General features: G+C 42.1%; 9 protein-coding genes, 1 long non-coding RNA gene and 1 other non-coding gene across 15 annotated transcripts; 7 read left to right on the forward strand and 4 right to left on the reverse strand.

The window, feature by feature from the left end:
* The first annotated feature begins 11,746 nt into the window (after positions 1-11,746).
* Positions 11,747-15,816, forward strand: LOC121604992 (leukocyte elastase inhibitor-like). Of its 2 annotated transcripts, none has more exons than XM_041934681.1 (7): positions 11,747-11,987; positions 12,648-12,836; positions 13,426-13,563; positions 13,650-13,767; positions 13,890-14,032; positions 14,179-14,346; positions 15,289-15,815. In XM_041934681.1, exons 2-7 carry the CDS (start codon positions 12,669-12,671, stop codon positions 15,694-15,696), a joined length of 1,143 nt encoding a protein of 380 aa, XP_041790615.1. In that variant the 5' UTR covers positions 11,747-11,987; positions 12,648-12,668; the 3' UTR covers positions 15,697-15,815. The 2 variants fall into 2 exon arrangements, with proteins under 2 accessions (XP_041790615.1, XP_041790614.1); XM_041934680.1 differs by lacking the exon at positions 11,747-11,987 and adding an exon at positions 12,145-12,278 and having other exon boundaries at positions 15,289-15,816.
* A 1,056-nt stretch (positions 15,817-16,872) lies between these two features.
* Positions 16,873-21,996, forward strand: LOC121604993 (GDP-L-fucose synthase-like). 2 transcript variants are annotated; one of them, XM_041934682.1, is made up of 10 exons: positions 16,873-16,919; positions 18,477-18,634; positions 18,755-18,869; positions 18,972-19,100; positions 19,190-19,263; positions 19,351-19,484; positions 19,851-19,982; positions 20,065-20,144; positions 21,192-21,291; positions 21,438-21,996. In XM_041934682.1, the coding sequence occupies exons 2-10, from the start codon at positions 18,477-18,479 to the stop codon at positions 21,491-21,493; spliced, it is 978 nt and encodes a 325-aa protein (XP_041790616.1). In that variant the 5' UTR covers positions 16,873-16,919; the 3' UTR covers positions 21,494-21,996. The 2 variants fall into 2 exon arrangements, with proteins under 2 accessions (XP_041790616.1, XP_041790617.1); XM_041934683.1 differs by lacking the exon at positions 16,873-16,919 and adding an exon at positions 17,145-17,266.
* Positions 21,977-28,637, reverse strand: bmb (brambleberry). Its single transcript, XM_041934679.1, has 13 exons — positions 28,595-28,637; positions 27,034-27,293; positions 26,760-26,888; positions 26,485-26,670; positions 26,165-26,387; positions 25,719-25,835; positions 25,433-25,612; positions 24,439-24,645; positions 24,190-24,340; positions 23,106-23,167; positions 22,873-23,000; positions 22,648-22,769; positions 21,977-22,497 (listed from the first exon to the last, which is right to left on the reverse strand). The coding sequence occupies exons 2-13, from the start codon at positions 27,289-27,291 to the stop codon at positions 22,368-22,370; spliced, it is 1,893 nt and encodes a 630-aa protein (XP_041790613.1). The 5' UTR covers positions 27,292-27,293; positions 28,595-28,637; the 3' UTR covers positions 21,977-22,367.
* A 272-nt stretch (positions 28,638-28,909) lies between these two features.
* On the forward strand, positions 28,910-35,697 carry pycr3 (pyrroline-5-carboxylate reductase 3). 2 transcript variants are annotated; one of them, XM_041935296.1, is made up of 7 exons: positions 28,910-28,992; positions 31,861-31,954; positions 32,039-32,103; positions 33,057-33,236; positions 33,337-33,549; positions 34,349-34,441; positions 34,593-35,697. In XM_041935296.1, the coding sequence occupies exons 2-7, from the start codon at positions 31,867-31,869 to the stop codon at positions 34,794-34,796; spliced, it is 843 nt and encodes a 280-aa protein (XP_041791230.1). In that variant the 5' UTR covers positions 28,910-28,992; positions 31,861-31,866; the 3' UTR covers positions 34,797-35,697. The 2 variants fall into 2 exon arrangements, with proteins under 2 accessions (XP_041791230.1, XP_041791229.1); XM_041935295.1 differs by lacking the exon at positions 28,910-28,992 and adding an exon at positions 29,048-29,853.
* Positions 35,698-36,556: 859 nt separating this feature from the next.
* Positions 36,557-48,010, forward strand: LOC121605165 (elongation factor 1-delta-like). Of its 2 annotated transcripts, XM_041934968.1 has the most exons (9): positions 36,557-36,678; positions 43,682-43,799; positions 44,156-44,227; positions 45,218-45,280; positions 45,575-45,656; positions 46,386-46,498; positions 46,612-46,821; positions 46,950-47,144; positions 47,881-48,010. In XM_041934968.1, exons 2-9 carry the CDS (start codon positions 43,686-43,688, stop codon positions 47,917-47,919), a joined length of 888 nt encoding a protein of 295 aa, XP_041790902.1. In that variant the 5' UTR covers positions 36,557-36,678; positions 43,682-43,685; the 3' UTR covers positions 47,920-48,010. The 2 variants fall into 2 exon arrangements, with proteins under 2 accessions (XP_041790902.1, XP_041790900.1); XM_041934966.1 differs by lacking the exon at positions 45,218-45,280.
* Positions 41,488-43,249, forward strand: LOC121605354. The gene has a single exon (XM_041935234.1). It carries the CDS (start codon positions 41,549-41,551, stop codon positions 43,247-43,249), a length of 1,701 nt encoding a protein of 566 aa, XP_041791168.1. The 5' UTR covers positions 41,488-41,548.
* A 10,500-nt stretch (positions 48,011-58,510) lies between the features above and the next one.
* Positions 58,511-236,170, reverse strand: LOC121605365 (carboxyl-terminal PDZ ligand of neuronal nitric oxide synthase protein-like). The gene is made up of 13 exons (XM_041935249.1): positions 235,751-236,170; positions 235,306-235,377; positions 172,824-172,916; positions 169,439-169,497; positions 141,095-141,203; positions 129,222-129,357; positions 123,031-123,200; positions 107,771-107,932; positions 96,227-96,392; positions 91,419-91,595; positions 66,620-66,816; positions 66,253-66,377; positions 58,511-63,368 (listed from the first exon to the last, which is right to left on the reverse strand). The coding sequence occupies exons 1-13, from the start codon at positions 235,853-235,855 to the stop codon at positions 62,723-62,725; spliced, it is 2,217 nt and encodes a 738-aa protein (XP_041791183.1). The 5' UTR covers positions 235,856-236,170; the 3' UTR covers positions 58,511-62,722.
* Positions 236,171-245,017: 8,847 nt separating this feature from the next.
* On the forward strand, positions 245,018-254,158 carry LOC121605366. Its single transcript, XR_006006796.1, has 3 exons — positions 245,018-245,188; positions 253,133-253,255; positions 253,662-254,158. It is a non-coding gene; the product is annotated as an uncharacterized LOC121605366 (long non-coding RNA).
* Positions 254,159-255,578: 1,420 nt separating this feature from the next.
* Positions 255,579-255,650, reverse strand: trnah-gug. The gene has a single exon. It is a non-coding gene; the product is annotated as a tRNA-His (tRNA).
* Positions 255,651-260,281: 4,631 nt separating this feature from the next.
* On the reverse strand, positions 260,282-265,208 carry LOC121605996 (histidine-rich glycoprotein-like). Its single transcript, XM_041936149.1, has 7 exons — positions 264,954-265,208; positions 263,884-263,997; positions 263,165-263,252; positions 262,744-262,910; positions 262,189-262,302; positions 261,736-261,822; positions 260,282-261,022 (listed from the first exon to the last, which is right to left on the reverse strand). The coding sequence occupies exons 1-7, from the start codon at positions 265,167-265,169 to the stop codon at positions 260,282-260,284; spliced, it is 1,527 nt and encodes a 508-aa protein (XP_041792083.1). The 5' UTR covers positions 265,170-265,208.
* A 14,550-nt stretch (positions 265,209-279,758) lies between these two features.
* Positions 279,759-285,796, forward strand: rgs4 (regulator of G protein signaling 4). The gene is made up of 5 exons (XM_041935276.1): positions 279,759-279,895; positions 280,198-280,302; positions 281,737-281,801; positions 283,312-283,475; positions 284,126-285,796. Exons 1-5 carry the CDS (start codon positions 279,852-279,854, stop codon positions 284,369-284,371), a joined length of 624 nt encoding a protein of 207 aa, XP_041791210.1. The 5' UTR covers positions 279,759-279,851; the 3' UTR covers positions 284,372-285,796.
* Positions 285,797-288,358: the final 2,562 nt, after the last annotated feature.

The following is a 288,358-nucleotide window of genomic DNA, read 5'->3' on the forward strand; positions in this document are numbered from 1 at the left end:
CTGCGATAAATTTGAGAAAAGTAATAGCACACCGATCCCGAACAATACGCACGTTTTGATATATAATTTGCGAGGGTTTTCTCAAAGCTGCGGGGCGAGTTTGAGGACGAAAACTTGGAGGAAGATGAAAAATAATAATAATAATAAGAAGAAGAAGAAGAAGAAACGCGCGGGATAGTAATAAGTGACTCGGGGCTACGCCCCGAGTCACTGGCTCCTGCAGCAGAGCTGCAGGAGCCAGTGCCTCGGAGCGTGCCCCGTGTCCCTAATAAGAAGAAGAAGAAGAAGAAGAAACGCGCGGGATAGTAATAAGTGACTCGGGGCTACGCCCCGAGTCACTGGCTCCTGCAGCTATTTCATAGCTGTAGGAGCCAGTGACTCGGGACGTTGCCCCGTGTCCCTAATAAGAAGAAACACGCGGGATAGTAATAAGTGACTCGGGGCTAACAGAGCTAACACTAACTGAGCTAACAGCTAAAGGTGCGAATATAGCTAACGGCGCTAGCGCTAACAGAGCTAACTGTGCTAACAGAGCTAACAGAGCTAACGGCGTTAACAAGGGGGCGGGGGGATGGGGTTTTCATTATGCATTTGTCTGTGTGTGTGTGTTTATGTATCTGTCGTTGTGTGTGACTGCGTATGTGTGTGTCTTCGTCTGTTTGTGTGTGTGTGTCTGCTTGAACTACACAAGCAGCCCAACCAGCTCCTACATGGAGATGTGTCTGGTATATGTGTGTCTGAATGTGTGTGTGTGTGTGTGTGTGTTTGTTTGTGTGCGTGTGTAACTTCTGCCCCACCTGCTGATAATTACCTCTCTACCTCTCCCACTTTTTACCTGTTCCTGTTCAGTTTTGACGTGCTTGTTTTTAATCACTTTTTAGCTGTTGGTTAGCCCTGCTTGTGTGTGTGTTTGTGTGACTACTGTCTCAACCTTTTTGGCAAAGCGCTTGGTGAAGCTGAGTTTAACTGTTTGTTGGATGGAGATTGTTTTCAAACAATGCCCTTGTTTTGACTGAGCTCGTTAAGATAATCATTCTCAGGCTTGTTGTCCTGCAGATGTGTGTGCGTGGGTTATTGACCGGTGTGTGTGTAAATGACAGTTAATGACACACCTGTTAACTGAAAAGCGGCTTTTTCGCTGTCGGTTTCTTCCGAACAACTTGCGATTGTGTCAAAACCGTAGCTGCTATCAAAAAACCGATTACACTGTGAGATGCGGACAAGTCTGGGCCAGATGTACGTGTGTTTTATGTCCAGATATTCTTTAGAAAAATGACAAAATGGTCGACTTAAAAAGACTCTGCGACTCAGAGAACAGGAGTTTGTATTGTATGCAGTGAGATTTGGGTTCGGCGAACCTCCTGAACTAAATCCTCTGGTGAGAGAACCGTACCTCGTATCAGAGTGTACTATAGATCATCGGACTCCCGAGAACTTCCTGAGTCCGAATATCATCTCGTTTTATTCCTGAGACAACAACTTTTCGTTTTATGGCGATGTAAAGACAGGAGGCATTTATGCTTTTCTCACAAAACAGCTCTGAATTTTTACATTGGAGTCAATGGGAGAGCTAGAGGGAGGTGGCTACACAAAAAGCCTCACTATTTAAATTCAGTAAGTCTCTCGGCTTTTTCGAGGACATCACATGAAAGAGGACAAGTTTGTCTACAAAAGATCCCAAAATTATGTGTCTCCTATTCACCGTTTGTATTTTACGGCAATTTTAGAAACACATTTCAGGCGATTTTTCACCGGCTGTCTCACTCTAACTTATGACATCACCCACTGTAGAGGGAGAGATTCTGAGCATTTTTGTGAGAAACTTGATGGTCTTCAGATGGTCATAGCTCGAAAACCGTAAGAGATATCAAAAAATGTGCCGGTATTAATTTTGAGCTGACAAATTTATCTACGTTTTAAACTTTGAATGAAGTCTCTAGGACAAAGTATGGCCGAGCTGCGGACAATTGAAAAAGGCTGAAATTTGAGGAAATTTCCCCATTCATTTCTTATGGGAAAGTCTTCGCAGTTGTTCGCGTCTTACGTCGGCCTTCGATGGTCATAGTTCGAAAACCGTAAGAGATATCAAAATGTGCCGAGGGTCATTTGGAGCCGACAAAATTATCTACGTTTTAAAGTTCAAATGAAGTCTCTCGGTGAATGTATGCCTGAGCTACAGACGTTTGAAAAACTCCAATTTCCATCTTTTTTTTTTCGCCCGTCCCATTCATTCTTATGGGAAATTTATCGCAGTTTTTCGCGTCTTACGACGCGAAAAACTGCGATAAATTTGAGAAAAGTAATAGCACACCGATCCTGATCAAACCGCACGTTTTGATATATAATTTGCAAGGGTTTTCTCAAAGCTGCGGGGCGAGTTCAGGGACAAAAATTTGGAGGATGATGAAAAATAATAACTAGAAAATTCCCTCTGGGAAATTTTGAAAGGGACACGGGGTGTGTTCGAGCCGACAAAATTATCTACGTTTTAAAGTTTGAATGAAGTCTCTAGGACAAAGTATGGCCGAGCAGCGGACAATTGAAAAAGGCTGAAATTTGAGGAAATTTCCCCATTCATTTCTTATGGGAAATTTATCGCAGTTGTTTGCGTCTTACGTCGGCCTTCGATGGTCATAGCTCGAAAACCGTAATAGATATCAAAATGTGCCGAGGGTCATTTTGAGCCGACAAAATTATCTACGTTTTAAAGTTTGAATGAAGTCTCTAGGAGAAACTATGGCGAAGCAGCGGACAATTGAAAAAGGCTGCAAATTGAGAAAACGGCAGATATCAGAGGTAGTCAGTCCCTGATTAATGAATTGCTCTCAGCTGTGTTTCTGTGGCTTTCTCCTTGTCTGTCTCTGTTGATCACCTCAGCTGTCTGTGTCTGCTTCTCTCCTCTGCTTCATGTCTCTGTTAACATGAATTAATGAACTGAATCAATAAACATGAATGGAGCTAATGCTAACAGAGCTAACAGAGCTAACACTAACTGAGCTAACAGCTAACGGTGCGAATATAGCTAACGGCGCTAGCGCTAACAGAGCTAACTGTGCTAGCAGAGCTAATAGAGCTAACAGCGTTAACAAGGGGGCGGGGGGATGGGGTTTTCATTATGCATTTGTCTGTGTGTGTGTGTTTATGTATCTGTCGTTGTGTGTGACTGCGTATGTGTGTGTCTTCGTCTGTTTCTGTGGCTTTCTCCTTGTCTGTCTCTGTTGATCACCTCAGCTGTCTGTGTCTGCTTCTCTCCTCTGCTTCATGTCTCTGTTAACATGAATTAATGAACTGAATCAATAAACATGAATGGAGCTAATGCTAACGGAGCTAACAGAGCTAACACTAACGGAGCTAACAGCTAACGGTGCGAATAGAGCTAACGGCGCTAACGCTAACAGAGCTAACTGTGCTAACAGAGCTAATAGAGCTAACGGCGTTAACAAGGGGGCGGGGGGATGGGGTTTTCATTATGCATTTGTCTGTGTGTGTGTGTTTATGTATCTGTCATTGTGTGTGACTGCGTATGTGTGTGTCTTCGTCTGTTTGTGTGTGTGTGTCTGCTTGAACTACACAAGCAGCCCAATCTGCTCCTACATGGAGATGTGTATGGTATATGTGTGTCTGAATGTGTGTGTGTGTGTGTGTGTGTGCGTGCGTGTGTGCCTGTGTAACTTCTGCCCCACCTGCTGATAATTACCTCTGCACCTCTCCCACTGTTTACCTGTTCCTGTTCAGTTTTGACGTGCTGTTTTTAATCACTTTTTAGCTGTTGGTTAGCCCTTTTTGTGTGTGTGTTTGTGTGACTACTGTCTCAACCTTTTTGCGAAACTGCTTTCTGAAGCTGAGTTTAACTGCTTGTTGGACGGAGATTGTTTTCAAACAATGCCCTTGTTTTGACTGAGCTCGTTAAGATAATCACTCTCAGGCTGGTTGTCCTGCAGATGTGTGTGCGTGGGTTATTGACCGGTGTGTGTGTAAATGACAGTTGCACCTGTTAAACTCTTCCCTTGAAAAGCGGCTTTTTCGCTGTCGGTTTCTTCCGAACAACTTGCGATTGTGTCAAAACCGTAGCTGCTATCAAAAAACCGATTACACTGTGAGATGCGGACAAGTCTGGGCCAGATGTACGTGTGTTTTATGTCCAGATATTCTTTAGAAAAATGACAAAATGGTCGACTTAAAAAGACTCTGCCACTCAGAGAACAGGAGTTTGTATTGTATGCAGTGAGATTTGGGTTCGGCGAACCTCCTGAACTAAATCCTCTGGTGAGAGAACCGTACCTCGTATCAGAGTGTACTATAGATCATCGGACTCCCGAGAACTTCCTGAGTCCGACCATCATCTCGTTTTATTCCTGACACAACAACTTTTCGTTTTATGGCGATCTAAAGACAGGAGGCATTTCTGCTTTGCTCACAAAACAGCTCTGAATTTTAACATGGGACTTAATGGGAGAACAGGAGGGCGCTGGCTGCACAAAACGTCTCACTATTTAAATTCAGTAAGTCTCTCGGCTTTTTCGAGGACATCACACGAAAGAGGACAAGTTTGTCTACAAACTGATCCCAAAATTATGCGTGTAGAGTGTAATTTGTGGCCGTAGCGACGAGAAAAAGAGAAGATTTCCAGATCGTTTTTAGACTCTGTGCCACTCTAGCACGCACTCTAGCACGAACATTCCGCGCAATACACACCCATTATAATCTCAAAATTTCCCGCCAAACGATCACTGTCATTGAACAGTGACTGATCAAAAACTATAGGACCAATCAAAATGTGGATGAACACACCAATAGACCAGACTTGGGTCTACATTTTAAAGTTGAAATGAAGTCTCTCGGTGAATGTATGCCTGAGCTACAGATGTTTGAAAAACTCCAATTTCAATCTTGTTTTTTTCGCCCGTCCCATTCATTTCTTATGGGAAATTTATCGCAGTTTTTCGCGTCTTACGACGCGAAAAACTGCGATAAATTTGAGAAAAGTAATAGCACACCGATCCCGAACAATACACACGTTTTGATATATAATTTGCGAGGGTTTTCTCAAAGCTGCGGGGCGAGTTTGAGGACGAAAACTTGGAGGAAGATGAAAAATAACTAGAAAATTCCCCCTGGGAAATTTTGAAAGGGACACGGGGTGCGTTCGAGCCGACAAAATTATCTACGTTTTAAAGTTTGAATGAAGTCTCTAGGACAAAGTATGGCCGAGCAGCGGACAATTGAAAAAGGCTGAAATTTGAGGAAATTTCCCCATTCATTTCTTATGGGAAATTTATCGCAGTTGTTCGCGTCTTACGTCGGCCTTCGATGGTCATAGCTCGAAAACCGTAAGAGATATCAAAATGTGCCGAGGGTCATTTGGAGCCGACAAAATTATCTACGTTTTAAAGTTTGAATGAAGTCTCTAGGAGAAACTATGGCGAAGCAGCGGACAATTGAAAAAGGCTGCAATGTGAGAAAACGGCAGATATCAGAGGCAGTCAGTCCCTGATTAATGAATTGCTCTCAGCTGTGTTTCTGTGGCTTTCTCCTTGTCTGTCTCTGTTGATCACCTCAGCTGTCTGTGTCTGCTTCTCTCCTCTGCTTCATGTCTCTGTTAACATGAATTAATGAACTGAATCAATAAACATGAATGGAGCTAATGCTAACGGAGCTAACAGAGCTAACACTAATGGAGCGAACAGCTAACGGTGCGAATAGAGCTAACGGCGCTAACGCAACCAGAGCTAACTGTGCTAACAGAGCTAATAGAGCTAGCGGCGTTAACAAGGGGGCGGGGGGATGGGGTTTCATTATGCATTTGTCTGTGTGTGTGTGTTTATGTATCTGTCGTTGTGTGTGACTGCGTATGTGTGTGTCTTCGTCTGTTTCTGTGGCTTTCTCCTTGTCTGTCTCTGTTGATCACCTCAGCTGTCTGTGTCTGCTTCTCTCCTCTGCTTCATGTCTCTGTTAACATGAATTAATGAACTGAATCAATAAACATGAATGGAGCTAATGCTGACGGAGCTAACAGAGCTAACACTAACGGAGCTAACAGCTAGCGGTGCGAATAGAGCTAACGGCACTAACGCTAACAGAGCTAACTGTGCTAACAGAGCTAATAACGGCGTTAACAAGGGGGCGGGGGGATGGGGTTTTCATTATGCATTTGTCTGTGTGTGTGTGTTTATGTATCTGTCATTGTGTGTGACTGCGTATGTGTGTGTCTTCGTCTGTTTGTGTGTGTGTGTCTGCTTGAACTACACAAGCAGCCCAACCTGCTCCTACATGGAGATGTGTCTGGTATATGTGTGTCTGAATGTGTGTGTGTGTGTGTGTTTGTTTGTGTGCGTGTGTAACTTCTGCCCCACCTGCTGATAATTACCTCTCTACCTCTCCCACTTTTTACCTGTTCCTGTTCAGTTTTGACGTGCTTGTTTTTAATCACTTTTTAGCTGTTGGTTAGCCCTGCTTGTGTGTGTGTTTGTGTGACTACTTTCTCAACCTTTTTGGCAAAGCGCTTGGTGAAGCTGAGTTTAACTGTTTGTTGGATGGAGATTGTTTTCAAACAATGCCCTTGTTTTGACTGAGCTCGTTAAGATAATCATTCTCAGGCTTGTTGTCCTGCAGATGTGTGTGCGTGGGTTATTGACCGGTGTGTGTGTAAATGACAGTTGCACCTGTTAAACTCCTCCCTTGAAAAGCGGCTTTTTCGCTGTCGGTTTCTTCCGAACAACTTGCGATTGTGTCAAAACCGTAGCTGCTATCAAAAAACCGATTACACTGTGAGATGCGGACAAGTCTGTGCCAGATGTACGTGTGTTTTATGTCCAGATATTCTTTAGAAAAATGACAAAATGGTCGACTTAAAAAGACTCTGCGACTCAGAGAACAGGAGTTTGTATTGTATGCAGTGAGATTTGGGTTCGGCGAACCTCCTGAACTAAATCCTCTGGTGAGAGAACCGTACCTCGTATCAGAGTGTACTATAGATCATCGGACTCCCGAGAACTTCCTGAGTCCGGCCATCTCCTCGTTTTATTCCTGACACAACAACTTTTCGTTTTATGGCGATCTAAAGACAGGAGGCATTTCTGCTTTGCTCACAAAACAGCTCTGAATTTTAACATGGGACTTAATGGGAGAACAGGAGGGCGCTGGCTGCACAAAACGTCTCACTATTTAAATTCAGTAAGTCTCTCGGCTTTTTCGAGGACATCACACGAAAGAGGACAAGTTTGTCTACAAAATGAGCCCAAAATTATGCGTGTAGAGTGTAATTTGTGGCCGTAGCGACGAGAAAAAGAGAAGATTTTCAGATCGTTTTTAGACTCTGTGCCACTCTAGCACGCACTCTAGCACGAACATTCCGCGCAATACACACCCATTATAATCTCAAAATTTCCCGCCAAACGATCACTGTCATTGAACAGTGACTGATCAAAAACTATAGGACCAATCAAAATGTGGATGAACACACCAATAGACCAGACTTGGGTCTACATTTTAAAGTTGAAATGAAGTCTCTCGGTGAATGTATGCCTGAGCTACAGATGTTTGAAAAACTCCAATTTCAATCTTGTTTTTTTCACCGGTCCCATTCATTTCTTATGGGAAATTTATCGCAGTTTTTCGCGTCTTACGACGCGAAAAACTGCAATAAATTTGAGAAAAGTAATAGCACACCGATCCCGAACAATACGCACGTTTTGATATATAATTTGCGAGGGTTTTCTCAAAGCTGCGGGGCGAGTTTGAGGACGAAAACTTGGAGGAAGATGAAAAATAATAATAAGAAGAAGAAGAAGAAACGCGCGGGATAGTAATAAGTGACTCGGGGCTACGCCCCGAGTCACTGGCTCCTGCAGCTATGAAATAGCTGTAGGAGCCAGTGACTCGGGACGTTGCCCCGTGTCCCTAATAAGAAGAAGAAGAAGAAGAAGAAACGCGCGGGATAGTAATAAGTGACTCGGGACGTTGCCCCGTGTCCCTAATAAGAAGAAACACGCGGGATAGTAATAAGTGACTCGGGGCTACGCCCCGAGTCACTGGCTCCTGCAGCAGAGCTGCAGGAGCCAGTGCCTCGGAGCGTGCCCCGTGTCCCTAATAAATAATAGGAAATAAGGTGAAATGCACATAAAATAAAGCCTATAGGACATTCCTTTTGATGCATTGGTGCAGCCATTAAAAACATGGCTTTATGTAACACCATGTTGTGGCAAGTGTGTTGACATGAGTGTCAGAACAAGCAAGTCAAAAAATAATTTCTGTTTGCCGTGTAACAATATATATCTGAGCAGCTTCAGTAGTTTAACTGCTATTGCTGCATTAGCTGCACATGCACTGTTTCACGTGACGTTTGACATTGTGTTCAGCTGCGTCAAGGCTAACCCTGTGTTCAGTTTCCGCTCATAATTGACACGGCTGGTGTGTATGTGAACAGATCGGAGCCTTGTGATGACAGACCGTGTTGACAGGACAAAAAGATGATGCTGCTAATGGAAATGCCAATGTCAACTGCAAGAACAGAACACCTCAGAGAGGGAGGGACTACGGAGGCTGACATGTGAGTTCCCCACTCACTCAAATTGGTCTTCAGGGGACAAGGAGGACAAGCTGTTAATAGGACAGGCTGGGGACGACTGTGGTGGAGGCCCAAAAAATCTGTAAAACAGTTTATTCTCATGCGGTGGCTAACAAATCACAACAAGTGGCAAGATGATGTAAAGCTGCTGTAAACATGATTTACATAAGTGAAAAAACAAGATACATTTACAACAGGGTACAAAGATACCATCATTTCAAATATCAAAATAAAAGTATGCAGATTGATTTGTAACTAATATCTAAAACAGTGAATGATGATAACTATCTTTGCTTAAGTTCCAAACACAGGCCCTGAGGACCACACACACACACACACACACACGGACACATCATTCAGACAGCATGTTTACAATTTCTAAATTGTTTCATGATTTGATTCTTGTACAATATTCAGGTGCACAAAATGTGCTCTGAAGAGCAGACACCCCAAATAATAGACCAACAAGCTTTCTGGCCTGCACCAGCACGTCCCTCCAGCTCCCTCTAGCGGCAGACGGATGTTAAATCTTCTCTGCTTGCATGAGTCACGACAGGATTTGTCCATTTGTCATGCTGGGTTTGGGGCCCCTACAGCCAGCAAGGGCCCCAAAATGGGTATGTTTTGAAGATTTCAGTCATTTATATAAAATTTTCAGATTTTTTTTTATGTCCTCTTGGAACTAATTCCAAATGTTACCGTAAGGCTCTCTGCTCATATCTTCAATTATGTTAGCTTTTTATTTTCCAGTTTCTGTGGGACCATGTTTGCAGCACTGACCACCAAAAAGCGTCAAGTATTAAATTTTGACATCAAATCCCTGGTCAGATTCTTGTTTAAGATATTTATTCTTTGACTGGATATTCCCTGATCTGGGTCAGGAAGCGTCTTGAACTTTAGAGCATCATTTATTTAGGCAAAAGCATTGATTCAACACTGATGCACATGGCATGTTGTCTTAAATTAAAAGGGGTGCAACATGTTTTTATTTCACAGACTAAGGTATGGGGGAAAATATTGGTATTGGTACCAAAACTGGTTTACACCAGCACATAATAAATGTTAAGGTGTAAGGAAGAAAGAGGGAAGGAAGCCTTCTATAGTGGGACGGTCTATAGGGAGGTGGTTATGTAACAGGGAGGACTCAGTCCAAAGGTTGCCATGAATCTGAAATGTTCATCATGTGTCAGCGGTTGCCAAGGCTATACTTAAAGCCTCCGTGACGAGTGGAGACAACATATAATCTCTACACAGTAAATCATACGGACACACCTTTCTACTCTTGAAATGATTCAAAGGAGCAACCTCTGTGTGTCTCAGCTGAGGCCAGTTAAATTTACACTACAAGACCATAAAGTCTTTATGGGTGGAAAACGTTCATCCATTGTCTGAAATCTAATTTTACACAATGGAGAAATTTCCACCTTGAGACAAAGTGAAAAGCAACACCTGCTACTGTATAAACTAACTGTCAGGATGCTTGCGGGTTGATTTTCACTTCACTCAGTATTCCAAGAAGATACCCTGTGTATTTATAGTCAGGAAGACATGAAAATGTAGTTTGTTTGTGAAACCTGAAGACCTCAAAGTAAACCTCACTGCATTCATGTTTTTGCAAGCTGCCGCCGTCCTGGACTCTGAAATCCACTCAGACCCTGTTGATATCTTCTCCTGGCTTTTTCCACTTTTTCTGCTCTTCAAAATGACAGAATTATATCACTTCAACTATGAATGAACACTCATGTTGGAAAACATGCGGCTCTTCAAGCACCAGAGCAACAGTGCAGAAATATTCCAAGTGAAGGTCCTGCATTTGAAATTTGACTTGAGTAGAGCAGCAAAATGGACTTAGTGAAAATATTATTAAATCATTATGCAGAATGGCCCATTTCAGAATCATAACCAGCATGATTGGGTTACAATTACTGATGCACTAATGTGTAAGCATCAGTTTTAAGTTGCAGCTGGTAAAGGTTTAGGCAATTTCAGCTTTGTTTATCATCAGAATTCTTTTCTTTTATATTTTGCATTAATATTCTGAATGTGTAAACTAATGGCAGCTGTCAACTAAATGTTGTGGAGTAAAAAGTACAATATTTCTCTCTGAAATGTAGTGAAGTAGCATTAAATGGAAGCACAAGTACCTCCAAACTGTACTTCAGGACATTACTTGAGTAAATGTATTTAGTTACATTCCATCACTGGAGGTTCACATACTTTTATTATCTATTTATTACAGTTTTTACAATAACTTACTTATTTCAATGTAACAGCAGATCACAGGTGCTATTGAGGACTCCAAGGACATGTACTCAATATTCCTTTACAGGTGAAATTTACAGGTTTAGTGACATAAGAGGGTTTTATACTGCAAGATTACACACATATAACACATTGTAGGATTTTTTAATGGCTGATTCTGATATTTAAATACAACCCTTATTCCAAAAAGTTTGGACGCTGTGTAAAACATTAATAAAACAGAATGTGATCACTTGCTAATCCTCTTAGGCTCAATTGAAAACAGCACAAAGACAATATATTTAATGTTTGACCTCATCAACTTTATTGACTATTGTAAATATCTGCTTATTCTGAATTTGATGCAGCAACGTGTTTCAAACAAGTTGGGACAGGAGCAACTAAAGACTGGGAAAGTTGTGGACTGCTCCAAAAACACATGTTTGGATCAATCCACAGGTAAACAGGTTGATTGGCAACAGGTGATAGGATCATGATTGGGTATGAAAGGAGCATCCTGGAAAGGCTCAGTGGTTCACAAGCCAGGATGGAGCGAGGTTCAACACTTTGTGAACACATGAACATTCAGACCATAATGAAGGGAGATGAGATTTACAGGAACATAACTGAACAGTTAATGAATGCACAAATCAAATGTGAGCTTTTGCGACATTTTTCACCAACTTTGGTGTGACTGCACAGGGATGACTGAGATGGGTGGGGTTCTGCTGGGGGGTGGACTCATGGCCTCACCTCATGCTTGTAAAATCCTGTCGCCATCCGTGTGCACTTACCAAACAGCAAAAAAAGATCATTTGATCACTTCAGTATTAAAAGCTAAATGGCGCAGAATAATGCTGATTGTTGCGCAAACGTTTTCCCAGACCTGCGTGGCTTGTTTTTTTGTTTTTTCCCCTCAGTATAAAGGCATGTATTTGTCACCAGTCAGTGACTTATCGCCCAGTCACGCGTCCCTCCCACTGCCTGCGGTGATAGCTACAGTGTGTGTTCATATATATGAGCAGTGCTGGACTTGTGCATTTACCCACTGACCCGCGGCTTTGGGGGTTTTCTCCTCTGGGGGGGATTTTTGCGGACCGCCGCCTGGCTTTGCGTCTTGCTGTCACTCTCTCGCACGCTGAGTGAGGTCGAGCTTCGGCCGTCGCGGGAGGACGATCAGGTAAATAAAGCGTGCAGCTAAAGGGCCTGTGATAGACCCGCACAGCCCCCGCACATGTTTCACAGCAGGCAGCGTGCGGTTTAAAGCTGGCTTCATTTCCGGGTATGTGAAGGCAGCCTCGCTGAACTCAGAGATAAATAGGAATAACGCGACATTTGACGCCTGAATCTGCTTTTTGTCTGTGCAGACAGCACCAAATATAAAGTCACTAAAACTGCTGAATTTCACGGTCTTTCCTGTAAACTGAGTGGTCAAAGCTTGATGGAATCACCATCACACGCGAGCCTCCAGGTGAGCACACCGCCATAGAACTGTGTGCAAACAGATCATTAGAATGGCTGCAGGACGAAAAACAGGCCATTAATGTTCTCATAGGCACATTAACAAAAGTGGAAACGGCTTTATGTGACATGTTTACTGAAGACTCTACCTCCTAAAAGCATGTATCAGTTGCTTTTCTATGTAGTGGAGTTGCTGTATGTACAGGAGGGTTTTGTATACCTGGAGGAAAATGGATTTAGGTTACAGTTTGTGTCATATAAACACCATCACCTATGAAATACAGCTTGGTTGCATTTCTGTTTACATTGAAATCTGTCTGAAATGTATTTTGCAATATGGAATGACAGACCTTTATCAAGTCCCCTCTGCTTGCTGCAGGAAAACAATACATCATCAGTCATGGCCGCCATCAGCAACTCAAACACAAGGTTTGCCTTGGAGCTGCTGCGCACTCTGAGCCAAGCAAATCCCAGCGGCAACATCTTTGTCTCCCCGCTGAGCATCAGCTCGGCCCTGGCGATGGTTTACCTGGGCGCGAAAGGAGACACTGCTGCTCAGATGGCACAGGTGAGCGCACGGTCTCTCTATCACACGCGCCTCCTGCATCACCTGACGCCCCCGAGTTCTGAGGTTCAGGCTATAGGCACAGACTGAAAGGTGTGTCTTCACACAGGTGAAGTCCAATGCCACCTGTACTTTGATCTTAATAAATGCCTCTGAAGCAATGAATGTTTGCTTAAAAGCAGAGGGTTGCGGTTTCAGTTCATGAAACCTGTTCTGCTTCTGAAAGGCTACAGTAAATCCCCAGAGCTTTGTTCTCTATTTTAGTTTGATTAAAGACTTGTTTTTGTTATTTGGTCAGAAGAGGGGTGTATAATGGGCATTAATCTGCTATAACATCCTCCTAAACGTTGCAGTTACAGGCAACAAAAAGGCACGTGGAAAACATCCAGCGTTAAACAGCCAAATTTACATGTCATGTGGCCAGTGTCCAGTAAACAGATTTGAACTTCAAGCATGAATACACCATAAGCTGTGACAGTGGCATGGCTCAGGAACTGTGTTCTTCCTGTGCTGCTTTCAGATTCACTTTCACTCTCTGTTACACAACCGTTTTGATCCCGAATAAGGTGTGTTGTTCCAAACTTTCGCACAGGCCCTGTCCTTCAGCTGCGGTGAGGGCGTCCACGCAGACTTTGAGACACTGAACGCTGACATCAACTCACCCTCTGCATCATACATCCTGAAACTAGCCAACCGGCTTTATGGAGAAAATACTGCCAACTTCCTGCCGGTTTGTCCTGGTTTCCATGACGCACAGAAGACACAGATACTTGCTTTATATGACTGAAGTGATGAGGTGTTTTCTGCCCTCTGCAGCAATTCCTGGAAGCCACACAGAAGTACTACCAGGCAGACCTGAAGGCTGTTGATTTCATCGGGGCTCCAGAGGCGTGCAGAGGGGAAATCAACAGCTGGGTCGAGCAGCAGACGGAAAGTGAGAATTTACATCTGAATTGGACACAAAATCACCCCTACACCAACCTTCAAGTGATCGTTTAATAGCATCCTCTGTGAATCAGTGGTCACTGGTTGCTTTGTCTGTGTGTTTCCTGTCAGATAAGATTAAAGACCTTCTGAAGCCAGGAACAGTCAGTAGTATGACGAGATTGGCTCTGGTTAATGCCATCTACTTCAAGGGAAACTGGATGAACCGCTTTGATGAGGCAAACACCAAAGAGATGCCTTTTAAAGTCAACCAGGTGAAAACTGAGTTGAAGTTGACAGATGACAGAATACAGGAAACAGCTGAACTCATCCAGATGTGCAGCTGAACGTCTTCTGAAACCAAACACAGACTTGGTAATGTTATGCGATCACCTTGATTTCTGTGTTTCTTGTGCGTCAGAATGAGAACAGGTCGGTCCAGATGATGTACCAGATGAGGAAGCTGCCCTACAACTACATTCCTGAGCTCGGTCTGCAGATCCTGGAGCTGCCGTACGTGGATGAGGAGCTGAGCATGTTCATCCTGCTGCCCGAGGAGTCCCCAGACGGCTCTGACTCTCTGCTGAAGGTACAAAACTTACACTCAACTACCTCCAAAGAAAAGGACATCTTTCTGGTTCACTTTGGTTCATTTCTGAAAGGGGCCCTGTGAGTCTTCTTGTAAACAAACAAAAGTTGCATACTTGAGGTCTAACAAATGTCCAGAGTGCATTGCCTACCTCATAAAACATTTGCAAAATATTTTAAATCCTGCATGGTTCACATCCATGTTCACAGCTTGCAGTCTTCGTCTTCTCTGCCTTTATTGGTGCATTGCCGCAAATCTTGGCATGTTGCTGCCACCTGCAGATCAATGGAAGAGTTTGTTTCATGAAGGATTGTTTACATGTACTACCATGTAATTTGCATGTGCCGCCATCCATTTCAAGAATTTTTTTGTAAAAACAAAACAGGCACCCATTCATGATGCTATCAGGTAGATTTGCATTTTTCTATCCCATTTCCAACATTTTTTAAATTCTGCTTCTGGAAACCACATAGAAATATCATACTCATTGTGTGCTGTGAGAAAAGTAGGTTGGTCCTCACTGCAAACAGGAAGAGAACTACATTCATTTACATCATTTTTATTTATAAAGGTCTCCTGCATCAGTATCCCACCTCTGTTGTCAAATTTAAAGCCACCTCTCTCCAAACCAGTTCTCAGGACTGTGTAACTCCTCAAGCAAAAAGTGAACTTTGCGCCGTATATATGGAAAGAACTACAGAGGATTTGAAATCTTGAATGTTTCATCCCACTGACCAATATGAAACTTGGATCAATTTTGTGATGTCTGTAATTGTCACTGATCCTGTAGGTGCTTTTGTTTTGCTGGCTCCGTTTGTGTTTCTTTACTCGGGTCCCTCTTGCAAAAGAGATCTTGATCTCAATGAGACCACCTGACGCTTACGACCTCTTAATATAAACATGAGCTGCAGATGCAATACAGTGTTGTGTGTTTTGTTCTAGCTGGAGAATGAGCTAACACGGGAGAAGCTGGACGAATGGACCAACAGGGAAAACATGGACGTGCACTCAGAAATCCTCGTTCACCTGCCCAAGTTCAAGCTGGAGGAAGACTACGAGCTGAACGAGCCTCTGGCCAAACTGGGCATGACAGACGTGTTCTGCGCGGCGAAGGCCGATTTGTCCGGCATGAACGGTGACACGGGACTCTTCCTGTCTACAGTGGCCCACAAGGCCTTTGTGGAGGTGAACGAGGAGGGGACGGAGGCGGCCGCAGCCACAGCAAGCATGATAGCTTTCTGTATGTTGAGGGAGGAACACTTCACAGCAGACCACCCTTTCCTCTTCTTCATCAGGCACAATAAGACCAAGTCCATCCTCTTCCTCGGCAGGTTCTCGTCTCCTCAGTAGACAGAACCAGCAGAGGACGATGTGGGGCCAATTCAAATAAAAAATATGCATAATCCTTGAAATGAAGACTTTATTTTCTGTGATGTTTTGCTCATTAAAGAACTGCATTTTTATGTGCCTATGCAATCATACATGATGCTAATCATACAATTAATCAGCTAGTTTGAGGGTTTTTGGTTGAAATAATTGGTTATAGTACTGAAATAAATGCAAGCGATCAGCCTATCTAAGTTAAAAACAAAGCAATATATTTTTGGGCTTTATGATGATTACGCTGTTAAAGTGGAGATAACCAGAGTTTTCATAAGGGCTGCTTCTTTAGTAGACAGTAGCTCCAATGAAACGTGTCCACAGTGAGGTCTGTGGCTTATCCCGAGGAGCCAGGACACTTCCTTGAAAAGCAGGTTATTGAAAGGCCATTGCACTGAATGCATTACAAACAAATTCCATTTACCACAGGTGCATTGGAGTGGCAACAAAATCTCAGAGACAGATCTCAAAACCTCTGTTGACAGAATGACAACTCTACACAAGTTTAGATACCAAGGTGGAAGGAGAAATTTGTAATTTGGCTAAACTGCTTCTTTGTAATTGTATATCTCCAACTTTGTATTATTTTTGACTAACCGAATGAACTCTCAATTTATATGGATTGAAATCATAAAAAAATGAAAATACAGAGAAAACATAAGAAAAATGATGGGTGATCAGCATAAGCAAGCTTTTCTGTCACAGAGACAGTTAAGGTATACATCAACTTTTACAACAATTGAATTTGGAAACAGTGTTTGTTGTCTGGATGCAAAACTATGATATTTTCCTGATAGAAAAATAAGTTTTGTACTCTCAAAACCTGTTCTGATGTGGGTATGAGAAGAGGATAACAAAAACGTGTATCAATAACCAATCCGAAAGTTGCAAACAGGGCCTTCTCGGCTTCCGTAGGATGGTGTATTTATGTATGAAAGTAAAAGTTGAGATTGTATCAAAAGACCGTGAGAAAAAAACAACTATTGAGTGAAACTTTATATTAAGATACAAGTCTTATGTCTTTCCACTTGTATAATAACTGAAACACTTCAGGATGTCTAACTGAGCTTTGAAAACCACTGGACTCTTCGTCAATAATACTTTATTTTGAAGGTTAAAACCGGAAGCCGAGTTTTTCACTCTACCTTGACACCGGCTCCTTTCCTTCTGTCTGGGCAGTTTACAGCTGAAGGGTGAGAAACAACTACTTTACATATCTGTTTAGCTCAGATTTAACGTTGTTTTATTGCACTAGCGCGACACTCGTAGGAAGACGAAACTCTAACTTACATGCGATATAGTTGCCACGTTCAGCATTAGTGTTTCTGCCTGTATTAATACAACACTCGCCGAAAGGAACGGATGTGACAGCGGTTGCCTGCTAGCTAACATCAACTTTGGCTAATAACGTTAGCTTGTGTGAGTGGCTCTGCGCTTCGTAACACAGTCCAACACAGACTGGTCACCTGTAATGACAAGCAGGTAACAACGCACAAGTTGGCCCTTGGATACCGTTATTCTAAATTACCCGAAAGTAGAGGTAAGGTAACCAAACTAGCTGCAGGAAGTTGGACAGTTTTTATTTGAGTTTTGGCTTGATGTAGTTTACTGTCCAAGGCTTCTTTCGCATGCTCCCTTTTTGCTGTACTTGGTACGAAAATGACATGGGCTTGTAAAAAAAAAATATGTATGCACCGAACTGAACTGCTGAATGACGTGGCATTTACCTGAGCCTTCAGCACTGCAAACAGCTGAGTAGAGCTGCAACACACCCACCTGTGGACATTAGGCTTGTCTGGCGTGAGAATACACAATAGGTTTCTTTGAGATGGGCTGCGGCTTGTCACGAAAGTAGGCGAGAGTAGTCGATTGCAGTCGGGGCCTCGATCAGAAAGCGTGCTCGGGTTGGCGTGCATGGCGGAAGTTTCGCTTGGTGTGAAGCAGGATTCTTCAGTAGTCACTGTAGGCTATATGGTGTCTACAACTTGGATGTATATCTAAATAAATCCTGCAGTTGTAGTGCAAACAGCAATTACAGTTCACAAACATTTGTAATGATTGTTTGTAAGGATTTGGATTTGGATTTGGATGTAAGGGTATATGAGATTTGCTAGAGATAGTAAATCAGTGCAGGGCTGATGAATCCTGCATGTAAAAGGCATAACCACTTATTACTTTTCAAAACAATTTCGGTCAGTGGTTTTCAGTCAGTTTGCTTTTATGTGGAACACGTGTTAAATTGTTAATGTCAGAAATTTGCTCATTTAATACAGTTACTACTAATGAAATGCATCAATCAGTGTGGGATAATGAAAATGGAAGTGTCATTATTTGATTGTGAGTGGAGGCAGCCAACTGGAGATCATCATTAGTTGAATGGGGTAAGAACCCTTAGTGAGCGCTCAACTCGTTCTATTGGCAAGTTGTTTCCCATCAAGCATTTTACTGCAGTAGCTCATGAAGAGCAGCTACGGCACTGGCTCTCCCACCGCAGTCAAGCATCCGGAACAAGTCGAACAAAACCACTATTCATCGTACAATGCACTCAGCAAGACACAATGGAATTTGCACAGGTCTGCGTCGGTTTGGCTCATCTCAAGCAAGCCTGCTGTCAGGGAGCCATCAGTGCCACATTCACTCCTTTTCTGTAATGAAATAAAGCCTCACTATCTTGTGTAAACACTCATGTCTTGTTTTGTTTGTATTATGCTTGTGCCTCATTAAGTATCTTTGTGTCTTGCTTTTTCCAGATGAGCTGTCAGGGCGATCGCACTGTTCCGATGAGGGTGTTGGTGACAGGAGGATCCGGCTTGGTGGGCAGGGCCATACAGCACGTGGTCAAAGAGGAGGGGGTAGCCAAGGAGGGGGAAGAATGGATATTCCTCTCGTCCAAAGATGCCGACCTCACGTGAGATCATGCTTCTTCTAACTCCTACTTACATGCAAACGCGTGCTTTGGTACTAACACAACAGTTCAGAGACTGTCTCTGCCCTTTCCTTATTCATTATTATTGTGGCCTGTGTACAGGAACATGGAGGCGACACGGGCGGTGTTTGAAAAACATCGGCCAACCCACGTCATTCACCTGGCTGCTATGGTTGGGGGGCTTTTCAAGAACATGAAGTACAACCTGGACTTCTGGGTATGAGGAAGATTATAGAATGTTATCTTTATGTTGTTTTTATAACAATTTTTCTATTTTCAGATTTATGTTTGTTGCTACTGATGTGTTTGTCCCCTCCAGAGAACCAATGTCTACATCAATGATAACGTGCTGCAGGCAGCACATGCAGTTGGTGTGGTCAAGGTTGTTTCCTGCCTATCCACCTGCATCTTTCCTGATAAGACCACCTACCCTATCGACGAGACAATGGTAAAAGGACCTTATGTGTGTGGTGTTGGCTGGCATGTATCAGTGAATTTATAATTGGTGACTAACTTAACTTGACTTCTTTGCACAAGATCCATAATGGTCCACCCCATGATTCGAACTTTGGCTACGCCTATGCGAAGAGAATGATTGATGTTCATAACAGGTGGGAACTCTTTTGTACCAACACATGCTTAGTAAATTCACACGGTCACATTGATAAGAATTGTCTGTAAAACTGTGTTTTTCACAGGGCATATTTCCAGCAGCATGGACGCTGCTATACAGCTGTGATTCCCACTAATGTGTTTGGTCCTCATGACAACTTCAGCATTGAGGATGGTCATGTGCTGCCAGGCCTCATCCACAAAGCTTACATTGCTCAAAGTAAGTCATATTTTCTTACACAAGCTAGTAGGGATGCACTGGTCTAATTTTCCCTCTTGATAAAACACACAAACTTTTAGACAATACCAACTATGTGTCAAGTGTTTTTTTTTTTTTAGTATAAATTCTGTGTTTTGGATCAGTAATGAGACTATAACTACACACTAATACTATATAATTCAAGACTTTGATACATTATTCTCTTATTTGTCTGCAAATTTTAATTAATTTTGTCACATTGTTATCATTTAGTAAATGAATGCAACAGTTTTTGCGATGGACTGGTAAGATTAGTGATAGCACTGTGACCAGTCTGCAGGGATAAATGGAACAATAAAAATCCTGGACTTGTGTGTGCATGATTAGAGGAGGAGAAGCCCCTGGTGGTCTGGGGCTCCGGCGCGCCCAGAAGACAGTTCATTTACTCTTTGGACCTGGCTCGTCTCTTCCTGTGGGTCCTGAGAGAGTATCCAGAGGTCGATCCAATCATTCTCTCTGGTGAGTCCTCAGACACATCGAATCAATAGTGAAAGCTGAATTAAATCTATGCTAACACCTGCGTCATGTCCTCTGGTTCCAGTTGGAGAGGAAGATGAAGTGTCTATCAAAGAAGCAGCAGAAGCAGTTGTGCAAGCACTAGACTTTAAAGGAGAGGTGGTGGTATCCTTTTAATCATGCTAAATTAATTGATGTCATCACAGCAGATTTTTGGAGGTGTTTAACTTAAAGCTGGTAGTTTACTACAGTCCATGTTCCAGATCCGGGGGGTTTCTGGTTTCCTCAGTAAACCTGCTTCTTAAATCAGACTTCAGGCAAACAAATAATCTGAAAGATGATCATCAGTATAAAAGAGCGTACTGGTGGTTTTTTGCTTGTAGTAACACACAAAATACAAGTTGCATATATTGAACTTTAGCCCTATTTGCACAGGACTAGTATTACCAGGGGACCTCTTGTAATTTGTAATAATTGCAGGGGTCGTCTATGATCTTCATTCCATGTGAATCTGCCATGGCCGTAACTTGTAAAGTTAAAAATTCCTCTGCTATTTACCTGCCATATTTTGCCAAAAACAGTTCCTGATCGAGAATTATGGAGGCTTTGTTGGCAATTACAAATGAAAGTTTTGACAGGATTTTGATGCAGTTCAAGAGGCTCATTGCTCTTGCTATTCAGGTAGCAGATGTGATGCAGAGCATTGACATCATATCTACTTGATCAAGTTAGTGAATTCGAGTAAAATACAGGCTACGAAACACAGACGCATCGGGGTAATTTCTAAATCATGAGGTTCCCTGGTAGTACTAGTCCTGTGTGAATAGGGGTTTTATTGCTGATCAATGTCAAAGCACATTGTGCATTTTTAAAAATGGGACCTAACATCAGTCATCCTATCTAAGGCAGCTATCCATTGGTGTTTGGCTAAGCAATGTTTGTTACTCTAAAATACTAAATTGAAAAAATGACTGTGAAAATAACAGACGTTTACAGTTTATTTTCATTAAATACTGTAAGGATCTGAATGAGTTTGCTGTCGGGATAGTTAAGACTAAAAGTTTACTAAAGTTTAACTACTAAGAAATTTGTACTTAATGGACAAAAAAATTACCGTGTCTTGGTCCTTAATCCTTTGTAAATAAAATGGTTTCAAAATATTTGCAACCATCTGGAGAGTTCCATGTAGTTTCCTTGACCTTTGACCTCTAGTTTGATACCAGTAAATCAGACGGCCAGTTCAAAAAGACAGCCAGCAATGCAAAGCTGCGCCGCTACCTGCCGGACTTCACCTTCACACCCTTCAAACAAGGTGGGTCTGAGACTGTGGTCCTGTGTGTGCATGTTTACATGTTTAAAGGCCATCAGAGCAGATGTTTTAAATACTAGATGAAAACTAGAATAATTATGTTTGATTACATCTACTGCCATCTTCACCGATTCTTCTCACTCTCACAGCTTTAAAGGAAACCTGTGATTGGTTTGTTGCCAACAATGACTCAGCCCGGAAGTGAAAACTCTGGCTAACAGAGTCTGTCAACCCATGACTTCGTCTGTTGGAGCAGAGGGTGAATGCAGAAGGTGGTGATGGCAGAGGTGGAGAGGGCTGGAAGGAGAGAAGATGGTTCACCTGCACAGGAAGATGGCTCGTGCCGAATGAAGTCTGCATAATAAACAACCTATTGTAATAGCAGGCATCATATTCCTACTACCCATATGTAGGTTTTTTTTCACTGTGGTGAGGTTACTCATTTGAAATGTTAATTGACTGCTTCAATCATGGAATCAAGGTGCTGGCACAATTTAAGAATTTCAGTAATTCTCATTAAATCTTTTCTAGCAGTTACATATCCTATTAATAAACTACCTTTATTCTCAAAGGGTTTGGGATTTGGGGGTTAAAATGATTCACTTTATTTAATAGACAGTGATGGTACAGGCTGTTTAACTGGTGGCTTGGATTTTTTTTTTACTCAGTATATTGGCAGTGAGAAAAATAAATGTTTTATACTTGTAATGTGTTGAAGTGTCTTCCCTAAATCTTTAAAGTCTGTGTCACAGGCTGAGATTTCTGACATTTGAGAATTTTGTATCTTTTATTTCATAGGAAGATAAATATAAAAACAAGGTATTGGCTGAACTCAGCTTTTGAGATGGCTCCTACTACTGGTTCTGTTTGAATACACTGAGATTTATAGGTAAAGAAATAATTTATTTTAGAAACATGACAATAAAAAGTTTTTAAAAATCTGCAAGTGAATTGCTCATTCAGCTAACTTAATCTCCAAGCCAAGCAGGCAGAACAAAATGACAATAACAGCTGATTACACTTGTGTAGAGAAGGCCCTCTATCAAAGAAAAATGAAACAATGCGAGAAGTTGAGCGTTTTAGGAGTGAACGTAGGAGGTGTGCCCCCCTTCATGGACTCTGCAGTACTCCTGTCCCGGCACAGCTCTCTTCTTACAGGCCTTCCCCGTTTTTGTGATACCGTTACACAGCTGACGGCCCGATAGAGAGCTGCAAAGAAGGAAAATCATGATTAGTTTACTGCACAGAGTCATCAAAATGTCTACTGTGGAAAAGGGTCTAATTTAAACTTATTGAATGACATGCTCGAGTCTTGAGTTTAAAGCACTTAGGAGTGGTCAGAAAGTCTAAAAACCTGACCTGTTGCTGATGAGTGATGGGGTTGGACTCGAACTTCGTGAGTTGTTCACGAAATCTGGCAAGTCGTTCACTACATCAAAAACACCTCCCAGGTTTTTTGGGGGGATGTCGTCAACCAGAGCCTTAAAAACAAAACCACAATATTTGTGGTAGCACCTGTTAATAATTCATGAGATACTGAAAACACTTCTTATCCTTCATATGATATTCACTCAGTTTGCTCACTGCTGAAAGAACTGGCTGTGGCACAAGTCTGGGAGTGGAGTGATTGGGTGTGCCAATGATCGGCATAAACCTGGACTCAGGCATTGGCTTCCTGTGAGGGGGAGACACTGCAGATATGCCAAAGTCACCTGTATACAAACACATGAGTGAGAGCAAATATGATCAAACTGAATCCAGTCAGGCACTGCTTTTCTTGCAGGGAAAATCTGCTAAATATTTTACTGTTTAGGTACCTGATATGAAACTGTCTAGATTCAACAGGTCTTCTTGCTCAATGAAGCCATCCTTTTCATCTCTGAGGACAGAAAGAATAGAACAACTACATCAAATAAACCAACTACAAGAAAAATAATAGCCCTCATCTCCCACATTGCTGCACAACAGCTGAAACCTGTGTTAATAAAAGCAACCGTCAATCACCTGAAGCTCAGTATCAGCAGATATTGGTGGACAAACATTCTTCAAATATGGATGTTGCTGCAAAGAAGCTACAAACTCTAAAACGTAGATACTTCACACACACACACCTTCTTCCCGGCAGCACAGAAGATCTCTACAATCAGCACAGTTTCAAGGTGGACACCCAAGATTAGTGTCAACAATTCAGTATCTGATAAAATGTGACATATGGTCAGAATCTCTCCTTCTGTTCCTGAATGATGGAGTTGAATAATGGCCAGAAAGTGTTTTTGCATAACATTATGATGTCAGTGAAGTTGACCTTTGACCTTTTGCATATAAGAAGTCATGAAGTCATCAATATATCCTGAGACATTTATGTGAACTTTTGTCATTGCTAGGGTAAGAATTCTTGAATTATGGCCAATAACATGTGTTGTGAGCTAACAGTGACCACTGACCACCAAAATCTAATCAGTTCACCTTTAAATCCAAAAGCACGCTTGTGCTAAATTTGAAGAAATCACACACACTGTTGAGATATGACGTTCATGAGAATGGGACAGAAGGACGGCTGGACGGACTGACAGCCTGAAAACATAATGCCTCCGGCTGCAGCTGCTACCAGCACAGATGTCAAAAAGGACCTGTTGTAGAGCCATTATTGATTGGTCAATGATTTTAAGATTAATCAGAAGCCACTTCCATAATTAATCATTTGGGTCAAAGTTTTTCTTCTTTTCTGTTTTTATCTTTTTGAATTGAATATCTTTGGGTTTCAGACTGTACGTTGAATAAAACAAGATATTTAGAAGATTACACCAAGCATTTTAACAATTTCATGGACAAAATTGTTAATCATAAATTGCAAACTTACTCTGTCGCATAGACAGTATATAATGAACTCTGCAGACTCACTTCTGCGGTGTAGAGGAGGGTGGACGTGAGTGACAGGATGAAACTGACTGCTTCTGTGGCTCCACGATGTCACACGGGGCCAGTGGCAGCGGAGCGGCCGGCTGTCTTCTCACCTTGAAGCAGGCCCAGCACTGGTTCACAAACCAGTGACCTGCAGACATGAAAACAAAACCAAAAAAAAAAACATTATGATAAATACAAGAGAATATTGGAGACACTGTTTGCCTTGTAAGCAGCTTTAAGTTGTACCCAGAGAGAGCGTGAGCAGCAGCAGGCTGAGGCCGGACAGATCCAGCGCCGGCTGCTGGTTGACTTCAGCCACTGCATTGAGAGGCACAGTGAGCAGCAGCAAAGCTCGAGAGAAACCTGGACAACGCAGGAAGGACAGCAGGACTGCACCCAGCACGAAGTAGCCAGCATGTGCAATACACGTCCACATAGCTGTCAGGCTCAAGCCTGGAACCACAAGAAGCACAAAGGAAACAGATATCACACCATGAATAAACCTTTTTTAGCCATATTTAAGCAGTTTTAAGACATCTCACAGACTAGTGAGGATGACATTTGGTTGGCTTGATCATTCTAATGCTTTAACTGTTCAGTCCATTAACAACACTTTAAGTTTTGGGGTCTTTATCTAAGTAAACAGTTTCTCTTTAAAAACATTTTCTAACAGAGTTGAGGAAGAGATTTTGCACAAAATGTCATTCAGAAACACACTTTTATGAAAAATGTATCTCATTTTTTCTGAAACTGAGTGAGATTCCACTGACTTATGTTTTGGATTTGATTAGTGCTGCAACTAATGATTATTTCATTATCATGTAGTCTGCGGTTTATTTTCTCAATCGGTTGTTTAGTCTATGAAAAAAAACATGCTCATCATAATTTCTCGGAGTCCAAGGTGACGTATGCAATTGGTCGTTTTTGTTCAACCAACAGTCCAAAAACTCAAAGATATTCAGTTTCTGATATAACAAAGAAAAGCATCACATCCTTAAATGTGAGACACAATTTGCTTTAAAAGTAACTGGAATAATGGTCAAAACAGTTGCTGATGGATTTTCTGTTGATCAAGTCATCATTTTATCTCTAGATTGTAGAAAAAGATGGATTTGAACTGTAGAAATTGTAAAATCTAATCCATGTTTATTGTATTTAATCTTTCGTTGTAGGAAATGTAATTTTCTTCCCCCATTCTTTTGTAGCAGAAAAGATGACAAAGCTGGACAAACACAGTCACCTGCCCAGCCAAGGTAGCCCTGGATCATGTGAAGCCTTTCATCAATCCGGCCCTGCATCATATCGAGGTAGCGCAGCATGAATCCCAGGGTGCTGTTCATGCGCTCCAGTTTGGTCATCAGGTCAGTGTAGTACTGTGAGGTCTGGTCCTGGTACTGCAGAAACTCCAACATACTGTGGTCTGATCAGCCACAGGGGAATGACAAGTCAAAGACATGCCTGATCTGAATCACAGCTTTTACAACTGTGTGATGAGTTTAGATTTTTGTGACGCCCGTTTTGATTACCTATTTTGTGGTAGATGTCCTGAGCTTGGTGTCTCACATCTGCCAGGTCTTTAACAATCGCCTTGTGGCTGTCCTGCACCTCTGAGCCTTGGATCTGCAGACGCTCGCTCACATTCTCTAAAGGAGGAGATGTTCGAGATATTATTTCATACCAGATCATGCGACACTAGCTGGGTTTACAGTGAGTGATATTGAGATAAGCAGAGATAACACTGATCAGGGATGATTAAGGAGGTTGTTTTTGGTCTCATCTGTAAGCGAATGCAGCATCTCTGAAAAGCTTGTAAACAGATGTCAGTTGAATTAAGAGCAAATTTGGTACATAAGACATCTTAATTTTCTCATAAACTTCTGTATTGACTTAAAGACACGTTACATACACATGCATCCTCTCATTATGTTTACAACCTCAATGAAATACAACCTCAATGCATGAGTGCTCTCACCCATTCTCTTTGTGATGCCCTGAATGAGCTGGGCTACCAGTTCCTGTCCAGAGACGATGAGGGCTTTCTCCTGGCCCAGACGCTCCAGGTTGTCCCTCAGTGAATTCTCCATGTGCCCCTGCCCCTCAAACAGTTTCCCCTGTTGGGCCTGCAGAGCACTGTGACCGTCCAGCAGCTTGTCCAAGGAGGCTGCAGTCAGTTCCTTCAGCTCCAGCTGGCCCTCCTGTCACAAAGCAGAGTGATCAAATCAAAATCCACCGACGCATGATCTGATGAAGTTAAAAGTGCACATGAAGTTAAAAAGACAAAAAAAAACCTACCTTCAGGTCCTTCATTGCGTCTAGTTGGCTCGTGGCTGTAGAGATGAGAGCGTTGACAGTGTGCTCAGCTCTGCGTCGGAAGAGCTGCTGACGAGTTGCGTAGCAAACAGAGCGCGCTCTGTTGCTCACTATGTGGTAAGCATTCCATGTGTCTGAATCCATGTCTGCTGTGCACTCCTTTATAGTCTGAAACATTAAAATGAGATTAAAAAGAGCTCCACAGAGTCTTCTGAAAAAATAGCAAGAAAAACTTTTATCATAAGTTTCTATTTTACCATTTCCTCTGTACATGGGTAGGTCTGGCGCCCCTCACTCTCTGCCTGGCAGTTAAACAGTACGACTCCAAGCTTCGCGAGCTGCTCCTCTGAGAGGCTTTCACAGCTTGCCTTCAGCCGGGCGACTACCTACAACAAAACTGTGATGAGACTTTTCCACTACTTTATAGACTAATCAGTTGATCAAAAAAGTACTTGTTAGCTGCAGCTTCTGAGTGAGAGAGAGAGGGGAGTGAGAAACTCTGGATTTCAAGGAGCAGGGGCTCAGTTTTACCCTGTAGTGACAGTTGTCTAATGGGCTGATCTCCATATGCTTTGCCTCAGCCAAAAACTTCTCATCAGCAGTTCCCATCTCAAACTGAGCATCCTTTGCGACGAGTGCTGGGACTGCTGCTGCTGCCGCAGGAGGTGCTGCTGCTGGAGGTGCCTCTGTCCTCTTCAGCCACTCAAACAGCCCGCTGACTGCAGGACACTGACAGGCCAGCACGCTGAGCAGCAGGAAACACAGGTGGTGGATCAGGGGGTGGCCCATGTCTAGAGCAGAGCACAGTAAAACTGTATCAGGGATCATCATTCATCGTATTTCACTGAAATCTTCACTGGCAAGAGATTTACAACATTAAATAATAACAGCAGAAGAGAAAAAACGGTTTGGGAAATACATTCCCATTTTTTATGTAGTCTGTTGATGGATTAATCTGCAGTTTCATTTCGATTTTCCCATTTTCTTTAAGTTGTTCTTCTTGTACTCCGTTTTTCCATTAAGAAGATTTACTGAATTTACCAGCCTCTCATCCTGTGTCGGGGGAGCTACTTTCTCTTTAAGTTCTCATATTAGCTTTTTTTACTCACCATTAGTACTATTTCAAACAAATACCTGTTGCCTCTTATTACACTCAAGAGTAATAAGAGATTAAGTGTCATACAGTTCATCTGGACCTTATAGTAATTGTTGCACTTTAACATAGATTAACATAGCATTTGTTCTCATGTCTCTTTATTTACCATGTCCAAATACAGTTCTGACTTTTCCAAAAAATATGTGGTCGGAAATGATCCACACATCTGACACCTATCTACAGTAGGGAGGGTGTAACAAACGATTATTTTCCCAGGAGAATTCGCTCTGTCTTTGACTTGGTGTATCTTCCACATATTTGGCCAACCACTGGATGAAATGCCAATCTGAAGATTCATTTGTAACTTATTCGGCTGTAATTTGCAGGAGGAGATGTAATATCATCGGTGTCGCTAGGTGGCGACAACAGAGCCAATATGTTTGAATGATTGATTGAAAACGTAAAGATGCAGCATTCAAGATCTGGTTTATATGTATTTATGTTGTCTTGTAACGCCATGTGGGATGTGCGGAACTGTATGCATGACATAATAATAAAACATTTCATTCATATGTTTGAATGAAGACCATACTGAGGCTTGCCCGGGCATGTCTGCTGTGCTGCACAAGCTCCACAACATACTACCTGCTGTACACCACTGCAGCATCGTTTACGCACTATTAAAATACTCCCTTTTACTTAAGACGCAACACGGTCTGTTTTAAAATAGAAATATACAACTTGAAATATATCAGTCAGCTCTTTAAAATGTGCTTTCCCGTCTGTTTTAAGCATCGGGAAGCAAATTGGACAGACGTGTCACACATTCATTCTTTAGCGTGAAAATGGAACATAATGAAACCCTTTTAAAACTCAAAACATTAAACGCAAATTTCTTGTAAAAAATGAATGTGTGTAAAATAACTAAAAATCCTTTTAACTTTTCTGCACGCCGGTTTAAACGCCCCAAAACAAACACATTTCTAAACCATGTACCTGTTGTTCAGTTTTGCAGAAAGGTCCTCGGCTCCCTCACACAGCTGATTGGAATGACAGCTAATTTTTTTTGTCCACCAGCTCTCCGCCCTATACGACCAGGACGCAGCCAATGACATTGCTCGAATTTTTGGAGACGGACACAGGGTATGCTCGATTTAAATCACGGCTGAAACGGAAACGGTACTGTGCGGAATCATGTACGGCATGTGTTATCCGAAGATACTGAAGGCGCCGCCCACCTCGTACAGCAGCGAAGGTGTAAAAAACAAACCTGATTGTTCACCGGAACTCATCTGCGTGGCCTGTGGATGCTGCGTGTGTATCACACAGTTAAAGTTAAACTCCAGTTTGACCTTATCTATACGTTGGACATCAGCAAATCTGAAACACAGCAGGTGAATAAATATCCTACCACCAGCGTTAGCCGGTGTTATTCACAGCATCGCCTGACATCCTGTTTATGTCACTCCGTGTTATTTTATGGTTGTCCAGTCAACAAGAAACACGTGCATTGTATTTCTAATCTAATCTGTCCTGGATTATTTTCTAGCTATCCTTAGCTAGATTCAACAGCAGGGCTAGTTTCCTGCTATCGTGGTTTTTAAAGGCAGGATTTTAACATTTTATCGGCACGGTTTTTAGGACCTGTCGGATAAATACAACTAAGGTTTAAGCTAGCAAAAGCACAGCTCATGCTAGCACCTAATTAGACATGCTAGCGCCTAATTAGCAACCTAGCCGTGAGAACATTGCACCGTTGGGCTAACGTTTACTAGCCGTCGAGCTAACGAGGCTACGTTGCCACAAGAATGGATGACTCCGGTATCAAGAAGCAGAACTGGGACGTGAAGGAGACGGAGTTATTTCTGGAAATCCTCAAGGAGCTGGACATGAAGAAATGCTTAGACGGTAGGAAAGTGAGGAATAACAAACTCTTCAAGGTGGCACACAGGAGAATGACAGCGGCCGGTTATCACAGATCTGTGGACCAATTAAAGTTTCGCTGGAAACTTCTCAAAAGTGCGTATTACAAGTGCAAGAGAGAACCCGACTCCCCGGCGCCGACCAAAATACAGGGTTGGTGGCGCTATGAAAAGACAATGATAGCTATCATGGAGTCCAGACACCCCCTGGTCGGAGCTGGGGTCAACTCTGACAGGAATGATGAAGTGACAGAAGACTCGGATGGAGAAGCCTCAATGCTGCACTGGCCGCAGCCCTGCGCGGACAATTCCACTCAGAACCTGGATTTAATTGTAGGGGTGATGCCGTGGATGCGATGTGTCATGAGATCATCATTTCATTCTTTCCATGTGTTGTCTACATGCATGAATTCATCACCCAAGTGTGCGCCTGCTGTGAATATATCTCTGGGTTGATTTACACTCATTTACTAGGTACACACAACTAATGCAGTACAATACAACACTCCTGCAATGAATCCTACATTTATTACAGTTTTAATGTCTGAGGCAGGTGTTGATTCAACTTTCTGGTCATTTTAGCGGCATGTGGTGATATCGAATTTTATTTTGCTATATTAAGAGATGTTTCTAATATTCTGTCCACCCTATCTACATCTGTGGGAAAAGACTACAATGTTGGAAACATACAGACACACAGTGTCACCACATTCAATACAGTTTGGTTTAATTCTTTATTTAAACAGGCAGATCGAGATCTTTTTTCAAAAGAGAACCTGTAAACAAGAGCATTCAGTGTGAGCAGTGACAAACATTCAAATAAGGGATTAAGAGAATTCAACTGCATTATAAACTACTGCCCTAAAATGAGTCAGTGCCATTTCAACAAAAACTGTCCATTATAAAGTTCACGAGGGCAGGATTTGTTGCAGGGCTGTTGTATTAAACTGCAGTGGTTTTACCTCAGATCTAATAAACCCGCAACTGAGTGTAGTTGGTCTCAAGAACAGCTGTGGGAAGTTATTGCTTCAGCATACGGCCATTCACTACCCTGGTACAAAAGCCTAAGTTCGTTTTCTTACCATATCTGTCGACCTGTGGGATTTTTTTCTGTTATGGTTTTGTCGATCAGTTATTGTCTTTCTATAGAATCTGGACAAAGGGTGAAAAATGTCCATCACAAGTTCAGTCAAAGTCAAAATTCCAAAGATATTAAGTTCATAATCATATAAAACAGGGAAAGTAAGCAAATCTTCACATTTGACAAGCTGGAACCAGTGAATATTTGGGATTTTAGCATGACAAATGATTTATTGTCTTTGAATTTTTTGTCAGCTGACCGATGCAGATAACATGATGCATTCTCTCTACATACTGGAGATGCATTTCAGAAATCTGCTTTCTGAAACATCAGGGGGCAATCTCAAGGGTGAAATCTGATTTACTGACAGACTTGCTGGTTTCTTGCTGCAGAAACCATCTTTCTTGGCCCTGTAAACTCTAAACTGGGTTAAGGATGCAGTTGCATGAGAAAAAGACCCAGGACGAGGAAACTACACATTGGCAGCGTTTGTGGGGGGAGGGGGAGAAACGTGATTACTGACCAACTGTCAGCCAGGATTTAACGTATCTGATTTCTTGCTTTAACCTGATTTCTCGCAGTAATCAGGTTTCTTGTGTGCATGTAGACACAGTCGGCAGTCACAGTACATCTCTGTTGCTATATGGTGTTGATGCATTAACACAGATGATCTCTTGCCATATGTTATTGATACAGGAGCCTGAAAAGTATGTATTGTACTGCAGGTTATACAGCACAGTACTGACTCACAATACTTTATTTAGTGAAGTAATGTGATATCAACTGCAGTGTTGTAAGCATATTTAAATTGTGTTTTTTAGTTTTTTTGCTTGTTTTACTTGACCAACAGTCCAAAAATCCAAAGATATTCAGTTTACTATTATATCTGACAAAGAAGAGTATCAAGTCTTCACATCTGAGAAGATGGAAACAGTGAATTTTCGGTACATTTGTTTTGAAAAATAACTAAACCTATTGCTGCTGGTAATGCCTGATTATCAAAATAGTTGCTGAATAATTTTCTGTGTATCAACTAATCAATTGACTAATTGTCAACTAAGTAGCTTTAATTGCAGTATTATCGTAAATAACAGAATCACGATGTATATGTGTGATAATGTGTGATACCATTGTTTCTGTTGGAAATGTGTCATGATAGTGTTGTGTTGTAGGTTGTCCTGTGATTAACACCCTAGTTTTTTAAATGTTAGCATGTTGCCGATGTTTTCCACTCTAACCTGTTCTCTCCTTTCCTTTAGATCAAAATGGACCCTGAGATGGACTCGCAGCTGAAGATTGGATTTATTGGTGCAGGGAACATGGCCTTCGGCATCGCAAAGGGCATCTTGTCTGGTGAGTCGGGAGAGAGCTGTTGGAAAAGAGAACAAGACATTTTAAGTAAAGGAGCTAAAAGTGTCTTCTGTGTTCCTTTTAAAGGAAATGTTCTCCCTGTGAACGTCAAAGTGAGCGCACCATCCTCCAGGAACCTGGGACGCTTTCAGGTACTTTTTTCCTTTGTCTTTTCTGTCACTCAGTACTCAGTAGGATGGGCTGGATCATGGTTACTGTTTGTAAGATCAGGTTCCTTGTGAATGGATAGTTGTCCTGCAAACCAATCCATTGTCATGCTGACCTTGTTGCTACAGAGTTCTGCAGGTGTCATTTTTTTTTTTTTAATGATATCGTCATTTTATGGTGAAAATGAGCATCTCTTCTGCAGAAATTAGCAGTTCATGTTCTCTAATTAGACACTTATGAGGTTTGTCATCAATCAAATATATTTCAGGGATATCAAAGTTCAGACAACATTGTGCTTAACTGGCAAGAACTAGAAAATATTTCAGGCCAAAAATGAAACTACACAAAGTGGTGCTTCTACTAATGATTATTTTAATCATCACTTAATCTGCCAGTTATTTTCTCAGTTCATTGTTTGGTCTATAAAATGTGGAAGCAGTGAAAGATGTTGGAACCAGAGAATGGTTAGAGTTAGTGTTGCTTGAAGATGATGATTCATCTGTTTTCAAGATGATATTCAGTTACTGTCTGTCGACCAACGTAACAATCAACTTTCAGCTCTAACCCAAATGCCATTTAGAAGGAAATGTCCATGGCCTGACACATAGTGGCACATGTTTACCTGATAGCATTGTAGCGTCATAACTATATATTTTAAAAAAGAATGCTAAGAGAACGAGCACTGTCATGTATCTGAATAAATTCAGTATTTATGGGCACCTGAGTACTAAAACCCAGACACAAGCCTGATGGTATACTGACATACTTGATTAATTAATGGCAAGTTAAGCACAGTTTGTGCATACAAATGATTTAGCCCAGCCTAGATTAAAATAAAACAACGTCAGCTGTTTATTCCTCTTTACCTTTGGGCATGGATTGATTTCTCCCTGCAGGTGTACGTTGGGTCAATAACTTCCCTTCAATTGCCTTTCAGGAGCTCGGGATTCCCATCACTCACTCCAACATAGAGGTGGTCTGTGGGTCAGATGTGGTTTTTGTAGCAGTCAAACCTCACCTGGTCCCACTAGTTCTTAATGAGATCTCACAACATGTCACTGACCGACACATTATTGTGTCTGTTGCAGCAGGAGTAACACTGTCAACACTGGAAGAGGTAAGCGCATTGGCCCGTGTGTAATGTTTTGTAAACTGAATGGTGATTCTGCGGTGATGTGAAGATGAGTAAACTTCTGTTTTTCTCTTTCGATCCCAAGCTCCTGCCAGAGAATTCGGTTGCCATCAGGCTGATGCCAAACCTCCCATGTTTGGTTCAGGAAGGGGCTCTCCTGTTCGCGCGGGGATCCCATGCAAAACAGGAGGACGGAGCTCTGCTTCGCTCCTTGTTGCACCGCTGTGGTTTGGTGGAGGAGGGACCTGAGTCCTGGATTGACATCCACACTGGACTGAGCGGGAGCGGAGTCGCTTTTGTGAGTGTCCCACGATTGAATGGTTTGGTTTGTCCGGCCGGAAGTCTTTGTAACTGTCTGCAAACTATTTTAATCAGACTTCCTCAACACAAAGAAGTTAATGTTGATTGATAATGAAATTTTCCGAGTTACATGGGGAGGAGCGCTGCCCAGCTGCGCGCTGCTTATTAGATATATGCAAATAGCATCACGCCACCTTGTGCATGCTGCCTTCACGTGAGTGCGCCAGTAACAAAAAAAAAAAGCAAAGCACTGTCAAAGCAGTGTGATATGGCACCACCCTGTGGAATATTTGCAATTAATCCAGATCAGACTTTAAAATCTAATCCACACATGTCAAATAAGGTTATAATCAATATTTCAGAATAATTTAAACTCATATTGGTGGGATATCGAAATTCATTCCTCCCAGTGGTTATTTCCCAGATAAACGAGTTAAGGCCAGACTGCCTTCTTGAAACTTAATAAATATAAAAATGAGCCAAATGAGCCATTTTTTTAAACGGCTCTTTGAAAGGAATGGCTCACCAGGATCCGGCTCCCCTCAAAGAGCCATAAATCCCATCTTTAAGACGTTTCTGTATGAATGGTACTACCAGTGATCCCAGTGATGAATGACCTGAGTAAATGTCATTTTAAAAGGAAATAAAAGGAAGGTCAGAAAAGCACAGTCAAATATCCAAAATACTGTCATAAAAAGTAATCAGTGTGTATGTGATGTGTTTCTTTCTCTACACGGAACCGCACGGAAATGAATTTGTGCACCTTTGATTCTGATGCATGTGATCCCTCCTTGCAGGTGTATCTGTTTGCTGAAGCGCTGGCAGAAGGAGCTGTTAAAATGGGAATGCCAAGTGCTCTGGCACACAGCATTGCATCTCAAACTGTTCTGGTCAGTTTTACAGTGTGTGTGCTTTTGTTCCAGTGTGGCAATTCAGCAATTTCAGTGTTAGAATACTGCTTACTGTGTCACATTTTTCTATATGCCAGCACAACATTTGAACCGACCATCATTAATTTAGTTTCTATTGCATCTGTTGCAGGGTGCTGGGAGGTTGTTGCGTGACTCCGGGAAGCATCCAGCTCAGCTCCGCTCTGAGGTCTGTACGCCAGGCGGAACAACCATCTACGGGCTTCACACCCTGGAACAGGGCGGCGTGAGGGCGTCGACCATGAGCGCCGTGGAATCTGCCACCGAAAGAGCCAGGGAGCTGGGCCGAAAGTCAGCTGCAGGATGCAGGAAATGACGGCTGCTGTTTTCCTTTTAATAGCCGCTCTAATGGACCTAATTCAAGCCTAACAACAAACTGACTTTTTGTCTCAAACAATCACCGTGGAACACAAAGACAAAACAGGACTTTTTTATTTCATTTTCCCCCTTTTATTTTTCCTATAAAGGAGTGCAGTTGGTGCTTTTTCCATGTCTTTGACCAGAGGGATTTGTTCTGAGCAAAAAGGAAATGTTGGTTTAGTCTTGACATTGACAAGTAAATTATTTGATCACGACCCTGTGATTTGTTTGACAGAACGGCTACTTTCACATGCACAACAAATAATCCAATCTTTTCAGATTTAGGCAGTAATGCAAGTTATGATGTAACCCAAAATGATTATACCCATAGTTGTGGAAGTTCAGATCAGAAAACAATGCACAGCACTTCTATTTTAGTAACAGTGATTGGTCACCATGTTAAGATGTGAGTTTGAATACAGAAGAAAACACTAACACATTAATTAACACACACAGCAATGTGGAGAGGAAGCCTTCAGCCATTAATCAAACTATACTCTGTGGCACCAATCAGTTGAAGAGGCGACTTGTACAAACTTCACATTTGGAGTAATGCCTTAAGAGCCATGATTGGGTTACTATGTGCATGTAATGTGGAGTACAGAATGGAAGTGAAATGTGTGAATGTATTTAATTCTGTTAAAATATAGTATTTAATATTTGGCCAAATGAAGCATAAAACTTAAATTTTGGATAATTTAAGAATGATCGTGGTTGTGCAGCTGCTGATAGTTTATGTCCCAGGTGTAGTTGACATCTAGGTGCTGGCTGTGTATATAACACAGTGTTGGAAAAAAAAATATTAATGACCTACAATGCCAAGTGTATAGAATGGGTTTTCATAAAGTGTCATGTGAACCGGCTCCCTTTGTGCATTGCCTTAATTTTGTGACGTGAAGTTGAGATCTTGAATCGGGCATCAGCTGGCGTCTGAAAGCTCAAATTCTCAGTGAAGTAGAAGCAATGTGAAGAGACACAGATCAATTAGGAAAATAGATGGACACAGTGGAACCCTTAAAGTTCAAGCTGCACTTTTAATTAATTTATCCAGAAAATAATGTGCAGATTAACCAATGGTTAAAGTAATCCTTAGTTACAGCCTCACCACAGACTCTTTATGTATTAATGTATTATGATGTTTATCAACCTATGGAGTGGAACCAGAATCAAGAAATGAAGAGTCCATTATGATGTTCTGCTGATGAAGATCACGTGTTAAGACTGAAATCTCGAGAACAGCGACTAAATCTATCATACTTTCGCTGCTTTTAAAAGAGAAGTCACACTTGTGATTGGTATGCAGACATGAGCAATAACAACAAAAGCTTCAAAGCTTTCAAAATATCGGTTCTGAAAAAGAAAGAATGTAATGTCTGTTATAAGAGGATCAATTATGGGCTGTGAGTCTTTCTTACCACTGCCTTGACTGTCACATTAACAGTTTAAGATTTGAGGAAATTAGTGAAGGGATACTGTCATAAACAGTAAAACCTTGTGGTGTACTTGGACAAAGGTTGCACATTCAGAAAGTGGTCCTTTAAATTTAGATCTGTTAGTTATGTAAAATAGGAATAAATGGCTCCTGGAGGTCAAGGTTTACCCTTCTGATGTTAAAACATCGAGTGTCAACAATGCATGAGGTTTAACACGGGGCATCAGGCAACATTAATGATTTATAACTCCCCCTCCCCCATTCCTCTAAGATCACACAATCACCGCTGCTCCTTCCTTCCTCCTCTTCCTCCTCTTCCTCCTTCCCGTTGACACTCACGACTGGAGAAGCACGCGTTTCATCCACCGGCCTGGTCTCACACCGACAAGACAAAAAAAACACAGCAGTAAGTAACGTTAACGCTGATTGACAGCCGGGGTTTCAGTCCGGGGATCAATGTTGGGGTTATTTAAAAGACACCGCAGGAGAGGGGCGAATATTACGCGGCTGACAGATAGCGGGGACTCGGCTTCTGTTAGCCGATGCTAGCATGCGGCTAGCTGAACCGGGCAGCTTGCTAGCGCTAACGCGGCTGTCACGCCGGCTGGACACCGGCTTCAGTGTCCGCTGCTCTACACTGACATTTTACATGAACGTCAACATCACAAACTAATTCTCAGCTGTCACATTTTCATAACAACCACCGTTTTTTGTTTCCCGTTACATGCTAACCACCTCTAGTATTCACTGTAGCTAGGACCAACTTCAACATGAAAGATGGCTAATGTTAAGGTTAGCAGGGCACACCTTTTGGTGATGACAGCTCTGCCTTTTTTATTTTATTGTTTGCTGTTTGTCTTGCAGGACAGGCTTTTCTTCCTGACATGACTCATTCATGACATTTAGTGAAAGTGTTGCTTTCACGTGTCAAGTCCTTTAAACAGGAACTTGTATCTCAATGAACCTAAAGTGACCATTTCAGATGTGGGCTCGAGGCTTGATATAGTCGTGTTCAGTGACTGCGGATATTATATTTAAAATTAAATGGAGTTAAGCATTTACTTAACTTTTCATTGCCTTGCCGACCTGTCTTTCTGCAAGTCACTGTACCCCACCCTTCCTGCGGTGTTGCACTGCATCTGACCCTGTAATTGACCTCCTTGTGAAGCAGGTAAACTGCCCCACAGGTGCAGTGGGATGAAACATTATGAGCAGAGTAAATGCTATTTGATTATTCAAACAGGAAACTTGACAAAGGTTGTTTGAGGTGACTTCCCCATATCATGACATTATGGGGATAATCAAGTGCACAGTGAATAACTGTAGAGGCTATAGCTGGTAATACTTAATGAAAAAAACAAAACAAACCCAATACTGACCTGACCTGATCAATCTGTGTATCTGAAGCCTGATATAACATATCTGTGCCCTATGCTCATTGCTGTCCAAAAACTATTAAAACACATCAGTAGCCACGCTATTGGATTCTGTGACATGTTCCTTGATTGCGAATAACATGGACACTGTAGTTTATTTTTAGTTAATCCCACACACACAGTCCTGCTGCCAGAAATACTAGAGCACCAAATGTGTATTAATATGCTGCTTAAAATAGCCCACTGTTTCCTCCTGTTTTGAGTAACATTTTCTAAAAACTACAGGGTAGAGGACTGGATTGGGATCCCGCGGGAACCATCGTAAATCTCACAGGAGCAAGTGGTTTAAATTTTGCTGCAGGCGATCAAAAACTAAACTGCTGGATGAAAATAGTTGAAATTTGGTTCTTAATACGTGAGTCAATGATCACACTTTATTAACTGAAATAACCACTTGTTCATTAAGAATGAACACCAGGTGTACAGGTCGGACATGAACCAAGCCCTCTTACATGACTGTGATCTAGACTGTGCCCAGCAATGGCTCATAATGACCAAACAGGACAATCAATTAGCCAAATAATGAACGCACAGCGGACATGCCGGGCGTCCGCAGGGCGCGCTCCTGCCGGACTGCCCCCTCCACCTCGTCCATGGCAGGTTGGACCCGGACCCAGTTCCAGGCCTGGACCTGTACCTGCCAGCAGCGTCACTGGACGGCCTGCCATGTGGCAGACCCACAGTCACTGTCTTCCTCTCTCTGCTCTCAAAGCTAACCAATCCATGCTGCCGCTGAAACCAAGTAAACTTAGTCCTATCATTTTTTTCAAACTTGGTGCGGCATAGGGGCAGTCTGGTACCAGCCTTCCCTGCGGCCACCCGGGTCGTCTGGTCTGCTCAGTCCAGAGACACAACTGCAATAGCTGGAGAGGTCCACGTGTTTATGGAGGAAACTCCAGCTCACGGCCTGCTGAATCAGCACTGCCACTGGCCGTGTTTTACAAACCAACCACAGGAAAAACAGACATAACTAGAGAATACAGTCTCTGTGCTCGACTCAAACAGTTAACTCATAGTGCTTCAGAATCAATGTTTCCCATTGCTCAGCGCTCTGATGAACAGTATATATGCTATTATAGGTAGGAAATCCAGCAGGAGTGGGATTGAGGAAACAGTCCCATTCAGGGCTCTATTACAGGATTCAGCTGTTGTAGATAATTAATTCAACTGTTTTTTGTTTTGTTTTTTCAAATGAAAGTATATATTTGATTTTTTTTTTTTTTTTATGTCTGTATGAACTAATGGTTTGGAGGTTTGGAGTGCCACAGGCTGTAGAGATGGAACTATCACATTGTTGGTTTTGGTGTATTCAAGGGATTTATTGGCAGTAAGAAAAATACAGAATAAATCTCAAGCCTTACCCTTCAAATAAATCGTTTTTGAGTTTGGTTTAAGAGCTGCATCAGAAGGGGTGCATCCTAAAAATTCCCATATAGAAAACACAAGAAATGATCCGATGTGGCAGAGCAGCATGGCTTATGGCCCTGCACACAAGAGTGCTGTTTTCTTAGTTGTAACATCACCACTAATGCGTTTGGCTAATTGAACTGAAGGATTTCGACGGCTTTAACAGAAAATGTTCAATTTTGATGATGGTGAGGAAAATAAGCTGCCCCAAGTGCTTTCATTTGTAGAGAGCAGAGATGCAGATTAAGAGAAAGCTTTGGGATGCATCCAAGTTGTTGCTTGAAGTTCTTCCTTAATATCGGAGCCAAAGTTTCATGTTGAGGTATTTATTTAGAGAAATCTTTAACATGTAGCTTCTTTCTCCTCATCTTGCATTCAGAATTTGACAAGTGAGTATTCTCTGTAACACTGGCATTTACCTCCTTAGAGTTTTGTTGCCCTTTTGGCCATAGTTATACCCTTTTGTGTCAGTTTCATTGTTTTCCAAGGTGGTGATTGTTAAATTTCTTTCTCAATGGCTTGCGGTTAACTGGATGAAAAGAACGTGTTGAGCATTTGAATTTGATGCTAGTGTAAGCTCAACACCTTTATCAAGGAGGTGAGTTAAGAGCTTGAATAGGATTTTCTAATAAACATTACACAGGAAATGCCTTCCCCAAACACCACCCAGCTCCCTCTGTGGTATATTAGTGTTCATCAGTATTACTAACATCCACATGGTGAAATGTTAAGGGAATGCATTTCCTGTATTGCATCAGGATAATGTAATATCATAAAAACGGCATGGCTTGCACTTTGTGTGATTTGTTGATACCAGAGGAAAACCTCAATACTTACTTACTAAATTAATTACTCTGCTTGCATGAGCATGTCGGTACTTTCACGAATCCATCAATGTCAGCATGTAATTATTTTAAATCCACAAGCTTTGATGTTTGGTTTTGGACTTGTTACACCTTTTTTTTTTCGGCACGTTCTCAGATCATTGTGTGAAGATTTGTCAAGTCTGCCCCACAAGTTCAAAATGAAAAGATATGAATATTTACAAAGAAACATTTGCAATAGAGTTATGGCAAAATTAACTCTTATTTTCAAAATTTGTTCATTTGTTCATGTCGAATAGTAATTTATAATCCTCTGAGTGCAGCTTGTGAATAATCAAAGGAACCGGGGTATCAAGGATATCAGTGTTGAGGTAAAGGCGTCTTATGATAACATAATTCAGTAGAACAGGCAACGCTAGCTGCATTGCTATACAGTTAAACGCTTACACTTAATATACACTTAACATTTGACAAATGCCTTTGCAGGATAAGCATGATAACAATGGGCTATAATAATGGCACTGCTCGAAGCTACTGTGTCACTTAAAATCATATAGAATAAACTGAACTGAATTCTTCCATTGGACTAAATACATCTTATGGCTATATCCTTTTTTTCCTGCATATGGTTGCAGCAATCCATGTTAAAAATGTCTTTACAAGCAATGTTGGGATTTTAGAAAGATTTATATGTAGGTATAAAATACTTGTATGGGAAGTCATTGGGTAGCAGGAAAAAGTGAAACTCAGAACTGTGCAGTTCGTGTTTTTGGCTTCAGATAAAGGGACAGATGGCCCCACAATCAAAAATATTTTCTTCTCTTACCTGTAGTGCTATTTATCAATCTAGATTGATTTGGTGTGAGTTGCTGAGTTCTGGAGATATCGTCTGTAGAGATGTCTGCCATCTCTTGAACATGATGGAACTAGACAGCACTCAACTTGTGCCCAAAAAGTACATTTGAGAAACTCAACAGAAATTACTCAAGGTAATCCACAGACCTTGCTGTGAGTGGTTTCATCTAGGAGCTGTTTTATTTCTACCAAACTACACCTTGCGACCGTATCTCTGACCAGCAGGAAGCATGCATCTACTCCATTAACCCTAGTCTAACATTGTTCGCTGTTAGCGATGAGTTTATAGCTCATCGTTGCAGCTCAGCCGAGGAGGAGCCATTAATGTCTACATCCTGCACTGTCACAAGCACCAGCCTCTTGTTCATGAGTAGATGCACTGTGACGTGGCTGGTGGAAATAACATTTCTACATGAAACTGCTCACAACAAGGTCTGTGGATTATCTTGAGTCATCAGGCCATGATTTCTGGCCTGATTGTAGCGATGACACAAAGCACATTTCAAGAGACGTTGCTGCTGAGTTTCTCAATTGTATTTTTTTGGTGCTTTGTGCAACACAAGCTGAGTGCCGTCTAATTCTATAATATTCAAGAGAAGGCAGACATCTCTACAGCTGATATCTTCAGAACTCTGCAACTCACCAAAGCAATCTAAATGGATAAATAGCTGTACAGGTAAGAGGAAAATAAAGAATTTTTGATTTTGGGGTGAACTGTCCCTTTAAGAAACCTCCAGCTGGAATTTCCAGTAGTATGGAAGCAAGTGTTTCCCTCATTATGTGCTTGAATTTATGTCATGGGGGAATAGCTGGATGCTCCCCTGTGGTAGGACTGACTCTTGACAAATCACAAACACAGATTCCATTTACTAAACATTTCAGTTCATCTGCATGGATTTCTTTTAATTCCCTGCATGTGTCTTGCATTTCTCTGGGACTGTATTGTTGTACATACAGCTTTATAACAAAGCCAGAGTTAGTGTTTGACACTGAGTCTAATAGATCAACCCTTTGTGTCGCTAAACCTTCCTGCATCTCTCTAACTAATCCAAAAGCCTGTACCTGTTATTCTCTTTTTTTCCCCTGCAATGGATCAAAGATGATGTCTAAGAAGATCCCCCAGTGCTCTGCAGTGGATCCATTGGAGCATGATCAGCCTCCCAGCAATTGTCAGGTGGACCGGTCTGTGAAGGCAGCACTGGGGTGTAGGAACAAGGCTGAATCAGGTCAAAGAAACGGAGAGACCGCGTCATCATCCCCAGAGAGTGGTAGCTTGAATGGAGACGGAAAGCGCAGCGGGAAAAACCGTCGCCGCAAGAAACGTTCATCCAATCCCGAGAGTCGCCCTGAGGGGAAGGTCGACAGTAAGACCAAGAATGAAGAGAAGTCAGACAAAAGGACCAGCCAGCCGCCTGACCCCCGTGCTGGGCTGATTGGCCTGCAGTCTGAGTGTGCTAATGTCTGGTTTGAGCGCAGCGTCTACGAGCGAGCCGAGAGCCTCTACCAGTGCTGGTTGGCGAGCTCCTCCAATGGGACCACCCAGTCAAACCGGTCACTTTCGGCACCAGGGAAACAATCAAAGTCTCCGTCTTCTGTGGCTGCTTCTCCATCAGGTCTGGTGTGCCACCACGGCGATCAGGTGGCTTGCCACCACGTCGTCCAGGCCGTGTGGGTGAACAAGGCGACCTTTGACCAAGCAGAACGCCGCTTTGTTGAAGAGTCTGTGCCGTCCATTCCAAACTCTCTGGCCCTTCCATCCCAGCCTAACCGCTCCATCCCACCCACAACACCTGATGAAGGATATCAGTCTCTAGCCCAGACTCCTGCGACCCCGGTCATCCAGCAAGCAGCTGTCCCACCAACCAATAGACAGCCAATTAACGGACTCCCCCGCATCCCTGTGGAGCTGCTAAGAGATGTGTGGCTGGAGAAGCCGTTCTATGACCGTGCCGAGGCAGCCTTCTACCAGAATCTGTACGGTAACAACTCCTCCAAGCGGTCCAGCTGCGCCTCCACTGCCAGAAGTAGCGACCACCCTCAAAGCCTAGTAGAAGAGGAGGAGGAGGAGGAGGAAGAAGACGAGGAAGCGGTGGTAGAGGAAAAACGGGTGGTCCCGCAGGGTAAAGCAGAAGTCTTCCACGCTCTGCTGCCCATTCAGGAAGAAGAGGAGCCAGCTGACGTCCCAGAGAAGGAAGAGGCGTCAGAGGCCGGTGTCTGCAACTTCGTTCACCCAGACAACGAGCGGGTGTGGCTGGACAAGTGGCGGTATGATGCTGCAGAGAGCCGTTTCCATGGTTACAGTGGGAGTGAAGCTGTGGTGGTGACGAAGGGTCGGAGGCCAGAAGCAGCATCAGTTGCCTCCACCGCCCCACTGAGGGACAAGTATGACCAAACCGGGAGAATGGAGCCGCTGCAGCTGTTTCACTTTTATCGTTCATTGGTTTTCTTTGTGTAATCATGTGTTTCACTTGGTTTTTGTTTTTGTTTTTTTTAAACATTTTTTCTTTTGTGTAATCAAGTCTTTGTTCATGTTTTTTTCATTTGTCATGGTTCGTTGATTATTTATTCCTTGAGGTCTTTTTTTTTTACTTTTCCTGAATGACTGTTGTTTGTATGAACCATTGTTGCCTTTTGCCAACTTCATTCAGAGTTTCTTTTATACAGTTGCATTAGAGCTGTTTGTGTGGGGTGTGGCTAAAAGAACACATACAAGTTATTTTACAGCTAATGCATCTAACATTGTGAATATTGATCATATATCAAGCTGTTTTAAGCATAAGAATTGTAAGTAGTAATACAGAATTTCTTTATTTTTTCCTTTTTCCCTGACCTCCTGTGTCCTGTTCATACATCCCTCTCTTGTCCTTCCTTGCCCTCTCCTGTGTAGCACCATGAGTTCAGTGGACTTTCTGGCCCAGGAGAAGATCTGGTTCGACAAACCTCGCTATGACGAGGCAGAAAGACGCTTCTATGAGCGCATGAACGGCTCCTCACAACCCACACAGGTACCTGCACTGTCTCAGAGGCTCAGTTCAGCTGTCACTGCTCACACCTGTAGTTAGATTGCCCCAACCTTTTGACATTATTTGCTTTATTTCATAGTTGTTGTTTTTTGTGTTTGTGAATAACAGTAAAACTATCAAATAAGAATGACAAAGTCACAGTTTCAGTTGCTTAGTTTTAAGTCTTGAGGCAGTCTGTCCACTCTCTCCATAGTGTGAGAGGAGGAGGAGGGAGAGGGCAAATGTACAAGACTGGGGGCAGAAAACATGAAGCTAAAGAGACACATTGAATCTGAAGAGCCTTTCGATATTTCAGACTTGCTGAAACTTAACTTGACTTCTATCACTTTGTCATGTAGGATGTTGGAGCGAACACCATTCTGCAAGACATCGCTCGGGCCCGAGAGAACATCCAGAAATCTCTAGCAGGAGTAAGTACTCGCTGTGTGCTTTATCTGCCTCTTATCTCACATTTTCCACTTGTACTCAAGTACGTTATGTGTAGCCTGAGCAATTACGGTCCTGTTTGACCTGCAGTATCTGGCACGTTGCTTTTCATAGATGGTTTATTTAATTTCATGAATGGTAATAACAATGTGATTAGTGGCTCTGTCGGTCATTTCTCTCACATGGTAACCACAGCTCCAGGGGCACCAGGGTCTCTGTGTATCTGTATGCTTTTGCTGTGGAAGGATCTAATCTGCCACCTCTCCATGTCCACACCTCCAGCTTCATTTGGAAATTTTGTAGCAACATTTATCGGTGATAACTCATCAATACAGTTGAAAGACCTGCTTAGAAACGCTAAAACGTACCTTCAGCTGCGTGTGGCCTGATAATCTGATCTGATGAAACACGGGAAGAAACCTTTGATGAAAGGCACATTCTTCTGATTACTCAGCATAGCCCGCTTTGCTGATCTGTTCTGACTGAACTGAACTTTTGCTGTGTGTTATCGGCATTTTGACGTCAATAAAATGCATGTGGTGCTTTGTGTCATCGCGACAATCTGTTAAGAAACCAGAAATCAGTTGCTGCTTTACCTTGACCTTTCATAGCTGGTGGTAATGAAAGTGTTTGTATAGTTGGTTACAATCAGAGCACCTTTAGTATGTGGAACATCTGTACATGCTTATGATTTGCTTGGCATATTTGAGCTTGTTTTTTTTCTACTGTCACTTTGTTTTTGCTGACTGGCTGAAACAGTTTGTTCTGCATACAGATTATCTTTAAGCAGAACCCTCCTCCACAGAGACGTGGACATAGCTGCCTTTAATCTGTCCTCTTCCATCACCTCCCAGCCCTGATCGGTTTCTGTTTTACACTCCCTCAGTGGCACTCCTTCAGCATTTACTGCATTCACTTCTGTTCCTCCTTCCCTCCCTTGTTCATGCTTGAAATCCCCCCCCCCCCCTGCCCAGCTGAAGACTACACTGTGTAGCAGAGGGTCTGGTCATCCTTCCCTGAGCCAACAGTCCCAGCTTGTAAGTGCCACCATGACTTGTGTGTCCCTGAAAGCACCTCGCTGACATCCCGCTCCAGTTTGAGTTAATTAGCGTTCAACCTCTTAGTGAGCTTTTAGTTGATATTGTTGTGTGGAGTGTGGCGGCTCATCACTTCAGTCTGGCTGTAGATGCTGCTGAGAGGGACACGGCTGTGTGTTGTGTTGCGTGTTCACCGTTGGGGGTCTGCTTAATAGTCCTGGCTTTGAAGAGAGGACTGACGCTCTGGTTTGGCCGTCAGATGTTGCTCTCAGTTAACTCCCGTTTCCCGTGCAGAGCAGCAGCAGTGCAGCTGATCAAGGAGAACTCGTCTGTCGCATCAAGAGCCTGGAGGTGGAGAACCAGAGCTTACACAAAGGTGGGTTTGTTTGTCCACTTTGATCAAATATAATACATTTTGTTGTTTTTTCCTGCATGGCGGCTGTTCTAGTGTCCGTAGGCACTGTGTGAATATTTGCAGAGCCACCATTAGCATTTGATAGTGATCAAATACAGTGCTGACATGACTGCTTTAGTGGATTACTTTAAATAGATTTTGCCAGACAGAATAACAGTCCATTTTTGGAACTGTTAGGCAACAAAGGAAGCCATTGAAAGACAACCCCTCTGGCTTTGGAAACTTGTGATTTCATGAAATCCTCATTTTCTGAGATTAGGTTTATTTAATAATTGATTCAAGTTTGATTATTAAAGTATTATTGCACAATTACTTGGAGCCCTGAATTATGTAAATTGTAAATTGTGTTTGTATGGTTAATTAACAGTCTGTCCATGTTTAGAATGACAAATGGTCATCAGAAGTTAACAAAACCCACTGTGTTGTCTTGAAACTGCTTATTTTATATGACCAACCACAGATCCAACGAGAGAAATGGAAACAAATAACAAATGTTAGCATCATTGCACCTCTGTAATGCAGTGCACACTTTCTTCTTCCTTTGTTTCTGTTTCATCTCAATACCTTCATCTAGAATACATGACCATTCGTATCTGGTCCTTGTTTATTCCCAACACTTTTCTACCACGTGTGTTACTGAAGGTTGTTCTTCTTTTGTGTATGTGACTGACTCTGGTCCTGTTTCTTCAGTGGTGGATGACTTGAGGGCTGCACTTTCCAAACTGGAGTGTCGAGTAGCAGTTCTGGAGAAATCTCCTGCGGCTGTGACCGCAGCTCCCGCTCCTTCAGTTCCCTACACAAATGTGAGGTTATTCACAACGTTTTCACCAAACCAGTTCTGTTTTAGTTTGACTGTAGCTCCAACACACCACCGTAGACTCCTGTGTGAGCATGTGGTTATTTTCACTCTGTTCAGGGCACCACTGTCCAGCAGAAGACCAGCGCCCCGGTTAAAGAGGAGGAGGAGGAAGGGGATGATGATGATGATGACATTGACTTGTTCGGCAGTGATGAAGATGAAGAGGCAGAGAAACTCAAAGAGCAGAGGTTGAAAGAGTACGCAGAGAAGAAGGCCAAGAAGCCTGGTGTCATCGCCAAGTCTTCCATTTTATTGGATGTAAAACCTGTAAGTCTGCGTTTTGTCCAATTTTACCCAAAATTCAGCGTTGGTGAGCTAAAAACAGCCTTAATACATTTTTATTTTATTTGGAGACCAACTGACGCAGTGACCTCTGTTCATCCTGGCCTCTTTAGTGGGATGATGAAACCGACATGGTGAAGCTGGAGGAGTGCGTGCGCTCGGTGCAGGCAGACGGCCTGTTATGGGGCACGTCCAAACTGGTTCCTGTGGGTTACGGCATCAAGAAGCTCCAGATCGCTTGTGTGGTGGAGGATGACAAGGTGGGAACAGACATGCTGGAGGAAGAAATCGTCAAGTTTGAAGACTATGTAAGTACTTTGTAATACTGTTAAGTGTTTCTGCAAAGGTCACAACAGACATGTTTTAGACATCTGGAGTCACTGTGATCTAGACGGTAGTCCATTTGTGATTCAACAGAGTGTCTGCAGGTGGTCTGCCCTTTGATTTGCCATTCAAATGAGTAAACAACACCAGTGTTTCTCTTAAAACATTCAGCGATCATTGTCATTGATGTTTATTTGGTGTATATTTATGACTTTTTGAATCAGAAGCAGTAAAAATCCTTCCAGGCTTAAACTCACAAACTCGCTGGGTCTGTGTGAATCTGCTTTTTATGGTTTTGGTCATTAGTAAATATTGAACTGCACTGAGGGGTCTCCAGTAGACTCCATCTGTCTCAATAAGCACACCTCTCAGTATAATCAATACAGTTTAATAGAAGCTGCAGCCTCCAAAGAGATCATAAAGTTGAATCAGCACCCCTGCAACAAGTATTGAACACTGCAACCTGCATGAAGGGAGAGTTCATCACAGGACTGTTGTGTTACACTGCATTACCTTTAACTCAGCGTACCTAATAAACTGGCTGCACACGTCAGTGAATCAGCTTCTCAGTCACAGTCGGCACGTTGCTGCCATCATGTGGTTAAAATGAGATTACAGTTCATACAGTAATGAGAAATGTGAAATCACACTGTAATTCCCCAGGTGTGAGGGAGCCTGGAGAATAACTCATTCAGGTTTCTCATTTTTGCTCCGTTTCAGATCCAGAGCGTCGATGTAGCAGCTTTCAACAAGATCTGATTCCAGTGTGTCTCTTTCTCTGTTTCTTCACGCCTTGTTTCTCTGCTGATTGTGTCAACGGTTAATAATAAAAAACAACTCTTGCACTGAAGCTGTTGTCTCGTGGATTGTGGTGTCGGAGGATGGAAATCAAATGGACAAAGTGAGTGTTCTTGTCGTAGGTTTTAGAGGACCAGATCACCCAAATGGCCTTTGCTCAAGAGGGGGGGATTCAAGGCACGCACATTTTTAGATGTCTGCTTCCAAAATCGAAAATTTAAAAAAAAAAAAAAAAAAAATCAATTTACCATTGATGTATTTGGGGTGGAGGCAGAGATCTCAGATGTATATCTCCAAACCCAGTACCCAGAACTATCTGCATGGCTGAATACTACTTTTGGTGAGCGATCTTTATTTTTTAAACATTAAATAACGGCAGGATCAGACTACATGACAATGTATCACACTGTCAGGAGTTGTGCTACTCTTAATTTCTCCTGCGCATTGAACTCAGACCAATCACAGCTGTCGGTCTTTCACTTCATGCAAAGTATTGGCCTGTGGCTGCTCACTCACAGACACTTGAATGTTGGTAGCCATGGTGTCCAAAGTGTCAGCATGTTGTAAATGTTGTCAGTCTCGTAGAGAGCACAGTAGCGAGGCCTTATAATCAGTCTTCCACAGTGTCTGTACAATGACGCACCACACAGAACCAAAACTGGACTGATCTCATGTAGTCTGATCCCACATCAGTCCCTGAGGTAGCAACAGCGTGACCAGCCTTCACCCGTTACACACAGTATGTCCAACTAGCTGTCAGTTAGAGAGTTAGATTAGCCTTTGTTGTCTTGGCCATCGAGAGAACACGGTGACACATTTACAGCCAAACTAAAGATGATCCCAGATCTGCATACACACCAAAAATACTGCACGATGCCCTGCAACAAATATATGAAGGAACACTGTCAATACCCCAGTCTGACCGATGGTTTCAAACAATAACAAGACTAAAATGTATTAAAGTTTGTAAATATACTCAATTATATAGAAATATCAGCCAATAAAAGAAAAGAATGAGAAGTGGAATAAACTACACTATAATGAGCATGAATCTTAGTTCATTGTTATCTCTTGCACTCTTCTACCTGCTCACAGCTTTTTCATACTTTCATATTTTCATTAATTTAATTAACAATTTTAACGTCAGAATATTTAATTGCAGCAGAAATGTTGTGGTATGTCTTTGATAAATGGCTGATGTGTCAGTAGAGCCTGGGTTTGGTCCAGAGTCATTTTCTAAATGACATTAAAAACTCTGTAAAGTGACCTCATACCATCTAGATGTTTAGACGCTCAGTCAGTTCATGGTGCTGAGTAGACTGCCCGAGCCTGACACTGTGCAGGAGAGAGGCTGGTTGAGGTCAGTGTTCACCCTGTTCAGGAGCTGCACCCCTCTGGGGCTTTTCATACGGAAGCAGAGCAGACTTGCATTGTGGTCCAGGAACTGCTGGAGGGAACCTCCACCCCCTGCACCTGCAGCTCCAACAGTCCCATGATCCCAGCCTGTGTCCAAGTCACTGGATTATCGCTGAGGATAAAATTGAAAAAAGTCCAAGGTGACATATTAAAATTGCTTGTTTTGTCATCACCTCATCTTCCCCCAAACTGCCAGCTTTGTCGTTCAGTAGGTCCGACTGCACCCTGTAATATCAGGATACTGTATCTACCCGTTAGGTAAGAGATACCTGCTGTATAAATTATTTTTAGGTTCCCAGATTGTTTTCTCCTTCACACAGAACTACTCATCTCGTACACTTGTCAGTACGTGCTGTACTGGTACACTGTTAAATTGGGAAGAATGGTGCTGAACATTGCAGGCTTTATTCTGAAGAGTCACCCAAGAGCCAACAAGCCCAACAAACTATTCAGAGCTACGTTCAAATTCTCACTGTGACTTCATTGCATTTTCTAGTTGTAGCTGGTCAGTATGAATACTTTTATATTTCAACTTTCTGTGCTCTCAACATTTTATCAACAACATAAGACATTGCTCAGGAATTTTTAAGTAGCAGAAACCTAAATAAACACAGGAACAAACTAAATGCATAAGTTAAACTAACACCATTAACTTTACTAACTCATTAACTAGTTTATTTTTGTAATAACAAATATAAAAAAACATGAAGATTTATTTATTTCATGATTATAGTTATTAATATACGTTAATATAATATTAATATACTTAAATATAATAATAATATAATTTATAATGTATGTGTATGTTTGTGTATAAAGGAAGCAGGGGGGTATACAATATACATTTCCTCTTACATAATATTGATGCATTTTCACATTTCATTTCCTTCTTTAAAGATTCAAACCTTCCAAACACTAAATTACTCCAAAATGTTTGAGTAACCTTTAAAAATGTACCTTCATGCATGTTCTTGATTTACTCAAATTAAATAAACAAATAATGATCAATGATCAATTGATGAATGAAGGCAAGCAGATTTATAGCAATAACATTTATCATCAGTGAGTTGTATGGAAACTAGTGGAAGAGATCAATTTATGGTTGGATGTCACAACATAAAACAAGTTAATGACGTTCATTCTCAGGATCCGTCTTTGAAGATGTAATGATCACAGTTGCCCACTAGATGGAACTGTTTGCCCTAGTTTGATATTCTAGGCTGTGCAGCAAAAGTTGTCTTATTATTACAGATGAAGGTGCTCAAAGGCTTACAGGTGAACTAACAAATAACATAGACAGCCTACAAACCCTGAATTTCAAATCAGTGAAAGAAGCAATAAATAAATAAAATAAATAGAGGGTGGTGTGGTGAGTACGCCTGGCTCACAGTGAGAGCCATGCATCAGGAAAAAACACTTTTTCCAAACATCCGTCGTCAGGATCAAAAGGAACACAGCGCTGCAGTGTGGTTGTTCATGTTTTGAGCCCAGCTGAAGAATGTCTCCTCTTCATTTCACTGGCCCCAGACCAGCATTTCACACTGTTGTGACCTTATTAAGTTACATCTAGGACACTGATGTTCAGCTATGAAATGTCTTTTTGGAATGTGTAGATACACATTTCATGTCTCAGTGAGTAATTAACTTTATATACATCTCACTGAAGCAGTTGTTACTGATTGTTGAAGAGAGAAAAAGAGACCATAAAAGAGACAGACTGTGAAATCTGCGAGGCATGTAACATATAAACACAAGGTACAGCTGAGGAAGTCTTCAGTTCTGCAGCTGTTTCAGCATATATCAAAGAATTGGACAAAAAAGTTCTTGCAAGGGGAACATAAATGTCTGAACCAAATTTCATGGCAATCCATCCCATAGTTGTACAGACATTTCACTCACAACCAAAAATGTGTTCCTCATGGTGGCACAAGAGGAAAACATCAGGGGACAGCAGGTCTGGTATAAGACTGCCATTTCAGGCGCCGTTCTCCTCCCCTTCCTCCATCTACCGCTGCCATCAAAGACCCGCCACTACGTCAACAACAACAACAACCTCCCAGTGGTACGAACTGAAACAGCAGCAGCCTTTACCTTTTCTTTTGCTGGGTTTTTATCTCTTTTAATGAAAGTGTCTCACCTCGCCACGTGCAAACCAGAGCGAGTTAGCGCTGTTTTGCTGCTGCATCCTGTGCGTAATGCCACCCAAGACCATTGTGATTGGTTGAAACAACAACAACAAGCAAGCAACGAGTTTTTGTGTTTGTGGTGCCACCACAGTGAAAGTCAAGAGATCCCAGAAGTCAGTGGGATTCATCCTCTGTGGAACATGAACATCCGTACAAAGTGTTGTGGCAGTCCATCCAATAGATAGTCTGGAGCAAAGTTCTGGGCCGAACACAAAGCGTCCACAGCACGCAATAAATAAAAGATTAAAGAAACAAGTGAGTGTTAATGGACTTCTCTGAGACGTTGCTGAAGCTGCTCCAAAGTCAAGGAGCACCACATTTCAGCGGGCCAGTTAAAGCCACTCTTCTGGATGTGCGGCTGTATTTAAGGATACGGCTGCTTTGGCTGCTGAAGAGCAGGCTGGAAGCTACCAGGTCCGCTCTGCGATCTGATTCCCTCCACGCTGAAAATACAAAGTGCTCTGTGCTCTCTGAAAGCTGCCCAGAGGTGTGTGAGTGCGTTCACCGACTCTGCTGCTTTCTTCTTTTGTTTTTTTACTTTTTTTGTGAGGCACTTGATTATTTTTACTCCGTTCCTGAGGGAACTCAGTCTAATGGAAATGAAAAAAAAAGTAATGCAATGCTAATGCAGGCATAAAATCTAACCTTATTTTTAAACAAGTAACAAAAAAACACAACAATAACAACAAAAAAGTCACTTTCCCGCAGTAAGAACTTGACTCTGAGTAAGATTTGGATTTGCATTGGAAACAAATGAAACGATTCCACCTTCCTGGCAGGTTTCTGCTTCTTTGCCCTGAAGAAAAATACATTTTAAAGACTCAACAGTGCATTTATTGGCTTGTTAAAAGAGCCGTTTTTTGCAGAAAAGCCCCCTGTGGCCTGTTTCACTGCATACACAGACTGACGTTGCCTCAATTAACAGCCTGTCTGTCTGATTGGCTGTCCGCCTGTCTGTCTGTGCGTCCCACCACTCCCATCCTGTTTAGACGGCGTTCTTTTCACAGCCCCCCTCCACACAGGGGGCCTCGTCTTGGCTTTGAGCGGCTGCAACAGCCCCCCAGATGACAGGACGGATGGATGATGGAAAGACAGGGTGGGCGGTAAATCAGGTGCACACAGCGAACCCTTTTTTCCTGCAGACGGGCGTTCTGTCTTTTGGTCAGTCATGAGTGAAGAGAAAAGAAAAGTCAAAGTCAGGCAGGAGCAGACATCTGGGCTGTGAGAGACAGCAGCAATTACCGTCTGAGATGTCATCAGCCCAGAGAGAGGCAGACACACAGGACGAGAGGAGCAGGAGGAAGGAGAAGAAGAAAGGAAAGGAGGGAAAACCCAAAGGGACTCGTGACACTTCCTGTGGATCTGAGCCAGGAGGAAACAAAGGCAGCAACACAAAAATAAAGCAAAAACTTTTTTTCTCTCCCTGGAACTCTGTCTTTCTCCTTCTTCCATTTCATATCTCGCCTTGGATTAATAACTGTAAAGAAACAGGCTCATCGCTGGCGTCGATGTCATGCCTGTGGTAGTTTGAATTCGGCAGCTTTCCCTCACTTCAGAGGGATGGACGCCTTCAGAACATGTACTGTGGGCCTCAGAGAGGCTTCAGTCTGCTGAATCTGAAGCGTCAACAGAGGAGTCACCAAACTGTCACTGCACAACTTTCCCCAGCTGAACTAAAAAAGACAAAAGTCTCCGAAAATGTGGACGTATTTTCTCCCGACACCATGTTCCAAATGTGATTGTTTGAATGGACTTTAGATTGAATGTCATTTAATGCAGATAATCCTACAGTTTGTTGAAATAGATTGTGTTATCTCGCTTATCAAAGGGGGACAATGTTGGAATTATTCATATCGTAGTCGGCCTTAAACGTTTGTATTAACACATATTATTTAGGTCAATTTCTGACAACGCAGCATGAAGCAAGCACTGTTCCCAGGGTTGACGTCACTCTAATATTCCTTATGCACTGATTTAGAACTGCTCTTCTGTTTTCAACCAATCAAAATCAAGTGTTTTCTGTTGATATGTGTTAGATTTTTGAAGAGGGCTGACAGGTAGTGATTAACAGCTTGTTCAGTGCAGTTTGGCTGCTTTGTTGTTCATCTCCCTGATTTCGTTAATGGCTGAAACAAAGTGAAGTGATTTCCAGGAGGCGGGAGAAGCTTGGCGACCTCTGATTTACAGCTCGATGTGGCTTTTACTCTGGCACCGTTCCACTGAGTTACAACACAATTCAATCAACAAGTAGCCTCCTTCTGCAAAGAGGACGAAGCCCCTTCAGGTTAGACATGCTGGAAGAAATATTTCAACAGCGGATCCATCAAGCGTCCCAAACTCACATTTATATATCATGCACACAATCTTATCAAGAAAAATCGTTTTTTCTATAGAAATACTTTGCTTTGCAGGAACACGATCATCACAGCTGTCTTTCTCTCATTGTAGATTGTGGTGATGTGATTTATAGGCAGGCCCCCGCAGCTCTTCAGCCTTTTATCATTCTGCTCTTAGGTTTAGTACCGCTGATGTTTATAGCACTCATCATTGCCTCTTAAATGAAAAAGTTGGGTGGTCTTCTTGGACTGTGAGACATGATAGATATGTATCGGTTTGTCTTTAAGTCCTTTATTGGAACGTTTCTCTCCTCCATCACATCTGTGCTGGTTTGGTCCTCAGGACCATCAGACTCAGTCTAATGAGCGGCTCTCACTGCAAGTCCCTCCAGTTTGCTCTGACCTTAGAAGACCTGCTTTTAGTTACTATGCCCCAACTTCCTGGAACTCTTTACAAAGCATCCTACAAATGAATGTGCCGGTACTCCATGATCATGGACCGTTTAGCCTTTGATTGTTTTTCTATATTGTGTCTTTTATGAACAGAATTTATGTATTTGTTTTAATTAATTGTTTTATATTTATATTTCAATATTTTGTATCTTATGAGTCAGTTTCCAGTTGAACTGAAGGTGTGAACTGGTTGGTGGAGCCCTTGTAGTGAAGTGCATTGTGCTGCGGCTGTTGGCTGGCAGCAGCAGCAGCCTTCATGATTAGATTGTGGTATTTCTGCGTGGACGAAGGCGTTTCGAGGCTCTGTGGCGCCAGATTGGCTGAGCAGAGCCCTCTCAGGTTGTCTCTCTCACATGCCCACACAAACACAAGGTCATAATCTTTCCCCACGCTGATCAATAAACCTGATAAGAAGTCCGTCCTGCCAGCTGGCAGTGACTAATGCTCCCCGGCAGACTCCTGAGGGGCCACACAGCTGCCTGTGCATGAGAGAGAGAGAGAGAGGCTGACAAAACATGGTGCGCTATGACGACCACGCGTTCATGCAGAGAGCGATCTTTGACTTAGAAACAGCAAACAGGCATAATTCATCAACTTTGCATCTTTGATGCAACTGACAATGAGAAGCTTTTATCTGTTTCCATCAATTAATTACATCTCTCCTCTGTCTTTGTTGTTGTTGTTGTTTTCAGCCGGTGGTGTTATTCTGTTCCTTTGTGTGTGTGTGTGTGTTCTTTCCTTTGACCTCGCATATGAAAAATAAAGTTTCTTGAACCCTGTGGTCATGTTTGTGTTTTCCAAAGTTATAGCTGTCACTATAACTGGCACTACTGCTAACGTTAGCCTGCTGATAAATGACTTATAATGAGAAGTAGTATAAACATACTTGACCCGACACTGCTCTGGATCAACATGCTCTTTTAACACACAAACTAGGAAGACTCCAACCTACCTTCTGCACAAATCCCCACAAACCTCAAATGATGAAATACTGCACTGGAAACACTGGCTCAAACAGACCAACTGTTGTAGATTGCTGCACATTACGGAGCTAATTGAATTAGCCAACCGACAGAACTACTGCTAATGCTAACTGGCTAATATTTGACAGGTTCAGACTGAAGAGTAAAAGAAGGATCTGATCAATCTGACAGCTGATCAAAATGTTACTTAATAATCATGTAGACGAAAGTACATTGACAGAAATGATGCTAAAGAGATGCTAATAATGGTCGTTTGCTTAATTGGGTAGTTCCTTCTCTGGCTACATAAATAAAATAAATAATAATAATAATAGAAGTTTTTGCCTTCTGCACTTTTTACACAACAAACTGTGTTGGACTGAACTCTTTGCTGTTGTCTCCTAATAACAGTCCTTAAGTTTTAATGAAGCAAACAAAATGAGTAAATCAGTGGTTTGGTTGGAGGTCAGGGAAGACTTCCTAGAGGAAGTCCAGAGGAGAACAGGAAGGAAGCCATCGGCCTGCACTGAGGAAGGTCTGTGCACAGGGAGGTCACAGGAAGTTCCTTCGTTTGGCTTTTACCTGCCTCTTCCTCCACTTCATCATCTGCATTTCCAGTCATTCACATGCACAGCTCACGTGCACGTGTGGATGGCTTTTGAGAATCAAAGTGTTTGTAATCATTCCACTGCCGTTCCCATCCTTTCATCAGCTTGCCGTTCACTCTTCAACCGGCGGATCGCAGTGATCCAGCTCGGTGAGCAGACTTTATTAATCCTTCGCTGGGTCTGTGGGGCAAGAAGCACGTGGAGATGCAGCCGGAATAATAGAATGTATTAAATATACATTGCATAGATATTACAGCCTCAGGAACCTCACACTCAGCATGGGGCCTATCTTTTACAATCACAAAGAACATCTCATGATTCACTTTCACTCCGCTCTGGAAACCACTCGTAGCTCATTTATGGTGGCTTCGCCCCTTCTGAAAGCAGGCCGGCCGATTGCTGCGGCAATTCTCCTTCCAGGTGCCTCTGCTGGGCACAAATAACACTGTGACATAACTACCAGCACTGAGGAGCACAAGAATGTGCAGGGCCAGTCCCAGCGCTTGTGGGACTTTGAAGAGAAACGCCTTTGTTTGGAGGGAAAACGCCATCACATTGATGTCTGTTGGACCTCTGACTGCACTCAGAGTGCTGTAGCGCACACGTTGAGGCAGCAGCAGCCAGCTAAAGGTGTTTCAAACCAAACAAGGGCTAGTTCTTTGCTGAGATAGCGTGTGAAAGTGCAGCATGTGGTTCTACAAAGCAGCTGACTGACCATGTAATCAGTGTATCAGCTGGCAGTCTGGTCCTCTCTGATGTGCTGTTGAATTTATTCCTGAGTTCTGTTATGATCAGGAGCAGAATTACATGATGTCAGATATGCAGCGATGCACAACATTTACTTTTCTACTGTTCTTCTGTGAAGGAAAACTGTCACAGACATGACTTTTGCCTCCCGTCAGTGCTGGAATCACAATGGACCCAGGCTGTGGAGCCATATTTGGGTTCGTATTTGGGGTGAACATAAAAATAGATTTCATATTAGCTGGAAGAGTCCTGTCACACTCTCCATTGGATATAATGGTTTTGTTCTGTGCAATGATGGTGTGGAAGCAGGATTATTGGACTGGGAGCAGTTACTCTTTAAAAGTGATGAACTGAGTAAAACTTCATACAGGAACAGAATACACTGATGAAAAGTGCAAACTTGAGAAGTGCAGAAACATGAAAAATCAGGATATTAAAACCATAAGATACACCTGATAACTTTACAGCACTCAGATGGATATTTCTGTAATTTCTATTCTCACTGAGTGATTCCAGCGTTTGAGTGTTCAAATCCCAGAACAATTCCATCAAATCCCTCTTCAAGTTCACTTTCACTCAGAAATAAAACTGAAAAAGCTAAAGATGCTCTGACTGCGTTCTCACAGGCATTTTCTATTCCTGGAAAACAAAGAGATTTTAAAATGTTTCGGGGGACGCGGTGGCTGAGGGGCCGCTTATCTGGTTTGAAGATGAACTTCACAGGTTTCACACGTGAAGTTCAGTCGAGGGTTTTATGATTAGCGGCACGCAGCCTGTGGAGAGAGCTGATAACTGCTTCTTTTTGACAGGCACTCACTTCACCTTTAAAGATGCTACTGAGTTACATTATGGGAAATGAAGGAACCAGTGTTTCTGGTGCTTTTGGAGCTCGAGCCACACTAGGCATTAAAAGTTAGGACATCCTGCCTTCTGCCGCTTTGATTTAAACCTTTTTTATAATCTGATTCTTGAAAGCCTCTCAAGGTTTCACTACTAACCTGCTCGAGCATCCCTTTAAGCTTCTGGGCCACTTACACCTTAATTCACTTGTGAAAGTGTTGCCAAAGAATTAACAGCTCGTCTGTGGTTTTGTTGGGTTTTGGGTGACTGAGCTGTGTTGACGTCTTTCCACAAATCAGCCAAGGAACTCATATTTGGCCATGCAATAAAGAAATGTTGTTAGGCTCTATGTACTTCATCCAGCCTGCTAACTGTCCCAACACTTGATGATTCATTATGCATGGAGGCCTAGATTCCTTTGTAGAGCATGAATAAATGCATCATGCTTGAATTATTAAACAGTGACATGACCTGTGTGTCTGAGCTGATTGGTTGTTTACACCACTGATGTGGAAGTTTGGCAAATAAGCCGCTTCATCCAGCAGTCGTCTGCATTCTTGGATTCGTCCTCCATCATATTCCTGACGGGCTTTGACTCATCTCGACACAGCAGCAGACACGAGGCCAGCGACACACGCCAAGAGGAAGACCATGATTTCCATGATTTAGGACAAACAAAGATGAATTAAACATCAGAGCAGCCCCGTCTCCTGAATTCCCGCCACCGCCGTCCCTAAAAACAGACGATCTATCGAACAGAGGGAGGACACACAAGGCACGTCTACACTGGAGACCGACACAGATTCAGAAGGAAAAAACTGCCAAAACTGACTGGGACATCAGCTCCGTCAAAACAGGAAGTTTGCTGGCAGGGCTGAGTGGGAGGCTGGCTGCCATCGACGCAGGAATGAGCCGAAGGAAAGACATAAAAGACAGGATGTGCCCAGAATAAATGAAGAGCGGCGTTTTCCACAGAGACAAAAAAGTCACACAACACAAAGCGAGAAGGTCAGGATTAGCTCTATTTCCAGATTTTTTAAAAAGATTACAGTCATTACAGGAGCTTTTGCATCCCCACTTTAAAAAAAGATCCATTAGGAAAATAAAAAAGAAGGCAAAATCATTCATTTTGATTTTTGTAGCACACTTTCATTACATACAGAAAGAGTTCATTTAATTTGCAGCAGTTTTCAGATGTCATAGATAAAAGTCCCAGGTCCGCCTTAACGGTCCATTTGTGCCTTGTTTTCAGAAATAAGCAGCACTTAGCTTCCTTCATTCATCATCGTTGCTGACCGTCGACCGGCTTTACAAAGACAAACACAAGATTCAACATAAGAAGGAAAAGAAAGCAAGATCACTTCTTGTTCGACCAAAGTCTGAGGCAGTTAAATAACGCAGGCTGCCGTAACTAGATTCTACGACTGAATATCAAAATAAATCACCTTCCTTCATTTGTTAGAGCAAGACCCAATTTGCATATTCACAGATATTGTAAGCGACAGAATATTTTCATAAAACGTCCACCACTGTTCCTTCATCAGAAAATACAATAAAAATCTACTTGAGTGGTTTTAATGGGTGCATAATGGGTAACAGGACCGAGCTGCTCTGAATGTCTTTAAATGCATTTAGCTTCTTTTCTTACACTCGTGATTTTGTTAAAAGAGATGAAACATTCAGACAGTCTGACGCCCTCTGAGCAACCAATCACCTTCCAGCTTTCACCTCCTGTCCAAACACAGGCTGTCAGTCCGACGTTCGCTGTGTCCAAACCTCTCCCGCTGTATCTCTGTGCTGAGTGACAGACCGGCGTATCACACGAAGCCTACAGCGAACCTCTGTGTCGCTTTAAATATCCTGGACCTCAGATTCAGAGGGCAGACACATCACAGTTTTAACGCCTTGACAACATATTTCTGTGTGAGCTGTTCTAGAGAGACACAAAATGTTCTGCCAAAGTAAAAAACTTTTTCTTTAACTTTGAGTGTTGCACATTTAGAAAATACAAAAATAATTTGAAACAAGGTTTTTGGGGGGTTTATGATATTTAAGTTCAATTAGTAATGACACGTAAACACAGAAATGAAGCCAAGCCATGTCAAAATCATTTCATGCCTGTTTTAAATTTGGCTGACTGAACGTTTTGGTCACATTTTCCTTGTTCGGCCAGTGTTGGTGCCTGTGGCTGCTTTAGCATATTTATATTCACTCTTCTTTCCCACACTTGTTGCCTAATCTTAAAGGGTCAGTACACCCAAATGTCAAAGCACTTTCCCGTTCACGTGTAATCTAGCGATGAAAGTAGTTTTGTTGTTGTTGTTGTTCAAATGACATCTGTAGAACTCATGTGCCCTGACCGCACACAGGTTTTATTAAGGCTTTAAAAACAAAACAATAAAAAGCGTCCACAGAGAGTTCTGTGGATCGGCAGATGAAACTAATGGGCTAGATTTTTTTTTTCTAATTTGCTTTGGCTTGTGGGCGACGGCAGCTATTCAGTTACAGCTTTAAAATAAATGGGGATCTTTCAGGACACTTGTAAAATGTCAGAGACAGACGGAGAGAGACAAAGCTGCCTTTCAGAGTCCAGCTCCACATTCCTCTCATTCTGCCGGGCACGACCTGACCACAACTACAGCTCCGGCTCTGTGTCCGCCTCGCTCTCTTCTGGGAATTCTTCGCTATTTTTCGAAGCTTCAGGAAATCCCAGCGAGGGCACGGCGGCCACTTGCAGAGGGCCCGGCAGGACCTCACAGAAGCGAGGGTCAGATCTGGGATCTGTGTGCTGTGATTTTCAGGTGTCCAGAGTGAATCTTAATCCAGCTGCACAGATCTACGTACAGGCGCTCAGAAAGCAGGGATCTTACATACAGATTGGCTCTTTGACTGTGCTGAAACATCCACTGCAGCTTGATCCACCCCCATCAGCTCACCTTTAACAGCTGACCCTGAGCCAGCCTCGCTCAGGTCAGTCAGATTTAATACAAGGACGTCAGTAGCTATTACTGTAAGTGTTTTTACTGCTTTGACTTTGGTCTTCACTTTTTCATTAGTAGACAAAGAGAAAGTAAAAGAGAAACACTATCTTCTGTATGAATGATTGCTTCTCCTTTCACTAAGACAGCTCACTAAAATCTAAAATTCACTGGAGATAAACTTTAAGAGCGATTACACAATATGACAAAAACAACCTGCCCGACTGAGCCGCTACGTGTGTCTTTGGTCTGTCACTTAATGATCCGCTTGAATAAAACACACCTCTTTCATCTCTTTCTGTTGACAGCTCATTATCTCCTCTCTGTTTTCACCAGCCCGCCCTCCACACGCTGCTCGTCCGCCCATCCGTCTCCCCGTCCATCCATCCACCCATCCGCGGCGGCTCTGTCAGGTTCTCATGGGGTAATATATTTTCAATTCAGCCAGTTCACAAGACAATTTCTGTCAGCAGCCAGGCAGCCTGGAGACCACTCTTATACTCGACCAGAGACTCGCCCAGAGAAATAACCTGAATCTGGACCCATAAATTGCTCGGTTTCTGTTCTGCTGGTATTGGTTCATTAAAGGTGAGGCAATTTTTACTGGTACACAGGGCCAATAAAGATAAATCAAATCACAGTACCAGGGGTTAAAGGTTGAGCTTCATCATTTGTGATTATCACCAGCACTGTTTCAGAAACAGTATAAGGTACTGGCTGGTTTTCATGTCCCGCCACTGTTTCCCTCTGAGCTGGGTTTCCTGGTGGAGACTGCTCAGAACAGGCTTCCAGCAAAAAAAAGCAAAGAGGAAAATGGTTTGCAAATGTGACATAGCTGCTGTTTCTGCTGGAGTCCAAAAAGACCTAAAAGAATCACTATAATTGGTTTATGTCTGAATTGCTCACTGATTTGGCTCCGTTTATTCATATAAAACCTTTTTCAACCCACATTTCTTTCATTTTTAATCAGAATCAAAAGAAAAGCTACCTATTGATTAAGATTCTGATCAATATCCTTACTTGCTGAGAGCTTTAAAAGGTCACTTTCAGGGCCGCCATCTGGCTAGTGTAGGATAGGACAGCTTCTAAAACTCCTGCTGGACCAAAAATGGGTCAGAAATAATTCCCTATGGATGAAGCTCAGGGTCAGAAGGCTTCCAGTCCTGGTCAAAGTCTGCCAGAAATTGCTGCTCCGCATTTTGTATCAGCTGAACTGAAAGTGAACTCTCCCCCAAACCTCTCCGTCTCTAACACGTCCACATTCATTCAGCCTCGTTTCTCTCCGTTCCTTTGTCTCCTCCTGAGTCTGCATTCAGACCTCAACCAGGCAGGAAACACAATTACACTGACGAGGATCCTGCTAATGCTAACACATTCTAGTTCTACAGGCTGTAAATGATATTTCTATATAACTCATATAAGTTGTAGTTTGTGATTGGTTTCATTGTAGCAGCTTTTGCATAATATGGACTTACAGTCTGAGCATCATGAAACAAAAGTCCCTTTAAAAGGTTTCAAAAATGTCAGAGAAGCCCTCTTGTAATTCAAAGCTTGATAATATATGAAGTTAACACTGATAAGTTAGAAAAGAAGGCATCATTTTAAAAAGATCTGAAGTAATGATCTTTTACTTTTCAGGAAACAGTTATCAGTATGTCGTTGTTTTTATGATTCATGAACAGGATTTGACATTTTCAGCCCATTTAAAGGGATGTTTCATCACATTAATTACATTCATTGTGACATTATCTGGTACTATTGCATATTATTCCAAATGTCTTAAGAGCTAAAGCGTGGTCAGCACACTGTGTTAAAATTCCAGTCCTTACTAGTTGTGTGTGGTGTGGTTGAAATGTTTGAAACTCTGACTCTCTCTGCACCAGAACGACTTCCTCACCTCCACCTCGTTTTACTTCTTCATCATCTTCGTGCTCATATCATCAGGGAGAAGCTGGCAGTGTCTGATGGCATTAGGTCAGCCATGTTGAGTGTATCACCATGAACTTTAAACTCATCTAAAAAGTGGATAAAAAGCATCAGATCCAGCCCTGGAGGCACCTTTTCCCTTTTCCTCAAGCAAACCCTGCAGCAGGGTGAGTCCTCTATTTCAAAGTGGCAGTGAATATTTGATCGGTGGAATTTATTGCAGCCTGAATGAACTCCTGAGCCTCTGGAGTCAAAACTAAGAGGAAGATTTTTTGAGACGTACTGAACCGGCATCTGGCCCGGCTCTGCTCGTTACTCGAACGACAGCAGGTCTGGGTGGGGCTCCGAGTCTTCGGGACTCACTCCGGTGCCTTTACTGCAGGGGGCGCCATTCCCCAGCAGGACCTCCTCGCCGAGGCTGATGCGGCAGGGGGCTTTCCCCGAGCAGGGGGTGGAGGCCAGCCGGGAGTCTGGCCCTGACGCCTTCTGCCAGACGTCGCAGGGCTTCGCTCTGGGCTCCAGCTGGGGCGGATCTTTGTTGATGAGGTCTGGTACAGAGAGCTGAAGCTGGGGCTGATGCTCCTCCTCGCATCCTTCGGTGCTCCCGTTTACCTCACCATCTTCTTCTCCATCAGCTTTGCCGTTGCTTCCTGTCGTCTCCCCATCAGCGGCGACGTTGTTCTCTGCTGGGCCCAGCGGCGGCGTGATCTCCTCTGACCCCTCTTCCTGCTTCTTGCCCCGCTGCTCCTCGCTGTTCCTCAGCTCCTCCTTGGCGATGAGGGGAGTCTTGTCAGGAGAAGAGAGGAAGGAGGACGAGTCAGCGGGGTCCGGAGAGGACACCACAGGGTCAGACGAGATCATCATGTCCTGGGTGGTCTTCAGCGCCCGAGGGAGCCGCTTCTTCCCGGATGGGGGTGGCGGGTCGAGCCGAGGGAAGGAGTCGAAGGAGGCGATGTGACTGGAAGAGAGGAGGGAAGGGAAGGTGGAGAGTGACGGAGAAAAGGAGGGGAGAGCGAGAGACATTGCAGGTTAAACGATACTGATACACGTGCTGCCTTCAAATGCTGCAAAGTTGAACTTTCAATTTCCAGTAAACTATTCACTTCATGTCAAAGTGTTTCAAGGTGACGCTGTTCTGTTTTCAAAAATATGTCATCGTTTGTTTTCTACATTTGAGTGTCGCACTAAGAACAAGAAGACTGAGGATAGAAGTAATTAAGAAAAAAAATCCCTTAATTTTTTAAAAGAATGTCAGCAAAGTCACAAACTTGTGAATAAAGAACTTTCAGAAAATATTCACTTACAAGTCGAGCAATATTTCCAGCAACACAGGCCTGCAATGCAACATCACTGAACTGTTGTGACTGTGCTGTTCACACTGTGTTCACACTGTGTTCACGCTGGCCAGTGAAAACAATTGTTGGACATTTGGGGAAATGCACTTATTCACTTTGTTGCACAGCGTGAAATGAGGAGATACTGACTTTGGACTTGTACTGAATGGTGTGTTTGACGTGCGCAGGTAAATCTAGATGACATGCACTAGGTAGAAGTAAATCATGAGTAAATTTAACAGGATGTGTTCTGAATGGGAAGAGTAACTGCAGTGAGATCAATGTCCAAAGATGAGTCTTATGACTGAGTCCATCAAGTTTTGGAAAGCTAGAATTATTCTTCCCTAAAGATACACCTAAACAAGTACACGAACACATATACAGCACGTGCATACAAGTATGACCACAAACCTTTGGTGCTGATGCAGCCACTATTAACCTTGTAAAATTTAAGTTGAAAGCTGATTGGTTGAATCAAAGCATACATTAGAAACTGTTGGTGCACTGAGTGTTGATGAATTGCGTAATCGTTGAATCAGCCTGACTTGTAGCCATTTCTAATAACACATACTGTAGGTGAAACAGCATCAAATCTGGCAGGCTGTCTGACCGTTAGGGCTTGTTACTGTAAGTGATGGAGCATGTGTGTGTGGAGGAGGGTTGAGAGTACAGCAACTCTAATGGCTCCTCATTGTGCACTAAAAGTGTACATAGTAATTTCTCAAGCTGTTCCCCATGATGACAAAAAATTACCATGGTAACTACATCCCATGGCAATAAGAAAGAACTCTTAACCGCTGCAGGGGCAGCTGATGGGGCAATCAAAGACAAGTCAAAGAGTAGAGACAACGTCTTATCAAGGGACAGCGGAGGAAGGTAATTAAGTACTTTTACCCAAGATAGATAATGTCATTAACAAGCTGAAGAAATAAAATGAGAAGTTCCTCACTTCCAGAGCCACAGTTAAAGAAAACGACTAAAAACTAGATTTCTCGCTGGTTTGTCGGTTTAGTTGTAGTTTACATCCATGTCTGTCCACACTCATACATGTAGTGAAGACAGAATTATATAAACAGTATTATATATAAGTCTGTTTTATGGTGAAATGGAAGTTCTCACTGTATTGACATGTATGATTCCAGTGAATCATTTCCAGAGAGGAACATGTTGTCTTCACTCAGAGACTGCAACAACAATCTCCTGAAGCTCAGTATCAGCAGAACCAATGAGCTTCACACACATCGAGAACCCGGCAGCACAGAAGATCTCTACAATCAGCAAAGTTTCAAGGTGGACGCCCGAGATGAGTGTCATCTGACCAAACCAATCTGCCGTCTGTTCCTGAGGTATGGTGCTGGATAATGGGCAGAAAAGTGTTTCTACAGAACATTATGATGTCACAGTGACGCTGACCTTTGACCTTTTGGATACTCATCACTTCATCAGTTTATCCGATGAGACATTAGAGTGAAATTATGTCATAATTTACGTATAAATTCTTGAGTTATTGCCAAAAACTCTTTTGTTGTTTGTGTTCTGTGATGTCATAACGACCTTTGACCATTGAACATCAAATTGTAATCAGTTCGTCCAACTGAGTTCAAGTGAACAATATTGCCAGGTGTAATGGAATTCTCCAGGCCTTCCTGAGGTATTGCGTTCATGAGAATGGAACAGACATGAGGTCACAGTGATCTGATCTTTGACCACCGATCTCATGCATCCAGGTTTCAACAACGGGTGGTGGGCCAGTTATCAGATGAATTGAACTCTTGGCTCCACCTGCCCAGATCAGTCGGTGGTCTGGCGAAATATTTGCAAATCATCGACAGTAAATTAAACTAAATCCATTCACAGTCCAGTCAATTGAGACAAATGTGAGCAGAGCTGCTGAAAAATGACTTCTGCTTGACTGATCCTCATTTAGGCAGACAACAGATCAATTTTCCTGGAGCAAATCCCAAATACAGACACACAGAAACCACCTGGCTGGAAAGCATGAGTGTGTGGATGTAAGCAGGTAATGAATACACAAGAAGCTGGAGAGTCAGTCTTATTCAATTTCAGGCAACTCAGAGGCGCCCTTATGTTCATTTAAAACCATTTTTCACAGGAAAAATCTTTAATCATTAACCTTCTCTGCACAGTGATACACTTCTGTCTGAATGTTAATTTCATATTTTCGCCTACAACAATATTATGTCTTTAACTAGTTTTGTAATTAAATTGAATGCGTAGCCTTGGAAATACATATTCTTCCTAAAAATGAACACATACAGCACAACAGCGGTGACAAAAAGGGGTCATTCAATCAGAGAGGCCAAGGAAAAACAGACTGCCTGAGTCAGCAACAACCTCTGAAACACAAGTCTGCAGATTTATTTGGGAGGGTAAAATGTATGATTATGGTTATAATGAAGTACTTTCCTCACCACACGAATATAAAGGAAAATTGTGTGTGTGTGTGTGTGTGCGTGCGTGCGTGCGTGCGTGCATGTGTGTGTGTACCTGTTTGCAGTAGTCTGGTTGAGTTGGTCCATACAGCTCCACACGGCACCAACATTCTTGTTGACCTCAGTGACCCCAATGTCCCCGAGGTGGCTGGGCTCTTTTCTTCTTAACAAGTCATTAACCTGAAAGAAAGAAAGAAAGAAAGAAAGAAAGAGGGACAAAAAAAAGGAAGAAAAAGAGAAAAGAGCAAGAAAGGCAGAAAGAGGAAGGAAAGGCAAAGTGAAAGAAAGGCACTTTTCAGTTAAAAGAAATTCAGTTCCACTGATGCAGCAATAAAGTAATGAAATTGACTCTATAACCCAACTATCAAGAGATATCGAGAGGCGTGTGGGCCTGCAGAACTTAATGCTTGTGCTGTGCTGACCTTAGCGCCGACAGCTTTTCCCAGATTAATGGCATTTTTAAGCCTCTGTTGGCCTCCTGAGGACGGAGAGTCGACGGAGCCGGACCCCAGGTTAGGATTAGCCGATGCCGGGGCGCGTCGGGCCGAGGCCTGGCCCGGCCTGGAGGTCTGAGGACTCTGCTGCTGGGCAATGGAGTTCTCAAACATACTTTGATCAACTGAGAAAAAGAGATGACAGGAAAACGACAGATAGGTGAATAGACAGCGGGATGCAACAGAAGATGTGTAACTGCCTTTAACAGCACATGTTGCAAAGCAGCAGACCCTTCAAGCACTCCACAACACAAACTGGATGTTGGCTGAGAGAATGAGATTAACAAACTCTTGAAGGGAAGTGAAAGGAATACTCCACTGAAAATGCAGGAAAGCTGTTGATTGGTTATTGTTTTATTTGTTGTCACTTTGGGTTTTAACTGGAATTATCACCATTATAACTCCACGAACATCATCATTCACATCTAAAAAGTTTCACCCATCCAGCCCGATGGGGAGCGTGTATTTGATACACAAAAGGTAGAATTTGGGTGGAGTATTCCTTTAAGTGACCACGTCACGTTCCTCCTGTGTCACTCTGCAGCTTTGCACAAAACAAACTGATGTTGCATCATCACAGCAAGATTCAAAGGTATTTCATGAGGAAAGCATACAACATACGAGGGCCAGAGGGCAATGCAGTAACACTGTATGTACTGACATAGAATAATATAGAAAACAAAACAAAACACATGCACATAAATAGCAAAAATACTAATGAAAATGAGGCGAAAATGGACCAAAATGCAGGATCAGCAAAACATACGGGGGGAGCTCAGGTGGCTGTGAATCCACTAAAGACAGAAGATCTTACCTCTGAGAGAGAAATGTTTCTCGGAAGGCATTTAATGAGACATAGAAGTATCAGGTTTCAGATCATTTCACCTCTAAAGATGCAGATTATCTGCGTGGACACAACAATGGGCTGATTCATGTCTTCTACAAGAGGGCAGCCAGAGGAGGTAATGGGTACAGTGCAGTCTGGCTCTACATACACCTATCTGAAAGGCACAGGCCAGATAAATGGAGAGAAAATATCACCATTTGGAATCAGATGGGAAGTCAAAATCGGTAACCTTGACTTCACTTTGCACACAAAAGCATCTCTTACTCAGCCAATCAGCATATCTACAAGAGCACATTAGCCAGAGATCAGAGGATATGTGATCTAATATTACTGTATGAATCAACATGATACAGAGGACATTCAGAGTAACTTCAAGGACACAGAGAGGGATATGAGGAGAGCAGAGTGAGAGACGTGTTTACGTTCGAGCGTGCAGGCTCTTATTCAGAGGAGTCATCAAATCACAAATCAATTACTACAGCAGAGAGGTGCAAAGTGAAGCCACAGAGGATCTTGCAAAAAAAAACAAACAAATTGTATAGTAGACTGTGCGCGTGTGTGTGCAGGTATGAGCTTGAATGCATTTAAGATTGTGCTAAAAAGACAGAATTTGCGTACTTCACTGCTGACTCTTGGTCACACTGCAGCATCAGTGAGCATTCACACTCAAACAACACTGAGTTAAAAATGCATCAGGTTGCAGCAATGCAGGAGCACCGTGCGTTGGCGTGCAGCTGCATCTTTTGTCGCAGTACTGATATATATATATTACCATTTGTGCCGTTAGGCTACTGCATTTAAAACGCAATGGACTGCATTAGTGTAGACCTAAGATGAATTACGATCCAGATGTCCTGTCAGAATCATGCAGCCATGAGTTAAAAGGCTTAGCAGATGCCAAAACACTGCAGAAAGATTTATAATTGGCTAATGGTCGGTTACTTGTTAGCTCAGAGAGCTTCAATAACTTCTAATTGAATGAGATATTGTACAATTCAAAATGCCAAGGCGGTGTAAAAGACCCAGTACAGAAAAAACAGAAAGAACCTCGTGGACTTCTTGTGACTGACTATTGCTAGCATGTTAGCAGCTAGCTCGCCAGCTACAGGAGTTAACCAACTGGCTCTGTGAGCAGTCGTTCCACCACTTCTACAATCACATCGTTTTGAAATGAAGTTCACTGTGTCCCTTCTGGTCTTTCCAGGCCTTAAGCGTGAGAAACATCCATCAGTTGTAATGAGGCTAAACAGAAAACTCAGTAAAAGCTTCTCTTCTGTGATTTGGCCTCTTACAATTTAGCCTCACATACTATTGGTCTGAATGTCGTTAAACACAAAATTGGGAGTTGTAAAAAGAAAGTAGTACAGGATTACAGTATGTTTTATTTTGGGGCAAATTAAGTCTCTTGCTTTTTAGCTGGCATAGCTGTTAGCAAGTAAGAGTTGGCATCTTTCATGTGTTATTGCAGTTAACATTGGTTTGACTCCTTTTCTGAGAGTGATTTTACTGTGGTGATCAAATATTCAGCAGCCATGCCTTTGCTGTGTGTGTTTTAGCTTACAGCTAAAGTCATTGAGAGGACAGGATAAATTCTATGTAAATACTTTCCTGCCCATTTGTTATTTTAATACAAAAGGCACTTCCATGCTTCGAGCCTTTGTTCAGCACTCTGCCTGTCTGCCAAGGTCATTCAGGATGTACTGACTGTACATCAAGGTCATCCAGTGATCGCAGGATCGATAGTGACACATTGCACGGGCTATACAACATCTTTATTGATCCCACCATACAAAAAGGTCACATATTCCTCCCACTTTAACTCCTAATGGAGAGGTAATGGACAGACTTTGTAATGCAGTAAGCCCCTTGGAGGGCTTGTGAAGGACATCAGAAAGGCGAGATGTTTGTGCAGCGTGCCTAACAATGGCCTCTGGAAAATGTACGTATAATTCAAAACATTTCACGTTTTGCAGCCTTTCTCTCAACTTGTCTTCCAGAAACTCATGGTGGCGAAAAGGTGAAACCCGCTGTTTGGAAATGAGCCCAGGTGTCTCAGTCTGGCTCATTTACACACAGATGTGATTTTTCATCACTATTTATGACCATTTCCCTGCTGGACTGTCCCTGAGCCAGCTCTGAAACTCTTTGCTCTTACGGCTCCTGTATACTCTAAACGAATGCAAATTTTGGCGATTCCTCAAAGGCTGTCAAATAAAGTGCTGTGTGCAAACGGCAGCAGAGCCACACTGACTGGAGGTCAGTTTATCCGCACCGAAGTGAGTTACAGTGAAGGAGATGATGTTGGAAATATACCATGAGTGAACTCCAAACACTGAGGTGACACATACATGTACAGGAGGAAGATGATGATTTAGACATGGCTGTGCTACCAGCTTTTTTAAGGCTGACCATTTTTGTCATTTTGCACAGAAAGTGGCAGATCCTTGTGTGTTCAGGGAACTGAAGGTGTTAGGTGTTAGTGTAGCAGACATTTACATACACAGCAAGAATGCCGAAGACATCAGAGGATTACATCCTTCAGTTTAACAGCGCAGGCACTAGATGTTGAAGATGGGAAAGAAGCTGATGATAAAGAAAGTTTAGGGTGTCTTGGGTGTTTGTTGTCCATTCAGCTTAAATCATGAACAGCTGTCATCTCGTTGGTTGTGAATTTGAAAGGTTACCAACGAACAAGGTCAAATATGAATCCAACTGAACCGTTGAAGCGCAGTGGCTCTGGATACACCCAGCCAGCGCCTCATGGCAAAACATGGCTCACACAGGCGCCCGTGGCATCACTGATCCTGTGTAGACTGGAAATAAGGAGGGTAAGTGCAAACTGCTGCTGAGGCCACATATGAAACAAGCAATCACATGACATCGTTAATAAACAGTTGAATGAGGCAGCGTGGTGAGCTCTGACGTCAGCCCCGCGCACTCTGCAGTGATCACAGGCCAACGGCCAGGGGCTTTTATTTGGCCACAATCGAGCCAAATTGCTTCAGAGAAGTTGTAAATTTCAATTTTATTCATACCATCAACTTTACTTCTTTGAATTGTGCTCTTTTGTAATTGCTTTCTTTCTCCTCCACCTCCCTCTCTCTCTCTAGCATTTGAATTTAAAGTGACCACCAAAGCTCAGTCTATCACAGTGCCTTCTGAACTCTCTCTCTCAGTGGGTTGAATCATGAATAAGGCACTGCTGCTTCTCTCTAGAGATAATGTTATTTAAATACCCGCGCACTAAAAGATCTGATGTTATTGAGTCCTGTTTCCTCCTGACAGAACGCTCATTCACTGACGTTTAACAGACGCTTTGTTCGATTTGCCGCTTCCTGTGCTGAGATTTCCCAGCAGCGTCTCTCCCTCACAGCTGAGGATTTCATTTGGGCAAACAGTTAATCCATGTCCTCCCAATTAGAGGAGACGGGACAGTCCTCTGTGCTGCAGCCCCACTGTGACTCAGGCTGATGAAACAGGTGGATTTTTTTCCACAAAGCTTGCTTACTGAGGCATTAAAATTAAGAGAAGTAATTGCTAAATCACCCTGCAGCGCAACTTCAGCAGAGGTAATATTTCAGTGAAGACAGTGCTAAATCAAACAGTGCAGCGTGTATTTCAGATGGACATTTCATTTTACACTGAGCAATCACTGTGAACAAAATGAAGTTTTAACCTGATGAGAGGTTGTTAAAAGCGCCCCGTGTCCCCGTGTCCCCTCGGTTTGAGTGTGCAGTCATAAGCAAGGCAAACTTCCACCACAACGGAAACCAGAGCAGCAACGCACCATGAATAAAAACGACAAAACGAGCTCTGGAGTTCAGTCAAATGGCTCCAACAATAAAATATTCAAGACATGTTAAATAAAATTTTATGACATTAGTCCATTGTGACTTTGTAATGCCACAGTCATTGCATGACTTTGGTCATTTCCAGTAGGCACAGTCAAGGTTGAGGTTCTTTCATAAGGACTGCCAAAACACTGTATAGTGTATGTTAGCACTCTGGAGTCTTCAGTGTCTCACACTGCTGAGACAACTGCACACCCCCAAGAGACAACTGATTTTTTTTTCACACATATTTAATTACATTTCGACAAATTAACGGTTAAAATGAAGACAAATTAGCTGTGAGCAGTTCCTGTTAGCAACACACTCATGGACGTATAGACAGCTATCACTGGATTACTTTTATGCTGAAAATCTGAGGATTCTGAGACAAATTCTGGACTTCAAATGAGCGTCTTTTCTATGATTTCTAAGTGGGTTTATGGGAGTTACATCACGACGGCACACACGTCCGTGTGTGCAGCTTTAACTGAGTTATAACTGTGAGAAGAGGCGTCTTTAATACCTTAATTACCACCACGTAACATTGACACAGTACTGTATGTGTGGGTATGTGTGTGTGTTATTTTTTCTTTCATTAACAAAAACGCCTGAAGGACTCCATCTGTAATAATTATTGTTCATTAACACTAGAATGAGGATTTTCTTCTTTCTTTCTTTTTTCCTTCAGGAGCTTCAGTGAATTAACAGCATTATTCAAACAACAGGCAGATTAGAAACAACACAGATACAGAGCGTTCGTGCTGTGACAGAGGCAGAGTTGGGAAGGCGATTTCCAGTGTGTAATCCGATGCGTAATCCCCCCCTACACTCTCAGGTGATTTGTGGCTAAATTTCAGTTATTTCATCACATGTAATCTGTCTCTTCCCCACCCCGCAGGAGGAGCAGGAAAGACGGTGAGAAGAGAAACAGAGCAGGAAAAAGAGACACTTATTTGGCACAAAACAATGTGGTCAACAAAACTTGAGCAGAGAGCTCTCCCTCCCACTCATGTACCAGCAGCAGGCGGCCAGGCTGAATCGACTGAAATCATAACGCAATCTTCTGCAACACTAACGAAACTGGAAAATCCTACAGTTTAATGATGGTTTAGTCTACAAACCTGTGCATAAGAGCAAGCCTTGTCCAGACAAACTCCAGCGACAGTGAACCCTGCAGGTTAGTTTGGTCACTATAAAGTTTAAAGATACAAAATGAGCCAAAAACACTTAATGAAAGGAATACTACAGTTACATAGAGGAATTAAGGATTACTGTGGATTTCTCCAGAGCAAAACTTCAGCAGCTTCTTCCTTTTAGCCATTGCTAACTGTCACTCTCACTGGTTAAAACAAGCAGTGGCTGCATCCCTAATTTTAAGAGACTGTTTATTCATTTCTTATGTACCGATATCCAGTGTTTTCTGATTTCAGCCTCTCCTGCTTCTCTATATCTTATATCACCATCTCTGGGTCTTTGGACTAGCGGCCAAACAGTGATGCAATGTGACAACATCACTTCAGACGGTCCTAATTTCTGAGGGGCACTTACAGATACCTTTAACCTGTACGTACTGTGCATGACTCTGATAATTTAAAAAGACAAATGATGGTTTCATCAATAATTGAAGTAATACTTGAATCCATCGGTTTTCAAATAATGCTGCTGTCAATCTGGTCAACGTCCTGTAAAAGACGACTGCTTTTAAAAAATGGAGTGTCTGTTTGCACAGGTGAGAATAGCAACATAGCACCTGTCACCAGGTGACGTAGTTTAAAGTTCCAATTGGGAGAACGTGTGGTGGTTGAGTGGGACAAACACAGGACTTTTATCCAGGAGTCTGGGGTTTGAGTCCCAAGTCAAACCAAAACTCAATCCAATTTTCTCTTTTAGAGTTAATTTCAGCTTTCAGTCACAGTTTTGGTCAGTTTTACACACTAAAAGGAGGCAATCATGGTTTGGGTGCAAATAGCATTGTGGGCTATGGACACGTGGGTACTAACAGCATCTGCCTTTAAAAAAACACAGACCTGATTTGCTCTTTGTCTGTCGTGGACAAAGCAGGAACTGGTTAATAGCACAGTTTTATAGGGATCAGCCTCTGAACAGGTGAGCTAGCAGAGCTGCTGCTGACCTTTAGACAAACTGGATTTTATCCACAGGTACTTCCACTGTAAAACAAACCTGCAGCCAGTTTTATAGTAGTAATAAACCCTGTTGTTCCATCACAGTGTTAACTCACCTCAGCTTCCAACATCTTGATAACAAAAGTCACTTTTTCACTGCAGGGCCATTTTTCACAGACATCCTCTATTTCAATAAGGAGAAGTAATGAATGATGATATAATTATGATTCTACTTTTCATGATTTGGAGCTTTTAATTGGCCAAATCAGGTGTCAGCGCTCTCAGAGAAGCACCTCTGTGACTCCGGCTCGACTCTGCCAAGCAGCCAGCGTGAGGTTGTAATTAGCTCGGCTTGGCTTTGGCATCACCGATCAAAGTGCCAGATTCTTAGCTTTGTTCTTAGCTGAGAGTAACCCACTTCTGTCACTTCTGCACACACGCTGAGCCCTACTCATAACAAAGACACACACTCGGGCTTTTTCTTCTCTTCAGTGCCCAGGTTTTTTAAGTTTTGTTGAGACTTTCACACTGATTTGAGTTTTTCATCACAAAAAAGAAAAGAAATCAATCACTCTGATACTGATTTTCAACATTTTATATTTCAAAAGCAAGTCAGAATCCGGGAATGGAGAGAAATAATCTCACAGATTTACTGATGAGGCTCATGTGAAATGGTCAGAAGCTATAGAAAAAGAAAGTAAGTGGATCTGGATTTGAAATCGTTATGTCAACTGCTGTTTCTGAGCTTCAGAATGAACTGTCAACCTATAATCGACACAAGTTTGAACATCTACAGTTCCATGGCAACCGAGACGTCGCGAGCTCCAGAGTAAGTGCACCTTGAGTTGAGATTTCCTTGCAGCTTGCAAGTCAGATTCTTTTAAAGGAAACAACAGGAACAAAAAGAAAAAACACTCTGTTTCCTTCTGTAAGATGTCTAAAACAGCTTAGAGTAAACAGGGTCTCTTGTGGCGAGGACAGCTCAGCTTTCTGCTGACAAAAACGTGAGGAAAACAATGAGAAAGAGAAATGTTGAAGACACTGTGATTCCCCGAAGTAATAAAAAACAAGAGATAGAGCAAATACAAAACACATTTTTCAATCTGACTGTCATGGCAATAATTCCATTTTTTGCAGTATTAATTAATATTCTGTAATCAAAGTATCACCTCGCTGTAGTCCCCTTGAAACAGTAAAGTGATTGAGCCCTGCATGTTGTCCAGAAAAGCAGAGTGTAACGATGTTCTGGTGCAACAGATCAGAGCAAAGACGCTGTGAGGGCAGAACGTGTGAGAGACGAGCGTCTGGCTCAGAGGATGAGTGACCTGAAACACACTCGTTTGAAGACGCAAACACACTAATCCTCAGGCCAGACAGGGTCATTATCACTGATGTATTAAATTACAGCTCCTCACTCGCCTACATTAAGATATGCATGTGTGTCTTGATGTGTGTGTGTGAGAGGAAAAGTATTAGTCTTAGGTTTGAAAGGAGGAAAGCTCGCATGCACGTACGTACACACACGCCAAGAGGTAGAGCCGCTCATCAATTTTTTACCTGGGTTCATTATTACATGAATGATTAAAGTGGGTGGGTTCTGCTGGGGGTCTGTCTCAGACTGATGAGGGACAGTATGCAGCTCAGTATTAATGGAAAAACGTTCTGAATCATCTGACTGGCACGCTGCCTTTCACATCATCACTGTGTGTCTGCTTTTAGTCCATTTCTGCATGGAAAGAGGGCCCCGTCCAGATTTCACTGTCAGTTTTACGGAGGATCAGATGTAACATTCATGAATTTCTGTACACAGAAAGAAACTAAAAACTCCCGCTCTGATATGGAAGATACACGAGTGTATACAACCTCAATGGGTCTGTAAGTATTTGAGAATGGTTGGTCTGAGGTACTAGAATGCACAAAACTGAAAACAGACATCAGTTATATATTTGATTCTTATCAAGAGGGGATTATTTCAAACAAGTCTTCCTGACTAACCAATAAAATACAGTGTTTGCCAAAAAGAAGAGAGGAAGGCCATATTAATGCAGTGGATTCATGAAAATTGTTAAAGGCTGGCAAAGAGTGTGGTTTGCCATTAGAGTGCTATACATGTACATTTCATTCAAAAACAGACCAATCAAACAACATTTGGATTTTCTTGATTGCTCTTATTGGACATTATCCCTGTAACTGCTGTGTGTGTGAACCTGAGCTGGTGTGCTGTTGGTTTGTTTGTTTTTATCATTTATTAATGGATCCATCTTCTACCGTGTCGTAGAAGTGATAACTAATAAATATACTGATTCCAAAAACAATTAATTTAACCATCACATAAATAATACATGTATGAATTTCCTGATCCGTCTCTTCATATCAAACCCAGCCAGTTTTTTTTCTGCTTTAGCCATTAAATGGACTGTATTTACACTCATCAGAAAATTTAGCTGCAGCTCCTTTATGATAAAACCGTTTTCATCCCTTTTCAAGCAAAAACAAGGGCCAGTTTCCAGCGTCTGCCACGTGAGGATTTGCAGCTTTTTTCTGTTTTACAGCATTGTAAATTGAATATTTTATTACTTGAATATTGTTTTTGGCTGTTGTTGGACTTTCACTCGTGAAAACCTTAAAGGACAACTGTGAATATTTTCTCACATTTTACAGACAAAGCACATCCTGTCTCCCACCAACACTGGTCTCTTTTAAACATTTCATCTTTGCCAAACCATAGTTTCAGCTGCCTAAACCTAATTAGACCCTTTATTACTGAATAACATTCCAGTTATTTTCCCAACTAATTAACATTCTCTGGTGTCCAAAGACCCTTTGCATGCCCTGGTTTAACAAGGAACGTCACGCTACTTCCACCCTTGCCTCCATGAGATATCAGCCCCTCACTCTGCCAAAGGAAGCTGCTTCTCAGGAAAAGGCAGAAATCTTGATGTTAAACTATGCCTGCATTAGCATGTGTTTCTTTGTCTATCTGCTCAGACAGTGGAAAATGCAACAATCCACAGAAATCTTGATCAATCGAACACATCCTGAAATTAAGATGCCATATTGTGATATATCTATTTCCTGCATGATTGTTCATGCTCAGTTGTTCTAATTAGCTCAATTATTGTCAGTACTCCAGTCTCCATCTTTTCTCCATCCTAATGTCCCCCTAGGATAATATTTCGGTTTCATCTGATTAGCCAAATATGCTTTTTCTTCTGTACTCAGTAGTGCATCAGGAGGAACTGGCAGCACAGCAGTGAACTCTGAACTCTGCACAAGACCGGGGCTCTGTACAAAGCCGATCGCTCTTCCTCTCGTGTCGCCGCTGACCTGCCCTCCTTTTCTTGCACAGGGGCTAACTAATCGTAAAGCAGGGCAGGGCAGCAAACTCTGAATTCCAAATCCCCAAAAACATCAGTCAGCATCTATCTTGTTGTGACAGGCTGAGCCTCCCAATCTGACCCTCAGTCTCAGAGGAAAACAGGAGCCCATTAACAAAACTGACCTGCTTCCTCCTTCCCCTCCTCCTCTTCTGCCTCTTCCTACTCTACCTGGAGTAACCTTTTCACACAGAACGCCTCTGTTGTTCACTACGACACGGCACCAAAACTGCCAACTGAATCTAATACTAATGAAACTTTGAGACAAGCCTCTGAACGTGCAAAGCTAAAACCTCCACTGCAACTAATACAAACGATGTTCTGCTACAGAATGTGGACCATGTAATGAATAATAGCACATAATCTCCACTAAATCCCATACATCCCACTCATTTTTAGTAAAAAGAATGGAGACGTAAAATGAGCTGACCCAACCTGCCCTGACAATTTAATAGAAGAGCAATTACTGCAATACACCTCAGTCTCAGCCTTTCGCCTTCAGACAGACTGACAGACACACAGACAGGCTGCAGGGCTCGACAGACACATCCCTGCTACAAAACTGTTTTCTTTCTTTGGAATATTTGGTGTTTAATGTGCTACATGTAGCTGTCTAGGGATAATAAAAGGGAATCATGTTCATTTATCCATTTCTGCAATTATCAACAAAAAAATATGGCCACTGGGAAGACTGGAAATCGCTTCTGGATATCATTGTAAAGTAGCAGCTTTCAGTTGGTGGTGCAGGACCGGTCAGGTTAAGCATTCAGCTTTGCAATTTAATGTTCATAAAGTAAGCTGCAATTTGAAAACACAAACCCACTAAGAAACAGTTCAGCTGGGTTGGTGTTGAGGTTAAAGGGTATCTTCTGGATTTTATTGTCAAAATTTCATTTAGTGTTTCTCAAGAAAACTCATTGTGTGTATCCTTAGGGCCTAATATGTTTTCTTCCTCATAAAACATTTGCAAAGCCAATTGTTTAAGAATATGAAACCTATATAGTTTACATCCACCTTTGCCTGCCAGCCTTCTTCTTCCATGGCTTAGTTGGCACACTCCTACATTTCTTGGCAGAAAAGCATCAATCCACTGGCACATATCATGCTGTGCATCCTTGTGTGTGTGCACAATACAAACACCCACTATTAAAAGTGAAGCACGTTAAGTGTATGGCAAGGAACAAAAAGATGTTCTACATGCAACCCAGGGCAGCTCTTAGCCGTATTTAAATGAAGGCAATGTTATTTAAGACTGCAACAAAGCACGATCTGTGTGACATAACGAGGCAAGCAGCAGATTAAAAATTGCATTACGCTGCAAATAATGCAAGAAAATGTCTGCCCAGTGAGATGCTGGAGGTCAGCTAAGCAGTTGGTGAATGAGGACGACACTGTTGGGATTATGGAGTAGAATGAATCTCCTGTGTTCCGTGGTTAACTTGCTCGATAACCATGTAAACCTTGATGATTTGATGATGTACTGCCTACACATAGCACATGCTTCGGTTACCTTACCCACCTCCTGAGAACAGATTGAAAAGCACACATTTGCTCTAAGCAGAAATCTCATTCTAGCATTACAGCAGTCTACAGCTTCTATCTGATGTTGTGGTTAAATGTGAGGTATTTTTCCCGCAGCCTTGCAAACAATCCGCTTCTTATCCAGCGGTGACCTTGCAGACCCCATGAGATAGCTGAGCCGCGCTGTTTATAAAAAAGATATTCAATTACGATGTTACTCTAAACAAACCCTGAAAGAGCAGCCAGAGTATCCTTGTACCTTACTTAAGTGTCTCTCAATGACACAAACATGGACGCTGACATTAGTGTGTCTTCTGAATGGAGAAATGGATGACAAGTTAGTCATACATGTCAGCTAAGAATAGCGAAGACCGTGGACAGACAGGAGACAGAGCGGAGAGAGCCCAGCATTCGGCGTGGTGACTGTGGATGGATATTTGTGCTGAAGTTTAAATTTGCCCACACTTGAGAGTTTCTAACAAGTCAGCGAGAAAGACTGCAGGCAAATGTTTCTCATTTGAATGTGCAAACACACTCTACAAAATCATCGCCGCAAACTTGACTTGTTGAAAAGTTGCATTTATTACTGAACATACGAATTCAACTGAAGAGTCCAACCGAACAAAAGTCAACACCTCGAGGATACATACAAACTGAGCATCCTGCATTGTTCAACACGTCTTCTATTATTGGTATTAGCACAGGGTGTGACACCAGCAACCCATTACAGTACCATCTGAACACAAAACAATCAGTACAGTGATCCCTCGCTATAACGCGGTTTACTTTTCACGGTTTTGCTACTTCACGGATCTGCATCGTGCATTGTGTTCTGCATTCTGATTGGCTAAAAAGTCACTCCGCTTCTTCTCTACCTGTGCGTCAATAACGTTACAGTTTAATATGTACACGTACATAAAACAGCTTGCCAAATTTACATTACGTACGTGCAAATTCTCTTGTAATTTCGAGTTTTGCCTATCACTATGTTCTTCTCCCGAACAAACACACCTGCACCGCGGGCTTCAAAAGAAGAAAACACTGCAGAGCGGAGTCAGGATGCAGCGGCTCAGTCTGAAGAGCAGTGAAATACACCTGAGTCACTATTTGTCCGACTGTACTTTGTATTTTTTTCATAATCATTTTTAATTTTCTCCCGTTTAATTCAATTACTCGGGTCGCGGTAGGTGGTGCTAATCTCCGCAATTTGAAGCCTTCTGTTCACATCGATGATTAAAATTATTATTTGACAGTACAGTACAGAGGTTATTTGTTAAAAAATCGTTTCTAAAGTACTTTTATTTGTGAAACAAATGCTTGAGCCTGTAAAATGGTTTGTTCTTTCTTTTCAATGTATAATAGAGTATTTAATTGTATAGTAATTGTAAAAAATAAAATAAAATAAAGGTTTCTACCTTACGGATTTTGCCTATCACGGGTTCTTTTTGGAACGTAACCCCCGCGAAAAACAAGGGTATACTGTATTACCAGAAATGCCTGGAAGACTTTGACCTGATGATGGTGCTATATTAAAAGGTACAGGGTCACCAAAGTTACGGAAATTCAACCACAAATGCAAACTAAATGGTAGTGTGAGACAGTATAATACATTGGCTGGGATTGGCTTGAGATATTTCACAGGAGAAGTGGAAGCGTTCACCTACTGTTGACACTGGATGATGGCCGGATGATGGCCAAATCACCAAAATTCACCGCTGGGATGGATATATGTACAAAAATGTTGACAAATACTGTATGAAAGACTTGATTTGGGGTCTGAAAAGTGAAGCCAATGTAGAGGTGCCTCAAACCTGCATTCTTTCTAAAGGCCAGCAGGGGGCGACTCCAATGGTTGCAAAAAGAGGTCTAATCATATGCAAGCTGATGAGAGACCGATCAACACTGCCATAAAGTGAAGTATTCTGCACTTTTGAGCGTTGCATTTTCCTGACTTGCAACGTGACATCCTGTTTACACATTTCGAGCGCAGCTTCAATCAAGAAAACCTTGGTGCAAAAGCATCAACAGTAATTGTCTTACTGTTTTATTGACATTATTTCCAGACTCACCATGCTGCCCTGGATTTCAAAATAATAACACATGGCGAGAAACCCGTCATAGAAGATGCCAGATACTGTTCCAACCTCTTTACTTACTGCGGCCTCCACAAACCACGACGCACTGCAGCCACAGCACATGTTATGTTCCAATTAAAGGGAACAAATGGCCGTTTTTCTCAGCCGGGAAAGCATGCTTTCTTACGTCCTACGCTATTACGGTAATATCATGATTACCCTCTCCACATGCACGTAAAAACCCACAGCCGCATGGAACGAGTTCACTCCACTCTCTGGCACGTGTTCGTAAACATTCTGGGAAATTACTGACCAAAGTAGAAGTAGTCAAGGCAGTGAGGCAGTTCCATCAGAAAATAATACTTGCAATACAGTAAAACATCACAACTGAGCCACAGGATTTTTCAGACATCATGATGCCAAACTAGAGTATATGGTGACAGTGCTGCTCAAGCAAAATGGCTCCAGTACTAACAAAAGCTTCTTTAAAATCACGAGCGCAACATAGTTAATCTGCAAACATATAAACTGAACACGAGGCAAACTTTCAGTTATACTGCTTCTCTGACGACAACAGTATAAACTGGGCCGACACAAAAAAAGAGATGTCATAAAAACAGCTGACAACCGGACTGCAGGTTGTAGCCAGACATGTTTGGGTGCCCTCAGTCTCCTCCGTATCAAAGTCATCAGATCAATAATTCATTCAGCCATTTGCCACATCGCTGTCTGTCTGACCCCCAGGCTCCCTGGAGTGTGAGCGTCTGAGAGACAGAAGTGTGCGTGTAGCCATGAATGAAGCAGCAAGGCAAACCAGGCAGCGGGGAAATAACAAGTCTGTCGTTGCTCCCTGCCTTTTGCGCTTTCTGATTCTCTTTGTGTCTCTTTTTGTGTTTTAGCCTTGTACTTCAACCCTTCTAAGGATGTTTGTAAAACGTGAACTTATGTTGCCAGCCCCGGGTTTTCCAAAGGCAGAATTCACGATTTTCAGCTGGAATAAATGGAGCAAGAATGAGGTTTACATTATGCGGTCAGGTAAATGTTCTCTTATCTGTTAACCTGCATGGCCAACAGCGTGTGATATTTGATTGTTGAACATGGGCATTAATCTGCTGCTATAACAGCCTCCTCTCCAGGCTGCAGGGATTTGCTCCCATTCATTCACAAGTGCATCAGTGAGGTCCAGCACCGACCCCATGAGGTGATAAGGTCTGGTTCACACTCAGGCTTCCAGTTCATCCCAAAGGTGTTGGACGGGGTTGATGTCACTGGTCTGTGCAGGCCAGTCAAATTCTTCCACATCAAACTGGGAAAAAAACATTTCTATATGGAGCTGCCTTCGTGGACGAGGACATTGTCATGTTGAAACAGGAAAGGTCCAAACACAAAGGGTCCTCTCAAGCGAGACAAAAGAGTTTTTTTTGTGTGTTTGGAAATCCGAGTTTGTTCTTAACGAGACAGAATGAACCGAGGGGAGCTTGTACGTGTGAGTTTTATCTTGAGTCTTAATCTGACACATCAAACACTAAAAAAGTTTAATATTACTGACTAAAACCTAAAAACGATCAAAGGTGTCTCTTGTCTTTCCCCCTTCAGTTCCCGCTTGCCTCAGTGGGACTTGTTCTCTTTAAGGTTGATGCCGACATTCATCTCCATTTTAAATTCAGCATGTGTGTGTGTGTGTGTGTGTGTGTGTGTGTGTGTGTGTGTGTGTGTTACATTTGTCATCTTGCTTTTGTCAGCGGATTAAGTGAAGAAACACAAAGGAAGCTGCATAAAAAAAAATGGGACAAGACAGACGGGCTGACAGGCGGATGGGGCTGAGACATGCCTTCAGCAGCTGTAACTGATTTAAGATCAGCTTGCTCTTTTAGCCCTTTACATCTGGAGCTCCACATGTTCCAGATTACGTCCATGCCCAGCCGCCGCTCAGCATGGCCTGGAGCTCTGCATCATGGGAACATCGAAGCAACACCCGGATGTCGACACACAGCCGAAATCTAGTCAGAACATGAGCTCAGATTTGCTCAAGTCCTTGTTGCCTCTAAATGTGTGGGCGCATTTGTGTGAATGGGGAGTCAAAAGCAAGAAGAACGCCTCCACAGGGAAGTCTAATCTGACTTTGCAGTGGCAGCAAGGAGGTTAAAGATGCGAGTGGAAGGTCGCCAGTTCAAATCCGATGACCTGATGGGAAAATGCGGTCAGGGATTGTGAATGTAATGCTGCAGAGGGCAGCAACCAGTAGAATAAACAATATCAGACTATACTTATACCGGACAGATGCAAAAGTTAAAGTGCACACGGGCTGCAACTAAGGTTTATTTTTATTATCAATTCATCAGTCAGTTATTTTTTGATTAAAATACTTATCGTCAGTCTATGAAATTCAGAAAAAACCTAAAAAATGCAGATCACAATTTCTTATAGCTGAAGGTGAAGTCTTCAGATTGTTGGTTTTGTCTGACCAACAGTGAAAAGACCATAGAAATTCAATTTACAATAATATGTAAGAGAAACAACAGCAAATATTGGGCATTTTACTTCTAATAACAAATAATAAACAATTGAGAACCGTAATTGCTAAATGCCTCTCAATTATTCCTTAATCAACTAATAAGATAAGAAACCTAGGTTTGATACGCGATGATCCTCATGCTAACGCAAAGGCACCCATTTACACGAACACAAGCCTCTGCTGCAGTCCAGGCAGCCGAAAGAGCAGAACAGTTTGATCTATTCTTAGTGTGAATCTGTTTGGCTCTGATCATTAATGCTCACAGGATTAATTGCTCAGCTTTTAAAGTCCTTTATTCCCTCTGCAGTTCTGGTGCAGACGTGGTCATTAATTTCAGCACTGTGACGGTCCGTGTGGAGTGTTTGTTTATATGTGACCCGCTAACCCCTCATGTTTCTGTCAGCACTACTTCACATTAAACAAAACAAGCTCAGCTAACTCCTCACAAGCACCGGGCGCACTTAATGAATGCTCTAGTTGTTCGTGTGCATGCATGTCTTTTACTCTCTAAGCACTTTTTTTTTTAACAAACTGATGTTTGGAGGTTCTCGCAGATGTATAATGTAGTCCGAAAGTACACTATGAGGACATATGAAAAGATTAGGTGGAGACCCACATGTGAAAGCTCTAAAACCATTACGTTTAGATTCAGACTGCAGGGATTCAGCCACATAAGTCAGTCATGTTGGTTGATAACGTTTTCGCTTGTAGGTGGAAACAGAGACAGGGGTATCCACTGACTTTTGCTCATGTGGGTAAAGCTTTGCTCTATAGAGTATATTCTAGCACTTTACATCTGAAATTAAAGATTTTGCAATGCCATGTATACTGTGGTAGCTAAACCCCTTAAAATATCTGGGAGTTATTCAGTTAATTAAAGTTGAAAACCAATTAGAAGGACTTCATCACACACATTTTGGGAGAGATTTAGTAAGTTTACTTATTAATGGGCCACACCAAGGTTTTGCACTGGTAATGTTGGAAGTGGTGCTGAAAACAGTGTGTCTGGGCAATGCAATATGTGTTTCAAGATGTTCCTCGTTAGAAGCCCAACATATGGGAGGAGGGAACCTCTACCCCTGATTTATCACTGCGTGTCAACTGCTACAGAAGAAGTGGCACCTACAATTTAACCTCTGGGAAAAACAAGACAGGAGCAACACATCTTAAAACAGGCTAGCATCAGGTCTTAATGTACTGTCTTCTATCTTTCCTTTCTGCTTGTTTCAGGTGTGTTTTAGCTTCAGTCTGGTACTGCTGAAGAAGCAGTGAAAAACATGACCAGCTGAGATCTGACTCGACCAGTGAAGAACGAGTCTGTTTGGGCTGCACTGAGCTCATTGGCTGCCCTGTCTGTGCAATATGTTGAGGGTCACTGTCCTGATGCATTGTCCTCCAAATGAGGGAATGTGTATAAAAAAAAGGCCTACACTGTTCTCACAACATGGGTAAACATCCTCCAACAGTCTTCAAAATAAAAGTCAGCACTTTGACCTCGTTATAAAACCCAGATCCAATCTGCTAGGGAACAGAAGCAAAACAATAGAAAGGTGGGTGTCACTGTTGAACCAACCAGCAGACATGTTTCTGAGATCCAGAGCATGTGCAGATGTGTCACATGCTGGTTGACTAGGTCTATGCTTGGTATCCGTAACTTTGTGTGCATATTCCAGGGTGTCCCTGCCGGTGACAGACTGAGCTTGTAAAAATGCGTATTGATTCACGCTGCTCCCATGCTGTCCCAGTAGTTAACCCCAGTTTCAAACAACACATGCCTGTGACAGGGAAATCGATACAAGTCACCAAAGCATGCTCCACTTGGTCGCTCTGGTCGGCAACGTGGCCCTCGGATGGCAACGACAAGCCCCATCAGACGATTAATTAATCCTGAGAGGAAGGAGGGAAGCACAGAGTGTGAGAGAGACAAACTGAGATAAAGATTTTAGATCAGACTAGACTCAGCAGTTTAAAGCCTGATGTCTGATAGCAGAGGGGGAAATTTGTTTAAAAGACCATTTGAAGACCAAATATAAGATTTATGGACCAAAGGTTTCAGTCAACAGGTGACACAGGAAGGGGGGTCTCTGGCTGCTTCCAAATCTGACTTCGGTTTGGTTGTGGTATGAAAGCAAAGCAGTCTGACCACAGCAAATCAAAAATAACATTAAATCCATTTGCTGATTATGGGAAGGAAAAAGGAAGTGATCTTATGATAAGTGTTAATAATCTACCATGCAAGTGTTTTTTTGCCGGATCATTTAGAAAGTGAAAAGCAGTTAAAACAGAGCTGTGTTGTTCTTGTGTTGTACTCTATATACTTTGGTATTTGCTCATTAAAATATGTAAAAAGAAATGTAATATTACTTTACAGGATGCATCTTTTTTGTTTATTATTAATAAGGCCGAGCCGAACAATGCTCAGAATTAATAATCAAAGCATGTGAAAGCAACCTCAAAAAAGTGCCATATTAGCATCAGGCATGACTTCAGCGTTCAGGTGTTCCTCTCCTGTCCAGAAATAGATACTCAGTTATCTCACTGAACAGAAATGAACAGTATGAACATGTTGCAGCTTTTCAGAAAGTCTGATAAAAGAAACATCTATGAGGAAAACCCACTGAGTTCCCGTTGCTGCAAAGGCCATCTTGCTTGCTGCTAGTTACCCTGGAGCTAAGGACAACAAATAATGCATGGCTGCCTCAGGATGTGCTGTGGATGCTAAGAGCCCACTGTGCTGCCAGTCAATCATCCCAGCTGTCTGCTGACACTGACGTTTGGTAGATGACAACTGCCCTGACACACACACACAGACACACACACACCCACACGCACACGCACGCACACACACACACACACACACACACACACACACATACACGGACTGTGTGCCTTCATTAGAGGCTGAATTAATAATGAGGTAATAATGTAGGAATGAGTTTAAACTTTCAAACTTGCCGTACAAATCCACACAAACAACTCACAAAAGAAACTAGTCCCCCCCCACCCCTGAACACACGGTTGCTATCAGTCATCATCCTCTTCTTATTTCTTTCTCCACCACAGCACCTTCACATGACAGCATCACCGTCAAGGCAAAATGCCGGGGGCTGTACTTGTTTTGGCAACCACACAAAATGAATGGCTAATAGATAAATCAGCACCAAGAGACCGTTGAGAAATACAGTACGTCTCATATTCTGGAGAGGCTGGAGGAAGAGCTGGGTTCAAGAGATGACGGGAAATCAGGTTAAGGTCGAGCATGTGAGAGAAATATAAATTTAAAAGGGAAGGAGAAGAGAGAGAACTGAGAGTATTTACCCCAGAGGCTAGAAACAGAAAAGAGAGAAGGTTTAGAATAAAGAAATCCAAGCTAAGACAAGGCGTTGGCTATAACAGCAGCATAAGATGCAGAAACAGAAAGCAGAGTTTGTACTCTTTGTTTTATCCCTATATTTATGTTAATGTCTTTTCAGAAACAGAAAAAAAATAAGAAAATACAGTAAAGTAAGGGAATTTTGACTGGCCTTTACATTTTCAAAGTACCACTTCAGGTTGCACAGACAGACAGAAAGTCTGAACCAAAGTCTGACGCAACGAGCAAAGAGTATGTTCTGAGAAGCTTTGACTTCATCCAGTTTTGGCAAGGTGGTACAGGGATGGTGAGTTTTGCTAGTGTGCAGCACATTTAAGGCAGGATTTGAATGCTTTTATTTGTTTACACCGTGACTAAAGAAGATTTTCCTGTTCCAGTATCTGATTTGTTGTTAGGGGTGACCTCAGCATGTGGCGATGCCTCGGGAAATTAAAAAAACATATGCCATGATGCCAAACTTGCTCTGTTGCACGGATCTCTTGAAACATCTCCTAAATGGACTTTCAGAATTTCAAAAGAACCAACTCAGAACTGTAAAAGTTTTGTTTCACTGCACTAAAATGGTGTGCAAGAAGCACGATGAAGACAAAGGTTTAAACAATGTCCAATGAAGATGCTCCATACTGACAGCGTGGCATGCATCCATTACAAGGAGGTTGAAGGTATCCATCCTCTGGTCCTCTCCCTGACTTATTACTGCTTGCCTTTGTGTGAAAATCCTGTAGTGGAAATAGTTTAGGCTAACGTTTCATCATTAAGTTCAGATAAAATTGAATTTGACAGGTAGCAGAAACAGTTAAAGATATAAAAAGACCTCGTTATGTGTTGGTCTGAACGGCTTCTTTACTGAATGAACACCAACCTCCTCCACCTCAGGAGAGGTGACAACTTATCATGATGAATTGAGTGCTGTGTCGGCGCATCACAGACTTTCTCTCTACATTACTCTGTTTTAAATGACCACTTTTATGGTCCAAGGGCACGAGAGTGAGGACACAAGTAATTAGGAATAAAATAACTTACTAACATCTTCATGTTATTGCTTTCATACTGCCTGTTCTCCAGACACGCCCTTGTCTCCGGGCTTTCAGGTTACCTCACTCTACGTAAGTCAAAAATGTGATTGGGCCTCTTAATGAATGTCGTACCTGATAATTTAACACACTCTTTGATTAAATGCAATTAGTGAGTCATGAGATGGGGTCACCTTTTTAAATTATTGCAGGATTAGTGTGCAGATGGGTGATTTATTGTAACGTCTGAATATATTTTTTGTGGAGTTCAAGGGTTGTTTCATTCCATTTTAAATGATCACACTATCTGAAAATGATTGCATCAGTAGCTGAAACATGATTTAAATTGCATTTTTATAGTTCACATGTCGTGGTTAAAGATGAAAAGTGTGTTTATGACTATCTTCTAGCCATGAGCTCCTTTCTTATATTCTACCCTGATGGTGAGCTGTCTAACAGATCTGTCAAATGAAAATTTGTACCTTGAAAAAGTTCACAAGTCAGATTTGTTATGTGTTACTGTCATATTTATAATTGCTGATATTACAAAAGCACTTTTAGGACAAGAAATGAGAGAAGAGGAGGAATAGGGTAGATGATGAAACAAGAGAGGCAGACGTGGAGGAGAGGGTGTCACACAGAGAGGACATCCGTCATACTGTTCCCAGTTTGACACACGTCTGATCTGTGTGTGTCCTGCCAACTGGTTCAACAACATGTTGAAAGACAAGCGAGCACTTCAGGGAAACTGATGGTAACACAAAGAGAATAAGTGCACAGTGGTTGTCAATGTGGCAAAGTTTTGAGTACCTCTGAGGTCATTTCTGGCAGATGTTTAGTTCAGCTTGGGTTTAAATGAAAACACCCTAACCAGAGAATTATATGACGGGGCACCCCCGTGGTCTAAAAGGCGCCAGCCATGAACCACGATGTCCACGGTTCAAGTGAGGCCAGGGGCCTTCGTTGCATGTCATGTTGCAATTCCTGTAATAAACACCATATTAAGAAAAGATTTTTAACTCTGAATCAACAAGTAAAACCTTCTTGTTAGGAGACCTGGGACTCGAGATCATCACAGGTCCACATGGTCTGTTGTGACCAAAACCAAACCCGTGACCCAATCAAAATTATATTCAGTCTATTCTGATTAGGTTAGGGTCATTTTCTCTTGCTGGGGGTTTCAGGTCTGTGTGACAATGCATCTAATACCCAAGGGGGTCCAAGCAGACCTGCTATCATCTCTGATCAGTCAATGCGTCATCATCATTCGAGGAGAAAAACTTGTTTTTTGTTGCACCTCCATTCTTTTCGCGGTGGCTGCTTGTTAATTTCTTGGAGCATCACGCTCCTGCCTGTTCGGGTCGATGGCATTTTGGGTGGAGTCTAATTATCCTTGGGTTCCATTCAGATCAGGTCAGTCTTTGAAAATAAATGTGTGCACGCTGGTAGGGTAGTTTTTGCACAGGTTTATTTCTGATCAGGTCCAAGCTTTGGACCTGATCAGAAATAAGACTGCCACTAAATGTCAAATGGTCTTCATTTGTGTCTGAGTAGTTCTGATAGAACGACTGTCCAACGCACTTTACAGACATCGATCTAGAAAAGTTGGTACAAATTTCCAAACAAACTTTCAGAGAAATAACATCTCTGATTGGATCTCTGTTATCCTTTAATACAAACACCCTCAGAAAGCAAGTGGCTAACAGGGAGTTAGTTTACTAGACTCTCACTAGATTGGTTTGATGCTATCAGGCTAAAGCTCTTTGCAAAAGATACTGAGCACACTGAGAACTGGCCTGGTTCCCCTTTAAATCTCTGCAGCATCTACCTTTGCCAAACACTGGCCTGTCTGCATTGATTTGACAGGAGTGCTCTGATAAACTGGGCGACGATGCGAGGACAGAAAACTCTGTGGCTTTCCTCGTGAAACAAAATGAACACTTTAATACCGCATTGTGCTTGGAGGCCATACACAGAGCTGGGTTTAAACAAACGAGACCACTCTTGGCTGTCATCCGTGAGCTGCTGTTCTGGCACGAGGGAAGAGTTTTTGTTTACGGGATGAATAAAAGAAACAAACAGCGTTCCTCGAGGTCCGACTAATCCCGGCTTTACATAAATTAAAAAGCGGGGAAATGTGTGGACAAGTGAAAAGAGTGCAAACATGCTCTGACTACCAAGTCAACAAATTGTGAAGAGACAAAAAGAGGGCTGCCTGCAGAAGTCAAGGATGGAGCAGTTCATCAGTTCTGTGGGATGACGTAGAAAATAAACTTCATACATACATTACACATAGGTTTTTGTCTAAAAATAGTCTTTGATTAATTATGAGCTGAGCAAGAACGGACCGTCTCTGTCCAAACACAGAGACGGTAATAAAGTTCCTCCCCGGGTCTGGCTGAAGTGTTCATCGTTGCTCAGCCGAAGAGTCACTTTTCACTCCAGCAAGGACAAGAGCTCATCAGTCTCTCCAGCCCCAAACTCTGTCGTCTTGTTCCTGCCAGCATGACTGACAGCTACGCTCCCAATCCTGACAAATTGAAAGCTTGCCCCTGAACTAACCTTTGCTTTTGGTTTGATTTCATGTTACATCCTGACATCTTCACGATTAAGACGGACTAACTCACAATTTCAAACTGTTGAAAGGAGGAAAGACCTTAATGTAAACTCCCTGATTTTGTTTCAGAGCTCCCAAATCTCAAATTGAAATTCAGCAACAGAGAGCTGGCAGGAGATTTTAGGGGTGTGTGTGTGTGATCTACGGCTACGAGGTCTGCGTGTGTAATCAAGAATAGAGGCAGAAGAAAAGGAAGGAAAGAAGCAATGGATTTTAAGGAACAAGTGGATATGCATGAGTATGCATATAGATTAGAGATTACATTCACACAGTTGTCTTTTGAGACATGTATTTCAGGTGTGACCAACAGGGGATACTTCAGGTGATACTAATATTCTTAAAAGGTGTTAAGACTGAACATGAAACGCTTCATTATCTCACTTGATTCACACCAATTTGCCTGAAAGTAAACTACTCATTTTTGGCAGTTGACACACAACAAATGTGACAGTTACTCACACACCGGCTGACGACATGTACTGACTCGCTGACTCATCGTGACGGTTTGGACTGATTTTAAAACTCACCAGGAGCCCCAGTTGTTTCTGGCGCCTCTGTACATTCAGAGAACTCTACAAGATCTAAGGGATCAGGATGATCCAGGACTATATAATTCACACACGCACACACATTAAATACATAAATGCCACTCGTGGTATTTGGCCACTAGTGGCAGCACAACGCAGACCACCTTCCCTCTGGTGAGCTGAAATTTTTACCGGGACAAATTTAATGAATGCCTGAGTGACTGATGTGTTCCGGATCCCTATGAGAGCCAACCAAGACCGTGACATGTTTGACCAGGGCTACGCCAGCTGTCTCCACCTACAGTGAATTTCCTTTTATTTATCTATCTATTTGATTTCTCTTGCAGTTGCAATACCTATGTTACACCAATATATTGGTGTAAGCCTTGTGTATCATTGTGCATGTCAGAGAGAGGGCAGTTCTCTACATAGTTATTCCGACAGAGATGTTTGAAGTGAGTGGACAAAAACAGGTCAAGGCTATCGTGTTCTATCACGCCAGGATGCGTCAAGGGAGCAGGTTAGTGCGTTATACTGCTATTTCATCTCCCAGACAGTCAGGGGTTTCCTGTCTGTTGAGAACATTAAGCAGCCTCAGCGTCTCCTCGTCCGTCCCCCAGCCAAAGATCTCCATCCCCTCCTCATCGTCCTCCCCCTCATCCTCATTGTCATCGCTGTCATCCGTGTTCGACTCGTACTCTGAGGCGATACCTGACTCGCGAAACCTGGCAAAGTCCAGGCAGCCCAGAGATTTCACGTCGTCGGACGACAACTTTGCCTCAGACGCCTCCTGATCTTTGCTCTCTGGCGTGCTAGCTTTGAGCAGCGGGGGAGGCGAGGGGAGCGGAGGACGCGGAGGCCCCGGGAGGAAACGGAAACACTCCAGTTTGAGAAGACACTGGTCCCTACCTAGGGGGCTTCCAAGAGTCCCATTGGAAGATGAGAAGGCGTTGCTGATCCCGTCAGAGGTGCCCAGCGCGGGCAGGTTGATGGCGGACACCTCAGGTTTGGGCGTTGTGGGGTCGCAGATCACTGAATGCACTGTGGAGCGGAAGGTGATCTCCAACAAACTGTCCTGAGATCCCACTGGACAGAGGAGAGGGAAAGAAAGCAGAAAATGATGATTGAGGAGAGGGAGGGAGAGACAAGGAATAAAGGACAGATCAAATATTTTACACCACATTCAAAAGTTCCACTTCATTTAAATTCATCGCCATCACCCCCACTGTTGTATCATGGCAGAAGAATAACGAATGTGATTCAGTCATATGTGAATTGTGGTGGATTGGAAATTACTGCTCCTTGAAAATTCACAAAACAAAATCGATCACTCGGTTACCAACAAATCAATGTGCTTTTATAGTGGGCAAGTGAGTAATGAAAAGAAAAAAAAAAAACAACATATTTCAAAGCATTTCATCATCATCAGGGCTGCTCAGTGAAACATGCTGCGCTTCCTTCTTTATGGGCACAGAGAATGGACCTAGAGCTCAAAAACTGGGTGAAAGATACATTAAAGGCATACTCCATCTTTTCAGTATCAATACTAACCAGAGTGCTTCACCGAGAGCCTTCATTTAGCAGGAGGATTCCACACTAGCACCAGAGCGCACTCTCCTTTGAGCTCAATACGTTTCCAGACATGTGTAAGACACATCAAAACAAAACAGCAGCATCAGGTCTTATTTAGCAGTACAACTGCGCACAACTGGGCTAATTCACATGCGTAGTCTTAGCAAATGCTACTAAGACTACCATGCTGTGGCTCAGGTAGAGGTAGAGGTCCATGAATCGCAGGGTTGGCGGTTCAATCCCCAGCTCTTCCTGTCCTCATGATGAAGTGACCTTGGGCAAGACACTGAACCCTCCTTACGGTCAGGCCAACAACCACCAAGTGAATGAGAGAGGAAGGAGAGGCTGTGATCCTCATGGTTTCTTGCTTGAGGAAGAGGTCTGCAAGATTCAAGCTAAATGGACACCAACTGATTCGTGCAATTGGACGCAGGGACAACAAACCCCAAACTAACAGGAACTGTTTGCTAATGTGAAGAAATGAAGAGCGCGATATTTTTACAAGATCACCATTTTTCTGTAGTTAACATAAACCTATTTTTCAGTGACAATGATAATGTGATAATGTGGAAACAGTCTCATCAGTGAAGGGCCTTGCTTCAGCCCTAATGACATGTTTCAAAGACTATTTATAAAAATTATGTCTGTTTTTCCTGAACCTCAAACATATGTCTAAATATAGTTGTGATGTGCTTGATGGATTCATTATGTCCTCACTCTAATTACTGCAGCTTAGATGGTGTGTTAAAGTTGTTAATGTGTACATGAAAACTGATCACATCTTCTATCAAAAGGCAAGGTGAGATTGAGATGCCGTAACTCACACAGGTCACCCTCAGAGTGCCTGTGTGTGTGTGTTAGTGTGTCTATGTTTATATAACAGAGGTTGCAAAAGGCTCGGTTAATACTGTCTACTACTCATTTATTATTTAGGATGATATCTTGTTATTCATTAAGGTGTTTTGGCATCTTTTTGTTTCGCACCTGAAAAGGCTGATTTTAAACATGGAAGCATTACACTTGTAATGAGGCTTCATGCCTCTGTCACCGGACATGCGCCCCCCCCCCCCCCTTCTCTACAGAAGAAGCATGAAGAAACAACATTCTTCCTTCAGTGTGAGCCTCATCTGCTCTTCAGCTCAGAGTTACAGAAGTCACAACCGTGACAAATTCTGTCAGAGCGGCCACCGAGTCTCTCGCACAACCAAGTGGGTGCGTTCAGAAGAGGTCATCACCCTGCCGCTTGTCGAGAGACAGCCGACTAAAGCCGAGGTCGCTGTGTGGGATCCAAGGAAATATCCGGGCGCTCCAGGAAGCTCCAGACGAGGGAAGGAGACGCGTCAGCTGGCTAAGACGCTCCGAAGGGCTGAACACCCAGTGGTTGCTTCTCCTCTCCTCCCTCCAAAGTGACCTTTCCATAACTATTAATCCACAGGTTAAACAGCACTTCTCCTGTGATGCTGGGCTGATGCTATAGATTAATATGAAGTTGAACTTAAGCATTACATCAAAATCATTAGGGACTTCCCATCCATCAATAAAGTTATGATCTAAGTACTTTAGAAAACTTCTTTGGGCATCCTGTCCCTCTCAGCTGCTGAACAGTGCCTTAAGTCTGATTTTAATGTTTAGTCTTCAAAATTTCATTCACTTGTTCTTTTGTGTTTCCACTGATTAATGCAGCTTGATCTGGACTGATGGCGCTCATTCACAAATTTGGTATAATGCTGCATTCGCAACCTCAGTCACTCAATCACGTATTCATTAATTCAACTAAATTAATTAATTGGCTATCATTTTTTCCCTTTAATAGATGGTGCCCTGAGGTAAATCTAATGCAAGTTATTTAATATGCATACTATGTCTGATAGCCGAAATTGAGTGTAAATCCACTTCTTCCTCTCTAACAGAATAAAGTTCTTTGCTAGAAAAATTGAGTATCCTTCAAAGTAAAATATACTACAGAGGCAAATTGGAGAGCGGTTTGGATAAAAGCCTTTCATAAATAACGATCTTCAGCAGAGGGGTTCAAAAAGTTTTTGTCAACATTTTGAAGTATTGACATATATATTTTTCCTCCTTTGAAATCCACTGTAACGGTTGACTCCAGCTGTTATCCTGAGCAATAAAGCAAACTACAAGCTTTTCAGAGCCACCTTTCAAGCCTACAGGAGGGGACTATTGGATAATGATAGAAAAAAGAAATGAAAACAAAAGAAGCAAACAAAAAGGGATTTTCAGCATATTAGTGTGCCTTTAGGAGGCTTTCTAGTGATGAAGCAATGAACTGGGCTTAAACCTCCTGCATGGGATCCCCACCTCTTCTCATCTATAGTCAGACCATGTTTCAAGCTGGAAAATTCCACTAAAAGCAGTTAAGATGCTGTGAAATAGACACCTCTCATGGTGGAAACTTTCGATTGTGATAGCATTAGAGCGACAGGTGCTACTAATAGCATCAATGACAGTTCCTTTCCATTTAGTTGTGACAATAAGCCACGCTAGTGAGCCAGCAAGAGATGACACGCAGCCGTAATTGATGTTACCAGTTCTGTGCCTGTGTTCAAGTCAAAATGTGCCATGAGAAAGGTCTACAAGCGTGAACATTACATTGTGGTGTGAAACCATTCCATCTACATTTAAGATATAATTTGTCTCCAAGTGTGTCCACAGAACAGTTTTTGCTGACCTTGTGTAAAATGAGGCCTTTTTCAAATCTCCAACATACAGAGGCGCCAATGAGAAAACACTTTCCACGCTGGATTTCTGAAGCGCTGGCAGATAAGATAAAAGATTTGTTTCTCTCAGGGTGACAATTGGAGGGCAGGCTACACTGCGATAGTGCAGAGAAGATAGTCTGTCTGAATAGCTGATGAACAGGCTTAACAATATGTGAAGCTGCGGGGGGAGTGACGGAGAGGACAGAGGGGGGCGTGGACGAAAGGACAGTGACAGAACGTGTGGGGTGCATGATAAACAGAGCGGCGAGGGGTCGATACCACGACAGAATCCAGTCTCATGCTGGGACTCAGAAGCTTTCATGTAGGAATTTCCATTCCGAAGCCTGTCCAGGTCTGTGCTTCACTCACTCTGTTTGCTGTCTGTACAAGAGTACACAGAGCTGAATATGCCTGCTCTCTCAGTGTGTAGGTCAGGGTTAGTAATATGGCTGTGTGTGTGTGTGTGGGTGGTGATGCTTGCTCTGTCACATTGAAGGATTTTACCTGACAGCAATAGTGTGTGTTGACCTAGAGGTAATGGCGTATGATCTTGAATTACCATCTTTATGCCTCAGTCATTTCTATATTTCATTTCTTGTTTCCTTATCAGTGCTCATTATACTACGCCGTCCTGGCTGATCCTAAACCCTTTGCATACCTATCTGTGGGAATCCTAATACAGCTGACTCAGTCCAGGTTTGATCCACACTGCTTCCTAGGCAGAGTTTCCCTGTTTTTTGTTTAGGTTAAGTAATAAATAGCATTTTTTATGAGTAGTGAAGTAGTAGTTGCATGGGTGTCTGATTACGTTTCAAAATAGGGGAACAAATTTGGAAGGACAATCGGTGGGGTGCAAGGTTAGTCTGCTGTTGCGTGGGGTGAGTGGGAGAGCGGGGCAGCAAATTAGACTGATTAAGAAAGCATCTTTATTAATTTGAAAACACGTGTATAGCATTTAGAAAACATGCTGCTAATGCACACAACACAACCGAAAACCGCAGCACAGACGCTGAGGGATCTGTTTCCAGGGGACACAAAAAAGTAATGAATCCGGCTGGGACGGGCTTGATGTTGCCATGGTTTGTGACTCTGAAGTTACTGAACATCACTCTAGCACAATGTTTCACAACTGTGTCTATTTTGTTGAATTATGTGAATGTATGTATGATGTATGCAGGTTTTTTTATTTTTTTCTAGTTATAGGATTGAGAATGACTGATGGGCTGTTGCTTCTTTACTCCTCTTCACGCCTCTTTATTTTATTGTGTTAAAATTAAATCAGAATAGCTAAAGGTGCAGGACGGGGTGAGGTGGGTGTGGAGCAGACACCTGTCTGTGTTACATTTCTTGTTGGCGGCCAGCAGAGGCTGGCATCAGTCACATTCTATATAAACTCCAGCATGTGTGTGTATTTGATCTACTCACTGGAGTTCGGTCCAGACATCTTGGTCTCCAGCTCCTGGATCTGTTTAACCAGCAGCGAGATGTGCTGCAGCAGGTCTTTGTTCTGCAGCAGCAGCTGATGGACTCGTGCCTGGGCCTCCAGCCGAGCCGTGGCCTCCGCACTCAGCTGGTCCTTCAGCAGGTGGACCTGCACAGGGAGAGGCGAATCCAGGGTTAGACGGACAGACAGAGGAGGAGAAAGCAGCGATAGGAACAGAAAATCAGTGCAGGGTATACAAACACCTGGCTACCCCTTATCTGAATTCCCCAAACACACAGATACACCACACACCACTCCACTTGCTGAGCAGGGTCAAACTCTGATGGCCCTTCAAACAGAATCCGCTTGTCAGAGGAATCAGGAGTGAGCGCTGTTTGTTTCAAATATTTGAGTAAAGATAACACCGAAAAACTACTGGCTACTCGCAATGCACCACACTTTCGTTGAGCTCATGTTTTTCCTACACGGCAAACATTGAAAAGCTGCTCTACAGTGAGCAGTTGATATTTTAGACACTTTTCAATCATCCTTTTGTAGCAAAGCATACAGATGTGTTACAGAAGTATCGACTTGACATTCAATCTGGACATGAAAAACAAAGGAACAGTAATAAGAACAAAATAAATTAAAGAGAAACTTGTATGATACTCAAGCAATTTCAAGGTGCTTAATGAGGAGTTGTGGAAGAAATATTTCTGAGTTCAAGTACGATTCACCGTTCACTCAGATAAGCAGAGAATGATAAATACAGAATTGGGTTCTAGATTAGAAGTAAAGACTTTAGGAAGTATATTAAAAAGAAAGAAAGAAGCCAAACCAAAAAGGATCAGCACGCAAAGAAACTGTGCTTAATGCTGCTTCTGAGAAGAGGCATCTATCAGATATGGGAGAAACATCTGGATAGAATTTGTGCCGTAAATTAGAACACTCCATAAATAAAACATTATCCTTCCAGGAAAATGGGCACCACTGCTACCACACACGTCAGAAGCCATTTATTAAACAAATGTAGCCACTGATGCCTTCACCTAGTAACATCAGTTAATCAGGAGCTGAGAGGCTTCAGGATCTGGCTGAGGCACTTCAGCAGTGGCAGTGCCAGATCAATCACACTGTATTTTTACTGCCTGGTTACTCATCAAAGCACAGCAGACATTCAAAGTGTTCTGCCCGGGAAGAAAAGCTCACAATCGAAGGAGCACGGGCAGAGCTGCTGGTTGTGCATGAAGCTGAAGTTTCATAATCAATAGCTGGACACATGTTTCACGTACAGCATCCAGCTGAAGCAGTTAATGAAACACTGTGATCAGTCAGTCAATCTGTGATTGACAACTTTGAAAAGCGATTAATTGTAATTATTAGCAGGCCCTTAGGGTTGCTACACATCTTCTGCGTTGAGCTGATGAATTCTGGTAAAAGGTACGTGTTGCTTTAGCACAATCATTACAAACTTCTTGGGAACAGTGTTTGCAACTGTGTTTTATTTATGTATTGTCTTTTGAAACAGTCTCTTTTTTATGCAGCAATTCCTTCAGAGACTATTTTCTCATTCAACAGACCATAAAAGCAACATTGACCTTTGTCATTTCAGCCACTTTCATGATTTCCTGCTTCTCTCTCTTTCACAGCACTGTAAAATTCAACACCTGTGGATTCTAACTGTTGGACAAAACCATTCTGCATTATGAATATGTCATCTTGGCCTCTGGTAAGTTTGGGTAGGCACTTTTTACCATTTTCAGATATTTAAAACATGATTACTTAATCAAAACAAAAAAATCTGCAGACTAGTAATTCACTTTATCATTGGTATTGACATTCTGACTTTTGATCTCTCTCCATTATGTACACTACAAAAAAGGTCCAAGCTAGTGGAAAAGTGTGAGTGACAGATGCTGGATCTTTGTAATTAGTGAGGCTTTTTATCCATCTATTTCATTTTTATGACGTGAGTAGCAGAGCACCAGCTCTGATCCTCATGTAACCTTAATGCCACAGTCTGCTGTGGTCGGCAAGATTAAAGCAGAATCTATTTCAATCGAAGACTGAAAGGATAAAACTTCTATTACGCTCTGAATCATTTATATAAGAGGGAGGGGAAGACCCTGCTCACTCAGGGCCCACATGTCACGCGCACGCACACACACAGTTACAAGCTTTTGTACTACCATTGACTGCCCATTTTTACTTCAAAGTACTCTCCAAATCAAATGTTGGTGGCACCACCTCCCACTCTATTCAGCCAGGCATCTCCCTTCCTGAGCACATAATTGCTTCCAACAGTTTCAAAGGAGAAATCCTCAAGGTCTCAAATCACAAGAATGGTTCAGAAGAAGCGTACTGAAGGAGCCCACTTACTAATGATTTTCTGACAGGAGGCACGGCGTGGCTCTCAATGGTTTGATGAGGCTTAACCCTGGAGTTTGAAAACAGTCCAGCAGGACTTCAAATGTCAACTGTCTAATACAGTCAACGAGGTACTGACGGAGAGAGCGTGTGACATGCTTTTATCCTATTACACTACATACATTTTAATGTCAGTGAGTGCAAGTCCAGTGCTCCTTCCCGCTTCTTCTAACGGCTTCTTATCAGTAAACTGTTTCATACAAATACATACAAACAGTACTACGGCACGTCTGAACAGGTGCTCGTAAGATTTGTGGGAAGGCAGCTGATGTGAAGGACCGACAAGAGCTGCAGTGTATTTTCAGAGCGCCGTGAATCACGGGGCCTCGTGGAGTTACAAGTCATTGAAACTCTTAATGACCCCCTGGTTTCTCATTCCAGCTTCATGTGGTAACACAGAAGCTGTTACCGTGGCAGCACGGAGGCTCTTGGCTCCTGACGTCAATGGTGACACACATCAAAAGGCAAAGTAGAAAGCAGATGCCAAGGGCACTTCAGCATTCTGCCACACTGCAAAGAATGCTTCAGTTCTTCATATTTAGTTTCAACATAGCACAATGCTATCCTGTTTAGGACATATTCCTATTAACATTCCCCATCTTATTATACATCATGTCCAATCATGATGCTATCACCTGTTACCAATCAACCTGTTTACCTGTGGAATGATCCAAACAGGTTTTTTTGGAGCGTTCCACATCTTTCCCAGTCTTTAGTTGCTCCTGTGCCAACTTGTTTGAAACGTGTCGCTGCATCAAATTCAGAATAAGCAGATATTTACAAAAATCCATGAAGCTGATGAGGTCAGACATTAAATTTATTGTCTTTGTACTGTTTTTACTTGAGTATATTACAGGATTAAAGGATTAGCAAACGATCACATTCTGTTTTATCTATGTTTCACACAGCGTCTTAATGTTTTGAGAGTCAGGGTTGTATCTCCTCCCTCATTGCCTCCCTCCTTTCTCCTTCTCTGTCTTGGGCATGAGGACTGTTTTCAGTATTTTTCTATGATGAAACCTCATCAGTCCTTCCCTACTCTGATAAGGAACCAGCGAGGTGGAGAGAGACAAGATGAAGTCAAAATTCATAGGCCCCATCCGAAGGCCTTCACACCTCCTCCTCCTCCTCCCTCTCCTCTCCCACATTCACTCACCAGACAGAAAAACAAGTGCTGAGGAAGACAGTCATCTACTTCCATTATCCTTCCACTTAGCCACAAATAGAGGTGATTTCAGATTGTGTTCGGGGCAGAGCCGCCTCTGCAGACCTCATTTGTAAAGACTGACACCCTGATGATGACTTCGGTGGTGTAATTCAGCTGACAGGTCCCATCTTGAGCTATAGAAGACAGGAGCTTGACTTTGACATGTGCTGCCCTGCTGACAACTCTAATAGTGCATCAGCCACTCCAGCATGGTTTATACTGAGGCCTTGGGAGCAAGTGTCACATTTGTCCTGATGCTGTCCATGATAAGTCTCTCACTGAGCTGCACTGGCTGGTAAAAGAACACCGAACAGTCCCATTCAGCAACAGTAGTGAACAAAACAAGATAAGCAAAATAATCTGGGAAAAAACTTTTTCTCTTAAAAGACCTCAGCTTTGTTGTCTGGATATCTGATGAAAAAGAGATCGCTCTGATGCAGCCACACAAGGTTAAACTTGGTTGCATTCTGCAAATGGCCAGACGCAGTTTCTGTGAAAACAGAGGCTGCATCTACAGATAAAATATAAAAAAAGAAATGAAAAATTGACAGACGATAAGCCTTAAATAATTACAGCTGCGTCTCTGGGGCTCTTTCCTTTCTCCACCTGCACCTCTGTTTATCGGGCTGTGTGTGCCTCCATCTCATTGTCTTTTTTTGGTTCCACCTGAAACTGAATATCACTTAATTCACAAGCAAATACAAAAGTCAATGGGGATATTTACTTGGATTAAAAAAGTTGGTTTTGGTTGTCTTTTGGAGGCTTTTGAATTCAACTCACTCTAGTTCAACATTCAGATTAAACACCACATCGGCCGACATTCGGGTTAAAATGACACCTCTCATAGCTTTGGGGAGCATCATACAACACCCAAACTGAACAGGAAGTCACTAAACCTACTTACTTAAAACTCCTCATTCTGCTGTTTTTCTTGGAAGGACAGTCTCTCATTGTCATTGATATCATTTTTACTGTTGCTGTCGCTATTTTTCAGCTCAATGCAAAATACTGGCCTTGCAAAACAGTTGAATCAGTTGATTCTTGTATTTTTTCTTGCTTTTTCTCCTCTTTTATTTTTGTTATGAAGGGCTTTGTAACTTTTGCTTTGAAAAGTGCTACACAAACAGAGCTGCTGTTATACTGATCACCTGAATCCTTTTTTCCCTCCACATGCTATCATGTTTTGGGGACCATGAACAACATTAAACAACGTTTGCTGTGCTAATGTTTGCTGTGCTCTGCAAGAATAAAGCAAACAGTAGTACAAATATCAGACCTGGGTTAGCTGAGCAACAGGGCAAATCCAGATACAACACTATATTGAGACAATACAGTGATAGCAAAATGATCGGGGGGATTCTGTGATAGTTGATATATTGCGAGACAACAATCCATTATGTTAATATCTGCACATGAACAAAAAATAATACACTATACATAAGGAAATTAGTCTTTCATAAAATAATACCACTCTATATAAATTAGTTGTATGTTGCTTGAGTTTTGCAGAATGTATGCGTTGCAATGTATGACAGAGTGCTATGGGTTTGACATTTTTAGTCTGGTGGCAAAGGAAAAGTTCAGGTCTGTCATATTGCTGCCCTGGTACTGACAATGCATTGCAGTATTCTGATTTTAACAGAGTTTTTGCTAACATATTGGAAGAAAAGATATACCATGTACTAAAACTATAATTTCTCCTGCATTGCAACCGTGATCCTTAATTTATCTGTGGAAATTTAGGCCTTTGATGCTGTTACAGCTCCATTTTCCATATGATCTAATTCATTTTCTGTGGAGGTGTACATCAGTGATTCGTAGCCAGACAAACCTAATTTCATTCATGTCACACAATTTCAGACCTCATACGCAAATGCCTCTTCACGTAATGGCGATGTAATCAGGTTGGGAAAAATACAGGATGGATGGAAAATTGGTTTAATCGTGATAAAAACAAATGCTGAAAAAAAGGAGACTGGCCTCGGGTTTTCTCATCCTGAAGAAAGGCCAGTCAACCAGACTGTCAGACCATAACTCACTGGTCGAGAAACAATACTGTCGATATTCCTTTTAAGACTTGAAGAGAAAAGATCTAAAACCTCTTGCTAAAAATGGAACCCAGACAAAGAACCAATTAAAAAGGTGCTCCACTTCTGTCTCACTGTGGTGGTCCCTTGATAGAAGACCTGCTGCTACCCAGTGTTTTCCTGCCCTCTTATCTGAGCGTCGTGAAATTGAAGGAGCTTCAAGCAACTCAAATGAGTGCTTAAAGCTCTAATTAGGCAGCAGCATCTCGCTTCCACTTTATTGCTTTCTTTGTTCAGAACTGTTCCCAGAACAGAACGGTGCCTGAGGACAGTTTTCATCTTCCCCTCTCTCACAACAGTTTGACAGTTTCGCTGCCAAGTTTCCTTCCATCTTGTCAGTTCTTTACAACGTAAAAAACATTTCTATTTAACTGATTTTAATATCACGTGACTTAAAATATTTCATACAGCTCGGTTTTGCTTCCCTCTCTCTCCACTCTTCCTTAAAATGCGACAGTGTGCACGCAAGCTTTCACTGCATGTTTGCTGCTCACCTCGACAGTCAACGTCATAATTCTTAGAGTGACGCAGTTTTGTCCTTATTTTCAGACTTTAGAATGAGAGCGTGCAGACGTGATCTGCTGTCACTGGAAAGTGCTCTGCAAAACAACTGCAGCAAAGAGCGCTTGGCGCTACATATAAAGACAAAATGAGAGTGTTACAAAAAAAAAAATCAAGACCTCGTGGATTACCTCCTAATCTTGTAAAAATGTAGAAATTGTGGAAACTGGAAGACAAGGCTGTTTAAATGATACCATTTCCCTTTGAAAGGAGACTGAGAAACAGTGACTCTGCCACGGTAGTGTAAGGGGATTAGGACTGTTGTGTGTTGGTTGTGTGTTGTGACTCCACAGGGTTGATCACTGAGGATGTACTCTTCACACAGGATTACCATCATCGTGTTCCCTGCCCACGCCAGGACCCTTTGATGTGTGTTTGAACCCCCTCCAACACTGGTTTGTCTCTGTTTTTATCTCAATTTTTGAAGGAACAAACTGAAGAGGAAGAAATGATAATTTTGCTGGTGCAATGAAAATGAAGCCATCAGAAATGCTCTTAGGCTTGTCATGTGCTTAGAGAGCTTGATGAAGCGAGAGACGACCAGGAAAGTCCAACAACAGCGTGGGAGACAGGGAGGGATCGATGTATAAGTAGAAATACCACCTTGTGGCCGTATGCTTCCACCACTCAGTCAAGTTGTATTTACATTAATGTCTGTCCAGACTCATATAATATACTGTATGTAGTGAAGACTTTGGAGGAACTTAATAAAACAGAGTATTTTTTGGTGAAATGGAACTTCACGACATTAACATGTATGATTCAAGTGAATCATTTCCAGAGAGGAACATGTTGTCTTCACTTAGAGACTATATTTCCAGAGAAGGACAGAGAAGCAAACAAAGAACACCTGAAGCTCAGTATCAGCACAACTAAAAAACAGGAAAAGAAAGAGGAAAAGAAGGTGTATGTGGCAGGAGAAAAAGAGGAAACTAACTGAAAGGAGGGTGAAAGCAAAATATGAGGAGGTGAAATAAGGAGGTATCGCATAAACAAAAGTGGGAGGAATAAGTAAGGAAATGGAGTTAGGAAGGACTGGAGGAGAGATCAGTTACCGAGCTGGGATGACACAGACACGGAGAGAGGTCAAATTTCATTAAGCAGCGCAGCAGAGGCAGAGCAGCATCTGTAGAGCAGACTTCGTCTTGAAACAGACTCCCCCACTTCCCTGACTGCATTAAACATCTCCACTTCCACTCATCCTCGACTGAGCTCTGATGAGTGTTGGCCACCACGTTAATTTACCTCCATTTACTGCGACCTCTGCTCAGGCCGTGCAGCAGGGGTCACCATCAAGAGGATTTCCCAGTTGCCAGGCTGGGCCACAGACAGCGTACAGGGCGACAGTGAAAATAATCACTAGTTCATTACATATTTTCATCCATAATACGCTGGGAGGACAAAAAATGCTGCCACACACGGCTTTTAAAATGCAGCTGATTATCAAAAGAAGATTTGCAGAGTACAGACAGATGATAAATTAAAAGAAAATAGGGCTTCAACTACCTATTATCATTTTTATCGACTGATCTGCTGATTTTGGTCAGGATTAATCTGTTATTCTCTCAGTTAACACACCCTCAAACAGAGAAATATGCCAATCACAAGTCCCCAGATCCCAATGTTCTGTTTGTGTCGTATGAACAACAGTCAAAAACCCAAAGATGCTGAAAAAAGCAGCACATTCTCACGCTGGGGAAGCTGGAACTAATGAATGTTTGTCATTGTTGCTTGAAAAATGAACAATGAACGATTCTCAACAGCGATGACAAACACATGCTGTTGCCTGCGACTGTGTCACAATAACAGCCTCACCGTGTTTCAAGTGAAATAACAGCACTGGGAAGTGCTCGTTAGCATTAGCAGGAACTAAATATAGCTCTGATTGGGTCTCTCTGGGTCTGACATGACCTTTTCACCGCCTGCCACTGTGGCAGGTAAGTCTTTCTATATATCTGCCACTCAGACATGTCTGCAATGTTTTTTCCTGGCTGTACGTCTTTGTTTATCACTGTTGTGTGTTGTTGTGTTGCCATTATAAAACAACATTTTGAGTATGGCAGAGCCACGCGCAAACCTGACAACTTCATATAATCAGTGTGGGCCTGCCGCTTGAGATAATTCAGTCGTAAACAAGAGAAATATCTGCCTTTAACTTAACTTTGCGATCCTGTGAAATGTTTTCACTTAAAGAGGCAGAAAAGTGAAAACAGAACAATTATTTTCTGGTGTGAAACTGAGGCAAAGCCACCAGGGAAAGACTTGTTTTGAGCGAGAAACAAAGTTCGGAACTCAGAATAATGCAAAGACACACACACACACACACACACACAAATAAAGATGTACATGCACACACATATTTTACAAATGTGTCAGCGATGAAATCCCTATTTACCTCCATGTCTTCGGCCACAATGTGCAATATCTGGGCAGAACTTATCAGCTTGTTGCTTTCTACTGTTTGACCTTCAGTAGGGGAGTAAGCTCTCCTCCTTCATTACAGCTGTTTAGAAGTAGCCTCAGGCAAGTTTAGTCTTGTGAAAGAGGGTGAGGGAGAAAGAGAGACTTAGATATTTGTTATGTGCATAGAAAACTAGAAACAGATTTCTCCCCCCTACTAATAAACACTTATTTGTGCTGTATGTCTGTGAGTCTGACTGCAGATGTGTCTTACTGACATTGTGGGGACATAAATCTGTTTACACAGTCACAGTGTGGGGGCTTGCCTTCCTTTTGGGGACAAAATGCAAGTCCCAGTACTGTAAATCATTACATTTTAGGTTAGGAAGACTAGGGCTTGTGTAAGGCAAGTACTGGTGATAGTTATGGTTAGTGTAAGTCTCCAAGAAATGAATGTATTTATAAGTCTATGTAGTGTCCTCTGAAGTGATGGAAACACAAGTGTGTGTGTGTTTATATGTGTGTGTCTGTGCGTGCACACACACACACACACACATATATGTTCAAAAATGTTCTGAAAATGTAATGAGACTGAATGTTCATGTATGCTTGGATGTCCAAGTGTGTGTGCAGCCTGCACAGTGAAGAAAAGGTCTCGGTCCAAGCTGCAGCTGCTGTCGACTGCATTCATTAAGTAAATTGGCTCTTATTAATTCTAAGTAATTAATTCAAATCCGACTTCAATTGAGAAACATAAGAAAAGGAATTAAGTATTTAACAGCAGGGTGCACCGAATAAATTGCTACTGTTGAGTCTGTTGTTTGGTTTTGATTAATCATCAATAAAATGTTAGAAAATAGTGAAAAATATATATCAGTCCCCACAGGCCGAGGTGGCAACTTCAAATACCTTGTTTAGGCCAATCAGCACAAAGATATGCAGTTTATAATAATACACACATAACAGAGAAGTCAATCCTCACCTTTTAAAGGCAGGGACCAGTGAACTGTGGGCATTTTCACTTGATAAAGGACTTAAACAGCTGCTTTAACCCTGGAAACTTTCCCCATTTTTGTCATTTACGAACTGTTGAAGCCCAAAGAGGTAGAACTATCCAGCATTTCATATGAAAAAAGTAAATATTTCAGGCAAAAAAAAAAAATATAGCCAATCTATGGTCCTCTTTGCTCTTCAATTATTTATCTTGCGACCTTTCCGACGATGGCAACAGCAACGCACAGAGTTGGAGTCACTCGACAAATAAGTCTCAAGAGAAACAAAGTGAAGTGTCAGTGGGCACTAATTTAGATGCTGTGTGGAGACCAACTGTTACACCAGGGAAACCTTGTTAAATGGCAAAAAGAGCCAAGGTCAGGCAGAACCACCTCAGTGGAGCACATACTGTACTCATGAAATATTACACACTAGGTGAAATACTACCTTCATGTGCCAAACAGTTTTAAAATCTGCACCAGCGTCTCTGCCGGCGGGACGTGACCTCTGGCTTCATCAAGGTATAATTAATGCCATTTATGTCTGGCCACGCTCACTCTGAGTGTGTGAGCTGTCAGATGGAGCAGCTGTCTGTCGAACGCTGCTCAGGTCAAGGCAAAGGAACAGCTAAGTTCAGTGTGAACGGGCACTTTGATCAGGAACCCTGCATTCATCTCAGTATTTAACTGTCGGGGGCATTTTCTGGGTCAGAAGTGTGTGTGAGCATGCACCAGAAAGAAGGTGTGTTGCAGCTGTGCTGACAAACTGCACACGTGTGCGTGCATGTTCATGCAGCTCATAAGCCTGAAGCCACTGCCGTCACTAGTCACTTATCCCACTGCAGCCACTCAAGCTGGGTGATTGATGTCTGATGCTGGGTGCACTCGGTATTAACTATTTGTTTCAAGTCCAGACTGGATTGCAGGCCGGTGTCGATCTCTAGTCTGCTAGCCATCATGAAAATGAACTCTCATTGTGCCACCTACCACCACACCAAATCTGCTCTCCCATTTCACACTTTAAAGCTTCTTTGCTGACATGTCAATGTAGACTCACTGAAGAATGTCTATCAGTTACTCTTCAAAGTCCACATGAGCCACTCTTCACATTAGCATAAATTAGATCCACAGCACAGCGCTTATTTAAAAAGAAAATGCATCATTTGTAGTTGGATCACTTGTTATTCCTGTTATTTCCTTCTTCAAAAACAGTGGAACACCAGGAGCAAACGCCAGCAGTTTCCATGAAAACAAGATTACGACTGGTGTGTCAACTGCATGTCAAATTAATCAGAACACACATGGCCAAAAATAACCATATGAACTGGTTGCTGACAAGTGATGAAGCATTTAAATGAGATTTAGATGAAGTCCGGTGCAGTGCGCACTCCAAACACACCAGGGTTACACTGTCATCATACTGGGGTTTTGTTTGTACTGTGATGCTTCCTGAGTTTCTCAGTTTTTTGCCTTTCATTTACTTTAAAATTGCCTCCAGATGTTGCCAACAACTGTTCCATGATGAACTTTAGGTGCCAAAGAAACAGACCATGAATGAATGATTCAGTAGTGCTTGAGCAGATTAAAGAGTGTGACTGCAGAGAAGAAAACAGCCGGTGCAAAAGTTTCCTCGGTAATATATACTCAAGCTCTAAGCACTCCTCATTACGGTAATGACTGTCACATTATGTGCAGGTATTGGATGAATCTGAATTGTAATCTCACAGAAAAAAAGGAACTTGCACAGTATAAAATCCATTTTTACATTGTTGCACACTCAAAATGACATACAGTAAAGCTAAGCATGTTCAATCACAGATTCATCACAGAACATATGACAGTTTTAAAGGCAATGGAGCGTGTGAGGTTCACCTGTGCCACAGCCACTTGTGTCTGCTGCTGTTGCTGCTGGAGCTGCTGTTGGAGCAGCTGGATCTGGTGGTGGACAGACAGGGGGGCGCCTGGTGGCAGCGTGCCCGACTGAGGAAGCAGCATCCTGGGGCTGGACATCAGCAGAGAGGCCTCCTCTGACGCCTGACAGCAAGGAGAGGGGAGAAAGAGACATGAGGTCAAAGATTAGAGACCTGGAGCAACTAAAACATTGAACAAGTAGCAAGAAAAGAGTTGGCAATTTTGGATCATTCAGTGAAACACAAAAACAACAGTTTGGCCAAAGCTTATTGTGGCCTTGAAAGAAATATTATTGCAAATTCAAATCTTTTACACTTTACTTATTTCTGCTACTACAAAAAAAAACTACAAAATCAGTTTTCAAAACTCAAAAGTTTCTCAAAAGTTACGAGGTTGAGCATGCAAATAGACAGAAAAAATACAAGAAATGACTAATGAATAAATAACTAGAATCAGGACAAGCAACAGCATCAATAATATGCCTTAGAGAACAAGCCATCATCAAAACAAGAATCTGAATTTGAAATGTAGACTTGCTGATTAGTTGCACCAGAATGGAATGAGCGGGGCTGAGAATGCAGATCAGCAGCACTGAAACACTCCTCTCCAACAATAATGAGCTTTGGGACTCAGTTCTGCTTCATCTAACACCATCAAGCATTCTAATTGTTTCAAGGCTCTGGTAACCAGTCACACACTGTGGCCCCACCATCATTCAACCAGTCAGAAATATTTTTTGTTGTGCAGTTATGGTGCCTTAATCACATCACGGCTACAATAAAGCATCTGCCCCATTTGGTATTTGACGGTATTTATGAAATCTAAGCTGGCAACATCTGAACATGAGAAGAGCCAAATGTGAACATCTGGTTGTTCCAAACTGGACGATCAGATTTGTAGCGTAAGACAGACAAGTCTAACAGTCTAACAGACAAAACAGGTGTGTTGTGTGCAAGCTCAAAGTATTTCAATCATCCATTGTTTGATGAACATGAAAAGCACATGTGGCACAAACTATTGCTAACAAACAACATCAGCTGGTCAGGGTGTTTGGACAGAGAACGGCGGGACATGAACCTCCAATGCACGCTGTCACACAACACCATCTACAAAGTGACTGACACAGGTTGAGCGTCCATCTTCCACATGGAAGATTTAGACACAAAACCACAGATTTAACAGATTACAGAGGTCCTTGGACAGATTTACACTTGTTATTTCAAGTGTTTCATATCTGGATAAAATAATGCCATAGCTACATTTGGGAATAATAAAGATGATGTACGCTTCTTGAAGTGATAGATGCATTTCCAGGATGCAAACAAAGAAATGAATCACATGAAGTGGGAATAAACTGATTCTCTTGAAGTGGAAATTGGGTATTCTATTCCTCAGTCCATCAAATTTGCTAAATCAGAGAATGGGTCCAGAGTAAGGCAGTTTGTTGTCAGACACTGACCGTGGAAGCAAGAAATGAAACAGAATGCTTTTTAGCCATGTGTTGGGAATAATAAGTGGGTTTTCTAATTAATGTTTTGTTTTTGTCACATGAAGCAGAGCTCGACTTGTGATGCAAGATTTAAAAGAACTCTGACAGTTAAATCCAGTCCAACCCAGACCTTATCCAAGAGGCACCAAAAGAGCTGATGCAACAAGAATCACGGAGAGGGGACAAAGTGGTGATAAATGTACAGCATACAGTTAATCTATTTAACCGAGCACAATTGCTTTATAATACTGAAGCGCTAACGTTGGCTAGCTGGCAAGTATGGAAGCAAAAGGAATTTGCATTGCTTGCTTCACACATGATTGACCCCACGGCTTTATCAGTTTCTGCTGGGGTCACCTCTGATTTCTTGTTTTCTCAAGCTTGCAGAAGTCAGATCCACAACAACTGGTTCCCGGATATCAAGCACGTCTGAAAACAGCGTCGCGGCTGCCAAGTCTGAACAATTCCTTTGCTGACTGAATCGAAATCTACCAAACTGTAACATCGCTAATAGGAGACACAAGGTGCTTCAACGTGAGTCGTGACGCCGGGTGGGGTCGGCAAATGAGTCGACACCTGATTAAATTGAACCTGATCCCACCTTAAGGAATCTATGCCAAAACACTTCACCATCTGTCTCTCCTTAAACACCTTCTGGTGACACACAGACAATGATGCACGCACACACACACACACACACACACACACACACACACAGACACTCTCTCCACAAGAGGGATATGTGACTGATGGCCTGTCTGTGCGGGATCTTTTAGGTTAATGAGAGGAAATTATCCAAGTTGTCAAGTTGTTTGGTGTCATCAAATAACGAATAGCAAGGCAGAAGTCTGTAGTGGCTCTCTCTCTATGTGTGTGTGTGTGTGAGCATCATTGTCAGTGTGTCACCAGACGGTGCTTAAAGAAAGCACCAGCTTGTGTGTTACAGAAAAGAGCGAGAGAGAGAAATTGTTGGTGAAGACTCCTCAGAAACTTGTAAGATCACATAAAATTAGCTCACTTTCTCTTGAAGTGCGTCGTTAAAAGACACACATCATCATTCGTCTCTTTTTCACACATAACTACTACTTGCGGACACCTGACACGACACTCAGCCTGTAAAGGATGTTAACAGGATTGCTGCTTTAGCTGTGAAAAGGTGAGTCTTGTCAGGCAATCAGGGAAGGTTCAGCAACTGGAAGAGATGGTTCATCAGGGAAAGTAACAGAGAGGAGAAACTGAAGAGGAAGACAGACATAAACAGACTGTCAGCAGCAGCTGAATAAGACACAACACAGACGGAGAAAAAATCCCATTGTGAAATAATAAAAAAAAAAACAGAACACACACTCTTTTGCTATTTTCTCCCACCAACTCTTATGACCATGGTAGCTTAACCGTATTGACCAGTGCATTCGTGCAGTACCTTCCACAGTATTTGGTTGATCATTTCTTGGTGGTGCAATAAGTATTTAGCATCACATGTGGAAAGAAGAAAAGCTGATTTTGTGACATAAAAAGAAAAAAGACTGCTTCAAATGTGAAAATGCCACTGAGGGTCTGGTGACATCAGAAGTGGTTTGTAGGACATATTGTTCGACCATGTCGGAAATTAAGCTCTGAAGCCATCTAATTGTTCAACACGTAGTTCTCAAGCAGCAAACTGTACTGGCAGCATAACAGTGATGAACCCACTGAGAATGACAACTAACAGCCGACTCAGCGTCCAAATGTGGCAATGTGACATTTGACCATAAGCCAGCTGTTGACCTGTGGATGCAGACAGCTAATCTGAGCCTCAACCAGGGATGGGGAGGTGCATCTTCATCATCTAGGGTTAGGGTTATTGTGTTTATTAAGACCATGCTATGTACGGAGTGCGTACCAAACACCATCTCCTGGCACTCACCTGAGTTCCTGACTAAAAAGGTTTTGTGCAGCCCTGCCTATGTGCCACCGGCCCACACAGCAGAGAGAAGAAGTCTGGAACCAGGCCCTTTAAAACCTGCCCAGAACTAGAAGGCGCCTGAAAATTGGGCTTAGATTTGTCAGGTGGACAAAAACCATAAATTCAATGTGATGATCATGTGCTTCTGTGTCTGTGTTCTGGGCCTAAGAGAATTTTAGACTGAAATGTGTCACCTTGTGTTGACCTGTAATTACAGCATCCCTTCGAGCCAATCACTGCAATTTCAAAAATACCCAAACACTGAAGATTGGACGGCAAATTATCGTCAAGAGCTGCGTGATGCCTGGAGTTCCTGGAGATGACTGAGCTGCAAAGGATTGCAGTGTATGACAAAATGTCACAAGGCCAGGAGGATGTGGGTGTTTGAGGTGTGCAGTGGATGAAGATGACTGAGAAACACCACGTTTGTAATCCTTTTGTGTATGGGTACTGGGAAATAAAAAGTCCATTCATAAAAAAAGTGCCTCAGTAGTGATGAGACCCATCATTTTTTCAAACTTGATCAACTTTGAGATTTCATGCAGGACAGATGCCTGACTGAATCAACTGAGATGATGGATGGAGGAACAGAAATGATCCGCAATGATCAATTTTCCTTTTCAGACAAAAAGTGAAGACAAGCAGTGAATCCAATAAGAATGCACACGTACGCCCACACCCTCACTCTCTCTCTCTCCCACACACACACTTTCCAACACACAGTAAGCAGTTTGCTGAGTGAAGACTTGCATATTCAAACACTGTTTAGCCTCTCTGTACTGTGTTTGCAGGACAGAATGAGAGACAATCCATCCCTGTACACTGAATCCTGAACGTGTTTACCACGGTGAAAGCCAATTACAGGAGACAGCATATTCAAACTGAGCAGGGGAGTTAAAGAGGATGGAGGAAAACAGCCTGCCGCTTAAATTCCTCATGATAACTGCTTAAGTCCGGCACGCCAGAGGGAAGTTCTGCTGTAACCATCTAATTCCCACACATACACATGCTAATACAGGTTCTTAGCAGGCAGCTGGAGTGTTCTTTACCTTCTGGCCTTTTGTTATACTCACTGAGGGAGAGAGAGAGGTGAGGAGGAAACCAGGGAAGAAAGACAGGGCTTTAAAAAAGGAAACTAAAGATAGACGGCATGGGATAAAGGAAGTCTTTATTTCTCTTCCTCCAGCTGTGATTACACTAGCTGCTCTCTGTCTGTCAAACAGACTGTCCCCTCCCACACACACACACACACACATACACACACACACACACACACGCACACACAAGCAATAAAACACCAAGAGGTTAGACGGGGTCTGGCTTCCTTCACTGCTCACAGCCCTAGCTTCACTTTTACAACTTTATGAAGGCTCTTGAGGAAAAATCCTGAGAGATCATTCTGCTGCCTGTGATATCAGATCATACCATCAACTGTAACACTCATTATAAGCAGTAAAAGGAGTGGAGAGGGTCTTGTCAGGGTGAACATGCTTTGACACCGTTGGGTTAAGTGGTCCTGTTTCTATGAAATCAGTTAATAGAATAGAACAGAACACAGGGGGGAGCTCAGTGATGGGAGCAGGCACTCCTGCCATCTTGACATCTGTGACTTATCTTGACATCTGTGACTTTAGTTGTGCCTTCTTTAACATGGGGGCGAGCCAGGCATGATGAGAACACTTTCCACAGTCAGAGCACTGCAGGAATAATAGGAAGAAAGCCAGCAGCAGGTGAACAAAGCAGAGCATTTAGCAGCTGAAGAGACAGATATACGCAGACGCACAACTCCAAATGAATGCTAATGTTGCTCTGTATCTGCTGGATGTGTAAGGAGGAACCGGTCTACACTCTGGTCTCTTCAGGGCATCAGTAGAGGTAACCCCGCGATCAGGTTAGGCATTTTCTAAAATAAGATGCTAATAATGATGTTATTTTCTCTTACATACTCTACAGAAACAGAACATCTGTATAACCTGTATTTGACAAAGTTGTCTCATTGACATCAGGATCTCTTTAGGACCATAGATTATCACCAAGAAATATTTTTTTCTTAACATTGTGGGAAGAGTTTTACATTATTCAAACGATGGTATATTTGCTCAGGGCAAATTTTGGTCTTCTAAGGTCTCAAAGAAAATAAAAAGATATTTAGAGAAAAGCAAATCATGTCTTTGGCTTTGGACCTCCCAGTGTGAACAGGCCAGTAATGCACAATCTAGAGACTAGAGTCACGGAGCTTATTATAGAACATCTATAATAGAGAAAAAATGATTCATCAATCATCTAAGATGCCTTTGCTGCTCTTCCCCCACAACTATTGCTGCTGTCCAAGTTATTCTAAATGATACTCCCTAGCTAACGGTTACCTTGTTATTTTTTAATGATAACATATGGTCACACAGTGGCTGACATTACTTTACATGTTCCTGTAATTAAAGCTGTGGTTCTCCGTGTTGCCCTCAGCACTTGGGGCTGTGTTGGTTTTGTTTCTAGGTGATTAATCAGAGTCTGTTTTCGACCAGGAACGCCGAAATAGCAGAAAAAGAAACAGAACAGAAAAAGAGCAGGGCTCGGGGCTGTGGATCAAGGCTGTGATCTGTCTGTGTGGGCTTGGCCTGGGGATGGCTGACCCTTTGCTGTTAAATAAGGTCAGTGCAACTGAGTATTTGGAGGTTTAATTAGCTAAGTTTAATTAGAACCATATACTGCATATCACGGTCCAGCATGGATACCTTCCAGAACTGGTAATGAAATTCGTTATGTGAAGAAGTTCTATATCTTCTTACTGGAGAGACATATAAGCTGGGGAAAAAAACAACGCCAGGAGGCTGTACGGTGACAAAAAGCATTATTTATACTCCTTTAAGGTCATGCCATGAACGCTGTCAAGGCTGCCATTGGTGGCTGGAAAATACTTTTTTTTTTTATTGGAATAAATTAAGTTTTTGTTACTCTGCCTCCTGATGCCACTTCTCATTACTATCCTGTGAGTTTGTATTTCCAGCATCCTTCACCAAACAAATCTGTAAATAGAAGTGGATCTGTGATTGAACATTTCAGAAATTAGTAATTCACAAGTGTTTAATTAAACCACAGTTGAGGGATGAGTAACGATGTCATTCCAAGTTCCTGTGTGTGTGTGTGTGTGTGTGTGTGTGTATGTACGTACTACAGTATTAACAGTTGAGAATTTGTTAGAGACCAAAAATTAAACTGTTCAAGTGTGCTTGTTAAAACTGGCAGTCGACATTTATTTGTGTCATTACGAGGTAAATGTTGATTGCATAATGTAATGATTACAGAATAATGACACCCATTCCCTATGAGCCTCATCAGGTACGATCCCCCAGGACAGAAGGCTGACAGGCCATCCAGGCCCACTGACACCATTTCTACCTGATTTCATGTCTCCATTATTGATTAAGTGAATGAATGAACTCCCTCTTTTTCTGCGAATGTTTTCTTCTACTCTCCCCGCCTCTGTCCTGAGGCCAGCCCCTGCTGTAGTTACTTGTTCACGTTACCTCTTTCCTGAACGTGCTTCTTTTGCTCTTCTTTCCAAAGTCATGTTGATTGTTCCTTCATGGAAATTTGGAAGCAAATGTAGCGCATCCTGTGTTATTGGTAGCTGCTGGCTCTGAGGGAGCTGAAAGCAATCCGCTTGTCTTTACGACACCAGCGCCAACGATAATACCAGTTGGGAACGCTAGAGGGAGATGAAAAGTTCTGTTTCCATCTCTCTTTTTAATGAAATCCTGGGTTTAAGACCCAGGGAAATGTCAGTTTACATCTGTGATAAGGCGTCTTACAAAAGTGAAACCACGATTTGTGATTGACAAATTAGTTACATCTTATTTGCTTTCCTACTAGTTCACTAGTACTCTCCCTGTTTTCAAAGCTGTCGTTTGTGTTACCTTTAAAGGCTGCCATGCATCCCAGAGTTTAGCAGCTGAACAGATTTCATTACTCTGGATTCCAATAGAGAAATAGTGCGGCAAATGATTGCCTTAATCTTCTATGAGAGACTTCTGCACTGAATACCCGAACATTGCCGGCATGAACACAGCCGGGTGGGGAAAAAGATATTGAATGTCAGCATGAAATGCAGGTTAATGGAGTGGAAAGGCAAGCGATAGAGGTACAGAGAGAGAAAGAGTGAGGGGGAGAAACAAAGCAAAAAGCAAAGTAAGAGTGCGTGTGTGTTATCCACTGGCTCAAATCCTTGGAGAACTCAAAAAACCCCAGACAATACTTGGATTGACTTTCATAAAACAAAGGCTAGGCTGATTCAAACCTGCGAAAATCCTGATCAACCCTGGACTGACTCAGCTCTGCCTCAGGTCAAAGAGACACTGCTTTAAGCTTCTCATGGTCTCCGACATGGGATGAAACCAGGGCAACAGACTGTAACATCATCAGATATGTATGTATGAAAGCAGGTGAACAGAAAACACACAGAGCAAGAGCGAGGAGATGCTACATGTCTGTAGTATGGCGGGATTTTGGCTGCTGCTGTTGTGACTCCACGCCACGCATGCACACACACACATAAACACACACGCACGCACGCACGCACGCACGCACGCACGCACGCACGCACGCACGCACACTTAGAAATCAAATCATCAGACCGCGCAAGAAGCAACCCAGCAGGGAAAAACTTGGACCTTGTCTCTTCAATATAGATGGGTCAGGCAATATTCTCAGACAAACCCATTGAGTTTACAGTCAGTGAAAAGTTGAGAGGCTGCCTTTTTATTACCTGCTTGTGTGTGAAGAGTATTGAAACGATAAGTCTCTGTCCTGTAGAGGCTGCTCAGGAGACAACCGGAGAAAAAGGCCAAGTGTGTGTGTGTGCGTGTGCGTGTTCGTGTGTGTCCCTGAGGCAAAAGATGGCGTTCAAGAGTTTGGGCTGAGGAGAAATGGATGTTGTTAGCTGGCTGTGGATAAAAGGATGGAAAGGAGAGGGAGACTGTCGACCGGCGCCTCTGACCAGACTGAGTCTACTTTAAAAGATCCTCTCCAGACTTTTTTTTTTTTAAATCCTAAAAATAATCTGCTTTGAATAACATTTTCTGTCCTACGTGGGTTTTCCACATCATGCGAATGTGTTGGACACAACATATCTCCCACTACGCTGAAAAGTGCATTGCCTCCGGTGTAGTGGATGATCGGTTCTGTGGATCAGTGGATGAGCGTCAAATAAGGTAAATAAGGTAAATCTGGATGAATCCTATTATTTATTTAATGGGAATAAAGCATCTCAAACAGGGCTCAACTAGTTTTATGTTTTCACCTGTGTGACAGTTTTTGCAGAATGTTTTATCTGCTGTGCTGATTGTGGTAAAAGACAAGATGCTGTATGTTGTATATATACCTTAAATCACTGAGAGATCCAAACCAAAACAAACATTTTGCATTTTCATGTTTCAAAAGACAAAAGCCAATATTTTGGCAGTAAGACTTGAAAAAGTACTTCCTGTTTTTGTTTTGCATGAGTCACTTACAACCAGAGCGAGAACTAACAACCAGCAATTAGACACATTCTGTCATAGTTTCAGTTGCTGTTATCTGCCCTGTTCGCTCTGCACTTGAGCCTCTTGCTTCCACGATAAGGCCTAACCCACATGTCTAAGGTGTTAAAACATTTAATCTATCACTGAATGCCGATTTTATGTATATGATGTCACAGTAAGTATTCAGTTCAATTTTAGTTATTCATTTCAGAGACATTTGGTTGATTTGGGGCATTTCAGCCATCTGACTTTATAGTACAAAACATTTAATGATTTCAAAAACATGTCTTTATCTCATCTGACTGAGGAGCAGAGCCAATGTTATTGATTTTTCAGATTTGTGGCAAGACCTCCCAATTAGTCTGCACATATTATCATTTATTTGGAATAGCAGCAACGTATGAGGCAAAAAAATGAGTTTCCTGCATATATTTATGATCATGTTTGTTTTGAATATCTACAATTTTCTTCCTCTGGATACACTTGGTATAATCCTGACGTGCTTTTAGACATACTGGTGCCTTTTTAGCCATTCTTTCTCCAATTCATAGTCACATTCAACTTCTGTGAATTGTGTGAGCAAACTGCAAAACCACATTGATTGCACTGAAGGATGGTGTCCCATGCCTAACCTCTTGTTAATCTTCCTGGCACTGCAGCATCTGTTTTTAGACTGATGGCTGTGTGATGTGCATCAACACAGCCATTGCCAAGTCACACAAACAGGAAAACTGTGATTTCTACCTGCTCATGCTTAACTCAGCCTCCTCCACACACCTCCAACCCCCTTCCTACACAAGTCTTCATGTCATCGTCACACACTTGTCCTGAGGCCAGGTGAGTAATCACAGGTGTGAAAGCCACATTCAGGATGTTGACAGCCTCACTGGATAAAAACAAAGACTATCTAAGCTTTAACAGTTCACATTTTGGTGCTAACGCTCTGTAATGCACTGTGCTCAGGCTTGGAGGGTGATTTATAGTGATGCAGTACATCTCTAGAATTTTAATGTCAGTTTTCTCTTTGCATACCAATTGCTCGAATACAATTCATATGATTCCAACTAAAGAAATAATGAATAACTATTCTTCATAGTGGGACTAAAGGTGTGAACTTCACACTGGACCAGGGTCTGGACTTGAGTCTCAATGATCAAACAATGACCGTATGGACAGATTATATCTTTCAATCTTCTGCTTTCAGTGACGTTTTACAGGTGAAATGCTCAAAAGCTGCATCTGAACTTATTACTTAGTATTTATGAGAAGAGGCTGTCCTGAGAGAGCTTTCTGCCACCACAGATCTCCACCAACTCTCCTCTGCACAGATAAACTAAACACTTTGTTGCTGTTCTCATTTAAAAGTCTTTACTAATTTTACTGCATATTAATGAAACTATAGTCTCAGTATGCGGTGTGGCTGTAATGAACAAGGACAAATGAACAAAAACAAGGTGACGTGCTGTGATTTTAGAAGAATGAAGACAAATTTCCCAGATTTGTATGTTCAGATGACCTGCTGTTAACTAAATCAGCCTCAGAGTTACAGTAGAAATCAGTTTTGATTAATTAACTGGAAAGTGAACACAGTCTGTTGATTCCCTGTTGTTAATATGAGATTACATTTCTGTTGTTACATTCATCATCAACAGTTTGTTTGGAGGTTAGTGATCCATAAAAAAAGCATTTCCAAAACACACTCAGAACATGCTAACGTGTCAGTGAACTGTGTGACTTCCTAGCATGAAATTCTAACAATCACTTTACACAGAGGATCAGGCCCAGGGGGCCCCGGAACCCTTGGGCCCCAGGCCTGTGCCCGGCAGGCCTGTTCAGCAGTCCATCCATGCTAGGTCATGCCAGTCATTTTTAGTCTAAAACAACTGAGGCACAGTAATGATGGGACGAGAGAAAAAAGAGAACAAGTGCTGTCAGTGGAGTGCTGCCTGTAGGGCTACACTCAGGGATCAGAGTGTTTACACCTGCCTGGCAGCATCTGAAAGTGGGCCACGGGCAAAACCTCTATCAAAGCATTTGTTGTACAACCTCACTTTAAAGCACACACGCACATACGAACGCTCACGCACATCTCCTCTCTCTCTGTCTGATTGACACGCAAAGAAAACAACAGCTAATACTGAACATTCTGCGCCGATCTCCTATATCTGAACGAGAGCTTATAAACATAAGATTGATGTAAGAGAGGGATCCTGCTTTAAGCCTTCGAAATCATCTTGACATTTTGTTTCAGGCACAGCCTGAAACCATCAATGAGCATCTGTCTCTGCCAAAAACATAAGCGCGGCTTCTTGAAATGTGTAAAATGCAGTTAGCTCTGAACTGTGACTTTTGTCTGTCCAATTTGTCCTCTAGTAATGCTCTATCAGAGGCAAGCCTTTTAAAGTGAACGTCCTGGCTCAACCTCATAGACACAAAGCCCAAGGTGGGATTGATGTGTGCTCCGCGAGTCCCCGGGGGTCGTTTGAACGCAGCTCGTCGAGGGATTTGTCAGTCTAACGGGAGCTGACAGGAAGAGAATGAACTTTAACACTCACAGGCTGCTTTCCCTTTCATGAGCTTCCAGAGGAACCCTGTAGTGAATCAAATCCCTCCGCTCGGGAAAATACACACACGGTCGTGTAATAAAAAAAGCATCCACATGGGCACTGACGTTAAGGCATCCAGATGCACACACATCTTATTCAATGTTTCTTTCCCCCCAGTTGTTCCCGCACATTCCCATTTAATCTGTCACGCTGTTAAGAGTGACAAATGTGTTGAAGAAAAAAAACTGAGAAGAATACGCTCAGTACATGGACATGCAGAAGCAGCTCCACAAACTGCAAAACACATTTCCTCCAATGACCTGAGAATAGAGGTCGTCCCTGAGAGCTCGTTGTTTCAGTGATTTCACGCCGTGTTGCTTTCAATCAGGGGCTGTAATGAAAGGTCTCATAACTCCAACGTTAATGGGACCCAAGGACTGTTAAACAGATGAATGACTTGGTTTTGTAACTTCGAGCTGGGACGTAAAATAGGTCTCGAAGTCTTGCTCTGGTGGGTCTCCATGCGGTGAGCTAACAGGTATGTTGGAGCCTAAGGTGTCAAAAAGTCCATTTGGGTACTGGTGAAACTTTTCACACACTCTGGCCTGGAGTGTTGCCTAACACCTTGTCTGGTTAATTATTTACCATTAACTGAGAGCGCCCAAAGAAACAACTAATTACCCCGAGAGTTAACTACAGACTGGGGCTTTTCCTGATTTATGACACTTTTCACTGCAAGGTGAAGAAGAACAAGAAGAACTGACAAACAAAACCTTTCTTTTGAATTAGTTTTGGTGTCTGTGACAATCTGACCAGCAGAGAGCATTAATAATGCAGGGTTGCTTATGCCCCCTGAGATAATTGCTTGGCTTAACGAGTTTGGCTAATGCTGCAACTTTGTCCAACTTTTGGCAACTTTTCAGGCCACAGCTCTTTTGCCAGGTGATGAAGCTTTGTGCATCAATTCCCATCAGTCATGACTGGTTTGTTAATAGAGAAACAAACCCAGTATTGGCCAACCGCCAATAAACCTCAAAGAAGAAAAAGAAGGCAAGACAAAACCAGTTAGATTGATCATCTATGAGAGAAAAAAGGAGAAAACTTCAGATTTTTTTTATTTATCTCATCTCACATCAACTCTTTGTCAAAAAAAGTAACCCCCCCCCTTTTTAAAAAAAGAAAATTGCAAAATTTTCAAATTTTGCTCTTTCTACCAACCTTTTAAAATGCAACATTTCAAACTGTGCATTAAAATACCTTGATGGAAAAAAGGCTTTTGTGGAGGAAACGCAATTGATGTACAAAGACAGCGGTTGGTTTGATGCTTCAGTCTGCTTCCAAAAAACGAGATCATCAAACGTGCTGTCCTCACCTTTCCAAATGCATCTATGATACCTGTTCACTCGTAGGCGGGGCAAACAGCGGAGCTGCGTGACACTGAATGCCTGATATGTCAGAGTGAAAACAGACAGACAGCTTAAGAGGAAGCTCAACAACTTCTTTCTTCTTTCACCTCTGCACAGCTGGCCAATAGCTGCCAAGTGGGCGTCATCATCATTGTCTATTCAGAAAGGTACAAAAGCTACTGGAAGCAGGATGTTTCAGTCGCTGTTAGACAATCAAATAACCACTTTATCTGAAGCATACAGAGAATATCATGCTACTAAAACACACTAGCAATTAGAGAAGGGCTGTGGATGAGCTTGTCAACCACACCTAAGTTGCAAGAAGTGGACATTGTAGGGAAACCACTGACATACATTAACAGTGGATAGTTTGCAGATGTTTTCAGTGTGAACATTTTGCAACTACGAGAAGTAGTTATTTCTCTAAATGGACTGTAAATTGAAGAAAATGTTCAAAAAAATGTAAAAAAAAAAATGCAAAACAACACATGGAGCCTGTCGAGGCACTCCCTCGTGAATACTACTGTCCTCCCTCACTCAGCAAGGCCGGGCGGTGGGAAGTAATAAAAAATAAAAACAGAATAAAATGATTACGATCCACCATTGTTGCCAACTTGATGCAGAGCCAAAGGTCTCAAGGCAAAGAGCAGTGTAAGAAACATCACCCCGCACCCCCTCGCTGCCCTCATACAGCGTTGTCCTCCCACTGATGCCTCGATCAAAAACCCATAAATCCCAGTAAACTGCAACGCTGCTGAACCACGCTCACACACCTTCAGAGAGGCCACAGAGCTTTTCTCTGGCTGTGCACAGACAGCTGGTGGTGGGTTTCCGCAGGCCAGAGAGCAGACAGTCTGACTGGGCTGTATCAAATTGCTAACACTATGAGGCCGCACGAAAACAAACACATAAACTGCACAGCTAGCCCAGCAGGCGTAGAGCTCAGCTGCCTACATACTGATGACAGCTTCTGAACACAAGTACACTTGGTGTTAACTTGAGTTCGCTCGTGGTTTATGCAGGCGCAAATACTCCTGAAAAAGTTTTCCATTTCAAGCCTCGAGGAATGTAAATAGGGGAGCCCCAAAGACATGAAGCTAGAAAATCTGAAGACATGTGCAAACTTTTGATATCAATCGTTACTCAAGGGGTCAGCCTGAGCGACTGAACAGATATTTGATTTCCTGCCAGATGTCTGACATGACATTTTGATGCACAGATATATTTTTAGAGTTGTTCTGGTGTGGATCTTTCATTTCTCTCTCAACCCTGACCCCCAATTCTAACATGAACATTTCTCACATTTTTACTTTTTTTTTGCTTTTTGAGCCATTTTCTGTTTTATTAGAGAACTGACATTAAACAAATCAGAAGACATCAGGGGAGAGAGAGATGCTGGATGTGAACCAGGTATGTTACGGTTCATGGCTTGTGCCTTAACCTGGGCCTCGTTACACCCTTCATTCAGAAAGCCATCCTCAAAACATTAACATAACACTTTCAAAGATGTACATCCCACTCAAGCCAAGTGCCTGTCTAAACCACGTTCATCTTTTCTAGCTGGCCTTTGGCCTTTGATCAACACGTTGACACCCAGTCAAACTAATGTAAACAGATCCAAACAATGCATTTCAGAACCATGCTTTATATTGTTAAAGCCACATGTGAGTACATGAAAGCTAACATTACTTGTCAAAAATTGTCCATAGTTAATAAAGGACACAAGATAATGATCAATTAAAAACTGTGTATTGACACAAAGCTATTTTTTCTGGTCTGACGAATGTCTGGCATCTACTAAAATCAAGGCCCAGTAACCACAGCTTCCAAACCAAACTGGTGGAAAAGACCGTGATGAAGGAACTAGGAAAGCCAAAAAAGACTTTCTTGATGTATGCGATCTTACACATTAAGCCCATTATGAAAGTTTGCTTTTTGAATATTTCGGCTAAAAATGTGTAAAATCCAAAGAGCGTTTAGTAATTTGACTGATCATTGCACTTTTTAATGGAGCAATTGATAATATAATCCAATTTAGAACCAGTGATATTGGTCCAGGGTAAACAATATCAACACATGACGCAAGCAGCCAAACTTTTAGAGAAGTTATTGCCAAAACTCTAATATCTCACCAAACCATTCCCAAACTACACTCTGAAATAACTAACATTTCCAAGTGTGTATTGTTCTCCAGCCAATAGTCCACTGCACTGCCACACATGGAAAAAGGCCACTTTCTCCATGTGTGATCTGACATAAGCCGCTGCTGGTCCGAGGTATAGAAACACACACACTGTATGCAAACGTGGGCTGATTTACCTTGCTCTCCGAGTGGTTGACGTCAGGGGTCTTGGCTGTGGCGTCCAGATCGGTCACTCCTCTGTTGAGGTTTGACTCCTCCGCTGCCAGCACCTGGCTCACGTCCTCCGCATCGATGTCCGTCTCCTCGGTGACGGACGCCGTCTTCTCCGCGCCTGTTAGCTCCCGAGCTGAGCCGAGGAAAGTACACACACACACAGGTGGATAAGCACGCACACCTGCATACACACATGCGGGCATGAGCATGTACACACGCACACATGGGCGGACACACATAAATGCACTCAAGTAAGAAACATTATTCACAGAAACACAGCATACTGTATGTATGACTACATCTATAAGAGTGTAGACTAAATATACACTGCTACTGCTGTTCAGTTAGCTAATAAACAGCGAAGTTAGTCCCATTATTATCACACAAAGAGCTATTATATACTGCAAAGCCTAAATATAACGCAACCCTGCCAGCACTCTCTTCTTTAATGGGAGTTTCCATTTTGTGTTCTGAGCATTCACATTACTGTTAATACAATTTTAATGGGACAAACTGGACCAAGCTGGATACAGACTGCCTTTCGCTGAGGCAGATATCATTAACAATCAATAATATTGCTCGCGTGTGAGACAAAATCAATGCACGCTGCAACAAAACAGTTTGTGAGGAGCACTCTTACTCTTCTCCTGCCTTTCTTACTTGTGTAATGAAATTGTGAAGCATCCAGTTCGGTTCAGTACAACACACTGTCAAAAGCTGCTACAATCTGCACCACAGCAGTGGTACAAGCTTTGAAACACTTGAAGAGTGTAAATTAAATGCATGTTGACACACACACACACACACACACATATATTTAATCTACAAAACTTGATCCAACATTTTTAAATATTCAACACAACAAAGTCTGGCTAAAGGTTGATTTGAGTAAATGGGAGTTGAAAAGCTCAGAGTCTGAAGATTATCTTTGCCTCGGCTGTGTGAATTTTCTTGAATAGTTTACTGTTTCAAGCGTATTTGATTTGCCTCAACGGGGAATTGACCAGAACACGACTGTAACACTGTTTGTCACAGCTGTTCCTTCCCCTGACAACAAAACCTGAAGTTGCTGGCTGTGGATCATAACTTCACCGAATTCAAAATTGTATAATGGGAAGTGTAGGTGCCAGTGTTCTAGTTAATATTTTACTTGCTTGTGATCTGTAGTTTTTGACAACTGCCCACGGGAAAGAATTGCATTTGCTTCCAGGCGACGTGACTGCACTAAAAATATGTGGTCGCACTTGGAGCTACTGGGGCCGTCCCCACTTAAGTGAAAAAGCTATTTCTACCAAGAATAGATGGCAGTTACTCATATTTACTCAAGGCTGCCTCTCAAACAGCCTCATACAGCAAGTTTCATTAAAAAGAAATGAAAGAGCAAAATCTCAAAATACTGAGCAATTACCAACATGTAGGCAGAGGCGGGAGTGAGTCACACATGTGCAAGTCTTCACCCTCAAGTGTCAAGCAAGCCCAAAGTTACTGTGGTGAGAATCAAGCAGGTCAAATCCAGTCGAGTCCCGGCTATAAATCGAGCAAGACAAGTCAACTGATTGCTCAGGTCAAGCAAGTCACGGGACAAGAAATTCCCATGATGTACCCCAGTTTCCCAAATGAAATCAGTTAAAACAGTGGTAACGAGGTTTATTTTCAACTTGAAACTGTTGCAGCCTGCTTACACCTCATAAATCTTCCAGGTATTTTGTGGCAATCAATAACAAGCCTGCTAAATGAAAACCAACGGAGAGTGGAATCACAAGAGGTGCACACAGGAGCTAGATTCATCGTGGCGACACACTACTTTACTTTACAAGCAAAACAAAAAGTATCAAAAAGAGTCCAAATCGGGGAAATGTATCGACTAAAACCACAGAAGCTGTGGTCACACTCAAGTCGTGTGACTCGAGTCCCCCAAATCTTCAAGTAATTTAAGATGAGATAAACTTTATTAATCCCCAGCTGGAGAAATTGGGTGTTGCAATAAAAATTACAAATAGCAAAGGCAATGGAAAATAAAAAGAAAAAAAGAGAAAAAAAGAAAAGCTGGAGGTGCCTTGTTCCTCTTCATTCCTCTCCATTTCCTGATCACAGCAGTACCCCTCCTCTTCCTCCACCCCTGGTATTATTCTCGTTACAGCTGCAAGGTCACAACTACAAATCTGATCTTTTTAAAAACATTTTTTCAGCCCGAACAGGAAGTTGGCAGAGTCTCGCAGCAGCTCCTCATAATAATGGAAACAGAACATCATGTCTCATCATGTTTAAACCACAAGTCTGTTTGATCTCCACTGCCGGCCCTGCTGCAGTGTCCTCTTCCTCTTCATCCTCTCCTTCAACTGCTCACCTCCACTGTCCGTCCCACCTCCACCCTCAACCCCCCCCTCACAAATCTCATGCTTGATAACCTGCTGCCAGCACTACCCTCACCTCTCTCTCCATTACTGCTCCTCTTCCTCCTCATTTCTGACCAGCTAAGTGCTGTGCTGTCCTGCCCTTCCCGCTTCCTTTTCCTCTCTGCCTTCACTTCTCTTCTCTGCCTTCACTTGTGTTCTCAGGTGAAAGCTGTCATGAATTAAATGGCTAGAAGAAACACGGCACATACAAATAGGGAAAAGGTGAACCCCTGGGCTTTACTTTATGTGACCTACATGAGAAGACTCAAATAGAACAGCTCAGGACCAGCTTTCAGACTTAATATTAATTGTTTTAGACGCAGGACATCAATTACAAAAAAGTGCAACATGATTAATGTCTCGTTAGCTGCAGAACTGACCCACTTCTTGAGTTTAATACTAAATATATCCAACTGAACAAATCATTTCAACCTGTTCTTTTAAACATCTTTTGACAATATTAGAAAAAATTTGGACCTAAACAAACAAACAGTTAAAGGAATCATGTTTTACAAGTCTCTATATTCAGTACATTTTTTACCCCACCTACATTTGGTGAAGACCTGCCCCTACTCTGCCTCTGATTGGTTCACACCCTTACATGTCACCCTAACCATCTCACTCCTCATGCCTAACCTTACCAACGTATCATTTACCTTCTTTATGTGCACTCAATGAAAGTCAATGAGAGTGCACATAAAGAAGGTAAATAAGGTGTTTGGGTATTTTTGCCTTTTTTTGACTGTAATTAGTTAAGATAGACAAGAATCACGGGCAGAGATTGAATCACAGACATCAGGGTTATGTGGTACGCATCTGAGAGCACGAGCACTTTTGTTTTTAAATCTATTTTCTGTTTGGCTAGGTGTTCTCCTGAGCAACACTAATGGACTCTTATAATGCTAACTCGAACACACATTCAAAGAGCCCATTTGTGTTGCTCCTGAGCAATCTATAGCAAGCTATAACAACATAATACTAAAGTGAAATGATCTGCCTCATTTAAGCAACTGGCATTTAGAAAATTACTTGAACAAGTGACACGGCATTGGAAAATGCAGCAATTATCCTGTTTTTTTGCGGCAAACCTCCTCTGTATAGAAAGCTAAGTCTAAAAATCAAACTGAATGAGTCTAAATAGTTTGGTTTTTTATTCAGAATACGAGCACACTTAGTTATGAGTGAATTGCTGCCTGTGGCACTGTTTGGCACTGTTTTCTATTGAGTGGGCTTTATTAGTTCCTGTGATGTAAGCCATTTTTTACATAGCTACTCGTTTGTTAATACGATTATATTGTTCATTATATGTTGCATTATTTTATACAAGTGTTCTGAAATACTGCAAATACTTCTGAGAACAAATCTTCACTTGTTCTGTACTTTGTGTGTCTCCTTTTCTTCTGACTTCCTGCTGCTCAGCCTTCTTCCCCAGCCCCTCTCCTCCTCTCTAATTCACGTCTACATTTCATCTTTTCTTGCTCCTCTCGTCCTCCACGAACCCAAGTTCCCTTTTCCCTCTAATATCCATCTCTTCTTCCTCCTCCCCTCCACTAGCCGTGCTTTCATCCAGCTTTCCGTTTCTCTAATCCGCTATCTCCCACTCTTCTACCCCTTCTCCTTTCACTGCCATGATAATTAGTTCTCCAGATAAGCTCATTGGCTGTGCGTGACGGCTCTTGTGTTGCTTAACACGCCATGACAGCGAGTGTATGAGTGTGTGTGTGTGTATAGGCCTGACTTTGTATGTGTGTGGGGTCCTCTCACTGTGTTGGACTGTACAGTTAAAGAGCGTGGGTGATCTCTGGGCTCATCAGCATATGAAAGAGAGCTCGTCTATGGAGGGCTGGAGGGGGGATGTGGAGATAGCACACCCCACTGCTTTGCCAGATTGGGGTGGGAAGGGTGACCAGCGCTGGCTGCTGTAATGACTGGAACGATGGTGTGAAAGAGCTCTGCTCGTGCACTATTCCAATCGCAGAATCCCCATGTCTGTCGGCTCAGACCCCACTCAGAGCCACGTGTCCCTGGGCTGCAGTGAAGCCCATCCTGTCCAGGCACGAGGCGGCGGATAAAAGTAGCTCAGCCCACCAGTGTTGTTGTTGTGTGGTGCCTTCTTTATTTGGGTTGACTCATCCGTGACATTCACTCCAGCATCGCCCTCCCCTGCTTGCCAACTTGGGCACAATGCAGGCATGGATGTGTATGTGTGCGTGGAGTGCGTGTAGAGAACAATCTGTTTGTGCTATCTGAGGACATATGAGAAGCATGTAGGTGTGTGCACTGGGGACGTGTTACAAAGACTTCAGATTTTGTTTTAAAGAGGATGTGCAGTGCACGGGGGAAGGACGTTGCAATAATTATATGTAATGAGTGTCCACTAAGCCACCACGATGCCCCCAAAATACGAATATTTTAACATCTTTTAACAAAAATAAATGTGACATAAAAAGATTGAATTGCCACACATTATCACTAACAATGTTTTGCCATTGACCTTCTTTAAAAATGACACTGATTTGAATCCACAGTGGATGGTCTTCTTTAGGATAACGCTGTGAAAAGAGCTTGCATTGCCAGTGGTGGTATGCTGGGTGTAAGCATGCTAGCAGATTTACACACTAGCAGATTCGCTAGGTAGCACAAGCTTGGCTACCTCTGTCAGCTCCACCTACGCATGTCTGCCTGTCTGTACTTTCTCTATTGTTGTGCTTGTCCAAAAAAGCATGTATATTCTGTTGTGTTCACATCTGTTGAATCACCTGTTGTCCTCTCTCTTCTGGCCTTTGCCGCAGAAATCATTGACCTGCCCTGTCTGAAATGTACAGCCCAGGAATATAAGGATAACTTTGGATAAAGGTATAACAACAAATGAAGAAGAGAAAATATCTCCTCAAAGACAGCTTCTAAAAGGTTGCCACCATAGCCTGAATAAGTGAAGTAGACATAACTATAGTAACATGACCCATTGGTTTGTGGACGACCGTTTTGAAGCCTTGAGTTTGCCTGGCTTTTTGGAGCAAGAAGTGACCATATTTGGATGAGAGGTTGGAGCTGGGGAGGAGCTCTAAATGGGAGCATAGTTTAGAAAATGAACACCGAGCTGTGTTAAAGAAGGCTTGTAACTAGAGATTGACTCCATAAATTTATGAGGAAACTGAGGTAATAAATCAAGAGAGAAATAGAGGTAATTTTCTCATAGACTTCTATATGATCAGCCCTCATTTTGCAACCAGTGGAGTCCCCCCTGCTGGCCATTATAAGAGACAACACTGCTCTGGCTTCACTTTTTAGACCCAGAGGCCATGTCCACTTCTTTTATACAATCTACCTTTGCAACAGATACTTTTTCAATTTCAACAACCTTGATTCGAATGTAGCACTCCCACATGGAACATTACCTCTGTAGGTCTTCTGTCTAATCGATTCAGTCATAACACAGAAGCGAACAAGCAGTGAGCACAGATCGCTACATCTTCCGACCTGAGCGAACACATATCAAGATTTTCAACAACGCCAGAGCAGCAGCTCTAAACGTTTACCCACACTGGAGGTGTGCCACTCAGAATGGGATACTGACTATGAAGCAGTTGCATGTTGTTCTGTGGGTTTGTGTGTCTGACATAAGAAATTGTAGATTGATTCTCGTGTTTATTTGCACATCGTGTGGCTTGTTCGGATGATTGTCACTCAGAAAACCTCTTATGTGATGTTCTGGATGATTTTAATTATCTCAAGTCTGTGTGTGCGTGTGTGTGTACCTGTGACAGAGGAGCTGTTCTTTACGCTGTGGCAGTCCTCCTGTCCGTCTGCGTTCTGCTGTGTGTGCTGCAGACTCAGCTTGTGACAAACCTCGAACGCCTGGCCGACTGTCCGAACAATACGCATGGCTTGACTCTGGGTGCGTGGGGAGAGAAAGAGGAAAGAAAAGAAAGAAGTGCAGTTATTCTCAGAACACAATTTGCACCACTTTTCTGCTGCCATTTGGTTCAAAGCACTCATTGCTGTATAGTGTTCTTAAACCAAAGTTCAAACGTTTTATTCAGTATTGGGATGAATTTTTCTTTTCTCGCCTAAAATTGAGTTTCCGTAGGTGGTGCTCTTTTCTTAAGTCATCCTGCAACCCAGTTCCAAACAAACCAGAAAGTGCCAGGGAATTTTTCAGGAAATACTGCCCAGATGTAGTGAACCAGGTGCAAACTGGAGCAGATTTGCCCCGGAAACATGTCTGTGTGATGCAAAATACATGTGTCACCTGATCACCCCGATCAAGTCTCACATAGAGGAGCTTGTCTGTGTTTACTGTTCAAACTCAGTGAAATATCACCATGTCATCATTCTATTTTTGACTGGATTTTTTCCTTTGTCCCCAGGTGCAAAGAGTTGGATGTGTCTGCTCATCTCCTCTCATACTCTTTCCGCCCTGCTCTGAAAAGGCAGGTCAAGTGAAACCAACTTTCGTGACTTCTGTTTGCTATCAGCCCACTCTTGTCTGGTTTGTCACAGCAGAGAGTTGCAGAAGCAGAAAAGATTTCATTTTAAAGCACTGAGGCCTAGCCTCCAAACACCACTCATCCTCAGCTGAATGAGCAGAACAGATGCACCGTGAAAAGCCAGAGCAGAATCAAGACCCTGCCAAAGGCCAAAATCATTTCTTATCCCGGTGATCAACTCTGGGCCAGCCTGAAGCCTTGTCCCACATCAGTATCAGAACTTTATGTGACCCCAGGTTTAGCATCAGATGATGAATCTATTAGGTAGGCATACATTTGGGGGTGCTTTATCACAAATGCGTTAACTGGTTTTGGCAGTCTCTCAGGTGCTGGGCCTGGACTTCAGTCCACTGAGGTTTTTGTTTTGAGGGTCAGAAAAACTCCACCCATATTCTCTTTCTGTTCAGTGGTGAGGTTTGGCTGCAGTCTCAGTGCTGTTACAGGGTAATTTATTGTTATTATTTTGTTTTGTCATTAAAACATGCTGCTTCAGCTTCATTTAGCGCTGATGTGTCCACAGTGACTACCCTCAGCAGAATAGAAATTTATGTAGGTAGAAATTTATGCATGTAAGGTAGGCAGTAAACCACAACCATGCCCAGGTCTGACAAATGTCCCACTGACCCTTAAATAATCAGTGCAACAGCTATTATTGTACCAACAATGACTAAGCTGCCTCTGTGGCCTCCACAGATGCAGACAGATATCACAAAGTAAATTAGAAAGACACAGATTGCAGCCTAAACCATCTTCAGCTGTTCACTCATGTCCCTCTGACATTTGTCTTCTCTTTTTTTCTAATTTTCTGGCAACAAGTATTAATATCCTGATACAGATAAGACAGGCTGCTCTCCGGGCCTCGAGAAAAGGTAAGATAAATTACTGTCACCTGAAGAGAGAATTACTTTGGAGCAGACTGCTGTTACAAAAAACAGCAGAACAAGCTTCAGCTGATAGAAAGACACGTCAAGACAAGACATCAACGTAACAGAATCAATATTTATAATATATAAAATTGAGCATGCAGAGTATCTCCTGTGTGTTTAAGACCTTTATGGACAGCCACAAGTAAATGACCGTTCAGCGTGGTTAAACATTAATTTGTACTTGAGATACTGTACACTGCTCATGCTTTTGCAGGAATCTATTTTTCTTCTCCTTGCTCTCTTCCTCCTCAGACTCTCTGTTCAATTTTTCCATGCTGTGCTGTTCTCTTCTTCTCCATGCCCTCCATCATCCACCAATCACCCCCTGTCACGTCTTCCTCCTCTGTGGGCCCTCTATTCATGTCTTTTCACCCCATGCTGGTCCTCAGCCTGACAGTAAACACATGTGTTTTCCTTTGAAGACATATCCAGAGGCAGTTCTACAGGGGATGAGAGCGGTGCTGGTGTTTTTGTGAACACACCAAAGACTCGAGCTCCCCCGACTCATGCAGTGATTGATTGAAAAACACAAAACCAAACACAAAGCTGTGCACAGTCTCTTTTTTTCTTTCTCTCAGACCTGTTTATGTGTACCTGACTCTCCTTCTCAGTTGGTCCCATTGAAGGTTGGATTTAATTACAGTTCAAAGTCCAAAATGTAATTTTGCAACTTTTAGTCTGTCAAGTCAAATAACAACCTTAACCCTGCCTAGAAAGCTCGAATTGGCTTGATTGCTTCTCCACCTGGAAAACACCTGTCACAGAACAAAAAGCAAATCTATTTAAATTGCTGAAAAACTTGACATAACCTGAGATGTCAGGTACGATTCAGAGGTAAAATTTACACTGAGAATATCACTGAAAAAAACTGAATTAATACACTACACCACTGGTTCTCAAACTGTGTGCTGCTGCACACTGGTGTGCCTTGGGAGCTGGACAGGTGTGTTGAAGCTAGTCTTATTCATGATGACTTATAGAGCGACAATCAGATGTAAAGGGGTGCCTTGGATATAATTTTTTATCATCAATGGGGTGCCTTTTGACAAAGATGTATGAGAGCCACTGCACTACACAGCAGTAAAGTTTTAAAAAGGTTAGCTTAGATTTTTAGATTTTTACTTTGAACAGAAATATGCAGGGTTAGGAGTGTAGTCGTAAAAAAGTGTATTTTCACCAGGAGCTTTGGGTCCAAAACTCCAGCAGGCAGCTTCACTGTAGTCTTTAATCTTTGGTACAGTAAGCAGCAGAGAGTCTGTGAATCTGAGGGCTCTACAGAGGACATATGTTTGGAGCATATCAACTATGCAGTGAAGTGCTAGTGTGAGAATATATGCATTTTTAACCAGGATGTTAAAAATCAGTCCTAAAAATACCTTGCAGCCAGTTCAGTGACTTAAGAACAGCAGTGATGTGAGCTCAGTGATTTGTTCCAGCTAAATCTGCCACCAGCGTTCTATAAGCTGAAACTGTTTGACAGACTTTTTGGGTAGACTGGACAGCAGTGTATTAAACTGTTAAAGCCTGATTGTAATAAAAGGAAGCACAAGCTGTTTTCTGGGAGAAAGAAAAGCTTTGACCTTTGCAATGGCCTTTAAATTACAAAGGGCTACTTTGGTTACGTCCTTTATGTGACTTGAAAATTAAATCAGAGTCAATGACAAAACCCCAAATTGATGATGAAATTTGCTGAGATAGTGTGGTACACTGTGTGCACAGTTTCTCTCTTATCTCTCTGTCTGGACCGATAACTAGGACTTCAGTTTTGTCCTGTTTGAATCATAAGGGGCAGCTGTGACACTGTCTTCACAAGATCAACAACAGAATTAGCCATTTGTTCAAAAACACCAGGGGTGGGAAACCAGCTGCAAGTATCATCCTCATCATGATCATCATCACTACCATCTGACATCAGACACCTCATTGAAAAGAAGCAGTTCCAGCCACTGCAGAAGCCAGTGTGATGTATTTGTTTAATAATTTAGAATGACCAGGGGCACCGCCAAGGGGCAGCCAAGGCCAACCTGATAACCTCCCCGTGGCCTCCTTCTCAGGCACTGCCCAACCACCACTGTCTTTGTTCTGAGCATGTGCTGAGGAAGAAGGCTGGGCCAACAAAGCCAACAACTTTGACACAGGAGAGAGAGTGTGGTCCACACTGGTTTCTTTTAACCAAGATGCCGTCCTTTAACAATTACCACATGGTTTCAGTTGGCTAAACTTAACTACGTCTTCGCCCTGGAGGTGTCAGGTCACAAAATGCTAATAACAAGTCATACTGGCAAATGTTCTCATCGATCTTTCAGAAATGTGCCTTGTCAGAGTCTTCAGCGTTATTTATTCCTTTGTCGAACTGGCACTCCCCTCCAACACACTAATCCTTTTCAGCTAACTCACTTTTTATCAGGATGGTTGTCCTGTATCTAGACATTTTATGCCCTGAGCAAATCCTCCAATGGATCTCCAAGTCTGACAAGACTGCTAAGAGATTTGTCACTCAAAAGCAAAGCCTGTATATATCCTGCTGCAAAGACATGAAATAGTTCTTAAGTTGGACATCTGTCACACACTCTGCTTAGCTCCCTTTCATCTGCTCTCCCATCACCTTTCTTCTTTGTCAATTCAACTGAATAAATGGACGCTTGCTGTATCTGTGTCTTTCTATCTCTCACTTCTCTATACGGGTATATCATGCTGCCAGTGAGTTGGATTCCTGCAGCCGAATATTCCGTCTTAGTGGCTGTAGGATAAGGCCTAGTCAAAAGTGTGATGCATTACTTAGCCTAGATTACCCACAGAAGTTCAGTGCTGCTTTCACTGCCCTCTTGGCACAAGCAAATATGGAACTTATAATGCAATCTAGGAAAAAGCAGGGTACACAATGAGAGGATGGCAGGTGGGAGTTATCTCTGATTAAAGCTTTTCCTGTCTCTCTCGTCTGTTGATGAGTTCCTTCATTCTCTGTCCACCCTGTGTTTGCATATTAACCACATCCCTCCACAACTTCCACATCCATCACTCAGTGTAAACAGGCTATTTGTAGTGTAGAAGGGAAGAGTTCTATTAAGAGAGCTGCACCGGTGATTCCCTGACCACCAGCTAACTCCTCTAATCATTAGGGCACAGTCTGGCCGGATGTTCATCAAACACTTTGATTGCCTCAAGGAAATTGGTGGGACAGCCGGGAGGAGTAATGCTGGGGAGGGTGTGTGAGCGCACTGCAGACGAACATCAGCAGACCAGAATAAGGTCGAATCAGTACACAGGTTTGTTTGTGGCTGTGAGCGTGTTTGGGTGTGAGAGCATGAAGTTAGTGGAGTGCGATGAAATGAAGTCATGATGCCTCGCTGACTCTTCTGAACCATTAGCTCAGTTTCCAGGGTACATCACACAAACACACGCACACATTCACCCACTACAACACCACGGTAGAGCTGGGTATCACACCTTAATAGTTACAGATGGAAATGTGTCCTTAGGCTTGTTTAAGTTCTTATATGGCTGTTTTAAGCACTGACCCACTGAGAATCATATTTTGTTTCATCGTAAAACAAATACACCATTCATACAGCAAACCAGCATAGGATGCAGGTCTACTGAATGTATTTTGGTCCCTTATTCATATGTAAAAGGCATCTTAGAGTACAGTCTGCAGTTTAGTTACGTACACCTTACTGCTTAACAATTTCTCTCTCACACTCGCTCTCTATTATCTGTCCATCTTTCTATCTTTTTCCTTTCTCCTTTCCTTGACTAGTTTAATGATGTTTCAACTGCAACATCATTTAATAAATTTCCTTCCCTGACAGCATCTGAAGCTCATCCAACCCTAGTCAGAAGGAGCTGCATTGAGCCATTCACGTACACTAAGACATTTTGGCAACAACTATTTAGGCAATTGATGCAAAAGAAAACATGGTGACGCCTTAAGAAAAAAATAAATTTGAGACGTTCATTCAGTAGAAATGTCAAAATGTAGCCATTCCTTTTACACTATCGGCAGTAATCTGGCTGTCTGGTTTCCCAGACAGGGTGGTACCACGGCTCAGTTCTTAGCACTGTCATCAGCTGTGTGAGTTTGATCTGAATGCTCGTTTCTTTACGGCCTAGACACAAGACGTGCAGGTTGGGGGGACCTGGGAACGGTGTGAACCGTACTGTATGTCTATTATCCCTGTGATAGACTCGTGGCCAGTCCAAACTGTACTCTGCACAGGAAGAGTGAGCATAGAAAATGATGGTGGTTATAATTTATTGCTGTCATAGATGGGGTTCAGGTGGAGCTTCACAGATGATGGAGCAGACAGCAGGTTGAGATGTGTCCCGGTTCAGAGGCAGGATAAGGACGCAGCCTACAAAGCATGCCCTGCTGTGGCCCTAAATGCCGGAATGACCCTGCCCCTCCTTTTCAGATGAGGCGGTCTAGATGCACCAAAACTAATGATGCATTCAGGTTCGTCTTGTAAATTAGGCATTTGCCTTCATAAAACCGACTAAGTAAAGATACCACGGGTCATATTCCATGAACCCACAGCTTACAGTAGGAGTTGTAAATAAAGACACAGCAAGAGACAGAAAGGCTGGAGATGAAGACAGACGGAGAGTGTTGACAGCTCTGCCAGCGTGCTAGCAGAAACTAACCTTTATCTTGTTTCACATAAAGTACACTTTGACCTTTAACAGAGGAGCATTATTGACTTCTGCCTGAGTTTCAATCTCAGTACCGACATCTCATGATCAATATATCATATCACAGATCTTTAGTATCTGTAAAGAAGCAATCTGAAACAAACACAATACACCACACTATATATGTAATGACTTGCTCAACTGTGGTTGCCTCTGCTTCAAAAGCACTGCAGCTTGACACCGAGCTAAAAAATAAATTAGACCGAGAGTGCAAGAAAGAGAAAGTGAGAGACAAAAAGCTTAAGACAGGAGGATCATTTCACTGAGATATGGATATTCAATATAAAGTGCTGAAAGGCTATTAAATCCAAGTATCTTAACCAAGCTGTGTCGAGAACGATGCGAGTCCTTATCATTGATATGTCTGGAAATAGCCGTATGTCATTTTATATTAGCACTCCTCAATGTCAATGACGAAACCATTGATCCATGTCATACTCTGGAGCTTTATTCAGCTGAGATATAAATCCACTACGCTTCCTGTACTTAAAACATCATTTTAGACTATAATATATACAAAAAACATCCATAATGCATTTCATTATTATGTGGGCTTTTCAATCATCCTCAAAGGCAGAAGATTTGACTTGTCCTTGTCCAAAGCTGAACAAGTTGAAGCCATTTGTCAATAGTTTAAGAAAGCATGTGGTTGGATGGCGCCTATCCACAGAGAGACCTCAATTAACACTCGACACAATGGCTACAGCTGTCCCTACATCTCATCACGCTATCTATCATTTCAACCCACCTAGGTTATGTTTTAAGGTGTTAAGTGCATTTGCATAGCTTCCCTTACTTAAAATAGGAATCATGTGGCCTCTCAGAATAATGATAGCAACAACAACATAAAAAAGAACAGCTGCTGGCTGCGATGCTATGGGATGTGCTGTGTTGTAGTCTATTATCAGGTTTAAGAGGCCGTAACCTGGTTTTATGAATCGCCGTTATTATCTTCACGCGTCTCTCTTGACGCTTGGCTTGTTAATGTGTCGCTGGCTCATTGGTGAAGATGTGGGATGAAGAGACAGAGGCTGTAATGGTACTAACACATGATATTGTCAAGAGCTGGACTGGCTTCGCTATGCAAAGTGCTAGTTAAGACGGCTTATTCAACCTAAGGGTGGAGGACCTCATGACCTCTTGAAAGGCTACATCCTTTAGGAAGCGAGAATATACTCTGTAAGCTCCATGGCAACCGGCTCAGTGAATGTTGATATTTCTCGTGTACAAATTGAAACTCTGACTTGACGATGGTGCTCAAGGAAAGGCTGGGGTCCATGACCTGTGCTAAATCTAGCCAGTGGTTTTCAACATAAGCAAGACTGAAAATGCTTGACAACCTTCTGCTGAGGAGGATCGTGTGATATGAGAAAAAGTTTCAGAACAGCTCCTGAAATATGGTTCTGTTTACTGTTTTCATGATAGTTTTCTAAGTGTTGGATTATAATGTGTTATTTATTAATCGACTGGCTTAAATCCAATTTGAGCCCGGCAATTAGAGATTTCCCAAGGTATGTGAATTTGAACATGGCACATTGTTGTATTAAGTTTTCTTCGATGGATTATATTGAAATGATGAAAATTTGACACTTAATCACATAGAGTTTATGCCAAGCCAATTAAAAATGAATCCATAGATGGCTGGTATCACTGTACATGTTGACAGAAATGCAAGAGGAAATTGAAGTTAAGTGATGTGCAGTTACTCAAACTTTAAAGGCCCTGCATTAATGTATAATTGCAAACTTTATTCAAGTTTAATATACTTTTGTTAAATCTGTGATTTTTGTAATAGTTTTAAAATAATTTTAAAAAGTAATCTAACTTCCAGTGTGTTCAAAATGACTTACTGGCGTTTTCTATAACACAGTTCATTGTTCCACTTTAGAATATTCTGCCTCAGTATATATTTGCTCGGTCCAACTGATGTAAATTGGGAATATAATATGTTTTGCAGACTTTTGGTATTTGTATAAGTATATGACAAATTAAAACCTGAGGTGGCCCTGGATCAAAGGTCAAACAATCACTGTTATTGCAATTCATCCACACAAATAAACACAAACCTGCACACTCACTCCATCACATCACACCCCTGAACCAATACCTGTTGAGACACTTCAGTCAAAGCTATAAATGTTGGTGGTGTGAGAGGAAAAGTCAGGCGAGGTCAGCAGGATTCATCCTCTCGATATCATGAGTGTCTGCACCACATTTCACAGCAATCCATCCAATTTTGAAAAGTTTCACTACAACTCAAAAGTGCCAACGTCATGGTAGCCTACAACTGCCTCATTCAATCAAACAAAGGACACTAAAATACAATCATTTTGGAGGTTTATAAACGCACACACACACACACACACACACACACGTCTCAACCAAAGCAGCATTCAATATTCTGATGAACACTCACTGGTCTCGGCTCTATCACTCTCGTTTCAATTTTACATAATAGAGGCCAGGTCGTTCATTAGCCTCCTTTAAACTGCTGATTGGAGGAAGAAAGGGAAGACTGAGACAGCATGAGTCAGACGGGAAGAGAGCGACACCCAGCCTATCTCACTGTTAGAACTGATAGGCCACTAAAGCCTTTTTATGCCACTGTGATTTAAAGCCGAGCCATTCTTTCACTGCTGGTAGTTAGGAGGGAAATAAAGTCTGCTTAATCTTCTACTTAATCTTACACTCGCAACTTTCCACACTCACACAAAACCATACACTGCTTTGGATGACATCTTTATTACATGTTTGATATGTATATACCCACTCCTGGGCAGTGTTTGATTCTCTTTTCCTCTTTCTTGATCTTCTAAATCTTTCTGCACTTTCTTTGTGTAACCCTTTTAGATATATTTGTTCTTTAACTTATCTGTTCTCTTCTTATCACTTCTCTTCTTCTGAATACTTACACAACTTTTTGGAACTGTTTAAACTATAATACAGTGTTGTCTCCACTTTTTTCTACTTATGTAAGAATACGCAGTAGTTAACCAAACCCTAAAACTATTTCTATTTGCTGCAAACAAACAGCAGACCATACATTCTGACAGTTCTGTCAGACTCACAATAATCTTAGTTGTTATTTATAGGCACTGACAACTAATTCTGTTTTGCATACTAGCCTGAACACATTGGAACACACCATCTGGGTTATTTAGGTCATTTTTTGCGACAAACAGAGAGGAGAATGACCCAACACAGCGGATGTCCCGAGCTTTTAGCATCTTTCAGCTTTTTGTTTTTGGTTGTTGTCCGGTTCACTCTCAACTGTGTCGTTTTCAGCAGCTGCAGGCAGCTGTTCACAGAGAAAACCCACTGTGCACTGACCCCCAGCACCAAATGGCAGTTTGTTGCTGGTGGAGACCAAAACAAAGTAAAAAGAGAGTGAATACTGCACTTACATCAACAGGTGGGCACGACCACAACAGCTTATGTCGCCATTATGTTCCGTTATATTCCCACTTCATAAGATAGATAAGTGATACGACAATGCTGCATTTACAGCTTGTTGTGGTGCCCCCAAGTGGCCAAAAAGATCCATCAGAGTTGAGCCGAATATACTTGTTTTCGTTTACATTATCACCTTTATTTTGGTGTACCAGTATCAGTGTTTTCATAGTGCAGGGTGCTCTGCCCTCTGTCAATCACAAGACATTCACATGGGAAAAACGTCTCCACCAAGAAATAATCTCCTTTAAACAACCCGTCTAACAAGGCTTCTATTATCACTGTCAATAACCACAGCAGCAGGTGCCTTCAACCTGCCACCACAAACTGTGTGTTTTAAACAAATATGATGAGTGTAAATTTGATCTGGACGTAGACAGCAAGAAATGAGTTGTAACAGTCAAACATAATGGTGTCCTCCATTAAAAACACAATCTCACCCATAGCCTCTCCATCACCACTATGCTGCTAAACACACACACACACACACACACACACACACACACACACACACACACACACACACACACACACACACACACACACACACACGCACACACACTCACACACCAGCTTAATGGCCTCACAGCCATAATTGCCCCAAAGGATTTTGGTCTGTGTCACTTTCCATTTTGTCTTCCAAACTCTGTGTGTGTGTGTGTGTGTGTGTGTGTGTGTGTGTGTGTGTGTGTGTGTGAGCGAGAGAGGGAGTGTGTGTGTGTGTGCATGCGCATGTGCTCATGTGTCAATCTCGGCCTGTCTTGAACAGATAATGAGGCAGTGTGTGCTTCACTCAGCTAACCCCTGGACTTCACCATCCAGTCCTGGGAACTGGCAGCTGAGGTGGGAAACTGGGAGCACATTTTCTAACTGTTCCACATTGCTGGACTCTGGTTTGACTTTCTATGCTCAGCTCTGCTGCAACACATCCACCCCAAATGGGTTTCCAACTTCTTCTGCAAACCTCAAGAATGGCGTGCCGATGGTGCCGGGTGGAGTTATTGCTGCCCGACAGCCGTGTGTTTCTTTATTGGAGGTTGTCAGGATGTGACTCAGACAGTGACATGATTTAAGAGAGGAGAAGGAATTGCCTTAAACTCTACGCGACTAGCAGAGTGTGAAAACAATGGAAATGAAACACTTAGTGGCTGCCTTTTTCCATCTCGCCATTATACAGAAACAAAGTTTGATCAGTTGGTTATTCAATTCATGCAAAAGTGCAAATTCACTAATAAAATATAAACTCAAAACAAATACAGGAGTCAAGTGCTTTTCTTCTTACGCATCAGTAAATTCAGCACATATAATTTAGTTTCCAAGTTCAGGTAGTTTGAATTTTTTATTTTCTAATAGTGCAAACTCTGGCCTTTGTTTTATGAACACTAACTAACATTAGCGTGAAAAGTACTAATTTAATAACTTTGATGAACACAAGATTATCGTAGCAACTTATCTCTGAAAAACTGGATATGCAGTCATTTCTATAACATGTTCAAAGTTTGTAATCATTTAAAAAACTGTTTAAAAGTTCAAATATGTGCTTGAATATCATTACCAACACAAACAACCCAGCTTTTAACCAGGGGAGATAGAGAACACACTGAAGCTACCCAGTAGCAGCACGGTCTGATCTGCTGGCCACTGCTGAGCACTCGAGCAAGGTGTCAGTAAGTGCATCGCTCAAGGACACCTCATTACTGTCAATGAGGGAGGGGTAATGCATTCTTTCATATGGAAGAAGCATGTCTGAATATGCTCACTCTAAGGGAAATGCTCTCCGCAGTCTGTTATTACAATAGGAGTCAGTTTGTTGGGTCACTCCTGCCCTGGTTGACACCACCGCTAACGTTTTAACAGAGCAACAGGCATCATGATGGTGCTAATGTAGTGTGTTCCCAGCACTAATCTATAACTATCAAATACCATAATGCTTTATGGGGAATTTATCAGGATCACATGGGCAGGCCGGCTTTCTAACTTAATAACTCAGGGTGAGCTCGAGCTTGATTCTTCATCCAGACTCCGCATTTATGTTTAAAGGTAAAAGCTTTCCAACTGTCCGGCTGTCTTTCTTACTTTCTTCTTGGACTTGAAGACATTGCAGCGGAAGACATTACTCTGTCCATCTCTGGCGATGTAGCTGAAAATCTTCAGATCCTGGGAGTCATGAGACACATAGAATATCCTGAAAGACAGAATAAAATAGGTCAGAAATAAAGAAATTGAAAAAATATGATGCAAAATGGAATGAGAGCCTGGCAGCATTTCTAAATGTATCTTAGGACACAAAATAGGCACTCTGCCCGTTTCTCTGGGGTTTCAGTGTGACAAAAATAAACAGTATTTTAAGCTTGTTTTAATCCAAAGGCAAGAGACCAAATTTATCTCTCAAGCTAAAAAAAGGAGGGTAAAGAAAGTTGTGATTAGACTGAGGGGTATTGTTAAAATTAACTGCCAAGTGCAGACTTCCTCATACATTTCTCTATTACTGGGACTTTGAGACAGGAAGTTCAGTGGCACACACTGAAAGTCAGGTAAACTTTAATTCAAAGTTTTATAAAATATACCTCAAGTGACAACAGTGATAGTTCCAGTGTGAGGAGGAGACAGGGGAGGTAATACCATCACAACTAAAAATATCCTGTGCGAAAGAGGATGCAGAGGGAGCTAAGTCTGAGACAATAATAGAGTTCTCCTGGTGGGGAGAGACTGTTTGCAACCAACAGTGAAGAGATATACAATATCCTGCAGAGCTGGTAAAGAGGAAATAATAAGTTTGGGACCAAAAGGGAGAAAAAAAAGAGATAGTATACAATAACCTGCAGGGGGGAGAACATTGTATGTGTTCAGGTCTACACTAAATCTAACTCACAATGACAGCAGAACACTGCTGGAGGAATAAAGCACTGCAGCTGACAATACGGGGACAAGAGTGAAACAGCAAAGCTGGAAACTGTCATGACAGGACGGTCTTTGTTCCTCCACTAATATATGTTCACAGAAAATTATGACTTTCTTCAGTCTACAGTACAGAGGACGGGATTTATACAGTGTCTGGTGGGTAGGTGTGTGTGTGTATAAATGTGTGTGTGTGTGTATAAATGTGTGTGTGTACTTTTCCAGCCACTAGCAATGTTTTGTTCCACAACAGGAGGAAGTGAGATGTTGTTTTCCAAAGCATACTGCTTCCACATCACACCCCAGGGTTCACGCCCGGCCTTGCGCTTCAAGTGAGAGTTCACTTCTTCATTACTTAAACAATACTCTCATAACCTGAACCAAGTGCTTGGACTTGCCTCAACATAACCATAAAAAGCTTCAATCTTGCTTCAAATACCAGGATGACGCTGTTGGAGATGGCAGTGAACACTAGCTATGTTTCGATCTACAATCCAGGTGACATGATGTTCCTGAATAACAGATCCATCAGTGATTTTTAGTTTATTTCTGTTTCATGACCAGACAGGGCTATCGTCAGATCCGACGGCCTCCAGCATCCTTCCAAATGGTGTTTCACAAAAGCTTTTTTTTTAAGGGTGCACAGCTATCTTGTGCACACTGTTCTGCTTTGCTAATGCAAATGATTCCACTTGTCCCACTGTGAGATTTAACATTCAAGATGAGCTGATGATCACAATGCTTAACACGTATTCCCTGCCCTGTATAATCAAGTTATAATTATAAAACTAGACTTCCACACAACATCGCTGTGGGACTTTGCAAAGAGGAAAAAAAAAAAAAGGACTGAGTGAGAAAGCAGACATCGCAAAAAGGCAGCTCTCAATTGAAATGTTTTTAAAATCTTCATAATCACAAACTTAACGCTTGATTCATACTTACATGTATTTGGGTGTAACCTGAAAATTTTATCCAGACTATAACAAACAACCTTGAGACTACTAAAGATTGCGCCACCATTTTGCTTTTTCAAGGTTATTATTATGAAACTTGCAGACTTTTCCAGAAGTGACTGAGCCAATACTTTGGAGTGATTGAATGAGTGAAGAAGAAGAGGCTCTCCACTGCAAACAAGACTTCTAAATCATTATTGAAATTAGAGAACACAATAGCCTCATCCATGCTTACATGAGTGAGCTCATCACTGCGATTATGCTGATTTTTGTGTTGTTTTCAAGATTATTATTGTAAAACAAGACATGCAGGCTTTTACAGTTCAGACCCTGTGAGTGATAACAGTCTACATCATTAGTTTGCATGAAACAATATGAAAAAAAATAGTCTCTACCTAAAACCTTTGCACAAAACCTTGCAGAGATTTTGCTGATTGGTCATTTTTTCCATGATATTTGTGCTTTTATCATGAAGAAGTATGCTTTGAAGGTGTATGGGTTTTTTTTGTCTGTTTTAATTTGGTTTATTGTTGATGTACAATCGGCAGTCTACAAAGGATGTTTTATTTTGGAAATTCGTCGGATTCTCTACACTGTTTCTGTGTCTAACTTCCGGTCTGGCTCGATCTGCTTTGCTCAGATTGATGCGGAATCTGTCAAAAATAGACTTGGTGCATATTCTCCATGGAGCAGAATGGAGACCTGCGGCCAGTGGAATTACATGCATTGTCTAGAATGGCAGTAATCAGCTCTGTTGGATGTACAGAACCCGGTGGAATTTGGGGGTAAAGCACTGCAATGTGTGGCTGGATTGTGACGGTTAATGAGCGAATGCCACTCTGGAGCCAGTTGTTGGTTAAACTTTAAATATCAGCTGGTTGAAGGAAGCACCAGAAACCTCAGGCAGAACAGCTTCTTAATTGCTCAATTAGTGTCACAATTAAGCAGCCTGGTGGTTTATTTGGGGTAATTTATCACAGTGACACAACAGACAAGCAGGCGAGCGCAAGAAATGAGGTGAAGATTATGCAAATGACCCTGCTGTCTCCGTTCAAATGTGTGTCTGAGCTTGTGTCTGTACACGTCAGTTTTGCGTGTATGCGCATATATGTGTGTCTGCATTTGTGTTGTGTACTAGAAATCAGGGGTCTCATCTATACACTCTGACATTTCTGTGGTATTTGTTTTAGCCTTTTCTCCGGGAGCCAGACGAGCTGAGGTCTTGTGGTATGGATGGTGTCTCTGTCGACTCTGCTTAGCAGACTGTCAAAATACCAGACACAGCTATCTGCACTGACTCATACGACACACACACACACACACACACACACACACACACACACACACACACACACACACACACAAAGAATTGCAGATGAAGTTTCTGTGCGGTTTCTGATTCAGTCTGCTGCTGCGAAAACCTAAGGTCCAGGAAGTCAGCTTGTTAGGGGTGGATTAAATTGGTCTTCATTTCCCTGAGATGTTTTAAGTAGTGTTATAGCTTCTCACAACACATAGCAGTTGTTTTCTCTCATTCCTAATTACTTGAAATATTCACAGCTCGCGTTATAAAATGCCAGCTCTGAGAGTACACGTAAACGAGATTTCAACAGTGCAGAAACAGACTCCAAACAATGGAGCACAGAATGTAGAAAAAAAACATCAGACCACATGCAGCGTTTCATCTGGTGTGGAGATATAATGTTGATCCATTCTACTTTATCCTGCTTGCTTAAGGAAAACATCATTTTATTGACACATGGATTATATTTTCATAGGTCTGCCCACAGATTCTATTGATTATAATGATGCTGCTCCCACCAAAGTGTGCAGCTCACTCACCAAACATGATCACACAGGTGATAAAAAAGGCAGCAGTTTCCATGGATTAGCTACCATCGTATTTGGTGTAATGTTAATAATAATCCCACGGTAGGTCAAACATGAACCAGGAGGTCAGTCTGCACACTTTGATGGATGTTAACAAGGAAATGCAGCAAGAGCAAATAAGTGTGACTCACCTGTTTGTGTCTGATTGTCTGACTGCTTATGTTTCTTCCCCCACTGAACCTATTTTTATGTATGTATGTTGTTGTGTTCCCAGCTCTCTGGGATTACTTTGTTGTCCTGTGTGAAACCAAAAGTCAGTGTTGACTTACTTTAAGTCACATCATATCTTATTACTAACCACTGAACACGGAATGAGAATGTGTTATCTATTGCAAAATAACACGGCGGACAGGCAGGTTGTTCCACATTGTGGCGTGATACCAGGTACGGCTGTCAATGGGAATTCTAAATGTGAATATATAATTGATTTGTAAAAAACAAACAGATATTTGATTGTGACAACTGCTCCTCAATTGTGGGGGGGAAAAAAGAATCTGTTGAAGCCTGACATATCTAAATCCCTCATAATGTACTGTAAAAAAAAAAAAAAAAAAAAGACAGATAGATCTACACGCTGTTTCCCCCGCTGCTTCTCTGTCTCGATTTGGTGAATTAGGGGTTTATTTCGACCAAACCAGAGTTGGTGGTGATTGCTGGAACAGTGGAAAGAGAGACAAAGGTTTTGGTGAGTTTTATTTTGATTCTGTTGAGTTTGAATGAACTGTGTTTTACAAGGATAAAATCATCGTTTCTGTGAATGGAGTCTGGTGGCTCTGGCATGAGCGATGCAGCGGCTGTTTGTGGTTTAACATAACGGATCTTACTGTTTTTAAGAAAAGGGTCCATCTCTGTAGGGATCCATTCCATAATATATGGTTGTAGAATAACAATCAGAGCCAAAAACACTTTTTGTGGACCTACATTGATGGTGAGCTAATGCAACCCATTTCATGGCTGCTGGGTGCAGTGCTCTTGCTCAGTACTGAACTTGGACACAAGAACACAGGAAAATAGGGTCCATAATGAGATAATATTTGACCGGAAGTTCTCCCGTTTTCCTGTGATGCAGAAATCTTCAAGGCCAAATGATCCGGCCCCGACTGGAAATATTGCACACAACCTCACTTTCAATGATTGAAAATGTAACATCGGTCAAGCTGATGTGAGCGAAATATTTTTAACATTATTCAATTAGTTTATTCTGGACTTTGTGGGTGTGCAGATCTTTTAAAAGACATAATGCAGAAAAATGGGTATTCGATTGGTTCAAATGTGTTTTTCCAGACAGAAAAGGTCGTTGAAGGTCGTTCTGGGCAAATCTTTACAGCCCTCTTACCACGTAAGGTTGGTAGCCACAGCTTAATGAGTGTTGCAGAAACATTTCTCTACGCGTGTGTCAACAAGCAGTCTCTATTATCATTCTGTTATGTGCTGGAAGAAAAGTGACCCCATCCGCCTGCACTTAGCAGAAACCTTTTAGTTGTCTCCCCTTTCAAGTCTCTTTGCCCTTCCCTCCCCTCTCCCCCCAAACTGAGAGTCACAGTGATAAAAATCAATGTCCTGACAAATCTTTTGAAATCTAAAGCAGCGGAAAAGGTCCTGTGTTCTTCCACTTGTCACATACAGAGAACTGAATATTATTCAAAAATTGCAGGCAATAATAAAGAATAGACATTACGTGCTGTCAGTGGAGCTCAGCCAAGAGTAAGTAAAAGTGCGCTTAGCTGACTGGCTTAGTTGACAAATCCCAGAGCAGCGCAGAGAAGACTGCTCAGATGCATCTCTATCAAGTGTCTCTAACAGGAGCAGCTGCCAAACATCCAGGTGGAGATGCATCACATAGATCAAATCTCGGAGTAAGAGAGGCAAGCTCAACATGAGAGCTGTCAAAGACGGTTAGCGGCTAAAGAAATCAGACTACAAATACTGACAACAGAAAAACTTCTTATCGTGTTTGTCAAGGCGGTCGCTTTTCCTGTTTAAAGTTACAACAATCCACAACTTCCTCACATGAGTGAACATCACTTCTCCGCCCTGCGTCACTGGGTGAAGTGACACAGGAGGAATGTGACGTAGTGGCGGGTCTGAAGCATCGGAAATAATACAGCTGAACAAAAGAAACGTGTTCAGAGGAGAGTGGAGATTTTTCAGTTTTGAATCCCTCAAAGCCAGTTAAAGCTGAGATGATGCTTCATCTGCCGGCACAAAGTAAGCAGTCAGCAGTGACACGGAGGGTAGGCTGATCCCAACACAGATACTGCGCGGCAGCATCACAGTAGTCAAAAAAGACAAGATGGATGGTTAATGATAAAGGAGTCAAACATGAGGCAAAACTTTTCTGCCAAATAAAAGCTTTTTTCACACTCTGTAGCACTGGTGATCAATATTAATCAATTTTAATTTCGGATCATCTAGATAATCAGAGACATTTGGAGGACAAATCTAAAATTCAGATAAGAATTAAATAAAAATGAACATCTCTGGGAATGATTTCACATCAGTGCCTCGGGATCAAAACATGTCTCTCTGTTGACTCATCATTTAACAGTCATACAGGCAGAAAGCCACTGAGGGAAAGTTTCTCCACCAGCACTTCACTCCACAGACCAGAGTGTGATTTCTGATACCCGTAAAGGTCCCGGTGCCGTCCTATTACTGACTCGTGTTATCTCATAATGGAGACATCAGAGGCAAAAATGAATTCTGTACAGTGTATTCGTTCTGCAGCTCCTGATAACTGCTCGCAGCTACCATGAAAGACAATGAGTCATGTCTGTATTTTGGGGCATTTTTGCAACCCTGCTGGAGACGGTCCTCACTCTACAGCGAACAGCTAACACATGCTTTATATGCTGACACTTTATAGGCTGGTTACAGTATTTATAAGGCTCAGTATTAAATGTAGAGCTGGCTGTGCGTAGAAAAATTGGAAAGTTAAAATAAATGCTTCAGATATTCATGGAAATATAGTTTACTGACAATGTAAATAAACAAGTTAATAGCAAGATATGAATAATTCAGAAATTACACATTTGTCAATGGATTTTCTGAGACATGAACTCATGACATCACTGTTTCTAAAATCCTGGCAAATCAAATCAAAGTTTAAAATGTTGGGTATTTTTAATTATAGTTGTTATCTGTACTAATTTAATCAGTTACATTTACCCTCACTTTACACTGACTGTTTATGTCAGCTGTGATAGCAAAGTTTAACGTTCAGTGATGCACACATCTGTCGCTACCCCTAAGTGACCAAATTCTAGGGATCTTTGCCAAAATGTCATGACTCAAACCTCACATATCAGTCAAGCTCTAGTTCTTACAGAATTGATTTTTCAGTTTTCATTTTATCTCGATACTACGTTCAAGTTTCATCCCAAATATATAACTGTAAGAGGAAACCATGAGGCCACAGTTTAAGTAAAGGTACTTCTTGTTTTTATTTAAAGATCCCTTTAATGAAAACAATGTGGTTGAAATTATTAAAAGGAAACAATCAGAACAATCCTGCAAATGAAACCTGCGTACATTTCATTTACTGTGAGTAGAAGAGATGGAAAAGACTGCAGAGTTTAGTGCATGAGGCAGAGGCAGCAGAAGGCTTTGACCGAAAGCCCACAGGACCAATAGAGAGAAGCACACTCAAAGTAAATGAGAGGATGGAGAGAGAAAGCGAGTGTGCGGAGGATTACGAGTGAACGGCTAGCTGGAGCGAGGGAGGGAGGAAAGAGAGATTCTGAGATTGTGCATGAATATGGAGCTGAAAAAGAGGACGAGACGGCTGAGCAAAGCAGCGGATTCATGACTCATCCAGAGAGGTGAAGTTCAGCGGCGCATTCAGAGTTTGACCAAAAATCTGACCAGCTGCAGCCTCGTCTCCATCCAACAAATATAACCAGAGAAACTGCCAGCTTCTGTTTGCAGGCCACGCAGGTTACATGTGCACAAACAAACATGCGTGACAGCCAGCTACTGGCCCAGGCTTTCGTTCACTTCTCACAAGCTGTTTAATGCCAGGGTGAGAAGACTCCCAGTGACCACACACGCTCTCACTCACACACAGCGAGCCTCGTTATTAAGCCCGTCATGTTAACAGGCTGCGTTTATCATGCGGGTGGCTGTGATGTGATGTTTGAGTAATGAAGTGGGCTTGTTTTAGAAGGCCTTGGTCATTTTTCCTTTGATAAATGGCTGCCTGTGAAGCACAGCTGTTATAAATCAAAGGCTAAGAGGCAATGCTCCACACACACAGCATCGACAAGTGCACAGTTACAGGGAATCAATACAATGAGGCCTGTGTGCTAGATCGGGCTGTGGGTGTGTGTGTGTGTGTGTGTGTGTGTGTGTGTGTGTGTGTGTGTGTGTGTGTGTACCTCTTTTTGCAAGAGCATCATGTTCAGGAATAAAGGCCAAATACATATGTATTATTATCATCTCCCTGCATTTAGCATCCTGTTATTGGAAATCTATAGAAGCTCCAGTGTCATCTTCAGTAACATGAACCATACAGTATGTCACCCTGACAACAGTGACTCGGACGACCACTGTGTGGATCCATGGAAACATCCTGCTCACTGCTGGGGTAGAGCACTGGATGCGTGTTTTTAATCTTAGTTTGTTCTTTGCTTCAAACCTTTACAGCGAATGCCAAACTGAAGCAGAAATGTCTTGAAGAGTCCTGAAACGTGCCATTTGCAGCCCCTCTCTGCCTCACATCAGCAAGAGATCAAGCGCACACAAATACACCACAAATAAATCATTAATAAGTTCCATAATCCCTGTAAATGTGGTGAAACGACGGGCAGCTGTGTTTTTGCATGAGTTTAAGACTTGATTATGGCTCCTCCGTTGGACTTAACAGTAGAGGCTGAAAGGAAAGGTAGATTTTGATGTGCCAATTATATTTATGGTGTGTTAAAACTCTAATAGTTAATTAGACTGACCTCATAATGCTAATTAAGGCTATTTGTAAGAATGGCCACATTTTAGTGACAGGTTTAGTGTCAATCAGCGGCACAATGTAGAATTTACAGCCTTTAAAATATAGAGCAGTAATTACAGCATTCTCCGTCCATTAGGCTAATTGGTCCAAGTGTTATAATACGTGAACAGAGGTCCAGGTCTGTCTCAACTTTTCAACACTGGGAGGCAAATCTTAACTTCACAATTTAACTCACTGGCTTAACATGTGCGTAGCTGACTGTGAATATGTGTGAAAGTGCATGAATGTCACAGTGTGTACTGCAAGCTGACGTGGCAGAACATGTTAGAGGACTGCATTATCAGACGCCACCATCTCATTCAGGTGTGAACAAGCTACGCATGGAATCACGTTGCCCCTTACTTCTCAGTTTCTGCATAACAACTGTTCGGACTAACTCGGGCCTCGTCTGTTTCCGTCTGCGTCACTTTGGAGATAAAACAGCATTCAGATTGTGCTGCTGAAGGATGTTTGAAATTCATGACTGGGTTAGAGACCAACTGACATCACATGAGCAATACTATGCTATGCTATAAATAAGACAGTCCAGAAAAACGACAAGCTAACTGCAGCGCCCTGTGAATGAGAGAGTAATCCACTTCATCAGGTTTCAGCACAGAGCCACAGTTCACCTGCGGTTCACCTCACTCTGCTTTATCTGCAGGGTAAACAGCCCTCATCTCTCCACCCACCGTCTCACCCAGCTTCTTCCCCGTTTGTTTTCCTCATGCACTGCCAGAGACAATTGGCGAGGCGAACACTCTGTGACGGATGTCCGTTTCTGTTCCAGCACAAGCGCACATGAGAGTTTGCGCTGCTGCAGGGTTTCTGCGGCCGCCTCGTGACGTCTGCATTCATTCATTTATTCGGTACGTGCTTGTCTGCGTTAGCCGAGACTAAAAGCTTTATGTGTGATTTTGTAGCTTCCAGCTGGTCCTCTAATTTGTCCCAAGCTTATATGACAAAAAGAAAGTAAAGCATCTAAAAACCAGCAGAATTATGGAGAGCAACATTTGAACTTAAAGCAGCACAACTCTGGGATCATGTACAATGAGTTGCATAAGATTTTATGTTTGCTTTTGGTATCTTCTACTATCTTTTTTAACACTAATCGTCACTGACTCTCACTCCTGAATGTCGTTTAGATTCAGTGTTTTCCACATTTTGAATGGCTTTTACATTTGGACAGCAAAAGGCCAGCAGCCTCTCAGACAGACATCAGTGTGGGGATGATGATTAGGCTTGAAGTGTCCCTTTGCTTTTGACAGTTATGCTAGAAAACATCTTGATTTGCTGACGCTCCTCAGTTCAGTGTGTCTTGGCTTATAACTACGATAGATGGCTTTACTCTGAATTCAGGTGTATACTCAAAGTGGAGCGTCACTTCAAAGAGAAGGACATTTGAAGAGGTTATACAAAGCCGTTTGACCATGTTGACATAAAAACAAAGCCCTGTTCTTTTCCCTTCATGTTTTATTACAGGTTTCTACGACAGCCCCGACCTGAAATCATGTCCAGAACAGCGAGATTTGGCAGCGGCGATATAAACCAGACTTATTTACGCAGCATACTGATCAGGCTTTATGATGATTAAAAGGGACTATAAAGGCAGGGTGTAAAGGTAGAGGTTCATTTTCAAAAAAGCTGTTGTGTCAGCTCAACCCCTGCGTGCCCACAGAAAGAAACCCTCTGAAATTTTATAGCACAGACTTGGCAATTCTGAAAGCATCACAACAAAGAAGACCTAATCATCGAGCAGAGAGGCAATTTCCTACTACGCCTGTGAAAGTCAAGGTGAGAAGTTGGCAGCTCTCTCTCGTTTCTCCTCTTTGATGCATTATTTGCAACTAAAAAAGCGCCCCAGTTTGTGTATGTATATAAACACACTATGGGGTCTTTTGAGAGGAATGCGGAAGCTAAATTAATACCTCATGCTCTGCTATAAACTGAGCTGAGACAAGCTGAAGAAAGTCCCACTTTCTCTCATGTAAACCCAAACCTCAAAGCAAATCCAGACAGGTAAAATATTAAAGCGGATTTTTTAATTCTGCCTCAGGGGTGTGGACCTGCAGGAAAGTTTGTTTTTGGTTACATGTACATGTTGGTGTGATAAGTAAGGAGTGTTTTAGGATGCACCAATCCCACCTTTAGTCTCCTGATACCTTAGCTCTATCTGCCAGGACAGATTGTTCCCGATCCAAAGCCAGCGCTCTTTCCCCCATGTCTGAAATACGTACACCTCACAGTGTGGGACTCATTGCATTCATTTTTATGTAAAAGTAACACGAGGCCTGGGATTGCCGCGGCACTAAAAACTCAACCTGCAGCCTGTCCGGATTAAATGAGGATCGGTCACGTCTGGCTGATACCCGACCCGCTGATACTGACTGACATCCCTAATGACAATGAAGAAAAACAAGCATCTACAACAAAAGCTCTGACTTCACAGTAACGTCCCACACGGGATCAAAGCAAAGTTGACAACAGCAAACTCCCCAAAACTCAAGCTACCCAGGCGCTATAAAAAGGAAGAAAATGCATGAGTTTTACCAGGATGATACATTTCTGCAGTGCATCACTTTTATGCCCCCCCAGCTATGATGCCCTCTGGGGCTTTGTGGCTGCCATTAGAGTGTTCACTGATACCTGAATTAGGCTTCACAGGCAATCCTTTTTAGCACATTTTGAGATTATTGGAGCTGGTATTCAGCTCGACAGGCACATTTAGATTGTCCATAATTTAAAATAAATTTTGTTCAACATGCAGCTGTGAAAGTAAGAATTCTTAAGGGGAAGGCATTCCCTTTGTCTGTAATGTTTCTCACTCAATATTTGCTTTCATTGTTCCTTGTTTATTCCACGTTAACTCCCGTCCTCCCTGTGGAGGCCTAAGCCATTTGTTGTCTGTGTTACAAAAACTACATATTCCCTTTTATAGTTGTTGAGTTGATGCCTCATTTTTGATTTCATTCCAGAACATCAAGAGAGAGGAAATCTCTTGAGCTCATGCACGCACACATTCAGACGAACACTGAAATAAGGATATGACACATTATCATCAACAGCATCCTGCAAGGTCACTGAGTGGATCGATTGTGAGATGGCTTGTCTCTTGTCTGGGGCTCCAGAGAACAACAGCAAGAGGAAAAGGATGAGAGGGAGAGCGAAAACTAAACCTATGAGAAAGTTAAAAGAGAAAGAACCAAGCTAAGGAAAAGAGACAGGACAGACATGCACAGCTCATACATATGAAATTACAGATGAAGGGAGAGGTGGAGAGGCTGTTGGTAGATGGAAGATCTGTTCTAATTTACACCACATAAAGTACGAGTGAGATCACACGAGTTCTAATCAGCGGCAGCAGCAAAAACCTGCATGTCCTCACATTCTCAGAATTCTGACAGACAAAAACAGGCAGTCTTTGATATGAAGCATGCACGCTTCATGATTCAGGTTCTGTATTTGACTGTGGAATTTATGGGCTCTTTTTAATAATCAGCCCGGACAAAAAGCAACTCTGAGTCATCTGCCATCTTCCTGGTACAATGACAACGTGGCTGAGTCGGTCAAAGGCGACACAGAGCAGTGAAAGAGGGCATACGACGGGTATTTACACGAGAAACAAACTCAGAACTCAGACACATCAAAAGTGAGAAAGACTGTCGTTTTCTCATTAACTCTGCCCTCTCATCCTCCCTCCTTCACTTTTCTACCAAACAAATGAGACTTCAGTCCAACCACTCCTCCATCTCCTTTTCTAGCTTCTTCTACCCAAACGTGCCCCTCTCTCTTCCACTCATCCCTGCCTTTTGTAAATCAGAATCATACTCCAACATGCATTGCTGGGATGTTTTTACCAATCAGGAAGCCCAACGGCAAAAATAATTAGACATTTAAAGGAGGCGTGATAGGACTGAAAGCTCCAGAACAGCTACTGATGGATCTTGTGAGCTCGGTTTCGCTTCACTATTGGGAGTAGCTATCATAAACTTTTTCTATGAATGTGGTGACAGTTAAGTGGAACTTCTGCCTTGCCATTATGTTTCACACTCTGACCACAGTCATCTTCCCTCAGGCACACTGGACCCAAAACCTACCCTGTGCTGTGTGGGTGGTTCAGACAGACCGGGTTAGGATACGGCCAGTGAAGCTATGGAGTATCTATGAGCAACTTTTACTTTTAATACAAGAAAAAGACTACCCATACAGGCCTTGTAATAGTTTTGACACAATATATCTGTCTAAATGCAATTTGTGGATGCAATGAATACACTGTTGACTCGACAGGAAGTCCATTTTAGTAGCTTTTTTCCCCTGGAGCAAGTAATATGAATGAGCTTCAGGGAGTAGCGTGTTAAACATGTCGAGTCAGATCTGAAACCAAGTTAAACATCTATTCCACAGAGTCCATCTGTGAATGAATATGAATGAGAGTGTAGCTCTTAATGTTGTTATGAAAACTAATCAGGCAGCTGAGTGGGAGGTATTTCCTATACAGCCACAGCCGGGTCTTTAGGACGTCAAGCTGTGGCAGTACACATGTCTAATGTAAGCATACAGGGCAGGTGTGTGAAAGCACGAGCACACACACACACACACACACACACAACACAGCAAGCTCTACAAGCCACCTCGGAAACACTCCTGCAGTACCGTTCATAGAAAATCACAAAAATGTTAAAATGCTTTAGTGCATGCCCACACACACACACACACACACACACACACACACACACACACACAGTATGATGTGGATGTGCACAGTCACACACTGCTTGGTCCAACAAGAATCACCATAGTGCTGTAAACAATATTCAAAAGTCTAATTAGGGCAGGGATAATTGGACAAAATATATCAATTATGAAGCACAAATAAGTCTTTCATCAGGCGATGAAACATCTCGTCATGACCAGGAACATAAAACTGTTGAAACATCTTTTCATAAATTCAAGGTATTTTTCAGCGAAAATTTGGGAAGAAGTGAAAACACTGAGCCTCAAGTAGAAATGAAATACAGCTACGTCTATGAGATGGAGAATAATTGCTTAAAGATGACAAACAGAAAAAAGGAGAATTGACTTAGCGCCACAACAAGCCCTTACTCCCAAAGACAAATCACCTTTTCCTGTTCTGTATACTGAGCAGTGCCTCTCCCTCTGTGTGTGTGTGTGTGTGTGTGTGTGTGTGTGTGTGTGTGTGTGTGTGCGTATGTTATAGCCAGCCACCACACCCAGATCTACACAGGAGAATGTGGCCTGTCTTCACATACACACACAAACCAAGGTCATGCTCACATACCTAAGTGCACACCCACACACACACACACACCCACACAATGCCCAGAGGCAGTGGAAAGCCATGAGTGGGCAGAGGGAAGGAAAACAAGGACTGAACCGTCTTCATCTTCATTTACATTCAATTGAGAGGGGTTTACAGCAGCAGCTGCAGCGAGCTGGATCAGTGTGGAAGAAATAAATAAATGCAGACACACAAACTGAAGCACCTACATTCTCCAGAAATGCAATCTGTTTAAGTGTTAGCAGTGGTAATAACACAGCACTACACACTCTGAGTCCTTTTAATCCATCTGAGGACTGAGGTGATCAATATATTGGATTGCTTCTTTGCATGAGGAAAGCTACAAACAAGGAAAAACAAAGGAAAGCATTAAAATGCCGCTTAAGTGTTATATAGGTGAGGTGATGGAAAGACCTGCAACACTTTTCCAGATATGTTTGTTTTGTTTGGATTAGAGAGGACATTAAATCCAATAATCACAGCAGCTGTACAGCTGTTTTCTCCGGTTCGTGCTGTTTTCTCTGAGCTGCACAGCCACAGTTAACAGTTAAAGGTCATTTTAGACACAATTACAGGCCCATAGAACTAATGTGCTGACATTTGGCTGCCACTTTCCTCTTTCCAAACAACCAATCCGCTGTTACCGTTCCATTTCAGGGTTATACTTGTTAGGGAGGCTAGATTCAGATTTGTTGTTTTCAGGCCATCTAGAGGCTTCAGACAGACTATTATAAAACTTTAAAAGGCATGTTTAATGATAAAAGAAATAAAATTCAACTGAATTAATTAATGAACGATCCGGAATTTTAAAACACAGCAGAGTAAAACACACAGGACTCTAAATCTGTATGCAGCGTGGAGAAGGTGTCTCGTCCTTGAATAAGAAGCAGAAGTCAGAAATCCAACGACCTCCATTATTACGGAAATTAAAGCAACAGGCTTTCAGTGACATCTGTTTCCTCGGGACAGAAATGATGAATGTTGGCATTGTCAGGTGTTTCACTTCATGTAACAAAATGAAAAATGTCAGTTAAATCAGGAGTCGGAGGACCCCCAACCAGCTTCAGAGGAATAACCTGATGCTGTACAAATGTTTTAATTGAGGGGTGCTTCCTTTTTAACTTTTTCATGGCTCACACTGGGAGGAGAAGGAGGCTGGCCGAGCTATGCTGTTGAGAACGCCTGGCTCATGTTGATTTTCTCAGTATTTGGACGCTGTCCAGCACTGTAATAATGCAGAGCACCACAGGGTCCCTCTGATCTGGGTGTGGGAAGAGACTCAACTTGCTGTGCAAAAATATATTTTCCTGGACATCACAGTGAAAATCGAGAGCCTACGGCACACCCGGTTTCATGAACCCACCCAGAGGATTCAGATTACAAAAAAATCACAAACTGATGAAATCCTGGTTTCAGCTGGAACCAAAAGCCAAATAATGAGCAGCAAAAGCACATTTGAAAGGTGGGGGTTCTGTTACGTTCATAATAAATTGGTGACTCCTGGTTATCCATGGAGCACACTAGAGACATGTTCTTCACCAAAGGCTGTTTGGTTTTACTAACAGTTACATTGAGGGGCCCAATGCAGTTCCTCCAATGGAACAAAAAAACATTCTGCTGACAATCCCATCATGCTAGGGCTGCAACTGATGATTATTTTGTTGTCGACTAATCTATTGATTATTTTTTCGATTAGTCACAATTAGTCACAATTATCTTCTTTGTTTACAAACACCTATTTTGGGCTTCTGTTTAACCTAACTTGCTTAATAAACCTTCACACGTGTGAAAGTTACCCTGTTATACTCTAACAGCACACGTTTTTAAACAAATATATTAAAATAATGACACATAAAACATGTATCTGTAACAGCTGATATATATTTTGAACACATAATATCACTGTGACCACAACAAAAAATTAACTAATTGCAAGTTTGTATTATTTAATACAAACTTGCAAGTGGTAGTAAACAAAAAATCTTTGTCAACAACTAACTCAAAAAAGCTGCAGTTAACCAGCCTTGCAGGTTGAAGCGACAATAATGTTTAAACAAACTAAGGAGTTGCTTTTACTTAAAGCAATTAAGTCCGTAAAAGTAAAAAAACAAAACAAAAACAAAACATCCATTTTGACAGTTGGCAGTTAAAATACCTGAAACAAATTATCACTGACTTTTTACAGCTTAAATATGGAATTAATATGCTCCAAATCACACAGCTGATAAGTGAAAGATGTTTATAATTCAGTATAAACGCTAGTCTCGACAGGGGCTGAAATTAAGTATGTCAAAGCAGCTTCGCCTGTGATTCATTGATTTCTGCCGTAAAATACGCATTAACATAAGTGAACTAGCGTTCCCTCAGCAAGCTTCTTCCATGATTTTCCGACTGATAGACGTACGACACAAACCTATTATGTACGTGCATCATAGGTGGACGGTTAATTAACCAGTTAGCATTGTCTAGCTGCTTTATGATTTAAATAAATTTGCTAACCTCTACTACAAACTGAATTTACTGCTCATTAGAGACCAGCATGTATAGAACTGGGACCAGAAGGTTACAGTGGAATTACTGTGGAACTGACATTCACTCAATCAGAGTCAGTTTGCTGACTTTTTAACTCACTGCTGCTTGTACTGCTGATGTTCACAAACAATTCTGAAAATAACTGGCACATAAATCAACAATGAAAATAAACCATAGCTGCAAACCCAGTTCTTGTCAGGACTTCCTGATGTGTGCAATCTCAATCTAAAGCACCGCAACATCTCCGTCTCATCGGAACTGTCTGACTCCAGATTCTCTTCAGTGTTGTAACATACAAATTAAAGGGCCATTCATCCAAATGACCAAAGGCAAATTGTCTCACCTCGTCATTCAGAGTTTTGGTTTTATGTGCTGAGGTTCTGAGATATCTGGGTCCGAGATTTGGAAGTGAATGTAATTGGTTCCTCTTTGTGTTTTCACTAGATCTACATTCGACAGTAGAAATGACATGAAATGAGTTTACAGTGACCGTAGATTATCGAGACTAAGCGAAAAATGCTGTTGAGTTTTGAGGGGCATGAATGAATTTCCCTTCGCTTCCACTATAGTGGAGTTATGGCAGAAGCCTCACGGGCAAATATCTCCAATCCTGGGCACATATAAGCAAAAGTGCGTGACCACTTCTTTTGTCATTTGAGTGAACTGACCCATTAAATGTTACCAGCTATGTTTTCGGGAGAGTTTCTATCTGAGAGAAATGGTTCTTTCCATTTCTTTTTTCATCTGTGAGTTCATTCCCTTTGGGGCAGTGAGCACACTATCAAATTTGAGTGGACAGTCCATTAGCTCAAAGCACAGAGGAATAGGATGCTGCTGAGACAGAGATTGTATAGGACTGAATGAGGTTGTGAGCGACTTTGTGGGCTTTCATTTGTGTGTATGTGTTGGCCGTATGTGTGCACAATGAGTACGCAGTGTGTAATCAGCGTGGCACAAGTCTACTGAAACATCAAAGCCAAATGAGTGGAGAGTGTGTGTGTAGGCTTGTTTTCCATATCACATAATCTGGGTGTTTCTAGAACACACAAACATAAGATTGACTTTAATTGGGTGGGTGTGAACTTCTTACTGGAGGGGTTTGAAGTGAGACCGAAGGGGCAGAGCCAAACACTTCTAATACAGAGTGTTGGGAGGGAGTCAACGAGGGCGGGCTGCTTCTCAGAGGATGACAGCAATTACCACAGCTGAAGACCGAAGAAGCTATAATCCGAGTCAGATACTGTAAGTTCATATGCATACAGTATGTCCAATACTCACACTCCCACTCCTACACTCCTACACACCCACAAAGAATACTGCAAATATGGTTCTCAAGTCATGTGAAAGTGCTCGGTGCAGTCATGCCGTGTGTTAGTGACAGACTGACAAACTCCACACACATTTTTCTACTGCTGGAACATCATCTCACACACAGAATATCACAGTTATATCCTGAACCAGAGCAGATTTTACCAGGCAGCCTTGTTTTTCTTACATGAGTGCATTGCATAAACGTGTTTGGTAAGGATGCATTAAAATGGCAAGTGTTTTTTCCTTTAACGTTTCCTCAGCTATAGAATAATGACACCAACAGCTTTTGGATTGGTTCCCTCTAAGCCTCGCTTTCATTATGCAGTGCTGTCTGCCCTCAGGTACACGCTCCTGTTAAACTGCAGGCTCCATTCAAGGCATGAAGGCCGATCGATCTACTTGTTCATATAAAAATCAATGGACAGAAAATATTCCACATATCACTGTTGCTGCACAGTTTCTTTCATTTTGTAAAAACACAAAATAACACGATACCAACCCAGTTCTCTTTTCTCAGCACATACTGCAGAATTTCATTTCATGTGTCTATTACACATTAAATGAATGACTGAACTCAAACTTTCCTCTACTCCACCCTGAAGCCACCTCCTGTTGTAGCTCTTTGGTAGTGTAGTACTCAAACTATGCATATGTCTGCTGTGAAGGACAATGTGCAACTGAAAGATAAAGAACAGTATCAGGAATAACTAATTACTCATAACAGAGACTCCTCCAACACCTTACAGTCATCAACATATCTGTGAACACTGATATATCGGCAATAAGAAAATATCAGCAGAACTGTCAGTGTGGCTCAAATTACAACCATCTGATATTAAAGAAATACAGTATGTCACTCAAATAAAAGCTCCAGTATGATGATTTGAAATCAGTCACGAGAAAGTTGTCACATATATCTAATACATTCAGTCTCACTTTTTAAAAATAAAATAATTGTTGTCATTCATTATTTATAGATAATTGTATCATGACATGAATTGTATAATGAATTATCATAATATATATGAAATCATGACTGTCTCTGATATCCACAGCCCACATGGTGGTCGTGTCTGTGCTACATTTGATTGTAAATGTAATTGTTATTGTTAGAAATACTTCAAAACTGGCATTACGAGCTGAAGTTTTAATCACTGGTCTGTATGCAGGGACCTGCTGTGATGTGATGAAAAATGGCATACGACTATACTGGGGGGTAAGTAAAACATTAAAGAGACCTAAAACTTACTCAGTCCAATCTCACCAAGTTTGGGAAAATCAGTGGACGTTTCTTGCCTAAAATGAGGTTTAATAATAATTGTGTACCTCAAATCTCAAACATCCAGCAGCTCAGATCTGTCAGTTTGATCAGATTGCAGAAATGCATTATCAAATGTACGTACATCGGATGTACGTATCTCGACCTCTAAGAAGCTTCCTTCATCATCTGCCACAATGATTACGGCTCGCACGTGCCATCTGTACATGTGACTAACTGAGTTGCTGAGGATGGAAGAAAAGGTAATCAGATTCACTCACCAAGGCTGGTTAATATGTTGATGTTAATGTGTCAACCCAGATTAAAGGGTAAAAATATCGGTCCTCTTATGATAGCTAGCGAGACAGATACAGTATGTCTGAAATGACTGATCAAACTATTAATAACCATAAGAAACAACAAAGCCTTACAGCCTTTACATTTGGCAAACCTGTGTGAGCTAGGATCTGGACTGATTTTACAAAGCAGAGATCAAACAGAGGTAGATGTGCACATTTGGTTTCCACATGTGGACCTTTTCCTGGCATAAAAGCCAAACTGCCCAGACTCATCACCTGAGGTACTCTCAACACCCCCTTCTCCTACTTTCAAAGCAAAAACCATAGACGCCACAGCTGCGCAGCACATCATTCCTTGTGGATGAAGCGACTATATTTTAAGGTCTGTTTGTGTGGAGCTATTCTACGCCAATAAAACTTTGAGTCAACAAGTCAACAGCTGGAGAGCGGGCAGAAAAATGCGCAATGATCTGATATTAAGTTATTTAGCACTCTGGACATGGCTGTGATGCTGTTTTACCTCTCCAAGGTCATTGCTCCCAGCCCTGCAGGTCCAGCTCTGAAGTATGCGGCCTCAAGTAGTGGGTGTGGGTCTAAGTGTGTATGAGTGTGTATGTTTTTTTTTTTCCCCCAAACTGGACGACTGCCTCGCGTGCATGTGTATGTTTGTGTTTGCCGATAACTTTGTGAGCGCAGCTAAAAAAAGGTGTTCAGGCTGCCGGTTTGATGTGTGTGGGTGGGTATATTTGCTTGATCCAGGGGATTCAGACACACTCCTGAGTGAGCTGGTCTGCTCGGTTTGTCCTGAGGCTAAAATGCACACACACACGCGCACACACACCGTCTGTGTGTTAAGACACAGAGCAGAGAGGTGTACACCTGGAAATGAGTGTTCTCTGTTGTTTTTGTGTTTACAGTAATACCTCCTGCAGCAGCCAACATTTTGTTTGCAGACTGTGTTTATTATTGTCACGGACAAGTGGGCATTGCATTAACTGGCTCGCATGCAGACGTATGGGAAAGCCACACACTCATCACTCATTATTGACTTCAATTTATAAAGACCAACGCTGCCAACAGTTGCTAGTTATAAATTAATTCTCAGTTGCAGAGCCTTGCTAGCTTATTACTAAACTAGCAATACAACAAATCATTTTTATTTTGTTTTGACAGTGTGGCTATGAGATGCTTCAAAAGATACAAAAACATGGATTTCACAGGCTAAATGGGAGACTCAAAAGGTAGGTGTGGGATACAACAATAGGAGGATCTGCTGTTTGTATCTATGACTATAAAAACCTTCATTTACACTCCATCTGAGCTGCAATGTTTACCTCCCTTGTTCCTCTAAAATGCAAATGAGTTTTGAAGACAGGACACAATGAGACAAGTGATCCAAAAGTGGCATTTTTGGTCAGACCTGTATCTTAAAAATTGTTTATCTGCCACTAATCTGCAACAGAAAATGTAATTTTAAAGACACTTAATGTCGCCCTGACATTTTACCAACACAGCAGGGTAAACTTTACATCTGCAAAGTCACAAAATGTTCGCAATATACGCAATGCAAGCCAGTCGTAACGTCGTAACTAAAGCACAACTATTTAGGCACGTTTGGGAAAAATCAATGTGCAAAAAATGTTAGAGATAAAACGGAGACAGGGTTATTTTTGCTGGCCGACAGAGAAGTAGGCTGAGCTCTGTCATGGTGCAACTTGGCTTTCTTCCCTTGACAATATAGCAAGGTCGTGTTCGGTAAGGACATTACACTTTAGAAAATGTCCATTGAAGGACATTGTAATTGGGTGGCAATGTGGCTCAATTAATCAGACATGTATCCGTTTAGAGGAACAATCCCCCCTGTCTGTGGCTGATTCCAGGTTGGTGTCTCCAGTCACTCATACTGACTCAGGCTCTATAAAGCAGCTCCACAGCTTCACTCACTAGTTCAGTTTATATCCAAATGACAAAACATTTCACATCACTGCAAAGATCATTTGACAGTTGTTTTTTTTTTTCTTAATAAAGCAGGTTTTACAGTATGTTTTACCTGACTGCACTAACGACTACTTACTGTGCGATATTCATTATGTGTAATGAAGGAAAAACAAATAGATGTCGAGGCTTGATTTAAACATCCAATTCACAGAGTGGAGTATCTGATGACTCGTGACCATCCAGTGTTTCTCTAGACGTATGTCAGAGTAATAAGAAACAGATGGTGTGTGTAGCCAAGGAGACATTTCCTCTGGTGTATAATTGAATCTCATCGATGGTGTAAATTGTGGCAGAATAGACCTTCTCTACAGCAGATTTGGTCTTTAATTGTTAGAGATATGATCACTCTAATGGAAAATGTACAGAAGAGATCAGCGGATGGTGGTTCACTTTTTCCATCTCTCTCTTCAAAGGTCCTCACCAGTCTTTTCAGCAGAGGTTATAAAAAGATCTCCCAAGGATGCTGAAAACTGCTTTACATTGTTTGACAAGCCAGTGTTCAGCCGACATTCATGTGTGAATCATTTTGAGGGACAGCTTCAAGTAGTTCTATACAAGATGGACAAACAAATGTTCTTTGAACATTACCACTCATATTCAGAATGACTGTTGTTTATGAGGAGGTTTGATTTAGCAGTAAGCTGGAGAAGATTGCTGTAATTGTGCACCACTGACGGGGTCATGTCTACTCACAGGCTGCATGTGGCTGCGAATGACAAAAATTATGCGTGCATTCAAACAAAGCCCTAATCAAGAGCACACGTGATGCTCCAATTCAAGCTAAAGAGCAGCCGTGAGCATCACTGACAGCAACAGAGTGCGACAGCTCAAACATTCAGCAGAGTTGCATCCTTCTGTGCCATGCAACATTAAAGGTGCTTTGAGACAGCTAACACTTGGCACCGTGGCCGCCGCCTGGTGACATCTGTGTTCTGACAAGTTGAAAAAGTGGAACTGTTATAAACTCTGACGGCAGCGGGAAAGAGCCTTGAGAGTTCACAAGAGCAGCAGCCATCCCTCCTTCCCCTCGTCTGACACTGCGTTTACATTGCTAGCAATGGAGGCGGTGGCAGCAACCGCTTACTGTCTGAAAGCACCTTTAGATGGTGAAATGTTTGGAGAATTTGACATTCTCGTTTGTGGAAAACAGCCCTGGAAAGACTGCAAGATTACTTAGAGCGGTGGTTTTCAACCTGGTAGTCCAGACCCCAAATAAATCTCAAGGTTCACATCAATACTGTCAATACTGTAGTATCTTGTATATGTATATTCACATCTTCAGTTCTCAAAAACACCTTTCAGATTAAAACAATCTGACAAGGCAAATGTGCACTTTGGCTGAAATGCTCTCAACTCACGTCCACTCTAAGGCCACAATCTGTGACCTGGGGTCACAAGCGACATTTTATAGTCACTTTCACAAGCTAAAAAGTTTGGGATCTATTAGAGGACTATCAATGTGTTGACAAAGCACAGGCTATAGCTCAGGCTGAGACTGTCTGAGGTATCATTTTTCATCACACTTTGCAAAAAGAGAGAATTATCACATAACCTATGGCAACACCATAATCTACAACAGCTCCACTCTTTAGCAGTGACATAATATGAGTGAGTCACTCAACACTTATCAGCGCTGGAGCTCAGTGTAGGCACAAAGCAGACAACAGACCAACATAATGACAAAGCCCTTCAATTCAGGTGGTATCCAGTAAACAATAGTGAAACCCACCAGTGCAAAAGAGAACTTGTCATCACCTGCCCTTTTCATCTTGGAGCGTTTGTCACTCAGGTGGAGAGCAGACACGGTTAAGAATTTGACATTGCTGCTTTTTCACAAAGCTTAGAAAGTTCCCCCTAACTCAACAACTCACAAAACTCTGCGATTTCCTTATTACAGCCATTAACACAATATTCAGTTCAAGGGAAGCTGTGGTGCCGGATTAATTGGCTGAAAAATAACATGTGTAGTATGTTACATTACTCATTTGGCTCTGTTTAATATCTTTTCATATTGAATTTGTTGTCTTATGTACTTTGTAACTTAGCTCTTGAAAAGTTCTTTCTGATTTGTCTGATCATTGTTGTCGGGAGCAGCGATGACAGCAGTGGTGTTCAGATGGGAGGTGGAGACAGCTACATCTACAGCAGCCTCAGCTGACAGCGATTTGACATTGTTTGAGCAGGTATAGTGGTGACAGTATAAATGTTTTTACAGCTGTAGAGCAGCATGGGACTGTGCATGATGTTGAAAAGCTGTCTTCTAGTTTGCTTCTCCATGTCCATGTGGACTGTTTTAGAGGATAGTATGTGAATCATTCAAGTGTGTGTGCGCACTTGTGACTGTGTGAATGAAGATGTATGAGTGTAGCTGTGTCTGTCTGCGTGCACGTGTTTCTGAGAAGCCAGACGTGATCACTATACGTGGCTTCCATTTTCGTTTGTTATTAATGTACACATTATCCTGTAATTAAAATAGTTACAGGATAATGTGTAATTTTCATTATGTACAAAGCAGTGTCAGTCGTTTTAATGGTATTTAAAATACAATTATTGAAGAATTGCGCTTAAATTAAATTGTGTATCCTTACTTTTAGACTAGTCAACTAGTCTAAGTTTAAACTTCCATTTAAACGTCAGGAAAAGAGTGAAGATATCTTGTCTCTTTGTAAATGGGCTACATCAGATTTACGGTCGTGTTTACAAGTAAATGTATAAATGCAATTGAGTGCTATCTCTGCCGTGCCGCCGCTGATGCTGCACATGAGGAGGTGGACAGCCTCGCTGGCAGCGAGCCAGCAACTCCGGCTAGAAAGCAGCTGAAGAAAAGGAATGCACAGAAGAAATGCAAAGCGCTCAGCTAAATCCTCCCGATGCTTTAGACATGCAGCGTCGAGCCGCTGTGAATCGAAAAACCACTCACAGGAGCGTTTAAAACAGCTGAGGGTCTTTGATGTGCATTTTGCTCCCTGCGTTTCAAAAGCAAATTGTACACATGTATCACTTAGGCTCACGGAGCGCATTAATTCAGAAGCATCAACAAAACCATGTTTTCTCACATTGAGATTTCCAGCGGCCTTTACTCATTTGCACTTAAACGATATGAAGCTGATACACGTGCTAAACCTTTCCCATATTTACATTTACACATTAATTTCACTTCTCCTTTGTAACTAGACAGCACGCTGCATGGGGTCACTTTTGAAATATAATCCTGCTATGCGATGCATGAGCTGAGAGATATGAACTGCTATCCTTGCATATTGATAACAAATTAATTTCCATCATCATAACTTTGAAAGCGGCCAAGGACATAGATATCACAGATTGTCCCTACTGTTTGGCTATGACGTGACCTGTGGGAAGCGCACAGCTGAAACATAACATGTATTCATATAAGAATGTGGCCGATTATTAATTCAATTTAATCAGTCAAGGCCACCAGAGGGTACGATGACTGATAATAGGACACGGTCCAGAGACTGCGACTCTCATCTGGTATGATGAGGGTTTTCCACAGTTGTTCTCAGCAGCAGTGAGCTTTTGGGTACTGACACCCTGTTCTGAGTTGAAATCGGTTCCAAAATTTATAAGGAGGAAGCTTAAACTTTCTATGAGTCGGCATGAGTTCAGATTTTTTCAAGGTCAGCTTGATCTCAGAATGATACAACAGCCACATACCATATGTGCTGTTTGCTGAAAGAATTATGGGTATTCTCAAAGTCTTTTTAGCACAGCGTTTCATTGCTGAGTTGCAGCTGACAGACACTGCAAGTCCTGGCAGCCACATCTGCAGTGATGACACGCTATCAAGAAACCTAAACAAAGGAGAATGTACGTATGGATGGTTACATTTGTATGTGGATACAAAAGAGGAAAAATGGAGGGCAGTCACGAACATGTGCTAACTCAGAGTCAGCTCTTCACATTTGTATGACTACAACATGCATCCCTCTGCCGCGACTCAACGAGGAAACACTGTGACTGCCAATCTGACAACTGACAATCAATCTCTCAATGTGCCTACAGCATGTGAGTGGTGCATGAAGACAGACTTGAAAATCTGTAACTACCCTTTAATTACCATGCACTTTTATTATGTCCACTGATACAGACTCCTCACTGATTACACATATCTCAATGCACTGCATGCCACAAAACTGCAGCTAAAAACTGCTGAAAACTTCTTCACACACCTAAGTCTAAAAGTCTAAGACTGACACAACCAAACTAGACCTAAATTCAAAGGGGTTTATTGTTTACATTTGCACATATAATAAGCCAATAATTGTAACCAGGAATTACTAGTAACTAGAATCAATACGGGGAACCTAAAAGCTAAAATACCCAAGCCTCCACTGACATCAGATGAGCTGAGGCACTTCTATGAAAGGGTCTTGAGTAAGGCTACTGTTTGGGCCATTATCTTGGAAGCTGAAGACAAAAACCAAGATGTCTTCGGTCTTCTGTCAGACTCAGCTCAGATGACAGTGGCTGATCGGTGAGGCTGACCCACCGTACTCTGCTGTACATCCCACACCTCGTGCCACCCAGCCTCCTCCTGTGGGGAAACTTTGTGCCTGTAATAACAAACTCTGCGCGCGAGGCTCAGATGAGCGGGACAAGCTAAGGCATCTCCAACCAAACAAAATCTTTCAGAATTTCTAAGCTCAGAGATGCTTACACAAACAGCCGGGCAAAATCCATCTTTCTGACAGAATCATTTCCAAAGCCTGAAGCCCCAACTGGGTTCCTGGATGCACTTCTGAGCTGTGCCCGCCTGGGAGTGAGTGTGAGTCTGTGAGTGTGTGTGTGTGTGTGTGTGTGTGTGTGTGTGGGTGTGTGTGTGTGTGTGTGTGTGCATGGGGCAGGGTAGGGAGAAGGAGAGGATCAAATATGACTCATTCAGCACAGAGTATGAACCGTGTGTGCAGCGGCTCTATAGAATGTGAGTGTTCGAACTAGTTGAGTCATGCATCCTTGACTGTTTGACCTAACAGACAGACAAGCAGACATATTAAACTCCGTCTGACCAACCAATTCACACAAGCTGCCTCTCAGCACGGTGTGATTCTGTGTGTGTGTGTGTGTGTGTGTGTGTGTGTGTGTGTAGCATGCCTGTACTGCCGAAAACAGACAGCAGTATGAGTCCTCATCGAAGGATTATACCCCTGGTGCAAATGGACTGAATGAACTGGACCGAAGGTGGAACTGACATGTCACATCTCAGTAACATCCACTTGCTGCCTGCTCGTACCGATCTGTGAAGTTGTGGACCTGTGCATTACAGAGCGTACAGAGGTGGATGTGGATAGTATAGTTTAGCCTGGAAGAAGAGGGGCAACTGCTAGCCTGGCTCTGTTCCAAGTAAAAAAAAAGCCTATCAATACTAGGGCCACACAAGTAATCGAAACATTATCAATACCACAATATAACAAAGTGCAATACCTAAATCGCAGGAGCTGCAACTTTTTGGTATGAGTCAGCCTCCTCACTTTTGGTGAGATACTTATATAAACTGTCAGGTACTCTCCTTCTTTTCCATCTTCTTCTCCTCCATATCCTTACATTGGCAGGTGCCGCTCGAGTGAATGACTTCTCATCTCTAGACTTCTCTAGGTTTTACAGCTAATGCTCTACATGCTGCCACCTGCGTTACCGGAGGGAATAGACATCAACTAGGCCCGGAAGGTTTTGCCTCCCATCCACGCTGCAGAAAATATTTATATGGGAGCAAAGTGGGAGAGGAGGGTAAAATATGGGAGAATCCTGGTTGATAGAGCTGTATTGTTCAGCTCTAATCAACAAACTCAAGCAAAACAAAATCTAAACTAATGTTGTGTTTTGTCTGTTTAACCCATATAAACAGGCATTCATCAGCACAAAAGACATTTGGCAGCATTCAAGACTTGTGATTAGTGTCCTTTAACCTAAGTTTTATTAATATTATTAAATACTATTCTGGAGTCCTAATTCTAAGATTGACCAATTTAATTCTCTGGACAAAACCTATTATTTATATCCTGTTTTCATCAGTGACCTCAAGCTATTACAGAAGGGTTTCTAAAGATGGGTTTCTAAGATACGCTGAATAAGCAGACACACCTAAACCAGATCAGTCCTAGATCTTAACTATTCAGCAGACTGAGGACGTCATGCTACCGACCGATGGCACGGTAATGACGCTGCCACCCCCTCCACCCAAACCTAACCACCTCTACCACCACAGAGGATAAGGAAGGGTGCGGTCACAGTGCTTTGATCGCAACCATTTGGAGCAAATGAGGTGCCACCATGAAACTGCTCGGGTTGTTGTAAGATGTGGATGAAACACCACACTGTGAATTTGACAGCAGAAGCAGATGACGATACCTTGTATAAGAACAGTATTGGCTTGTTTAAAGGGTCAAATAAATGATGAGTGGAGGTGATTCTATGGTGATTTTCATGGTTGGGCAATGAACAGTGGAGATAACAATGTTCCAAAATATCAGGGATGTGTGTGATGTGTGATTTAATACATTATTAAAATTATTGTTGCAGAGTGCCTTTATTCCATCTTCTGCTAAATTGCCTGTTCTCAAACAGCAATATATATATATAAAAAAACTGACTGTATTGTTTAGCTATGGCCAAAAAACTCATCTCTGCCATGTTATCAGTGGTCCTCTCACATATATCGTAATCATGCATCATTTATTTTTGTCTGAACCTTTGTGCTGCTTTGTTCTGCAGTCAGTAAAAGTTATCAACAACAAGCTACAATATCCTTCTTCCTCCAAAATGTCAACGCCTGCAGTGACAGAGACAAAAGATCCTCATTTCCTGAGCCACCACAGAGGATTTAATCAAGTTTGGATTAAAATTCGTTTGGAAAAGGCCCAATGAGCCAGAGGACTGAAGTCTTTTCAATGTGAATTAAAAACTAAATAAATCAGCATTTCAGGTTGGGCTAAAGAAATTAAATATTATGTACAAAAAGGACCTTGTGGCCAGCTGACCTGTAAATGGGATCCTGCATCACCATCATCTTGCTCTCATCCCACGTCCACTCCTTCTTCTGTGGAAACAAACAAAATACAAAATGTAAGCTTTTCAATGCATGAAGCTGCGGACTGGAGGAAGGAGAAATGCCTTCATTGGGCAGTGAAGCATTACCCGAAAAACAGCAAAAACATTAGAGAAGTGCATTTTGTTCTTGGTATCAGTGAACTGCATCAGAATATTAGCGTAGATTTACACTCTACACTGCATTTATTGACAGTTTTCCTTTTCCTTTAGTCTGCTTGAGTTAAATCTAGCTTCCAGTTTAATGTGACAATGAAAATGTCACACACAAGAATTATTCATATTGATTTCCATCTCCACAGACCTTTGTTGACTCAATCATTCAATCAGTCCCCTCTCCAGTCTTTCATTGGCTCTGACGTACTCAGAGATGTAAATAGATCATGACCGTCACACTTGACATTTCAGCTTTCTGGCCAGGGAGCCAAATGACAAAAGAAAACAGGTGGAGTCAAAACATCCTCCTATCGACTGACCTTTCATTCCAGCCAGCCAATTAATTTGACACTCAGCTTTCGATAATGGTTTTAATATTTCACCCCCACCACCACACAGGAAGGCAGTCACTCAAACCACTTTGATCACATCTCCTCTCTCATTTTTCTCACTTCGTCTTTGTTTCTAGGCACGAAAAGTTGAGTTGGTTGAACGCTTACCTGGACCCAGAATGAAGTACACATGGGCACTCAGAGCTGATCTTAACAGACCGGAGGATGAAGGAGTTGCAAAGTGAAGGGAATCGTGGGTTCTTTTATGTCCCTTGCTGTGAAATCCTATTTAAGTTCTTTAGTTTTATGATATATTCGCTGTTTTTCAACATACAATGATAGGTCTACATACTTACCATTGGTTTTAATTAGGTCAACTTGGCAGAAGACCAGAACTACAATACCCACAAACCTCAGCCACTGTGGCTCTGAAGAAGAAGGTAGAAGTGAAAATGAGAGAGTCACGTTGGAAAAAGCATTCAAAATGTATTCTATGAACAGCTGAGTTGAGACTATAGTTTGCTGATGTAGTCAGTCGATGCTGATCATTTAATTAATATCAGTTATTAGTAATCTAACCCTTTTCTGGTAACGTAGAGGTTAGACCTTTACTACACCAACTTTAAGAGTCTATAAAAACAGATCTGAAATCAGATTTAAGAGCTGCACATATCAGCTATCAGGCAGGTCTGATACCCAAACATCAGATACAGTAATACTATGCAATCACAGGAATATTTTACAATCTCCAAATGATGTACCATCCACACACACTACTGTTCACACAAAATAGAACGTGGATACAAAGACAGGCACGCATATCTATATAACTGAGCATTTATATCGATGTAATAAATAGGCTGTCCCTGAGAGGACCGCTACGGCAAGTCAATTAAAGCTTCTGTTAATGAGACACTAATGTATATCTGCAACGTATAGCTGCCTGTAAGAACAAGTCAAGGTCAACGCAACTCCCACTGTTCCAGCCACACCATTGAGAAATCCTTCATACTCAAATCTGCACAGTAGCTGATTAGCAGAATGCATACAGAGTAGTAGTTACAGTCTTTCATGACTGTTTGTCCAACTGTACAACAAATGCCAATGTTTTTTAAAATGTCAGGTTAGATTAATTTAAAATCATTACATTTAACATTTTTAGCAGACACTAGTGAAAACTTTGACCCCACACTCAATGCAAAAAGATCAGGAAGTCGTAAGAAGTCCATTCATTTCCTATTGTGCTGAGAAATCAGAGAAATTTGACTTCTGAGTGGATGTTATTAAATTAGCTGAGAAAATCTTGCCATGGAGGCCTTATCACAACCACCGGTGGTCAACAGCCAATCAGATTTTTGAGCCACCTTGTCTCCCTATTGACATGTAGACAGGTCGACAGATAAAACAATTCAGTAAGAGTCTCTGGCCCTTGCACATATTATCTGTCTGAACAGAGCTACAGTTTCAACACAAAATGATAGTTGACAGTTTCTACTGTTATATTAAATATTAAATTCATTTCAGAGGACTCTGTCCAGCAGCACTGAACCTTGAAGAACAGTGAATGGTTCTGTCTGGATAAATGAACTGAGATGAAAAAATGAGCGCTGGTAAGGAGAGAGGACGGCACGACCAAATTAACTTCCCTTTGTTCCCATCCGCTGGTTTTCCACCTGTCAGACTCTGGGCGATTCTCGGCAGGTGAAGTCGACTGCAGCCTGTCCCTGTGGATTACAGCTGTCAGCCTCACCACACCTGGAAACACAGATCCACTTGTCTCCTGTCTCAGCACTCCCCGCTCCAGTTTCATCAAGTTTATTCTTCTCTTTTCTCATCTTTTAACTCCCTCCTCTCTTTACTCTTCAGCATCTGTCCCTATGTTCTTCTTCATCTTCTCTCATACTATTAAGTCCTCTCATTCCTCTCTCCTCTTACCCCTGTCTGCCCTCTTAATTAAGACGTGGATCGATCCTCACCTCCTGCCACATACAGGATACAGGAAATGGATCTGGGCTGGTTCTTTGAAGTGTCTGACCCAACATCTTGCATTTCAGCACCAAACACCCCCCATGACACATTCTGCTCTTATACACAAGGGTGTTTAGCTGGCTGTAATATACAACAGCATCATTAACGTGCCATCATTTTTACACCTACGCAAAAGAGTAGTAATTGTAAATGTGTCTCGGTATTGACAGACTAAGAAGAGTACTGACTGATCCCTAATTCATCTGCAGCTGCAGTTTGTGCTTCCTGAGATCACAGATCTGTGGGCAGCTGATGAGATACATGGCAGGGACAGACCAAGCAAAGTGGAATCCGCACACCGTTCACTGGACTACAGTGGCTTCATCTCTTGTAATTGGAGTTAATGATAAACACAAATCGTATCAGCGTGCAGAGTCTTTTTTTTTTTTTTTTTTTCCAGTCGATTCCTTCTCTTAATGGATGCACAGCAAAACAGCCAGAGTGAGCCAGCCTCCTGGAGTCATGACAATACTTTCTGGGCAAAAATGTTCACGTTGTAATCACACAATTTTAAGGATGAAGACATTTTACACATTGTGCACGCACAGAAAAATTGTAATTAATTGACTTCATTTGATGGATCACTTGGACGTACCAGCTCATTGACTTAATTTGCTCCAAGACAGACTCATAGAGCAGCACAGCACACTGCACAAAAAGACTTAGTAGCCTGTAATAAAACTGACATTGTCTATTGATTGTCTATTGCTATTGATTTGAAATATGACCAAAGCACAGTAAATACACCCAAGATCCTTCTTTTCCAAGTCAGAAATAAAGCTCAAGTAAAAAGGTCACTCACTTTTTTCTTTTTCCTCAAGCTGACTTTCACGCCGTCTACAGACACCACGATGTTGACTTTTTTCTTCTTGATGTTTTTCACCTTGAACTCATACTGCAGAGAGAAGACAGACAGACAGAGATGTATTAATATTTTGGGGGATTAAGGTAAACAGTGACTGTTACAGCCTCTCAAATATTTGAAAATGGATCAGTCCGGTCATGTCTGGAGGCAATATATTTAGATATACAGCTAGAAGTCAGAAAACAGCATTGAATATGAAGAAATGAAGGGTTTGTTCATACATTTTGTTCATCATTTAAAACACAGTTGCATGGGGGCCATCGAGGGCCACGACATTCTCTACACCACATCACAAAGTGAGCTGTGACGAAGTAAGAAATGGAGACTCGCTGTAGCCTGAGATTGAAATTGTGACAGCATGAAACAAAAATACTAAAAACATGAATTTGAAAACTGGTTTCTGCTCATTTTACTTTGATGTGATACCATCTTCACATCCCTGTAGTCAGACGCCATGCGTGAAACCTTTCAACAGCATTGCAGAAACATGTTTTTTTCCTATTGTCAAATCAGGACTTACTTCTTACATGCATCAGAGTTTAATTTTGCCTTAATTCAAACCAAAAACTATTTTCCTTAACAAAATACTGTATTACATTAACAATATTCTGAGTAATTCAAGATGGACTTTGGTTCATAGGTCACATCTCAGGGCGAAGATTGGTTTTCTTTGTTGAGAACTGGTATTTTCCCCTTGGCAGATTTAGAATTATTTAGAAGAAAAAGGGATTACGTGAGCTGTGTGATTTAGAAATGTCATTTTCTTTTGGATTCTACATGTTTTTTTTTTTATGAAATTAAAGTGTCAATTTCCCATCACATGGTTTCACAGAACCGTGAAATTCTCTGGAATACAGATGATGGAAAATTGGAAAGGGTGTTTAATTTGATGTTTAAGTTTGCCAACTTTGTCTCAAAGGCCTGGAAAAGGCTGTAAGAAAGAATATGCGACTGGTACTTATATAATGCCTTATAGTGGTTCATTCATTTATCAAGCAAACTTAAAACAGAGTTTAACACTACGACTGCCAGTCCAGAGCATCCTATTCCAGTTTTCAGCACCTGACAGTTTGTACGACACAGTTTAGTCACAGCTGTACAAGTACCATTTAAAGTTTGCTGCAAAAACTGAAAGAGGACAGGAAAAGAGATGACTGGCTGCTCAGCGTAATGCAGTGCAGATAAAAAGCTGGATCGGGTGCAGGAATAAGAGCTCTACCAAAAACAGCCTTTTACACAGGCCGCACAAGACGACACTTGAGGGAGTTCAGAGTTAGGAATCGCGTTTGCCCAATGGCTAGACACTGCAGTGAATTTCACAATGCTAATGCTTCCTTATTGCGCACAGAGGGCACTGAGCACATCAAACCTTTGATCAGGGAGGGAACAGAATACGGAAACTTAACCAAAGGGATGTTTTTGGATTCACAGACTGGATGAGTTGAAGTATCCTGATATGGATTTGACATGTTTTCTGTAACAGGCTATACAGTACAGGATATCAGGCTATAGCCTACCCCCTTTTTCACAGTTTTTTTTTTTTTATGGCACTACATACGTGTGTTCAAATATATTTTTATGTGTCATCTCATGCTGTTTCATTGCTTCATTATTCTTTATTTGTTTCACCTGTCGTGGTTTCATTCCGGTCATGTGCTTGCTATTATATAGGTGAGGCCACACTCGTGTTGTTTGTTGTTTGGAGCCCTGATGAAGACGCAGTAGTTGAAACACGTTGGCATTTAATGTTTTGTCTTTTTTAAAGTCACTATAATAAAGGCTTTTTAACATTCCCTTCCCTGTTTGGCACATTTTCTTCTATTTGGAGTACCCGGATTGCTTTGTGGTTTTTGTAGACCATGAAATTCATCTGACCAAGGCACTTAACGCTGACCAAGTGTTTAAATGAAGCAGCTTTGTGGCCAACCGTGGACAAACTGTGACTGCAGTGGTCACAGGTTAAGTCCACCATGTGAATTATACAAAGAAACTGAATTCTTGATTTGAACTTCAACTTGCCATCTAAGGATCATAATAATAATAGTAGACCAGGCATTCCCATTCACTCCTATTCAGTGTTTCACACTGATGAATTGCCACAGAAAATGACAACTGAATGAACATAGCATGGTCGGCAAACCTCTGTCACAGTCAATTTACACACCACGGATCAGACTGAGACGGCTTCCATCATCTCCACTGCCTCTAATGGAGCTGTGAGCACTGTCAGAGAACAACGCTGCAGCAGGTGACCACAGTCTACGCAGCAGGGAGACACGCTGTTTGCATATCAAACACGGCACAGGTATATAAAGCAGACAAAGTGTCTTTTATGCCATGGCAGGAATCCTGTGTTCATATTCAAGTGCAAGGACACATGCAAACACACGTGCAGCCAGTCTACCTCGCTCTCCCACAATCCTCTGCATACTGATGGCAATCTGAATTAGTGGGATGTAATTGAGTCGTATAGAACCACCTGTCATGGTAGCCTGGAGACATTAGCTCCAAGCACCGTCTGTTTGTCTATTTCTGTCTATCAGCACTCTGAGTTGGCTGGTTGCTGAGCCTTGCTGGGTGATACATTATTGTGTTTGTGTTTGAAAGTGGACATTCATTAAAGCAGCACTAGCAAGCAATTTAATGCAACTATGCTATGAGCCCAAGTTATAACGCCCTCCACCCTGAGATGCTGCAAGATTCACCCTGTTTACTCAAATGGAATTCGGGTCTCTGCTATTGATGCTCAAGGGAAATCTGCTCAGTGCAAGGAAGTGAGAAATCGAAAATTAAGACAGCAAGTAAACGGCAACTGCAGTGAGACGCTTGTCCAAACAAGCCGACAAGCTGACTTACTTCACCACTTCAGGCAAACACTGAAAAAGCAACATTTAGTTGACCGATGCCGCAGCGGGTCTTCTGTTGAATAAACTTCTTTAAGCTTTTGACAGTGACCTTGTGCTTTTACTTGGAGCTGCCAAACTCCAAAGTCTCTGGCAGCACTGGTAGCACAAAATCTGCAAAGTCATACACTGCTGCTATAAAGAAACTGGCTGATTGTGTTTCTCACTTGCTGTCTTTGCATTCAGTCACCTCTAAATTAAATCTAAATGTAGATGCTTTTTACGAAACTTTATTGGTCATGTTTTCCAAACTGCTTGCAGGTACTTTCTGTCAGTCAATCTGTCAATATTGCTGCTATTGTATCCGTCAGTCGCCCTCTCTGTCTGTGACTGTCCTGTGCTCTGGCCTCTGTAGTGTCACTCTGGGTTTACTTAACATCGACTTGATTTTCCCTCATTTTAATTTCCAATTCAATTTGAATTCTCATATCTTATTTTAGGTAAATTTCCCTTGTAAAAAAGACTCACAAGTTCACAAGAAAGCAGCAACACCTTACATTGGAGGCAGAAACTGTGCCTGAATATGATAATCTGTGCTTACGTTTAAAACTCATTTTAATGAATACATTAAAATTCTACCAGTGTATATTCACGCTCTCAACAATTCAGGTTTTCAGCATTCACCATCTGTATCGTTTGTGGTGCCCTTGACGCACATCCAGCCAGAGACGGAGTGACTGTATGTGTTGGAATGGTCGCGGTATAATAAAGGATGGCAGAACGCAGAACCCAGGGCCTCGTCAGCATCACTCTGTGGAAAATCTAATTGAGGACATTTCACAAAGCTGGGCAGGAACCCAATCGGCTCCTCGACTGTGGGGCCACAAACAATGCTGACAGGAACACAACAGCTCTGGCTGTCAGTGGGTTTGTTTCTTAACTGACAGACAAGAAGTGTGACGTTGCCAAGGTCCTTGTCCTTGGAGCTCCAGGCCAGCACTGAAAAACTGTGTGTAGGAGTGTGAAACCTGTGAGCCGATTTATCGATTAGTCGATCATAAAATTAATTTACAACAATTTGGTAAGAGGGAGTTATCTATCCATTAGAGAGAGAGAGAGAGCTCATGTGGGCGTGTTTTTTGTGAGTATGGACAGAAGCGAAGATGTGATACACCAGCTGTCTCTGTCCAGTTTTACTTTACAGTTCTCCGGTTAATCAGTGAAGTGTACGAACTTCATTGCAGACAGAATTGTCTATGCACAGACACACAGAGTGATGGCGTGTGACTGGTCGAATGCACATCATTAAATATGCTGTATCTCCACTACGCAGCATTTTTATAAACTATGATAATCTGGTCATGGGTCAGATCTCTTGCACACGTCCAGGCGCCATCTCACTCCCGCTTCCTCTCCTTGCGTGGGTCAGGTTTCGCGGGGAGAGCAACAGGCACGTTACGGAGCAACAGACCACGTTTGTAGCCCACTGAGGAAGTGGATCAGATGACAAATGTTCTTTCTTTTGTGATTTTTCTTTGTGTGGCGTGCCACCACAGCAAGACTTAACTTGTGTAACGTAATAACCTTTATGATTTACTTTACATAACAGGTGTCTAAGTCTATCCAGAGGTACTGTAAGTAAATGACATCTGTGTGTGTCTGTATGTAAGCTTTCATTCTTTTTACCTTTTTGTGACCACAGACAAATAACTCCTGTGGCACTGAGAAACCTTTTTGCCAATAAAGGCCTTTGCAAACTTCTAGGTACCATCCCGAGTTTTTAGCCAATGCCACTGCTGTGTAATCAAGGTCTGCCCATTGAACACACGTTCCAAAACATTTTCAAGAAACCTTTCCAAAGGCTTTAAAGAGTCACCAAATCAGCCAATTTCTGACCTCTGAATCATCACCCACATCTCTGATTGTTCAAGGATTCAGAAAGGTCTGGTGTTGCATCCATTGATGGCTATTTCCAAAACTGAAGAAACAATCAACCAATCAGAGCTTTGAGGACAGGTTTAAGAATGAGGACATAATTTTCCTATATAGCAAAATGGTGATGAGCATTGATGAGATCACGCAGCAGGACAGCTTGTTGTGATCCACTTTCAGAGAATCAACTTGTCAAGTGGCACCACAAGAAATCAGCTAACACTGAGATGACGTCAGGCTGAACGGCTGAAGTGCGTCTGGTAAGAGACCCGCAATATAAATGCTTATGTCTGTCTTTACAATGAGATCTCAAAATGGAAAAAACAAGTATAAAAACCCAGAGATACTTTCAACAAAGGGGGGAAAACACACACACACACACACACACAGTCCAGTTCTTCCAATATATTTTCATACAGTAACACAGAGAGAGCTGAAGCACTTCAGCCATTACTCTCAAGTCTCAAAGAGCATGAGAGTTTATGTGTCAGAGTTTTATGGGCGGTTTTACGGGTGTGTTGTAATCTGCTGTAATGTTGACCGTGCTGCACGTGCAAGATTTTAACGTTGGTAAGCCTGATGGATTGCATGATTGACCGCCAAAGAAATGACTACCGCAGCTATTTAACAGATTTCATGCAAGGTTTGACTGGTTAAGTGTATGCAGCATAATATGAAAGAAAGCACTTAACTCTAATAAGCCCATCTACTGCCGTCTCATACAGCCACGAGAGTCCACATCGGCCACCAAACAGCTCCCACTCTCCCTGGTGCTTTCAGTTTCCATTCCAAGGTACAGCAGCAATATGATTTATAATAATCAGTGCTGCGTCTATCTGCATAATATGAGCATATGCATGAACGTAATTTAAACGCTTGTACCACAGCAACTGCTGCACTCGGGGAATCGCACAGGTATTCATTTTACACAACTTGCAATTTATTGGATCTGACTTTTCCCCAAATGCAGCACCTCTACACCAGACGAGGTGGTGAGAGTGTTTTAGTGAGCACAGACGACAGCTCACAACAAACTTTAGGTCATTCAGGAAAAGCCTCTAATGTCTCTGCCAGAAGAGTCTCTGAATTTGAAAATGCAAAATCGCTATAAGTTTGTTATTTCAGCTGCATCCTCAATAGTTTTTGACACGTGAGGACACAATAGGGAGGGGAGGGGGGGTATATTCAGTACTTATTAATGAACTTAACCTTTTGGGTCAGCTGGATTCGCCCAGTATTTATTCAAGTTCTTATAAATTTGGATTACTTCTTTAATGTGATCTTGTTTTTCTTGTTGTTTTTTGTTCCTATTTCATGGGGGTCAGGTGTCACACTGGGCTGGGCCCCCAATATCAGAATGTAGGTCTCGAAGTAAATCGGCAGCTCCAGTATCAGCGTGGGAAGCACTATTCTTTAAAAGCACGCTTTGTTTTTAGTCTTGTTACACACAGTAACGTCTACCCTCACTTATGGTGGCATTTCATACTTGGTGTGTAGACTCCTTAATGATATCAAATAGCCTCTGTGCATGGAGAAATACTGGACGGAATATGCTGTGTGATTTAGAGCTGAAGCTCTTGGTTACAGTAAACAGGATTTGCTTACGTGCAGCAGTTTGGAGATATATAGACTTTGCCAAGCAGTGACAGGACATTAGCGTGCATGTAAACAAACTGAAATGAAATGAACACTCAAGTCTAAGAATAGGCTCATCCATCATGCAAATAAGTCATTCCAACATTCGTGGCCACTGTTTCCTGATAAACGGTCCGTTATTTCCTAAAGGTCCCTTCCTCCTCTTTCCAGTATAATCCATCATTTTGGCAACAAAGACGCCAACGCACCGACACAATAGCGCCCTCATCCAGCGGTGCTATTTTCACTCACAAATATCAGGTGGGAGCCAGGAGAGCTCAATAAAAGCCTGCAATTCTGTTGATGACCACAATTCATTAAGGGGGGTTGAATGTGCGGTGAGTGAAATAAAAGACTGAAATAAACACATGCCGATACAAACACACACACACCGCTGACGTCAACTAACAGTAGTCAATATGAGTGTTCAATGATCTCAGCAGGGCAGCAGAGAGTGTTTGCTGAGGGAAAGGGCACGTGGTGTGCTGTTGAACGAGCTATTCATTTAGCTCTTTGACAAAGGCCTTTCTGAGACGATTCTGGTGTTGTTGTCCAACTCCTTGTCCATTTTTTTTATACTGGGAACATACTTTCTGCTGGAGTGTTTCCAGCCCTGCCTCCTCTGTCTGTGCATGTACAGGCAAACACACTCGGACAAGAAGCTCCACTTTCCCACATGCCAATTTGTTCCAAACCAGTGCCCTTTGAGCAGTGAGTTTGCTCCCTGACCAACCATGAGCACACATCCATCTCAATGACATGTCTACTCCAGAGAGAGGAAAAAGGGATAAAGAGGGCAGTAAAGCATAATAAAGAGAGGAAAAGGGGAGAGAAAAGGAGACAAAGACAGATTCAGAGAGAGGGGAGAGGCAAGAATCTGAAGTTTAATTAACAAATCAGATCATTAACTGCATAATTACTCAAACTGGAAGTCAATGTCTCTTAAATACGTCTGTCTGTCATGTTGTCATTAGGTGCTTGGTGAAGTGAAATGCATGTGGTTTTAACCTTCATAGAGCACCTGAAGTTACTGCTCATACTTGCGACTGTCACTGCATTTCCACTGGAAGATGTTTTCTTTCCTCTTCTCTCTTCACAGCCAAACTCTACAGGCTGATCTCTAACTTTATCAGGTCTTCTCTATTAATGACTTTGTTGGCTCTGCTCTCATTGTTGTAAAAAAATGTAAATATAAATATCCTATGATTAGGTTTTCCTGAAAAATGCTCCCTGGTCAGTGGCAAAATTTGACTTAGTGTGACGTTGTTATACAGCGTTGCTATGGTCAGATGAACAGACACCAGAGACAGCAGTCCACGTCCTGCCTCTTCTTTTAACCATGCAATCGCTCTCCAATGTTAACCAAGTAGGTTTAGTTGCTTGAACCTAAACTAGAGGTGGCAGATCAGAAAGAACGCTTTTCTAACACTTAAATGGTTCATCCACTACTTTTGTAAAGTTGTTGACAGAAACTCAGAGTGGGAGTATCACCAGGGTCATAGTCAGGGCTTAGATATTAGTGAGGACCAGATTTTTTAAATTTTCATGGAGCTGTATCTGTTAATGCCTGACGCTGTGTGACCTTTAATCTCACAGGATCAAAAGGACGTTAAGTGACTCCTGTTTCTGTCCTGCTCCTTCCTCTGTCTGTCCTGCTCCTTCCTCTGTCCGTCCTGCTCCTTCCTCTGTCTGTCCTGCTCCTTCCTCTGTCTGTCCTGCTCCTTCCTCTGTCCATCCTGCTCCTTCCTCTGTCTGTCCTGCTCCTTCCTCTGTCCGTCCTGCTCCTGTCTGTTCTTCCTTTAGTCTCTCCTACACAGACAGCTGTCTTATCGATAGCAGTATTGTGCCGGTTTCATGTCACTCAGATGAGGAGAGACAGCGGGGGTAGAGGTGGGTGAGCCCTATCACATAACACTAAGCCAACTGCAAGAAATGTTGGTGTTTTACTTGATGTTTGTTGACCAGGTAAAGAAGGTTGTTTCTTTCAACTTCAGTTAACTTCAGAAATTAGATCTTTCTTATCCTTTGAGGATTCATACAAGGTTGTCTATACCTTTATTTTCTCCAGTCTACATTTCTGTTCTGCCCTCTAGACATGTATTACTCAGGCTTCCCTCTATCGTCGTCATCCTGCTGCCAGGATTATCACCGGTTCAAGAAAACAACATCAAATTACTCCCACTCTGGCCCATCTGCATCGGTTTCCAGTTCATCATGTCAAAGACCTACTAACCCCTTATGAGCATAGGTGCTCTCTTTGATCAGCTGATGATGGCTTTCTGGTGATTCTGGTGATGTAGGACGATCAGGCTTTTACAGTCCAGACCCCCAAACTCTGAAATGATTCACATGCTGAGGTTAGGCTAAATCTATCACTGATTTTAAATCTCGTCATATCTCTTCTTCTATTATTATTATAATAACTGGAAGACATCAAAACACAGATTAGTGAATACTGTCTGACTCAGTAGTCACAGCCAACCAACCATGAACCAGTCAGCACGACCTTAAATCACCCAGAAAGAGAAAGCAAACAATATCTTCAAAACTTCCCCAAAGGAGAGCTAGAGGGACGGTCAGGAAAAGGCAAAAACCAACAATCAGAGCTGTTAGAGGACATGCGGGAGACCACATCTACAACACAAAGGTTAGTTCTCTCTGTTCTTCATTGCAAGAAGAAACTAGAACACTCCTGCAGTGAAAAGTAGTGTATTTTTAGTTCAGTTTTACCCATTACAATTTTTGTCAACCATCTCTGTATTATTCTACATAAGTGCCATGTGCCCATTTGTAGCAGAAAAAAACTCTTAATTTCAAAAAAGTTAAATTGTTAACTGTAAAATAGCAACATACATAGTCCGATATCTTACTTCTACAAATGAGGGCTGTGCTGTTACCAAACATGATGTGTTAATCCAGAAACTGTGTGTGCTGTCAGGTTCAGATCAGGTACCATCAGACACCTACAAAGGTATTGCCACAATACTACAACTAATGTCGCTATTTTATCTATTTGTCCCTGATAACAAAAACAATGTTAAAATGTACAATTTGATTGAATTCATAGCATCGTAATCACAGGAGAGAAAGCAGAACAAACAGGACATTTGGACAGTAGAGGACAGAGGAGGCTACTGCCATTCACCTACACAGAGCTCAGTATCACGTAGCTGAATAGAGCAGGCTGCATCTTCAAGCAAAAGGAATGGTTAGCTATCCCACGAATGTCATAGCAAGTTCAGCTGACTAATAACATATGATAAAACCTTTTTATTGGCAAAGATCGGATAACCAAACTTTGAAGCCAATGTTGCTCCACTATAGATGTCCAGTCACTGGTGTGTATTTCAGTGAACTGAGATTCCAGCAAAATCATCTCATGTATATGTGTGGTTTCTGTGGTTGCCATGGTCACAAAAGTTAAAAAAAAAAGCTTAGTTATCATCAACTGAGACAGCAGCGACAAATAGCCGCAGGCATTCACAAGAAAGGCACCTGCTGTCTCTTGGCACTGCAGCCCACCTTTGCAGCACGGCTGCCGTCGTGTTTACACATTAAAACAATGGAGGAGGCGGCAATCACTCTCTCCATGAAAGCACTTCAGGAACTTAATGTAATTGCATCATATTCATTTAAAAGCTGCACCAGGAGCATAATTCTGGTTGCTGAATTGACATTGTAATCATCCGTGGTGCATCTGATTCTTCAGTTGGGTGACGAGCTGTAGGACTGCACTGAATGGCATTTCTTTACATTTAAGCTATTATTGAGGTTTTCCAATGAAGAATGAAGGAATGTCTGTCCTCATTGTTTATGATGTCATCACCCTAAATTAAATAAAATCCTCAAACTAAATACTAAAATGAAATCACATGAGGTAATCATTCTTTTATAAAATCAGTTTTATTTGATGAATATCACTTTGTTTCATCAACATAAATACACATAAATATATTTGCATGCATGTATGTATTTAGAGCTGGGATGCAGCTGCCTTCTCTGTAGTCACCCACTCTGTGGTCTTGTTCAACAGCGTGACCTGGTTGGTTACATGTCATGTAATAGCCTATCAACACTAAAGGCAACTGTGCCATAGACAGGCAAAGAGGAAGACATGCACAGGCTGGAGCTGCTCCAGTGGTCTGAGTTTAAAGGTAAGGAAGCGGATTTAAGTGAAATTGCAATAAAAATCACAATCTTATGATCTATCAAATGTTGATTTAGTCTTTTAATGTCGCTGCCTTGAATTGCTCGATGCAGCCCTACAAGCTAACAGCTATTCATCTGTGGCATTTCAGTTTTACACAGTCTGATGATGTAATTATAGGCTGCATTTTGAGCAGACCGACACAGATCAAATATTTCATTTTTTCTCACTTTCAATTGAGAGATCAAGTGTCTGATAAAAGTGGTAGCTCTGCAAATCAACTACAAGAACATCCAAGCCAGACAATTCTCCATGATTTAAAAACACGCTACCACTGCTCCAGTGCACGGATTCTCAAACTCACGATGAAGATCTGAGGGTCGTGAAACCTAAGAAATGTGTGAGCTCGCACAATTCCCTTCAAAATAACAGGAAGAAAACAATTCAGTGGAATTAAAGGGGTTTCTTACAGTACAAAGCAACAGCCAGTGTTGTGTATCCATTCATTTGTGAAGAGCTTCTGCTATATCTCCTGATTAGACCACAGCTCCCAAGTCTCCACCCCAGAGACCGCCTTTCTCAGCTTCTCCCATCACCACACACTACAGCCAACCACAAAGCTTTCATCGCTTTCTCTCCCCCATACGTCAACCCCCTTTTTTACTTTTAACCATCAATCTTCATCTTTTTCTTTTATTCTTGGTCATTCTAGTGTATCTGTATATGCTTCCCCTCTCTTACCCCTCATTTTTCTCACCCCCACTATATTGATAGAGCACTGGGTCCCTCGTGTGCCGCTCCTCCTACTTTATCATAGTCTTTTCTCTCTTTTCCACTCACTTGCTCCTCAAGCTCTCTCCCCCTCTCTTATTTTTTGCTGCCACACCACCCCCTGCCTCCCCCCTCTCCCCTTTTTCTCCACAGACCGGTGGCTGATTCAATCTCAAGCAATGTTGTTTATGAAAAGGCATTTCATTTTCCAAAACCATTTGTGTTTAAGATGCTACTGGGTCCATCGTGTTTCATCAATCTCAGCGACACAGCGGTGTCTTTGAATCAAAGCCAAACTTTGCAGCTGAATATGTTGGTATACACCGGGACACCACACACACACACACACACACACACACACAGTACAGTACAGTACAGTACAAATCAGCCTGGATATTTACTGTCTAAGAGGAAAAGCAACATATCATACAAGTGCTCCGGGAAACCAATTTAAAATCACATTATACTGATATAAAATGGGTCTCTTTTGAGCAAGTCCTTGAATACCAGGAGCTTTGAAAGGACAAAATACGTGTGATATATGATGTGACCATGCCCAGTTGTTATGTAATTGTTTAAATTTAGATTTAACACCATCTGGTGAGGAAGATACTGTGATATTATCAAAAGCTCCACAGCAGCCATTAAGTGGACCTTGAGGTGGGATTGCTTTGCCATTTCCAAGGTCAAGAATGAATTTACAGTCTGAAAGAACATGGTTAAAGTGCTGTTTATTATTGGCCTGCTTATTCACAATAGATGAAAGGTACAAACCTGATTCAGAAAAAGTTGGGACGCTGTGTAAAACATAAATTAAACAGAAGGTGATAATTTTCTAATCCTTTTTGACAAATACTCAAGACCCCCCCCCCCCCCTTTTAACATGAAAATGCCAGCTTGCACAAAGCCAGATTCATAAAGAAATAGCTTTCTCAGTTTAGTGTATTAGAACTTGACTGGCCTTCAAAAAGCCTAGAAATCTACCACATCCAGCTACTTTGGGATGAATCAGAACTTCAAGCAGAGCTTTTTGTCCAACATCAGTGGCTGACCTCACAAATGCTTTTTTGGCAATTGGGAGAAAAAGTCTGAAGCCAGGGTCCAAAATCTGGGGGACAGCCTTTGCAGAAGTGTGGAGGCGGATTAATGCCCATGGTTTTAATATAAAATGTTCTATTATTGGGGTGTCTGCTCAGTGTATATCTCGTGAACCCAGCAGCAAAGTTTGGAAGAAACAACAATCAAAAGAACAAATTGCTTCATTTAATGCCTTTGAGGATGTGACGCAAACAGTTGATTAAACGTGAGCAGGGAGCTGTTGCTGTAGGCTCCTCCAATCCAATGAGTCAGTTACGAGTCTGACAGTGGTAGTTTATAGCACTGAGCTGTCCGTTGCTGTAGTCACTAAATTCATGAGCACATTTTGTTGCACAAACAAACAGTTTTCTCTTTGTCAAATAGAGATTCTGGTTTGGTACAACATGCATCATTAACACATAAAAAGCAACGCTTGGGACTGCATCCATTTAAGATGACATTTCAACATCTGGACTGTGTCCTGTGTGAAGAATTCAACTTCTAAAGTTTAGTCTTCAGGCTTGACGAATGAGACTCTCCAAGGCTGCTGGCACAGTTTCCTGTTGTGTCCTGTAGGAAACAGGAGAAACCTATTTTTCTGTCGACTGTCACGGCATTAATTCATAGTTAAAGACTTTCTCTTCTGACACTCTGTCACTGTCTCCCCATCGCAGTTCCTAGATTCCAAGTCTTCTGTCTCCTGCCTGACTGATCTTTTCTTTTCTCTCCATCTGTTCTCTCTGAGGTCATACATCCATACCCATGTTGGATGGATTCATCCATAGAGATTGATAAATTTCAAAGACACCAGATGCGTATCATGACATCTGAAGAATCAGAGATGATCTCTTCCGTTTCAAATGAGAGTGAGAGAGGCTTAATCAATACCTGGATGACTTACCGATTAAAGCATAATATGATGATACATCAGATTCTTTCATCAGTAAACTCTTTAGATAGTCTGTCTTCTATCTCTGTTACAATGGTTGTAGTGCTGTTTGGGCCGGGTATTGTCTGTGAAACTGATCAATACACTGCTTGTTTGTGGGAAGCTGACCTGAAGATCTGACATCTATCATGAAAGTAAGCTGCTAAGGTCATTAAAGGTAATTTCAGCCTTTCCATCAGTCTGTCTAATCAGCTTCCACCTTTTTCCGTTTTACTCCACCTACAGCCATGAGAGCACAAGGAGATGAGTAAAACAGGCTTTTCTTTGCTCTTATTGAACCATGTCAGAGTAGAAATCCCACTCTTTCCCAAAAGGATAGAGAGACAAACTCAATTTAGAGGCAGTTGGTGTATCGACAAATCACTTCCAGCACGCTTTCATTTTCAGGGCCCTGCTGCATAAAAGCTGAAGAGACTAATGGCCATCATTGGTTAGAGGGATTACAGCGTTCTTTCATTCAGAATATATTTTGATGATGAACAAATGCAAGTGGAACCAATGATTATGTAAAAATCAGACCATCATTCTTATTGCACTGTGCTATAATCACAGCCAATTGACCCTGCACTAACTGAAACCACAACCTCCTTAGTTACCGTTGCTTCATCTACCAAGCTTTCTATTGAAGCACAGCATACAGTTCACAGTGGTAACACCGGCAGATATAATGGAAGAAATTAGTCGTAACTTTTGAAACAAAGCATCTTTGATTTCCAACAGTGGTGGTGAACATGTGAGTTGGTTGCAGGTGGCATTCATATCATGCTAAAAGACTGAGATTAAAGTGACCATACCTATAAGTTCCATGCAGGAAGTCAGGATCCTCACCAGTTAATGATCCATATGAAGACAAGGAAATAAGGAGCAGCATACTGCAGGGTTTAGCTAACATTATAGCACTGTACGGTGATAAAACCCTGTTCAAATGCTCAGTATAGCAAAAAATAACTGCACGAGCACCACAGATGTATGCTTCATTGTTTGCTTTTCAAACAACCTGTTCCATTTTTACAACAGAAAATGCATCGAGGATAAGGACTAACTGATTCGTTTGCCAAATGTAACACTATCTCTGGTAATGAGTTTGGCTGCCGTTGCTGGTGTGTAAACTTCCTCGAATCTAATAAAGAGCGGGACAGAGCTTACACTAAATTCTGGTTAATTAGAATCTGGAACCAGCTTCTGTGCAGTGGATGTTCCAGTCCTGAAAGGGGGCTTTCTACCATAACCTGCATCCCCACAAAACAGCATAGTTAGGCAATGCTCCTTGCCCTCTGAGATAGCGCTGGGTTGGCACTGTAGGCGGTAAACTAATTAGCCAGGCATGCAAACATTAAATTAGTGACTCAGTTTAATCCATTCCTTGGACTTTTGCTCTTATATATTTGGGTTTGGAAAGAAAAAGAGTGCATCATTTTAAGAGTCCCGTGCACACTGCTTGAAATGTAAACGAAAGCCAACTGCAGTTGCTAAAATGATCAGACAATCAATATTTAGGTAAATCAGATCAGTTACATTTAATTAGCCAGCATGAAACCTGAAGCAGTGACCTGAGATTTTCTCATCCTGACTAAATATTTCATATTATATATCAATTAAACATTGGAACTGGGAGAAAAACTGTATTTGTTATTTGTATATGTCACAAAGTAAAAAGTAGGATTTTGAGCAAGCAGCACATTATATTGAAGAAAGCTGTCAATAGGAAAAGTGGAAGCCAAAGCTGTACTGCAACAAAAAAAAGACTTTTTTGCCAAATATAATTTTTACATCAATACCAGAGAGATTTTAACTGCAGGATGAGGCAGCGCTTCAGTGCCCACATCAGCAAACCTGACAACCTGTTGAGTAAACACAGCAGGATGAAAAGCCTAAAGGGCCAGAAAGTAGGTTATGGAAATTCTTTTCCCTTTCTCCACTTGTTTGACTCATACACAGTGTGATATCAATTGGGATGAAGCACATTTCTTTCATTATCTGTCCTATTTCAATGCAGAAATATGTCAAGTCTGAAATCAACAGTGTGCCTGTATCTCTTTGTAGCTCTCAGATGGACTAGTCCCAACAAAAACGAGGCTTTGACAGCGAGGGTTTGAGAAGTCTGGAGTGTCGGTTTGGGAACAGAGACGACAGTAAACGACAGCAACAACTTCAAAAAGTTATGAAAAAGAGAAATCCAAGAAAAGCTTTCAGTTCATTTACTTTACTGCTGCTGAAGAGGCAGCTTGTAATTCAAATACCAAAACCAATCTATAAAAATCAGACAGCTGTTTTATGAGTGGTATAATAACATGAATTAGGTCATTTTCAGAAAGATGAGTGACAGCAGGGTCAATTCCCAACAAGCACTGAGCTAAATGTAAGTGAACGCAGGCTGCAGTTAGATGTGATGGTTGAGATTCAAACTGTCTCTATGACTAAATCAACTTTTCTTGCGTAAAGATTTGTATTGAGTGTCTGGTTCAATAAGGGACACATCCATTCCCATGTCAGTCGTGCTCTAAATTCCTCGGTGACACATGTCAAATGATACTCTGTGTGTGTGTGTGTGTGTGTGTGTGTGTTCATGTGGGATGGCTGCTGTTCTCCAGACATTGTATTTAATTCATGTCTGCAGTATGGCAAGAAAGTTTGAGTGCATGCCACTAATAAAAGCCTTTTATTCCAACACTGGGCCCATCTATTACTCAAACTCTGATGGACTCAAGGCACTGTATGTGGTTTGAATAAATCACAAAGGCTGACAAAGCCAAAAAAAAAGGGGAGATCACAGAGAGAGCAATAGGAGATGGAAATAGCAAAGATGGAAAAGGAAGCAGACTCAGACAGCTCGAAAAAAGACTACACTTTCCTTTCTTATTCGCTGCATTTCTGCCAACAGTTTTAACCTCTGAAGTACGTTGTACCACTGTACAACCATTATTTTGGGTATAGACAGTGATAAAATAAAAGATGGGTAAGGGACAGTTATCCCCAATTCCAGGGATCATTGATGTTTTACCTCGACTATTCAAAACTGGGGGGTATACCAGTTTCCCCGACTATGTTCTCACATAGCCAGAGCTATTCTGGTGTCTCTCTAGAAAGGACAATCTCCACAAAAAATGTTCCAGAAGCTGGCAGAGTCTATCTAGAATTGCGTTGTTGGTTCAGAAAGTCATGGCATCCTGTCGTAGAGCCCAGCTGCCAGGCCCCACATCCCCTGCTGCTGACATTCCTCCATATCACCACTGCACCACACACTGGACTGCAAACTGCAACAAAAGGCCAGCCAAGAGCTGGACCATTTCACAACTCCAGAACACAAGAGAACAATGCCCAGAGCTGGCAAAACAGCGCTCACACAATCTTTGTGTCACCAAGGCTCCCAGTGCGGGTTTAATCTCACCTCAGTAAGAAACACACATGTAGAGACACACAGCCACAAAGAGGAGGCAAAAAGCACCGCCAGACAGCCAATTACAGAGGAACCTCTGCTGTTGACAAGGTGGTCTTGGCTGGAATTAAATTACAGCGTGGGCAGAGCAGTTGCTGGCTGTCATGATAAAGCTCTTCAGAAGACACAGTAAAGGATTATCTGCTCTTACAGCTTTAATTGGCAGTTTAATGAAGTCGCCCACAATGCATCTGAGAGGCACTAAAGGCAGACATCCTGTTTGTACACATCAAACACACCTCAGGGTGAGATATTAGTTTGACAGGGGACTGCAAACGGTATCATTAGCAGAGTTCACATTTCATAGATCATTCAAAAGTGGATCATATAAAATATGTCATGTACCTTCTCTGCTATGTTATTAACAATGATAAACTGTGTGTTACAAGGGCAATTAGCATTGGATTAGGGGACTGCCATTGCTTTTGAGGAACAGTTCGCTTCCGTTTTTGCTGACAAAAAGCTAAATATACACAGCAATATCAAGTATTACATGGGGAGTATTAGTTGGGGATTAGAAACAGTGGCACCTGCCAACAAGAGAGGCTTGAAGAGTACCCAGAGGCAGATCATGGCAGCCTAATGAGAAGCTTATGCGGTGTAATAGTCCATCCGGCCTTAGGTAAATAATGCTTTCAAACCTGAAAGGGGATTTCAACACATGACTATATAATCACAATTCTCTATTAAAAACATACAGTGCCTTAAGGCAGTGCAGCACCTTTTCTGCATTGTGTGAAGCTGCAGCCTGAATTCTAATTAATTTAAAGTTAATGGAAATGAGGATGAAGTACTGTGTCTGTTCGAAATATTTCATCTCCTCAGTATTTTCATGTAGGGCATTTTCTAGTTTACAGTTCCAATTTGGACATGTCTCCATCGGCTTAGCACATCTGGATTTGAGGATTTTCACACATTCCTGCTTGAGGATTTCCACTGTGAACTGATATATTCTAGCCATTACACACATTTTCTGGGATTGGAGTTCCTCACACGCTTACGCTTCCCTGGTGGACATCAACACTTTGAAGCAATTCCAGTGATGATATATGGTTAGGGTCATCATTATCCTGTTTGGAGAGACTAAATTATTGCTCCGATTTTAATGTGCACTAGGTAAGAACTGGCCAACTGACAGACAGAGGGCTGGATATCACAAGAGTAAGCGCTAACTCTGGGGATGATGTAGACACAGCGGGCCCAGGCAAGATCAGGAGAGGCAAGATCAGGAGAGGGGCGAGAGGGAGGTTGGGCAATCACCTCCGCAGGCCTCAGCAGGGGTTACAGGGCCAGGAGCCAAACCTGATGAGAAAACCACCTCAGTGTTGTTGGACTAGCTAGCTGGTTAGCATGCTAACTTCTGTAGATACCTCTGCAACACAATACAAACACTCGTCGAAACTGTCATTTCTTCACATTCTGTTGACAATTTCAGTTAAATTCTTATTTGTTGCTCCTCAAATTACTTTCTGGAAAAAAAAAAGTCCATCTCCAAGCACTTGTACTGTAAAACTGAACATGATTTTAGTTATTTGGTTAAAAGGGGCACAATCCCAATTTTGCATGATATGCAACGCTTGCTCCTACATGGCTGAATGCACTTATTGTAATTATCTTTGCACCAAAGCGTCTGCCGAATGAATGTAATATAATGTAATGTAAAAGTTCACTTGCACTCTGATGTGGGTCTCCTCAGGAATTTGCCTGTGTGCCTGGCTTTATCCAATATTTCTGCAATACCCTCTCAAGTCATGCCGCTAAAATGAAACCATACAGCAAGATGCTTCCATCAGTAGGATCGACATGTGGCCCAAATTATACTTTCTGCATGTGCATGGCCATGAGGGTCGGCATCACATTTCGTCACCTACTCATGTCTGCAAGAGTCCGCTCCAAACATGCAAACGTGAGCATGGCTGTGTCCACCATCTGTGTCTGCATTCATTTTGCAGTATATTTGGTCCTTTTTACAATGGTGACAATCTGTGGCCAGGTTTGTTCAGTCTGACAGAGTTTTGTTACTATGGAAGAGACGTTTTCATATTTCCCAACCTTAGAACATTTCCTAATGCTGCTATTATCTGTGAGGAAACTCCATACTGCATTGCCTTGGCGCAGACATTTTAGGCTGATAGGTATTCCACATCAGTCAAACTGAAATTGACACCTATCTTAAAAAAATGTAACATGCTTGACGTGTAGCCTTTGCATATAAAGCTCAGCCACTTTTACTCGCATTGCTGCTTGCACCTGAAAAGATAGACCTACAGAGTCCTATATTTTTCCTCTGTGGTGCATTGGAATAAACAGCCAGCCAATCCTTGCCCATACAGAGACAAAGTGACTTGATGTTTTTGTAAGTAAGGTAAATGTATTCAAATTCAGCATGTAAGGTCAGGGTGAGGGACACCTCTTTATCAGCTTAATGCAAAACAGACAGCGTCACAGTTTTTGTGAAATTAAAACATTAACAGGGGCATATAATCAGAAATGTGCTGCCTCGTTAGCTTATTGCTCGTAACACACCACGGCAGGAAATGGTACAGCGGGCAACTAATCAGAATTTAATGATAATATATCGCTAACAGTCAGTGCCAAATTGGTTTACAGATTTCATATCTTACAAGTGACTAAACAGAATATTCTCTTGGATATTCAGCGAAATAATGTGTGCAACAAAGAAGCTGTGTTTGTATCGCTCTTCGCTTGTTAGGCCGAGCTGAGGAAACCAGACAGGAATGGAAAATGGAGCAGAAACATTTATTGTTTGTCCTGGCAAAGACTAGTTGCTCATTACCGACCATTTCGGTTGTTTGGATGTGACACTGGCGATTATTTGCCTCAAGTCTGCAAGCCTGAAATTGTGAACATGCCTGTTATCTAACTGGCTATCACTGTCCCTCACCACTAGCGCGTGTTACAAGCTCTGCTATGATTCGCCAGCAGTGCTTTGGCTTGCTGGGTAGAGCAAGGCACTGGTGCTTTCAGGGTTCAGAGTTTCACTCCCAATGGAATGGGGCCACTTTTATCAGAAATGTTATTAAACCAGGCTAAAGCACAGTAAGGCACTTTGGACAAGAGTCTTCACCAAGGGGCTATACGTCCAGAGTTAGAGACCAAAGCATGAAAACATGTCTAGTTCCAGACGTTCCTCGTTTTTCAAAATGTCTCTCTTTGCACCATTTTTTGTGTGAAAAGACTTTTTTTTTCTTCCCCATCATCCACAGCTAACAAAGACGGCGGCGGCTGGCCACGGGGGTCAGTTCTGCTCCATCTATAAAGGCTCCTGTTAAAAGGCGTACAGTAATGTGGGCATCAGACTGATGACCGCAGCATTCCCGCTCCCTGCAGAGTCAAGGAAATGGTCTTTTTATTGTCTTGGACTGCCACAAGCTCACTTATCAGACAGACACACTCACCCCTGCAGCAAAAAACACCAAGTCTGGTACATATACACACAACCATGGATGCTTGCAGACATGTACATTCAAGGAGAGACATTCACACACAGGCAAGCAAACACGAATGCACACTGCTCAGAAGAACAAGGATTTTTTCACAGCTTAAGGAAAGATGAAACACACACACACACACACACACATACATACACACACATACATACACACACACACACAATTACACACACACACAAAGAGGAAGGATGCTCCAGGATACAGTTTTCCCAGCAGTTGTTCCTCTTCCATTGAGATTATTCCACCCAAAAGCCAAACAAAGCCTGAAATAACCTGACAAGGGAGGAACCTCACAGACAACCAGGGGGAGCTGCCACACATGAAACACACACACACACACACACACAGAGTTTGTACTGTACAAACTCGGTGTCTCTGCACTGCTGCTGATACTCAAGACACTAGAGGCAGAAGACTTCTGCTCCACTCTGCTATCTTATCTCATGGTATTGCTGATACAAGAAGCACCAATAGCCTGTACTTGTCTTCATCTACACAACAAATATGGAGAATCTGTGTGAATACCAGAGCTGGTGGTGAGCTACAACCAGAGGCTGTCCAGAGGTTGGAAAATCTTATGAGCTGCACCGCTGGTTTCGCAGCAGAGGGACAAGAGGAAAGCAAGCTCCAGAGCAGAGTCACATTTTTCAACTCCAAACACGTCAATCATTTAAGAAAATTAAAATAAGGAGAGAAACTTATTATTTTCACTATCTTACATCTATTGTTTTTTCATCATTTCACAAGGGGCTTGTTTTGTCTGACCAGTAGCCTGCATGATATGCAGTTTACAATGATATTAACCAGAGAAAAGCAGCAAGTCCTAACATTTGAGAAGACTGGTATTTCTGGTGATAATTATTCACATTTAATGCCACACTAATGGCCATTTTATAATAAAAAAAAGGATCAAAGGACCATGTCTAATGTGAAAGCAGTCACATCTCTTCACAAACCCACCAGGTATTATCACCAGACTCCCCTCAGTTCCCCTCAGTTCCCCTCAGCTCTACAGAGATTTTTAGCATCTTTCAGCTCATTGTTTCAGTTGTACCGCAGATTTACTGTTTTAGTTTAGTCCCACCACTCTGTTTCCAGCTGCAGCTGAGTAAAAAACCTGACAAATGCACTAAAAGACAGATGAACACAGTTAGCGACTAGCTGGTGAACATATTTCCCTGAGACGTTAGTGGAGACCAAAACAGGGCTGGATAGAGAGCGAATATTGGACTTCTGTCAGGCGGCCTGTCACACACATATAAATGAATGCTGATGTTGCTCTGTGTCTGTGGATGTGTAAATAGCAAACCTAATGGTGCATGTAACATGTTCGCCAAAACAAATGCGTAAGGTGATGTATAGGGTGATTTTAGTGATTGCAGCCTCTTTTCCTGTGGCCAGAAAAATCAGTTAGTGCAGATATAGTTTGTCTCCATCTTTGGTGTTTATTTGTGGCGGGTTTTGTTTCTGCACAACACTCCCAACCCAACCTCCTCTGTCAGACTATTTTTCCAGATACTTTGTCTGTAACAACAGATGAATACTTTCATCTGAGTTAATATGAGTTTATTCAAACTGAACAAACCTGTTGTCGCCTGATTACCTGATCACCACTGCTTCCCAAACACACTATTTATTTGTGCGGCTGCAGACTGAAAGATCCAGAGTGGGACGTTCCAGTGCAATCAGTTAGCTTGTGCATTGAATGCAGCCCCGGTTGCGGTCAACTGAATTGCAAACCCATACGTCCAGGAAGATGGACAGGTAACCACCCTGGTCACAGACCCCCCCGGGCCTCTGAGAACTGAGATGTCACCGACCTGTCATTACAATGACTATTTCTGCTTTCAGAGAAGATTGCGGTTATTTCTGCAAATTTTGAATGAGGCACGAGTTTGAGTGGAGCCACTTAAATTTGCTGTTATTTTCTCACTTTTCTTTAACTGGAGAAACCTCTCAAATGTTTAGCCAGCGATTCAGGGGACATTTTGAAAGATTTCCACTTTCAAAATACTTTCAAACCTGACCTACAGTCACACTCCGATTCACTTCCATGCCCATTTAATTCTGGGAAGCTGCTTTTACTGTAGTATAAAAGCTTTATAAAGAGTCTGTAAAATAAGGAGAACCTTTTCACTTATGTAAAATCAAGCTCAATTCATGCCTCACCTCCTTGCCATTTAATTATTTCATACTTTCTTAGTTTTTATTGGTTTATTTATCCGATATCTGTCTCCAGAGCAATTTCTGTGAGCGTTTCATTTACAGTACATTTCACTACAGCACCTACTTCAATATCCTGATCAGTAAAGCCATCAGGGGAATTCTCTGTCTCATCTCCCACACAGCACACCATTTCTCTACACTCCCTGCACTCTTTGTTCTTCCACTCCCTCAGTTGGTCACCAAAATTGGATTTCCCTTACAGCACTTGCTGGTGAATTCAAATGGATTTTTTGGGTGCAGGGTCAGGGGGAACCTTTGTCTAAACAAAATTCTGGGACTGCTGGAACCAAGGAGTGAGAAAGGTAAGGTGAGCTGGTTTGCACAAGACTGAATATGAAAAGTGCAGTGAGATTCCTGAATAGGCTGGAGGTGTGACGCTGACGGGAAAGTAGGAAGATGATATGGGCTCTGTAATTGGCAGAAACAGAAAGAGAGGAAGAAGCGGTGAAACTTGAAAATTCAGAGCGGTGCTTTTGTGCCTGCAAAGCAAAAAGCTTTGAGCTTGATGTGGCGGAAGAATGAGGACAGAAAATCTCAAAGAGTCGCATAGGGCAACGGATGAAATCCAGCGATCCCTATTGTTGTCAGCCTTGCTTCTTCTCCACAGACAGGTAATATTAGATATGGAATGGAGAATATAGCATTAGCGATAGTGATCCTCAGTGATCCCCTCTATATATCCAGAGCTGCCTTCTGATTTATACAGATAGATCAGAAGGCAGCTCTGGATAAGGCTTTCACAACAGGATTCTGACAATATAGAAAGGTTTAAGTTAAACCAGCACCGACAAAGCGAAGATGTTCATCTTGGCATGTCACCTGTGCAACAACAACAACAAAACAATACTCAATAATCTTAAAGAAGCATTCTCAACCTTGAACACAGATGCTGGAGTAGTCAGTCATGTTCTCGTCTGAATATTCCCCAATGACCCGGTCTGGTTATCATTTACCTCACAAGCAAACATCAAATATTCCATTGAGGCACTTTAACTAGCGAGGGATGTTGTAAATTTCCCCATCAGTGTCTAGCCTGTTAAAAAAGGCCACGATTAAGGGAGCTATGTCAAAGCCCTTTTGTGCAAATTAAAAATGACTGCTGGAACATTATTCAACTGCTCCACAGAGAGCAGAGTAATCTCATTTTAAGTTATTCCAAAGGGTTTGAGAGTTTAAAAGGGGTATCTCCTCGTCTCCCTTTTCATAACAGGGATCGGAATTAATTCCCTCACATCAGTTGACACCAACGAAGAGACAGACAGAGATTCACTCAGATCTGAAGTGTTGCAGCCGAACAGCTGACCTGTGAATGCAGGTTTGCAGGTTTGAATCCAGGTATCTTGGTTATCCAATCAAGTGGTTAACGGCCCAGCAAACAAGGCCTTTATTTGCATGAAATGTAATCAACGTTTTTGCCATCCCTTTCTCTACACCACAAGCTTTATGAGCAGATGCAAATACTGCCACCGTCCTAAAACCATGCTTCCAAAAAAGTTGAGACGCTGTATAAAACTTGAATCAATCAATCAATATGTGATCATTTGCCAATCTTTTTTTTTTTTCATATACTTTGACACACATCGCTAAACCCCTCCTCAAACGCCAACTGTCCAATCACAGCTTAGTAATTGTACCTAGGCAAATGTACCTAGACACTGACAGGCCTGATTCAGTGTGCATGAGGCTCTAAGAAGAGTGACACTCAGTCTGAAGTTTCAAGATTTTAGAGGGTAGCGTCTTTGAAAAAAAAACTTGTGAGGAATGGATTAAACTTTAGTCTCTATCTGCTCCAATGTGAGATGCAAATGTTAGCATGTCTGGCTAACAAGCTCACTGCTTACAGTGGTATTACATCCAAAGGCAATGGGCACGCTCTTCGCTTTCTACATTATTCTGTGTGGTTATAAGTTACATTAGAAGAATTCCTGTTCAGGACCGACACATCCACTGTTTGCGGTTATGTCATCCTACATTTTCTCGTCACTACATTTAAGTTTTAACACCATACTTTGGGGCAAACTAGCTCTACACTGAAATGCACAAACAATGCTGCTCCCTTGTATATGTATATAGTCTTTTAGCATTTATATCATCCACACATTAAGTAGACATTTAAATTTAAATTAGCCAGCAATGAGCATCACCTTCTTGCACATTGAGACACTTTGGGCTTAACAAAGACGAAAGCCCGTCGCAAGTTTCAAGACCCAACATGTCTACCAACTGCTTCTTTTGTCCTTACATTTACAAAAACATTAATTAACTGTTATCACTTTGTAGCAACATTAAAGCGAGATGTGTGTGACAAGTGGTATACATTACACAATGATTAATAAAATGGTTGTCAATTAAAATTCTGTCAACTGACTAATCAATGAATCGACTTGATCAGGGTTTAAGTGTGTCCATGTATGTACCAGCAGTTTTAAACAGCCGTATATGCTGCAGCAGAGGCATTCTGGAGCTAAGCAGTAACGGTCAGAAAGCCTTTTTGCGTGTTTGTGTCTGGTCCTCAGTTAAACCATGCCACCTCCCCCTCTTCCATCCATCCCTTCTGCGTGCTGATATGAGCGGGCAGCTATCAGACTCATCCCCCTGCAGCGCTCCCTCCCTGTCAGCAAACGCTCTGACGCACTGCCAATGTTAGACCGGGCCTCGCTCGCACTCTTGACACACACGCTCTCATTCATGCATTCACTCACGCAGGTAGAACCATACTCAGACAGCTCTCTTGAACGTACATGGAGTATAAAACAGGGCAGGCTGGCAGGCTTACGAAGTGATATAGGCTTTGCTTTGCAAGGCGAAGTTACTGTAATTGGAGAGCCTTTCAAAGCCCCAGCTTCTCCAGGAAGAATGGTATCAAAGCTGACAGCGTTTGCCGGATTTATATTTGCTGAGCTCACGGGCCGATGCTCCGCTCTCAGCTACACAACTACCAACTCTGGCTTCAGAGCTGCACTGAACACTGTCATCCTTTTTTTTGTTTTACCTACAAAGTTGGTCAGAGTAAATAGCTGCACTCAGTTTGTCAAAGAAAAAAACACTTCCAAGCTAAACAGCTGAAATGCCCAGTGGACAAGTCAACCAATAAACCTTGTCAATTTACTGGAAAGTATAAAAGTAATATTAATTCACACCCTGACAGACAAACGCTGCTACTTCAATACTGACTGCAACTTGTTATCTAAACCAGTGCTTCTGAAACTTTGGGGTTGAGCCCTACCAGGGGCAAGGGCCAAACCTCTGGTGGGTCACCACATGACAGGACTGCTAATGTGATTTAATGAGCCTGGGTCTCAGGACATGACCAACTTTCTCAGCAGACTCAGCGCTCAGAACTTCTTTTATGGCGTTAGAAAAGTTTCAGTAGCTTCAAAGCTCAATCTGGTAACTCTGGACTACTGGATAATATGATTTATAATAGCAATGATAAATCAATGACAATAGCACTGTCTTTAAAAAATCCAATGAGGCCAATTCGTTGGCATGGCCGGGGTTTTAAACTTGGCTGCAACCAATGCAGAGTAATCAGGTCATACAATCAAATACATGCAAGTGCATATTCCTGCTACATTGCTTTGTTGTGTGAATGAGGTAGTTCTCCTGCTGACCTCACAGCTGTTGTGACAGAGAACAAAATTAAAATTCTGTCTCATACTAAGTGGAGTGTTTTGGTGTCCGCTAAGTCCCAACACTCAAGGACAACTGATGCAAAAGATGATTTCTTGCGTTGAATTTCATCTTCTCACCAGTCCCTATAAAACACCTGTTTACACAGACCTCAGAGACTGAAGTAGTAATGACACTCACTTAACCAGTCAACCATCACCAGCGATCCAGCAGGACATTGCTGTATTTATTTCCTTCGCCTGCAGCTCAAATCCTAACACTTTGCAGGATGGGTGTGTTTTTCCGTATGTGCCTCTCATCATCTATTTCCAACTCAGCTGTTCTCTCTCTCTTCAATTTCACCTCTCCTATCCTCCTACAGGTCCAGCTGTTACCCTGAAGAAACATAGCACCGTAACTATGGTGACGCATACAGCCATGCTAGACTTATGCTGTCATCACCCTCATTATCATCATTGCCACCGTTGTTGAGGCTGAGATTGTGGGACCAATGCGAAGAACGGCGTTGACCCTGAGCCTGACCAAAAAATGATCAGCAGACGTGAAGCTCAGTGATTGAAAACAATGGAAACAAGGTCATTGGAAAAGGTGAGGATGTGCTTGTGCCTCTGCATGTGAGTGTGTCTTGTTTGCTCCCAGGAGTTTTTCCTCCTGACTACCAGCATTGACAGATATACTTTTTTTTTTTCTCTCTTGGAGGTGTGAGCGCCTGCCTGCGTGTTTGCCCTGGGTGACCTACAGAAGTTTTCCCTCTCCAATTCCAGCTTCACGCTTCACTGTCTCCCAGGGCGCTGTTATTGGCAGCCAGAGCCAGAGGGAATAGCTGAGCTCGTAAGGCACATTGTACAGCAAGTGTGATGTTTCCAATATTGAAGCTAAGATTGGAGAAGTGAGTCCAAATGGCCCAAGGTGTTTTCCATTTATCCTTTAATCAATCAGGTACCCTCATTGTGATATTGCTTTTGTAAGAAGAGCCCTAAGCATGCTGCTGAAAAATGTCCTGGGGGCACACTGAACGTATGTAGACTAATTGTGACGAGGTAACAATTGAGACTAAAACAGTCTTTGCAAATCCCCCCTCGGAGCCAATGATTTATCACATGTGATACCTTGTACACGACTGGGATTACACGAGGAAATGCTTTGCATGCTGGTCTATATACAGCACGCAGCAGATGTGAGCATGCCTAAATCTGATCCTACACATACTGTAAATATAGCTTCTTATTCCAAAGCTCGCATAATGAAGTTAACTCCAAAGCAATGCAGCCAGCTTCCATCTATGCCTGTTTACGTCGGTGACAGCTGGTACAATTTTAGATTTCGTGCCATTTTATACAATTCGGAGTGGGAAACACATACCCATCCTCTTCATGGAGGCACGCTCTATTCCCCATGCGAGGATCAGTGTTGTCTTGCTCAGCTCTGATTGGTCCAGCTTGAGAGCAGATTGACTCTCTCACAATGAGTGATGAATGTGTGACTATAGATTGCTTGTTCTTCTTTGTGATGGTGATTTGACAATGCCTGACGAAATCTCTGTTAGATCGAAACGTTGCTCAGTTAAAACTGCTGGCAGCTATCAGTACAGGGTGCAGATTTGTCTGATTCCAACACTGTCTCAGGCCAACATACTTCTATTTGGTTCACTACTAATCTAAAGATAGGTGGTTTTGATATGATGACATCTTTGTGGTAGGAATGTGTTTTCCCCAGTTTTTTTTTCTTGTACGCAACCTTCTATCTTGTACATCTGCGAGCCACTGTCGATATGAGGTCATCCAACGCCCTGCAGGTGTTTCTGTGTATTATTGGTACTGTTGGGCAAAAAAAGAAGGGCTGAAAACTCAGTAGCATACACAACACTGTGCTGCTGCTAAGATTCCTGCAGGTGTCGGACAGCCAAATAAACTGCCTGGTGCAACTTTATACTGACTTACTTTCCATGACCAAATGCAAGAAAACTTGGTAGTTGGAGTCAATCGTGCACTCAAGAATCACGTCCTGTCATGTGGAGGCCATACATCCAACACCAATTCCCACAATTGTTCTGAAACGGCCACGTACGTTTACAGGGACGCCACACCTCTTTAGGGATGTTACAGCAGGAGGTCTGTCCACAATTAAAACAACCATAATAAGTGGTGTGGTTTGCTGCAAATGCCAGATGTGTATTTATGATAGAATACCTGCTTATATTAAAAATGCAAGTTTTCATACCAAAATCCTTTATCTTGTGTAGAAAGTAACAGTATTATTTCTGTAACATTTAAAATGAACTTTCAAAGTGTATTCTTTTAATCCAGACACACCGCATGTTGTGATTGTGTTTATAATTTTGAAAATAAAGGCACATGCTATAGTTAAAAGATTATGTACTTCACAATTTAGTTTTTAATTACATTTTTAGTCACACATGATGTACAAAAAAAACTAAAAAAACAGAAAGTCTGACATTTTCTGCTATTTAAACTGGTCAGAACCTGCTGAAATATGGAGACGCGTGTGACAAGCCATCTGCTGTATGTATCTATGAGCCAGTGGAGCTAGAAGCGGTATTATCAAGTTAACAACACCCCAAACAAGCTCATGAGGAAGAAACGAAGAACTCAACTTGATGTCTGCCCACAGACCCTCGTTGTGGCCAGTGACTTTAGTTTTCAGTTGTACACTGTTGCCCATCTCTGTTTGTGTTAATAACTAATTAGAGAACAAAGACATGTTGCAGATTGTCACTATATGGTCAATATGAATTTAATATAAATAATATTAGACGATGAGATCTGTACGGCCAGTATCAGCAAATAAAGAGATGTGGATGGTGTCCTGCATGCAACATTAATGTCCTTTGCCAGTCACATGTCTGTTTAAGTGATGAACTGCACTACTTGTGGTTGTTTTAGAGATAGTGACAGACGTTTTATACTCTCTCTGCAGCAACAGTGCTATGTGTGTAAAAAAAAAAGAAAATGAATGTACAGCCCTGCGAATACAAGATCTCGTGTAGAGTTACTCGTGAATGAGGCATGCTCATCTGTAAACAGGGTAGTAATACAGCAAAGGTCAATGGGTTATCAAAACCCACAATTTTCTGGCTGTTCGGGGCATGAGTGTGCATCCTAGAATTTGTGTCTAAATGAAGGAATGGTATATTAAGTGTGTGTGTGTGTGTGTGTGTGTGTCATAAAACAAGACTAAGAGATTCTTCTTTCCACCCCTCAGAAGCAGCTACACAATAAGTTTTTCTTTTTAGCCCAGCCATGTGGCAAAAGTACATAGTGTTTATTTAAGATACTAGATATCTGGTTTTTGGAGTGAAGCTCCTCAAATGTTGTTTCAGAGGCCTTTTCAATGCAGCAAGGAACATTTCTTGTGGCAGGGCGTCGGTTTCCTTTAGCCTTTGATACTGACCATCTATCCCTCTCTTTCCATTTTCTTTCTTTTTTCCCTTGACATTTAACCTCATTTACTCAACACTAAACCTCTTTCCTGTACCATGTCTCTGCAACTTCCCAGCTTTTCCCACATGCACACACTGTCCTATACATTTTAAGTATCTATGAGAAAACCTTTCAAACAACCTGACCTCTAATTAACACCCATGAGGAAAACCCTGCTCACTCACCTTACTTTTCCCATTAGTTCACTGCAGTTATTTCGATCATTAGCTTCCTACGGTATGCAGAGTACCTCCCCATCATCCCGGAGGTGCTTCTAAATCAAACTAGCTCTCAGTTCCTGCAGTGTGGGTGATGTATGAACTCAGTTAACATCACAACCTGCGAAGAACATTATGGCCATCCCCTTATAAAGAGCACATTATTTCTGATGCGACTGCCTAGCGTGCCCTGATGAGGCTTGTTCTGATGGATGGTTTCAGGCCTGCTGAAAGTTTTGGCAATGAGACAGGGGGCGGGGAATTGCATTAGCTGTGGACAACTTTGTCATTACAGTTCAAAGTACAGTTCAAAACAAATGAGCTCTAAGCGGTGTGACAGTGAGGGGCTCGTTAGTCATAAATGGGTGTTAATAAGAGTCCAAGTGGTTTTCAATCTGACTTTTGGGCATTAATTTCTCCCGTGCATGAAGACAGCTCCTGTCTGCCAGGTTTGACTCTGACAGGAAGCAAAATCCATCAGTTGCAGTTACCATCTCACAATTTAGGCTCACGACTTGAAAACCAACACACTTTCCGGAAACGTATGTTGACATTCAACGGTGATGTCCGTAGTGACCTGTGGGATCGGGATCATGGCAGATCAAGGCACTTTGTTCATGGATTATATCAGATCTAAAAAGCCTGATCCAGCTTGCACACTTGTAAACCATTACAGCTCTGGAACTCTGGATCTTCCTATAGTGTGTTCAGAAAAAAAGCACAGTGATTTTTCCTCTTACATCATTTGTGCAAACCTGGACCCCCGTACCAGGAGTCTGGAGCTGCATTGCCACTAAAACGAGTACATATTCCCTGGTGTTTTTTAATGTGTCCACAAAATTAAAACAGAACCACAATGTCATGCGCTACTCCCAAGTTCATCGTCATGAGCAGATAAAATTACATATTGGTAGGTTTGGGTCCAGTACCAATCTGATACCAGATCTACTTTGCTGTTATTCCACCTGTAGCTATAATACCTTCAGTTAATCATATCATATCATCCACAGGAAGTTGGACCGAGGAAAGATAAAACCACAAACACAGCAACTGCGTCTTCCTTTACCGGCGTTTTAATACGACTTTGGCTGCCTGCCCAACAACAGGTCAACATCCACAAAGTGCATCTACAGTCAGCATGTGATAATGAGCACAGCTGCACACACACACTCAAATAGAGAGCTTGTTTTTCCATGTTGTGTGAGGGCTTGATAACATTTCCAAACAAATTCCACCTCAAGTACAAACAGATAAAATGTTCGTTTTTATTTACTCAGGATCACTTTGGCTAGCTTGAATGGTCTCTTTGCCTCAAACCACAATTTCATAGACTCTGTTACTAACCCTCAGACAATACCTGGGAGCTGCTCATATAGTCAGTCCTCTACTGCTGGCCATTGAGCAGTTAGAGCAGTTGAGGGAAATGTTTCAGTCAAGTAAACAACCATAACTTCCTGTGAGAAGAGAGTGTTGCTCCTCTCAGTTTCCGCACAAAGATATCTGTTTCCCAGAGGTGTGAACCAGCAACATATCAGTATCGAACCACTTGACCTCCTAATTATCACCGTTCACATGAGGCTCAACTTACTTTCAGTTTCCCTTACAGTTGGCCAGAGCCAATACATTCAAATCCACACAATCCAAACAGATCCACATCTTCCACCGATTACCCGCGGTGTGATAAACACAAGAGACGAAACGAATGTGGGGGAACAAAAAGTTTCATTTCAAAACATCTTAATTCTTTAAGCATCAGTGGTGATATCTGCTTTAATTAGCATGATCAGGAGCTCATTGAAGAGCGGGAGTGCAAATGATGTGCCTCTCCTGCCAAGGATTGACACAGTTTTCTCATTTCTCATGCCTCGTAACTATACGCGCAGCACCTTGACATCCAAAATGATGACACAGAAGAAGGGGTGTGAGAAACAAAGGCAAGAGAGGATCAGGGAAAAGGAACATTAGAGATTGTTTTCATGGAGCAGAATGGGAGTTTAGAGTCAGACTGAGCGAGGTGGAGCGATATCGCTGCCAAGTAATTATTATATCTTTCAAAGCACTTACAAGCCACTTAACTGAGTTGACCCTTTTCAATCTGTCTCTAAAATGAAAAAGCCTTCATTCAGCCGTAGAAGTTATACTCCTGGCCTTGAGCCTCAGACAGGCAGCCTGTGTCATTGTCATCAGTACAAATGGGGCTAGACGGAGCCATCTTAATAAAGTGGTCAAGCGTTCAAGGGGCTACTAGCATCCTGCAGTTGATCAGCTCCGCATGGGACTCGCCTGGGGAGCAAGACAACGCAAAGTTTCATTTCTCCTACTGGATGTCATTTAGCTCCATGTTGAGATAACGTGGAGCTGGGATGAGTGAGGTCAGGCTCTGCCAGACGTAAGGAATCAAATCAGAAACAGCTAGATTAGAGACTGCGACATAAAAAAAAAGAAAACTAAAAAAAAATGTCTGATGCACTGTGCATGAGCATAGTGTACTTCTAACCTACAAAATCTGACAATGTTATTCCTTGCATCATTAGGAAGGTACAGAATGAAAGTTTTTCAAGCTCGCAGTAATAATGACACTGAAGAACAAGTTTCTACTCGCTTTCCATTTTAAAACCCATTATGCCTTTCAGGCATACAGCAAATTTGATAAGGATATTAAGATGCCCCGTGCTCAGAATGATAAGCTATGTTAGTTCTGCAGACTTTCCAGATTCGCAAAGAAACCCTGCCCGTATAGAACGCTTTCTGCTGTCTCGCACAGTGGAAAGCAAGTCCTCCGCTGGCAGAATTCAACTGTGTGTCTGGGTATGATGGCAGAACTTGCTTGGCCAGTGACAAAAGAAGAAGAGAAGACACAAACTTCCTTTCCTCGCTAAAGGAGTTAATCAATAATACTTCCCCTGTTCGTTTGGAAAGAGGAACACAACACTGACAAATTACTTTTCCAAAATACAGCTCTCTACCATCATCCCACACATGACAGACATGACCCTGTGACCTGGATAACCGCATGGGCTTACAAAATGATTGCTAATGTACTGGCCCCTGACTACTTGCTCAGCTTTGCTCAGACATCTTTCTAATCTACGGGCAACTCATGCAGTTATAACTGTAGAAGTAGTTAGTGATATATTTAATGGTTTTAATTACATCAACCTCTCATTCTCACTGCTCGTTGGTATGAGTATGGCTTGAGACTGTTGCTCTTGCTGTTGTGGCATGGCTCATTTCTTAAATCCAATTAAAAAGGATCAAATGAACTGATTCCACGTGGCCCTCTGCTGTTAACCGAATACAATTTGGTGATTTCGTAGTTTTCAGCCACGGCTGCTGAGGGAAGTGAACAATACAAAGCATCCAAAGCAACTTGTTTTTGCAAATGAAGACTTTCAATAAAGATTTCTGTACAAAACTAATAACATCTTAATGTATTGAGGCAAACATGAGTTGATTATTCATGGGCAGAAATGTTACACCAAAATCAAACAAACAGAGCTGCTCATTTGCAGGTCAGAAGCATTCAGAGCTATACTTATTCCTGTCCTGTGCTGATATTAACTTCATAATCCATTCATTACAAGGGTTTGTAATTGTTTTGATCATCCTGATGAAACACTTTGAAGTCTATTATTAAAAGAACGATGGAAGTGTGCGGTGTGCATGACAATCAAAGCCATTAGGCTACCTCACGCATGCATGACATGGTTGTTATACAGCACTATTTAACACCTCAGTTTTACACTGTGAATTATAACATTGTGCATTCCAGCACATTAATGATAATGAATTGTGATTCATAATCGATTCCCTGTGTTATGATATCATTTTTTATAGTGTGGACAAACCCATATCACTGTGAAACCTCCAGCACGTGCTTAGCATGTTAAATGTGAAAATTATCCAGCTCATCAACAGGAAGTTTAATTACAGGGTCGTTCAAATAGGTACATCTGCAGAGCAGTACTTTAGTCCAATTCAGGCAGATCTACAGCAGCATTTACAGCATTGTTATTTGCAAAAGCCCTTACCAAAGGCTGTGATTATAAACACTGATAGTGGGTGCTGATTTTTCAGTACCAGCTTCTCGGATTGTTCAGTAGCCACGCAACTACACATTTTCATTACGGCTGCTCAAAGTCCGACAACAGGAGGCATTTTTATGCCCACTTGAGGTGTTGTTTAAATAGAAAAACAAAAAAGGGAAAATTGAGTCAAAGCTACCTCTATGTCAAAATAAATACTGTATGAAATCACACCACCCCCCTCACAATTGATGCAGTGGGCACCTTGAACCCGCCGCTCTGAAAGCGTTGCTGCCTCCTCTCGTATCAAACTGGACTTCATCAATCATTTCAAAGAAGCGCTCTGTGATGAAATTCTTGAATTTATTTTGTGTGGTTTATCAGCAAAGCACAGCACTGAAAGGCTGGAGAGACAGGGTTTTCAAAAATCAACTAAAAATGAAGAATATTAACAACTACGCCAGCTGACATTTAACCAGCTACACTGACCCTCAATAAAAACTCTCGACGATCCCAATTTATATTTTCAGTCTTTGGTTGTCATTAAAATGCAAAAGGATGCAGGTGAGCTGTGGTGAATAATTATGTGGATAAACCAAGACATCACAGCTCACTGCGTCGGGCAATTTATCATCTTTGGGGGGGTGGTGGAGTGGAAACCAGCGGACCGCATCCCATCCCCCCCTTTGTATTGGCTAAAGAAGCCCATGGCTAAAAAAGAAATATAGCATGCTAGGCCTATAATCGTCCTATGTCATTATACATTAGCTAAAACTATAAAACACTGTTCACACAGAGAGAGCCAGGGACAAACCATTAGCCAAATTCTTCATGCATGAAGAAAAGGACAGGATGCCTAGTGAAGGCATTGGACTAAAAATTGCTACAGTAGTGTAGAGGGTGTGTCAGGATCACTCCATTGTTTCTAGAGACTGACTCAGACCCTTTTCCTGTTAAGCAGGAGGACGTTGTGTTGCAGGCTAAACAAATTCTGAGAGGTTTAAAGAGTTGGAAATATGGGCGAGACGTCAGGCTGATTACGGGGAAATCGAGTGCAAGTCCACTTTTGTCATGTGGAGGTTGCACATTCATAAATTGTGCTCACAGGAACTCAACACATGTTTCAACCTGGTTGTTCAGAGCTTTTGCCACACAGTCCAACGTGTCCCTTGAGAGTGCGGTGCCATCAGCCATTGATAACAGCCACCCCCCCTCAACGTTTTTCAGGAAGATTCAGTGAATATAAATGCTATTGTGGTGGTTCCAAATGAGAACAGTACATGCAGCGTGTTTTAAACAGCAGCCTCTTTCTTCATCGAAAATTCTGCCACAGGTGCCGGCACACTTCAAAGCTCTCTGATACTAGGGCTTATGAATATTTTAGTAACAGCTTACAATGTTAAGCTCTGAGGAGGTGCTATCAAACTTCAAAAACGTACAACCACTAGGAGCCCGTAATGAACATACTGCAGCCAAATTAACAGTGACAGTGTGGTGCAAGTCAATCAATTAAATGTGACTAACAGACCTAAAAACACCAGCTGTGAGATGATTTAAGCAACTTCACCCTCTTTTTTGGCATCATGTTTTGGAGCTGTTTGAAATTGTGCATTTTCCAACCTCTTCTTCTAATAAAACAAAAAGGACATTCTAATAAGGGATGTTTGTTAGTACTTGAAAATAATTATCATTTATGTTCTGTTACATGGCCTAAGAACGTAGATGCTGAATGTACTGTTGCTGTTAAATTTCAGACAGCCCAGACATAGCTAGGATGTGCTACAGTCAGTTAATACTGGCCTTTATGATCTTATAATGTGCAGAGATCAATCATGGATCCATCCATCTGTCCATTCATTCATCCTGTGCTGAAATTATTAGTTGACTATAAACCTGTCTGAGCAATGATAATTCAAGAGTCCGCATCAGGAGTCACAGCTTGACGGTTACAGTGGGGGGAGATCAATGAAAGACATAACAAGGACAATTGTGAAATGAGGAAGACGGGCTGAAATAGAGACATTTGTCCACATAAATTAATGTATATTATTCAGTGCATCGACTGGTTCAATCTTACAAAAACAATTTGTGGAGAGAGGAGTAAAAGTCAGTCCATCCACCCGAGGATGGTCAAGGACAAGAAATTTCATCGCAAACACAGATGCAGATATTCCAACAACCAAAACCGTTGGCTGTAAACCACCTGTTGTGCTGTTGACAGTGTACATTAGGGCTGTTAATATTGGCTAAAAGTTGAAGACGATCAATTTTTCCTTCTTCAGACCATTTGAATATCTACTTGCTGTGCATTATGTTGCTTGAGAGGCCAAAGCAATGCATGAGACACAACTGCTTGCATAGGTAATTTTTTTTTGACATACCAAAACATTACAAAATAAAGAAAAATAAAACGGTGTGTCTCCATCTGTCTCTATCTCTAAGTTCAAATGAATGATTTGGAGTTAATGTGTTTTCTACAGGTTAGGTTGGCTGATACTCACACTGCTGGTGTCTACTGACCTGAATCTGAAGCATCTCCAAACAGCCTGTTAAACTTCTGCAAATCAGCTTCTCTGCAGCCGGGCTGGGTTGTGAATTCTCTGCCGTCATTACCACACGGTTGTTGTTGAATTATTAGCTTGTTTCAGCTTGACCTTTATTTTCAATCATTGCAAGGGACATTGTGTGACATCAGTCTGTTGCGCAGTGCAGCAGCGGTGGTCAATTACGACGTTTCACAATCAAATGTCTGTTTTTTCCTACAATTATATATATATATATATTTTTTGGATTATATAATCAAATTTAGAATATTCATTGACAGCTCAAGTGAACGTACAGTTTAATTTTCATGAACAGTCAAAAGATGCTCATTTGAATTTATTGTCCTCACTTTATTTCCACGTGTGGGAGGAAACCAGTGCATCTGCAGGAGACGGAGGAGAAGTGAAAGTAAAGTGCAGACAGGAAGGAGGGCAGCCAAGATTCAAACCCAGGACAATCTTGCTGTGAATTAACATTCTTACAAAAATCACTTCGCTCCTGGTTTTATGATTAGGCGTATTACCTCAAATCTAAATTTGGTTTATTCGTGTCGAGAATTATTTGTCACAGTCAACGTTACTAATGGTTTCTAATACTAAACATTCTGATTAAAAAGGGAAAGCTCTGATTAGAATTTTCAAATGAGGCCATTTTTCATGTCACACATTTTTTGCTGATGTTGTAAATACAGTACCTGAGGAAAAAGTGCTGTCAGCATGAAACACAACCCTAAGCCATCATCCGCCTTCCCAAGCATCTTGAGCAATGTTTTATTAAAAATGCGTGTAAACAATGTAAATATGTCACTAACCCTGCAGTGCCAGCTGTTTGTGGACAATACCTCATTAGCTGCTAATTTCCGCTTTGGAGATGTACATTAGTGTATCCGAGCAAAATCGGACTGAAGGCTTTCACATGCGTCTATTAGATTAATCTGCAGAGTAATTCTGAGATCTGCAGATATCAGTCAGTCAGCACTTTCCACATCTCTCAGCCCTGCAAGCGCACCAACAAACTAAAAGTCAGCTCTCATTGGCTGCATCTTGATACCTTACCGACCACACAAAGCGTTGTACAGCACAAGGCAGCACTCAGCACTCATCCATTCACACACTGGTATCTTGCTCAAGGACATTTCCACCAGGGGTTCAGGGGTTAAACTACCAACCCTCTGATTAGTGGATGACCACCGTACTTCCTGAGCCACAGCCACCTCAACATTTCACCAATTACTCAGCAGACTGGATAATCAGTCCCCATTACGATTAGTTTATTTAGCACTAAACAATTTAATTAGCTTCCTGTGTCAATTAGGTCCCCAACATCAAGACACTTTATCTAGAAGACAATTAGGGTGTCTCAAATTGTGTCGAGCTCTAAAAGGAAGCAACAAGATGAAAATGATTAGGCAGTGCTGCAACATCAATTCAACTCTGACCCCAGGATGGACAAACAAGTTAGCTGTCATAAAGCTGGACATTGGTTTTAGTTCAAGTGTGCATTAGCTCCTCACATACAAGAAGGAGTAATTCAATGTGCTATTTGCAATAAAATAAGCCAGGAGGAAATTCATTGGCTCGTTCATTGATGAGCAGCACTTTCAGCTCAGTGAGTGCAATCCCAAGCAATCAGTATGCTGTAAAAAAACACTTCAACAAAATGTGGTCAGCCAGCGTCGACCGGCCTCCCTGCCTTCCATCGGCCAGTCGAGAGTTCACCCACAGATCTGTGGCATCTGGGGTCAAGAAGGGCGGCCATTTTGTCTGGCTGATCTGAAATGTGCAGTGGCCGGAAGGTAATCCCTCATTGGGACTAATTATCCTGAGTCTCTGGTGAGACGGCAAATTAGACCAGCTCTAAGGAGCGCTGAGGATCAAACTGTAGCCACCAACAGCATACCAGCAGCTCATTTCTGTGACAGCTTTGCACCGTGGGAAATTTACACTGATGTTTCAGAAGTACAAAAAACATCCCCCAAGGAAGCCTGAGGTACAACGCCGATTCCAAAAAGGCTGGGATGCTGTGTGAAACACAAATAAAACACAATGTGATAATTGTTTAATCCTTTTTGACATATACCCAATCAAAAACAGTATAATGACAATATATTTAATGTTTGACCTCATCAGCTTCTTTGATTTATTAAATATCTGTTTATTCTGAACTTGATGCAAGTTGGGACAGGAGCAACAACAGACTGGGAAAGTTGTGGAACGCTGCCAAAACACCTGTTTGGATCATTCCACAGGTAAACAGGTTGATTGGTAACAGGTGACAGTATCATGATTGGGTATGAAAGGAGCATCCTGGAAAGGCTCAGTGGTTCATGAGCGAGGTTCACCACTTTGTGAAACACATGATTGTATAAAGGAGATTAATACTGAACATGGGCTCAGGAACTAAACAGTAAACTGTTGTTGGTAAATGCAGTTTGTTTGCAAATGACTGCATTCTGTATTTATTTACATTTCAGTGTCCAACATGGAACATAAACATTACTCTTTTTTTTCCATAATTTAATAAGTTATGATAAAATTTCAGCGAATATGGATGGAAGATGGAACAGTGAGAAAAAGAAGATCATGACATTTGTTAGTAAGATATTGTTTAGTGTCCCAGCACTTTTAATCTTTTCCATACACTATAAGCAATTACATGTACTTTAAGTCAGAGTACTGTACAGTAGATTGTATGGATGCCATCATCATCATCATACCATTGTTATTATTATTGTTACTATTGTTGTTCTTGTTGATGTTGTTGGTGTTGTCATTATCTGTCCTTGCCTCATGCAAACAACAACTTGAATAGTGAGGCAGCCCACAAATTCAGCAAGGATGAGAATAATAAATCAAACGCACTGTTCCAGGAACTGTTTTCAGCCACAGCCAATGATGTCACATTGCTTGTTGAGACTGCTGTCCGTGTTGTTTGAATGAAACTGAACACTATGAAACATCATTTATTATTTTGTCTCTGCTAGGGAGATTAGTGTAGGAAACCTGCCAAAAACCCACAGCGCTCTATATTAGACAGGCGATTAGTCAACTACTGTAAGAGTTGACGTCAGCTAGCATTTGTGTTAGTACAATACAGTCACTGAGCAGTGAGCAGCTGAAACTGAAACACCTGAAGCACCTGACAAACATCTCACACAGTAAGAAGTCTGTCTACTGTCTTGACCGAACATTAACGTTTCATCATTCCTTGCTGAAAACGTTTTCAATAAGTGTTTGATCATGTCAGTATTTCCAGAAACTTTAAACAGCCTCTGAAGTTACAAAGCGTCTGATTACATGGTCACTAGCAACAAATAGTGCCAGACACCTTCATGAGATTATACCCCCAATAACAGTCATGCTCTGGGTCTAAACACTATAATGTAAGGCCCCGGATGAGCCAGTGACTTGCCCTGTCTAAACATTTCCCGGCCCTGGGCCATGGGTTTTGTCGGACCCTGCCTTTTCAGAGCATTCCAACTTTTTTGGGAATCAGGTTGTACAGACGGAGTTAAAAAAGTCACCTTCAATTACATTTAGGAAACAAATGTGACAGTGTTAGCTGTCCTGTGTGTGGCTCTGCTGTCTGTCAGTATCTAAGCCATGTTTGGTTTCAGAGCTCCTCATCCTCTGCTCCTCTTCTTTATTCTTTCAGAGGTTTTCAGCATTGCAAAAAAAAAAATACAATCAATGTATTTGATCCTCCATTTCTACCGTCTGTCAGATTATGTGTACTTGTTAAGAGAATGAAATGTCCTTGAGAAAGACCCTGAATCCCGAATTGATTCCGATGCATGTCGCTGTGAGAAAACAAATGCTTCTGCAACATGACTTACATTGTGTCAAAATATCAAAGCTCTGCATACAAAAAGTTTGTTCTTGCCCAGGCATGTCAAACTGATTCCATAAAGGGCCGTGTGGCTGCAGCTTTTCGTTCCAACCAAGGAGGAGCACACCAGGCTGGAATCAATTAATCAGCAGATCTCAGTCTTCAGCTGATAACTAACTGATCCCTTGATGTTGATTGGTTGGCCTGGTGTGTTCCTCCTTGGTTATAAACCTGCAGCCACACGGCCCTTTATGGAATGAGTTAGACATGTCTGTTCTAGCCCCTTTAGGAAATTGTTTAAATGAAGCTGTCATGTTTCAGTTGATGTGATTTGGGTTTAAAAAACTACGTTTGCCCCCCCAAATTTTAAACCTTAAGGATAATGAAATCAGCTGGTTTGTCAGCCCAGATTGATATGAAATATGTTGGTATTCGTCACTGTCCACAGAGAATGAAAGCCAGGGTTTTGGTGCCCTGCCTGACCTTTCACCTACAACTATTGTCAAATATTCCTCCAATGGGAGTGCATTCACTAAATTCTTTCCCTTTTGGATTCTCCGTGGTCTTCACTTTTAACGCTACATTAAGGTGAACATGTCCACTTTTACACTTGCTACCAAGTCATTAGTATTGTAACCATGATGACAATGGTCACCGAACCTTAACAAAATGGTTCATTTCAACCCAAACCAAACCAATTGATTTGTGTTTAAACGTAACAAAACCTTAATCATAACAATGTCCGATCCAAAAACGGTTTTATTTTTTAAACAGCAACATGGTCCTCTCGGTAGTGGACGAACCAAAAAAGGTTTCTATGTGTCATTCTGGACGAGCACAGAAAAACAGCAAATTTAGCAGTTTAATTTGGAGGACTTGTTGGTCCGTTCCATCAAAGACGTTCACATTGTGAGGCTGTAATGGACATTGCTTTTGTCTTTTGTGGCCACCTCTTTCAATTTTAGGTTTTGTTGCAATAGAATCCTGCAGAGCGCAGCTTTAGCATCACTTTTTGCAGTGCAGACAGGCAGCTCACTGCCCCACTGACCAGACTGTGCTACACTGAGGCCAGAGGTATTGTTGTCCCATTTCCTCTCCATAAAATCTACTTCCTGAAACCAGCTTATATTCCGGTACACACACATGGACAAACAGACACACAAACACACACACAGAGACACACACACACACGACTACATCCAAGCTCTTCCAGCATACTACAGAGAAGGGAGGGTGCGTGGAAATGTTGACATTACACACATCCTAAGCATTATAAGACTACCTACACTGCTGTACCCACAACAGAAGGCTCACACACACACACACACACACACACACACACACACACACATTCCCACGGTTGCTGTGTGTACAGTGTGTCCGGCTGTGTGCTGGTATTTGCTAAGCATCCCGTGTGAGTACGACTTTTCAACATCTTGTTTTATTCATGCTGCGTAAATACCACAAAGCATAGGTCTGTTGATCTCTGCTGATTTATGGTGATAGTCTGACATCTTGTTATGCCGGCTTACTTTGCATCAGTTAATACGGGACTTGTCTCGGGCAACACCGAAGTGTGTGACAAAATAGAAAAATGCATGGTCTGTTTTGACAATGCTGACTGAGAGAGAGCGCTTTCAACACTAAGGTGTGATCTTTAAGTGAGGTAACACTAATTTAAAAGGACAGGACGCATTATATACAAACCTTGTTAACCTCTCTAAGGCTTAATTCCCCATTAGCATGGTAGAAAACGGTGCTTTTAAGCTTTAAAAAGGTGCAAAAGGCTGAGGCTACGGACTGCAATGGCAGTGTATTTTCTTGTCTCGTGATGATGTGATGCAAATTCAAGAATATGAACACATACACAACTGGGAAGTGGCCTGTACATCCAGCAAGGAGCTGGTGGCTGCTGGGAATTGCCCAGTATAATCTCTATTTTACTGGTGGCAAATGAGCAGCTTCAGCAGAGCAAATGCTTGTGAAACATCTTCCCATAGGACTGTGTGTGTGTGTGTGTGTGTGTGTGTGTGTGTGTTTCCCATACAGGCTTAATCAATTTAGTTATAGGAGAAAATGTGAGGGAATAAAGGATTCCAAATAAATAAATGGGCTTTTTTTTGAGGCGTTTAGGGTATTTTTCTATACTTTTCTTAGTTTCAGGAAATTATAAATAGATGCCACCATGGTATCTTCTTGGAAGATACCATGGCAACTACATTATTTTTGTCAGCGGTTAAAAACAACAACATAAGAATGACAAGTTTTTCAGAGCCGTGCCTGATCCGACATACACGTAGCATTGATATCACATCGACGCCTCATGGAGAAGAGTGCCGAAGTTAGCTCGCAGTGATGAAAAAGGCTAATCTCAGGAGTCATCATAGCTACAAACATGCTAAACTGAATGAGCTGCAAGGACAGATGCATTCATTCATTCATCCGCATGTCATTACTTTCTCTCCTGCTGCACACTTATCCCCCCCCACCCTTCTTTAGGCATATTCTCCTGCTTGGATTTCCTATCCCTTGACAGCGGGTGTGAAGTCATGATCTGCCCTCAAACCAGCTCTATTTGGCATAACCAGCTAATGAGATAAAAAAAAAAGAGCACATCGCTGAAACAAGCTGCCTTGATCAGGGAAAGCAAATCAGACACACAAACACAGCAGTGAAACATCTGTTAAATGATTGATCATGTGTGTTCCTTGTGTGCATGGGCCGCTCCGCTCTGATGCTGCCTTATCATCACAGCAGCTGGCCTCTGATGGCTCAAAATCCACAGCAAAACTTGATTCATTAGACTCACTTTTGGAAACTTTGCTGAGGTTAACCGAGTGCAGTCGGGGTCTGAAGCTGCCCCTGAAGTTATTCTGATTCCATGACAGAATGCAGGGGGAGAGAGAAACCCTGATGAAATTTCATCATACTGCTTTGCAAGGGCAATTTGTGTGACAAGTCTGGGTGAGAGGAGTCACAGCAGACCCGGAGAATGATCTACGCTCAGACGGAGTTTGTCTTTCGATAAACCTGTGGGAGCTGGATTGCTGGATGCGTGTTTGAAACTTTCATAACTTACAGCACATCGAAGAGTCTTTAAGTAAAACAAAATCGAGTTTCACACTGTGAATGTCTGTGAATGCTTCGTTTCTGTTCTCAGCATCAAGATCGGTAACTCGTATGTTTTGAAAACACTGTTATTTGAAATACTTAAGACACAATTTCTTGCATTTGTTTTGTTTGTTTGTTTTGAGCCTATATAGAATAACTGGATAATCGTTACGAACCTTTCTGTGTGTACACCAGAGGTTTATGAACAGTGGGAGTGTTAAATATGGAGGACAAGCTGTACTTTCATATAAAATATTTAAAATCCTGCTGCCAATGAAAAGCACTGCTCAGAATGTGTTTTGTTATTATTGATCTGGTTCACTGTGAATAGCCACGCAATGTCCAACAGGAGCTTGTTAACAGGAAATAATTCTGACTGGTCGAACTCTGAGCACGAATGAAGGCAGTCTACTATACAGGAGAATTTTAATCGCCTAGTACAAACAAATGAGAGCTGTGAAAAAATTACAACCCTGAATAATTGCTTACTGCTCAGGTTCAACAGAGATGGTAAGAACAGGATTGTCTCATTTTATGGATCTTATGTTGAAGAGGTCAGTGCCATCCGATGACAGATATTTTTCTGGAAGGTTATATTAAATTATCGCAATGGCATCATATGCCGTGTGTTTTCTCTGCAGAACATGAACCCGTTATTTTATGATCATGCAGAGGCATCATTTCATTGAGCTCAAAAAGAGAACCAGTTTGTGCATTAATGTCAGATAACAAATGATGGCAGCTGGCCAATACAGACTGCAATTTTAAAAACCTGACTGGTGTGAACTTAACAAATCGACCCATTCAGTGGAAAACAATATGCAGCCGACTCTGCAGCCATGAAAAGTACTGCTGGTGAAACTAATCATGTCTGTAACAATAATTTTACTGAAAGGCTTCCCATATTAGAGTGCAGAGGGGTAAAGCTTAACAAATGGGGGTGTGTGGCTTCTGAATATTTATCAGAATGTCTGTGACATGAAAACATTTGAGAAATCCTACAGCTAAATGAAGGTCACACCATATACTGTAGGTACTATATGTTTTTAAAACTCCTGCACCTGACAAACAAACCAAATGTGACAAACCAAAGCCATTCTTTCAAGGAGGGGGCACAGGGATATATTCACATAGTTAATAATCATAATTATTCCAATTCATTGATGCTGATTACTCAGTAATTTCTGTGCCCACATGCACATTTTTTTAAAGCAGAGCAAGAGGTGTTTCAATTGGTGTCAGATAACAGGATCTTTTCAGTTGTCCATCTGACCTGAACCTAGTAAATGCAGAATTTTATCAAAAGAATAGCCTGCAAATATCAGCAACCTTTCCATTCAACCATTCAAGTGTTTGAACCCATCTGCTACTGGGGGGAGGTCAAAATCTGAGATTCAAAAAGAACAGATACCGTTATGCCCCGGTCTAGGGGAACCTTTGACAAAACATGATGTGGTGCTCCCCCAGTCTTCCCACTCCAAGAAAGCCAGCAACAACAAGGCACGTTCAAATAATAGGAGCAGTTTTATTGGCTTCAGAGGGCTACTTAAAGAATTTAACAGGATTTGACATTCACTATGATTCTCACTAAACACGCTACAACAGGATTGTATGATGCTGCCGATCACTATGATGGCCTGGCATTTCCTGGTGGTGGAAAGGCTGGAGAGGAGGAAGAGCGCAGTCCACGGGCAGGGGATCTGCCCCTTGACCAATCAGGCGAGGCAATCAGACCACACAAGGGACACACCCGCTCCTCGTTCACACATCCATTAGGACACACACACACACACACACCTACCTAGGAGAGAGGGGGGAAAACTGCAACAAACAGACAAAACGAAAATATGAACCACAGGGTTATAACAGTACCACTGTGTCAATATACGTTGGAGAAACATAGTGAAGCGCATGAAGATGTCGCTGCTGTTGTCTCTTGCATCTCCCTAACAGCTGAGTATGTGACAGCACTCGGCCGTCGGATACAACTCCTGCCCTCATCTCTAAACAACAGACTGAAGATGCTGAGGATGCAGATAATGTAAGGCTGGCATGAGTCCCTGGTTGCTGCCTGGCACATACCCACACAACTCCAGGTCCTGAAGAGAACCTACAGAAAGAGAAGAGAGTGTACAAACTGGTAGACTGGGACTGGGAGGAGGAGGGAAGGAACTGTATCAGGGTGATGGATGATGATGACAGTGATGGATGGCCTCCATGCTTTACCCTCCCCAAGACTGAACTAGAATCAATTAAGCTGCGTGCTCTCCTCTGAGCTGTGAATGAGACAATCAGCAAGATTATACATCATCTTCTCCCTGCTCCCCCTCTGACACCGTGTATGGCAGGGAAAATGACGGGCACGTCAGCCGCGGTGAAAAACCACGGCGAAGAGGAGACAGTGAGACCACAGCGTTACAGAGATAAGTGAGTGGGATGATATTTTGGGCTGATACCAAGATTGATATCAAACCATGCAGTCACTGTCGTCCATCATTACGATGGAGATAGGGCTGCAAGTAGTCGGACTCACAAGACTCACATTTTAATGCCAGGCTCTGCTTCCCCACACACTAATGTTCCACCAAAACAAGATCCCCCTGACACTATTTTGTAAGGGCAAAGAAATACAAACAGGGGCTTTTTCCTTACACCAGAATAATAATGGCTTCAGCCAGACCTTTGTCCAGGCCTGGCACCGCACAGTGTGGAGACAGGTCTGACTATGCTCAACTAGGCTGCAAGGGATGCTTATTTTTATTATCAGTTAATCTGTTTAATTCTTTTTCCGGGGGGATTAATCGGTTAATAGTTAAATTGATCGAATGTCAGCAAATAGTAAAAAATGGTTCGGCAAACTGTCCTAGAGCCCAAAGCGAGGTCTTCAGATTGCTTGTTTTTATATGACCAACAGTCCAAAATCCAAGGATTGGCATTTGAACCAGCAAAGGTCTGGCATTTTTGTTTTGTAGCTGACTTAAACTATTACTTGCTTAATCAGTCGACAGCAATTTTAATAATCGATGAATGGTTTGAAAACTCAATAGATATGATATGGTCTGTTCTGCCGTACTGATTACAGAACTAACACAAAGGGGAACTACTTAAATGTTCTGAGATTCTGAATAATTTCCTCTTTAGGGAGGCCAAATGCTAAAATGACCTACAAAAATACAGCTTTTTAAAAACGAAAATTCAAAATACCAAAGCAGCCGGTTGCACAACCTCTAAGTGCTGGCATATATGATTAGAAATACAATTTGATTACAACAAATCAAAATGTTTTGCACTATAACACATTAGATGTTTTCAAACCATATAATCATGCTGTTTTTTACAAAAGCAGCTTTTTGTCTGTATTGCTCCTGATAAACTGTTTTGCCAATTAAATGTTTGAAACGGAAAGAATGAAAATGTTAGAGGGAGGGACAGCAAGACATGGAGAAAGACAGTGTGATGAAGTGGGTGAGAACATGCCATTTTCACCATCACTGCCATACTGCTTACTAATTGTTTGTTATTGCTGTAGTTCCATCATTGATCTGTAACTTGCAGACACAGGCTGTCCTGGGTTTTCAGGGTTGTTCTTGCCCATCTCACTCAAAGAAAAGGCCTTTGAGGCATTACAGAAAACACAAAAAGCTTTTTGTGATCTGATGTGCACACACCAATCCTATGGACATTACGCAGTTTCTGGAGTCTGCATCCTATCACTTTCCTCGCCACTCTGTTCAGGCTTCCCCACAGAAAGGGGGACAGAAACAAGCAATAGAGTTGGAGAGGGAGTAGATTACAAGTAAGAGAAAAGATAACAATGGATTGAAGAATGTTTGTGGGTTGGGGGCTTCAGAGTAGGTTTTTATCCACATGTTGTCTGTGGGTAGAGGAGGGTTGACAGCAGCAGCCTGCAGCCTTAATGAAAGTGTCTGTGCGGGGGAAAGGGTTTCATTAAAACCATATTGGAGGGCAACATCATTTCATCCTCCCAGCCCCCACAAACACACACACTGTGGAGAGCTAACAATCTCCGTAACCTCCCTATCATCCCATTTCCTTGACTCTCTTTCATCTGCGCCGATCTAAAAGGCAGGGGAATCATTTGAAGCAATGCTCGGCGGATGTGCTCTGATCCTGTCCTCAGCTTGTCCAATTTTTTGTGCATAAAAAAACATGACAGACCATGTGGCAGCAGTTATAGCCAGAGGAAACTTTCACAGGAACCGACGAGTAAAGAATACATGACAGCTATATAGCATTTAATATTGCCATTGTGCCGTGGATGTACGGGAGATGACGGTTTCAACACTGTTATCAACTTTGCTGTCAGACACAGTCGTTTCCTAAACTTCCCACAGCAAAGAGACGTCTGGCTCAGAAACGCCTGTGACATTTTAAAAGGATTAATGGAAGTGGCGATCATTATTTGGCAGACTTGAATTTGACTAGAGGACGTGCAAAAGGAGGCAAGGAGGTTAGCCAGAGCATTGAGATTTAACTGAGGACAGAGGGGGACAAGGACTGGGGGCGCCGAAATACAACCAAAGGTAGGAGAGGTGTTTGAATAGGCTGCCAGCAGCATTAACATACAACAAAGGGAAGCAGATAAGGACAGGAGGGTCGACTGCGGGATTGAGACGCAGCCGCAGAGAGGAGATAGGAGGAGGGATGGTTGCAGTGGTGAGATAACACCGGAGCCCGGAGCTGATAGATGAGGGCAGCTGCAAGGTCACCTGGGAGCGGCACATGACTGCATTACATTATCACGCAGCGCTGTGCCACTGAAGTGTGCTTTCATATGCTCGTGTCTGTGAGGATGAACAGGTGGGATTATGTATGTTTTGTATGCAAACAATGCTTTTTGGACGTTTTTCAGACATATTTCCACCAAAGTTTAAATGTAAAAAAGCAGCAGAGAGGCCTCGACTCAGACAGAGATGCCTTTAAAACGAACAGTTATCTGCAATGAATTGCCAACAGCAAGGCTACAACAAACAGCTGGAAAACAGCTCCAAAGAGGCCAAAGCCTGACCATGAAATAACTCGAAAAACATCTACAGGAAAAATAGTTCTCTGGCCAAACAGGTGCACTGTGAGTTGCAGTTTTTATATGTTCTTTATAGGATTCAGCTTTTGGAAAAAAAAAAAAAAAACTAAGCGATAATGAGGTACATATTCATCTGCTGAACTCATAACGCAATCATTAGACACGTGACTAAAGTGTCATTCTATCATTTAAGGAATATTCCCAGAGTCAGAGCGTTCCTCTCCCAGGCAGACCGGAAAAGTTAATACAGGCCTCCGCCTCCAGCAGGCGTCAGTTACAGCTCGTACAGCTGATTTCTCCAATCTTAAAATCTTTACATTGGTTACTTGTCTGTCACAGAATATATATTTTTGTTTCTTAAATCACTGAATGGCTTCGCCCCGTCTCACCTGTCCGACATGGTTAAGACATATCTGCCTGCTAGGTCTTAACTGGTTATGATAAAACTATTTATTTAGACTCTGTTAGCAGTACAGAAAGCATCTCTTAAGCAATGCTAATCTCTCGATGTAGTTAAGAAATGTCTACAGGACATGTCTTGCTTAGATAAACAAGCAAAGCAAAAATGTTACCAGTTGTGAATGTAAGGTCACTCTTTCATATCCTCCTCACCGTGTAAGAATTTGGGCCAATCATTGCTTAAAAATGTCAGTTAGCTAACGAATGAGTGCACCTTAAATTAACAGGAAAGTAAGCACATGTTCAGGGTACATAGTAGGGAACAGTCATCCTGCCAGAGTCGAGCAATGAAAACTATGCTAAGTATGTAGGCAGTATGCAGGGAAGACAAGCTCGCCAACAATGAAGGAAACTCCTCTGGGGGGAGGGAGGAGAGGAGTGGAGGAGGAGGCAGTGGAGTATAATGAAGAGAAACAGAAGGGGAGAGATGAAGAGATGGAAGGGGGAGAAAGAACTAAAGGGGAATGAAGAGGAGAGAGACAGAAACAAGAAGCCAGAAGAATAAAAAGGGGAGGTGTAAAGGGGGAAGGGGAACTCAGGGTGATGAGGATGAAGAACAAGAGGGAAAAAAGGAGGAGGGCAGGAAGGGATTAGGGTGAAAAGAGGGGTTGAAAAGATACAGGAAAGGGAGAGCAGGAGGAGCGGGAAAGCTAAAAGCTGAGGATGAAGCAGCAGGAGAGGAAGAGAGGTCTCAGAAGAGAAATCTAGAGAGAGAGTAAGCGAGAAAAGACAAGAAGGAAGCATGAGAGGCCTCTAAAGAGGAGGAGGTAGAGTAGAAAAAGCAGCCAGAGGGAGAACTTTGTTCCTGAGCATCTCTGGATGTCTTGATTCCCCACCTGATCCTGAGGGCATTCATAAATAGTCCACTTTCAACTGTAAAGTGGATGCTGTGCAGATAATAAAAAGGCCAATGAAAGAGGGGGGGGTGCAGGCCTTGGAGGGAAGGGGAGCACTGAGATTGAAAAGCTGGTTGTCAGAGCATGTGTGCGTGTGTGCGTGCTCTGTCGGTGAGCGGTTTGTAATCCTGTAGAGGTGTTGCTGGAGTAGCCAAAACCTCATTGTCACCTCTGTCTGCCTGCTTGTCTCGTTTCAGCCTTGTCTTTTTACACTGGCTTCACTTTAGCACAGGAATGGGTGACCGCGTGCCGAAGACGAGCCGCAGTCTGCAGCTCTTAATTTCCAACAAAGAGTCAGGTTGGAGGTCATCTCGCCAACACAGGGATGCACATGAAAGGCCTAGTATCTCGAAACACAGAAAATGAAGGGGACAAAGCGATAGACGAGAGTGACACCCCCGAACACACACAGAGTAGACGGCCACACAGCTATCCCGACAGCAGGTTAACACCAGCCAGCAGATGTCTGCATCCTAACACCTCAGCAGACACACCTCAGGCTCCTCTGGTCTGCCAGACAGACACACACACACTGAGTCACACCAGCTCTTCACACCATCGAGATTACTGACAGGACAGTTGCAGGACAAACTCAGTCTCCGCAGAGGTTCAACTGGCACTGGTGAGTCTTTTTACTATCAACCAATGTCTCTTATTATTTTGACAATTAATTATTTAGAAAAAAAATAAAAAAGTCCCATTGCTGTCTAAAAAATGCTCAATTTGTCCAACCCATTTTAAAACCCACTGTATTTTTGCTTGATTCAAAATGACCTATATGATTATGCACAGGTTGCACCACATGTAAAGGAAATAGTACCGAAGGTCAACAGCCTCAGAATAAAAAATGGCTCACGATGGATGGACAGAGACCCGATCTCTGGCTCCCCCGTTGGTCACACACACACACACACACGTCACACAGTAATGTGTGAAACTCTCTGTAAGACACTGACTCAGGCAGGAAAAGAAAATGAAGCTGTTAAAAGCAGGCTGGGGCAGGCCTCAGGAACATTTCATCACATGAAATATTTTACTAACTGCAGTCAGAAACAAACCTACATCATATCATCATCTCCAAATACTGTAGCAGTGCATGATAAAGACTGGCACATATCTAATGTTAAAGAAGTAAACCAAAATTGTAATGGGGCAGAAATCTGCTTCTTCACTACTCTCTAATATGCTGTAGACTGTGTGCAACACAAGGTGCAATGAATGTGGAAGTATCACTATACTAATAAAAAGTCACTATCACTTACTGGTTGCCCACTGCAGTTTGACCTGTGCTGCATCTCTGCAAAAGATGCTCTACTGTAAACTTCTTCCCCCTCACACTTTATGCCAAAAACACAACCTAGACAAGTAAGTTGCAGTCCAAAGGTAATTCTACCGAGCTACTAGCCTGAAAGAGCACAAAAGATTGAATCTTTTCAGCATATTTGACCTTCGGCCACAGTCATATCACTGGTGTCAGAGCATGTATTCTGACATCTGATGGATACCGCAGTGATGTTCTCCTGACGCTTCCCCTACTTCTGAAAGCTCTCCCCTCTGCCAGGCGCAGCATCTTTTCCACTGCAACTTCCCATGTTGATGCTGCAGGGCAACCATGTCAAAGTTGCAACCGACTCAACATGAACTTCAAATCTCCCACATCACCACAGTCTCACCGCGTGGCTCAGGGCGCAACCCGGACTCATTCCCCAATTTATTGCTGACGTTAATAGGAGGGGGTCGGCGAGTCAGGTGGTGCATGGGACCAGACTTGCAGCGTCTGCGTGGGGAGGGGAAAAAAGATCCTGAATGAGATGCTGGGAGTGAATCCCGCAGCATCTGCGTGCTATTACATCTCCTTATCTTGTCTGAGAAAGAAGATGAGCAGCTGAAGCAGCAGGCTATGAACGGTAGCGTCAGCCTGTTTGAGGAATACAAGCAAAAACAAAATATGGAGGGAAGGATCATGGGAGGTAAAGATGTAATTGGAGTGCAGTTAATACTGCTGACAACTCAGCTCGAGGTTGTTTGCCTAGTTTGTCATTGCCGGCTTGGAGGATGAGAAGGGTGGAGTGTGTCTTCTCCTTGAACAGGAGGATATCTTCATCGTGCACAAGTCAAACTCACTGAATCAGGATTAACTCCCTGACTAAAGTGGCAGCAAATATACATTCAGAGATCCGAGATCCTGTCGTAACTTTCCTGTAAAAGGTAAAGTTTATGAGATTCACTGTCATTTATTGGTTGCATATCCTCACAAGGGTGAAATAAATGATAAAAAGGAGAATGTCTACCTCTCTTTTCTACTTTTTTAAGCGATTACCTGTCTGCTGAGGCACTATCAGCAGCACAATCCGTCCTCCTACGACCGGGAGCAAATGAGAAGCCCTGGTTCTTGGATATGTATCTCGGGGTTATTTAATGTTCTTGGGATTAAAATGTTAATAAAAATTCTGCAGGATGAGATATATTTCGGTGGCACAGCAGACGTTAATTATTAGAAGGGACGGATCAAATTAAGTCTGCGCCTCCATTAGTTACAGCAGCGGCTGACAAAGCCCCCCCTCCCTGTTTCTGAGAAGAGAACCCGTGAATCAGCCAATGTTTCACTCTGCCTCTGATGAAGGGCAGGACAATGTGAAGGGTTTAACAGATCGTTCGAGGGAAGGGTCAGCGTGGGGGGGTGGAAAGGGGGTCGGCAGCATCGAACACGACTGAGAGGGGGATAACATAAAAAGTTGATGTAAAAGGGAGAAAAAAGGTGGGAGTGGAGAGAAGAGACAGAGGGAACAGAGAAACACATAGAGCTGTGGTAGAGAGATGGACCAGCCAGGAGGGAAATTTATTGATGCTTGATTTACACTCCGAGCTTTACTGGGAAAAGCAGGCCAGGGGGTGTGTCTGTATGTGTGTGTATAAAGTAATACAGTGTGTATATGCGAGAACTGAACAGGGAACAGGTTGTTGAGACAGAACACACATTAACACAGAAACTCTTGAAACGGGATGAGAGCCTGATATTAGGACTGACCTGCCACGTTGTTTCTGCTCTGTTTCAGTGGGACATTTTTGCTGTGCTAGCAGTTTTCATGGTTTTTAATGATTTTTAAGTTTTAATAATTGAGTGCAATTTTTGCAGCAGCACTCATCAGTGAAAACAGGGGAAACACTGTCGTCACAGGCAGTCGATTCATACAGGAGGTGGCTAAATAAGAGACGCATGTTCTCACAGTTTGACAGTTTCCAGGCAGCAGTAGAGATGCATCTTTAAATAGCCAGTAGCTTGCTAACCCATTGTTCTATCCAGTGAACAATAAAGGTAGCTCAGTATTAGCCACTATTTAAACACACTCATCTTATGTGGGACTTACAGCCAATCTCCTAAGCCCTTCACTGACAGCAAGTTAGTGCAGGAGGAAGTGCCAACTGTGTAGATAAAAGTGACATTGAGCAAGTGCTGAATAACACATTAACATGATCTACACAAATACCCATCGTGCTCAATTGATCCACCAATCCAATCACCTCCAGTGCAGAAAATCAGAAGCTGAAGAGTAGCAGGAGTAAAGGGAGGGTAACGAACCATGCATGGGTCATTATTAGCTCACTTTTTGACCTTTCAACTGCGACCTTCAGGAAGAAAAATGCCTCTGAACAACATCTCTGAGCTCAAGTCAGGGAAGAGAAAGGGCTTGAAGAACACAAAGAGACGCTTTAAAATGCTGTTCAAATATATTCACGTGTAAAAAAAATGTCTTCTTCTCAAATCTTTGCCCACTTCAAGACAGCAGAGAGGAGGACAAACAGAATATCTGTCCTTTATTTAACCAAGAGTAAGTCTCTTTAAGATTAGAGATCTTTTTTGTAGGCGTGTGCAAAACAATAGCATGGTGGCGGACACAAAACAAACGTAGCGATTTAAAACAAAACCAAAGAACAAATCAAAGAGTCCTAAAATATTTCTAAAAAAAAAAAAACAAACCACAGTTATCAATTAAGAAAAATCTCCAGCCAGATGTCCTTGTTTCCAAGACATTAACTGATATTTTAAATGGATCCAGTGAGACCAGCTCCAGAAGATTCAGGTAATTTTGCAACTGATTCTGTGACTGAGTCATTTGCAGCAGCGTACTTAATCGCCCTTTTCCCAGCTCAGTACAGACTCTGGGGACAGTTAAGTCCTTGGAGCAAAGACAATCATTTCCAGTACTTTTTTGAAGGGTGCAGATCTGTCGCTAAGATATGAGCAGACCACAAATAGCCTTATAAACAAGAATATAAGAATAAAGATAAGAATATTCTTCAGGAAGTGAGATCTAACAGAATGTCCCCCCAGACACACCCCTCCATGACCATTTCCTGAATCCGTGCTTTAAAATGGTTTTAACCATGTGTGCAAAATGTGGTGATAGCCTTTATAGGCTAGCAGACGTTGCTGTTGTCCAGTTACTGCTGTGTGGTGCATTGCAGGACTGTCCGGCTCTTTTTAAATGTCACTACAGGTGACATTTCTGAATGAGGCAACAATGACTCCTGAGTCAGAGCAGAGGGCGCTAATTCACATCACACCTGCCATCAAATCCAGGAGACAACTACAAAAGCCTCTTCAGGAGACAGGCAGTTTGGCTCTTTCAACAAACATTGTACACAAAGTCCTGAAAAACAAGAACTTTGCCCTTTTCTTCAAGTTGTTTGTTTAGTGTCTAAATTCTTCCGCTTTTTAAACAGGACTCATTTAGTCTGCTTTCCAGTGAAGACATACATTTCTTAAGTAATACATTTAATAATACAATTCCCCAGATTTGAGGCTCGCTCACTCACACACACACACACACACACACACACACACACACACACACACACACACACACACAGACACACAAACACACACACACACACACACACAACATGACCTTTTCTCTACTTCTTTCCATTGTCTGTTTCTCCATCAACAGCCCTGTGCTTACAGTTTCTGTCACAGTCCACACTGAGGGGCCAGCAAGCTCTCAAATTGTTTTTTGAGGTTGTTGCTCTGTTGTTGAGGGTTTGGCTACAAAGCAAAGGACTGACGACAACTTCTCTAGAATTTTAATAAGCTGCATCATTTTGCAGCGGCTTGTTCGTTGTCTTCGATGAAGGTGAAGCTGTGGCTGTATATCATGCCATGCAGAAATTCCCACAGCATATTACATTAGAGGCACATTGCCTCATCTAAAATAAAGATTGCCATTGCTGTCAGAAAATATGATTATATCTTTCTGAAATATAATATTATTTGTCTGTGGAAACAAGCAGATGCTCTAAATCACAGAGTAAAGGCCACATATTTAATGACATATTTTTTAAACTGTCTTGAAGCAACAACACTGATAACTAGACAGTGACTAATTGCAAAGCTGAAACACTTAGTTGTTCCACAGAAAATTGGGCATTACTGGGAGGAATGTTCCCTGACTTCCATACTCTGACTGAAGTAGCGGTCATGGTTCCAGTCTCCTGAGTGGCAGACGAGAAGTCGTCTGTCCGAGGAGAAGACACAAACCTGGACGACGATTGCCTCTGCGGCTTGATTACGCTCACGTGAACGCCCAGTTGAAGTCCGCTCAGACCAGCAGGATGGTTTGGGTTCAGGCTAAGCAACAAGTATTTTATATTATTTTTGTAAATGGTTCGTTCACAGTGTTATTGTCTAATTCTGTAAAATTGCACCATTCACATTTTCCTATTTAGGCACAATGGCCCGAACGTTTTAGTGCCCTGCGCTGTCACTCATCTGCTTAGTGCAGTGCGCCATGTTCATCTCTCCTCTCTATGCCTTTATAAATGCATAATCTGTAAGTCTGTTGTGTATATTAAAGGTCATTGTGTTTGAGTGTTTTTTTGAAAATGAAACGCTATGTCTCATTAATATAAAAATATTCAAATTAAGATCATGGGTAATAATAGACTATGGCAGAATTTTTAAAACACTGTCAATCAAAATGATGGTCAATAAGAAAGTCAAATGCAAGCTCTGCACAGAGCCACTGCTGGATGGGGTCAGTGAGCAGGATGTAATTCAGGGGATGAATAACCTCTGCAATTCAGAGTGAAGGGCACCTTCATTCAAAGTACCATTCACTTAAAGAGGGGGAAAAAAGGAAATGTGCAACTGAAAAACCCTCCAACAATTTAGTGAACTTTATACTCCTCTACCCGAAGACACTTCAACTTTTATAAGGTTTGTATTTTATCAGGTTCATAATGTGATTAGGGGTGCGTGTGAGGCAGACATCAGAGACAGACTGAAGCATGAATGGCTTTCCTCTGACCTGACATGACAGTGTTATGTCTACAGCGTTATTCCTCAGAGAGCGATCCAGTCTGTGACTCAGATGTGTTTAACAGACAGAGCTGCTTCTCCACTGTTGCTGTGGTGAGCGAGGACTCTACACGTGCATGCATGGAGAACAACGGCCAAGTTCACCAAACTTTTAATAAACTTGGATTGGCCTAACGACTCGTGGCGATGGATGTGTTTCACAATAAATACACAATAAATACTGGTTCTTCAAAGACACCTTTTCTGCTGGGACATTTTTTTAAATGGATGACACCACTTTCCTCTGAGTTTTAGAGTATACTAGTCTGCGACTACTTTCTACATGCCACCTACTAACTGACATCTACTTTACTTATGTAAAGTAGATGTCAGTTAGTTCCATTATCAAAAACAAAAATGCCATCACCCAGAGTTCTCATTTCTGTCCTTGATGGGGTGAGTAATTGTAAAAGGCCTCAGTATGACAGAGCTGTGTGCTGATGTATTTCATTTCTCATGAAGTAAAGAAAAATGTATTACAACTGGAACTGCATTCAAAAGCAGCATGGATAACTGATAAAATAATGTTTCGAGGTCTTTCTTTATGCAAGACATCTCTGCTGAGAGCCACACATATTGATCCAGGTAATTTAATTAGACAGGCATTGAGCTTCTATATCTTGTTAACGTCAATCAAACTCAGGCAAGTTAAAGGGACAGTTCACCAAAAATCAAAAAGGATTTTTGTCCTCTCACCTGCAGTGCTATTTATCCGTCTTGATTGTTGATGTTAGTTGCCGAGTTCTGGAGATGTCTGCTGTGAACATGTCTGCCTTCTCTTGAATATAATGAAACTAAATGGTGTTTCTTTCCTACACCTGCCAACCATATCACTGCGCAGAAGGTGGTGTGTATGTACTCCACTAACCCTAGTCTGATATTGCTATCTTGTGGAGATTAGTTTATAGCTAACTGATGCTGTTAGCTAACGACACCATTAATGTTTTCATCCCGCCATGTGATGCACAGTGCTGCAGCTGGTGGGTGTATTTTGGTAGACAGAAAATGGTTCCTACATGAAACTGCTCACAACAAGGTTTGTGGATTGTCTTGAGCAATCGGGTCATGATTCCTGTACAGAGATATTGATGCTGGGTTTCTCAAATGCATGAGCAACACAAGTGCCATCTAGTTCCATTACATTCAAGAGAAGACAGACATGTTCAGAGCCGATACCTCCAGAACTCGGCAACTAACATCAAAACAATCTAGATGGATAAATAGCACCACAGGTGAGAAAATGGTGAAGGGTGAACTGCCTCTTATTAATAACAGATATGTGGGACAAAGGACAACATAAACAACACTATAGATGTTTACATATTAATGACTGTCACTTAAATGTTACCATTGTCATCATTATCTTTCTACCCAATTTATTTCTGTCTTTATCTCTGTACTTTCTCATTTTTGGGATTATCAAATTATCACCCACTGGTTCTATATTTAAACATCCTTGTGAGGACTTAGAAATAAGGATGTCATTATTAACTCCCGACAACCTCATGTGCAAATATGCTGAAACAGTTGTTAAGTAAATGAAGCCATGGCTTCATTATGAGTGTAAATACCGTATGTGTATTTTTCTGTTGACACAGTCATTAAAGCCTGATATGTAATGTCTACGCTAAAGGCACTAACAACTATGTTAGTTGTAACATGTAGTAGTAATACCTCGTCAAAGTAACTCGGCAAAAATTCTGAGTTTGCAGTTTTTTCATTCCCATCATGATGAAAAAGCCTCTGTGGGGACCTGTGTAACTACCTCATAACACACACTGCTCAAACAAGGACTCTACAAAGCAATCAAGTGACAAAAAATTGAGTTCAATTATGAACTGTTAAACCACTCCAGTCATTTAGTAGTGACAACACCAAACATCTGCTTGTTCCAGCTGTTAAAACACCAGGATTCTTTCTTGCCTTTTTTCTTTTTAATATCCCTATAAATAAATTACCTTACCTAAGTTGGTTAGAAAAATCACCAGTCATGCTTGTATTGGTTTCAGATTTGGTAAGTTAAGAGTCACTATTTTTGACATTTCATAGACATGCTGTATAAATCTGCATTTAAAAATTCTATCATGATAAAGTACTCCGATTTTGCAGATATTTAAGCGATACATTGGATCAGCCAAAAAGCAATCTCAATTTGTAGATACTTTTATCTATGAACGGTTTCATCATTTGAATTTCCAGATAATTTACTGTTTCAAAAGCTGAAACTATCAACTGATTAATCAGTTAGTATCTTGGGGGGAGTATTCATAATTCTCAAACCTAGAGTTAAATGTTCACATATATGATCGCGGCACAGTTGTAGAAGTATTCACAACTGATTCTGTTCTTGTTATTAAGTTCCAATCATGTGTCATTAAAATGCTAAATACATCCTCCTGTGCAATCCTGCAGATCTAAGTACACTGTACAGCTCATGAAAAGCATTCAGACACTAACAGGACACTTCAGTGCATTGGTGTTAAAAAGATGCTCGTTAGCAGTCCGGTGAACACACAACGGCCTTGGTCCACACTGTTCAGCCAGGCAGCCGGGGAGATGGATAAAGTATTTCTTTTTCTCTTGTTCCTCGACTCCAACACCACCACTGCGCTCTTTACCTCTCCCCAGACACATCTAATCTTCTCATCCCATGCTGCTCAATCTTCCTACGGTCAGTTAACCCAGCAAAGACAGATTAATGAGAAATTAATCCCTTTAATTCACTGTAAAGGTCTCCTCTCTGTTAACCAGATAAGCTGCTACCGGACTTTGCCAGATGATGATATTAATGAATGTAATTTATAAGGGCCTTTATATTAAACAACATGTTCATCTCAGTGTGGACTTCATCTGACAGCTGGACAGCGAGATAAGATGGTTTTATTGTTGCTATGGTGTTCTCCCATTCTGAAGTTCATTCCGTCCGTTTCAGATGGTTCACATCTTTTATCTACAATCGTTTCATTGCCAAAACATGGAGAACAAACAAACTAGTGCTGCAGTTATTTTACAATCTATTGATTGGTTTGTCAGCAGAAAACAATTATGTTAGTCAATTAATCTTTTATGCCATTAATCAGGCAGAAATGCCACACATCGCTTGTTTCTGCTTCAACAATTCTTCTAATGAATGTGATTTGCATTTTTTGCAACTCTCAGACATTTTATAGACTGAATAATGATTGATTCATCAAATAATCGCAAAAAAACAAACAAGGCTAATCAATAATGAAAATAATTATGAGCTGCAGCCTTATAACAGAAAAAGGAACAATTCAGATTAACTAGATGAACTAGCAGACAAAACTTTTTAAGCAACACATTTTTCTACTGGCAGGGGAGTTTCACCAAGTGACGCTTGAATTGTTTTTCCATCTGTGATAAACTATGTTTCCCCATTTATTTCTCGGAAGAGTAATTAATCATTCAAGAATAACATGCACAACACAAAGTGTTTGTGAGTGCGTGTGTTTGTGTGTGAGAGAGAGAGAGAGAGAGAGACAGCGTGTGCATGAGAGACTGTCAAAGTACACCAGATCCTGCAGCGCTGCATGTATTGCTCCACTGTAGGTGGCTATTTCCTGCTTTGCCATGTCATTAGTTTGTTATCAGCTACTGGCTTACAGGTGACTCATACACACAATGAACAATGACACCATACATCAACAAGGTTGCCGGGCAACCAACACAGCTCTGACCGACTGCGCAGAAAAAGAGGCCGACAGAAATCTTTGAAAAGAGCAGACACTGCGGGGAGCATCATTTTACCAAACATTCTTTCAGAAACTCCACAAGGCATCGACAATGACATGAAAGTGCAAACTGGACAAGTCTGTCCTTGCTTCGTTGTCCGTGCGGTACTTTGAAAATGGTGTGCAAAGATTGTGCTTGATACAGCCAAAAGCAGTGTCAGCGCTGACTTTCTGAGAAGTTAACAATAAACGTTGTGTGGCTACATTAAGCTTCTACAAAACTGAACTGAAGATTTTTTTCTGCATCCAAACGTTTACACCCCCTTCTTCTAGTGACTGAACATGTGTGCTGAGGTGTGCAAAGGCTTTCCATTGGTCTGGAAATCTTTCTATTCACCGTGATAGATTTTCCTCCGTGTAATGCAGTCTACAGTGTCATTGTTTCGATGCACCTGTATATTCCTGCTCATTCAACAGGCAGCGTAGCCTCTGATGTGTGCCTTTACAATGCTTTGTCAACAAACACTTCCCCAGCAATTTCTGTGCTGGGAACAGCTTCAAGGTAAAAACATCCAGCAGTTTAGAGAGCAAAACCAATAAATTCTCTGACTGAAGTCTCTCTTTGTCACTTTAGCCCTATATAAATAAAGACCATGACACAGACATCCAACGTGAATAGGACCAAACATTCAGTGAACTTCAGGAAAATGCAATACTTTGCATGAATCATGGTCACCGCAGTATAGTGTTAGCATGGAGCAATTTTGATGTCACTGGTTGTAGTCACAATGCCACAGAACGAGACAATTTTGTGTCTCCAATTCAAGTATAAACAAATGAGTATTTAAATTGTGTATGGTGAGGCAGAGAACATTTATATTTTTTGTCTACCTTTTTACAATTTTTTGCATTTTGTATCACAAAATACCTCACAAACAAATGAGGGACGGTATATAGAGATTATGCTTTCAACATGTTTTGGTTTATTTTCTTGCCAAAAAAGGATTCAATAAAAGGTGCAATCCATGAGCAGAGTCTGATTCTGAATCAGAATTTTTGTTAAAAACAACACAGTGTAGAACTTCCAAAAACGTCCAACAGCCACCACTCCTCTTGTCAAGTAGATAGATCACTGTTAATCTACCGAAACAAGTTTGTTCTCTCATGATGGCTTCATTTTCTCTTTTTTTCTTAAATCAACATTCAGTTTAGGTTCCCTTGGCTTACCTGCTGCCCAAGTAAAACAACCGCCTTCAGAGCTACCCCAGCAGTCCCATGCTTTCCAGTGTGACCGCCCTTCCAAGTCAGATACCTGTGGTTTCCCTCCATTGTGTTGTCCTACTAGCGTCAAACCACTTTCACACTAAAGGAGCCAAGCAAAAGCCTGTTTTCCTGCCAACAACAACAGCTGCCATGGCAGCACACTGGGAGGTCCACATTATAGGAGCGGGTCACTTCTCTGACAAGAGCAATAAGAGCAGTTTGCACCTTATGCCTAACTGTTTGTAAGCACACGTACATGAGAGTGGGTGTCCTGTTAGATTGAAGTTCATCACATCACAACCTGCAGATGAAGACTGCACTCCGGCTGCCACTGGTGTTGCTGAGCCACAGCCAATTTAATGGAAAACAGCAGTTATTTGATATAACATGTCGGGTGAACCTCTATTTCCCTCTGCTGTTTCACTGCAAGTTTTCCTCTCAAATTCCTTTAAAATCGTTAGGTTATAAAATACAACAAAATGTGCGTGCCTGTGTGTGGTTTGAAGGAATCATTGATACATCTCAGCACACCTACCAGTTCATCTCCATAATCCTCAAATACCTCTCTACACCAGTGGCACAAACCTATATTAGGTTGTTAAGCCAACTGCTGCCAAGCTGGCAGAGGCACTGATTAAGATTAAGTCTGCTTTCTGGAGCTGAAAAAGCTGTAAATCTTAGGTTTACACAGCAGAAAGGAGGAGGGGGGATCACACTCCAGTGCACTGCTTCAAAGGGAACTTCAAAACAGTGATGGAGCACATGGGAGACGAAACCTCCAGCCGGGCAAGTCCTACACAGGACAAAGTCTACATATTTAAACTCCAAGGTGCTTTCACACAGTCTGTGCCATACAGTGTGTGGAAATCATAACTCTGTAGTAAGTGTGTCCAATTATCTGTTACACACGACTTTCTGCCCCAGAATGGTAATTTGTCAGTGGGAAAGGGCACCAAGCAGACCACCCATTCTTCAAACCATCAATACGCGCATTTTGGAAACAATAATATGTATATTTCGCAATTCAACTGGATGAGTTTCTCTACCAGAGCTAGTGGCCAAAATTCCACAGCAACACCACACTTTAACAATTATGGCTTTCTTTTCAATTCGGCAAGAGAAGTAACAAAACAAACCACAAGCACTTCACATAACTTGGTCGATTTACATTCCCACAGTCTTCCATCAAAACTAACAGTTAGCCCCACCAGGGTGACAGCACACCAAGTTAAAAAGCAGAAGCTTTCCAGGAATAGATTGCTGTTTGGTCAAACATGCATACGCCGAATACAACAGTGCACCACAGTCCAATCCTTACACACCTCATGTCGTGTTTTACTGGACATGCTCATTAGCTGTTAAGCGAGGATGCGAAAACTTGCAAGACTTGAAGCGGACTTCTGTCCATGTTCCACTCACCCGAATTCTTCTCATCGCAGCCACAATCTCCACTCTGCTGCTCGGCCGCGTCACATCCAGACTGCCGATGTACTGTCGTCAAGAAGACAGAATACGACACGAAGCACGCATTAATGGGACAGCAGTTGGCACTCGTTTTATTTTTATTTAGTGAAACAGTTCAAGTGTCCCCTTCAGTTAATGATTAACTCTGCGCAACTTCATTCTCTAAACTAGCTAACAACTTGCGTTACTAGCTAGCCGAACCTCTCGGGATTAGATTTCCGTCCCAAACAAGTCGCCTCACGTCATTTCAGTTATGTTGACCAGCTACGAGTGAAAAGCTTTACAGGAAAGTACAGTGTGAACGACTGCTTCGACACCTCGGCTAACGAAGACAACACTGGAACACTGAATGGACATTAACAGCCAAATCTTTCCACTTTCCAGCCGCTGGTGAATTTACCTTTGCCTCGAAGTTGATCCCATGCTGGAATGCTTCCTCGTTGTGCAGCGGGATCCTCAAGTCATGTCCATCATCGACCAGGTTATACTTGGTTTTTGCGGGCATTTTCAAAGTACGCGCTACCCCCACACTGCCGGAGAAACCACGGGAATATCAACGGGAAACGAACCGGCTCGGTTTAAGTGGCGAGTAATCCAAGAAAAGCAATCCCAAATCCGGTTAGTACATGTTCTCCATCGCAGCGGACCGTCCCGGCATCGCAACGCTGTTTCACCGCCCTCAACAGCGGCCAAGTGGCGGCAACTACCTCACCAGCGCTCGGCGAACTGCTGCCCCGCTAATATTCACCGGAACAGCTTGAACAACACATGCAGGACACCAGAAACAGCGACATGCGGGGCCAGATGCGTTTTCCCGACTTTTCCAGTGGTGAGTGTGGAAGTTGGTTGGGTCCTGCCTCCTGCCCTGGCCCCCCCCCCCCCCCCCACCTTCCCCCCTCCCGCATGGAGGGAGGGTGTGATTGGAGGAGTCCGGGGATCCCACCTGTTTTCATTGGAGCAGAGGCACACCGTAGCTCCGTGGAGGAGGGGCTCACAGTCTGGTACCTGCCTTCGCTCCCCTCCTACCCTCTACACACACACACACACACACACACACACACACTCATGGGTCTAACCTGAATGTAACTCAAGCAAGCCAAGGGGTGGTGTCAGCTCCTGTTTTTTTTCACATTTTTGTTTTGCTTTGTTATTAACAGAGGTGATACATTAAGGTGCAAAGTTTTTTTTTTTACCATAATATGCACATTTGAAAAATGTACCACCTTTTGGCTCATGCAAGATTGAATGGCTTCATCTGACTGAAGAAAGCATAGAGGGCTAGGTCTATGTCAGGTGGTAATTTACAGCATAAGATGAGAATCAGAAATGTTAACATGGTTCTACAGATGGGGCTGAAAGTCAGGCCTAATCAAGAACCTCTGCCTTGAATAAAATAAAAAAGGCAATGCTACCAACTAGTGGCCATGTGGCGATATAAAAGATGAAACTATAAGAATAAGAAATAATATGATTTCTCTCTTTCAGTTTCTCTTTATCTGGCACATAAGGTGCATATAAAATGACCTGCTCAGATGCATCATCTTAACCCTTTGAAGTTATTTTAAAGCAGAAATATTGTCTCCCCATTTTTTGATCCCATAATCGTTAACCGTAAATCTTAATATTAACTTCAAGTCCCTTCTATGAAGTTAATTACTCATGTTTCCCTTTTTCATCATAACATCATTACACAGGCTCGACATCGGACAGGCTGCTTTAATAATTAAACACATAAGGACAGGCGTTTAGGTAAAATCAAGGACTTCTATTCATTACTGCACAGAATTACTGTTCACACTGAGCATCTTCCACTCATTCTGTTGCAGCATCTGGAGCGGTGTGTGGTCAGTAGACACAGTAGAGCTGTGTTCATGTTTAATGCAGTTGTCATGTTGTATAATGCACAGACCATCTGTGTCATCCTGGGAGTAAACATGCAGCACTCCCCTAAAGGTGGTCCCAGGCATGGAGGGAAGGGGAAGTGGGGCAGCAGTAATTCACATTCTCACCACCTCTTTGGAAATATGTAAAGTGCTGCTGCTAATGGTGTCCTTAGGGCTCATACAGCAGCAGGATGATGTGGCATGTACGACTCACTCTGGATGTGCTGGGTTCAAAAATGGCATCTGCCACCAAATTTTGTCACATACCACTGGACCCTCCCTCGCTGTTGTTGTCCTGCCTCACTGTAAACATTGTACATTGTAAAAACATTGTGGTCATTCATCAAAATTAATTGCTTCATTTAATTTTGAAAGATGTCTACATGTATCTGTGAAGGGAAAGATTAGAAACAATATGAGACAATGTCAAGCTTAAAAAAACAAGCCTTAAGTTTTCGCCCACATAGTTCACCCATATTTAGGCCCACACAGCACTCATATTATTGCGTCATTTTATAGTACTTGCAGTATTTTGAAGGATATCTCCATAGAAACTGCTGTGCAACACTATTTTTTCTTTTAAAGTCCCCAAGGTCATGACCACCTTGCTTCCATGACAGTAAAACAGCTAGATTGCAGACAAGAACAGCTGCTGTCTCTGCACAGGGAATTATTGCTGAATACAACGAGTTCCCCTCTGAGGGACCCCGTGTGGCTCTTAAGGCTCTTTAAAAAGGATAGAGAGCAACCTAATCCCTGCCAGGACTTCAAATACATGTTGATCTGTTGATTAGGGCCTTGGCTTTTAAGCATATGCTCGCTACATGAAGTAGGTTTTGGAGATCAGTGCACAATAACAGCATGGTTCCACTTGAAAGCCAAAAGGCATCATGTAAGGCTTTCACAGCCACATAGCAAAAAAAAAAAAAAAAAAAAAAAAAAAAAAAAGTCTCCATTACTGTAGGCTTTTTCTTCAGAGTGGGTGAGTTATAGCACAAAAGCTTTTTACAATTTGGGCAGACCTCTGCCTGCCAGTGTGTCATGGAGTCAAGGAAGGCCTTTATTTCCACACAATACCAGTAATCCTACATAAGACAGCAGGTGTTCCAGGTATCAGATGAGTCAGGTGTAATAATGTGTTTGCCCTCAGGTAAGGATATGGTAAAACTATAATTGTTTGCGGTGCACTCCGTTAGGCCTAACACTGGTAATCTGTTAAGCGTGTAAGCCACCTCTTTCTCAGTGCATGCTGGGATAGAGACAACAGAACGTGTGGTTAAGAAAATGAACAGGTTGTTGCAGTTTTAAAGCTGACGTTCAGTTCTAATGAGCATAATCCCAAAATTTGTAACATCATCCACAAACCCTCAAATTTGGTGAGACAGGCTCACAATGCATTATTTGCTGTCATTTAAATTTTTTTAAGGATTATAGCATTTTTCCAAGTATTCTGATGGCGTATGTTTTTTGTTTTGTAGAAAAGCATATGCAGATCACTCTATGTGTTACTTTCATCCCATTCATCCAGTGGAGTTACATGCACTTAAAGTAACATGTAACAGTAACATGTTACAGCATGATCGATTGAGGGGACAGGGAAGGTGCTGAGGTCAGAGAATTTAAAATCCAATAGGGGCTTTAAACATGTTACAATGCCCCTGAAAATGCCAACAATTGAGATGCACCACATTTCTAATAATAAAAAAATATGTGTTCCCCCATAACCAACCATAAGATTTAACAGTGCTTCCACCAAGAAATAAAGGAGAGTATTTCTGAATAGTTAAAGGTACCCTGTGGAGCTTCTTACTAATAATATTAGCACAGAGCAATGCTTTCTTGAGTTTGGTTCTCATGCACACCCACAAGGATGCACACTCATGAGACACTTGTGTTATTCTAGTGTTAAATTTTTGATAGTTGGAGGTGGCAACATGTCAAGGACTGTAGGACGATGTGCGAGCGCAGACAAGGAAGAAGACTGCTAGGCAAAGTTAACATGTTTGTTAACAATACAACCTTAAAAGTCAACTACGGACACGTTTTATGTTGAAAAACAAGCTATGAACCAGTTTTGGGGCCTTGAGGATACACACAGTTGACTTTGGTGGGAAACGCTGAATGTAAACATAATATTGTTTGTTTAGGAGAAACTTTGTCAGGAGGCCTTTACATCATGATGAAACGATGACACAGGAAAGAGAGAGTAACATTCTCAACTTGTTTCAGGTGGCTGAGACCCGAGCTCTGCTAGGGACACCACCTGCTGGAGATACTATGTTTGTTTCTTTCGTACAAATTCGTGCTAAGCTAGCACAGGATGTGTAAGGTTGTGTCTCAGTCCCCTGATCGTTCACTCTATCCCATAGTTATCATCTTGCATCAGCAGTTGTAGAGTGCAGTTTTCACAGCTATAAAATGTTGTGCATTGCATTGTGGGATATTTTAGAGGACCATATAAGTGGATACATGTACAGACTCAGATTTCAGTCACAAATAAATGGCAGACAGTAAATGTAGTGCAATATATTAGAACTAAGGGGTGATTTTGGACAGCCAGATACTGTTTTCACACTAATCCGGCCATATCTGGAAACTCCTCTCCTCCGTCCACGCTGAGCTGGTATTTCTCACATCCAAAAACTGAACTTCTCAAAAATGCCCTCTTGAGTGGAATTATCTGAACACACCAGCCTCGTGTTTCAGCATGAAACGGAGCTTTGGTTTTCTTTCGGTGCCAGCTCCATTCAGTGTTAGGTCAGTGTGTCAGCAGGAGCCCTGCAGCTTTGATACTCTCTCCCTCTGACATCTATCTCAACAAACACACACACAACATATGCACACATCAGTGCAGACACACACACGCAGAGCCTTACACATCTTGGGGGGCTCTTAAGATGAATTAATAATGGCGATTTTTCACAGAATGTGGAGCACACAACAAGAGGAGTAGATCCACTTCTCCTCTGAGAGTTTCAGTGAAGAACAGTGACAAAAGGGAAGCGGTGGGACAAATGATGACAACAATACGTTTCTAATTGTGCCTGAAGCTGTGTTACAATCTAGAACATTAATGGAACAGAGGAAATTGCGGCTCACACTCAAGGGTAGATTACTGCAGATATAATCTGCCTCTGATACACAAACAAAGCCGACAAAATCCATTATCTGTGCACATACAAGGCTCCGGCACCCCAGCAGTAATTAAGTATTGTGCTTGGACCGCTGCAGTTAAATGTTTGTGTTTGTTGAGGCTTCAAATGGAAAGCTGCGCATACATTAAAAATGGAACATGTTCAGCATGGTATTAATTCAAATATTTCCATTTGGTAATGTAGTGTTTGGTAACGCCGTGTCGAGATGTTCAATTAGTGTTTAGATGGCTTAGATGTTTGGAGAAGAGGATCCCTTTATATAAATGTTTGGTTAGATTCGACTTGCTCCAGAGGGCGTATTAATAACCTTTTAGAAATCTCTGAGCAACCAAAACCCTCTACACTCATCTTATTGAAGCATATATTTACACTGTTTTAATTCTTTGACGTTTATTATGAAAGAGTTTGGAACACTTTGAGTACAACTCATGTATGGTCTACAGAGCAGTTTAAAAGTTAATCATCCATCAGAGAATTATTGGATCACTCAATATTGTTAATTTCAGAGACTACATCATGCTAATGACAACTTGTAGAAGATGCTCACAACAACTTTGCTAACATCCAGATTTCTAGCATGTAACATGTATCATGATCATCCTCAGTTTAGCAAGCTAACGTTTGCTAACGAGCACTTGACAAGTTAAATGTTGTGACCTGATGTGGATGCTATGTGAATGTGAATTTCATGGCAATCAAAACAGTTTCAGAGACATTTCAATTGAAACCACACAACCTGACAAGTCAGGGGATGTCTAAGGTCAGTAGAATTTATCTTGAATGTACAAAATCCATCCAATGATTGGCGGTGTTACAGCTGAGCTCGGGAACCCAACTGTGAGAGACGAGGAGACTGGAGTTTGAACAGAATACTTTATTGCAAGGGCAAAAGGGATGGGATATGAGCCAGAGAAGAGTTGGGCGGGAGGGATGACTGGAAACATGGGGACTTGGCTGTTGGCTGGTCGTGTTAAGCAGGAGGAAAGCTGGGGCTGACTTGAGTCCCGAATGAGTAGCTGAGCTGGGTCGGGGTCAGGGCTGACGAGAAAAGGCTGAATACAAGGACCAGAGCAGAGCAGATGGGGCTGCATGCAGCGTTAGGCATCGGAAAACAGGCAATGAACTGCTGACAACGAGGAGGCTGGAAACACAGACGGACTGAGTAGTTACTAGGATCTGGCAGGGTTGATGTGGTAGGGCTGAATCTTTGTAGGAGTCTTGATTACAGGATAGGAAGCAGCTGGGGAGGCTCTGCTCAGGCCCACCACTCTCCACTCAGGCAATAACACACCACATTAAACCACAGGGAGAGAGAGGGCGGGAGCGGGAGACTGCAGACTAGGCAGAGGTGGATGGCGTGACAGTCCCTGTCAGGCACCACCTGGCACACATCTGGGGCAGTCATCATATTTGTGATGGAAATCCCAGATGAGAGACAAGTTCAGGATTTGGCCGCGCTGAATCGAATTGCTTGTTGCTGAGTGTTACCAACCGGTGTCCAAGGCAACATGGAAGGACAAAGAAGGCCAGAGATAGGTTCAGTGAAGACTTGTGTGAAGGCTTGATATTACGGGAACCAGGACAATTAGTCAGAGTAAAGTTGAATCTCTCAAAGAAACAGAACCCACTTCGCCTGACATGCGTTAAGCCACTTAGCTGACCGGATGTTTGAGAGGTTCTTGGTTCTATGATAAAGGGTTGGTCAGTACCAACCAGTGGCGCCATTCCTTCAGAGACAGAAGGCACTTGAGTTCCTTGAGGGCTGTTTCAGCAATGGGTGTCCAGCAGAGAGGTTTCAAGGTGAAGGTGGGGGCTGTAAGTGGGGCAGCAAGTTAGATGTAGTTGTGGATGAATCTTCTTTAGAAGTTTGCAAACCCCGGGAAGTGCTGCAGGTGCTTAAGGTTGGAGGGAGCTGGACACTCGGACACAGGACGGTGACCTCGGTGGGGTCCATTTGCCCCTGAACTAGTGTAGTCACTTATTCAAGGAAGGACACTGGAAACAAGCAATTAAGACCTCTCGGCTTTGACATACAATTGCTTTCAAGGAGGCAATGACTGGGAGCGCCATACGAGGGCGGCATTGAGTTATGGCTGTGAGGGAGAAGAAGTGGCTGTGCGGTTCATCAGTAGTCCTCCCATTACTGATGAGCCAGCTCTTTTGCTATGTGTAAAGGTCAGGTGGACAGGAAGTGGTCTGCTTGGCCACAATACAGACAGGACTGGGAATTAATGGGGTTAGACGGGCCCGTCCTAATTGCATGGGCTCTGGCTCGGAGCAGTTCATGGTGTCTCGGCCAGGCTCAGGATTACTCACAAGTGGACTATTTGGAGTGGTGGAGGGTGAATGGAGAGTCATCCCTTTTAGCAAATCTCTCCTTATGGAGCTCAGAGTCGGTTCTCCACTGGAATGACAGGCGAGATAAGCTGGTCCACACCCAAAGGTTCCACCTGGGAAACTAATTCATGGAAAACACATTGGAGAGCCCTTTAGTTCCACTCACTCTCTCCAGCAAGAGTCTGGAACTCAATGGCAAGCTCAACAACACTATGGGAGCTCTGAGAGAGAGGAAACATCTGGCTGCATCCTTACCATGGACAGGGTGGTCAAAAACTTTCCACATCTCCTGAGTGAAGGTAGCATAGAAGCAGATGGCGGATTGTTTCTCCCACATGGTGGAGGCCCTGGCGAGAACATCTCTTTTCAGTAAGCCAATCGTGGAATGTTAGCCGGAGAGGAGCTGGCCAGGTGAGAAGACAGTAGCTGGTGGCCAGAAGACAGCCAGGGCTGAGTTAAACAGAGAGTCAGTGAGTAGCTGAGACGGGTGGGGGTCCAGGGTTTAGAATCAGGGTTAATGAGACCAGAGGTGGGATACAGGGACTAGAACGGAGCAGACAGAGCTGCAGGGGGAGGAGAAACAGAATTAGATACAGGAATGAGCAAATACGTGACTAGAGAAGGTTGGAAGCACAGACTGACTGAACAGGCACTAGGATCTGGCAAAGCTGAAACGTTGTAGGAGTCTTGGTCACACAATGGGATGTATCTTGAGAGGCTCTGTTCTGGCACACCTGCCTCCATTCAGGCTATCACACAGGGAGAGAGGGACTGTAGGCTAGGCAGAGGTGGAAGGAATGACAATTCAGATCATTCAAGTGGTGGACTGGCCAGATAATATAAGCTGTGAGCACTTCCATCAAACACTGTTTTTCCTGTTCAAATCATTTCATTTGAATAGTTTTGTCAAATCTCATGAGGTGAGAGTATCTAGTATTTCTAGTGTGTTTCTTGAGACCACAACTTTGATAACCACAGGAGCTATAACAGGAGCTGAACACAATATATGAAAACATATTTTCTAAAAAAATCTCTCATACTTTTTAGTAAAATCTTAACATTTCTTCCATCAATATGTTTATGTCATGACTCATTGTTGCAGATTGATGCTGCATGGCTGTGAAGTGAAAACTGAAGTGAGGGTGACACCATGTGGACACATTATGTAGTGCAGAACACTTCAACTCTATTTTGCAAAGGAAATTCACATAAGAAAGAAAATAAAATGCAAAATTCGATCTCATAGTTGTACTTTTAGTATGAATGACAGCCATAATTGAGTTTAGTGAAACTGTCTGACAAAGCATGTGGGAAAGCTGCACAATGTTGATCACCCTACATTTACATACTATTTGATTTCTTTTTTTATTTTAATTTATCCTCTTTCTAGACTGGTATGTCTTATTATTTTTACAATGTAAATATTGCATATCATATATTCATTTTACTCCATCCAGAAAACGTGGTTTGATTTGCACTGATAATCTATATTTTCACACAACCGCTTATCTCTTTAACTGCTTGGCCTATCGTGATTAAATTAAAACATTTCAAAGAAACAAAACATTTATTTGTGCATTAGGAACAGATGAAAGTAGCTACATCCCTATTGCACTGTCTTTAATTAATCACAGCCAGAGACCAATGTCAAGAGTACTATACAGCGCATACTATACAGTATGAGCTACTGCTTTCTTTTCCCTGGACCGCTTTGTGTTGTGCAACAGTAAAAATGTGTCACTTTGTTGCTTGGCAGCCAGAGGACTCTTATAAATGAGTTAATGAATTTGTATTCAGCCAACTTCCCTTGGAGACTGAGGTCCAATAGGTTTGTTCATCCCCTCGACTGTTTCACATTCTCTCACTCTACCAAGCACATTGTGTGCTTCGGCCTTAACAAGCCTATGAAGCTGTCACCACAAATCACAGCAATTCTCTTCTGTTGTGGGCCTCTTGACTCCGTCCGGTGCCTAACACACTGCAGTAAACCTATCAAGGGCAAGAGGTGTGATTCATTTCAGTCTGAAATAATGGCCAAGAAGAAAAGTCTTGATGAGATATGTCTGCCACACACACACACACACACGCGGACTGATTAACTCTGGCCCATAGTTTTTGAAGCTTCCACTGTGCCAATGTTTCTATTCCAATGCTGTGTTGACAGCTGTTGCCATGATTTTCCTCTATCTGCATTAGCAAAGTAAAGTTGAGATTATGACGTGTTTTCATAAATAACTTCTTGTCTGCATTGAGTCGCTTTGAAAACTGTTGTCAAAACTGAATGATCATCATCTCTGCAGATATCAGATCATATTGGGGTTAAGTGCCTTGCTCAAGGGCACATCAGCCAGCTGATGGAGGGAGAGGGGATACGCCACACCCAAGTTTGTCTGCCAGTCCAGTGGGGGAATCAAACCGTAACAGCGATGCTAGCCATTCGACCGGGGACGGAGAGAAGAAGATGTAAGCATTACACTTTATGCTAATGTACCGTTTAGCTCAGGGGTGTCCAAACTACGCCCCATGGGCCAACTGCAGCCCACAATCCATTTTTAATTGGCCCGCAAGAATTCTTATAAATAGCATATAATATGGCCAGCACTTGAAACTTTTGAGTATATTGCACTTCTTAGTTTTAAGACCAGGGGGAGAACAAGGCAGCTGCCCCACCAAAAAAGGACAATCACAGAACAAATTTTCCCCAGGTTACCAAACATGGCAGAACCAAAGAACCGCAAGGTGGAAGGCTCAAGGCAGCATCACTGCTCCCACTGAGTGCACTTTAGCTGAGTTAAAAATATATTCCACAGTATCTGTGTGTTAATAAGCATACATGCACATAACTCGTATGCAGGCACACGTGGGACAAATATCAATAATGCCGCATCAGTTCTGTCACTACTCCACTTTCTTTTATGCATGTTTCTTGTTAACACAATAAATAAATAAGTATAAATCAATAAAAATCAATTTATGGAAAGCTGTGATGAAGGCAGTTTTTTCTGTAATCATACTCAGCAATGTAGCATATTTGACCAACTTTAAATTGATTTTCCTCACTTTAATACACTAAAGGTGAGGCTATATACCTCACCTCTAGAAAGTGGCCCAGCCCCTCCTATATTTTTCTGTATGTGTAAAAGTACGGACACCCCTGGTTTAGCTAATGTCGCCTACTTACCGACACACTTGCGCCAATTAAAATAGTCGCATGTTTTACTTGGTTCACTAGTTTATCTCTTCTCATCATTGTTATTTTTGCTTGGTAGCTAACGTTGGCCAGCTCCGACTTTTGAAATTCCACCTGATGGAATAATGTTAGCAACAGGTCAGAAGTGCTGTTAATTGTCGGCATTAATAAATGAATTAATTAATAAGTTATTGTCAGCATATCTTCTCATGGTTTTGTTGTGTTTCTGCCGCAGGTTAACTTAGAGGCCTGTGTGTGTGTGTGTGCGTGTGTGTGTGTTTGTGTGTGTGTGTGTGTGTGTGTGTGTGTTTGTTTGTTTGTTTCAGTACATGCATTGTGGGCATACAGCCGCCCTGCTTTAACTTTTATCACATTAACACTGAAGTACGTTGGCAGTAATGATACCAGATTACGCCAGTGTCCAGCAAACGGTGTGGGTTTCATAATTGATAATTGATAAACCTCTTTCAGTGCATATTCTGGACAGAGAAGACAGATGGTTTGAAAGAGGGGTAAAGAGGGGTAAGAGAAGGGGTAAGAGAAGCTATCTATGTCAAGGTTGAAAAACCATCTCTGAACAGAGGGGGAGGTCTTAGACACCACCACCATCTCCCACATACAATGCTGTCCTTTCATCTCTCCCTAAGAGATTCAAAGATTTAGCCTCTGAAAACAAACAACAAAGCCATACACACATGGCTCAAGGAGCCTCCCAATGACAACAATGGGACACTAACGAGGCTAACGATTGTCGTTGACACCAAAGGGTTGCACCCCACCCCGCCTTAATGGGGGGATCGTTTGCCTCACAATAGAGTGATACCATTCTTGTTTTGGTGGGTTGGTCTCACTCAGGGGATAAATACTTGAACCTAACATCATTGCATTGGACTAGAGCTGTCCTATCTAGTCTGGTTGCGTACGAACTGATGAAGCCTGCTCGGATGAGAGGCGAAACGTCTTCTAAGACAAACTGACGAGGTCCAGTTGCGAACGATTGAATGCCCTAAAGCTTACAATGACCTGGATGAATGAGAATATTCACAGGCATCTCTCATCTCTAGAAATCTGGCCGAATTTATTAGTCAACCAAACCCGTGACAATCCAGAGTTGAGTCCAGGAGGCAGAACTGCAGTCCTATACGCTTTTCTGCGCTTCCATTAGAGCAGTTACCCACCCAATACTCCATAGAGATCGTGTCTGCTCCCCGACCACGCAAACAAACTAAATCTAAAATAAACAGGAGAGGAGTTATATGTAAAAACTTAAAAACACCAGCACCCCGAGAGTACAGGACAGGAGAATTAAACGTGGACTGCTTAATATCAGACCTCTGTCCTCTAAAGCTGTTTTAGTAAATGAGTTAATACCAGATCATAATATTGATTTATTTTGCCTGACTGAAACCTGGCTGTCTCATGATGAGCATGCTAGCCTAAATGAAGCTACTCCTCCGAGTCATAGTAATACTCATGTTCCTCTAGGCAGCAGCAGAGGAGGTGGAGTTGCAGCCATTTTTGACTCTAGCTTATTGATCAACCCTAGACCTAAACTCAATTATCAGCTATTATTATCAACGCATTTGAAAGCCTTGTTCTTAATCTTTCAAACCGAACCTGGAAAACATCACAGACAGTTTTATTTGTCATAGTGTACCGCCCTCCCTGTCCTTAATCAGAATTTATATCTGAATTCTCAGAGTTTCTATCAGGGCTAGTCCTTAAAACAGACAAAATAATTATTGTAGGTGACTTTAATGTTCATGTGGACGTTAATAATGATAGCCCTAGTACTGCATTTATTTCATTATTAGACTCAATTGGCTTCCGACAGAGTGTTCATGGACCTACTCACTGTTTTAACCACACTCACGACCTTGTTCAGACATATGGCATTGAAATTGAACACTTAATAATTTCAACACAGAATCCTCTTTGTCTGATCATCATTTGATTACTTTTGAATTCCTATTGGCGGACTACCCGCCATTTGGCAAAAATTCCTACACCAGATGCCTATCAGATAGTGCTATAGCTAAATTTAAGGATGTGATCTCATTAGCATTATCTCAATGCTCAGTACAACAGTGGACTGCTGTGATAAGATTAGTCCTTCTCAAATTGATCATCTGATTGATAGTGTTACAGGTTCATTGGTATGACCCTTGACTCAATTGCCCCCTTAAAAAAGAAGACAACAGAACAGAAGAGGTTAGCTCCTTGGTATACCCCCCAAACCTGCAGATTGAAGCAAACGTCACGACAACTTGAAAGGAAATGGCGTTCCACCTATCCAGAAGTATTTTGTCTTGCCTGGCAAGACAGTCTTAAAACATACAGGAAAGCCCTACGAACTGCCAGAGCAGCCTATTACTCTTCACTAATAGAGGAAAATAAAAACAATCCCAGGTTTCTCTTCAGCACTGTAGCCAAGATGACAGTCATAATTCCATTGAACCACGTATTGCCTTAAGCCTCAGTAGTAACGACTTCATGAGTTTCTGTAATGAAATAATTCTAACTATTAGAGACAGAATTCAGCAACTACTGCCTTCAGTGGGTACTGATTTATCTTCAAATACATGAACCATAGCAGTAGCTGTTAAACCTGTCATATTTTTAGACAGCTTCTCTCCTGTCAAGCTTCACAAACTAATTTCAACAATTTCCTCATCAAAATCATCAACCTGAATCTTAGATCCCACCCCGACCAAGCTGTTTAAAGATGTTTTACCCTTAATTGGATCTTTTGTATTAGACATGATCAACCTGTCTCTGTCAATGGGCTATGTACCACAGTTCTTTAAAGTAGCTCTAATAAAACCTCTCCTCAAAAAGCCTACTCTTGATCCAGGGGCCAACTACAGACCTATTAGATATAGGTCTGTAGTTGGCCCCTAGACCTACCCTTTCTCTATAAAATTCTTGAGAAAGCAGTTGCTAGTCAGCTGTGCATCTTTTTACATAACAATAGTGTATTTGAGGATTTCCAGTCCTCTGCTCTGCTTTCCCCGCCCCATCTTCTCGCTCTGCCAATAGGAAGAGAACCAGGAAGAGGAAGTTTAGATAAGGTGGGGGTGTGGCTAGCTAGAGTCTCTCTTTGGGACCATGCGGCCTGTTCAGGTGAGTTTGCGTTGTAAGATACAGAGTTGGCTTGTTTTTTTGATCTTTTTGGTTGTATTCCTGTTTTGTTTGCTTCTTGAAGGAAATGTTAGGGTTTGTTTTCCTGCTTTGTTTGCTTTTTGAAGGAAATGGTAGGGTTTGTTGCTTCTTGAAGGAAATGTTAGAAGAGGCTGTTAAATCTAGTCTGTGGTTTAGGCCTCCACCTTCAGCACCCTCTAAATTTTCCACTCCCTACCCGAACAAGGGTCTGTATCCAATCCCTACTTTCATCTTTTGACTCTACCTCTTTATTTTCTACCCCCTACCCGAACCAGGGTTTGTATTCCCACCCCGCTTTTTTGGTGCAGTTGGTGAGAGGCAGGTGTAGATGATGGTAGTGTGGCAATCGGCAGTTACACGTGGCATCTAGGCCTGTGGTAGCATTGTAGCAGCTAACAATAGCTAAAGCGGTGAGAGTATGATAGTATCTTAGCAGTTAGTATTGGTAGCTAGCAATTAACATTAACAGTATAGGTGAATCTAGCTTTATTGTCTTCTTCTGTTCCTCTTAGCAGGTAGCGGTTAGCACGTAACATTAGCTAAATGGTAGCATCGGAACTGTATTGTCTTCTTCTGTTCTTCTTAGCGGTTAGCATTAGCATTAGCAATAGTTAAATGGTAGCATCGGTACTGGCCACTACCTGGAGCATCTCTGGGTCAGTTGAACGTGGCGGTGCTGTTTGGATTGTGTAGGAGCAGTGTGAACTGGCACTAGGGGGGGTGACTCTGGGACGCCGGAGGTCACTGCCTAACCTCCTGGAGGTGTAGTGGGACTAAGTAGGCGAAACACTGTTGAAGGGAGGTTTCCACCTGATGACCCCCAGAGACGTGTTAGGAATCACTGCTCTTTGGCATGTATAGAGGCAGATTAGAGCTCCAAGGTTCTTCACTGAGAATGAATCCTCTTTTTGAGCACAAGTATCTTGTGTTTAAATTAACTTTGAGGATTTCCAGTCAGGATTTAAAGTGCACCATAGCACAGAGACAGCATTGGTTAAAGTCACAAACGACCTTCTAGTTGCATCAGACAAAGGACTTGTCTCTGTACTGGTATTACTAGATCTTAGCCCCGCATTTGACACTATTGACCATGGCATCCTATTACAGAGACTGGAACACCTCATTGGCATCAAGGGAACTGCATTAAGCTGGTTTAAGTCCTACTTTTCAGAACGATTTCAGTTTGTACTGGTTAATGTTGACTCCTCTGTGTATACTTAAGCAACTCACGGAGTTCCACAGGGTTCTGTGCTTGGACCGATCCTTTTCACTCTGTATATGCTTCCCCTAGGCAACATAATCAGGAAACATTTTCACTGTTATGCAGATGATACTCATCTATATTTATCAATGAAGCCAGAGGAGACCAATCAATTGACTAAACTCCTTAGAAAGTCACTATCCGATGAGAAAGTAACTATGGATGGCATAGCGCTGGCCCCCAGTACAACAGTAAGGAATCTGGGAGTCATCTTTGATCAGGATATGTCATTTAACTCTCACGTAAAACAAATCTCAAGGACTACGTAACATTGTAAAAATCACTTCCTGTCTCAAAATGATGCAGAAAAATGAATCCACGCACTATCAGGCTGTCCCAATTCGTTGCTAAATACCAACTAAATACCCACGTGTTCTGACAAAAACCAGGAAAAGAGACCATATTTCTCCGATATTAGCCGCGCTACACTGGCTGCCTGTAAAATCTCAAATAGAATTTAAAATCCTTCTCCTTACCTACAAAGCATTTAATGGTCAGGTACCATCTTATCTTAAAGAATTTACCCTCTTACCCCAGTAGAATTATGCGATCCCAGAATGCAGGCTTACTGGTGGTTCCTAAAGTCTCTAAAACTAGAATGGGAGCCAGAGCCTTTATTAGTTATCAAGCTCCTCTCCTGTGGAACCATCTTCCAGTCGTTGTCCGGGAGGCAGACACCCTCTCTACATTTAAGAGCAGGCTTAAAACTTTCCTCTTTGATAAACCCTACATTTAGGGCTGGCTCAGGCTTGCCTTGGACCAGCCCCTAGCTACGCTGCCATAGGATTAGGCTGCCGAGGGACTTCCAATGACACCCAAACCTCTCTGTCCTCCTTCTCCATCTGGTTCTGCTCGAGGTTTCTGCCTCCTAAAAGGAAGTTTTTCCTCGCCACTGTCGCCAAGTGCTTGCTCATGAGGGAATTGTTGGGTTTCTGTAGATAAAGGGTTTGGTCTGTACCTGCTCTATATGTAAAGTGTCCTAAGACAACTTTGGTTGTGATGCAGCGCAAAATAAAGTTATATAAAATTGAATTGAATTGAAGTAATTATGCACTAACTTGTAAAAACAGCCGTGTGTCATAGCCCGAGTATAAAACAAGAATGGTAGGAATGGCCAAGACACAGTAAAGGTTTAGAACAAGTGCAGCAGTGGCAGACAAGGAGGGAGCAAACAAGAGTTTGAAATGTGTTGACATTTTCCCATTAATACTGCAGCATGTCTTCTTCAGCTGTCCGATTTACCTTTTCAGTTCAGTCCATCGGGGTTTAAATACCTAGGTATTAATGTGACTTGTCCTTTATCCAGCCTTGCATCAGCTAATTTCACTCCCCTTATCTCAAAGATTATATCTGATATTCAAAGATGCCTCCCCCTTTCATTAATCTGCAAGATCAATGTTGTTAACATGAATATCTTACCAAAACTTCTATTTTTATTCCAGTCAATTCCTCTTTTGCTACCTAAACATTTTTTTGACTCACTGGACAAGATAATGTTCTTTTATTTGGGGCGGGAAGTCACCTAGAGTTCGTAAATCTTTACTGCAGATTTAGGGGAGGACTGCGTTACCTAATTTCCAAGCCTATTATTGGGCTGCTCACATCAATAAACTTTCCTGCTGGTTAAAACCTTCTGGACCCTCTTGGTGTAAATTGGAGCTATCATCCTCTCAGGGACCTTCCACACCTGCTCTACTTTATTCCTCTTTACCTACAAAACCCTCTTTATACATTGACTCAAGTGGTTCTTAACACACTTAAAATCTGATTTCAATTTAGGCGGCACTTTAAATTTATAGCTGCATCTTCCTCAAGTCCTATAAATAATAGCCATTTATTTCTTCCATCACTTTCGGAATCAACATTTTCAATGTGGCATGACAAGGGTATCACGCAATTCAACCATTTATGTAAGTGGTGTATTTGGTAGCTTTGCCAATTTGCCATCTTGCTACGGCCTCCCTGTTAGCCATCTATTTCGCTATTTTCAAATTTGCGGCTTTGTTACTAAGTGTTTCCCTAATTTCCCCTCTGCACCGCCTGAACAGCAATGGGAAACAATGTTATCATTTACTCCTCATCACAGAGGAATCATTTTAAAGTTGTACAATATTATTTTTGGCGTTTAGCAACCACCCAACTGTTAAACATTATTGTACATGGGAAGGGAAACATGAGGAGTCCTGGGAACAAGCCATAGAGAGGGTAAAATCTACCACTTCTTGTGCGCGTCTTGGACTTATTCAATTTAAGGCTTTACACAGGGTGCATTTCTCCAAGTCTAGACTGTCTGTTCTATATCCGGAAGTGGAAGATAAATGCCATGGCTCTCTTTGTCACCTCAGGCACTTGTTTTTTCTTTGTCCTGGCCTGAAAGATTTTTGGGTGAGTTATTTTATTATTATGTCGACTGTTCTTGGTGTAAATCTCCAACCTTGCCCTCTGATTGCTGTATTTAGGATTCCTAATCCCTCACTTGCACTCAACTCTACACAAAAGGATATTATAGCCTTCACATGCTTACTTGCTAGACATTTATTATTGTTACATTGGAAGTTTTCTAAATATCCTTCTATCTCCCGGTGGCTTAAAGACATCTTGTTTTTTTTAAAGCTTGAGAAAATTAAATATACATTAAGAGGATGCACAGTCAAATTTTTTCACAAATGGCAACCCTTTATTTCCTATTTTGCTAATTTAGAGGTACTACCTGATTGAATTTCTGCCTAGGTGGCGATGTGAGTTGATGAACGAGCTCACAGTTTGCTTTGTGTCCTTGTTGCTGTGTCTGTAGCTTACTGCAGTGGCTGAGGAAGCAGATTGTGAAGCCGGGGTCCAAGATGCACGCACTGCGGGCCTTCGAGCTGGGCCGGGACAGGGGGGTCATTGCTGCTGCTCCTGCTGCTGCCTCCGTCGAGTAAGCCCCCCCCCCCCACCTCCATCTACATGCAGGTCATGAGTTGTGTGTGTGTGCACCCCCGCATTATAAGCTACCTCCTGTGTTGCTTTTTACACCAGCATGTCCGACCTGGTCCGCTACAGCTGTATCAGAGTGCTGAGCGGGATGATAAAACATTACGCTATCACTGTTATCGAACCCTCCTGATGAGGCTGTTGGCCCTAAGTGGCCTTTTCCAGGGTGCTTTGAAGGTGAGGCCCAAATGTCTCATTGTTCACCTCATTTGCAGGCAGGTAAAGTCTTCAAAGTCTTGCCATCCCAAGAGAGGGCCCCCTACCCACAACCCAGCCCCCAGTGTCACTGTGCCGTTTAAGACTGAACGCTGACTTTGCTTGTGTCTCATTCTCTCTCTCTCTCTCTACAGGATGGAGCACAAGAAGATGACATCAAAGACAAAGCACCTGGAGGGGGAGGCTGACAAGACAGTGTGTGTACAGCACTCAGCATACTCCTGCCAACGTTTGATATGTCAGGTCAAAGAAAAGCAGGAAGACAATGACTGACTCCCTGCATTAATACTGACGTGACAATTCAATGTTCTATTGTACCAGGGCTGCCCTCTACCACCTCCACCTCCACCACCACCACCACCACCACCTCCAGTGCCTCCGCAGGATCGACCAGGTGCACAATCTACAGGAGGTAGAAGAGGGAGGAGAAGGACAGGGACGTCCCGTCCAAGGCCGAGGGCAGCACATAGGAGAAGCCCGGAGCCCCCTGCGATATGTGCGGTGCCCCCAGAGGGCTGGAAAAAGGATATGGCTTCTACAGAGGGCAGTTTTTCTGTTGTCTGGAGGACTGGCCTGGGGGAAGACCACCACACCAGTGGCTGGAGGAGCAGCTCAGGCACAATGAGGGGAACATCCCACGAACAACACTGTGGAGGATGAAGAGGAAGCATCTCCAGGAGGACAGTGAGCAGCAGCCACTGGCACAAAAGAAAAGAAAGCCTCACAAGCTGAGGACATGCCAGCGCTGTGGTCAGCCTGCCCAGTAAGACTACGGCCACAGGCAGCTCATCAGCCCTCAGAAAAAGGAGTTTTTCTGTGTTCTTTATGAGGGTAGACCTCTGGATGTGGTGGCTGGCGGAGAGGAAAACCAGAGAGGAGGAGCAGGAGCTGGAGGTGAAGGAGGAGGAGAATAAGTAGAGACAAATGTATCAAGTTTTTTTTTGTATTATTCATTTTTATGAATGATATGATGGTGTATATTATGTAATTATTATAATCATAGTGTTATTGTGTTCTTTTTTCAAAATTAACAATGTTTATGTTTGTGATTATTCACTTGTTCAATAGGAATAAATGCTTGAATGCTTCAAATGTACTAAGTTCATTCATTCATGTATGTGCAGGCAGTAATACATGTGTGCTGATGTAGTGAATGGAACCTGCACACAGGAACCGAGAAAACAAGCGCACTTGTTGACGAACCGCGTGGCTAATTTGCATAAAGGGGCGTGTGCTTCTGGTTGGCTGAGCGGTGTAACGTTCCGTTTTCGGAGGTGAAAGTTGGGAAAACAAAGAAAGGGAGAAGGAAAACGATCGCCTTTGGCACCGTGTGACGAAGGAGGTGTCACCAACCAGACGGTGAGGTCGCGGGGTCGGTGCCCTATGGCGTTGGATCGAAAGAACGGGAACAATAATCTGTTTTGACCGCTCATTGTAGTCTTCGCATTCACACACACACACACACACACACACACACACACACACACACACACACACATACACACCTGAGAAACAGGGAAAAAAACGATGAGACAAGGAGACGCAGCTTGCCTTTGCAGAGTCCCTGGAGTCATCCTCGATCTCACACTGCCCCCTGCTGTCGAAAAACTGCCAATCGCTGAGTCAAAACGAAAGACTCCATGTCTCACATATTCATAATCTCATATTTTGAAGCACAGTAAAACCAAACAATTACATTCACACAAATGTGATCACACGTTCGCTAACAGTGGCATTTTTCGGCGTGGACCCTATTTCCCATGTTTTTGTGTTGATGTTTATCAGCCAGGTCCTGCTGAGCAGTGGTGTGATGACCCATATCTCTCCTACCTCAAAGATCAGATCATGTCCTGGCCATCCATGTCCACCTCCATAGGAGATTTACGTGCTAATAGCCCCTATATAAACATTAGCACGTGTGGATTGGCAAACAGGTGAGCTACGCTTTTGCGTGTGAGCCTTGTGCCAGTCATATGGCAACGATCTCTGTTTTTTAATGTCTCTTCTTGATTTTTGACGGTGTACAGGGACCACAGTGGACCTGAAAAAACTGCCGTGACCCGGATTCGAACCGGGGTTGCTGCGGCCACAACGCAGAGTACTAACCACTATACGATCACGGCGAGCTAGACGGAACCTGACAAGACCCAAAGACCACCTATTCCAGAGCCACATGTACCCAGAGAGGATGTACTGTCAGTGTATCATTCCGCTTTTGTTATTTTCTGTCGAGCTATAATTTAGCGACTCTTCATCATAATCATCCCATATCAGTGTGCGGGTCTTAATTGAGCTTTCAGTTTGTTTCTGGTGACTCGCTTCTTTATACTTGTTCATTTATACTTGTTCAGCTTTATACGGTAGAACGCCCTGTGAGGTGTGTGGTTTTTTTTTTTACTGCAAATACTTTGGCTGACGATCTATTACGGAGGTGGCAGTTTAAGGTAAGAGGCAGAGGCATTCATTTGTTTATTAACGCTCGACCTAATAACAGATGTATCTGAAAGATCCCAAAAGATTACCCCAAAATTTCTAAATCTGCATGTGAACAGACTTTTAATACTGAAGCCTGTGCATGAATGGGCCAAGACAATCAGGAATTATCCTTCCAGATATTAAATCAGCAACATGTGACTAACTAAGCTGATCCCCCAAAAACGTCAACTTTAGATTTTTATATGAGTTTCCCCATCTCACTAGTCCTCCATTGTCATGATTTTGCATACAAGTGAAGAAGTCTGTGTATGAGTGAAAGAGGCTGAAAAGGTCTGATGAAAAGCTTCTCTAGCTTAACTCCAAATAGATTACATTCAAATAAAGTGATGTCTCATTTTTCCAGACATCCTTTGAAGGGCTCTGCTACAACAAAAGCTGCTCCTGCAGCAGCTGACCAACACACAAGTGGTTTGATTTAGTGAAGTCAGAAAGATTAATGCTTGAATATGTAAAATTACAGCAGATATTATTCAATGAAATGAACCTTTAACGGCCTGGAACTAAATGGAATACACAAAAATCACCTGTACTAAATCAGAGGATCAGCTGATAAATCATTAACTGTAACACACTGTATACATTTTTACCTCTGACATAATCTGGTACATTAAATATCTGTGGACAATAGCAGACAAAACCATACAGCCAACAAAGCTTCATTTTACTGAAACTTAACAGCGATTAACACTATGAAGTTAGTTACTAAATATTACACTCACAAATGATCCAAACATTTTTAGACAAAACTACAATGTGAAAACTATTCATTTTAAGTTAGTGATGATGAAACTACTGAAGCTGCTTGGTATTTCTGAGGAATACACGACCAAATCCTTCATAGAAATCAATAAACATAGTGCACGTAAAAAACTGATATTAATGGATTTTGTCATTCCTGTAATTCTCTGTCTGCCTTGATTTGGGAGACAATCACGCTCTACGTTTTGGAACTACAGTATCCAAAACTACCCATGGACCTGTCCCTGGATTACGGTCATATTAAAGAAAACTTGCTTCATGTTCAAGAAGACATTTTGCCTCTCATCCAAGAGGCATCTTCAGTTGTAACTGACTGGTGGGGAGTCCCAGGCATTTATCCTCTTGCAGGATTGTTCACAACTTGGAAGCCCTTGAGGTCGCACATGAGTTGTCCAACCACCTGCCTAACAATGCTACAGGAGGATAAATGCCTGTGTCTCCCCACCAGTCAGTCAGTTGAGAGTCCATGTAGGCAGACACCTCACACTCTCCATACGCCTGAAGGACATAAACACACACATGCAGGTATGGACACAAGCGCATATGACCCAGATGACAACCAGGTCAACAAACTTGGCTGGAAAGTGATTCCACACCGAATTGTTTGAAAAAACAACAAATAACAGATGGGTGGAGGTTTAGCCTGTTGTGGCACAAAAAAGGAACAAAATCACACAGTGTGTTCATCTGGAAGAGTGAAGATACACCACCCTGTGGGACTTACTGGAACTTCACCAATACTTCTGACTGCTTTGTTTCCATGGTTTCCTGCTGATGATGTGTCATTTGTCTCCATGGCATCTGTGGTCAGATTTCAGAGTGACCCACCTTTCTCCTGGACACACACACAGAACATACACATGTCAATAATAATCAATAACATCCTAATGGAAATTATGTTGTCATTTAATTGTGTGATGGATGAAATGAAGCGACAAATAAACGATAAATGCAGTAACACGCAAATTTATTAAGTTAGGTGAGCCACCCCCCCAGACTCCCACGCAAGACCTGTAAGCCTAGTTTCATAAACAGGGTGTGGACAGATATGCCAGGCTTATGCTGGACTTTCCCCTCTTTTGCGAAGGATGAGCAAACAGCTGCTATCTGCTGCTCTGCAGGCCAATGGCTGGTTCAGACTGATCGAACGATCACAGTGCACTGGGCCACGGGGGGAATTCAATAAAATAAATGAAAAAAGCACACTGAAAAGAGTAAAACTAATTTGATTTCTTTAGTTCAACAAATTCCATGGCGCCTTGTTTAAAAGAACACCTCACTGAAAACCCACAATATGTTTTACATACAATACAATGTTTAAGGGCATTATTTCAGCAAAACCCACGGTATGGCATTGCCACATGACATTACCGAAGTACTCATCTAAAATATATGGCAATGCCTAATATTTGCATGTGATGAGCAAGAGAGCAGAGAAAATGGCTTTCATTGTATTCTGGTGCATATTTCAGCACCATGGACAGAGAGTATAGGTCTGATCATCAGTCGTCATTTGTTTAAACTGCACAGAAAATAAAGAAACTGGTACTTGGTTGGTAGCAGCACATGACAAGTAACACACATGAGTAAAACTTACTTTTTACTCCACTACATTTGCCATTTATACCTTTGTTATAACCAGTGTACTCAAAGTGTTGGAGGGGAGATCGTGTGAGAAGCACCTCTGCTGCTGATGCCAAGTTGCCACCTGCCTGGAAGAAAGAGACAACTAGCTGTTAACTTTTGTCACAGTGAGTGCAAAATTCAGCCCGCTAACTACACTACTAACAAATAGAACCAGCTAATGTGCTAGCATTGGTGGAGCTGTACAGTTTTTATAGGGGCAACCAGGCTAACACTGAGGGTATTATTTGGGGTAAGTTACTTTTCCCCTGTGGCACAGCGCTGTTGGCCAGCTAGTGTTCTTTCAATCACTCAGTCGAGTTTCCAAGAATGCTTCGATGCTTCTTTGTAGCTATGACTCTCGGTCTCCATTGGAGTATTTCCTTAAAAGTTGCTGCGATTGGTCACTGATTCTTCTTTATGTCAAGATGTAATAATGTTAAGTAGACCTGAAAGCCTCACATGATCTCACCTGATCATAAAAAAACAAAACAAACTAAATGACCACATATTAGTATACAATTTACTAGTTATTGTCCTTATATTTGGAGTTTTTTCCCGTTAGCTTAGATCCAATCATTACCTGGAAATTATTGTTATTGTTTTGCTTTTTTTTTTACCTTTGCAACATACCAGAATTGTAGTTGTGAGGTATGTGTGGGTTGTATTTAAGGCCTACAGAACACAGATAAGAGCTATTTGCTGAGTGTAAAGCTGATGTGACCAACAAATGTCCACAAAGATAATGTACACAGAGCGGATGAGTGTAGTTTATACCGTCTGTGTGGTTGGTGTGTGAAGGCTACGAACAGTTTATTTACAACTTATGTTTGTCTATTGGCAGGTTCTCTCTGGTTTCACCCAGAATCTTCCAGGCTTGGCCTCTTACATGGAAACAGACATCATTTTTTTTACATATTATACCACTGCAACCAAATGTTGTTGAGACATACAAATGTCAAACCCATGTTATCCTTAGAAATGTTTCACTCCAAGGCGTTGCTACAGCAACATGATACATTTGAACGGAATAACTGATGAGTCTAATTCACTTGACCTTTGCCAATATACATGCTGTATATACTGCTCTAATATATTCTATCTATATATATTCTATCTATTTAGATATTCTCCAAAAATCAGCATGATTGTCTTTCAGTATGTGAATTCTGATGCAGATCCAGATCGAGACACAGATGCTGTGGCCTGCTTTTCATGTTCTCATAGAGCCGTGTGCTTCAACTCTGAATCCATAATTTCTCTTGTTCACGTAGAAACAAGTGATCTCACCTAACGCTCTGAATCTGTTGTCTGAATATAATTGAAAAAGAAAACTATGAAATATTTTACATTAGTACATTAGTACTGTAGGCACACACATGCATGGATATTATCTGGGAAAAGCCTGTTAAAACTGATATTTTAATGCATATTATTTTGGTTATTTTGGATAATGTCTCTCTAGAAAACGTAACCACAAAGATTATTTTCATGGTGTTTTGACAGTGAGATCAGTGACTGGATGGGGCAGCTTTTGTGGGTGTTGGGGACAGGCGCATTGAATCAACACAACGTGAGTTTAGTGGTTCTATTATTTTATTATTTTTGACCATTTTCCCACCAACAGAGAAATGTTGTTAGCGCAAAGGTTTTTATGCACTCGGTCCTCATTGGACAGACAGGAAAGGTTACATTGTCTATACTACACCACAGTTTTTCCCAAGAATGACTCAGGCAAGCAGTCAAGGTGTGTTACTTTATCAATGTGTCTGGAGCCAATATGTGGCGTTTTCATTTCCTCACTGGTCTTCAGTCTCTGTCTTTGTGTGAGTATCTTTAAATCTGTTCAGTTCTTATTTGGGTTCCATGAGCCACGTTATGCAGCTGTCTTGAACATGGGGTCCTCAGCGAAGAGTTTCTCCACCAGGGTCTCTCCTGCCACTACGGTGGCGCACTGGGCTGAGACTGAGGTGGGGAGGGCCTGGATGCTGGGTTCCATCTCTCCGGGGATCTGGGGGTCGGGCTTGAGGGGCAGGGTGACTGCCACCTCGGGGCCAGCTGCGGGGACATCAGGGGAGGGAGGCACGGGCTGATCCATGGAGGGCAGCATCCTCACCATTCCCATTGGGTGGTCGTGGGCTCCGCTCTCATGATCGTGGTCGTGGTGATGGTGGTGGTGCTCGTGGTCGTGCAGGTGAGCGTGCTTGTGGTCGTGGTCCAGCGCGAGCTCGTGGTCGTGCTCGTGGGTGTGCACGCCATCGGCATGCTTGTAGTCGTGGTGGTGGTTGGGCGAGTCGCCGGTGTGGTTGTGCGCCTTGGCGTGATGAGCGTGAACATGATCGTGGCCATGCCCGTGGTCATGGGAGTGGTCGTGAGCGTGCCTGTGGCCGCTGCCCGCGCCATGGTCATGTGTGTGGTGGTGGTCACTGTTGTCAGCGTGCTTGGAGGTTTTGTCGTGTTGGGCGTGGCTCTTGGTGTGGTCGTGCGTGTGGTCATGTGTGTGTGTATGGTCGGCAGCGTGTGGGTGGTCATGGTCGTGGTTGTGTGTGTCTGTGTCGCTGTGGCTGTGGTCGGTCTCTCCGGCCAGCAGGTGCAGTGTCTTCTCTCTCTCTGCAGCCTGGAGAACACACAACCATAAAATCAGTCATGTGTGGTACATAATAATTTGGAGAAAGTGATTTGAAATGTGTGTAACCTTCGCTACATTCACCATGACAACATGTCCTCGTTAGAGTGTGGGTGCCCGATTTGGACAAAAATGATGTGACATGAGTCAAATCGCAAGTCTTTCAAAGTAATTGTGAAGGATCAGTCCTACAACTGGGATCTTATTTTTGCAGGTTTGGTGTTCCCAGAGCTCAGCAATCACTTTGGTGACCATGATAGACATTACTGAGAAACTACCAAAATAAGACTTAAACAGCAGTAGATCTGAATGATCCTTTAAATCAAGTCTTTATGAGCAAATTGCAAGTCCAGTGTCTCAATGCTGATCACATTGTCCATTCAAATCTGTGTCAGTACTTTTAAAGTGTTCAGTCTTGACCTTGACCTGAAACACCAGCTTAACAAACAACAACAATCTTTCCTATTACCAGCTTTTCTCTAAGCTTTCAACCACAAATCTTCAAATCAAGTCTACATTCTGAGAGACATTTAATTAATTATTGCTGGAACTGAGTTCTTAAAAAATGAATTCTCATGCAATTAAAACAAAGGTCAATTCATGTGCCGTATGCCTTTCCCTTTCACCACAGAATCACATTCAAAACATCTAGAAATTAAATCAGCGTGACAGTGTGTGCTTAATCCTGGCTTCATGTGTCTTACCTCAGGCTCGAAGATCTCACACTCCACACTGGTCTGAGCATCACCGCTGGGTGAGTAGAAGAGGGATGCCTTACATAAGCCCTTGTGCTGCGGAGACAAGAGCAAGATAAAACAAGAGGGGGTGGGGGGATGGTTATGCCTGTGGCTTTATGAGAGTGTCATATTGAAACAAACTGAATTTTAAAGTAATCCTGTGCCTTAATAAACTTGCTTGCTGATATTAAATAAAGGTCTAATAGAGCTATGAGCAGAACCAGGAGGTCCCTCGGGTCTTGGTCTGGTTAATGATTCCCTGGATTATTACATTTGAAACTGGAAAGGGTAAAAACTACTCTATGATTTTATTATTTGTCTCAGATGGTTCTGTGAGAGCACAAGTCAAATACAGTCAGACTTGAGAAACAGCCTGGAGATGTAAAAAATGCTGTAAAATAAATATTTGTCGTGACTCACAGCGAACTCGCACTGCATGTGGGGGCACTTATCAGCCGTCACTGCTTCTGTGCTCCTGGGGCAGGTGGTCTCCTGGATGGTGTACTCTACATTGTAATACATGGACATGGCCATCTGGACACACACACACACACACACACACACGCACAGAGAGAGAGGAAGAGAGGAAAAGGTTAACAAAGGAAAATGCATAACAATATGAGCTCTCTGGTCTGGAGCTGGTCAAGCAGCCCGTCAGTGAGCTGGAGAGTTTTTGACAGGTGGGGGAGCAGGAGGTGGGAGCACAAACCACTGAACGGACATAAGATGGGACGTCAAAGGGGTCGGCCATGAGGTTTGAGAGGGAGGCAGGAGATTTAGCTACATTTTGGCAATAATATTGCTGTTTATTACATAGTACACATTTTACTAAACAACAGGATTCATGGTGGAAACTTCATTCAGCATGAATAACTGACATAAATCCTGTACTATTTTTATACCTAACCAAACCATTGAGGGTTGAATTATCTCTTTTCTCTATATCTTAATGTTTTGGACGCGTGGAAAACTTACCCCAGTGGTGGCGCGGTTGACTCTGAGCAGAGCGAAACGATTGGCCAACCCGCTCTCACTGTTGAACTTCTCCAGTGAGACAGACACAGTCTTCTGAATCTTGTCGTTGTCCAGGGCGATGTGGAACGGACAGTCAGGACATATTTCAGCTATCTTGGCTGCAGGAGCTGAGCAGGGAGAACAGCAGGTTTTGAATTTGCTCGTATCAAGAGATTGTTTTACACTGCTCGAAACCTGAGTCTTCTAAGTTTTATTTTTACTAAAAACAGGAACTGTCGTGTTTGTCATTTCTTTCCAAAACAAGAGTCAAACTAGTCCAACTAAACTGAAAAGATGTTGAACTGTTTCACTGCAGAATTTATCATTTTTAAATCTATACTCAGTGACTGTGGGACAAGATACACTTTTTTTTTTTTTTTACCTGGTCTGACAACACAGTCGTATTTGTAGAGACGCACCACTCTCTGCACCTTATTGATGAATATGGCAGCTTTGCACTGTCCATATACCTGCAAAGATCAATAATAAGCACATTCAATATTTTAGTTCGCTGCACATATGCAAACACAGAAGATTTGATGTACATTTAGATCTTTTGTATTACTGTCAACCAACATATCTAATGATACCAAAGTGCTTTCTTCTACTGACTTCAAACTCGTGTAGGTCATGTATTTTAGTGTCTCTTAGTATCTTTTCCTATATTTGCTAAAATTGTCTTTACATCCTGACGGCTATCAATAAATCAAATGCTCTGACTGAATAAAGTAGTATGTCGATGCATTGCTAAAGCTACAGTGTGCAAGCCGCACAAGAAGTGCAGCCAAAGTGCCTCAATGCTAACATGCTAGCTTGATAGCTGTGAGTACGAGCGATAGCCGCGCTGGTTGTTTATGTTGCGCTCTCTTGTGTCCTCCAGCAGCCGTCCGGCCGTGTGTTTTGGGGGACTGGCATCGGAGGGAATGGGATTTGTTGGTTAGATACTTAAAAGCTAGTCTTTATGGAAGAGCAAGACAGTGTAATGCTTGTTAAAAAAGGGCTGCGACTGTTTACATGGTGTGCATGAAAGTGGACTTTTGTGACTTTTGGTGCCTCTTCATGAGCATGTGTGTATTTGAGAGTGTGCGTGTGTTTTCTAACCGGTGTGTCCGCGATTTCACGAGTCTCGCAGATCTTGTCTTTCCTCGTGTCGAGAACACTGCAGTTGGTCTCAACAACATCCAGAGTCAGGTAGAAAACGATGCCGTTCTCTCCCTGTGACAGACAGGCACACACACACACACACACAAAAACAAACACAGAATGTACACACATCAATGATAGTCACTAAAATCATAATGGAACTTGTGTTTTCATGTGATGGATCAAATGCCATGATGAATAAACCCCAATAATCAGGTTCTGCCACCCTTTTGATAACAGCTGGTATTGCCTCATCTTTAACAGTCAAAACAGATACATCTTCTACTACACAGGTGACATCCTTGGCTTAAATGTTTGATGTCCGATTGATAATTATACTCAGAATGAATTTATAATGAATTTGGACCTAAAGCGCATTTAGGGATTACCTGCTCGATAAACTCAGGCAGACTCAATCCTAATTTAGAATTTGCTTCACACTTTCCCTCTAATCATCTCTTATGAATTGTCCTTGCCTTAGATTTTTATGTATTGCTAATTATTTTCTGTCTTTGTTTTTGTGTTTTTCAGGGTTACACAGTTCTTCCTGAAGCTGCAAAAACACTTACTTTTACTCCCTCGTTGATGTAATTTCTCATGCAAACACAACAGATTTAATGCAGTTAAACATTTATGATTGGTCACTAGAAAAACAGCTAGAGTGGATTCCAGTGGGGAGTCTTATGATCCCATCACAAATGAAAAATCTGGGTTATTTCATCTTGAGTGCAACAGGTGATTTCACAGCTTCAGTCAGAGAGGAGGAATACCTGCAATCGCTAAGCACATGTTTGAGGAAAAATCTTTAGTAAAGCTTGGATCTTATCTGGATCAATTTGGACTTAATACCATGATATAGACATATCAGAAGGGATTTTAACATGCCCTGTTTAACCCAGTTATCTAAATGCTTCACCTGAACATTACAGGGGATGCAGGCAGCGCTAGAAAATAAAGGAGAGGAAAACAATGCCCCATCACTAATATGAAATGAGTTAGTTTATGTTCAGCATCATGGTGGCACTCACATGTTTCGTCATGTGGACGTTGGACAGGCGGTGCAGGTTGAAGACGTAGCCCTCAGTGCGGTCCTGGTTGATCTTGGTGAGAGCCAGTCCCGCGGCGCCCTTTGCAGACGCGTCTTCACACGACCCCTGCTCCAAGCCAGCCGGCTCCACCGGTGCACCGTGGATGTGCACGCACCCCAACGCCAACAGCAGCGACAGCAGCACACAGTGCTTCATGGTAAAGACCTGGGATGACTCTGTCTCTGTCAAACACACACACACACACACACAGACTGGTGGGACAGATGTCCTGACAGGGATAGGGCAGTGTTTTATATCCTGCTGCTGTTTGCTGTTAGCACACCCTCTCTCTCTCTCTCTCTCTCTCACACACGCACACACACACACGCACACACTCCAAAATCACCGCCCATCCTATCATCTCAGTTAAACATAACCATTGACCCCCACCCCCTCTCAAAAAATACAGTCATATCTAGGAATGCTGCCAACCAATCAGCTCCTTTCCTGACTTGCACAATGGATCTTATCAGTCGGTAGATAATCTGGCCTGCTGTCACACTCTCTTCCATGGGATCAATAGAGAGTGGGCTGGAAGTCACTTGATCCATTCCTGGCTCTGAATGTAGGCTTAACCCTCATACAGTAGCCTTAATCTAAAAGTTGAAGAACGATGTATCAAACAGAGGACCGGTCAAACATACTGCTCATGCTATAACTAGCTACTGTACCAGCTGACCAAAGCAGTATCAGGTCACCACTGTCATGGTTTAACACAGTGACACCTCGGGGCCTTCATAATGTCAAAGTAAGAGTCACAGTTCTTCTGGTCTCCATGTGGTGTCTCACCTGCTGCTGTGGTGCGGTGTAGTAGTTACGGCCTTGCTATAGCATCAACAGACATAAAACATAGCGTGGGCTTAGAGAAAGTCACCGGTGTTTTTAGACTTTATGATGGACACAGTAGCTTATACACTAGGTATTTTTGACACTTTAAGCACATTTTTCTAATAAAACGTCTGTACTTATTCGATTTGGAATGACTTATTCACTGAACTCAACTTTCTTTGCTCATACAGCTGCCAGTAGCAGTGCGATGTTGTTGTAGTTCACCAAAAGGTAAGGGTGTGCATGTCTGAGTGGAGGATGGGTGTAAAAGCCTGCTCTGTAGATATAAACAGAGTGCAAGAACGGGGGCATGTCACGATTTTGCACATTCCTGAATTTTGACCCAAAATCACCGCTAAAGCTTCTGGTCCTCACAGATCATCAGCTGCACGGATTTTTGCCGTAGGTGCAGCTACTGCAGTGATAGTGAAACATTCGACCTTTGTCATTACAAAATAAACAGTCCATGGACTCATGGGGCTAAAAATCAATATTCCTGTGCCTCCACTGTGTTGAAACGTCTCTCAGGTACACTTACGTAAAACACAGAATTGTTGGGACATGACCGCTCATACACACCAGGCTGAATTAAGAGCTTCAAACTGATGGCAAAGCGCAGATTCAGCAGGACTGATAGAGATCGTGATGGACATTATGTCTCCTGGAGCGAATGCATAAAATGCTAATAATTGTATGTGCTGTGAACATGATGTTTGTTCATGAACTGGATTATAGAAGACCATCACAAATTAAATTAAATGCATTGATATGTTACCAAATGATTATATTCGGTGAGGAAAACTAATGTGAAGAACATGAGAATGAAGGTTAAGCAGCTTAAACGAGTAAATCTTAGTTTATAGGCTGTCACTTGTGCATCAGAACTGTATGTCAGCACGATCTTCATGTGAGGTTTTGTTTCAACATGCTATTGAAAACAAATATTACACAATTGTAACTGAGATATACCACTCACAATATTTGCTTGACTTGAAATTCGGAACCTGTTTCAAGTGAGTGAAGCCAACATACTGCATCTCATCATTCAAAGCCAGAATCTCCACTGATTTACTTTCCTAAATGGTATTACAGTTCCTGCACACAACATAACATTGCTGTCACTTTTGTTTGCATGAATGATGCTTGTTGCCGTGGTGAGTAGTAATACGTTATGAAGCTGTGTTTCCTTTATTTGTGACACTCTGGTTTGTCAGAGCGTGGGATGAAACGGGTGCAGGGCGCTGACAGACACCAGTACTGGAACGAAGCAAAAACTCAGTGAGAAACTTCAGGTGTGAGAGGAGGGAATTGTGGGAAAATGGATCTAAGAGCCTTATTTTTTCTTGTTTTAAAGAACGTTATTAATATGGCATGTTAGTTGCCTATGCCAATGCAAACACAAAGCACACAGGCAGAGCTCGTTTGCACACACTCTCTGTGTGGGGTGAAAATATAAAAGCAGCAGCCCACTCTGCACAGGTGAGGGTCACCATAGAATTAGCATTCATTTTTAGTCACGCTAGTGATTGTTGGTGGACCTGTTGGTCATTGACCCAGAGTGAAATACCTCAGCCTAATGAAAAGTAATTAATAAATTAATAATAATAGATTAAATTAAGTACACTTACTTACATGCTACAACATGTCAGGGAGAAATACTGTTTCCTCTACACTTATTTGACAGATTAGGATTTTTTTTTGTTATACAGTCCAACACTTCAGTGCATGAAAGGACACCACTAAAGGTAATGACTGAATTCCCACTGGCCTCTGCAGCGCGCCAACATGCTGCCATGCAAACATCAGCCCTTTATGGCATGAGATCGAGCAGCATGTGGAGCCGCATCGGACACAGTGTGTCCGATGTTTTCAAAAGAACTGTGTATATTAAAAATATATGTGCATGAGTATGCAAAGAAGAATGTTTGATTGTTTAGAGACTTATTTTTGTTCATTGTTGCCTCAATGTTTTTACTCTACTGTCTATTGATACTTGCAGTTAGAGTCATCCCGTCTGACAGTGACCTGAATCAAGTTTGGGAGATAGTTAGGAGGGCAGGAGTCATTCAGCGTGTGTGTGTTTGTGTGTGTTTCTTTGCATGTGCTTCAGTGGGTGAAGAGGGTATATGACACATTCTTTGATGTCACCTCTGTTTTACATCCACCAGAGACTGCTTCCTGAGGCTCCACACAGAATAGGAAATCAGAGGGGGCTTTGTCAAATAGAGAAGCACTGGCTCAAACAATAACCCTCACTAGCACACACTCAGACACACTGTAACACACACACAATTGCACACAGAGGGTTAGGACGTGAAAGAGGCATTCCACCAACTACACATGCATGCATTTTACTAGTCACAGGGAGAGCGAATTAGCCTGTAGAGGCAGTTGTGTAAGGTCTTCTATTGCATTCCACCACATTCATTTAACAGATCAGACATCATCGGTGCGTGGGCTTAGAGGCTGCAGTTTTTCACACTGTGTCGTTAACTGTGGCATGGAATTTGGAAGAAGCTAGAACTTGCAGGGAAGGTGTGGGATCCAGTATTTTATATAATATTATTATATATATATAAGCTTGAGCTATACATGAGACAAAAATCAGGGTATGTTGGCCTCTGCTGCATGGCAACACTAGCATGCTGTCAGCACAACATTCTTAGTAACATTAGGATGCTAAAATCCCACCTGTGAGGTGCTACTCATAAGCTCAGCCTAATTAGATGACTCTCATCTTGCTCATCTTTCATCCATCAACAGTTTTTTTTCACTCGTACCACGGCAGAGGGGCATTAGGATGACCAAGTGCTCCTCTCATGTGACATATCCTAAATAAATACAAGCACGGGTTTTAAAAGGGCAAAAAGCACTGTGGCAATCAGAGGTATAACAGCAACCGCCTCTGTCCTTTTGGCTCTATTATCTTTTCCAGCTAAAGTAAGAGCAAAGGTTGGGCTTTGAAAACAAGATTCCACACAATGTAGGAGGTTGAACATGAGCCAACTGTTCTCTTCAGTTCCTAGAATCACTGCGTCAATTCTTAGAGATTTACTTTGCGTGGACACAATCTCATATCAGACACAAGGTGGTGCTACAGCATAGTGCAGAAGACACGGCTGAAGTTACGCATAGTGGTGCCCTGTATGTTGTTACAAGTCTGAGGTTCAGAACTGGTGAAGAGGTCATCATTATGTTCAGAGAAAGAGGTTAGATAACATGCACATATATGGAGCACTGCAGCCATGTAAACATTCCAAGGGACACACATGTACACACACAAACCCAGTCAGTGCCAAGTAGGACACTGCATTTGCATCAGTGAGTGCATGTAAGATAAATAGATAGATAGATACTTTAGTAATCTCCAAAGAGATCCAGCAGCTCAAAGGGTGGAAACACAAGGGCATGCAAAATATGATCAACTTTCAAGTAAGGAGGCAAAAATACAATACAAACTAACTATATAAGAAAAGAATAGTGAGATAAAAAAACTAACTACTAACTAAGCAATACAAGATAGACATCTGGCGGTTAAATGTGAGCACAGTAGTGCAGTTGTGCAAAATGACAGTGTGCAACAGTCGGTTTGTCCACACTTAAGTCCAGCATAGGGTGGAAACACAGGGGCATGCAAAACAAGAACAACTTTCAAGTAAGGAGGCAAAAGGTAAGGTCATGACCTCAGGCCCTCAGAACCTCTGAGGTCAGCGATAAGTAGATTTTCAACACTGATTCATCTGAAAAAACAATGAAGAACTGTGGCTCTGGCCTGAGGAGCAGTTTATCTCCTCCGACTGTCAGATCTCGCTGTGGTAGAGTAAAAACCAACACAGTGCGCCTCAGACCTGGGAGAAGAATACTTCCTCCACTGCCCACTTTGGTTTTGCACAGTAAGTGTTTGAACTCCTGCTTGTTAAGTTCCTTTGACTTGTCCAAAAATGTAAATGATGAAATAAATGATGATGGGACAAAAGGTCCCCCACCCTGGCTTATAGGGAACCAATCTGAACGCTGATGATGTCATTACTCCATAGACATTATGACGTGCAATCAACATTTACTTCATAATGATGCGTTAAAGCAACACACTGGTCTATTGTCCGATTATGTAAACAGAGCTGTGCATTAGATAACCGTGGCTGTTGTTTTCCATCTCTGTGCTGACCCTCTGGGATCAAGTTCACTGTGCCGGTGGGCTAGTCCCCCCTCAAGGAGATACAGCACAGTTCACTGGATGTTGTATACAGTGTGAAAACCATGCCTGACACACACACACACACACACACACACACACACACACCAGATCTCTCATGGGGTTAGGGTTAGATTACATAAAATGTTGTTCTTTTTTGGACTGGTTAGGTAAAGGATTAGTGTGCTAATGTAAATTTCCCAATCAGCACTGTCATGCAGATGTCTTCTATTAGCTCTCAATGGCAGAACACACGCTGAGGAATTTCTGTTTGTGTGTGTGTGTGTGTGTGTCTGTGTGTGGCCAGACATACTTGAATGTGTCCGAACGTGGGAGACCAAATAAAGTTCTGGAACAAAACGCAGGTGTTGGTGTTTGAGAATGTCCAAAAATGGCTCTTTGTCTGCTGTAAAAAAGCTACTCTTTCCTTACACATTAGTCATCGCAACTCAATAATCCAGTAGTATGTTGCAGATACTCGTCTGTCAGCTTTTTGTGGAGTTTTCTGCCACCGAGCGGACAAATATTAATCGATGCATCTTTAACATGCTAAAAGTCAATTCTGACATTTAATACTGATGAATGACTATCACCCAGCGGTGCTGAATGCGGGCAGTGCAGGATGTGGCAATTTGCTTTGCCGTGGAGCCGAACGTTTCATCTGCATCTGAATTTTATTTGTACATCATTAAGTACCATAACATTCATGTCCAGCATATTGTCTGTGGAAGTTATTTTGTTCTTATTTTGCAACTCATGAAACATGTTCATTTCTTCAAGATCTGCCAATATACAGGACACTTATTAAGGCCCAAATCCAAAGTTCCCTCTAATTTTTCATGTGTCTGAGCAGACACACAAGCTCCCTGAGCACACTGAGGACCACCGTGAGCAACATCAGATGTGTACCGTGGCCACACACCAGTATCACGCCTGTTCAAAACCTTGGATCATAGCAAGTTACATGGCTTATTAAAAGAATCAAATTACAGCAGCAATTTTCATTAGTTTACTTTTAATATAATTGATTTGGCCCACTTAAAATGAAAAAAAAACCAAACTAAAATATTGTTGTTCATTAGATGTGTACTAAGAGTCCTGATTTAACCATAGGAAGAGTCCGGCTTTGGCCTGGGTAAGGTCCAGTTATGGCATGGGTGAGGGTCATGTTCTGGAAGAAATAACACATATACACCTTTCAGACATAAATTTTGTTCACATTAAAACATTCACATTTTGCACAATGTATATACATATACATTTATGTCCATATATATCCATTTAAAATTGTTTTAAATCTGGAAAAAAAAAATCATCATTCAGAGGATGCGGTGGTGCGACACGATGGATTTCATGTAGCGGAAACCCTGCCCATAAATTATCAAATAGTAACAACATTTAATGATTAATACATATATGTCACTCGAATATGCACAAATCTGCGTTAAAATTTACCTTATTGTTTGTGTCTGCCCTTCTCGCTTCTCCAATGCTTGTACACTTTGTCCAGGTCGATGACTTCCTCTGCTTCTTGCTTTGACTTTGTGCGCATCAGCTGGTCCAAATGTGCCACTTCAAGACAATTTCTGGATGCTTAAAGAACCGCATTTCTTTTTTTTTTACCGTGGCTTGATGAGTGGATGTGTCGCTGCCCGTTCGTTTCGGCATGATAAGGGGTTAGCATTTGCGTCTCTTCACTCCGCTGCACTGTTGTTAGCTAGCTAACCTGCATGACGCGTATGGGGAGGGCACATATGCAAACACTGTCAATGCTATGATTGGCTGCGTAGCGTAAGTGAACTGTATCGTATTATTGGCTGGACACCTGTTGCTCATTGAGTTACGTTGCAAAATGGTACAGAAAACAATATTATTGGTCTTATTAACTACATTATATCAGTTCTAAAAATAGATACTAATTAATATGTTTCTGTTGTATTTTATTTTGTGCGCTGCATAGCGATTGTGCAAGCGGGAACATTGCCCAAATCTACAAAGTAGGCTCATGCATCGGTGGGTTTGGTTCTAGATAAATAGCACACTGAGGTCATGCTGCAGTCGACATCCACAGTGCACCATGAGCTGTATACTTTCCTTACAAACCCTGGTTATATTTACCACTGATGTTTTCCACTAGAAAGCAGAAATATAAGGTCTGACAGGCTGTCCGCTGACATTATAAACATGCTGGATGCGTAATAAGCACTAAGCACTCTGACACAATAAGCAATTTCCGACCTTGTCATATGAGAGCCCTGACGTCTGTTATTACACAGACCATCTTTCAGTTCAACAGTTGTGGCCTGTGGCTGTGATAGGGCGACTGTTGGTCACATTATGGCTCCTGAAAACACTTACAGACTGCCTGCAGACTTAGAGTCTTATAGTTTGTCTCCAGAGGGGCCTGTGGTCATCTGTCTCTCATTGTAATAGCCTGTGTTTATATGACATAACCGCAGACGTAATGATATTCATATACAGATGGTGTGTGTCTGCATATACTGCATGATACAGCAGTGACTGGTGTATGTAACTGTTAGGTCAAGGTCCAGCTGACCGTTGATCATCATCAGCAGAGCTTGAGTTGTGTAATATAAGAAATGCGATTCTAACAGCCATAACTTCGTCATCATGGCAGGTTTGAAATCCCGAAAACAAAGTCTTCATGTTGGAGAATACTTCTGGGTGATACAAAAAGACTTGAATGGGATCAACAGTTGTTCTGAGAGCACTTTTCTCGTTTTAAATTGATTTCCTCGAGCCGAGTCAGACATTTCAAACACTGATGAAGAGATTTGTGGTGAATCCTCTATTCGGGGACCACAAACGTGAGAGGCATGAAACCCGAAGGAGCCAATTCTGCGCTGACGCGACACTTTGTTCAACACAGGAAACAGATGTTAGGTGTCAAGTGCAGGCCGACAATCTGTCATTATTACAGGATTTTTGTTTTCTTGTCAAAGGCAAAGATGCTGAAATTCATCATTTTATTTAATGGCAACCCGGGTTAAGTGTGCGTGGGACACATCATGATGGAGGGAAGGGATGCTCAACATTTTGCATTAAGGAGAAGATGACAATAATCTGTTGTCAATTACCTGGTTTGTTACAACTCCAACTGCTGTAAATAGCTGTTGTGGTTGACAATGACGTTCTAATTTAAGTATGAAGCCAAAAAAGGAAGAGTGTAGTCTTCGTGCATGTATCTATTGTATCATTACATTACTAGTCACATTGACAGACTGGCTCCCATTAAGCCAGGTGTTATGACTTCTAGACAAGGAAACAAAATAGCTCTTACACGCTACATGCAGGCAGCCCCACAACAAACTCACACACATGAACAGCACCGAGCACACGAACAAAGACACAAGCACGAGCTCAAGCATGCACACAAACGCACAAACTCATCCATCATCGCGCCGAGCCCGCGTTAGATCAAAGCTGTGAATGCCGCCGCTCAACAGCAGCGGTTCTGATAGGTATCTGAACCTGCATGCTGTTCCACACGTAGCCTCATCACAGCTCATTATGGCCCGCCACGAGCGGCTGACTGATGAGGCCTATAAACAGTCACGGCAGTAACCTCTCGTCCTCTGCACGGGCACCATGAGTTCTGCGCTACGGGTCGTTTAGCTGAAGCTGGAAAAGTCTGTCTTTGTTTGGGCTCGATATGCTAATTGCCACGGCTGAGGGTGCATGATGAAAGCTGTCTTTACAGTGATCCCTCAGCTGCTGTTTATTATCGGAGCTCGCCGGTGTTTAAAGTGGCATGCCAGACAAGCCTCCTCAAAGTTACCAGCTGTGACATTTTCATAAAACAACTGCACTAGCCCTGTCTCGACGCTACGCGGAGAGTTTGGAGTGAACAAGCCTGCAAAGCATGAGAGTGAATTCGTGTTGACTTGAAAGACACTGTCGTCACTTGCAGCAAGTGCACAAGAAACCTGTGGGAACGAAGTGTAGACACACCACGACAAACTAGCAGGGCCCTACATTTAATACATTAAACTGCTTTGTCAAATAACCAAAGAATAAAATTATGAAATCCTTCCTACCTCTCCTAAATCAAAGTACAACCTCACAGAGCTGTTAGTGCGGTTGGGACTCTTAGTCCTGTTATTACTTATTACATATATAAAGCATGATTTTAATCAACCCCTGCAAAGAATCCTGCCTCCTTGAAGTTTATAATGCTCAGTTTTTGTTGATACTGCATCAGAGAGGAGTAGATTCAACTAATTTTATTTCACTGATTGTGTTTCTAGTGTCCCCCTTGTGTATAACTGGTGGACTGGATTGCACAGATGCACCTAATTAACGAGTCAGTGTAGCCGCTGCTGTTGGAGAGAGAGAGAGAGTTGATCTGTGTGTGGTCCTCAGGCAGGTGAAAGGTGTGGAGTGGGAAGATGTATTGACCACGTTGTCATGGTAGAGGTGTCATCCAGAGGCAGAAAGAAGATGACAAAGTGCACCCTGCTCTGCTGCACCCACCTGGTAAATCATAAAATGGGAGGACAATCACGCTGAATGGATCTCGCCATGCCATTACAGCAGGTCAGATTATGGTCAAGTCCTCTCCACACGCTGTTCATATGGAGCGTCACGTCCCAATTTGAAAAGATATAACTAGTATTATCCTCTCTTGTTACGCAGTCCTTTGCCGCTTGCACGCGCAGCATATGTGAACAGTGTGGAGCCTAAGCCACTTCACTGAGGCCATCCACTGCCATGATGCTGCCTTGGCTCCTCTTGACCTTTGGAGCCATCATTGAAATTGTAAATGAGATGTGAGGCATGCCCACATGCATTAAAAACACTGCTTTTTAAACCTTCCTGCTAGCCTGTTGCCTGAATTGCAGTGCGGCTATCTCATTCAGCTGTCTTGTTGTGGTCAAAACTCGCAGCGAGGTTGTGATGCTTTGCTTTAGAAACACAAAATGTTAAACCTGTAGCACAAAAAGACAGATTTCTACACTAATCTATAACACCTCCAGCCCTGGAGGCTAATTTCCATGACCTGCAGACAAGGGCATTCCTAGGGTACTTGGGTCAAATTAGGAGTTATTATTTGAGTCGCATTTTGGAAAAAAAAGGGAAAAGTTGGGTCAATGTGTTTTTGCACCTCATGTCAGGGTGAGATTCTGTTTTTCTTGTAACAGCCACCATGTTGCTGAATTGAGAAGTGTGAATTGACATGTCCTTTGGCTTACACTGAGCACAACTGATTTGCATTAGTTCAATATATTTCAGGGGAAATGTATTACTGCCCAGAGTTAGTTTTTCAGCCACACGAGTGCTATGCACCAGCAAGTTTTCCATTACTCTAATCCTGTCCTCCTCTAAGAGGAGCTACCAGCATGTTGTTTGTTCTGTCCAGTAATTTAATATGGGGGCATGTAATGAACATGGCAACATTTATGGATTCAGTTTTAAAACAAAAGTAGTTTGAGGTGATCTGATTATTCAGGAAACCTGAGGACATGATACATTTTATGCATCATTACATCATTTTTTGTCTTGCTTCTGCCAAGTGATTACTTCTTTTCTGTGCCCTCGCACTCTTGCACCGCTGTCCATCAGCAGGTCTTACCTAACAGCTGGATATCTGTGCCTGGCTGCTGCAGCACCTGATGAGATGCTGCTGGGACTGATAAGGTGAGATGGGGCTGGCTCCTCAGGTGTGATGTGTGTGCACCTGGAGCACACAGAGCCATCATCACCTTGCGGCTGTGTAAACTTTGCTTATGCTTGAATCACATCCTGCTGTCTGGATGAGCGCCAGCGGGCAGCAGGACATTGTGAGCCGAAATTCATAATCAGCCCCTTGTTGACAGAAAACAAATAGACCTGTTACACTGTTAAAGTCCAACTTTTCACCTGCTGCAGACGTATACGTATCTGCTCTGTAAATCGGCCTGTGTGCTCCTTTGAGAAAAAACCTGAAACCAAAAGCGTGAAATGTACATTTTGTATTTTTGATTTTATGGTGGCGCCTATAGTTTTGCATGAATTTGAAGGAATACACTTCTAATATCTGTCTGCATACACAGAGACCTTGTTTCCATACAGCCAGTTAAATCTTGCAAATCTTTTTCCCTCAGTTATCTCTCTCTCTCTCTATTAAATCCACCTCTCTATACTTTCACTGAGTTTATTTATTTAAATTTTTTGTTCATTAATCTGCCCCATAGACCAACTGTTCAAAATACACACACATACACACACACACCAGCATAAACCAACATAAAACCAACAAAACTAACATCAGCTAACACAGCCCTGTTCTAATGTTGTTACTGTTCCTGTCTTCCTCCCTCGCGTTGTTTTGTCTGTATTTTGTCTTTTGTCCCAATGAAGTTAACCCCCCCTCATTTATTAATGGAACTGAAATGAAAAAAGAAATGATCTAATAGTCAAAATGATTTGACACATACTACTGGTTCATAAGGGATGGTTTTTTTTTTATACTTTGAAAATGGCAGCTCAGCAAAGATATTGTATTGGTTTTTAATCTTTCTATGTATGAACATTAAAGCAGCACGATAAGCAGATCAAGCAGATGTTGAATTGGGATCGTACTATTTACTATTCTCCAAAGTCAAAAATGGACTTTAACACTTAACTTAACTTAAGTCAACATGGAAGAGAAGTCCTAAAAGTGAGGAAAGCTTTGGAAAAAGTGGCCCTTGAATTGGATTTATGGGGTCTAAACATTTTTCAACACTGGTGATGTTGCAGACAGAGTTGATGTTTTCCTTTCGTACTGTTTTCTTACCCTAACTCATTTATTTGAATTGCCCAATCTTAACCATATCTGAACCATTTTAGTTTCCACAGATGCATATAGAACAGTCCAGTAAATAAGATAAGACAAAATAAAAACAGACAGATGTCAAGAAGCACCGTGTTTTTCTTTTTGCTAATGCATAACATTTTCCTGTGAATGTAATTTGCAGGAAATGAGGGTGCTCTTTATTCTGTTTCATAAGTGGTTCATTTTTAGATGAAAGTGCTTTGCAAACTGTGTGAAAACACTAGACAGTAGATTATAGGGAGCCAGCACAATCATCATCTAAACCCATTCACTAAACACACTGCCAGGAGAATAAATAACCTGCAGAACAGCAAATGATTCAAAAATGTTGTTTTGTTTGCTTATTTGTTTTTCATTTGAATCAAATGTTAAATAGATAACCTAAACCACAGCTGAAGGGCACCTCATTGTTTTGGATTGGGAGGTACTTGAGCTGCATCCTGAATGAACTGTGCAGGCGGCTTTGATCTGCTCATTCATCTCGACCTGAGAGGACAAACTGATTCAACATCTGCAGCCTCACTCCCAGGTAATAAATGAATGGGATCAAGCTATGGATGAGCAGATGTAAGTTCAGCGTCTGGAGGATAACCCTCTGATAAATGCATGCACGAAAATAAGCATCACCTTCCTCTTTTACACATGACTTCATATTGAAATCTGGACCACTGAACAGTTTCTGCTTTTATCTGAGGCCTGAAAGCAGCTTTGATTATTCTCTTGAAAAGATTTAAGAGCAGCTGTAGCAGAAATGTGCCTTTTTGATTTGTAGCCAACACATTTAAAGCATGGAGGGCCGCCAACCTCCCGTTAAAGGACGAATGAGTTCGAATGTTGTGGTCAGTTTTTAATTAATCGAGTACAATCAGAGAGGAGGTCATGAGGGCTGTTTGTGCAGTTGGTAAATGGTCTTATAAATGATAAATGTGCTGGCTCCCTATAGTCCACTGACAAGTGGTTTGACACTGCTTGCAATGCACTTTCATCTAAAAAATGAACAGCATGAAAACAGAATAAATAGAACAAAGAGCACCCTCATTTCCTTCAAATTACAGTCACAGGACTCTGTTATGCATTAGCAAAACAGAAACAAAAACCATTATCACAGAAACATGGTGCTTCTTTACATGATCTGTCTTTTTTGATATTTTACATATCAGGAGAAATGTTAGCATGTGTTGTATTTGCAAATGTTCACAGCCAACAGTTTAACCGGACCGTGCATAAAGCTGCAACAAGTGCACTTCATGTCACACAACATCATGATAAAAGTTATCATTTATCCAACCTACGTCCATGATGCGCAAATATGTCACTATCCACAAGCATGTATTTTCATACATATAAATCTATAATGTGTAACAATATTCTATTTACATTATTGTGACGAACTATTCGCATTTGTTAAAACTTTATCATTTTTATGCAAAACCAGAGTATGCTTTAGGGCAGTAATTGTCAACTGGTAGCCTGCAGGCCCCATTCGGCCAGCTGAATATCAGCGTATTCAGACAGACCTTCTTTTTCTTTAGCTCTGAGTAACCCCATCAATTAAGGAATCAACACAGGCCTGTCAGCCAATGAGACACAATGATTTCCATTTATTTTCCTGTCAGCTCTCTTTGACTGGTCTTGCCTCTGTTCATTCCTGGAAATAACTCATGTGAAACAAATCTCTGTAATATGTCCTATATTGTGTATTTGAAAGTCACTTCCAACAGCTCCTCAGAGTTGTCTCATCGTGGTTACCATCAACATGAGAACAGGGCCGTCTGACTGACTCATGTTTTTGTTTTGGCTGTCTCTGGTCCACCTGGCTGTCTATTTGAACAGGTATATTTGTGGTCAGTATGTCACTGGTTTTGTCATGCAGTCATGCATGTCATCATGCAGTTTTTTTTGTTTGTCTTTCACATGCAAGGCCCTCGCAGTCTGCAGTATCCATCTTTTTATTCTTCTTTTCTTAAATGATGTTTCTTACTATTGACCATTTAGGAAATGCTTACAACGAAGATGGATGTGAGACAGCCCAGGAGAATAAAACAAGAATCTGTTGTCCCTGATCACATGATTTGTGTCATTTGGGGTTAGTTCAATGCAGTAAAATGTAGGTACAGTATGTTTAGGATGGTGGCGAGACAGGTCCAAGAATCATCCCTGATGCATTGGACTGACAGTTGGATCTGTTGTTGAATGTATTTGATCGTTTTGTGTGAGTATAAAAATTGTTAAGTACGCTGTTTTTTCTGTGCTACGCTAGACTGTTGCTGTTTGTGTGTATTGCATATGTGGTGAGACAGCTCCACAAGACTGAGGCAGAAAAACAAAAGTACATTTTCTTGAGAAACAAAGCTTCCTTTGCTACCTGATGTCTGACAGTGTCATCCACAAGTTGCTTTTAATTCTGGTGCATTAGAATACATCTTACAATATGTGTCGTTACTGCAAAGCAGGAACTTCAATAGATTTTTTGTAAAGAGCAAAAACCAAATAGACATAGTGTATAATATAGAGTTGAAACTGGGACACATTGGGTTTTAGTGAGGTATCCCCTCAGATACACTCACAGACTGATGACAGTATCCATGCCTGGACTTTATTTTTGCAGTCTGATGAAGCTCTTTGTTTTGTTTTTTTCCACAGAGGGATGACTTCTGTAATTCCTGAAATGCTTGTGACGCCTCCGTCAGTGGAAAACACCTCGTGTTTTGCTTACATACGATTCCATCTGCTGTAAATTTACTTCAACTTTCTCTCCATCTCTCCCTCCCTGTCTTTGTTTCTCTCTCGCTCTCACCCTGTGTGGTGTGATTGGTCGGTTTTCTGGTCAGCTTTCTGTCACTGTGCACTCTGGAGCTATAAAGCCCCTGCTGGGGGTGGAGACACCAGCAGCCTGCTGTCCAATACTGGAGAACGCTGCAATAAAAACTCACACACTGTTGCTTCCCTGCCGTCATTTACAACAACAGTGCTGACTTTGGATCTTTAACATTACACCATGTGTAAAGGACTTGCAACGCTCCCTGCAACATGCTTGAAAAGGTAAGACAGGTGGATAAAGGTGTTGTTCTATTCCTGCTAAAATAATATGTGGCTAAAATGTAGCTTTCATCTGAAACTCTGCAAATGCTCATTTTTCTGAGCTTTATCTTTTTTTCACTTGAGATCAAACCAGTAAATGACAACAACAGTTAAATATTAAAAATTAGGAATCATTTGCTAACCACTCGCTTACAGAGCAGTCTTCATAAAATCAAGACTTTGTTTGAACATTATTTCTGGAAACAAACTGAAATCTCCTGAAATTCATTTCCGTCACCGTCCTCTCCTCTGCCTCTCCACAGCGCCAAAGACATCAAGCACAAAATAAGCTTCTTACTGCAGAAGCCTGAACCCCAAACGGCAGATCAGAAGCAGGTGAAAGAGAAGACTGCCGCCGCCGCAAAGAGGTCAGAGGAGCTCATCTCTGCTTGTTCAATCTGTGGATATTTTAGAAACATTTGTTCATCACTTCCGAGAGCTCAAAAAGACATTTTAACCCCATTCGCAAAGATTGTGATGAAATGAACTCACTGTCTATCCTTGTTTCTTGTAAGAAGTTTTGTGCATGTTGCATGAAAAGAAATTCTTTATTTGCATTTTCATCTGGATAAGCACTGCGCCGGGAAACGCCTGTAAATATGATGGGTGGATGTGTTAGCAGCCACTAGGAGGATAAATTTCTCTGGTTATAAAATGATACATGTTGCTTTACGCTAAATGTGTTTCATGCATTCAGCAGTAGTCTTTAGTGACTGTAGGTGGGGTCACTTTTCATTGGCCGAGCTATTTTTTATCCACCTTGATTAAATCCAAGGTGCTGACGTGGAAAGAGAGCTTGCACTGACACATTTCATTTCACGGGAAATACATCATTTCCTGCTTGACTTTGGGGTTCTTTGGTTCAGTGGCGCACGCTTTGTGTTGTTCTGAATACAGCCTCAGGTGTTGGTGTCTAAAGCCTCCATGATATTACTTTCATACATCATGACTCTTTCAGTTACAGTATGAATCTTGAAATTCAATGATACGTGCTGAAGAATGTCTTGCTTTGGGCTTATTCTGGCCTTCATGACCTGACTGTGTTCCCTCAGGAGGCCTGTTAGTGTTCATTATGAGCAGGTTAGCAGTCCTCAGCCTGACCTTTCCTTTCCTGTGACACGTAACCCACTCAAAGACAGTTAGAGATGATCAATATGCATTAATTTTCCTGCTCAGTTGTTCAATGGCAATACCCCATCCTGTTCCCAGCACAAAGACATGCTGTAGCCTCTGTGACATGCATTATTCAGGTGATATATATGAGCATACAGTACTCTTTTTTTAGCTGGGTGAAGTCATTCATTATTTTCATGAATGCTAATGTGGTTCCTGAGGTAATGAAATCTTTAAGAGGCCATTATGTATTGTGGTGGTTTTGCTGTGTAAAAGCAGGTATAATTGGATTTGCTGCCATTATTGACCAGTGATCATTATTATTGATCCCTCCCTCCCTTTAGAACTGTGCTATTGTGATGGAGATATTCCTTGAGACAATACTTCGCATCCACTTCTTTTTGTTTGAGTTTGAGATGGTTTCTCTACCAGTACAATGGAGGAAAGTACTGCAACATTAATTACTTTATTAAACCTTACATACACAGGGAAAATGGTTAATGCAACGTTTTCAATAGGAACGCATATCGCTTGCAATAAAATGATACAATTCTAAATTAAATCCGAACACAAATTTTGTAGTGTAATTTTCCACACAGTTTACATAAAAATCGCTGCATGCCTATTGCAGCTTTTCTTCACAAGTCTGTGCAGCCTCTTTTAAAAAGCAGCCTTCATATGTGTTGCAGGGTGCCTACTGCAGCTGAGGTGGAGAAATGGAAGGAGTCTTTCTCCCACGTGATGACCAGCGAAAGTAAGTGTTGCATTATTGTTTCACACCTAAAAAAGTCCAAGCTGAACTAGAACACGGCTAATGAACACGTGCTCGAATCCAAAGCGAACCCGAGAGGGCTTTGTCAGTCCGGTCAGAGGCGGATGCTCGACTCATTAGTTCTCCAGCAGAAGCTCTCTCAGGATTTCTGAAAAAAACCCTTATAAATAACATCACCATTCTCATGTGACATGACTGTGCTGTAATCATGTGGGAATATTATCTGACAAGGCGCTGACCTTCACATTCCTCACTAATGGTTTCCAGTAAGGTTTTGCCGATCTCAGATACTTAGTGATACTTAACCTCTGTGTTCACTCTTCATGAGGCACAAAATGAGTAATAAAATACCTGTACTTCAGAACATGGCTTGAGCAGCGCTAATGAAGTAGCATCACGCTGCTCTGACGCTCTGCTCTGATTGCTGCTGTCTTGGTGATGTTAAAGGGAAGTTGCTGCGTTCTCATGCTCTGGTCCTCTGCTACGTGTCTCCAGGCACTACTCAATGGGCCCCCAGGGCATGCTGACCAGTGCAGAGTGTATTTGTGTGTGTGTGTGCATGCATAAACCCCCTGAGATTTACACTGTGTGAGCGCGTGGACACAAAAGGGGAGCAATGGCCTTGAGGGAACCAACTGAGTTCTGACCTTCATGTCTTCCCCCTTCCCTTCCAACTTCAGCTGTCAGCTCTCATTGGTCTGATTTTTTATTTATTTTAGCGAGGCCTCACTGTTTCCTCCATCCGTCCTCTTAGTCATGTAGGATTTTTGGAGCAGATCTGTCTGTGCTGTGCTCTTTCATTAACTGGCTTGTATAGGAGAAAACACTCGTCTTGTGTATCTAAAAAGACAAAATGTAATTATTGCTGCTAGGTTTTATTTATTTATTTTTGGGCAAATTGAGTATAATTACGCTGCTTTCATGCTCCCCAGCTTTGTTCAGTGAGTGCTTATTTTCTCTCGGGAAGATGAACACATTTGAAGTGACTTTTCCATCAATTGCTCCCTCTAACTCTAACACTCTAACAATTTTCTATGATCAGAAACTCTGAAATTTAGGTCCCTTTCGCGAGGGGAGAGGGACACACAGCCTTAAATGCAACTTAATGCATCAGTTTTTTTAATGTCGTCCTGTCTGTAATGTCTCTGAATGGTGTGATAATGAATAACTCCCCTTTGCTCTGGCACCTTATGAGCAATTGGCAGTGTATCCAAACCCATATATGGCTTCCAAAGTACTTTCCAGCATTTTGGCTAGCTCTGCAGGTGTTTCTACCTAAAATAGATCCAGTGTAACTGATTCTGTCTGGCAACAAAGTATGCTGGATTTGGCAAACAAGGCTGTATTGTATTATTCTTTTGAAGGAATGTCAATATATTACAATATTTATTATACATCACCATGTGCCATCACACGCCACCACACGGGCTCTCATGGGTCTGTGAGGTGCACTGGAAATTTAAAAGAACCGTATTTTTTCTGCCTGTGTTAGCGGGTCGTACCGTCTTCACCAGCTTCCTGAGGTCAGAGTTCAGCGAGGAGAACATGGACTTCTGGGTCGCCTGTGAAGACTACAAAAAGACTGCACCTTCCAAGCTGGCGACCAGAGCCAAGCAGATCTACCAGCAATACGTTGAAGCAGATGCTCCTAATGAGGTAAAGCCTTTTATCTGAACCTTAGCATCACGCTGCTGATATCACATGTCAAACCATTAGTGAGCTGGAGCAGTGTGAGGAGAGAGGAAGTGGAGAATGTGAACGACAAACAAAAAAAAAAAGAACGAAAGAGAGGCTAAAAATGTAAGAGGAAAAAAGGCTGACCTTGTTTCAAAGCCTATTATGCAGAACTGCAAATCTCATTAATGCAACTGTGCATCCTCATCCAGTGATGTGAATGACTGGAGCTGATTGTGACTGCAAAGCTATGAATAATTCACAAGCAAAGCTCTGCTGTTCTAATGACCATTCAGCCACCTTCCTGATTAAAGGCTAACTCAGTGGTTTCATCATTATCCTACGAAGCTGGATGCTGAGCACGGATGAATCTCAATACTCAATTCAGTCCTTTTGGTTTACCCTCAAAGAAAATTAAATGGAAAATTAGGGTAAACAGAGGACTTAAATTTGGGTGTGTTTTGTTACACCTTTCACCAGAGCTTCTTCTTGTCCTTACGACAGTGTTTTTCATATTTTTACCTTAAACACTGGGGGAGGAGTAAATGATAATATTGTTCTTAATGCCAAATTAGAAACTCAAATGAATTTTGTCTGAGTATCATCACTTTCTACCCGCTCTGTCACTTAAGGTCAACTTAGACGCAGCGACCAGAGAAGAAACGAGGCAGAACGTGACGAACGCCTGCCCTTCTTGTTTCACTGAAGCCCAGAAGATGATCTACACTTTGATGGAGAAAGACTCCTATCGGCGCTTCCTCAACTCCAAGCTGATCCAGAATCTGTGTCAGACACAGACCGCCGCTGCTGAGGAGCAGAAGGAGAAGAAAAACCGTGGTTGTGCTGAGAACAGGCAGGTGTTAACTGGTGGCGCCTAAACAGCAATCCAACAGGGCAGACTAGAAGAATGTGCCAAAGACTGACGATGTACGAGAAGGTGGATACTGCTAAAGATCGGTTCGTTTCTGTGTCCAGTGTTTATAGACAAAAAAAAAAGCAGTGGTTTGACTTAAAGGTTAATGTGACACGTGCTCAAGACTTTATTTCTTTTTTAATATTTTTACTTGTTAATTCCTTGAAGTCTTTGGTATTCCTTTAAGGTTTGAAGTGTCTGTTCTGTATCCAGTTGTGCATGTACCAGAGAAAGACTTCAATATTTCTACTTCTGCATTCACCATCAGCTGTCAGGTGCTTTTCCATATCACAAAGGTTGATAGTGACTGATTAAATATGAACACTGTATTGCAACATACATGTATACAGAGAAAGTTTACATGTTTGCGTTATGAAGCTCAGCTTTGGATTTTGGTTTCACAGCAAAACATGACCTGCTCTCCAAGTCGTGGTCAGGTTATACTGCGACAGAAAACAATCGACAGCTACCTCCATCGAACAGACACACCTTCAGACAATCCTGCTGCCAGTGGAGCGTGTTGTCAGTGGAGCATGTGAAGGATTTGTATTATTCTAGTCTTAACGATGTATTTATTGTAAATCTTTAAAGTAATATATGACCCAGCTGAACTGTAACTGATGAGAACACAGACAGCAAAATCACTCATTTAGTGAAATTCAGTGATAAGCCTTATAAAAGTAAAGATGGCTATCAGTATTAAAAACATCAGTGATTAATAAGGATGATGATCATTACTCAACTGTAGGTGAGGGCATGTTTTTTATGTCCTGGGACTATACTAATGGAGTTGGCTGTCAACAGACCTTAGTTCATGCCAGAATGGTTATTTTGCATCATATTGACTTGAGCACATACAGTGTAATCTGATTCACCCACTAGCTTTACATTTGCTACAAGTTCTACTTGACTCACTTTCACACAACAGATGGATAAAATTGATGTCTATGTTCTCATGGCAGCCAGTAAGCAACCGCTACTGTATCTCAAAGCTGAACCATAGTAACAGCTGGCCGTGCAGGATAAACAAGATCTCTGCACCGTGCAAATGTTCACTTTGTCTAGTACCAGTTGGAATTTCACGCATGTTTTAATATTGCAGTGTTGATTGTCTGTTGCATGTCATATAGTCACCAAACAGGAGGAGAGACGCTCAAATCGTGACTCAGTTGAGTGATTTCAGAGTTCTCCTGTAAGTCAAACTGTTCTGCGCAGATGTTTATTACTGCTGTTTGTGCAGGGGACTCAACAGTGTGTTCACTTTTATTGAATGTGTTTTTGTGGCCTTGCATACTAAAACGTTCTACCAACATGAATACTGTGATGGATAGAAAACTAGATGTCATTGTCCTATTTATGTCATGTCTATGACTAATCACTAATAAATGAATAATGAGGACTATGAGTGGGGTTGGTCTTGTTTCAGTCTGAAGCTTTTCAAGAGTGTGTCAGGGTCTACAGCCCCTGCAGGAGCTGTATGAGGCTCCACCAGGAGAAGAAACTCTGTGAGTGTGTCGAGAACAGGGAGATGCTGGAAACAATCAGTTTGGTTTTGTAGTATTCCTTCAAGGCAACATGAGACTGTTTAAATGTTTGAATTGTGGTTCACTGGTTTCACAGCAAAACATGACCTGCTCTCCAAGTCATGGTCAGGCTGTATTGCGACTCACAACAGAAAACAATCCATCAAACAGACACGCCTTCAGGCAATCCTGCTGCCAGTGGAGCGTGTGAAAGATTTGTATTATTCTAGTCATAACGATGTATTCATTGTAAATCTTTAAAGTAATATATCAAGTTCTCTATAAGAATGACCCAGCTGAACTGTCACTGATGAGAACACAGACAGCAAAATCACTCATTTAGTGAAATTCAGTGATAAGCCTTATAAAAGTAAAGATGGCTATCAGTATTAAAAACATCAGAGTTCAATCATTCTACATTATATTATTCTAGCAGCTTTTTGAGGCTCCACTTAATCATAATAAGTTAAATAGTGTCATGCTAGCCTACCTTTTTCTTTAATAAATGTCAGCATGTTGACCTGCATGTTTGTGTGGTTTGTCTAAGCTATTCTGTTGCTGCTTCTTCTTAACTCTCAGTGGATTGTGGATAAAGGCCATAAATCTGTTTCCTCCAAGAACCGGTAACATTAGATAACATTACTGACAGGATGTTAGTGAATGCAAGATTGGCATTGAAATTTTGGCCTGGTGATGGGGCTATAAAAAATGGGATGACGATATCTGGTATGAATCTTGTATGGGGACCATAACTGCACCAAATTTCATGGGAATCCCTCCAATAGCTGTCATGACATCTCATTCAAAAACACATATATCAACCTTATGGTGCTGCAAGAGGACATCATTAGGGTTCATCCTTGTCCACTCCAAGGTTGGTAAGACATTTTATTTTGGACCAAAGTGGCGGCCTAATAAATGACTGATGCTGCCATCTCTAGACCTGTGACCCTAGCATGGTTAAAGAAGTTCGGTTCATTAGCACCATCTTTGCTCACAGACTGCAAACCAATGTCATTTAAGTTGAACACAAATTCATACAGCAGGCTCGAACACATCATCTGGGAAAGTCTTTGTTTGCTCATTGTTCGGGTGTCACGCCGCTGTACAGATGAGAGATCGTTCGTTAGGGAACATTTGTCCTTGAAGAGATGTGTAAAAAATTTCTTGTTTTCGACTCAGACTGTCCCTTTGTAATCACACAGTAATCATCTTTAATCAGGGGACGTGAGGCAGCCTCTGCTGTCTCCGGCAGTGATTGTGTAATATCGGCAGAATCTAACATTGTTATCTAATAATCACTGGACGGCCGTTTGGACACAAGAAAGAAAAGCACAAAGTTACAGCTAGTGGTTGGAGAGCAATTTAAAATCGATTAAATAGTGGGACCAACACTGTTAAAAACTTCTTTGAGAAATCTGTCAGGCATGAGGGATTTATTTTGGCCATTGAGTCCTTTAGAGTGCACGGGGAAAAGGCCTCAGAGTTACTGAGCAAGGCAGACGGGTTACAGTGAGGACTGTAGACATATTAGATTTGGTTATTGCTTCAGTATATGTAGATGCAGTGATGAAGGCCTGATGAAATCTGTCAGCAGAGTTTGTATTGAGGACATGAGTAGAAACAGGGAGCAAAAATAACAGAGTTTTGTCCTCCTCTGTGTCTAAGACTGGTTTACCTTGTGGACTTGTTTTTTTCGAGTAGCCTCCATGACGGTCAGGCTGTTTACTGCAGCTGCATTCACACTCACAGCCTGATGCCTATTTAAGGGCAACACGTTTGGCACCATGACGCACTATACAGTTAATACGTTTGCTTAAATTTAATCTTCCACAAATCTAACTTGAACAGACAGGGAGAAGACAAACATGTCCAAATGTTTACTTTCTGTTCATTCCGCCTGCCTGCTTTGCTGCTTAGTAAGGCACAAAAATAGAATAAAAGATGACTAAATTGTTTTTTTAGAGGCAAAATCTGTAAAAGTGCTTGGGTAAATAATTCACCAGCATCCTTGTAGAGGCCCTTCAGAGTGGATTAGTACTCCAGGAGTTTTTCCATGAAAGCCTGAAATGGGTTGGTCTATGAAAGCGTCCTAACCACGTTAAGCTGCTGCTGCTATTCAGGCTTTGTTGTTGATTAATCTATCCTCCTGAGAAGATGATTGCAGTTACAGGTGTGCTATTTTTAGCAAAAATAGTCCTGAGGAAGAGCCATGCATACAAAAAAAGGAATAAATATACACACACGCTCATGCATGCACAAGAATCTCCTCTCTGTCTGATATACTGCTGTGTGTATGTCAGCCTCAGCATGCTTGGATTCTACAGCTAAAACACAGTCTACTAGAAAGTGATAAATCCACTGGGGCCAGTGTGCATGTGTGAATTCTTATCTGCCATCTAAAATGAATGTGAGTGTAGGAGGACTCT

Source organism: Chelmon rostratus, chromosome 4, assembly GCF_017976325.1.
Source record: "Chelmon rostratus isolate fCheRos1 chromosome 4, fCheRos1.pri, whole genome shotgun sequence".
NCBI lineage: Eukaryota > Metazoa > Chordata > Actinopteri > Chaetodontiformes > Chaetodontidae > Chelmon > Chelmon rostratus.

What these genes read in the sequence shown, in the direction of transcription:
- LOC121604992 (XM_041934680.1), top strand. Translation starts at nt 12,249, where the DNA reads ATGGAATCACCATCACACGCGAGCCTCCAG. An exon ending in CATCACACGCGAGCCTCCAG is followed by an intron (nt 12,279 to 12,647) that starts GTGAGCACACCG and finishes TGCTTGCTGCAG; the next exon opens with GAAAACAATACATCATCAGT. An exon ending in ATACTGCCAACTTCCTGCCG is followed by an intron (nt 13,564 to 13,649) that starts GTTTGTCCTGGT and finishes TGCCCTCTGCAG; the next exon opens with CAATTCCTGGAAGCCACACA.
- LOC121604993 (XM_041934682.1), top strand. Translation starts at nt 18,477, where the DNA reads ATGAGCTGTCAGGGCGATCGCACTGTTCCGATGAGGGTGTTGGTGACA. An exon ending in AGTACAACCTGGACTTCTGG is followed by an intron (nt 18,870 to 18,971) that starts GTATGAGGAAGA and finishes TGTCCCCTCCAG; the next exon opens with AGAACCAATGTCTACATCAA. An exon ending in ACTTTAAAGGAGAGGTGGTG is followed by an intron (nt 20,145 to 21,191) that starts GTATCCTTTTAA and finishes TTTGACCTCTAG; the next exon opens with TTTGATACCAGTAAATCAGA.
- bmb (XM_041934679.1), bottom strand. Translation starts at nt 27,291, where the DNA reads ATGGGCCACCCCCTGATCCACCACCTGTGTTTCCTGCTGCTCAGCGTG. An exon ending in ACCCATGTACAGAGGAAATG is followed by an intron (nt 26,671 to 26,759) that starts GTAAAATAGAAA and finishes TTAATGTTTCAG; the next exon opens with ACTATAAAGGAGTGCACAGC. An exon ending in CCCTCCTCTACACCGCAGAA is followed by an intron (nt 23,168 to 24,189) that starts GTGAGTCTGCAG and finishes TTCTGTCCTCAG; the next exon opens with AGATGAAAAGGATGGCTTCA.
- pycr3 (XM_041935295.1), top strand. Translation starts at nt 29,407, where the DNA reads ATGGATGACTCCGGTATCAAGAAGCAGAACTGGGACGTGAAGGAGACG. An exon ending in CGCAAAGGGCATCTTGTCTG is followed by an intron (nt 31,955 to 32,038) that starts GTGAGTCGGGAG and finishes TTCCTTTTAAAG; the next exon opens with GAAATGTTCTCCCTGTGAAC. An exon ending in CACTGTCAACACTGGAAGAG is followed by an intron (nt 33,237 to 33,336) that starts GTAAGCGCATTG and finishes TTCGATCCCAAG; the next exon opens with CTCCTGCCAGAGAATTCGGT.
- LOC121605354 (XM_041935234.1), top strand. Translation starts at nt 41,549, where the DNA reads ATGGAAGCAAGTGTTTCCCTCATTATGTGCTTGAATTTATGTCATGGG.
- LOC121605165 (XM_041934968.1), top strand. Translation starts at nt 43,686, where the DNA reads ATGAGTTCAGTGGACTTTCTGGCCCAGGAGAAGATCTGGTTCGACAAA. An exon ending in TCCAGAAATCTCTAGCAGGA is followed by an intron (nt 44,228 to 45,217) that starts GTAAGTACTCGC and finishes CCCCCTGCCCAG; the next exon opens with CTGAAGACTACACTGTGTAG. An exon ending in TCGTCAAGTTTGAAGACTAT is followed by an intron (nt 47,145 to 47,880) that starts GTAAGTACTTTG and finishes GCTCCGTTTCAG; the next exon opens with ATCCAGAGCGTCGATGTAGC.
- LOC121605365 (XM_041935249.1), bottom strand. Translation starts at nt 235,855, where the DNA reads ATGCCCGCAAAAACCAAGTATAACCTGGTCGATGATGGACATGACTTG. An exon ending in ATGCAGGATCCCATTTACAG is followed by an intron (nt 141,204 to 169,438) that starts GTCAGCTGGCCA and finishes TCTGTCTTTCAG; the next exon opens with GATATTCTATGTGTCTCATG. An exon ending in TCAACCACTCGGAGAGCAAG is followed by an intron (nt 107,933 to 123,030) that starts GTAAATCAGCCC and finishes CCTTGCTGTCAG; the next exon opens with GCGTCAGAGGAGGCCTCTCT.
- LOC121605996 (XM_041936149.1), bottom strand. Translation starts at nt 265,169, where the DNA reads ATGAAGCACTGTGTGCTGCTGTCGCTGCTGTTGGCGTTGGGGTGCGTG. An exon ending in ACGTCCACATGACGAAACAT is followed by an intron (nt 263,998 to 264,953) that starts GTGAGTGCCACC and finishes TGTCTGTCACAG; the next exon opens with GGAGAGAACGGCATCGTTTT. An exon ending in CGACTGTGTTGTCAGACCAG is followed by an intron (nt 262,911 to 263,164) that starts GTAAAAAAAAAA and finishes CTCCCTGCTCAG; the next exon opens with CTCCTGCAGCCAAGATAGCT.
- rgs4 (XM_041935276.1), top strand. Translation starts at nt 279,852, where the DNA reads ATGTGTAAAGGACTTGCAACGCTCCCTGCAACATGCTTGAAAAG. An exon ending in CCTGCAACATGCTTGAAAAG is followed by an intron (nt 279,896 to 280,197) that starts GTAAGACAGGTG and finishes GCCTCTCCACAG; the next exon opens with CGCCAAAGACATCAAGCACA. An exon ending in CCACGTGATGACCAGCGAAA is followed by an intron (nt 281,802 to 283,311) that starts GTAAGTGTTGCA and finishes TGCCTGTGTTAG; the next exon opens with CGGGTCGTACCGTCTTCACC.